Source organism: Crotalus tigris, unplaced genomic scaffold, assembly GCF_016545835.1.
Source record: "Crotalus tigris isolate CLP2741 ecotype Arizona unplaced genomic scaffold, ASM1654583v1 scf7180000017638.2057652, whole genome shotgun sequence".
Taxonomy (NCBI): domain Eukaryota; kingdom Metazoa; phylum Chordata; class Lepidosauria; order Squamata; family Viperidae; genus Crotalus; species Crotalus tigris.
The window spans coordinates 216,759-505,116 of record NW_024096531.1 but is presented as its reverse complement, the minus strand read 5'-3'; the positions used below and the strand labels follow the sequence as shown (position 1 = coordinate 505,116).

The window sequence follows — 288,358 nt, the reverse complement described above, 5'->3', positions numbered from 1 at the left end:
CAGAAGGAGGCAGTCTGTCCGGATGCAACCGGTCAAGCTTGGTAGTCAGTTTGCACCCCCAACGAAGTTCAGCTGGGCTTCTCCCTGTAGAAGTGGACGGTGTGGTGCGATAAGAAAGGAGGAAGTCAGCCAACCTGTGATGCCAGTCTCCGTAGGTGAGTTTCTTCAAGGCGTCCTTGGTGATGCGCACCATGCGTTCAGCCATACCATTGGTGGATGGGTGGAAGGGTACAGAGGTGGCATGACGAATCATGTTAGCCTGCAAGAAAGCTTGGAATTCGGAGGAAGTGAATTGAGGGCCGTTGTCAGACACAATGACGTCTGGGAGCCCGTGTGCAGCAAAAATCCCTCTCAGTACCTGAATAGTCTTTGCAGCAGTGGTGGATGAGACAGGTACAACCTCAAGCCATTTCGAATGGCTGTCAACGAGGACCAAGAAGAATTGACCCTGAAAGGGCCCAGCATAGTCAATGTGCACCCTAGACCATGGAGATTGTGTTTCCTCCCATCTATGCACAGGAGCTTGGGGCATTTCAAGGCATGAGCGTTGACAAAGGTGGCATGCATGCACCTTAGCTTCAATGTCTTTGTCTAGGCCAGGCCACCACAAGTGGTTGCACGCAAGAGCCTTCATTTGTACAATGCCAGGATGACCCTTGTGGAGGGAACCTAAGACCCTAGTCCTCATTGAGGAGGGAATGACAAATCTGCTTCCCCAAAGCAGACAACCCTGAGAGGTGGACAACTCGTTCCTTTTAGACCAGAAACTCTGAAACTTAGGACTAGGACAGTGCTCAGGCCATCCAGACAAAACCCAAGAAAGGACACGTGAAAGTGTGTGATCTGTGCCCGATTCAGCGGCTACATCCCTGGCATTCAGGGGAGACTCGGGCAAGGCTTGGATAGAGAGAATATTGATAGCTGGCGCAGGGTCAGCTTCTATTACCGGCAGGGGTAATCTACTGAGGCCATCAGCATGGTCCATTTCCTTCCCAGGCTTGTGAAGTAGGGAAAAATCATATGCAGACAAAAAGATAGACCACCTGAGCATCCTGGGGGAGATGATTTGGGGGGTTTGTTTACGTGTGGTAAACAGTCCCAGCAAAGGCTTATGGTCAGTGAAGACCGTGAAATGCCTACCATATAAAAAATCATGGAATTTTTTAATTCCAGCAACAACAGCTAAGGCCTCCCTGTCTATTTGAGCATAGTTGCGCTCAGCTGAAGACAATGTCCTGGAGTAATATGCAACAGGAACCTGAGTTCCATCAGCCCTGAGGTGGCTCAGTACAGCTCCTACCCCATAAGGGGAAGCATCACAAGCGATGCACACAGGAAGGGACTCATTGAAGTGTGCAAGTACACTGTTAGAAGTGAGCAAGGCCTTGACCTCATTGAAACTTGCCTCATGTGTTTGTGACCACTGCCACACTGGCTGTTTATCTAATAGCCTGTGAAGAGGCTCAGCTACATTAGCCTTATGTGGGAGAAAGGAATTGTAAAAATTCAGAAGGCCCAGGAAAGCCTGTAGTTCGGCCTTTGACTTTGGCCTAGGGGCTTGCATAATGGCTTTTAGTTTGGATTCAGCAGGGTGAATCCCAGCAGCATCAATTTTGAACCCCAGAAACTCTGTGGAAGGTACCCCAATTTTACATTTGTCCTTCTTAAGTTTGAGTCCCGTTTTCCTGAACCTTAACAGGACAGCCCTTAGCCTTTCAGCTAGAATGTGTGTGGAGTCTCCTGCAATTAAGACATCATCAAAATAGGGGCAAACCCCTAGTATACCCCGTAATGTGTTTTCCATTACGCTTTGGAAAATCCCAGGAGCGACATTTACTCCAAATTGAAGTCTCTTTACCTTGAAAACCCCTCTGTGGGTCACAATTGTGTGAGCTATAGCAGCATCATCATCAACAGGCAGCTGTTGATATGCTTGAGCTAGGTCAAGCTTTGCAAAAATGCGCCCCCCCTTGAGGGAGGCCAGAATATGACTGACCACAGGAACAGGATAGGCATGTTGCTGCAATGCCTTATTCAGAGTGCATTTGTAATCAGCACAGATGCGAATGTCCCCATTTGCCTTGAGAGGCGTGACAATGGGGGTTTCCCAGGGACTGGAGTCAACAGGTTCCAGAATTCCTTGTTGGATCAGTTTATCCAACTCAGTGTCAATTTTAGTCTTTAAAGCAAAAGGGACCCTTCTTGCTTTAATTCTAATGGGAGTGACAGTGGGGTCTAGCTTTAAGGACACAGGAGGTCCTTTGAATGTGCCCAGCTGGGGGCTGAAAACATCTGCAAATTCTTTGCAGACTTCCTGTAGGTCGAGTGTTTGTAGGCTGTTGAGCCCTGTGACGTGTATTCCCAAGGCCTCAAACCAATCGAGTCCTATGAGACTCGTTCGTTCACCCCCTACTACTAATAGGTCTAGTGGGCCTTCAAAATCCTTATACTGTACGTTAAGGGTGGCCTCCCCCTTAACCCACACTCTGGAGTTTTGAAAGTCTGTAAACACAATGTCAGAAGGCCTCAGCTTGGCCTGAGTTCCACTACCGGAACAAATCTTCCTAAATGTTTGCATGGAAATGATTGAAAGGGCAGACCCCGTGTCCAGTTCCATAGTTAATGGAACCCCTTGTAGCTTCACCTTAAGTGACAGCTTTTTCTTAATTGGCTTGTGTGTGCCTGTCCTATAGATGCTTCTTCGCGAAGCGCAAAACCCCACCCTATTCTGGCTGGGGACCCTGGTACCTTTCAGGCGCAATTCTTCCTGAGGTTGTACCTTCAGACAGCCCAGGCACACAGCTGCAATGTGTCCTTGTTTTCCGCACGCCCTGCAGATCGCGGAGCGGAACTTGCAGTCGGTTCTCCTGTGGCGACCTCCACAGCCGATGCACTTGGGGAGAGCTGAAGAGCTTCCTTTTTGTTTCCCTTCCTTTGTGGGGTGAAGACGGTCGACCTTCCCATCCGGATCCTCCTCAGAGTTTCTTTGGACTTCTTCCTGGTGCACGGATGCAGCATCTGGACTGTTCCTGATCGGCCGCATGTTCTTGATGGCGCCGCCCGCTGCTTCCTCTGCGGTGACCTCTCTCAAGGCATCTTGGAAAGACAAGTCCTCCTTAGCAAAAAGTCTCTGTTGTAACTCACGATGCCTTAGCACGCATACGAATCTGTCCCTCAGTCGTTCTTCGAGGTCCGTGAACTCGCAATGTTTGGCGGCTTTCCTTAATCCGGCGATGTACTCCTTGGCCGATTCTCCGGGTCGTTGATCCCTCTGCTCGAAGGTGTGGTGCCACGCGATGACGGACATCTTAGGCTGGAAGTGCTCCTTCAGTAGCTTTTTTAGATCTGCGTAGCTGACAGAGTCTAAAGGAACAGGTGTTGCAAGGTTCTCAGCGATTTCGAATGCGTCTTGACCGCAAACGCACAGCAGGTGGCAGCCTTCAAACTTTCTTCCCTCACTTGGTTCACTTGAGGTAGTTTTCCACCCTGGCTGCGTAGGACTCCCACCTCTCTGGATGTGAGACGTCGAATTCCGAAAGCCTTCCAATCTTTGCCATTTTTGTATCAGGAAGGGTCTATCAGCCAGCCTACCCCCGAATGCATGCTGGATTGGCGGGTAGCTGCCGAGTCAACGCCATTCCTGCCGCTCAGGACTCACTCGGGTAAACTTACACCTTTTTGTTGATGTAAGGCAATCCCACCTTCGTCGCCAGTGTTGAATCCTTCGCGAAATGGCAAGACACGAGAAGCAGTTGTAGTTCTCAGGAAACTTCTTTATTCATGTGTTCAGCTTACAGTTAGAAGACGCCGACAACGCCCAAAACTCCTGGCCTCTTATATAGGCCATCCCCGGGTAAAACGGCAACTTTTGGTGTGCCAGCACTTGCACATGCGCACAAGTACTGGCGACAGCCTGTCTGGTCCCGGGCAGCCTGCACCTGCCGGAACCGTTTGCAATGCCCCGAGCCTGCTTGCACAGGCTCAGGACATAACACCAATGCATGCTACATAAGGCTGCCCTAGAAGCTTCTGGAAGCTTCAAATGGTGCAGAATGCAATGACAGTTATGTGTCTTCTCAGAACAGCACATGTCAACTGTGCTCTATGGCTATCAGTTTGCATCCTGGTCCAATTCATGGTGGTATTTTTTAACTTGAATACCCTTTATAGCATGGGGCTAGGTTATCTGAGGGACCATATCTCCCTAATTACTTCAGCCCTTCCCATTACATTTGGCAAAGAAAGCTTGCTGTGGGTACCATCTGCTAGGGACTTACATTTGATTAGTATCAGGAGGTGGGTCTCCTGTGCTGTGTTGTCTGCCTTATGGTAGATCTTCCTCCCATGCCTGCTAATGTTCTGGAAGTCCCTCAAGACCTGGCTAGGTTATCAGGCCTGGGAATCCCAGGGAACCAATGGCATTCTAAAATGGATCCACTATTGTGGTTAATTGATTCACTGTCTCTGTGTGCTGTATCGTTTGTATCTTTTAATTTTTAATAATAATTGCTTTATATTTTACTAGTGATTGTTTCTATAGATTTGTTGTTTTACTTTATTTTGTACGTGGCCCAGGGTCACTTCTTGTAAGATGGACAGCTGTATAAACTTGATAAATAAATAAATAATCTTAAGAATGTGTCCAATTGAATGCAGTTTCTGGATCTAGCAGATGGAAAAGAATCATAAATTTCATAAGCACATGGGACCAGCAGAGAATACTCAATTAATCCTTTATTCATTTAGGCTACATTCCAACTCACAGCAGTGAATCCTGTTGAACACAGTGAGGTTCACGTCTGAGCAGAAATGCATAGCCTAGTAGTTAGTTAGTTAACCCTGAAAGGCTGCATGAATAGAAAGAGAAGCTATAAATAAGACGCTCTTGTAAAGCATTTATGAAATATTTTGTAGATGGTTTCTCTTTATACCTGCAGCCAAATAACCTAGCTATTCCAGATTTGGAGAGATAGTCAGAGAACTTCCAGGTGAAGAGAGCTGTGGCAGTAGCTTACTATTGGATACAGCTTGAATATAATAACATTATAAAAGCAATTACCATTTTGCAGAAATTCTACAAAAGTCTACTGGAATCAAACAAAAAACAAAGCAAGATTGAGGCCAATTTTAAACATAATATCTGGGAACATGGAAATTCTGTTTACACTATTTTAACTCCTAACTTAAGAAGGAAGGTCCTTATGATGCAACAAAAAGCAGTACCTCTTCTCTATATAGACCCCCAGCACCTTCTCTCCTCATACACATACAAATAATCAGCACAGCTGCTCTAGAATCCCTACTGCTCAGGAAAATAGAAAACACAACATAATATACAGCACTGGCTGAAAATCTGTTTAATATTTAATTGACTCTAGTTTGCTGAACATTTCACGGTTGTTTTTACTGTCCTGGTTTTAACATGGTGCCTGCCTACCTGCCTTCTGCAATTTTAAGTTGTTTTGATGTGGGTTTTAGAGACTCTCATAGTTTTTCATTTTATTTCCTATGCCCCCTTGAGATGGTCAGGATTATAATGAATTTTAATGAAGGGTGGATGATGATAAATGACAATTAATAAAAATGCACTTATGTATTGTGGGAAGTCACTCCCTCCCCAGAGGGGAGTGTTTTTGGGAATATTAAAAGGCAGAATATATTTTCCCCAAAGGAATAATGGAGAAGATCTTTAAAAAGGCAGGAACTTCTCCCTCCCCATACAGACAACTCAGCAGAAACCAGCTTTTAGAAATGCAGCTGTAATAATCCATTCAGAAAGGTTGCAATCTTCCAGCTAGAAACTGAAGAGATCACAAAAACAAAGACCCTTAAAAATCTACATACCCCACCCAAATTTTAAGACAGGACATAATAGGATTGACCCACCAATACCAAAAGGGCACACTCAGACTGAGGTCAAAGTACATGACATAGGAAATATAAAGCCCCAGACAGGAACAGGAAACAACCTTAAGAGCCCCAGAAGGTATAAAAGCCCACCACTCTGCTCCATGTCGTCAACTGTTTTTTCCAGAGCCATCTTTCTGTCTGGCTCTCCTCTTCAATAAACTACAAACTTCTTTCTAAAGCAGTCTCCATGTTTGTTTATTCCCAGCTTGGACTGGACCCTGATGAAGATTTCTCTTTCTACACTATCCTTTCCAACATATGCATTCAGTTCAACTGAGATCACTGGAAAGTTGTTTTTAATTCAATGGCACATTATAGTAAAGAGAGTTAAAAACTTTAGTGACAGAGCCTTCACCTTAAAACTGTGAGCAAGGAAAATTTAAGGTACTAGTTATCACTTATAAAGTCCTTTGTGTTATCAGGCCTGCTTATTGGAAGCCCTGTGCTCTGTGGTTTCTGCCCATCCTATATTAATCAACGTGGCTGCTAACATTGGATGTTCTTGCTTTGACATGTTTGCCTTGTTCCAGGTCCCATCAATTAACAGTGTCATCTGACCCAGGAAATGGACCTTCCCATTATGCCTGCCATAATGGCTTCAAAAGGTTGCTCCCAGTCTGACCTTATTCAAAACTCCCTTTTTACGACCTTGTAATCCCTTAATTCAGGGTAGGGTCAGGATGACTGGGTGGAGCTGAGTATTTACTGGTTGGATGTCCTTCGTGACATCACACGGAGTTCACAGCAGATTTTTTTTTTTGCACCCCAGGAGAGAAACATTTACTGCTACCTAAGATTGAATTCTTATGCTTCCAAGTGGGAGGTGAGTGTCTTCACCACTAGGCCAGCACTCTGCTCAAGGCCTTGTTCGAATGAGCCCTTGAAACCTGGCTGTTTCTCCAGACTGGCCAGAGTAAGTGGTAAACTCCTTGTAGTTTACTGTATTTGCTCAAGTACTCTTTTACTCATTTATTTTTTATATTATATTGTTTTGTATTGTTTCGTGTTGTATGCTGCCCAGAGTTATGATGGTATCAGGCAGTCTCTATATTTAACATCCAGTCAGTCAATCAAATATTGTTTTGTCCTTCACATTGTAGGGCTAATTATTATGTGTATGAATATGTGTTTGAAAATGAGAGAGAAGGCAATGTTGTTTTTAGGTTATTATTATTTTTTGCCTTTGAGAGGAAAATGTGTTTATGCTAAGTTTGGGCAAGTTAACATTTTTCAGCAGTGAAATAAGCAATGAAAAGAAGTCTTAAATGGATTGCTTCAGTGGTTTTCTATTTGAGTTAAAAAAAAATTAAAAAGAAAGAAACAAAACCCTCTGTTCATCACAAAGAATTTGTTATGGTTGTCAATGTGAGCAACATCTTTTGGAGGGGAAAGAAGAGAAAGGAGGAAGGATCTGTAAGCTTCTTTCCATCTTCTTTCCCTTTTATGGACATATCTCCAGCTTGATGATATGGCTAATAAGCTGAGTGGTGGTCTCTGTTTTTCCTGCAAGCAAAAACAGGATGTACTTTTTATTAGAAAACCTTTGCATCTTATCGAATGTGCCTGCAAGTGGTTTATCAGAAACCGCTTTATCATAAACAACAGGCAAAAATGGCCATTTGTGTTGCCATTGCTTCTTAATGGATTGTTATGCCAACTATAAAAAAGTTAGAAAACTTATCTATTCATTTGTCCTTTGCATCCTTAGCTTAGAATACAATCCATTTAGTGCCCTTGGAATCCAATTAACATTATAAGAGGCTGCCACTTCCATTCAAACATGACCTAACCAGTGGTGGGATTCAAATATGTGAACAACCAGTTCTCTGTGTGGATGCCACTTCCGGAAGTCCATTCTGGGCCTGGGCAACAAAAAATTAACTACCGGTTTTGCTGACGTGGTGTGAACTGGCTGAATCCCACCATTGGGCCTAATTCTCAAGGACTGCATTATTAGAGAATTTCTGGATGGCAAGTTGAAACCAGGAAGGAAATTAAGGAAATTAAGATTAACATTGCTAATATTCTGCACTAGCGGTGGAAGGGCATAGAGCCGAAATAATCTATTCAGGAGGGAAGAAATGAGAATACGGGTAGTCCTTGACTTATGATCAGTCTGGTCAGCATCTGTTTGAAGATATGACAGATCTCAGGGTATTTACAACCTGGTGCCAAAGTTTTGACAGGTGCCCTTCCATCACCATGTGGCCACATTTCAGGTACTCAAAGGCCAGAATTTACGGACATTTGCAACATCCTGTGTCTCATGACTGCATTTAATGAAGTTTTTGCTGAAAACTGGTATTTAGTTCTGGGTTTTGGCAACCAGCCCATAGTAAACAGTTGGTTCATTTAATGACAGTGGCATTTGCTTAACGGTTGCAACAGTCGTTTTATGACTGTGGCGTTTGCTTAATGACTGCCATGAAAAAAAATCATAACATTAAGTTGGCCATGCTTTATGAACATCATGACTTACGTCTGTAATGGGCAGGCTTCATTATGGTTATAAGTGGAGGACTACTACCTTTACACTTTTGCCACATACTTGTCTTTTTAGTTTCCATTCCTTCTAAACTAAGCACATTAGTTTCCTCTCCCTATCCATTTCAAGACCAACTGAAGGTGTTGGTGCCAGGGAGTGGTAGAATTTTCTTCCTCAGCTGATTAAAGCAATTTTAATTTCTGTTTTATTCCAGTCACCTTTTGAAGGAATTAAGACTCTCTCATTCTGCTGATGCTTCAGATGAGTTATGTTGAAATGTTATTGTTATAATAGTATGAGTACGTTGTGGTTTTAGAGCTGCTTTAGAAGAGGTAATAGGAATGAGAGAAAGGCAGCAAATGATTAGATAAAAGCTTGTGTACTTTCATGGTTTTAAAGGACTGCATTTAGATTGAAGGAGATGGTTCTGATTTGGATCCTTAAATTAGAAGTAATGTAGTTCTCATAAAAGCAGGATGTACTGTACAGTAACAAATAAATAGATTATACAAATAATCCATTCTGTGGTTGGAAGTAAAAAAAGCTAAATTTTCTTGATCTGTGATTCTGCATGGAGTTTAATCATGATAAAGTCTTTCATAAGTGTGAATTCTTATGAATGATGTTTTTATTCAAATATTTACTCAGAATGATATTGTATTCAGCAAGCTCTGACATGTATATACAACTTATAAAATAACCATTTGACCTGTTATCTTCTAAACAATCTCCAGTTAATGTTACTATTGGCATTTCTGGCTAGGAATTATTTTAGGATCATCGTTCAATACATCTGGATTTCAAGAGATGATTAAATGTTGATAACAACATACAAAATATATGAGTATAATGTGCAGTGTATTACATGAAAGAAACCATTTTTCTGATTTTAGAGAAAGGCTTCACCCTTTTGTGATGAGAAAGATAAAGCCTTTTTTTCTGCTGCAAAAGGAAAACCACCTTGCCACTATTAATATTTTATTGTATATATTATTAAAGAAAGAATCAACATTGCTGTGAATGGCAACCATGGGGCCTTTTAAAATGAAATTACTGATCAGTGGCTATCTCCTAAACAGTTTGTGCCAATGTTCCTGCTTTGTTTTAAATTGCTGTCCTCTGTGGGCTAAATAAAGTGGTCTGCTAACTACGGATGAGCATTCATTTTGAAATATGCAGAAAGCGTTTTTAATTGAATGGTCTAGTAATTATTTGTCTCCTAGAGGAGATCAACCCTGACTGCTCTTTAGAAGGCCAGATCCTGAAGTTGAAACTCAAGTACTTTGGCCACCTAATGAGAAGCAAGGACTCACTGGAGAAGAGCCTGATGCTGGGAAAGATGGAGGGCAATAGAAGAATGAGATGACAGAGAATGAGGTGGCTAGATGGAGTCACTGTAGCAGTAGGTGTGAGCTTAAATGGACTCCAAAAGATGGTAGAGGACAGGAAGGCCTGGAGGAACGTTGTTCATGGGGTCGCGATGGGTTGGACACGACTTCGCAACTAACAACAACAATTTTGGGAAGGATGAGTTTAGCAAAATTGAGTAATCACTTTTCTAAATGGCTAAGGATTGTCTCTGAGGAAAGAATACACAAACACACACACATATACACACAACCCTACTTAGCTTAGTTTCTTTGAATTGGCAGTGTGGCAATTTCCTCCATTCAGATGTGTTTGGAGATCTAATTCTTTTGTAATAATCATCATATCCATTATGTCTTCTGAACATTCAAGCCATCCACACAGCCAGTATTAGTAGGGCAGTCCAACATGGCACACTGTGGGCAAATGATGGCGGAGTAAAACCAAGAAACAGGAGATTGACTAATATTAGTTAATGAGTTATTTCCCAGACCTGCATTTAAGGTGCTGTATAACTGTAATTAAGATATGAGGTGACTACCTTAAAACTGTGATAGAGAACTTGCAGTTATCTAGGCATTATTAGATCTCTCCTTACCTTTGTGAGCTTTTTCACTTTCAGGGCACTAGGAATTATTTTCGCCCCTTTCCCTGTTCTGTCAGAAACTTGATCCAATCTTCCTGATCTTTTCTTTACAGAACGTTATATTTTATACTACATTATTTATATTGGACTAATGCAGAACTACACTTTGCTTAACCAAACAGTGTTATTTGACACATTGTGAAATACCCAATTGTCTGAACCACTTAATTCTGTTTTTTTTAATTTAATGTTTCATTAGAATTTTACAATACAATAAAACATAAGGAATAAATAGAAAAAGAAGAAAAAAAGAGAAATAAGAAAAAGAAGTTAAAAAACATATAATTTTGATTTCCTCCTTTCTTTCTATTGAGTAATTGCTATCTTACTTTTTCCATTCCTCGTTATCTCTTTATAAATCCAAAATCCATGAATCATCAGTTCAGTCTTTCTTCTTTAAGCAAAAAGTCCAAATAAGGCTTCCAGATTTTTTGAAAAATATATTCATCATTTTTTCCCTTATGTTCATAGTACTTCATTCTGGATAAGCTGAAGCTTCAAGGGCAGACCCACATAGGACACAATACAGTAATCAAATCTCAGTGGGAGTTGCCTGAAGCATGAATTACTGTAAATAGGAGCTCCAGTCAAGAAATTAGTACAATTGGGGTTTGAGATAAACTTGTGAAAAGCCCAACTATCTTTGCTTGCTACCTGCTCTTCAAGCATGAGCTGTGAACACAAAAGGACTCCATAATTATGATCTGATGCTGTTTGGGTATGTGTGTGTGCAACCCCATTCAGAGCTGAAGATGGAAAGCTTCCAGATCAAAAGAGGGGGATGTCTCAAAACCCATAGTCACTTAGTCTTGCCAGGGTTGAGCTGAAACCTTACCCAGATCCTACATATGGAGAAACATCTTTGGCACCATTATTTGGTCAAACTGGGACAGAGATGTATACCTGATGCATTATATATGAGAGATGTATACTGATGATACCTAACCCCATAATAATTACCAATCTCATCCAGCAGCTTCATGTAGATGTTAGATAGCCAGTGAGGCAGACCTCTGAGGCAATTCTGTAGGATATGTATAGTTAGAGTTCAGTTCCAAACAACCTGAGGGACTTTATCTGACAGATGCATAGAATAATCTTCATAGTGGCTCTGTAACTGTTTCCGTATTCCCTCCTTATTTGGAAGGGAATGGGACATCTTAGATCACTATTTCTCATCTTTGCCAGCTTGAAAATATGTGGATTTCAATTCTCAGAATTGTCTAGCTAGTTATGAGTTGAAGTCCACACATCCACAAGTTGCCAAAGTTGAGAAACCTCCTAGACAGAGTTGCCATCTGGCTCTTTGTAGATAGGAGAATGGTGGGAAAATAGTTACACTTTGCTGCCCTTATAGCCATGAAATTATCCCTAAGAAAGGCTGTTCCCCATACTCAGTTGGGCTCATTCTTTGTTTTCCACATCTGGCACTCTAGAGACCACAAATTAAAGGAAGAAGTGAGAGAGATCTACGTGTGTAGTGCAAACTAGAGACCAGAAGAACAAGAAAACTGATTCAGCTCTCAGTGATATTAAGATCTCCCCACATAAATTTAATGGGAACTAAATTTAGAGGATGCTAATATTATGCGGGATGAGAAAGCAAAGTGTTTAGAGACTAATGGGCACATCTGCAATCCAGAGGGCCATCAAAATTGTGTTCTTACAAAATGGTTGCAGGTAGGCATAATGAGTTGTAGAACATTAATTTCCTAGAAGGCAAATTAGAGAGATTATCCTTCCAAAGGAATCTCAAGGCATTTAGATTTATTTAACCTAAGAGAATAAACAGACAAATAAATATATCAATACAGTCTGGTATGGCAAGGAATCTAGGTTTATGTTAATGGCGATCAAATGTGTGGAGTTTATAAAAATATCGACACCAGATTGATTATTGAGGGTCTTGCTTATTATTTCATGTCTAGTTTATATAGAGATGTAAATAAATAGTACATCACAGTCACAATGTTTTGTGAAGTAGATTGTTTCTTTACTCTGCCCTTATACATGCTGAGTTTTAATCATATTGTGGCTATTCTCCATTCAGCTTGCATCTGAAAGAAGGATTTCATCTTACATATGCTTAGAAACCCTTTAAATTTGCAACCCTTGTGAAGATTAAAGAATATTTTAATTAAAGTGTCCTTTTTAAAAATCAAAATATACAACTGATTGGTTATTCAAAGGTATAATATTTGAATGAAATCAGGGACTGCTGCAAACAAGCAATAATTTTTACAGGCATTTTTTTTTTCTTCCTGGGCCATTCTATCTTTTGTTCCTATTTGCCTCTAAGCTCTGTTTGCTTTATTGTGGCAATAATTGCCTACCCTGCATTTCAAATTATTTCTGTCAATTAGATTCTGAAGTACATTCTTGATAAACTCAAACTCAACTTGTTTCTTGCTTGCAAAGATGATTGCAGCATTCATTTCTAATAGAGTTTGGAGCTGGATTGTTTCAGACATGTTAATATGCAACTCTTGGAGTGATTGTTGAGCTTTCTCTACCCATGCATGAAGGAACATTTTGTAAACAACCTATGGGGGGAAATTTATATTAGCCACATCAATGAACTTCTTACATCATCATAAGATATAAATGGAAAATGATAGTCCAAGGACATGGATAGCCTGGTAGAGCTCTTGAACTTAATATTAAGCAACATTTCTACACAGAAACTTTACAAAGCACTTTCACATATATACAACTAGTCCCTAACTTATGACCACAACTGAGCCCAATTTGCTTCTGTTGCTAAGCAAGACAGTTGTTAAGTGAGCTTTGCCCCATTTTATGGCCTTCCTTGCCATAGTTGTTAAGTGGATAACTGTAGTTTTAAATTAGTAATATAGTTGTAAAGTGAATCTGGCTTCCCCATTGACGTTGCTTGTCAAAAGGTCACAAAAGGTGATCACATGAACTCCGGGACACTGCACTTGTCATAAATATGAGTCAGTTGTCAGGTTCTGAATTTTGATCATGTGACCATAGAGATATTGCAATGATTGTAAGGGTGAAAAAAACAAATTATAAGTCACTTTTTTCAGCACCATTGTCATTTTGAATGGCCACTAAATGAATGGTTGTAAGTCGAGGTCTATTTGTATGGAATGTTTAATATTTTGGTATCTTTTTTTTTCTTTTGATACTGGCGCCAGACCTGGTTCAAGACAGATTTTGGTATAATGCATATCTCCAAATTGTCTTGTCCCATATTACTGCTATATAATCACACCATCTCATATTAACAATAATCTCTCCTGTCTCATTCCTACTCTAAGTTGACAGAGAAAATAACTCTAACATAACATAACCATACTTCTATTTCAACGAACTGAAAGTCTTAGTTCTTTGTTTTTCTATTGTTAACTTCTACTGCTTCATCCAACTATTTGCAGTCATAATCTTTTGTTAGCCTCCACAGATGGGGAGTTTGTGGCCATTCAGATGTTGCTGAACTGAGCCTCCCAGCAGTCTGTCTTCATAGTGAATGGAGAAAAAAGTTGGAAATTTTAGTCTAGTGGAAAGCTACAGGTGCATCAGTTCCATTAAATGATTTTCTTCAGACTGTGGGCCGTCATGTATACCTCTTTACCTGTAACACTAGTGAGGTAATAGACTTTATAGTCCAATCCATCTAAAACAGCGGTTCCCAACCTTTGCATCTTGATGGCCCAGCAGAAGGGGTAGGGAACAGGACTGTGTGAACGGCAGGCTGGCATGCATGCGTGCATGTGTACAGCTTAACTTGCGCGAATGGTGGGCTGGCACACATGCACATGCTTGACTTGTGCAAGTTGAGCTGCGCTCACGTGTGCACTCATGCCAGCCTGATGCTCATGCAAGTTGAGCTGCACAAGTGTGTGCACTCTGGCCCATCACTCACACGGCTCAGTTGCAAATAGGACATGGCTTGGTACTGAGCTGCGACTCAGGGGTCAGGAACCCCTGATCCAAAAGGCAGTAAGTTTGGGAAAAATGGTCCACATAAGGTTATAGTTCCAAAAGAACTGCTCCCTTGAGGCATCTCCACCTTTTAGCATCTCTTTAGCATCCTTCCCAAGCATTAAAAACCCCAGTAATTAAATAACTGTGTTTGCTACCTTTTGTAAGATGTTCTAGGGTCCTCTCTCACCCCTAACACTGGCAACTAAGTTAAAATAAATTCAGAACAAGAATTCTACTATACATTTGCAGGTGGGTAGGTAAACAAAAAACAAAACCAAACAAAATAAAAAACACATAATCCCAACATGTGGTTCTTCCTTATGGTTCAGCAAACAGATTTAGCTGGATGAACCAGAGCGTTTGATTTGAATGCTCAGGCTTTTGGAGGATTTATGATCCGTAACCACATGTGATGCTGAGTTACGTGCAATCCTTCTTTCTCCCCACCTTTCCTGAGAGCAAAACTTTCATTGCCAATGCTTTCATCTCAGCTGAAATATGCCCCCTACCACATGCTCTTTCCTTATGGGAGAAAAGATAACATAGAAAGATAAATATAAGCATCTGGAGTTGTTTTCATCAGGAAAAAAAATGTACTGTTGATGATGAGGTTATTCCTCATTCATGAGCCTTCAAATTCAGGTCATGTTTTTCATTCTTATATTGTGTGTGTTTATGTGTGCATGAGCATGGTTGTGCACATGCGTTCCCCAGACAATCATAGAAATGGGAGTTTAGGGGTCATTTAGCCCAATCCCCTACTTACGTACTTATTAATCAAGGAGGAAATGGATATACATATATAATTTCCCCACAGTATAAAAGATAAATCAGAAAGAAAAGAAGAAAAACCAAGAAAAAGCAAAAAACAAAAAAGCAATTAAAGTTAAGAAATATATATGTTATATATATGCCTTCACATGGTGATGGCTATGAGGATTGTACTTTCCAAACACTGGAAAGAAAAAGGGATGCTGACTGTTGAAGAATGGATTTTGAAATTGAATTAGCGGAGAAGGAGAAATTAACTGCTTTGAATAGAGATAATGGACTAGACAGCTTTATAAGAAAACTGGAAACTGTGGACTTTCTACACACTAAATACAACAACAGATGGTTAACAGATGGATCTGAAGATAAGCTTAACCTGCTTTTTCATATATATGACGGCAGGACAAGAAACAATGATTGGAAACTGACCAAAGAGACAAGCAACCTGGAATTAAGGAGAAACTTTTTAACACTGAGGACAATTAACCAGTGGAACAGCTTGCCTTCAGAAATCATGGGCGCTCCATTACTGGAGATTTTTAAGAAGATACTAGATAGTCATTTGTCTAAAATGGTATAGGTTCTCCTGCTTGAGCAAAGGGCTGGACTAGAAGACCTCCAAGGTTCCTTCCAGCTCTATTCTATTCTAATCCATGAGCAATTAGGTTCTTATGGGTGCAGAGTATAGGAATCACATGTACATTTCACACTGATTCCAACTGTTTATTGAGCACCAAGACATTTGAGTAGAACAGCAAAATCTAAACTGAATAGATATTAAATAATTACAAAGCCAGCAGTCAAAATACACATTATATATTTGAATCCTTGTACCAAATATGCTCAGAATTTTGACAGTCTGTTTAGTATTAATTGCACAACCATAGTGTGTGGGGTGGTGGTGGTAGGAAAAGATGGCAGATGGTGTCCAATGGGGTAAGGATTGAATGTGTGATGAACTCCCTAGTCATCTCTTCATGTACCTCATTGTCATCTGGAAGGAACCATTTCTTTTTAAGAATATACAGTATGGAAAATCAAGACAAGAGAGAGCAAGACAGACAGAGATAACATCTGATTCATTTGCTTCCTGCAGCTTTTAATCTTAGAATGTTTGCATGTAATGGATCAATTTTATGTTGTCTTTATTACAATTCCAGATTTTATAGGGTTTTATTTATACAGCATTTCTTTGTTTTTTTTTCCCCCTTACAGCATGGGATCCCATTTGTGTTTTGTATATAAGAATGCATTAGTAGAAGTAGTGTATACCTTTTTTTAATGAAAATTATCAGCACTTTTGATCAGTGACGTCATCAAAGTAAACAAACCCACGTGCTGATTACGTCAACAGGGCACAGCCCTAAAAGGAAGTGACGTGCTCAGCCCCCACCCTCCGGATGTGACGTTTTGGCCTAATCCCATCAAGATTGGCAGTCAATCCTCTGGGTACATGATTAGGTTAACCCTAGACTAATTCTAGTGCTCAGCCCCCACCCTCCGGATGTGACGTTTTGGCCTAATCCCATCAAGATTGGCAGTCAATCCTCTGGGTACATGATTAGGTTAACCCTAGACTAATTCTATGGACATTCAAAACCAAAAAGAGCTAAGTAAAGTGAATAATTAGCAGAGGCCTGTGTTTTTGGGGAACAAGCCCTACTTTGGGGAGCTGTTAACCCTAGACTATTTCTATGGACATTCAAAACCCAAAAGAGCTAAGTGAATAATTAGCAGAGGCCTGTGTTTTTGGGAAACAAGCCCTACTTTGGGGAGCTGTGAAATAAAAAATAAAAAAAGGCTTTTTATTTCTAATCATTCTAGCCTAACGATGCTTTTAATTTTTGTGGAGTTTTAAAAATCAGTGCCTCAAAAGCTGGGGAAAAAGAAGCCCCTGAAAGGCAGCCAGAGCCTGCATTTAACCCCTTTTTTCTAAAAGATATTTTTTTCTAAAAGGTATTTATGTCTAGGTGGTTTTAAAAGCATTTCCTCGAATGCAGGGGGAAAAACAAACAAACACAGCCCCTTTTAAAACCCACAGCTGGTTTTTACCTTTGTAAAAAATCTAAACACACATATTTTGCCATTTGTACCCCGAATAAAATTTATTCTGCCCGCCTTCCCACTATAGCAAAAGACAAGGAATATTAACAGGAATTAAAATGCTCACAAGAGGCAAGCAGCCAACCAGGCTCACAAGAGGCAAGCAGCAAGCAGCCATGCCTGTCTGTCTGCTAGTAAAAAAAAAGAAGGGGTAGGCCTTGTTTGGGATGTGCCCGGGCATGTCATGCTCCCCGTGATCTGGGCATGCGCAATGCTCAAGGGCGTGTCATTGCAAGGGGGCAGGGGAGTTTGTGTGGGCAGGGACATGCCTGGGCATGTCATGCTCCCCGTGATCTGGGCATGCGCAATGCTCAAGGGCGTGTCATAGCAAGGGGCAGGGGAGTTTGTGTGAGCAGGGACATGCCTGGGCATGTCATTCTCCCCGTGATCTGGGCATGCGCAATGCTCAAGGGCGTGTCATTGCAAGGGGCAGGGAGTTTGTGTGGGCAGGCCTGAACAGCTAGCGATTTAGTCCCAGCAGTCTTTTGAAGATGGCAGCCTCTGATTCCAAAGGTGTTTTTACACCAACAGCAAAAGATAGCTTTGGACACTCTGATACAAGGCCCCAGCCAACAGAATGCAACAAAATCTGTTGCAGGGGTTATGATAAAGAAAATTTTTTATTCAGACCTGTGTTACATGGCTGTAGCATGGTGTGTTGTAACTTTAACGATGAGATGCAGAGTACTTACCGGACAGCCTGTGAAATGGTGAATGATACTACATTATCTCCCAGCAATGGTAAGTAAATATGTTTTTATTTATGATAATGTAAATGATGCTGGAGCGGATACACTGCTAACAGAATGTGCTTTATATTTTGCAGACTCTGAATTAGTAATACCTAGACAGCAAACACTTCAAGACACCCCGCTTTTAGATTCCTGTGGTAATCGCCGTGGTCAGAAAGCTTCTGCAGATTTTTCTGATCTAGACTATAACAGGGATTATGAGTTATCCCAGAGACCACGCTATCTACCTTGTGAGTTAAAGAGCTGCAATTTGTGTAAAGACTGGTTTGCTTGTGACTACGGACGTGATTTATGGGGCACAGGCGGGCCAGAGTATTATAAAATAGCATGTTATAGGCCTTTATCTTCTGATTCTGATAGTGGTGATGAGGGATATTTTTCTGATGGCGGTGCTGTGCGCCCTCTGAATTCTGTATAACCAATAAAAGACTGCGTTAATGTCAACACTTGAACATTTGTCAGTGGTCTTTCAGTATAACGATGCATGAAAAGGTTTTAAGTCGTATTTATTATACGCCGGGGTGTGTAGGGAGTTATGGAGGTGTGAATGCCCTTTTTCAGGAAGCTAGAAAACATGATAAAAACCTGACCATGAAACAAGTCAAGACGTGGTTGTCAGGGGAAGACGCTTATACGCTTCATAAGCCTGCAAGAATTAATTTTCCTAGAAATAAAACAGTAGTGTCTGGCTTAGATCATCAATGGCAGGCTGACCTCATAGATGTCTCCAAATTTTCTAAGGAGAATCATGGAAAAAAGTACATCTTAGCAGTTATCGATGTGTTATCTAAATATGCCTGGGCCTCCCCTTTATCTGATAAATCAGGGAGGGAAGTTACATCCGCCTTCCAGAATATCTTTCAAACAGGACGTGCACCCCGAAAATTACAGACAGATGCAGGTAAAGAGTTCTTGAATATTCCACTGAAGAAACTTTTAGCACGTTACGGCATTCATCATTTTGTCACTCATAGCGAAACTAAAGCAGCCGTTATAGAGAGGTTTAATAGAACCCTAAAAAACAAACTCTGGAGATATTTCACAGCTAGAAATACCCACCGGTATGTGGACATTTTAGCAGATACTGTTCAGGGGTACAATAGCGCTTACCATCGTAGCATCGGTACTTCTCCTAACACCGTAAATTTGTCTAACGAAAGGGGTGTGTGGATGAGACTTTATGGGGCAACTTTAAAAAGAAAAAGAAAGGAAAAATGTCTTAAGATGGGAGATCATGTCAGGGTATCCAGACTGAAGGGTAAGTTTGAAAAGGGCTATCAGCAAACCTATACGGATGAGATATTCATCATCAAAGAACTGCAGACAAGGGGGGAAAGAGTGGTGTATAGATTAAATGATTACACTGGTGACCCTGTAAAGGGGGTTTTTTACTTTGAGGAGCTCCAAAAGGTTCCTGCTGACCAACAGCGCATATACAGAATAGAGAAAATTATCCAAAAAAGAGGGCGGGGGAGACACAGAGAATTTCTAGTCAAATGGACTGGATGGCCAGAGAAGTTCAACAGTTGGGTTAAGGAGACTGAAGTACAACATCTTTGATATGGCAGAGTTTTACATCACCCTTCCCAGCAATGCGTCAGCAGCAATTTTCCCCCAAAACAGAAATTCTAATTTTACTATACAATTAGCAAGATCGTTGGATCTTCCAGGGTCATGGGAAGTAGGGCTAGCAGAGATACAGTATCCGCATAGTTGGCACACATTAACTTCTCCTGGATATTTTGAAATTGCTAATGAGAGAAAGAGATGGCATTTTTCTTTGAGAAGCGGATACTATAGTAGCATCCGACAACTGTTAGAAAATATGAACAAGCTTATATCAAGTGCCAAGGACGGCCCTAAGACAACCCTACAGTATGATGCAGTGGGTCGAAAAATTAGCCTTAAAGGTGATGAACCGCATACCATTCTAGTTAGCGGAGAACTTGGACATCTGTTAAGTACGTTCCCTGGATTCAACACCTTATATGTTTACACAGACATTGTAGAGCTCCAGATAGTGGGTGACTACTATGTGCCATTACTGCGCTGTGTGCCTGTGCAAGGGCAAGACAACGATTTCATCACAATAACCTATGACCGTCCACATTATGTACCGGTCAGCAAACATCACATCGATACCGTTAATATAGAAATCAAAACCGACCAGGACAAAAACGTGCGTTTTTATAACGGGAAGGTGATTGTCAAGCTTCATTTTAGGCCTCGGAAAAGTGAAGGATGGTTGTAATCAAGGAGCACGGAAACCCTCAAGACTATGTGGCTTACTACAGGGCACAAGCCGGTGGAGGCCTTCCAGGCTTCCGAGGAGCCCCCATTATGTACGGGACAGGGTTAGGGGGTCTGTTCCGTGGGCTTTTTCGAAAAGCAATGCCTTTTTTGAGGCGTGGATTAGAAATCATTAAGCCACATGTGAAATCTGCTGCCAAAAACATTGTCAGAGAAGTTGCGGGGAATCTTGTATCCCAAGTTGTTGAAAGGGGGCAGGATGGATCAGGGTTGTTCATAGGCAGGAAGAATTATGCATCGGGCCCGCCTATTCCGTTTAAAAAGAGAAGACTTGTGAAAAAGGCCCATCATACCAAGAAGAGACGTGCACAGAAGAGAAAGCTCTGTGACAAGGAAGACATATTCTAATACAATATGTCATTTATTCATTCTGCTTCAGAGGAATGTGTTAAATCAGAACTGGATCTTTTTCAACTGGCGCCTACACAGACCAGTATTGAAAACAGTACCTATGTCGAGATCCCTCCTTTATCAGCGCTAACACCCAACGCTCCCCTGGAATTTTTTATCACGGGGCATGGTGAGCATTACACGGATTTAAACAACACCCTGCTGTATGTGAGTTGCAAGATTGTAAAGGCGGATGGGACGGATATTGATGATGGGGCAAGGGTGGGCCTGACCAACTACCCTATAGCATCACTATTTAACCAGCTGGATGTTACTTTGGGAGATCGGCTCATTACACAGAGCCATCATTGCTATTCTTATCGGGCCATGATTGAACTGATTCTGAACTTTGGTAGTGATGCACTGGGTTCCCAATTTACAGCTGGGGGTTTTTACAAAGATGACTCAGAACTCATGGAGAGTACTCTACTGACAGCTGCTGGGAACTCTGGTTTCAAAGCGAGAGCAAGACACACGGCCGGTAGTCGTAAATGGGATTTGCTAGGACCACTGCATAGCGATCTGTTTTTTCAAGATAGACTGCTGATTAATGGCGTTGATGTGAAAGTCAAACTCACAAGAAGCAGAAATGAATTTTGTGTGATGAAGGATGGCAATGAGAATTATAAAGTGCAACTCCTGGCAGCTTCTCTCTTTGTAAAACATGTAAAAATAGCCCCGGGAGTGCGCCTTGGCCATGCAGAAGCTTTGCTCACCTCCAATGCCAAATACCCCATTGATCGAGTGGGGATGAAGGTTTACAGCATTCCTGCAGGGAGCCTTGTGTGTAATCAGGAAAATCTATTTCTGGGGCAGCTACCTAAACAATTAGTTATTGGGTTTGTGGACAATGCATCTTTTAGTGGGGATTATGAAAGAAACCCGTTCAATTTTCAACACTGCAATGTCAATTTTTGCGCCCTGTATTGTGATGGCGAGCAGATCCCCGCAAAGCCTCTTCAGCCTGATTATGAACACGGTCTTTTTGTGAGAGAGTACATGCAGATGGTGCAAGCCACAGGCAAAGGCATGAAAGACAGGCCACTGATAATCAGCCGGGAAGAGTTTAACCGAGGGTATACCTTGTATTGTTTTGACTTGAGTCCTGATCAGGGATGCTCTGAGCACTATTCTTTGATCAAGAATGGTAACCTCAGAGCCGAACACCGTCAACATGATTCTCTATGCAATTTTTGAAAACCTTATTGAAATAAGTCACACAAGGAATGTGCTTTTTGATTATATGTGAGTATGGACACACTGCAGCTCCTCCAATTGTTCTCTGGAAATACTGCCTTTCTAGGGGTCTACCCTTGTGATCTGCTACCCCAGAGACATATCTCCAAAAGACCTTTTGGATTAATTGTAAATACTCACCCTCACACTCTGCCTGGTGAACACTGGCTGGCCCTCTACTTCCCATCTCCTGGATATGGTGAATTTTTTGATTCTTATGGAAGACCGCCGGATAGCCCTGACTTTCCTGGCTCTATAGTGATGTTTCTAGAGCAGCAAGCTGAGAAATACACATTTCACCAACGTCAACTGCAACACCCCAGCGCTGTGACCTGCGGGCAACACTGTGCGTTTTTTCTACTGAACCGGACTAAAGGAGTGGACTATGAAAATATTTTAAAGATGTACTCCAATGCAGATATTAAAAATGATCAAATGGTAAAGCTGTTTGTAAAAACTATAAAGGTGGGGAGGGGGCTTGGAACCTGTAACCGTCACCAATGCATGCAGACTTGCATGCCTTATTGTAAAATAAAGAAAAAGACTTAAACGTTTTTACTTGTTTCACTGTGTTTTTATTCATTTTACAAATTGAGCCAGTCACCAAACTTGAACCTACTTCTAGGATTTAATGTCCAAGGGCTAGAGGGGGTACCGGTAATCAGAGGCTTCTGAGTTCCAAAAGGGGGTGTCATAACAGAGACGGGGTTAGTAGCAGCTTCATCCTTAACAACCAGAGAATCTTTCAACTTTTCTATTTGCTCTTTAACAGTTGTAGACCCCAACGCAGAGGTTGGAACATTCACCTCAGCCATAGCATTCATAAAGTCATCCCAGCCTTTAGGTTTCCGCTTCTCAGTAGGAGCTCGGTGTTGTGAGGCTCCTTTTACCAAGTCTAAAATATTAGTACCAGGAATAGGGACCCCTTTGTATAAAAAGGTACCACGATCATCCCAGGTTGAGACGTCCTGATGCTGCTTCATTTTGTTCAGTAAAAGTTCTGCATTTTTCCTGTAACGGGTGCTCACACCCCTTAGGATCTCATCCATCGCTGTGTCCTGCGGAGATGGCTGTGGCAACTGTTCTGGTAAAGTTGGAAGTGGTCGAGGCTCTTCCGGTGGATAAATGAGATTCAGTCTGTCCTTTTCAGATTCATTTTGCCTGGTCAGTCTTAGATACCTCTGCAGTGTAGAATTGTAGAGCTTAATCTTGTCATCCTCAGACAAATCAGCTCTCTGAAGAATGGTACGCATCTCATCATCCAACCGGTTAGTGGCTATAGCCCCCATAGTAGGGGGCCTACCCTGTAGTTGTTCCATCTGATGACGCGACACCAGGTACATTTTTTCGGCATGATCCATGGTTTATCCAGCTAACAGGCTAGTCAATAGCGGAATAGCTATCCCTAGTAAGGGCCCGATAAAACCGCCCAGACTGAAGTATGATCTTCTTCTTCTTTTTGAGTGAGACCTTTCTATCACTCAACTTTTTAATGACCCCTTTCTTTCTCTTTAGAGACCGGAATTGTGAAGGTTTCAGAGGAAGGTTTCCTTTTAGGGTGTTCAGAGCTATTTCTGCTATTGCCCCCACCAGGTCATTGTTAGCATTGCATAAGATGGCTTTTCTCTGTCTTGGTCCAGCCTTTACTAAGATTTTTAAAAGCCCCCAATTTCTACGTACCCTCTCTGACATCTTAAATGAACTAGCGCTAGGGTAACTGAGCTACTGCTTTTTACACTTCTTTTTCATTGTGTAAACAGTAGGCCAATCAGGCGGGAAGAGGCCTGTTCTCAACCTGTAGGATTCTGGAGTGGTGGCTGCCAAATCTACCAAAAGGTACCCATGTGGTTTGCGAGTGGCATCTTGGAATACTTCTAAAAAATACTTTGTGTTAGTGGGATACATTTGTCTGGCCAGTGTGACAATTTGCATCTGATCACGGGGGCTGCTGAACAAAACCAAATATTTGGAATTCAGAGCTATTGTTCTCATTTTCTTACCTTGAAAGAACAGGTTTTGTAGTATGAGAATAATGCTAAGGTTTCTGTGATGGACGTACTGTGTAAAAGCCTTCTCTATTTGATCGCTGTCACCGGCCGATGCCATGAGATCATCTATCACAGCTAGAGTGATTTGTTTTGGCGGAAACAAATCATCATCTTCAAAAGAAGACGGAAGCCCCTCCATAAACTTAATATAAGGAATTTTATTAAGCAGTTCTTTGTACAGAGGTTGCCAACAACTATAAAACCATACAATATTTTGAGGCATTTGAGACAACACAACATCACCATGTTCTAACATTTGTTTGATAAAAAAAGATTTGCCAGAATTGGACGGGCCGCTTATAATACAGGAGAAAGGATGTACAAATTGTGCAATGTTTTCCGCCATCCTTAATAACCGTAAGGCAGCGTACAGTAATCCTCACTCTTTAATAACCTTTTATTATACACTACTTTTAGAGTTTTTCGGAGGACCCGCGTTTCTAGGGTCCAATTTTTCTTAACCCTAACAATCCCCAACTGCTCTACCCCGATCTCCTTTTTTCTCTCTGCACCAGACACACAATAATCATCTACCAAATCTTTCAAGCTGTCAAAATTAACCTTGTTGCTATTACCACAGTTTAGCGTGATCCCCTTCACTTTTAGCACCGTTTCCCCGTTGGACAAAGCATAAGCATACGTTTTGGGACCAGCTGCAACAAACTCTGTTATCGTAGTGTTTGGCGGAATCTCACTTGTCAGCTGTCCTAAATAATCACCCAAAGGAGGTGTCCACGCCCCCTCTCTACTTACAAAAATGACTGAATCGGTGTCATGGTACAGGCACCTATCGCCCAGCCCATCCAGTAGTCTGTATAATTCCAGCCGGGCATAAGCAGTAGTAAAGCTGGCGATAAATACATTAGTGCATGTCGATTTGGTGGGGTGGTTCTTGGCTGTTTTCCATGTCACAACAGCTGTCTCTGTATCCACAAACTCACATGAAGAAACATCATAATAGGGCACAAAAAGGTATTTGAATAAATCCTCAGGGTTTGTCACCACGGATGTGGTCGGGTGATTGGTGCTCTGACCAAACTTGCCCCACAGCGAATTTAAAAACAGCTTGGCAATCTGTCTTTTAGCAAGATTTACTTCAATGTGGTCACGTCGTAAGCGGACACCTTCCATCTTTTCATAATCCTGAATATATTGCTCTTCATCCTGTTCTGTTTTGCACCAGTCAGGGTAACCACTGGCCTCCTGTTTCTGTCTGAGATGTGTGTTCATATAACCTGAAAATAGCTCATTTGATGTTCTTTCAAAATGCCAGATCTCATAGATTTCAACAATTCTGTAACCTTTTTCTAAAGCTACATTCAATTCAATGGTACACCATGTCCCAGTCAGAGCTCTTTCCTCATCACTGTGTTTACAGGGGGTGGTTTGCAGTTTTTCTGTGCAGGTTGCGCACAAACTAAACATTAATTTGCCCCCTGATTTGTGGGGTAGGATTGGGAAATAGAGATTCCTTGGTGGGTACACTTTGACTTTGGCCAACCCAAAATATTGCTTTATGTCCCCAAAGTTTTGGTAGATGATTTGCGGATGGCCAATTGGGTACTCCTTGGTCTTATTCACAAACGGGTACAAACTGGTGAAATCATAGTATAAGATTTGTTCACCGGGTTTGGGTTTGTAGTACAGGCATGTAGCATTTGTTCTACCACCAAAAAAAGCATCTCGAGGATTCAAAGGAGTTGGGAGCTTATTCTCAACTAGAAACTGCTTCAAAGAGGTGTCATCCTCCACCATGGCCCTCCATTCATGTTCCCAGATGCAGCGCACAGCATACCCCTGGCCCCTGAGGTACTCTTCTTTAATCTTAGTACGATTGTGCAGGCCTCCATATGTTGAATCAAGTAATTTGTTGAAGTCTTTTTCAGAGTAGCAGACAGGGCACCCATGAAAAAAACACCCGCGAAATTCAAAAGCTGTGGGAGTTCCATTTATGACAGCAAAACCATCCAAAAAATATTTGCCTACTTGCTTTTCACCCCCCTTCAGAGCATGCTGGATATTGAGATTCTCAGTGTGCTCTATATGCAACAACCATTGAATCGCTGGAGCTGAATACCTTTTCTGTGTCTTGTGATAATTGTCCAAAGGAGCTAATGCAATGGTATAGCTCTTCAAATACATGAACCGGTACTGGGCCATACAGACAGTTGCCAGTGTGATATGTTGGAAGGGGTCAGTGCCTCGAATCGCTATCTCCTCAACAATATCCCCCCCAACCCCCCTGAAACATTCTCGCTCAGTCATTTCCATCACCTGTTCCCTAAATCGAATACAGGCCTCTCTTAATATATCTACATCTTGTCTGCAATAGTAAGCCAGAGCCTTCTTTAGTTTAAACACAGTACCTGTATTAGCAGAGTGCCATTTCATGAATTCTTCTCTCTCCCCGGGCATCATGGTTTCAGGGCTGTAATACTTGATTTCAGGGAGTGGCCCCACATAGTCTTGATTGGCCATTGTATTGAACAAGTGGGGGAAATATCCTTTGCTGCCTTGAAACCCCATAGCTTTGGGTAATTTGCTTAATTTAAGGGGCAAAAATGAGAGGCTATCAATAAACCGGATCTTATAATCTGGCAGGGTGATACACAAAAGTTTCCCCCCTTGATTTATAAGCTGAACCCTAACCTTTTCACGGATCAATTGCTTCAGTACTAGGTACCCGTCATAACCTTTGGAGTTGTGAGCGATAAAAGTACATCCTTTAAACTTATGATTTATAAAATTCTTTACAAACTGCTCCAGGCATCTAACACCATAACAATCCCACCTCACAACATCTTTATCATCCTCATCCTTCAACATATCCCTGGCGCAGGCATAATTAGGTATATGGATGCCTGTCTCTTGACAGCATTCAAAATCATAAATAATATATCTTTTGCCAATTTGCGGCCGGTCCAACGAATTTAGAAAGCATAAATGCCCTTCCAAACTTTCAACCTTCTCAGAGCACTGTCCACACTTGGTTTCCTTGCACTTTTTGTGGGGGCTAAAGACGTAAACCCCACACGTTTCACAATATTCTTTATTCTTACAGTCTACTTTTCCCTCCATAGCAAGCTGTGTGTGTCTTTCAAGACACACCTTAGACCGGCAAAACTCTTTGCACCTACAGCAGCGCGCCTTCTCCCCCACCACCTGCTGGCATTCTTGGGTGAGGCAGGCTCTGCAGATATATTGACAGCCATGACTAAATTTGTGGTGGTAGGCTGTGTGGCAGAATTTACAGAAATAGCGTTCACCCAGGAAGCCCTTGATATTTTTGATGCCATAATAATGCTTGTCGTGTAACAATATAAACACTATTTTTTCTTGCTGGGGGCTACCTGTGACAAAAAACCGCCAACCGTCCTGCATATAAAACAAGATCTTTATAGTGACCCTTAAAGCTTCTTCAAAGAGGTGTATCTGAGAAAAGTCAATTCTGTTTTCTGTGGAAACACCCAGTCTATTGTGAAGTTCCCTGGCCCTGGTAATAATTTCTTGATTTCTAACATCCCCGCCAATCAGCCAGAGCAAACAGCTAGCAAAACATAGAAATTCACCTCCCACATTGAAATCTACTAGGTGCTGCCTTTTTTTCTCCAGCACTCTGGTGAGCAGCACAGTGCTTAACTTCCTAAGACCTCCCCCCTCCTTGTTCTTCACGACGGTAACCACTAATTGCAAATCACCCCCCCACAATATCTCGGCCTTACTTTGCAGCAGATTTTCAATACCGGTCAGAAAATCCTCAGCATTTAAATCATTGATATTCCTCCTAAGAGAAAAGAGAGGATGATTTAACCCCTCTGCATCCAGCCGTAGTTGAACAAAATCGTTTGGACCTATGTCCCTAGCAACATTATTCAAAAGAGGCTGTATCACATTATGAACAGCCTCTATAGCATCTACAAAAGACTGGATTCGGTCAAGATTAATAAATCTATAGCGTTGATAATATTCCACAGCCCTGAAATTCCTGATAGGCTTCTCCCATTTCTGTACCATATCCAAATAAACATTGTTCATATTCTGAGGGTTTGCAGAGTTAGGGGCTTGTAGCTGTGGTGTAGAATGACATATCTCCCCTTCTGGTTGAGATGCTGGCATGAAATAAAAAAGGGGTTAAATGCAGGCTCTGGCTGCCTTTCAGGGCTTCTTTTTCCCCAGCTTTTGAGGCACTGATTTTTAAAACTCCACAAAAATTAAAAGCATCGTTAGGCTAGAATGATTAGAAATAAAAAGCCTTTTTTTATTTTTTATTTCACAGCTCCCCAAAGTAGGGCTTGTTTCCCAAAAACACAGGCCTCTGCTAATTATTCACTTAGCTCTTTTGGGTTTTGAATGTCCATAGAAATAGTCTAGGGTTAACAGCTCCCCAAAGTAGGGCTTGTTCCCCAAAAACACAGGCCTCTGCTAATTATTCACTTTACTTAGCTCTTTTTGGTTTTGAATGTCCATAGAATTAGTCTAGGGTTAACCTAATCATGCACCCAGAGGATTGACTGCCAATCTTGATGGGATTAGGCCAAAACGTCACATCCGGAGGGTGGGGGCTGAGCACGTCACTTCCTTTTAGGGCTGTGCCCTGTTGACGTAATCAGCACGTGGGCTTGTTTACTTTGATGACGTCACTGATCAAAAGTGCTGATAATTTTCATTAAAAAAAGGTACACACTACTTCTACTTGCATTTGTCTATTATTAGCTCTTCTTCTGTTTTCTTTAAGTTGAATTTGTAGAAATCAGTGCTGCATTAAAAGTAATATGTGCTGTCATTAGGAATTAAAGTCCATTATATTTTTTACTTAGTTTAAGAAAATACTTTGGCTCTTGCCAACATTCAGCAACTTTCTGAGTACTTAAGAGCACTTTAAAAAAGAAAGAAAATTAACTTGTGGAGATAAAACACATCACATCTCCATTTTTCCCATTCCCAACATGCCATTTAGACGTCTCCCAGGCACATGGCAATTTTGTGTGTGCTGGGTGACCCACTCATGCCACGTGTGCTGTCTCACTGTGACAGAACGTGCACTGCAAAGCCTTGGGGCCTTTTCTATTAAATTAATAGCTTTTTTCCACTGGGAAAAAAACAACTATGCCATGTCATTTATATTATTATTATACCCATACTCCAAGGCAATGTTCATGGATCATTTAAACATTTCCTAACAGCGTGCAAGTAGTTTGTGGATAAACAATTCTGAAATGATGGAAAAATTGATTGAACTTGTTCGGCTGTTATGTTCTGTGGCTTGAATAAGGAGGACAAAGGCTTTTCAGCATACCACAGGTGAAAAATATCTATATCTTAATACAAAAAGATTCCTGCACCATCTAGCTCAGTATTCTGGGTCAAACAATAGTTAACTGGATGTGTTCAGGAAGTCACAAGCATGGATATCAGGTAAAGATCTATTGTTGCTCCCTAGTATGTCAAATTCAAGTTTTGCTGTCTGTGATTCATAAGGGCATGAACAACAAGCAAGAATAGAATTACTGAAGAATTACGGGAGTTGGAAGGGCTGTTTAGAATTAGCAAGTCCAACTCCCTGCTCAATGCAAAATTGCAAATCAAAGCATCCCAGAGAGATGGTTGCCTGAACATCTGAAAGGGAGAGACATCTACCATTTCCATGATTCAACAGTTTTTAGTGTTGAACTGTTCTCTGTTAGGAGGTATTTTCTAATATTCAGCTAGCCTTCCTATAACTGAAATCCATTATTTTGTGTCCTGCACTCTGGTACCTTACAGAAGAGATCTTCAGCTTCTTCCAAGATATGCTTTCAAATGTTTTCAAAGATTGGAAAGTAATTCCACATTCCTTACCGCAATACTGACCCCATCATTTCTCCTCAAGACAAAACAGAACAAGTTGCCTCCAGAAGTTATGGGTGCTTCAACACTGGAGCTTTTTAAGAAGAGATTGGACAACCAATTGTCTGAAATGGTATAGGGTTTCCGGCCTGAGCAGGGGGTTGGACTAGAAGATCTCCAAGTACCTTCCAACTCTATTATTCTGTATTCTGTAAAATTGTTTCGAGATTCCTGATCATCTCTGCTATCATTCTCTGAAACTTTCAGAAGTATAGTGCACAGTATTTAAGACTGAATCAGAATAAAGTGAAAGTGTTACTTCCCATTATTTGGAAATTACATTTCTGTTGATACAGCTAGACCACAGGTTGGCAATCTGCGGCTCCGGAGCCACATGCAGCTCTTTGATCCTTCCCCTGTGGCTCCCAGCCTCCTCTGCCATTTGCAGAGAGAGACAGAGACAGAGACAGAGAGAGGCACTTGTGCTTCCCTGCTTCTCTCTCTCTCTCTCTCTCTCTCTCTCTCTCTCTCTCTCTCTCTCTGTGTGTGTGTGTGTGTGTGTGTGTGTGTGTGTGTGTGTAAAAGAGAGTGGACTCACAGTGTTCTTTGACAAGCTGAAAAGCTTTTTGGGCAGGGCTCCTCCCTTTGCTGCGTCTCTGCAGGAAGCAGGAAGGGCAGGAGAGAGCTAGTTAGCCCAGGTATGCTGACTCATGAATTCTGGGAGTTGAAGTCCATGAGTCATAAAAGAGCTGAGGTTGCCTACCCTGAACCTGTTGGAGAACACCTTGAAGCCAGCTTGATAGGTGAGCAGAAGATCGGAGAGAGGGAGAGAGAGGGGGGGAGAAAGAGAGAGAGAGGGAGAGAGAGAGAGAGAGAGAGAGAGAGGAAAGAGAGAGAGAGGGAGAGAGAGAGAGAGAGAGGAAAGAGAGAGAGAGAAAGAATGAGGGAAGATGACTGGCAGACCAAGGGCAGAAAGAGAGAAAGGGAGGGAGAGAGAGAGAAAGAGACCCTTTTGACATCTAAAATGAAGATAACACTGCATATATCCTTTTTATCTTTAGTCTTTGGGCACACAGCCAGCACCTCAGCTACTCAGGATGTTACAAAACAGCTGAACAATCCACAAACAATAACTCCAACACAGCCAGCCAACCCACCTACAGCAACTAAGCCAGCACTCCACACACCCCCACCAATATTTATAGAGAGACGGCAGCTCCGATCACACTTTGCTCGCACAAGCATGAAGCTGAAGACCCCGGCCTGAAGATGACGAGTGGGACCTCGTCGAAATGTTGCCAATATATATATATATATATATATATATATATATATATATATATATATATATATACACACACACAATAAAGGTAAAAAAGGATATATGCAGTGTTATCTTCATTTTAGATATCAAAAGGGTTTTGTGACTCCCAGTGTTTTGTTTTCGGTGGGAAACGGGTCCAAGTGAGCTAGACATTACATTTTCTTTTCAAATAGTCACATCACACTTCTGGCTCAAATTTAGTTTCCAATCAATTACTATTTCAAATCTTTTTCATAAGTTCTATTTCCAACCTCTATTCTTTAGTTGTGCATCTGTTTTTTGTTTCCTAGGGAAAGAATTTTGTATTTTATTCAATTGATTTTACCCCAAAGCAATATCCTATTGAAAAAAATTTGATATTTGTATTTGTCATCTTAGGTATTAGATAATCCATTCAATTTTGTGTCATCTGCAAATTTGATAACCATCCCCTCCATTTCTTCTAAATTATTAATAAAAGCATTAAAGCTAAAAGACCCAGAGTCAAACTTTGTGGTTTGATATTTGATACCTCTTTCCATTTATTGAATAACTATTGATGAACATTCTTTAAATGTGAGTTGAAGTCACTAATGCATCCTCTTAATTCTCATGGCATCTTGCTCATGGTTGCTAATTAAAAAGTTATGATGTACTTCAAATGCTATTTTATTCGCTAAAATAAAACTATATTATGTCCACAGTTCTGTGATGCATTAAATTATTTAAAATTCTAAAATAACATTACATTTCTCAGATAAAATTTGTTGTCCATACTGATTTTTAATTACAGGAACTTCTAGATCAAATTTTCATGGTTGGCTTGAGAATTATCTGAGGCATTCATCTCAAATTAACTGATATGAGGGTTTCCTGAAATTTCCTTGCCCCTCTTTTTAAAGATATAGACAACATTTGCCCTCTTCTACTGTCATCTCCCTCTTCCCCACTTCTCCACTGATTGACAAATTCTTCATGAATTTTTCAATTCTCTTCTCAATATATAATGTACCTATCTTACATTTACCTTTATTTTCCTTCAATCCTTTTAGTCCAGAATCAGCTGGATTACAATTTTCTGTACCTTTTCTGGCCCAATAATCTCATTTTAAGCTGGAGTGACTAAAGCAATGTACTTTATAGCTTTATTGCATTGTAAATTTTATTTTCAGTTCCTTTTCTTGTGATTCCAAGCATAAAATTTGCTGTTTACAGCAGCTACACATGGCACATAGCTGTCATGAGCTGGCTTGTGAATAGACCACAGGCATTTTATTGCAGCTTCAGAATTTCTAATGAGTTATCACTGTCTGTATTTTTGATCCCTTTCACTTTGATGTTCATCATCTTACTCTTTCTGCTCCACCATCTATAGATGTTGGATGCATGAGATGGATTTATTTACAGTAAGTATATGCCCCAATCTCATAGTAAGAGTCAGGTGGTGTACAAGAATTAAAACCAAAATAATGGAAGCAATAATCCAAATAACAAATATGTGAGATTTCAAAAAAAAAAAAAAAAAAAAACTGTTCCAGTTTACAATAAGAACATTGGACAGCAGAACTTACTTAAATTCCCTGCCCAAATGTCAGGTCTTTACAAAAAGCTAACAAAAGGCTATTACTGTTGGAGCCATCTGGATCTCCAGAGGGATGCTGTGTCACAAGGCAGGATGAAGCTGTCTGTAATCCACAGAAGTCTAGACTGTAACAATTGCATTCAACATTAAGACTTTTTATAGATGTGAGTGAGCATTCCTAAATTGTTCTTAGTTGGTTTTCACCTGCTTATTTCATTAATTGCACATCTGCAGGTCTGCATACCCACTTATTTCATATGCTTTTATGTATGTCAAGTCACTCAGAGAAAATTATTTACTAATAGCTTTGTTTATGCATGTGATAATTGCAGTAAGATTATTGTGTGCACAAAGATGAAAAGATTCAGCATTGCTTACAATGGAGGAGTGCTTGGTAAACATGATAGAATTTGCCGCAATGACTAAATTGACAATATCTATATTTACGCTGACTGGACACCCCTTATAGATTTTTGCGTAAAATAGAAAAAAAATGAACTTGTGTGGTTTTGATGATTAGATAGGGTAGATTATAGAAAGAAGAGAATTATGTTGTAAACATAGGGTAAGAGATAACTTTATAATTATACTTACAACAGCCGTAAAGAAGGTTAGAAATAACTTCTTTATATCTTTTTTTCTTTTCCATTTTCCTTTTTTTCTTTCTTGTACTTTTAGCTTTCTCTTTGGTTTCTTTCTCTTTAGTTTTTATTATTTTAAAGCAGTTTGTATTTGTTTTTATGTACTTTTTAATTTTTTGAAAAATAAAATCACATTTAAAAAGGGGAGTGCAATGGCTCAGTTATTAAGGATGGTGATTGTCAGTTGGAAAGTTAACAGCCTGGGTTCGAGATCTGAGTGCCATGCGATGGGAGGAACTCCTGATACTTGCCCCAGCTCCTGTCAACCTAGCAGTTCAAAAGCATGCAAATGCAAGTAGATAAATAGGTAGATAGATAAATAAATAAATACCACTGGGGAGGGGATAACTGTGTTCTGTGCACCTTGGCATATAGTCATGCTGGCCACATGTCCATGAAAACATCTTTGGACAATGCTGGCTCCCTTGACTAAGAAATGAAGATGACTACTGCCCCCAAGAGTTGGACATAACTGGACAGGGGAAAATTTACCTTTTTATTAAAAATAAATAAACCCACTTTCTGTTTGATAAAACATATACAAACTATTGATGGACAAAATAAATGTTAGCCTGACAGGTGAACAGTCTGGATAATATAATCTCTTCTCTGCTAGACTGCTTCCGACTAATAGAATTTAGATGTCCTGCACTTTCTATGCTGACACATTTTAAAAATATTGTAAGAAGAGTTGAAAAGTTCCTCAGTGTTTCACAATTTCCGGATGGCTGAGCCATTTATCATACAGAGGGATTTATTTCCATCAACTGGGTCCAGAGCTCTTGTCATCAAGTATGTTTCCAAGTATGCCACCTCATATTTCATTCAGTATGATTTCAGAGAAGTCCCTCATTTTATTCAAGTCAGCATGTTCTTTTATAAAGTATGCCTCATTTGTCTCTCTTGGATCATCATAAGCAACTAGCACCTTGTCCTAGAATGTTGGAATACATGTTAGAATGTATTTTGTATTGTAACAATTATTGAATTAATGAGTCAGTAGATGGCAGTGTTTAGTTTGCATCTATACTTATAATCTATGGTTCCTTATGTTTTGAGGGGAGTTTCCTGTGACAGTTGAAACCATTAAGCAGCAAGGCTCATGGTGATCATACACTGTACAATTTATTTTGATCTGTATGGCTGTGTAACCATTCTCTGCTACCAATATGTCTGGCTATATAATAATCCTCTGCTACCATTTCTATATAATAAAACAGAATTTGTAATATAAAAATATAGAATCATCAAGCTGGAAGGGACCTTGGGGATCTTTACTTCAACCCTCTGCCCAAGACAGGAGCCCTTATGCCATCCTGGACAAATAATTGTCCAACCTTTTCTTGAAAATTTCTAGTGATGGAGCTCCCACAACTTCTGGAGGCAAGCTGTTCCATTGACTAATTATTCTCACTCTCAGGAAATCCCTCCTTATTTCTAGGTTGACTGTCCTTCTGAGAACTTCTACCCATCACATCTTCTCCTTCCCTCAGATGTTTTGGAGAATAAATTGACGAGAACTAAAAAGTTCAAAATAGCTATTCCATTCTCCCTTAATTCTTTGTTAGCAATCCAAATTTTATAATATAAACGATGTCGCAGTTGTGACTGCTGCCTGTGGATGGCTCTAGTTTGAGCTGATACAAGGCAAAAGATTTCTTTTTCCCATATTTGGTGTTTGCTGACTAATATGATATAGAGAATTCATCTGCTCTTTTCCATCTTTTTGTGTGCCATGGAATTAATGAGATACAGCTCGTCATTGCTTAATCTTCTGTTCTATAGGAATGGTGACAGGAATGATTACTTAGTTTTATTTAAACTTGATCTTTGGTCAATAATATTCCCATTCTTTTCCTTATTGCTACTTGGCCAGGATCTGCTTGAAGTTTATTGACATTATCAGAACAAAGGCAGAAGAAGGGCTCTTTTTGCTAAAGCCTTGACTTAAGGCTGAAGGGAAGGAAGGATTCATGACTTGTAAATCTTAGCTGGATTGGCCAAATCTTCTCTCCTTTGTCAGGGATGAAGGGATTCTGAGCCCTTGGATTAGAAAGATGGAAAATTGGTTATCATGTTGCAGCAGGCAATGAAAACTACATGCTTCATGCTGTTTTCTTCTCTCCTTTGAGGAAAGCAGAAAAAAGAGAAAAACAAAGATATGCCAGCTTTGAAAAGGAGAAAACAAGACCTGACTTCTAGCCCTAAATACTGAAACAAGGAAGTTGTACCTCAAATGTTAATCCTATTAGAATCCTCATATAATTTTTTACAAACTGGATCCAGGAGTTGGCAAGGAAGAGTTTATATTATGCACATTTTTTTTTACTTCCAAACAGCTGACAAGCTGGATTGTATAAAGCAAAAAACATGACACAGTACTTAGAAATATAAATATTTGCATGTTCATAACTACCCTTTCCCCTCCTGTACTTTTCATAGACTCAGGACACTGAAAATTAATTTAGCATTTTTCATAGTTTTCTATGTTCTTTCTCTCTTCCCTTCTTAAAGTTCCTCATCTCTCTCTCTCTCTCTCTCTCTCTCTCTCTCTCTCTCTCTCTCTCTCTCTCTCTCTCTCTCTCTCTCTCTCTCTCTCTCTTTCTTTCTTTCTTTTCTCCCTTCCTCCCTCCCTTCCTTCCTCTCTCTTTCTCTCTTCCCTTTCCCTTTCCCTTTCCTTTCCCTTGATGGTGCCTAGGAAATCTTGAAATTGTATCAATACATTTAAAAGGCACCACATTGGGACTACAGATTCAAAACATCTTTTTTTTTTTACATTAGAAATCTCCTTTTTAGTGTTTATTACAACTTTATTGTAAGATACATGTTAGAGCAATAAAAATCTTCAAAGGGGTCTTCTGATTTAATGAAGCTTTGATTGAACCCCTTTCATCAAAGCAGACCCTCAAACTGAACCAGAAGTAACAAAGAGCTTCATAACTTTGGAACTGCTTCATAGATTTGATCACTTTTCTGCTGCTTCTGGAGTTGCTACAGACAATAGACAATATTCTACCTCCACTTCCATTTAATGGAGAATGCTGGTGGGATGTTGAGAGTTATGATGAACTCTTATCATGGACACGAGCAGCCAGTTAATTTTATTATTACTAAACCTCTCTGCTTTGAGTTCCATTCATCTTCTCCGCTCTTGGCTTCTTTAATGTGGTTAGCCATAGCCTTCAGACCTGGTATCTTCAGGACAGTTGGAAGTTTGACTCAACTCTCTGCATTCTGAATATGAACCCAACCAAGGCTAACCAGTGTAGTATGTGCTGTTGGATCAAATGTCACTTCTAATTTTGAATGACACTGACAGGTTTAATTCTTAACAGCAAATGAATGGATGTTGCCCTAACACAGATGCTGGTACAAACATTTACTGTTTTGAAGAACAGAGGGGTGGAAAAGTTAGAAATGACACTTTCTCTGTGCCAACTTTTTTTGGGTGGCATGGAGGACTCTGGCATTATATCTTGCTGATCTAGTCTACTTCTGCTGCCTCTGCTAATTAACCTAGACATTCCTAGAATACCACAAACTTAACACAGCTAAGTCCTATCCAGAAGGAGCCTTTCTAATGTGGCCTACCCAGCCTGGTATTTCAGCAGAGACAGAGCTGAGAAGGGGACTAGCTTCTCAACCAGCAATGTTCTCTTGCTGGCACCCCAAGGACTTGGAATTCAGTTATCGGTGTCATCAAAATTATTGGAACCCATGTGAGTAAGTCCACTGTTATTCTTCAGCATCATGTAGGGCTGGAATTCCAGAAAACATGTGTTAACAATTGTCTTGGTTGTTAAGGGGTTTTGTTTGTTTTTATTTTTAAATTTGACTAGAATACTTTCAGCCAAGTAGTACACGACTCAGTCTTTGCAAGTTTCTGTGATATCCTTTCCTTACCCCTTCAAACTTAAAAAAATGGGCAAATTTTTCAAAATGAATTGCAGGATAACATCTGTCTGATACCTGAAAGGTTACTTTCTGCCCAACAATTTAATTTCATGTCATGTTCACCCAAAGTGATAAATGTACAGGGACTTTGCTGTTTCTCCATTATAATCTACTGTCTTTTATTCCCAAATAGAAATTCAACACCAGAACAAATGGTTTTTCTCTCAAATCTCACTGTACAAACATGATTTTGAATTATCCCAATTTTGAACCCCAAATCTCCCACTGAAATCAATTTTGAATTTACAGATTTGGGGTACCCATGGCTAGGAGGTGACCGGATTTATCAATTTAAATTACTTGTATTGTATCTACTGATGATTAAAAATTGTAATATACAATATAGCTGGCATATTCATTTGGGAGGAGGAGGAGGAGGAGGAGGAGGAGGAGGAGGATAACTTTTTATACATCGCCAGAATTTGCAACATTAGGAACTTTTATAGAATTGCACCACTTCATTCTGGAACCATTTATCTCAATTAGTTGCAGTCCCAACTCCTATTTTGTAATAACAATAAAGCATTTCAGATGTTATTTGTTTATATTTTGCATCAAGCTTCCCAGTATGAGGATGCTGGAAGGCAGTTATAGGAAGTGACATTCAATTTAGCCCAAAAGTCCTGAATTAGAAGTATCTGTTTTGGGGGTGGGATGTCTTTATATAGAAAGCTATATCCAAAATTTAAACTTATCTTCTTCCTAAAGAAAAATCCCTGGATCCTGTATATGCACCTATGTGCTTGATACTGTGGATTTTGAGCTAGCTTGCAGGCAAATAAATACAAAGCCCAGAACAATGTTTCTTCCTCTTTTTCTGACATACAAATTCCTATCTGTCCTTTCCAAAGATTAAATTGCTTTGGTGTCAGTGAAGTGCATCTAGACTAGAGGCTCAAAATACGGGTTGAGAATTACTGTTCAAATGTTATTGTCCCAAATGCTGCCAATTTAGTCTTATGGCAAGCGTTCTCCCTTTTATTGAGTTCTTTGACATTTGATTTTGCAAAGCCTGCAATTGAAAACTCTACCTTTTTTACTCACTGCCAAAGCCTGAAGCTGCACAGATTAATGCTGAATTATTTTTAGTATATATTTAAGTTTATTCATGCTGAAAGGTGGTACTTATCTTTTGTAATTTTAGAGCAGTACTTTGAATAAAAACCTTAATATTGTTCTACTTCGAACACCATGTGACAGACATGTGGGAGAAGCCTTTAATCTATTCTAGGATGTCCAAATGTACGTACATGTGAGAATATGTTTGTTTGAACCATATTTATCAATTCAGATATCCCACTTAGGCTCCATGCCACATTTTCTTCTGCAGATGGAAAGCTCTGCAAACCACTGAGTTCAGGTTATTAGCCTATGTAGAGTTTGGTAGCTGTGTTAGCTCTTCTACATTAATCCCAGTTGGGTTGCTTTCAGAAGACTCAAAGTCTTTCTAGCAGTGGAGGAAACTATACAACACTGTTGGGATTAGCAAGCTGTAACTGGCTATTGGAGAAAAGAACCTTCCTCTGAGTGTTTGTGTATTTGTGTGTATGTGCATGTGTGTGAGAGAGAGACTGGAGAAATTAGGTAAACTATGAATCTCAGTATGGTTCCAGTCTGTACATGGGCAAGAGAGAAAGATACTGATTATTGATATAAGTAAGTTTTCAAAATAGAGAAACCTCCCCCCCTTACCCTCCCTCCCTCCCACCCCCAACCCCCCTCCCTTCACTTCCCAGAGCAGAATACAGGGTTAAAAAAAAGAAAATTATAATAATTAAGAAAAAAGAAAAAAAAGAGAGAAAAAAATATCATAATTAACCTTTAACTCCATAACCTATAAAACAATTCTCTATAATATTTGATATTCATTCATAAAATAAATGAAACTTTTTAATTCCATACTTTTTCTGAATATAATCTATCCACCTTCCCCATACAGTAAAATATCTTTCTTGTGTATGATCCTTTAAATAAGCAGAAATTTTTGCCATTTTTGCAAAACTAGATACTTTAAGTATCCATTCTTCTAAAGTAGGCAAGGAATCTTTCTTCCAATATAAACCTACTAGTAACCTTGCTGCAGTTAATAAATTCAACATCAAAGTAGTTTCTTTTTCATTTAAGTCAACAAAAATACCAAGTAAAAATAGTTGAGGAGTAAACTTTATCTTTTTTCTAAAAATATTTTGAATGTTCCACCAAATCATAATCCAAAAAGCCTTTACTTTTTTACAGTTCCACCAAATATGAAAGTATGTCGCATCATTATTGCCACATCTCCAACATTTGGGCTGTATGTTGGAATACATACAAGATAATTTTTTAGGATCTAAGTGCCATCTATAAAACATTTTATAAAAATTTTCTCTCAAATTTTGAGCTTGTGTAAATTTAACATTTCTTATCCAAATTGTCTCCCATAAATGAAATAGGCTCCTGTATATTCTGAGCCCATTTAATCATACAGTCTTTAACCAATTCTGTTTCCGAATCTAACTCTAATAAAACATTGTATATTAGAGCCGGACCTTGGTTTTTAATCTGAATAATCAATTGTCTATCTTCTAGTGTTATTCCCTCTTTCTTGTCTACAGTCCATCTATCCATTATTTGTAAATATTGAAACCATGACTGTAGAATATTTTGCTGCCTTAATACATCTAGGGATTTCAAATGCCAATTCGAACCAGAACAAATTAACAATTCTTTGTACGAGATTTTATCAAAATTTGTCCCCTTAGAAGTTCCCTCAATTGCATGTCTGGGAATCCCCCAGATAGGTATTTTATAATTTAATCTATAATAATACTTCTTCCAAACACGAAGTAAGGCATTCCTCAAAATATGTGATTTAAAAGTCCGATCAACTTTCTTATTAAAAATTAAATATGCATGCCAACCATATATTAAATCCCAACCTTCCAAAAAAAGAATATCCATATTTGTTAAATTAAGCCAATCACTTAACCAAGTTAGGGCGGCTGCATCATAATATAATTTCAAATTAGGTGCCTTAAGTCCCCCTCTTTCTCGAGCATCCTGTAATATCTTAAATTTAACCCTTGGTTTCTTCCCGGCCCATATAAAATTATTGATACCCTTTTGCCATTCCTCCAAATTTGCCTCTTTTTTAAGAATAGGTATCATCTGAAACAAAAAAAGAAACTTTGGTAGAACATTCATTTTTACAGCTGAAATTCTCCCCAACAATGACAATTGCAATTTTTTCCAATCTCTTAAATCCTTTTGGACTTTTGCCCATAGAGGGCAATTTTATTGTATTTTTATAAATGATTGTATGTTTTAAAAAATAAAAATTTTCAATAACAAAAAGAAAACCCCATTCAAAAGGCTTATATCCCTTGGTGGCCGCAATACCCGTCCCATAGCATTTACCATCGAGGCCACCGTAGGCCTTTTCCACGGCCTCAATGCCGCTATCGCTAAGGGAGGAAAAACAGTGCCCTCCCATGGCCAAGCCGGGTATAGCAGCCACCAAAAGAAATAAACCTTTGAAAATGGCAAAAGGGCCTCCTGTCGCCCTATTAATATTAATAAGAGGTTACTAATAAAGACGGGGGAAAAATAAATAGCCTTAAAATCCCATTTAAAAGCTTTATTTTTTTCGGTGGCCACAGTACCCATTTTTGACCACAGGAGGGCACAGTTTTCCATCCCGTACCGTGACCACCGACGACGACGACAACGTTCCCAGTACGGCCGAGTTCCTGTCCATTCGCCGAGGCCATCCCCAACTTCCTTCCGTTCGCAGCATGGTTCCCTGCTTTTTCCCGTGATCTTTTCTGCACTACGTTGACGGAGCGCACGTCTACCGGCGAGGCCTCAGAAAGGAAAAAAGGAAGCCTGTTACTGCCTCAGCTCCTTTTTAGAGGTGGGGCTGGCGGGACACGCTCCAGGCTTTTGGCGTCCGGGTCAGGAAGGGGGTTCCAAACCGTCTCGGGGGTCTCCTCGAAGGCTGCCAAGCAAGGCAGCCGTTGAATGGTGTTTTCCCAGCGCCCGAGTCCTGGGTGTAGAAGAACCAGTCGTATCGCGCTTCCCTGTGTTACACCTTAAGAGATTGCTCCTAAAAGTGCACCCCGCTCGCCCCCTTCAAGCAAATCCAGGTGTTTTTATTCAAGAATAGTTTTGTTTGTCCTGCCCTGCTATTTCTTTAAGGAGATCGTAGGTATGTAGGTTTGTATTTAGGTTTGATGTTTCTAAACTATATTTCTTAGAGATCCCTATGTATTAATCTAGGCGCAATATCAAAAAAAAAGATATAAGTAAGTTTTCCTTTATGTGTATTGGATTATTGCATAATGCTAAGTTTCTGTGGAAATTCTCAGTCATCCAAGTCATAGTTGTCTCAAAGGCGCTTTTTCAAAAGGCAACTGGACTGTTTTTTTCCTTAAGGAAGAAGAAGAAGAAGAAGAAGAAGAAGAAGAAGGAGGAGGAGGAGGAGGAGGAGGAGGAGGAGGAGGAGGAGAAGGAGAAGAAGAAGAAGAAATAGTAATAGTAATAGTAGTAGTAGTTTTGTTTCTAATCCAAAAAGCTTCATCGGTTCTGGCCAGATAGTAGGGTTGATGAAAGGATTAGTTCTGATAGGATGGGAGAGGGGTTGGAAGGATCATTTTCTTTGCAGTCAACTGGTCATTAGCATTCTCCTTGAGAGCTCTTGAGGCTACTTGGGGTTTATCTGTGTTCTCAGGGTGCTAACAACCAGAGGCTACAACCCCCCCCCATTCTGTCATACTAATCCTTCCATCGCCCTCAGCATCCTGCCAGAACTGATGAATCTTTTTGGCTGAGAAGCAAAATTTCTTGATTCCTCCTCAAGGAAAAAAAAAAAAAAAACAGTCCAGTTGCCTTTTGAAAAAGCACCTTTGAGATAATGACAAGTTGTTTTCTTGTTCAAGGATTGGGAGCAGAATCTACTTGGGTATGATTTTTTTTATTAGAGTGGTGAGGGTTTCTGATTCCCAGTTAAAAACAAGCAAACAAACAAAAAGAAATTATTTTTCCAACACAACTGTCATTCAGCAATACCACCAAAAGGTACAGTATATGCCATAATAGAGACTGCATGTTGAGTCTTCCGGTAGTCTTCCTCAGAAGTGGGGTACAAAAAGGAGGAGAAAAAAATAATAATGCAGGAAATTCCAGAGACCAAAACAAAGATGAAAATGTTAGCCAGGAAGCTTGCAGACTGAATACATTAGCCGACCAACACAGCTTACCTGATTTTGTTTTTGTTTTGATGTCAGTGTAGTTATCTTTTGACAATAGCAGCAAATATAGAAAATTTAAGAAGCAGAATGTTTATAGAGGAGTAGGAACAAATGCAAGGGTGGTTACATAAACAGCAGCATAGCCATGAACAGGGCTTTTTTTTCTCATAGAACGCCCAGAATGGAGTTCTGGCACCTTTTTTTGGATGGAACCTTGTAGGGTAGGCAAGGTGGGTTGTATGATGTGTGAGTTCCGGCGCTTTTTTTTTTTTTTTTTTACAAAAAAACACTGGCCATGAAAGAAAGGAGAGCGTGAGAAAGAACCTCAGGATTGGCCTGCCTTCACTTCAACCACAACTTCCATGCCAACTTTTTCATTGGTAGCAGCTGTGCTCTTAATAGACCCAAGTATCTACTTTACAAAATGCCTTCCTTCCTTCCTTCCTTCCACATTAACCCCACACATAAAATGATTTTGCAGTAGATAAGACAAGATGTAACTAAGGAAGAAATAATTATTGGCTCAGGAAATATTGTTCATTTGTTCTTTGCTACTATCACCACCTCTGAATACAACATTACTTTGAGGAGCATTCTTAAATTGAAAAGGTGTGATGGGTCTGGGAGAGTAGAAACTTTGTTCATTCAACTGTTTCCTTACCATCAGCATTTAATTTCAGCTTCTTCTCCCTCATAATCCCATGAATGAGATTAAGCAGTATTCAAGAGCACAATATCTTCCTTGGGATTAGATGGTAAGGAGTGGTAGAGATGGATGTCATCAGTATACACTGTATATCTAAACCTCCAAATCTTCCCCAGGAGTTTCATCAAATTTGAAACCACATAGGAGACATCACAAGTCAACAATATAGGAGTTGAACAGTGTCTACCAACACTACATTCTAAGTGTGTTCTCACAGAAAGGACTGAAACCATTATGTAATAGCAGAGCTTTTTTTTCTCATAGAACGCCCAGAATGGAGTTCTGGCACCTTTTTTGGATGGAACCTTGTAGGGTAGGCAAGGTGGGTTGTATGACGTGTGAGTTCCGGCGCTTTTTTTTTTTTTTTTACAAAAAAACACTGGCCATGAAAGAAAGGAGAGCGTGAGAAAGAACCTCAGGATTGGCTTGCCTTGATTCACTTGGAGGCACAGGGAAGGGAAGACACGGTCAGACTTTCAAGGTTCAATTGCTATACTCTGCCGTGATGATAGGATCTTGCAGTAGTTTCAAAAGTTTGAAAAAGTTAATCTATAAAATATAAATACTGTCCTTTATGTCTGGATTTGGCATAAAAATTGACACTTTCCCTGTCTTCAGTCACCAAGAATGACCAATAACAGCATGGATGAGCAGGTTTCTATACCAAATAAACGGTCATTAGGAAACAGATACATTCATAGTGATAAGGTTAGAAAACAGACAATATAAGCCAGATAAAGTTTATGCTGGCTATGTTTCTTTCCTTTATCCCAAATCAATTTATGCTAGCCTGTTATTGTTTTTAATATTTCAGCCGTATTTTCTTAAATGACAGAGTTGCTCTGATTCTTATCATTTACAACTAGCAAAGACTCCATCCAGTGTTTTTCTGCTGATTCAATAGCCTTTCAATTTACTCCACAAAGATAATGAAATGTCTACGTGATAAAAAAAAAAAACCTCAGGGCACAGAACGATGGCAGATGGCATTTCTTATCCTGCAGAGAAGTCCAGGTAAGAAGGAAAGCACCGAACTTGCTTTCTCCTGAATTGCAAATGAAGATACGAAAATACACATTTTATAGTCATTTCAGTTCCTTTGAAAAAAAGTGCTGCGGTTAGTATGAGCAGCATGATACCTCTCTGTCATTTTCTTCAATGTGCCAAATGATTTGTTTTGAATTGAGACAGAAAAATTCTGGGAATATTCTATCAATACATGGTATATGCTTAAATATGTGATAAATACTATAATATATATATATCAGCTATACAACCAGACCACACCAGGAAAGAGAGAACAACCCCCCCCCAACTGATCCTGTAAGAGAATGAAGGATCGTGAGACGGATCGTCACTAATGTATCCACAAGGAGTTTTACTCAGAAACACAGGGGGAGAAGTGATGGACCTGACAGCACACAAATGGAGATAACAACCATAGAAAGGGAAGGGAGAATGGAGAACGTGGTATGGGATAGAACGCCTAAGCTGCAATCGCACATACCGAGGAGACCAGATTACCCCCGATGAATGGAATGAACAACTGTGCGAGGACAATTGAGCCAGGCTATAAAAGAGAGAACAGCCCTGTGCTGACTGATCCGATAAGGGAACAGAGAATCACAAATAGGGTATTCCCGACGACACGATGGAGAGATCTCCCAGTGAAAGATGAGGACGGAAGACCCAGATGCAATGAACAGAAGACCGACCAATCACGAACTAAACAACGACAGACCGGCACATGTACACTTCAAAACGGTTGCTCCCAGGAACATGGGGGGGGGGAATGGCGATGGATGTAAGGAAGTACAAATTGAGACAACAGACGGGAGGGAGAATAGCATAAAATGGGATGGAACATGTGAATTACGATCACAGAAGACGGGGGGGATCGGACCGTAACTCGATTAGGACAATTGGAGGAACTAGGAGGAAACAGGAGACAACATACATACCCCCTAGCAAACAGAACCATGGGCAAGAGGCTGGTGGGAGGGAAATAACCTCCACTCATAAGGGAAGTGAAAGTATTCCAGCCAACCTTAAGATTAGCGAAGGAGATATGCGCGATGGAGCACAGAGAAGGAGTAAGAAAGAATTACACCTTGATGCAAGACACACACTCAGATTACAGCACGCTCAGCTGGGACCCGTGACACGGTCCAGGAGCCAAGTGCAAATGATTAGCGGTTGCATATAAGCTTTCCCAACGACTACCGTTTACACCCTGATGATGCCAAGAGCTCTTGACGAAAGCTAGGTTCAGTAAATAAAAATCTTTTATATTTTTATTCTCTTGGTGATCGACTATTTATATATATATATGTAGGTCTTTGGTTGTTCGGGTTTTCTCCCACGTAAAATTGGAAGTGTCTTGGCGACGTTTCGACGAAGTTCCATTCGTCATCTTCAGGCTGGTGCTTTCAGCTTCGTGCATGCTGCTGCTCAAAGCACGAAGCTGAAAGCACCAGCCTGAAGATGACGAATGGGACTTCATCGAAATGTCGCCAAGACACTTCCAATTTTACGTGGGAGAAAACCCGAACAACCAAAGACCTACACATACACACACACACACACACACACACACACACACACACACACATATATAGAATGCTGTATGTTACACCCTGTTGCCCAAATATGGGAGAGAGAAATCTCCCTTAATTCTTTGCTAGCAATCCAAATTTTACCAAATTTTAGAAATATATATATATATTTTCTGCACTAGTTAATAATGAGGTTTCTTCAAGGAAAGTGGATATTGGATTACTGTTTTAGTTACGGCAGTTCTATTTCTTAAATCACAGCTTTCCCTTTAACTCTGTCTCCTATTCTGCTTCTGTGCTTCAGGGAGGAATATAAATTCTGCTGAAGATAAACCATTTCTCCCACACCATTGAGAACAATAAACAAGAAAAAAAAATTCTATTAAACTAGTTGCCCGCTGTGTTTGCTTCTGTAAGGAACAAAGTTGTAATTCCATTAATTATCTTTAGCCAAGCACGCCAACCTTGGTTGTGCACGAATAATTGGGCTCCCTGTTCAAAAGCTCAGCTTTGCACAAAGCGACTGAAAGATCAGACCCATTGGAAACAGCAGGAGACTGACACTGGGATACTTGGAACCCTGACAATATGGAAAAATCTCTTCTGCACAGTTTCGGCTGCTAAGCTATGTATATAATATACGGAAGTTGAAAACACACTGTGGTAGCTTAAGCGCTTTTGCTGGTGGTCAAGTATCCATGACTCTTGGAGGAGCTGAAAGATGTTGAGCATTCTTGAATGCCAACATGTTGGAGGCTGAAACATGCAAGTGTGAGAATTCCTAATAGTGAGGATTTGGCCAAAGAAATGATAATGAAACAGGTGTTATAATTATACAAGATAGGAGAGTTATTTATGGGAGATCAGTGGTAGAGGCAGGCAACATTCAGTGGCTATACCTAGCTCTGTCCTATCAAGAGAAGAGTCCAAAGAGTATCTGCTTTGTGTATCTGTGTCTGGGAAGAAAAGACAGAAGGAAATGACCTCAGATTAGCAATGTCTTAGACTTGAGTCATCCTAGAACCCTCAAGGGTCTCCCAAGACCTTCTCACATGTGCACAAAATGAAAATTATTTGCCAACATATGTTGAAAAATAATATAATGTTAAAATCCCATCAAACAATCTTGAGAAACGATTGTGGTAATAAAAGTCTCAGTTTTAATTTTTAATATGGTAAATATAATCAATACAAACAAAAGCTCTTTGGAGGCCCTGCATAGTTTTTAAAGTGGGAAGAAGTCTTGAGAGGAAAAAAAAACCATTTAAGAGACATGGTGTTTGACAAAGAGCAGGGAAAGCCATAGCTACAGAATTAAATTCTTAATTCTCGACAGTAGCTACATCCTACTGCCCCCTTCTGGTCAGTAGATCATGAAGTGCAGAAGAGTCATCACTGTTAGATTCGAACTTCCAATACAAAAGACAAAGGGGGCTGATGCTGCAAATATAATATTTTACCTATTTGATTTATACACCACCTGACCAATTGTCTTCCCCAGCAAATAGAAAATTTTGTTTATTTATTCATTTATTTTAAATCAGCTTGTGTAATTTTGTAAACTCAGCATTTGAGAATCAAAACATTTAGAATAATAAAAACAGCAAAACAACAACGAAACTGTGCAGTAATAAAGAAAGAGGTCGTACCACGCCAATTATTTTCCAATTGCTCTCTACAAGGTATCCCAGAAGGCTAATCAAACTTCCAAAAAAAGGCTATTCCATTATAATGGGTCAATCAGACTCCACCTTCCCTCTATTCTATTCTATTCTATTCTATTCTATTCTATTCTATTCTATTCTATTCTATTCTATTCTATTCTATTCTATTCTATTCTATTCTATTCCAGGGCTTTTCAGCCAGTGGTACATTGGCACCTGGCAGGTGGTACGCGACTATCCTAGAAAAGTAGCGGGGGAGGGGAATGAGCTGAACCAATGGCAGCACCACACAAGCCTGAGCGAGAGATGGCTGGAGCTGCAGGGCTGTCAGGGCTCAGAGGAAGCACCAGGATCAGCACCAGGCTCCAGCTGGAGCTCGGCGCTGATCCTGGTGCTTCTGCTGAGCCCTGAAGAAGCACCAATCAGCTGGAAAGCAGCACTGATCCTGGCACTTCTGCTGAGCCCAGAAGAAGCGCCGATCAGCTGGAATGTTGCAGCATCTCCAGGGTCTTGTGATTTACATTCAGATGCTTGGCAACTGATTCATATTTATGATGTTCACAGTGTCCTGGGGTCATGTGAAGTGACCCAAAACTGCTGCAACCACCCAGCAGACAGGGGGAATAAAAACCAAACACCCCCCCCCACCCTGCTGCCAATTCTCAACAGAAATGCTCACAACAATGAAAACCTCGGACAGGAGGAAGAGTGCCGCCGGGCGGGCAGGCAGGTGTCTTGCTCGGCTGTGACTTGGGGGCACTTTTTTCAGTGCCATTGTAACTTCGAACAGTCACTAAGCCGAGGTGGCGCAGCAGTTAGAGTGCAGTACTGCAGGCCACTTTAGCTGACTGTGTTCAGCAGGTCAGCGGTTCAAATCTCACCGGCTCAAGGTTGACTCAGCCTTCCATCCTTCCGGGGTAGGTAAAATGAGGACCCAGATTGTTGGGGGCAATGTAAATATATATATACATTGCTTACTGGTGTACACCGCTTAGAGAGTGCTTGCACTTAAAGCGGTATATAAGTCTCATAAATAAATAAATAAATAAATAAATAAATAAATAAACTAAGCGAACTGTTGTAAGTCGAGGACTACCTGTACTTTATCACTTTTTTCCTTTTTTTTGGGGGGAAGTCATCAAGTTTTTGACACCTTGCTAGGTGACTGGTGGTACTCGGATGTTGCCATATCCTAAAAGTGGTACAATGGGTGAAAAGATTGAAAAGCCCTGTTCTATTCTATTCTATTCTATTCTATTCTATTCTATTCTATTCTATTCTATTCTATTCTATTCTATTCTATTCTATTCTATTCTGGCAGATAGAATAGAATAGAATAGAATAGAATAGAATAGAATAGAATAGAATAGAATAGAATAGAATAGAATAGAATAGAGCTGGAAGGGACCTTGGAGGTCTTCTAGTCCAGCTCCCTGCTCAGGCAGGAAACCCTATATCATTTCAGACAAATAGTTGTCCAGTATCTTCTTAAAAACTTCCTGTGTTGGAGCATCCACAACTTCTGGAGGCAAGTTGTTGCACTGATTAATTGTTCTAACTGCCAAGAAATTTCTTCTTAGTTCTAGGTTGCTTCTCTAGAAAGCTTCCAGCTTCTCTTGAAAATCAGCAAAGGTGAAGACTGACCTATAAAAGAAAACTGACGTTCATTTTCTCTGGTTTATGTAGAGAAGCAGATGGAGATTGTTTATGTTTAAAGGAAACCAATGTAAGTTGGGCAGGATATTTTTTCATTGACAATATTGAACTTTGCAGTACATACTAATGCATTTGCCTTTCTAGGCAAAGAAGAATATTCATTCTAGGGCCTTTTAAAGACTCTGGAGGAAGAATATTCGTTGGAACAATTACTGCACTGACAGATTTGCTTTTGTCATACACTAGAAACCCCACAGATGAATCATATTAAATATTTGCATCAGCCAAGTTAAAATGACAGCTTCTACATTCAAAACAACTTGAATACTCTTTAAAATGTATTCAGCAAAAATATCAGGAATCCGGAGTGAAAGTTTCAGAAGCTTTCAATCATGTCTGATTCTTGGCAATTCTATGGACCCTCTTTCTCCAAACTTTTGACTTTGTACAGCTTTTTTTCCTGTTGTTTTATGTTCTAGTTGGTGTAAGCTTTGATGGTATCTAGCCACCTGATTTTTTGGTAGCCTTGTTTCCTTTTACTGCTGACCATTCCAAGCATAATTGCCTTTTCCAGTGAGCTGGATTGCATGGCTGAAATAAGTAAGGTTGAATTTTGTGTTTTTTACCTTCCAGCAATATGTCTAGTTTTATACACTCCGGTACTTGTTTGTTTGTTACTTTTACTGTCCAAGGAATACCCAGAAGACTTCTCCAACACCACAGCCTGAACAGGTTGATTTTCCTTCTGTCTCGTTTTTTCATGGTCCAGCTTTCACCACCATGGGAAGCTATGGGAAACACAATAGTGCAGAATTAATCTGCATTTTGTTGCCAGACTGATCTCTCTTCTTTTCCATATGCGATTCATGCTCATCAAAATTGTGCGACCCACTACAATTTCATGCTTTATTTTGGGGCTGCATTCATTATTTTGATCAATCTGCAATCTGAATTCTTGCACACATTCAGACTCTTCACCATCAACTTCAGTATTACCATTCCTTGCACTGATCATGAACTTGGTCTTTTGATGTTCAGGAAAGGTCAATTTTCTCATTTTCTTCTTTAATCTTTTTGATCAGGTGTTTCAGGCCTCCTTTGGTTTCTGAGAATAGATTTGTATTGTCGGCATGAGATGCTGTGCTTGAATGAGAACCAAGAATTCAATCTTATGAGGTATTAAACGAAAATTAGTGTTAGCTATTGACAGGAAGCATTCAAATGTTTAATTTTGAAAAGTCAGTGGATCCAAGTATTAAAAAATATGGAAAATTCTTACGTTTTAAAAATGAAACTAATTCAACAGAACATACTACTTTGGGTCTACTACAGAAGTCCCCAACCTTTGGGGCACCAGGGACCAGTTACCTGGAGAGAAGTTTTTCTGCAGACTGGAGGGGGCATGGTTTTGTGTGCTGCTTGCATACTATGGGTGGGCTTTTCTTGTTTGTGTGGACCGGTTGCTGGCATGCCACAGCCTGGTAACAGTCCATGGATCGGGGGTTGGGGACCCCCAGTCTACTAGATCTCCAAAGAATCTTTAATATGGGATTAGCATTAATTTTTTTACATTGGTAGTGTAAGAAATTTGAAGTTTTCTTTAACTCACGTGATTACATTGCTTCTGTTATAGCTTGGTTTTCGTTTCAAATGAGTATGTATGACAATATAATTTTGGGAAGAAATCTTATAGTTAAAGGACCTGAGGTGATATTGAACTGCATTCCTAAAATGCAGAACTTGTCATTTTATGAAGCGATTTCAGTTTATTTAAACACTGTAATATATTTAGCTTTCCCCCTCCATATTACCACTATTCAATATACATTTTTTCATTTGGTATTTCATTATTTCAGCAATAAAAATATGCTTTAAAAAGAAAAATGAAGTCTCAAATTTAGCAGAAATGGCTAAGATTTCTGCTTATTTGAAGGATCATTCACAGTTTGGAGAAGATGGATAGATTATATTCAGAATAAATATGGGACTAAAAAGTTCCATTTACTTTATGAGTAAATTTTAGAAACCGTTTGATTGCTTCGACTTGGAAAGAGACAACTTTCACTACTGTTCACTACTGGACGTATCTTCAGGAATGTAAGTTTCTGTTAAGGATTCCCGGATTAAATATTTGTTTAAATCCATCTGCAGCTACGTGCATTCACCCTGAGCACCACACACTGGGATGGGCCACGTCTGCCAGAACAGAAACAAGACTGGGAGTCAAGGAGTGCACTCCTAAGATGTCTCCAAAGCATAGAAGTGCAGCACACGTATGTCTCCAGTGCACCTGCCACCATGCAAAAGAAAGAATTGTACGCTTCCTCAGATGTGTTAACAAAGGTGAATGCAGCCTTAAGATACATCACAGTCTACAGCGGGGAGAGCCACACTTACATCGTTTTGATTGCAACCATAAGTTACCTCAGTCTACAGCGGGGAGAGCTACAGTCTTGGTGTCTTCTTTGGAAAAGCGAGACTAACAATACAACAAGGCCACACCGTACCAAGGCTAGAACTATGTGGTACCACTTTGGCTGTAAAGCTCACCAACTTGACAGCGAAGATGTTGTGCCTTGAACTATAGTCTACCACCTTCTGCACAGTCAGCAAGGTGATGTCAAGCTACATCTGCAAACAAAGCATACACTTCTACGTCTATGTAGGCAATAGAGTAGAAAAGATTGAAACATCTCTAAGCACTGAACAATGGCAACATGTGCCAACAGATAAGAACCTTGTGAACCAAGTTAAGTGGCTCAACCTTGCCACACAGTTAACAGAATTGATCTGGCTAAAATGTCCTGAGTTCTTGGCTTGTCCAGACAGCCTGATGCCACAGAGACCAAAACGCTCTATGCTTCCAGCTCCAGATCAACATGCCAACGTTCAACCTCAGGCACCCAGTAAATTTCAACCAATCAGCTTCAAACCCTCCTCTAAGCGGAGACACCTGAGATTGGGCATAGTATTGATTGTCCTGATCACTTGTGCCTGCAAGGACTTACAGACTATTGAAGACGTTTGTCATGATCCAGTGATTGACAAATGTCCGAAGGCCAAAAACTACCCTCCCCATGCATCTCACATGGGTGAAGCGTGGGAGCGCATGATTGGTGCACCCCACAAAATCATAGACTCTATGTTGTCAAAGACACCCATGCCCACACATGAAGTCCTCACTACCCTCATGACAACAGTAGCAGCCATCTTCACTGCTCCACCGGTGGTTCCAGAACCTTCGGTTCCTGTGTGTCCTGAGTCTTCTGCTCCTGCTGTTCCTGATTCTCCAGCTTCTGCTGTTCCTGTTTTTCCAGGTCGTGCCATTTCTGAGTTTCTTGTGGCTCCAGTTTCTTTGGTTCATGAGCATCCTGTGCATCCAGGTTCCTTTATTCCTGAGAAATTTTGGGTTCCAGTTTTTCTGTTCCAGATTTGGTTCCAGTTTCTTTTACAGGAAGAAGATCTTGTCTTGCTGAGAGACAAGAATGCATACCAGAACTATTGGCCCATGGGACTTGTGTACCAGGCCCCACTCTGTTTTGATGGACTAGTTTGCCAAGCTGAGATCCAGATCATGAAGCCACGTGAGTCAGATCGTGACTCAAAGACTCTTGTACCAGGCTGATCACCGACTGGGCCCTGTTGCTGAAAAAGATAGAACTAGAAGATTGAACCTCAAACTATATATTGTGTTTATGCATTGTTTGATGTAACACTTGTTTATCTATATTATAATTGTGCATGTTTTATATTTACCTTATAGTTATGCATGTTTTGATACTATGTTTTACCTATTTTAGTCACTAGTTAGTTAAGGATTCCCAGATTAAATATTTGTTTAAATCCATTTTGTTGTGTTATCTATCTAGGTCTGAACCACTCAGTTCAGGATCCAGAATAGAAGGATTTATATTCCTTGCAGTCATTTGGTTGTTAGCACCCTTTCTGAGAGTCGTTGAGGCTATCTATGTCCTCAGGTATACTGTGCAAGTGTGCAAGTGGGTGTGGAACATTTTTGAAACTGCTAAAAGGACTGTGCTGTTAAGGTTGTCTTGTTTTCAAGGAAAAAGAATGAAAGTCCAATTGTCTCTTGAAAAAGTACCTTTGGGACATAGAGGAGGGTCAAGATTTGTTCCAGAATGGAGGGCTCTGTATAATGAATTAAAATTATAGGGAGATACATTGTAAATGGAAGTTATAAAAATAATAGTATTAGGAATTATTAGCATTTTCACTCCCAAACAGCTATGGTATATTAGGCAGAAAATTTAAGTAGACATTAAAGTGATTAACTTGTTGCTTATGTCAATAACAGAGAATCCATTGCACCATCAATCTCTCATCTCAGCATTTTATTCATTTATTCATTCAATTTACATTGTCACCCGCTTTAAATAAGTGTTATTTTGTAATATATTCATAACAATGTAAAATCAGCAAAAAACATCTGATACAAAATGAGATTGAACAAACTAAATATATCAATACAAATGCAATTTGAAATTTTCAATAATACTGATTCACAGGCTCCAACAGACACTCCAACTATCAGGAGGAAAGAAGATGACTTTTATGGAGATAGGAAGGCTCTATTACCAATTACCATTGGAAAAACCGTATCTTAAATCCAAAACAAGCAAAGAGTGTGCAGATGCAACTCAGACAGACACCTCCCTAATTCATCTGAATATAAAAAGGTGGAGGAGGCACAGTACAATCAGACTTGCAAGATTCTGTTGTTATAGCCAATCTCAATAGAGCAATTTTAACCTTGCTGTGGCATTGATTTCCAGGTCTGGTTTACCTAGTACAGCGAACACAGGGCAGGTGCAGGAGTTGTAATGGTCATCTAAGCACTAAGCAGTGCTTTTTTTGTAAAAAAAAAAAAATAAAGGTGCCGAAACTCACACACGTCATACAACCCGCCTTGCCTACCCTACAAGGTTCCATCCAAAAATGGTGCCAGAATTCCGTTCTGGGCGTTCTATGACAAAAAAAAGCCCTGTTCTTGTGGCATCCAGACTGTACTGCTCCACAGATAGCTAGCTGTGACACCCTGTTTGCTAGGTCTCTAGGAATCTGTTGGATTGCTGCTATTGTACTAGCCCTCCTGCTGCATAGCAACCTCCCTGTTTAAGCTCCTTGACTCCATGGCCAGTTTGGTGGAAGAGTTCTTGTTTTCCCTGGAGCAGAATTGGGTCAGGAGTTTATGATGCCATGAGCTTTACCCAAATCATTGAGGATCTGAAACATGATGGTGATAGTACTAGTCTAGTTATCTTGTCAGAGCAGTGGCAATGTGATCTGAAGTTTGGCAAGGCTTCTATTATTCCACTATCATGATGAGATCATTCTTTGTTGGCCCTGGAGTTTTCTGGTGCGTTACACCTATTCAATTATTCTTCTGCAGGTGACTGATAGACCCAGAAAGGTGCAAAGGGAGGCTTGAGCCCTAACCCAATGTGTTTAGCTTCATATTACTTGCAAATAGCTTACACTGCACAGTTATTCATGCCTTAATCATCTCCTGGATGGACAATTGCAATGCAGTCTACATCAGATGCTACACCCCCAAACCTGAATGGACATATCTCTGAGAGGGAAAGACCCCTATCCCTTGCCCAGGCCCAGTAAAGTATTGGTAATACATGCCAGGTCACCACTCATTCATATTGATCATGTCACAGGTAAAGGAAGTCTTATTAGAGACTGGCATTTAGAAGCAGCATCTGAAAGGAAGGGCCTTTACTAAAGATGGACAGACTCTGAAATACCTATAATGGAGGAATGGTTGATGAAGAAATCCAGATTTGCAAAGATGACAAAATTAACTTGTTAGATTAGGGAAAAGATAATAAGTACATTTGTTAGTGACTGGAAGCCCTTTATGTACTTTTGGCTGAAAATGGAAAAAAATGAACTTGTGATTTATGAATTTGATGATTAGAACAGATAGAATATGGAAAGAAGGGATGCAATTTCAGACAGAGATAATAAAATATAAATGCATTTATAACTGCTATAAAGAAGCCACTTCTTTATATTTTCTTTCTTTTTCTGTCTGTATTCTCATTTCTCTTATATTTACTTATCCCTGTACTTTCTTTTTTCTTTAAATGTATATTGTTTTATTTGCAAAAAACCTTTATTTTGATAAAAATTAATAAAGAAAAGAAAGAAAGAAAGCCACAGTCTTTGAAAGTCTGATAACCAGGAAATGGGATTTAGATTAGGGGGCTGGAATGTTACAGTTAAAAAACACATTCCATGAACATTTTTAACCCGTTTGCTCTGTATAACTTAGTGTTTCTCAACCTTGACAATTTTAAGGCATGTGGACTTCAACTCCCAGAATTCCACAGCCAGCAATGCTGGCTGTGGAATTCTGGGAGTTGAAGTCCACATGCCTTAAAATTGGCAAGGTTGAGAAACACTGGTATAACTGTTACCTATCCAGAAATCCCATTAGTCCATATATAGAGCTGAAGTTGGAACACTTTGTGTCAGTGCTTCCCAAACCTTTTCCTTCATGACCCCAAACCACTGATTAGAATATCCCTATTTAAATGTCCCTGTTGTAATTTGGTAATGGGTTGTTGTGTCATGACCCAAAGAAAAACCATTTTTACCCAATTTTGGATAATTATCTAGGTTTGGGAAGCACTGCTTTATATTGTCTTGAATCCAAGAAGTGCTTTGAAATCATCTAATCCATCCACTGCTCTGAAGCAAGTTGCCCTTTCAGTTTATAGCCTGCCTAGAAGGCTTGGCTCACTTGAAGCTTTGCTGAATCAAAGCATCCCTTTATAGTTTTGCACATTTCTGCATTCTAAGTTAAGTGTAATCATTATCTCACTTTTTAAAAAATATAACATTTCAGAAAAAAGACTTCTTGTAATGTATAACAGTGGGTATATAATGGTGAGCTGAGCTTAAGAACAAATTCTAGGATAATATATGACTTAACCACTTCCTCCTCCTCCTCCTCCTCCTCCTCCTCCTCCTCCTCCTCCTCCTCCTCCTCCTCCTCCTCCTCCTCCTCCTCCTCCTCCTCCTTCTTCTTCTTCTTCTTCTTCTTCTTCTTCTTCTTCTTCTTCTTCTTCTTCTTCTGTGGAAAGGGATATTTATTCCCAGACTGGTTCAGACTCTGACAATGAGATCTTTTTGGCCAAATTAATGACTGCAAAACGATTTCAGCTTTCCTATGTTTATGAAATGAATTGCAGAAGAAGATCTAGATTACGGGTAGATTTCCACTCCCATAATCACTATTCAGAGTAGACGCCAAGAATCACATGAAAAGTGTTTCTTTCTTTAAGCAAAACATCGGCAGTGGTAAAGTTCTTTTAATTAGTCTTTGCATTTTCAGTTATAAATGTACCCTTTCCATAAGTCACTTGACAAATGTTGGTCTCTAAAGCTTCTGTGGTTACATATTCTTGGACAGTGCTTAGAATACCAGAAAGGACTTTTTTTATTTTATATGGTTAGAAAAATTCCAAATCAGACAATATTGAGATAAATACACAGGGAGTATTCTGGAGAACCTGCAGATTTCTTTGTAGGTATTATGACATGGATGCAGTATTCTCTTATTTATGCAGTAGAGCAAGGTTTCCAATTTCGGTTTGAAACACTATTTGTGGAAGAAAGTAACTATAGATCAATATTGTGAACTGAAGATGAAATCTCAGAAATAAAAGAGCCATGTTGCACAAATGGGAACTGAAGCCTTGCAAAAGCTAGAATGATATACTGCCAAAATTACAAATGTTGAATATTTTTAGAAGTCTGGTGGGCAGTATTCAATGCTACTGCAGACAGCTTCTCTGGCTGAAAATCATGTAAAAGGCAGAAACCTTGTGGCTAGTTGTAGGATTATAACACATCCAGCTGAATTTATGATAAACTCTCAACATCCTTTGTAGGGATTGTCCAATATTTGTGGAAAATGTTCAGTAGGGCAGAAAACATCAGAATGTGATAAATTGTTCTGAATGTCACATATTGGGGAATATGAGCAGCATGCATCAAATCGATTGAACAAAAATAGATGTAAAATGAAGATGATTAACTGAAATATTAGCAAACAAGTAGCTTTGTGACTTTGCCATCCTGAATTTGCCATTGTGAATTCTGAGTCTAAAAATGATAAAGCAGATGCAAACCCCCAAAAGATGGCTATTTAAGGCTAAGACAAAGAAGGGGTAGATATAAGTACAAGATTTAAATGAAAACAGCAATTAGATTGAATTGGCAAAAACATGTCTTGAAAGTTTGTAGATTTTTGTAATTCCAGTACTTTGTGGTGGATCTGCATGTAATTCTAAGGATGTCTCAGCCCAGAATTGATATATGACAATGTATTTTGTTGGGTTTTCCTTTTATTTGGTAATAGTATTTGATGATACATGAAGACATCCTATTGTTGAAAGAAAAGTCATCAGATCCAGTTCCAAGCTGGGAGTAAATAAAATGGAGGCTAAGATGTTGGAAATAAAAATGGAGGCTAAGACACTGGAAATAAAACTGGAGGCTACTTAGAAAGAAGATTACAGTTTATTGATGAGCAAAACTACCAGCAGCATGTGGTTCTGGGACAGCTGACTAAATAGAGTTGAGAGTGGATGGATTTTTATAGAACTCTGAGACTTTGAAGTGGAAATGTTTCTTCGTTGTGCAATGAGGTGGGCTTTTGGCAATGAGGTGGGCTTTTGTGTCTTTTGCTAGTCTGAAGAAGGTGTTGGGTTAATCCTATTATGTCCTAAAGGACATGTCCTGTTCTTAGATTATGAGTGAGGGGGAATGTAAATTCTTAATCTCATAAACTGTGGAGGCTGAAGGCATTTTGCTTATGAATGGTGTGCCCCAAATCTGCATTTCTAAAAGCTGGCTTCCTGAGTTTCTGCTTGGGGCAAGGGCTGTCATTAAGATTTTTTTCTATTATTCCTTTGGGAAAATATGATTATAATATTTTGCCTTTTTTAACTGTCCCCCCCCCCAATATTTCCTTCTCTAGGAGGGTGGATGGGTGCTGACTTTCTATACTATGCATTTAATTAATTAATTAATTAATTAATTAATCTTTGTAGCAGTGACCTCTTTGGAGTTTTATGGGACTTAGTTTTCAATACATTTTAGAGTTGGAAAACATCTAATAAGTCATTTATTCCAATCTCTGCTCAGTGCAGCATTTGTTAAACTTTTGTAACAGATGACCACTCGGGCTCTATTTGAAGACCTTTAGTGAAGAAGAACTCACAACATCTTGCCATAGCTTATTCCACAGACTTAGAGCTCATTCATTCAGTCAGATAGGTTGTCATGATAGCTAGCTTAAATTTTTTCCTTGTAATTTTAACCCATTGTTTCTAGTTCTGATGTCTAAGTCAACAAGCCTACTCTTCCTTCTGTGCTATTCTCCTCTGTCATCTTTTCTCTAAAGATAAACATAACCAGAATTTTTAATCATAAAAGTCTTTTTCATAAGACTTGCTTCCCCTTAGCTGAAATTGCTCCAATTTATCGGTCTTTTTTTTTTTTTTTTTTGAATTGTGATACCTGGCAAAATGTGTTGAGGACAAACCCAAGCTGGTTCCTTTTAATTGTAGCACGTCTCTCCATTTGCTGACAAACATCAAGGGCTTTGCCCAGTACAGATGCCAGACTGACAGGTCTGTCATTTCTTGGGTCCTCCTTCTTCACCTTTTTGAAAATGGAGATGACATTTACTCTCCTCCAATCTTCTGAAAACTCACCATTTCTACAGAAGATCTCAGAAATCACTGAGAGTGGTACTAAGATCTAGGTACCCAGAACCTACCTGTTGCTGGATGCATTTTGGGACAGCAGTTCTATCCTCAAGTTGTCACTTTTTCATCGAACAAGAAAGCAAGATTGTACTTGGTGTAGTTTGGGTTCTCTTCAGGAGCAAAAACAGAGTTCATCTCCGCCCCCCCCCCGTCTCTGATGTTTATCTCACTGTTCTTATTGTTTGCAGCCATCCCTGTCACCTCATCTTATAAAACATTCATGTAAATCTTTTCTGTTGGCTTGCTTGGGGTGAGAGTGTGGGAAAACTGCCTAATCTAAAAAAATATGAGGGGAAAAAAAGAAGAGGTAGAAATAAAAAAAAGGAAGAAAAAAAAAAGAATATCACCTCCCTTGGTTATCTCCCCTTGATGTCTCCTCTTAATGTCCCCTAAAATATGCTACAAACTCCCAGAGACTTGAGAAAACCACTGGCTAGCAATTATCAGGTTTTCCCAAGCTTTGCATATCAGAAAGGAATTAAAACAAGAGATGGGGGAAGAAACTTGTGAAGTTGATCTCAGTAGGCAAGGGCCTGGCTTATTCCAGACGAACCAGTAGGTGGCAGTTGAAGATTCTTTTAAATAAAAAGACTTCAGGTCTGCTTAAACTATGAGGCAAAAATAACACATCTGTAATCAACAGACCAGGGATTATGTTTTTATGAGCATCACAAAATGCAAAAGTAATGCCTAGCCATGGAAATAGTACATGGTTCGGATCTCCGTGGGTATTAATTTCTATTCAGGAGATTAGAAACTGTGTGTCAGAAAAGGCTGACCATATCAGCTATTGAGAGTGAATTTTAAAAGTTAAATCTAGCATGAAAGGGGAAGCACTTTTCCTAGCAGGTATGTGATATGGGATCATATGAAATATTTGTTTCCAAATCATATCACCAGCTAATTCTTTGCATAAAGATAAGAATCAGCTCAAGGATGCTTCTTGCATAAAGTTTTAAAATGCTCATCATAAAAAGACAAAATGTGAATGCAGACATAAGTCTCTAAGCCAGGGGTCTTCAAACCTGGCCCTTTTATGATTTGTGGACTTCAACTCCCAGAATTCCTCAGCCAGGCATGCTGGCTGAGGAATTCTGGGAGTTAAAAGTCCACAAGTCATAAAAGGGCCAAGTTTGAAGACCCCTTCTCTAAGCCTATGAATCTGATGGTTTGGTTCTTCAAACTGCTTGGGGACTCTTGTGATACATACAATTTCAGCAAGTCTGCAAAGTCCAAAAAGTTGCCTTTTCTGGGGTGCCAAGAGAAGGAGGCAATATTCTGATGGAAGAAATTATTCCAATTATTCATGGAATATTAAAAGACATCCACATGAAGCCTTTCCACATCGTTTTCTCTTATTTTTTTTGTCTTTTTAATAAAAGCTTCTGTTGGCCCAGAATATAACAACTCTACCATTGGAGGGCACATGCTGACACAAGAATGTTACACTGGTGCTCTGGGGTCAACACATAGGCTTCTGAGTGATGTTTTATTTCATTTTATTAAATATTTAAAAGTGCAACCAAGAAAAAAAAGGGGGGGGGAAGAAACTGAAAAGGAATAGAAATGGAGAAGAGATATTGAAGCTATGTAAAATTGAATAAGAACGTTCAATGTAACATTAAATTAGTACTGCCTATAAAGGTGATATCAATAGAACAATTAAAAACCTTTTATTAAAATCAAATCAGTGATCAATAATTAGCAGTGGCAGCCAACAAGATAGGAATCATCAATCAGAATAAGCAGTTAATAGGAGTGTCTATTTAATCTGAGAAAACCTGTCTTTATGATCAATCAGGCAAGGTGTAATGTAAAGAGAAGTCTCAGCTTTGAATATGATACAAGTCCACCTGAATCATCTTTAAAGTGCTACTTGGCTTGGTTCCAGACTACTTTTCAACCTGATTTTGATCCACCTGTCCTGTCTGTGTATCAGCAGAACCTCTTTTTCTGCTACTGTATCTGCATTTTGGAATGGTGTCCTCCAGGAAATTGGGAACAGTTTTGCTATCTCTTCTCTCCTCTCTTCTTTCAACAACATTGTTCTATTACATGCACACCATTTCGTGTTTTATTAATTTAAAAATAAACAAATATTTTTATCTGTCAAAATCAGACATATCTGTTGTTCTATGTTTTTGAAGAACATAGCACAAGGGGGTTAAATCTTCCTATCTAAATGGAATCCTTCTTTCCCCTTACCATCTTTTGACTTTGTGGGAAGCTGGCAGGGAACATCACAAATCATAATCACATGACTGCAGCTGACCACAGTTGTGTTGCAATGATCACAACTTTACAAATTCAACTGGTCTAAAGATCCTTGAAATTTCAATACCACCAGAGTAATCGGTACTATATTTTGTATGCATTCTTTAAGTTGGCAGATTTGAAGTACTTTGATTCAAAAATTGTTGTGCTCTGGTGTATTGTTTGGGCTACTGGAAGATTACAAACAGACAAACAGATAAAAGAATTTTAGCAATATATGGATATTCTTCAGATTCATTTATTGCCCCAAATTTTAAAGTTGATAAGTTGACAGGGTGGGAATATTCATATAATCATATGCAAGAGGCCATTTTCTGTTTCAGTTTTTGCCTATTTGCTCATCATTTTTTTTGTTGTTAATTGCGAAGTCGTGTCTGACCCATCGCGACCCCATGGACAACGTTCCTCCAGGTCTTCCTGTCCTCTACCATCTTCTGGAGTCCATTTAAGTTCACACCTACTGCTTCAGTGACTCCATCCAGCCATCTCATTCTCTGTCGTCCCCTTCTTCTATTGCCCTCAATCTTTCCCAGCATTAGGCTCTTCTCCAGTGAGTTCTTCCTTCTCATTAGGTGGCCAAAGTACTTGAGTTTCAACTTTAGGATCTGGCCTTCTAAAGAGCAGTCGGGGTTGATCTCTTCTAGGACTGACCGGTTTGAACGCCTTGCAGTCCAAGGGACTCGCAGGAGTCTTCTCCAGCACCATAGTTTAAAGGCCTCAATTCTTTTGCGCTCAGCCTTTCTTATGGTCCAACTTTCACAGCCATACATTGCAACTGGGAAAACCATGGCCTGGACTATACGCACTTTTGTTGGCAGGGTGATGTCTCTGCTTTTTAGAATGCTGTCTAGATTTGCCATAGCTTTCCTCCCCAGGAGCAAGCGTCTTTTAATGTCTTGGCTGCAGTCCCCATCTGAGGTGATCTTGGAGCCCAGAAAAATAAAATCTGTCACTACCTCCATTTCTTCCCCATCTATTTGCCAGGAATTGAGAGGGCTGGATGCCATGATTTTGGTTTTCTTAATGTTGAGTTTCAAGCCAATTGCTCATCATACCAGTATCTAATTTAACACTAAATACTGTTCCACTCAAAAAGAAATGAAAAAGAAATTCCATTATTTGGCAATGATTTATTGTCCAAGAAACAAATTACACAGGATCGAGGCCATAGGAATAATTAAAATAAATAATATATACGATGATTTGAACCTAAAGAAAACCTCTACAAAACCAACAGAAGAATCTCAACAATTCTCTTGCAAAAATATTACTATGAAATTATGAATTTGAGAAGTGCACTTTTCACAACTCTAGTATTCAAGAGACACGATTGTTATATGTAAAGAATGGTTTAATAATCTTAGGTCCTCATAAACATTTGGGCAGATTATAATTCATTCTTTTGAGATGGTCATACTTTTAATTATGGAAAAAAGAAGCTGACAAAATTCTTCTGAGTTTATATGAGAGATAAATTTTTGAAATCCCCCCCAAATCTTATTTGGGTTAAAATCTGAGTTGAAGACAAATTCTTATCTTTTGATCAGCTCCATCTTTGCAGGTTTTGCCATTTACAATATCTCTTGTTTGAATTTCTACCCAATTCCATTTGTTATTTTAAATTGGCAATGAAACCATCTGATGAGTATAATGGGAAGATGAGTCTTGTTTGGAGCTAAACTAATCTATGTTGTGTTGTGTGTATGTGTGTGAGGTTCACTCTCTAAAACAGGGCTTTTCAACCTTTTCACCGATTGTACCACTTTTAGATTATGGCAACATTTGAGTACCACGAGTCACCTAGCAAGGTGTCAAAAACTTGATGACCAGGCTTCCGGTTCCAGGTCGTGGCGTTGCGGTCGTGCGAAGAGAGTCATCTCTTCGCCAGCTGAGTTTCCTCTGCTGGTAGACCCCTGAGAGGGTTGAAAAGTCGCTCTGGAGGAGTAACTACCATTGAGGAGGCTCCTCGTATGACTGTAGAAGGGCGTTGTCATCTTCTGCAGTCTGAGTAAGCTCCTTTGGGCCAACGGAGTAAAGATTGGTCAGTAAAATGACTGATCATTTAGCTGCGCCAGCTGTAAGCCATAAGATCACCTAAGCGAATAGACTCATTGTGGAAGATTCGGTGAGACTTTACTTTATCCCTATTTTTCCTACCTATTCCTGTGAAACGTTTTTTGGGGGGGGAATTATTTCCCTACTCTGTTAAAGTGGCATTTTTGATGGGGGAAGAGAAGCTTTGGAACAAAAGAAAATCAAATTTTTATCTTATATTGGCTGATTTTATTTTTGGACATTTGGGGGTCCCAAGAAACTTTGTCATAGAGATTTAATATGCTAATTATTTGGAGAATATTTTTTTTTCTATTTTTATGGGATCTGGAAAGACTGAATAACTCTGGTTAATCCTTGGGGAACATCTTGTGGTGAAATTATTTATTGCAATTGTTAGTTTCTTCTTTTGGAGTTTGATTGTTGCCTTCAAATTATCACAAAGGAAAAAGATAAAGAAGCTTTATAGCTGGGTGGAGGCGGATATTGACTGATTGTTCTTAAATATAGCCTCCTCCAAAAGAATAATGGCTTCAAATATTATAGAAATGGAGGAACCCTGCTTAGACCTTAACTATAAATTCATATTGGATAAAATTCTTGAAAATACTGGACTGATAGTTGCCTACACAAAAGAGATTATTCTTCAATGTCAAATTAAAGCACAAGGTCTAAATAAGCACTTTGTAAGCCAAGAAGCAGTAGAGGGAGTATATACCCAAGAGACTTGTTCTCAACTTCACTTACAACCTACTGAGATGGAAGAATTAAATTTAAATTAGGATTATCAACCTACATTGGAAAAAAAATTTCTGATGCTAATGAACAAATGATTTCTAGCATGGAAATGAAGGATTTTACCCCATTAAGACAAGCTGATTTGCAGACCCCAACTGACTTCTTGACAGATAAAAAATCAGTAGAAGAAGAACAAAACATGACCAAAGAGGACTATACATCATTTTGTAATGTAATAATGTAATAGTAGTAAAGTTGGAAGGGACCTTGGAGGTCATCTAGTCCAACCCCCTGCTCAGGCAGGAAACCCTACACCATTTCGGACAAATGGCTGTCCAGTCTCTTCTTAAAAACTTCCAGTGTTGGAGCATTTACTGCTTCTGGAGGCAGGCTGTTCCACTGATTAAGTGTTCTCACTGTCAGGAAGTTTCTCCTTAGTTCTAGGTTGCTTCTCTCCTTGATTAGTTTCCACCCGTTGCTTCTTGTCCTGCCTTCAGGTACTTTGGAAAATAGCTTGATTCCCTCTTCTTTATGACAGCCCCTGAGATATTGGAATACTGCTATCATTTCCCCCTTCGTCCTTCTCTTCGTTAAACTAGACATACCCAATTCTAGCAACCGTTCCTTATATGTTTTAGCCTCCAGTCCCCTAATCATCTTTGTTGCTCTTCTCTGTACTCTTTCTAGAGTTTCAACATCTTTTTTACATCGTGGTGACCAAAACTGGATGCAGTATTCCAAGTATGGCCTTACCAAGGCATTGAAGAGTGGTATTAATACTTCACGTGATCTTGATTCTATCCCTCTGTTAATGCAGCCTAGCACTGTGTTGGCCTTTTTGGCAACTGCAGCACACTGCTGGCTCATATTTAGGTGATTGTCTACTAGGACTCCGAGGTCCCTCTCACAGTTACTACTATTGAGCATGGTGCCACCTATGCTGTACTTGTGCAGTTGGTTTTTCTTGCCTAAATGTAGAACCTTGCTTTTTTCACCATGGAATTTCATTTTGTTAGTTAGTGCCCAGTGTTCAAGTCTGTCCAGATCCTTCTGTATCTGAAGCCTGTCTTCTGGAGTGTTGGCTATTCCTGCCAGCTTGGTGTCATCTGCAAATTTGATGAGTTCACCATCTATCCCTTCATCCAAATCGTTGATGAAGATGTTGAAGAGTACTGGGCCCAGAACAGAGCCCTGGGGCACCCCACTACACACTTCCCTCCAAATAGATGCAGTTCCATTGAGGACCACTCGCTGAGTACGGCCGGTCAGCCAGCTACGGATCCATCTGGTGGTGGTTCTGTCTACCCAACATTTTTCTATCTTGTCAAGTAGTAGGTTGTGATCTACTTTATCAAATGCCTTACTGAAGTCCAAGTAAATTATGTCCACAGCATTCCTCTGATCCACTAATTTTGTCACTTGGTCAAAGAATGCAATAAGATTTGTCTGGCATGATCTATTTTGACAAACCCATGTTGGCTTTTAGTAATGACTTTGTTTGCCTCTAGGTGTTCGTTGATTCGTTGTTTGATTATCTTTTCCAGAATCTTCCCAGGTATTGAGGTCAGGCTGATAGGTCTGTAATTTCCTGGATCCATTTTTTTTCCTTTTTTGAAGATGAGAACTACATCAGCTCTTTTCCAGTCCTCTGGTAGTTCCCCTGTGTTCAAGGCATTGTAAAATGGTAATAATACTTCACGTGATCTTGATTCTATCCCTCTGTTAATGCAGCCCAGTACTGAGTTGGCTTTTTTGGCAGCTGCAGCACACTGCTGGCTCATATTTAAGTGAACCTTAAATATCCTATCCTATCCTATCCTATCCTATCCTATCCTATCCTATCCTATCCTATCCTATCCTATCCTATCCTATCCTATCCTATCCTATCCTATTCTCATCTCATCTTATCCTTAATCCAGAGCAAGGGAGCAACTTTTTGCATTTAGGTGGCCTTCTTTTTTAAGTAAGACAAAAACTCTGGAATTTTTGATTCTGGAAATGCTTTAAGAAATCTGCATGAAGAATTGCAAATCCAGGACAGTCATATTTTCCCCCTTCCCCTCTTCTTTAATAGTTTGAATTGTCTTTCAGAGATACATGCCTTATATCTCTTGTATAAATACATGCATTTTTAACCAGAATAACTCGAAGACGGTTCCTTTTATTTTCATGCATTCTTCAGCACTTACTGGGTGAAACTCCCTGAGGGAAAGTCAAAGAAAGATTACAGCTGTCAGATGCAGTGGCCTGTTCAGTGTAAAATGTATTACTTTTCAGATGAGCTGTCATTGGTATTCTTTTTGTGGCAATAATTTGTGTGGATTTTTTATTAAGTAGGTAGCCTTAACCGAGGTGATGGCTGTGCCTTGCAGATGTCTGATGTGAAGTGTTACACTGAACCCCAGTTGGTTATTAGGAAAGAAGAAATATTTACAAGTATTTTCCTCATAAATTCTGTCATGTTAAAGTATGTTAGAATGATCTTCTCTTCTTTTTCTTTTTTTTAAAGGAGGAATGGTGGCAGTCTTGCATCAACTGATTTCAAAAGCACTGACTGGATGCTTGACGACACTGATAAGGTGCAATTGCCATTATGTTAATTATTTTTAATTACTCGGTGCTGTGATTGATTAGATATTTGACCACAGTACATTCCAAGCAAGACTTTGTGATGTCTTAAAAGCAATACCCTGATCTTTATTTCTCTTTGTTTTAGTAATATTCATATAGCTATTCCTCCCCTCCATGGGCTAGGAATGATTTTTTTTGAAAAAAAAAATATACAGGATTTTTTTTTCAAATAGCAAACTGATATTCAGTGTTTGAATTTAAAAGAATGTAACAGGAAATGTCTCATTTCTTAAGACATGACAACCATAAGAAACAATGTGCTTTTAAAATTCAAAGCTTATCTTTGACATAGAAAAAGCACAAGCCAGGAAGAGTTGTATCACTTAATGAAAAGTTATTAAAGAAGACAGCTGGCATCTAGCAGTATGCAAGATACTGTGTATTATGTACTGTGGTGGTGGTAAATCTGTAGTTTAAAGATAGATGCATGATTGTCCTAGGGTCAGAATGAAAACAGAAAAAAAAACCACAAAGGTGAAACAAAGCAAAGGTAAATATATAAAACTACTTATAATTATTAATTATAAAACTATAGAAAATCAAACTATCTTACAATTTCAGTCATACTCTCCCCAGGCTTCCTGTCATAAACAGGTCTTAAGGGACTACCGGAAGCTCAGAAGTAAAGATGATGTTAGGTTGAGCAAAAGAAACCATCCCATAATGTCTATGATCCACGGGAGGGCATATACCTCAAATAACTTTTTAAAATAATGATGGCTTATCCTCCCTACTGTATAACCCACACATTTAAATTTATCTAAGTTTAAATACAGGGATAAATGTGACTCAGTACTCATTTACTCTGAAGTTGGCCCTGCTGAGTTTAATGAATCTTATTGTCATGCACATGTCCTGTGGATGACAGCAAAATTGTCATGTAGTTAGATCACAATTCCAGAATCTTCAGCTTTCCTCTGCAGACTTCATCACTGGGAACAGTAATATAAATTGCTCCTAAAATGCTCCAAAGAAAACTGTGACAATGTTTTAGTAACATTCCAATTCAATAAATTGAATTTGATGATCTATTGTCTTCTTTAGATGATAGGAAAGAGATCTTGATGAAACAAATTATTATTTAGCTGAAAGCAACTCAATTATTTTAGTGCTAACTTCATTAATTAAAAAAAGCATTTACCTCTACCTTTTAGGACATCTTCCAAGAAAGAAATGTGTGTGTGTGTGTGTATACAAATCCAAATTTCTTTTTTGTTGACAAGGAGTTAAAGAATTAAGTGGGAGACTAGAATAGCTATTTTGAGCTTATTTTCTCTCATCAGCTAGCCACACCCTTTATGGGATTCAAACCTGGGCAGCTTGCATGTTAGGCAGCTGTATTGACCTTTTGAGCCCCTACAGCCACTACAGCTGCTTATATATGTCTTAAGTTTTTTTTATGATGCACCTGGTCGGCCCAAATATGGGAAGAAGAAATCTTTTGCCTTCCCTTTAACTCTTTGTTAGCAATCTAAATTTAACACACACACACACACACACACACACACACACACACACACACACACACAATTTTTGGGGTTGCTAACAAAGAGTTAAAGGGAGACTGATATAGTTATTTCGAGTTAATTAGCTCTCATCAGCCAACCAGCCAGCCAGCCATATGTATGAAGATCTTTGAAGGAATACTTTAGTCAAGGACTGAGTAAAATTCACATTCAAAGCAAATTCCCAAACTCACTCTGTCTTGCTAGGATTTAATATTAGCTTGTTTTTCCTTATAAGCTGAAAATTGGAAATAAATGCTATAAATATTTGAGTCCAGGACAAAAGGGTGGAGAGGAAGTGAGATATGCTGTGAGAAACCTGAAAATGGGAAGCTGTCGATATAGAGAAAAGAGAGATTGGAGAGATGTTAAAATATGGATGTGATTTTCTTCTAATGTGGCTGTGTGACTTTTTAAGACGTATGTGAAGATTTCACCTTGTCTTGATGATTAGGTAAGAGTCAGCACCTCTATATTCTTCTTAGTCTGTGAAAATCAATGGCTTGGTATCATCGTGCTTGACAAGGAAAAAGGAGTGAATGATTACAAGGCATACAGAAATCACAAAAAACAAATAAACACACCTAGACTCAGTGGATGAATTAGTGTGCCTTGGCAGAATGTTTGCTAAAGATGATAAAGTGGGTGGAGAAAATTTAAGATCTACCAGTACAGGCAGAAAATATCACAGACATCCATGCAAAGTGGATGCCAAAATAGTTGAGAGTCTCAAAATATTTATATATGATACTCTGTTGTACAGTTTCTCTTTAATTTTGTTCTGTTTATATTATCTGTATTGTTAGCCACTCAGAGCCATTCAGTTGAGGTGGGCTAAAAATAAATAAAATGACAGAAGGTGTTCTGTCTTTTTGTATCTGGATTCAGATGGTACGTGCAAATACTGTACATAAGGAGTAGAGCCTGTATTGCAAAACGTTTCATCATTTGAATCCTGGTTCAGAGGCCTGGTGATGCAGTAATTAAAATGCAGTATTGCAGGCAAACTCTGCCCACAGCCTAGAATTATATCTTGATGGGACTAGTTTAACTCAGCCTTCCATACTTCCAAGGTCGGTAAAAAATGAGGACCCAAATTGTTGGGGGCAATATGTAAATATTGCTTCTACATTGTAAACCACCCAGAAAGTGCTGTGAAGCATTATGGGGCAGTATATAAGCCTAAATGCTATTGCTATTTGTTGTTTTTAGAGCATATAAGAGCATGCTTCTGCCCACTTTGTTACATGGAAGTGAGAATTGAGTATATAAAGGAAAAGATAAAGGTCAGTTGTATCCAGCAGTGTTTCTCAACCTTGACAACTTTAAGATATGTGGATTTCAGCTCCCTGAATTCTGGGAGCTGAAGTCCACATATCTTAAAGTTGCTAAATGGGTTGAGAAAACACTGATGTACAGTATGAATAAATTGCTTGTCTGAGCACTGTTTATGAGGCTTCTGTCAAGTTTAGTCAATTGATAAGTTGAGAAGTATGAAGCAGTGTATAATAGGGGAAGCAAGAATAGTTTGTGCAAGGATGGAAAGGTTTAGAGAGGTAATGTGAATGATGTTGGTGTAAACAAGATTTACTGTAGTTACATTTCTTTTCATTTCATATCTTCATTTCTTTGACTTATTATTTTTTATTCTTTTTGACCTTTGCATGTTATATGAATGGATCCATTATTTTACAAGTAATTAATTTTATTTAGTTATGAATTAACTGGTAAAACTACTATTTTGATCTTGGCTTTTGTTTGAAATGTCTTTTTTGGCCCATGTTGATATGTATACAGACACACAGTCATATACAAATGTGTCATGTACGCATTGGTACAGAGAATACAGAATCAAGATCATGTGAAGTATTAATACCACTTTACAATGCCTTGGTAAGGCTACACTTGGTATACTGCATCCAGTTTTGGTCACCACGATGTAAAAAAGATGATGAGACTTTAGAAAGAGTACAGAGAAGAGCAACAAAAATGATCAGGCTAAAACATACAAGGAACGGTTGCTGGAATTTGGTATATCTAGTTTAATGAAGAGAAGGATGAGGGGGGACATGATAGTAGTGTTCCAATATCTCAGGGGCTGCCACATAGAAGAGGGAGTCAAGCTATTCTCCAAAGCACCTGAAGGCAGGACAAGAAGCAATGGATGGAAATTAATCAAGGAGAGAAGCAACCTAGAACTAAGGAGAAACATGGCCATATGCATTCTAGGAAAAGCCATAATGAATGATAAAGAAAAATGAATAACATTCCTAATCTTCAACGAGGTAAAAACTGGTGCTAGATAAATCCTTTGCCTGAGGTTTTGGCTATTTAATCACCCTATCAAAAATAACTTTATTTTGGCAGGGATTGCCAGATTGCTAAACTAATGTAATATTTTGGTGGTAAGATTCAGGGATAGATATCAGAGCTAAGATGTATCTTCCTATGGATTATGAAATTTGCAAAGTTTGTGGCTGGGCAGATTTCACAAATACCTATTGGCTTTTAGGTATGTTTTGAACATGAAGAAGTAAGAAGTAAGTAAGTAAGTAAGTAAGTAAGTTTGGTTGTTATTCACGTCCCTTCATCTGTTGTTTCCTTGTCTATTCTGTTTTCTATAGTTTTTAAATGTTTTTATAATTAATAATTATAAATGGTTTTATATATTTACCTTTGTTTTGTTTCACCTTTGTTGTGAAACAGTGTCACTTGTGGTGAGATGGACAGAAAGAAAGAAAGAAAGAAAGAAAGAAAGAAAGAAAGAAAGAAAGAAAGAAAGAAAGAATCCAAGGCACAAATATAGCAGCTGTCTACAACTCCTATAATCAAAGCCAATATTTTCTCAGTTAAAGTGACTATTGCCATGCAATCTTACTGGATTTATTTACTGTATGTACCTGCCAGTCTTGGTATTCAAGGTGGAAACAATAATTTTATTTTTCAAGAAAGCAGAATAGGATTTTTTTTTTAGCTTGGAGAACCTGTTTAGTATGATAGTACTATTACAACAAATACAATCAGAGAAAAATATGTGTATATATACCTGCGTAGAACTGAAATTCACACAATTACACTGGTGTAAGTGCAAGAACATTACCTCAGACTCATTCAGTGAGAGATGAAAACTCACTCAGAGTAAGTCAAGGCAGACATAAATAACATATAGAATGAAAAGGGACTTGAAATATTTACAAACAGATTGCTGTGTAGAGAGATTGACAAGGGAAGGGAAGAGAATAAGGGGGAGAGAAAGGAGGAAAGAAGGAAGGAACAGAGAGAAATGAGGAGGCAAGAAGAAAGGAAGGAAGGAAGGGAGGGAGGGAGGAAGGGAGGAAGGGAGGAGGGACGGAGGGAGGGAGGAAGGAAAGGAAAGAAAAAAATTATGCATCCCACCCAAAGCCACAATTTTTATCTTACATGTGCCTGAATAAATTTCTCCTCTAAGTGTGCACTTGACATCATGAGAAAACTTTTAATTACCCAAAGCTTTCATTCTTGGTCTATTCAAAGGACATCTTGACTCTTTCAAGAAATAAGCAAGTAATAGCATTACATAGATAGTCCAGTAATGATTTAAGGAGGATGTACTTTCCCATCATTTGACCCCCCCCTTTTTTTTTGCTCCTTACAAGATGTACCTACTTGGCTGACAGTGCCTCTTGTTTTTTTAATCAATGTCCTGTCTCTCTTCTTTACCCTTGTAGTTACATGGAAGGTTGCAATGTCTTCTTGATGATAGTGACTAGCTTCTGACAGTTTAAGGGAGATTTTTGTTTTTGTGAGAGTCACCTGGCCTCTATTGTGAGTATTTTTCCATTACTGCCTTTCTTTGGGATGAAAGACATCTCTGCAGCTTCACTTGGTTCCTCTGTCTCTTCAAAGCACAATTCTGTATCTTGAAAGCATTTCTTTTCATCAAAGAATCCACTATAAAGCATTTTAATTTGATAGGGACCTTGTATCTATGCCCATCACTTACAAGTTACTTGTTAAGATTCTGTCTTATTCTTTTAATCTGGTCACATAACAAAATAAACTACTAAACCCATTTTTTTTAACACAGAAAAGAATTCTGAGGTCTTTTCTATAAACTTAGAAGGCAAAACTGTTTTTGGGAACTTGAGGTTTCACTGATTTAAATTTGTTACATTTTGGTGATGTTATGCATGATTTCAATCATTTCTTCAGTCTTGCTATCCATTCTTCCTTAAGAATATTTTTAGAGGAAAAAATCCACCTCATAATTACTACAAAGAAATCATGAAAGTTGAACAACTCAGTTTTTCGATCCATAGTCATCGAGCAGTGTTTCTCAGCCTGGGCAACTTTAAGAATTGTGGACTTCAACTCCCAGAATTCCCCAGCAAACATGTGGCTAGAAAGCCATAGAATTAATTCACTAAAGTTTTGGAAGTCTGTTTCTCAGGTATCAGCCATCCATATTTTGCAGCAAAACATCATCAAAATATTTTGAGAGAGACTGACTAAATTAATCCCCAATAGTTTTGGTTCAAAAGATCAGGAAGCAGATATGAAAGGTCATTGTTTGAAACCATAGAGAACCATTGGCTAGAAGAGTAAGTAACAGGAGACAGACTTTGCTAAATTGCAGGACAACACTTCATTTTGGAGGATGGCATCAACTTTTGTGATTCCAAATGTACAAATTAGAAAAAAGAAACTGTAAAGAGGGAGCATAACTATTGTACAGTACTATTTTTGGAATATGTTCTTTTCCTTTTCATTTGCATGCCAAAATATTGGATCAGAACAGATTGAGACTTCAACAGTGTTTTCTTTAGCTTGTCTGTAGACCAAGGCAGCCAAATGTTAATTAGCTCATGCTCAAAGTAAGAATATCATATGTGCGTTGTTAAACAGTCTAACAATATCATCTGATTCCCAAAGAAATGCTAAACAGCTCTTCCAGAAGAGGAAATATAAACCTGAGAACAATTTACACACTCATTAACTATTTTAGGGTTGGCGTAGTTTTAGGCAGATACCAGGATGAAATTAGCTTCTTGCTATTTCCACCCTTCATTGTGTAATTCCATCAAATTGGCATTCCGGGTTGACAAAGAAATCCAGGAAAACTATGAAATTCTTCAATGTGATGTATGTTTTTTTCTATTTTACCTCCATATTTACATGATACTCAGACCTCAGGTACCCTTGGAGATGATACCAATACTCTTTGTATTTTTGATATCAATAGTTTAGTATTTTTGGTGAAGATTTTGAGAAGACATGAGTTTACCATCTTACGGACCTCTGTTTTGGGCTATTAGAACCTAGAACTCCTTGAATGTCCAGGCTACTTTTCTTTGTTTTACTTACAGAAATAATAATAGCAATAGGACTTAGACTCAGTAAGACCACACTTGGAATATTGTATCCAACTTTGGTCACCATGATGTAAAAAGATTCTAGAAATAGTGCAGAGAAGAGCAACAAAGATGATTAGGGCACTGGAGGCTAAAACATACAAATAATGGTTGTAGGAATTGGGTATGTCTAGTTTAATGAAGAAAAGGATTAGGAGTGACATGATAGCAGTGTTCCAATATCTAAGGGGCTGCCACAAAGAAGAGGGAGTCAACCTATTTTCCAAAGCACCTGAGGGCAGGATAAGAAGCAATGGATGGAAACTAATCAAGGAGAGAAACATCTAGAGAACCAACCTAGAGAAATTTCCTGACGGTTAGAACAATTAATCAGTGGAACAATCTGCCTCCAGAAGTTGTGGGTGCTCCAACACTGGAAATTTCAAAGAAGAGATTGGACAGCCATTTATCTGAAATGGAATAGGTTTCTTGTTTGAGCAGGGTTTGGACTAGAAGACCTCCACAATCCCTTCCAGCTCTGTTATTCTATTATATTGTATACATACTTTACAGCACTCTAAGCAGATCGAATCCAGTCAGACAGCACTCCAGACTGTGGGCAGAGTTAGTCTGCAATGCTGCATACTAAACATTGCATCACCAGGACGCAGAGGCTAACTGAGGAAACTATGCTATTGCTATAAAAATGGAACATCTTTTTCTACAAGCAACACAAAGTTTCTGCAACTTTTTCTTTCAAAATGTAACATATCAGAATTATAGAGTGTTTGAATCTTTTTCAGAGCAGCTGCTTCAACTTGTATGGCATCACAGTTTCCATATATAATGATGGATTTCCACTTCCTAAATTAAAATACTTCCTTTTTAGCAACCTGATGGAAGCAAAACATCAATTTTGTTTACAAAGTGAGTTCTGATGGTGGATGTTTGAGCAATTAATGTATATGTTTGTATTTATTGTGTTTCTTTCAGATTGTAATTGCTATTTCAGACACATATATAAACTTCTATACAAATGGAAATACATTACATTTTTGAGAATTAATTACCCCAGAATCCATTTGTATTGTTACCTTCATGTAAAGAAGGATAATATTAATGCTGATAGTAATCCATCCAAAAATTAAAGAACAGTTTTAAAGTGAATGCCAAAGGGATTTATTAGTCATTGATTAAACAATTAAAAATCACAGATATCTATATCAATGGGTGTAAATTCTAGAAAAATATTGAACTGTACTGGCATTGATGGACTTGAAATTAAAATTGATTTAAAATTGTATTTTCAGTTCAGTGGTCTTCTCAAAGAATGCATTTAACAGGAAGGACATCAGATTTTCTTTGTTGGAAATGTAAACAATTTTAGAGATCATTAAGAGATAATATATTCTGGTCCTGCTGATATCCTTTTGAAAGAATATTTTAATGCAGATAATGATTGAATAGTCTTGTGATCTTAACAATAAAATAAAATGCAGTACAGAGGCTAATTTTGGATTAAAACAGAGGAGTAAATAATGTAATAAGATACAAATATGTTAATACTAGGAAGTACACTGTATAAGATTCACTTTCTATCATTTTTGTCAATGTACAGTAGTTGAAACTAACCTTTACCCTAACGCAATCTCAGTTCAGATAGTGACTTTTAAAAGTTTCAGCAGTGATGTTTCCACACAGTATTATTTTTGGTAAAGTGTGGTGAAGTAATACATCACAATATAAGGCAATTTCCTTACTTGACCATCCCAAACAAGCCTAGGATTGTTTTCTGAGCCAGCTCCATCCCAATTAAGAACTTTCTGGAACACCAACAAATTCTTTTCAGCTGGAATAGTGACAAGAATTAGATGAGTGTTAAAGCCAATATCAGCCTAAAAACACAGGAAGCTCTATGCATCGGCATAGCCACCTTTTCTAAACCAGAAATCTAGGACAATGTATTACATATCAGACTGTGGTTCCGTATCAAACCAAGTTTATTCCTCCTTTACAAAAATTCCCCACATAGTTTAAGCAAACTACGCCAGCCTCTCTCAATCTCACAATTTTGTAGCAATACTTTCTACAAAATGTAGAAGAATAATCCTTAATCCAAATGTTACAATTTTGCTGGATAAGTGAATTATTCTTAGTCACTGAACTGCACCCTTCTCAACTCTGCAATTTCCTTAGGAAATATAATGGGATGGTAAAAGAGATCTAGGTTATTTAAAAAACATCAGGGAGCAGCAAAACATTATTGTAGCCAAGAAGGCTACTTAGCTCATCTTCCCTAGGTTCCTGTATAAGGCTCAGAGAATTCACCGTGTAGAAGAGTGAAACTAATTTCTGTATCTGCAGCATGGATTCTAGATTTATGTCCTGACAGCTGGAATGGACAATTTAACAGATTGTGTTTTCTTTCTTTTTCTGTGCTATGGAGAAAAATCAATTTGGACAAGTGAGAAAGTCAGCAAATACTTAAACTGCCATTAAAATTGGTTACAGATTTGCTATTCAGAGTATGGATCTCATGAGGAAGTGCAGGATTGCTTTGGGACAACCTCATGTTGTATTTAGGATGACCAGGAAGGACTCTCTGAAACCCCTGAAGAACAGTGTCTTTTGGAAACGGATAATTATGACATAATTTCCATCTGTAATAAAGGCAAACATTGCTCCCAGGTGGCTCTGGATTAATAGTACCCTAAACAATGTCAAGACTTATAGATTCTGGGTATTGTAGGTCAAGCATGGCTTTTTGTCAATGTATAGTATTGGGTCTCAGCATGCAGATTTTCCAGTGAGACAGACCAAGACAGGAAGATCATTTAATTAACCATTTATTCAGAACATTCTGATAAAGAGGATTCCTCTCATTCAAAGAGGGAACCTCGAGACCCATGTTAAATTCCCTTTTATAGTTAAGATATCAAAGAAAATACAAGAGAAAAGGTGATTAGACAGAACAAAAGCCACAAAAAAGAGGCTTCTTAACCTGCTTTTTCATATATACAGTATGACGGCAGGACAGGAAACAATGGTTGGAAACTGACCAAAGAGAGAAGCAACCTGGAATTAAGGAGAAACTTCCTAGCAGTGAGGACAATTAACCAGTGGAACAGCTTACCCCAGAAATCGTAGGTGCTCCATCACTAGAGGTTTTTAAGAAGAGACTGGACAGTCACTTGTCTGAAATGGTATAGGTTCTCCTGCTTGAGCAGGGGGATGGACTAGAAAACCTCCAAGGTCACTTCCAGATTCTATTCTATTCTATTCTATTCTATTCTATTCTATTCTATTCTATTCTATTCTATTCTATTCTATTACTTTGCATAGGAAATAAGTTACATGTAGTCAAACATGTTACATATTTGCATCCTATAATTCCACACATGTTCATTAAAATGAAGTGTGATAACAGAAGGGGTGTAAATTTTAAGATGTTAATCTTTAGAGCTGTGTAAAAGACAGTCTGTTTACCCTGTCCCAGCTGCTGCTACAGCATTTTACTATTTCTACTTATAATTATGAACACAGGTATTAAATGCTATTGCATCTGAATAAGACCACCAAGAAGGAAAAATAAATAGATACATTTAGAAGAACACCAAAAGGAAGAAAGGATGAAAAGTCTCTAGAGGTAAGACATAAAGAATCAGGAATATTCAGAACACTCCAGTTAGAAATTAATATAGAGTCCATGGTCATAGAACATTGATTTTCTCTTGTGGGGAGAGAGAGAGAGAGAGAGAGGGGGGGGGGAGGGAGGGAGGGAGGGAGGGAGAGGGAGAGAGAGAGAGAGAGAGAGAGAGAGAGAGAGAGGAAAAGAGAGAAAGAAAGAAAGCATGAGAGAAAGAAAGGAAAATAAAGAAAGAGGAAGAAAGAAAGAAAGAGAAAGAGAGAAAAGAAGAGAGAAAGAAAGAACACATGAGAGAAAGAAAGGAAAAGAAAGAAACAGGAAGAAAGAAACAGGAAAGATGTTAAGGAGATCAGCAATTGTTGGAACTGTATATACCCACCTTTCAATCTTTTGCTTTTTACATTTTTTATTGGCATTGCGTTTTTAACAACACATCTCTGATCCTGTGATCCGCATATTTTTTTCTTTTTCAGTGTAAAGAAATAATGGCGTACTAACTCCACAATAAATGACCTAATAGACTAAGATACTGCAGCACAATCCATCAGAAAGTTGCCCTTTTCAAGCTCCACTGAACTGAATGTATGATTGTGCTCTTTTGCCTTTATAGTTATTTTACCTGAAAATATTATGGATTTTATTTTTTTGTTCTCTGCTGTATTTTGTCACTGAGGTGGAAAAATACAGCAGAGAGGAACATGTTTTACATGTTTTACATGCAAAAGATTCTAAGCATGGTGCTTGGCATCGCTGGGTAAATTTGGACAAAATTCTGTTTTAAACCTGGAAAGCTACTGCAAATGAGAACAGGGTATAGCAAAGAGATCAAAAAATGATTCCATTATAGATACTACTATTTTTTCTGATCAGTAACACTTATAAAATAGGGCAAGTTCCCTGAAATTATTAGAGTTAGGAGGGGAATAATATTTGATTCTTGATTATGTTACCCATTCAGTCATGTCCAACTCTTAGTGATTCTATGGGCCAGGTTCTTTCACATAATTCAGTCTTGCACTGATTCTTTGAGTTTTTCTGTGTGCTCTGGCTGGTTTCAGCTTTGATGGTGTCCAGCCACTGTATTCTTTGACGACCTGATTTCTTTTTACCACTAACTCCAACACTGGAGTTTTTAAAGAAGTGACCTTTTATTCTTTCAGCTTCTCAGTTCCCTCCTTTTGAGGATCTCAGCAATTCCATAACATTCTCAGCTTCCCTACCTCTCCACTCTAGTAATTCTGTCATACATTTGTTTTCCAATTTAATCTTCATTCTCTCTGTATTTCTAATGCACCAAACATCAGTATGTGCAGGTTACTCATCTTCTCTACACACATTTGTTCTTCTCTATTGAGTATCCAGCACCTTGTATCTTTGTATCTTGTATCTTTGACTAATTCTTAGTCTTTTACCATAATGAATATGCTTTTTCTTCATTCTTTTGCCATTTGTATACATGAGTAGATTTATGTTTAAATCAGCTATTAAAAACAGACATTTTCTTAGCAATACCTAAGATTCACTATTTTCATTCATTCCTGTGATTCCAAGTGGTTCAATTACTTTCCATTAGTGTAATATTTCATTCCCACCGATATATTAATGTCACATAACAAAGTAATATTTTAGTAAGACAAAGAAAGAATAGATTTAGTACATCTATGCCATATGCAACATTTTCCTTTACTTTAATACTAAAGAGATAATACCTTCAGTTTTGACATATTTTGGCCAGAGTACTACACATACAACCCAATCCTAGTTTTACTATGAGTGTGCTTATATTATTCTGCATCACACCAGGCTATTTAACTTAACATACCATAGTCTGCATCCTTTCTGGTACGAGATATCTACAGGGTGCAAAAAGAAAAGTCAACTTTATTTCTATAAACACTAAACAATTTAGAGTGTGCATTAGATTTGCAGAGTGTGCATTAGCTCAGGTCCCTGTTCCAAAGTTCTCTAAACAATGACTATGTAGTCTCTTAAACTGCGTGGAAGGAACTTATTTTACCCAAGTCTCCTTGGGATATTTTGCAGGTCTTTTTAACACTCTTCCACTGCAACCTTGTAAGAATGGTAAACTTTGTATTCATCCAATCTGAGTAGGCCATCAGGACCAAAGGTTTATTCTCCCAACCTTTGAGATTCATGCTGGAGCCCATCATCAGGGAACTTCTCCCTCTCCAGAATATGTACACTGGGCTGTTCTGCGCATTGTATTTATATGATGTCTGATTGTATGTAACTTTTGGCTGTTAATGAGGGTGATTATGGCTGGTTATTAAATTGCTAATTGTCATTTCCTTGTGCCACTGCACTCTTTCTCAGAACAAGCCATGAGTATCTCCAAGTTTAACAATTCAGACAGAGCAAAAAGTTGATGTCTCTTACTTTATTACTGTCAGTATTTTTCTTAAGAAAGCACCATATACTTGATGCAAATTCTTTTTTTTAATCTATGGCTGAAAGCAAGATTTTGAATGCCAGATATTCTAAAGAAGTGTTGCACAGAAAGGACTGTACCATCCCCTGCATTCAGGGAAATTGACTTTTAGCCCAAACAATTTCATGTTAAAATGTCATCTCTCAAGGATGCACCTTGACTGCTCTGAGAACATTGTCCTATGCTCATGGCAATTCTCTGTGATACATTAATAATAGAAAACTCTGCCAACTGGAAGGTGCTAGAAGTGGATTCAGGCAGTGGTATTTTAGCAAATATTTGAGATATTCAGCAGAGCTGCCTACTTCAAGACCTTACTGTAGTGCAGTTTTATTCACAACATTTCCTTCTCTTATCCTTACAAGGTCTTCTGACTTTTGGGAGGACAGGATTAAAATCTAGGTGATAAAAAGCAAACAGTCTTTCTCTTGTCGGTATATATAAGAAAAAAAATCAAGCACAGGATATACATGAACTTTCCATTGGTATTTAATCAACAAGTTGTTTTTTTCCAGAAGTGATCTTACACAAATTCAAATGTGGTAGTATTTTTTGTACCATTTATATTTCTATTTTCTCTGGCAGAAGTACAAACTCTTAAAGTGATTTTTCATATGAACCTGCAACTTTGGGAGCCAAAAATGTATTACTTGTAAGGAGAATTTTGGATATTTTGAAAGAGAATGAAGGTCACAAACAAACAAACAAAAAAGCTTGAAATGGAGGCTCAAAGAAAAAAAAAGGTGAAATGACTTTCAGAAATAGCTAAACATGCTGGAGCAGGAAACCACAACTTTGAAATATATTCATAATGATCTTGGAGACATGCTTATAGGTTTGGCATGACTGAAGTATATAACATTATGGACTTTATGGCAAGAATAGAAAGAGATTTTATTGTGACATTAGGGTTATCAGTCTCTCTCTATGGTGAATGCTACATAGTCCATCCCATAACTGTTCAAGAAATGTGAACAAAGTACAATCTTATGGCTTATTTTATTTATATTATTTGCAAGATTCTCCTTTTTTAATATTAAGGGGACCTTTAAAGAGTACAAATCCTAAAAGCATCTTTGAGGGAGAAAAATCCTTAAATATTATGGTGATTTGGAAGTGACCAAGAGAAATGGGTGATGGCCATAAAAAAATAAAGGAAGAGAGGAAGGAAAAATAGAGGGAGAAGAAAATGACAGAGAGAAACAAGAAGGCAATTATTCAGAGAAAATGTTGCTCTTGTCAGAAAACAAGAATCCATGTGTTAACCTGGGAGACAGAACTATTTTATTAAAACAAAAATTAGTATCCTTTCCAAAACTTATTGATATGTATTTGGGATAATTCATAAAAAAGTGGCTAATTCCCCAGTGGAAATAAAAATAAAACTGTCAGAAATAGGAAAACAATGCATTTAAGTATATAAATACTTGGTTCTGCAGAGATGAATCTGCTTCTAACTCTAACATCAATAGTTGAAATCATAAAAGGACTCTTGACTCTAATAATTGGGATTAAGAAGAATATTTATTATGATTCTAGACTTGCTATTACGGATCTTAAACATCTGTTTTCAATAATTAACAACTATTGATGAAAGCAATGATAGAATTGATGTTGCAAAATAATTCATCCAGAATTGCCTTTAGAGATCAGTCTATAAGAAGTGCATCTGCCATGGATCAGTCAAAATTAAAAGACCCATTGATTAGCATAAAAACTCAAACTATGAAATCAATTATTATAAAGCACTATACAATTAACTAGTCTGAACTAAAATATATATAATTAAAACAGTAATAATTTATAATTTTTACAGGTTCAAAAGCCCCTTGGTATCACCACCAAGGAAGCTGCATCAAATTCCCAGGGACTAAGTTCAATTTGAAGAAACTTTATCTTCATGTTCTGCTTACAAAACTGACTTACTTCACCAGAGTTCAGTTTAATTCCCCAAACAATGGTTTCAAAAGTGTTCTTACCCATCAATTTTCTGAATGAGAAATAGCAAGTAAAAAAATCAATCCCTTTTGATTTCTTTATTGCATGTAATGGAGTATGCCTAAGCCCCAGGAATGCCTGGCCCTTGATTTTTCATAGCTTATTGATTTTTTTAATATAGACTTTTGTTGACAGCCATCTCACATCTAAATAGAAATACATTTCTATAAAGAAAAAGAAACTATATGTATCTAACATTAAGCATGATTATCTACTTCTAAGCAAGCTCATGTAGGATATTCTGTTCATATTAACTGGGTGACAGAAATAATAGGAGATATTTTGCTCCTGGACTAAAAATCAGGATGATTATTCTGTGTATAGAAATCTGGAATTGGATCATGGCTTAAAGCAATTTGCTACTGCAATGTAGTAATTTGAGAATGTGCTAGTGCTGGCCAATCATCAAAAGTGCCAAGCGCTCTTTACATGTCAAGGGGATGTGCATGCTCTGTTGGTCATTAGATGTTTTCCTCCTTGTCCACATCAGCAATGTCCACATCAATGTCCACTCTCCTTGTCCACATCAGCAGTGATAGATCAGCAGCAAAGGGTTTTGCATCAATAAGAGAGAATGCAGGAAAACTGCCTACAGAGATATCACCACATTCTACGAGGAGAATTTCCCCATCATTATGTGTACTGCCAACCACTGCAACATTGATGACAAACACCTGTGCAGAGGACCAAAGCAAAGATGGCAGGATATAAATTAACACAGATATAAAAATCATCTGGTGGTTTGATCATCTGAAATGGCATTTGTTGATCTGAAAAGTGTAACCATGTACCTGTGGGGAAATGCTAAAAATAATAATAAAATATTAATTTGAGGTAATATTATCTTAGGGTTCTGGGGTATCTGGGGTTCTGTAACTCTGAGAATCTGCTGCCTCAGGCAACCAAAGGATGCCTTATGGTTGCATCAATCCTAAACTACATTTGTTTTTTGGTATACTGATTACTATTACATGTTTTTTGAAATATAAACTTTCCTTAGAAATCTGCCAGCTATTTTAAACTCCATTTGCAAATCCCCTATTATGCAGAGCATTGAAAAATGAAGTTCTTTATGAAGAAAAAGAGCAAAGATTAGGAAAGTAATATACTTGCTAGAGAGGAAGTTGCATCAGATGTGCCGGTGTGTTCATCACCACTGTGATAATCTAAGTATATTTATTAATAGCTCTGGATTCCTATAAAAGTATAGAAAAGAGGCGTGTGGTAGATTCAGTAGTATAAATAAAATATAGTTTGAATAATATAAAAGTAGCAACAATAAATACATCTGACTTGAAACAACGATTCAGGTATGGAACCATGTTCCTTGCAAAATCTCAACAACTCTGCACTTTATCCAGTAAGGATATAGATAACTTGAGCACAAAGTACAATTCTTTTTTGTCAATTATAACCAGCTAAAACATATCACAGTGGGAAACATGTACAAGTATGCATCATCCCCTAAACATATAGTGTACTACCCAGCTGCCATTTTCCTTGTTTCACAAAGCTATTAGAACTCAATATGGATGTGTCCCAAAGTATGTCTGATGCAGTACTAAGAAATTTCATTCAAAACAAATATTCTGAGGTAATTTTATTGTTATTGTTTTAGATAAAAATATTACAATATTCAAGATAAAATTATTAAAGGTAAAAATACATTGTTTGATTTCCCTTCTAAACAATTATACATACAGCACACTTTTTTTAATTTTTCATTTTTTTAAACAAATAGAACTATTAATCTATTAGGCTATCTGTGTTCTCATCTGGCACTTAAAAACAGGTCATGGGTCACCTTCTGATTCTGCTGATTATTAAATATTATTAATAACTGATATATAATGCTGCTGTATAGGTGCATCTTGTAAACAAACAGTACAGCTTTGTGGTATCACAACAGCAGGATGTGCTTTGACCCACTAAAACCATATTTCTGCCAATTAAATAAATGCTTTTGTCTTTTCAGTTCAATAACATGGTTTGATCCATCTGGAAGTGAGCAGTGTGAAGGTGCCATACAACTGAGGTCTGTAAACACTTAAGTCAGGACAACAGCAACAAAAAAACCTTAGATGTGGACAAATTGTAATTGTTACAGAATTTCACATTTTGCTGGGATGTCCTAAACAGTTCAAGATTATAATTGTTCCTGATTCACAATTCTTGGATCAGCATGAGTTGATTCTATGGCTTTCTATCTGATAGTGACAATTCAGACTTAAATTGCCTTTTTTTTGTAAATCATAAGTTTCCAGTTACTTATTCCATATTGTTGAGTCAACCCAGACAGGTTCCACTTGAAATAGATCCCACAGACTTTACTATCGCTTATCCTAATATCAGTGTTACTTACAGTCATAGCCATTTTTCCTTTGATTGATGGAGTATTTTAAAACCATACTTGACACTTACATCTTCTTGGATGAAGCACACAATTTCTTCTGACCGTGATTAAAAGTTATATTAATGTGATAGATAAAATGAATTTCAGAAATCTTCCTATGAAAATGGAAGAGAATTCTTGAAAGCTAGTCTTGTTTTCTGAAAATATTATTTCAAAATGATTCATACTGCAACTATTGAGAGAAAACTTCCATAGCTGTTAACAGAACAATCCAGTTGTTCTCACAGAATTCCTACATATATCAATTAGTCCAACACAATAACTGTATGCCCAAGATTACCAATCCATGTAGTGGGGTACATCATCGGAAAGGGCTCTGAACATTTACATTTGATGTACATTGGAGTCAGGTAACTTCCAGTTTCATGGTGACTATTAACCGCATGACAAGGTAGCTTACGCTAAAGATACTGCAGAATGCTTCAAATGAGTCCTTGTATTGCTAGCCATTCTCCTTAAGCCAATCAAGCAGCTATACCTTGATTATCAAGTTTGCATCTGACCCAGGCCCAAGCTGATTTTTTTAAAAAAACCTCTATCTAAACAGGGTGACTTAACCCATTCATTCATTCATTCATTTATATTTTGTATTTCTAGACAGTTCATCTCCCTCAAATTAGCACTAAATACTTGCCGTTACTGCTAGAAAAATAAATTCTGTGCATGAAACAGTGCCTTTTTAATTTTTTTAAATGATGGGAAACTTGTTTTTCAAAAGGCATTTCTAACTACTGTAGAGTGAAATTACTATACTTGGGACTATATAATCATTAGTATTATACTTCCAGATAATGCTATTATATTCTAAAATCTTTAAACAAAATGTAAATTTAATATTATTTTAAAGCAGAAGAGTAATAATTGGGAAATGTAAAAAGCCACAACATTGAAAGCACCCAGTGTTATGGGACAATAATGCTTAACCTATTTTTTTCCCTCATCTGAAAATTCAGTTTCATGCAGCTTTATTCTCATAGACTCAAATTTAATTTGAACTTGCTTTAGACATTTTAAATTAAATCTCACTAACCAGAGAGAATAAGTGATCCAAAATCGAAGCACCAACTAATCTTTCCAGTCCATAATCATTTAATCTGAAGTAACAGGATGCTAAGAGTAGACATTTGCCAGGACAAAATATAATTGAAATGAGGACCTTCCTTCTCACTTTGCAATATCAGTAGTTTGTGCATGTAAACAGAATAAAGAAATTGCATGGTTTGAATTAAAGCTTGTGAAACATGTTTCTGCATATCTTTTCTTTTTCTCTTTACAATCTCAATTCTTTTTCATAAGTCTTATGCTTCTGATCCTCCATAACTATATACTATAGCATTGCTGGTTCAGTATTATCTCCAGTTTTCAAAAGTTGTTTTGAGCATAAGAATGGCCAAGTTAAAAAAACCTTGATTTTAATATGAAAATGTACCTTACTTTTACATCATAAAGGAATTATGTACCTTACCTTTACATCATAAAGGAATTAGTTGATCATTGGCTTCACTCAATATACCAAATTAATGCACAGTCCCCATGAAGGAATTGCTAATTAGCAAAATACAGCTTTCAATGATACTCCTTTCTGAACAATTTTTTCTCTTAAAGAATGCTGGTTAAAAGAATAACATATTTTTCTTCTTCTTTGTCCATTCTCAAATGTCCTTATTTAAATTCTTTCCAAACTTATCACTTAGTTGCTGAATTAATCTTCCCAATTCTCCTGATGCTTGGGATTTCTCTTCAAGAAGCTCATAGCGGAGACTTGAAATGTCTTGCTTAATCTCCTTAAGTTCTCCTATTGGGGAAAATAAAATAAAATAAAATGAGATTTAATTACCTTGAATGTAAATCAGCGCATTTCAGTTGCTCTTCCTATTTTTATTTCACCTAGCCATGCCTTAACGGCTGCTTCAAAAGGGACAAATGATCACTTGGCTACATTGAACTATTCCCCAGTTCTTTTTAAGCATTTTCTAAAATGTTACTTATTGCAATCTATTGCTCTCTCAATGCTTCTGAACTCTGAAACCTAGAAACACTCCTAAATATTATTGACTGAGCTTCCTTCTAACTTGGAGATTATATGTTGGGTTCAAAAAGCATATCTATTAAATTCCCATATTGTTATTTGCTATCCATTGATGCTGCAGCAAAAAATTGATAATAGAATTTACAACTTCCATTGTAAGTTGTAAGTTCCCTTGGGGGGTGGGTGGGTGGGTGGGTAGGGAGAAAGATGCACTTGAGATATTTATATTTAAGATAATTCAATGATATGCAAATTTTAAACATTAGCATCACTAAACTTTACTGCTCTTGTGAATATGTGGCAGCCCTCCCCCACAAAAACTGCCTCATGCCATATTGACCATTTGATTGACAACCAAGTAGAAAAGATTCATTTAAAAATCCATGACTGTAACAAGATTCATTACAGTGCTGTTAAATTTAAAAGTACTCGCCTTCATTGACTTCATCGTTCTCACGATCTACTTGAGCTTTCAGAACATATCGCTTAATTAGCCTCTTCATTATTTTCTGAAAATGGAATTATAATAGGTTTATTGGTATTATGTTGCCCAAGTACATCTACAGCATACAAGGGTCACATTTCAAGACAATTTCTTTGATGTGTTGTGGGTTTCAACGGTCTTACACAAGTTCGCTTGTACTGAAGAACTGTGGCCCAATGATTCAATTGCATATTTATTTGATAAAATGTGTCTATATTATTTTATGTAAACTATGAAAAGCATTACATGCAAGTCCTCCCACCCTCTGAATAAGTGTTAGTTTCTCCCTAGTTGCTACCATACAATTACTCAAGTAATGCCTGTATTGTTGGTCCATGATAAGGCTAATTCAGTGGTGGAGAAGGTACTTTCTAGGCAAAAATTACCATCTTCACTCCCTAAAATCTCTAGGAGCTGTTGTTTTAGAAACTTTAAAATTCATCCAGGTAATGTAATGTAATGAACAACAACAATAATTTAGCCCTAGAAAAGTCAGCTCTATGAAATCTTGGAGCATTGTCTAACACTCTTACTAATCACGGTACTGAACTTCATGTAAGCTTCTTATTTTACTATATTTAGAAGCTTCTGGCTGTGGACTATTTTAGCATTGCCACCACGTAGTTGCTCTGTCATTAACTATTAACCACAGGGTTAGAAACAATAGGGAATAATTGGGAATTTCTCTACAAATGTCAGAAAATGATGTATTTCCACGTAACTTATATTCAGGACTTTGCTATTATGTACGTTTGCTAAACAAATAAACAAATAACCCCATAGCATAATCACTGCACAGATAATCCTCACAACCACAATTGAGCCCCAAATTTCCATTGCTAAGATGTTGAGTGAGTTTTCCCCCATTTTATGACCTTTCTTGCCATAGCTGTTAATTGAATCACTGCAGTTGCTTAGTTAGTAATGGGGTTGTTAAGTGAATCTGGCTTCCCCATTGACTTTGCTTGTCAGGAGGTCGCCAAAGGGGATCACATGACCCCAGGTCACTGCGACCGTCATAAAGATGAGCCAGTTGCCAGTTTTGATCATGTGACCATGGGGATGCTGCAATGATCATAAGTGTGAAAAACAGTCATAAGTCATTTTATTTCAGTGCCGTTGTAACTTTGAATAGTCACTAAATGAATCATTGTAATTTGAGAACTACATGTAAATCCATCTGGATAACTGATAGAAAATTATCATGATCTAGAAAATCTGTGATGTGTTCTTTATGGCTTATGTTCATGACTTTCAATTTTTTTTTTTGTGCTGAACTGACCTCTCTGATTTGAATAAGACTATGGAGTTTTGGTGTGTTCTTTCACTGAGTGGCCTTGAATATGGATTAAATGATATAAAGGAAAGGGTGAGATCTTGTATTGAAAATCACAGAAAAAGTTTATCTTTGGGCTATAGATTTTCAGTATGAGTTTATCAAAGGAGGAAGAATGAGAATGTTGGTTTCTTCCAAATGATGACATCCTCTTGAACAATTTAATTAGTCTGACTTTTTAGATTACTAAAGTATGAAAAACTGTAAAGGGAAAAAGTAGGAAACAATTAAGAGAAAAGCCACACATGGATAAAAATGACTTTGGAAACAAAGAGCAGAGATCTATTCATTTAATCTTTATGTTGTTCCGTACGTCAGTTTATTTATTTAAAGAATAAAAGCTCTGTCCTCTACTTTTGGATATACTGACCCTCTTCATAAATGCTAATCTCTAAAAGGCCAAAGAAAAGGCAATTTGGCACTAGACTCCTGCCTGCTTATGATACATTTAACATTATAAAGAGTGACAAAATTAATAAGATATACAATTCTAAAAACTGAATGCATGATTTAAGAATCTCATAGACTAAAGCTACCACACAATGTGAGGAGAAGAAAAGGCCTATTTTTTGCAGAAAGGAGGAATCTCCAGCCTAAAGGATACAGTTGATTCCCCAACTTGTTTCATCCTAACCTGGAGAATCTTGAGTAAGAACCCAAACATTCAAAAATTTCAAACAATTGCCATTAGATAGAAATAAATGCTATATTATAGGGAAGCAGGTGAAAGTATCAGATTGTCCTTCCTCCCTCAAGACAGCCATTTACCAAAAGTGGCCTTGTTGCAGAAAAGTTTAGGGCAAGGAAAGAGGTAGGATTGTTGCTGCTTCCTCCAAAACTCCAAATTCTAGCACTCTACTCAGTGCTTCAAAGGAAACAAAAGAGTCATGACAATGGAGTTCAGACACCTGTACTCCAGACAAGCTCTGTTTCCCTATGAGAACCTAACATTACTGAGTGGCCCAAACAGTTTCAGGCTTATTTCCTTTCTAACTAATTATTATCAAAGCCTGCTCTTGCATTTCAAGATTCTGAAGATAGGATTTTTCTGTATTCTTTTTCATCAATGAAGGGGCATCCATGAAAAAATAGTTAGTGAATTCAATTTGGCATAGCTTTTTCCTCTCACCCTCCCTTTCTCTCTCTCCCCCCCCCAAAAGATCAGTGGGATAAATTAAGCAAGTTCTTTTCCATTCTTGCTCATGGACCTTTTCTGCAACATTGAATTTGCATTATAATGTATTAGTTTTAATCAGTGTTTCCCCTCAGAGTAAATGAGAATAACAAGGGACTCCTTTCTAAGAAGAAAACAATCTTAATTTAGGCAAAAGTACATAGATATAAGTAATAACTATGATATTGACTAGGAAAAAGACAAGCAAAACTTGGATATATAATGCAATGTACACATTAGTAATTTTACTATGAGTGTGCCTGGGTGTCTGTGTCTGGGTGTGTATGTATGTATGTATGTGAAATATATATGCAACAAGGCATATTTGCATTTACAAGACATATTTGCATTTACTTCCAGAAGCATTCATTAGGTATAGTGCACATACTATATGCTGAAGATGGCTATGGTGGTGGAATAATCCATTGGGAAGTAGTGTTGCCACCTGAGAAAACATAAATGGAGGAACATATTTTAGGAAAGCAGGGAAATAGTTGTGTCCCAAAAGAAGATACTAATTATGAAGTGGAAGAAAAAGAAAAGCAAGGAATGACCATGCCAAAAAATCAAAATGCCACTACCTCATGTGCCACGTCTGTCTGTCTGTCTGTCTGTCTGTATTTGTGCACCATCCAACTCCCAAAAGTCTCTGGGTGGTTTTATTAATGTGTGTGTGTGTGTGTGTGTGTGTGTGTGTGTGTGTGTGTGATAACTAACCCTGACATACACCAATATTCTTTACTATTTACCTCTTCAGCTACTTCTACTCTTACAAGATAACCTTACATCTACCATATCCCCAATCCACATTATACACTGCTTTTTGTAATTTAGGCTTTCATTTCTCTAAGGATCTCATCAATACCCTCCATACACAATTATCTGGATCTCCCCCTTCTGCTCCACACACTTGCATAGTTTTGTTCACATGTTTTGTGATGTGATCTTCACTGATTCTTTCTATATGACTGAATAATTTCAATGTACTTCTTTCAAGGTGGTAATTCTTGTTTATATGCAAACCACATTCATTCAATGTCTGTATCCTGTCCTGTCTTGTTTAATCTCACATGCTTCTTGAAAACCCCATTCCAACTGCTTTAGGATAAAAGAAAAATAATGTATATGTAGAGAAAAATATGGTTTGACAGAATGTAGCCAAAGAGAACAAGGAACAGTTAAGCTTATAAGAGGCAGAGAAATGCAGATTAATTTTCATAGGAACTAAATTTTGGAAATGAATGAAGAGAGCAGAACAAGAAGCTTCCAACAGAGTTAATGGGATGAAAAATAAATGTGATGAGATAAATCTGAAATGGAATGGATGGAATACTGAAAGGAATTTTCTTAGGGATCCATATGGGATTTGTGGTTTGATATAATCCCTGGTTATATCAAAGAGTAGAACTGAACCGAACAGTAGAATTGAAAAGAATGCAATAAATGTTTCTGTCCAAGAAAAAAATGATAAAAAGAAGTCTGAGAATTTTGGAAAATAGTAAGTCTCACATTATAGCTGACACAACTGGAGAAAGGTTAAACATATAATAGATGTTTGTTTATAGAATGGTTGTGACTTGTTTAATGTTTGTGTAAAGACTACATCCAAAGCTTATGATTGTTAGAATGCTTATATTATCCCTCTTATCAAAAGTGAGGTACCAAGAGGGAAGGTGAATACTACAAGGAGAAAAAATATTTGGCAGAATTATGATAAAAAAAGGTGTAAGGGATGACTATGAACAAAATTAGGTAATTGCAGTTTTGTCTGGGGGCAGTGGATGAGAATGCCAGATTTTTTGTTCTTCCGGGAAGGTTATTGAGAAATATATAATAAGAAATTATTATTGTATGCTTGTTTATTTAAAGAAAAACTTGAATTATGAACATTTTGTGAGAATCCAGAGTTGAAGATTAGTTGGAAGTAAATGGAAGCTGATTGGTTCTACAGTTAGCAAGGAGTAAGACAAATACATGTGACATTCCTTCTTGGCTTACTAATGTATGAAAAGTCAAGGTTAGCTGCATTTTACAGGGATGAATGATTGCAGGTTAAGTACAGTTACAATGGAGTACTTAAGTGAATGAATTAGGAAGAAGGGAAGATTGAGAGAATTATGGTTCTTGGAGAGGAGATGCTGAAAAAAGAGCTTAGAAATTGACAAAGGCAACGTGTGAAATAGTACATGGAGAAAGTGGGTGTTAGGGTGGCTTATAAGGATAGAAGGATATAGAGAGTTATAACTAATGCTGTTGGTATAAACTAAATATTTTCCTCCCCTTATCTTATGTATTTAATTCTTTTTTTCTTACTATGTATTATTCCTTTCTGAATTTTGTAAAATGTTGCCTAATTGAAAGGGAATAGTAAGTTAATAAGTATCAGTGTGAAAGGAATGATTCAATTATCCATTTGTGGGTATCGTATATGGGCTGAAAAAAAAATCCTATGGCCCTTAATTGGGGGGGGGGGAAAGGCAGAAAACTCTCTGCAGTTAATTATTGATTCTGTGGACTCTTGAACACAAGTATGGTACCCCTCACTTATTTTTTTTTTTTTGGGTTGTTGAGCCAGGATGCTGCCCATAAATAATAAGTAATATTGATCCTTTGATGTGTCTCCCACTGTTTTCTGTCAGTGCCTGGTGGATCAGTGCTTCTGTTATTAACCCTAATTATCCAGAACATGGCACAGTTTATAATTTATCCCTGGGTATAATGAAGTTCACACTATTCTTTGATAGGCTGATGATTCCTGGCAAAAATATTCAATATCCCTTGTGCTAAACAGGAGACACTTACTGGCAAATCTGGGCAAGAAAAATAGAGAACTTAATATGTGGAGAAAAAAGATGCACTGTAAGCACTTATGCCTCAAGTCTGGTTATGTTTTTCATATTTCAACTAAAACCCACTATACATTCATGGGAAAAAGGAAAGTTACTTTAATATTCACATGAAGCTGCTTGAAATGTTAAAATAAGAACTACTGAAGTCCTTTTTTGTTTTTTTATGGCCATATATGATCCCTTGTGGATTGTTATTACCTGGAGGTAATTATAGTACAGCAAGATTGTGCTATCTTCTTTTTATTGTTCTCACCTGGATTTCAGAGTGCTTTATTTTTTCAGAATTTTCATTTTCATTAACCCTCACATGGCAGAGATGCATCTCTTTGAAATGCTAACTAGATACAGACCTGAACAAAGTCCTATTAATAATTGATTTATGCTTTCTCTTTCTGGCTGAAAATAATTATTGGGCCATTGACCAAAATGACTGTTTTATGCTGCTTGCTCTCTCTTTTGTCTAATTATGCCTTTTGTTATTACCACTTTATTATTATTTTTTTCCCGATGGGAAAAATTTAACATTTTTAATAATGTACAGTTTTAGAACAGAGCTTGGTAAGAACAATAAGAAACAGAGAAAAAGGTCTACTTCAAATTTATTTATTTATTTATTTATTTATGAGACTTATATACTGCTTTTAAGTGCAAGCACTCTCTAAGCGGTATACACTAGTAAGCAATATATATATATATATATTTACATTGCCCCCAACAATCTGGGTCCTCATTTTACCTACCTCGTAAGGATGGAAGGCTGAGTCAACCTTGAGCCGGTGAGATTTGAACCGCTGACCTGCTGAACACAGTCAGCTAAAGTGGCCTGCAGTACTGTACTCTAACTGCTGCGCCACTTTATGATTCTTTGCAAAGTTATTGATTTTTTTATTGCAGTTTCTAGCTCTACCATTGCTTAGGTGGTTCTAATATATTAAGTACTATATTCTTATTCTTATTCATAAAGATTAACTTCTGCGTTTTCATGCAGTTTAATATGAATTTATACTTAGGGTAATATGGCCATTGGTAGTGGTGGGTTTCAGATAGATGTTATTTTAAACTTGGGGGAGTATTTGAAATCCCTCTATGATGGCATTAATATAAGTATATTTTCAAAATAAGCCATTGAATTCCATGCATGTTTACACACAGTGTAAAGTGTTCACAATATATAATGGTTCACATATAGGCTTGCCAAACTGATAGTAGATTTAACAAACAAACAAACAAACAAACAAACAAATAAATAAATATCTGTGGGAAGCACAAGATTCCCTTCTACTACATCATGGTGCACATATGGTATGCATCATGTTTGGAAGAATTGAGGTCTCCTAAGTGGCTGCTGATTGTTTTTGGATATATATACAGATATGTATATATGTGTACATATACATATACATATACATATCTGGCAGTGAACCTGATATATAAAGAAATGTATCTCAGAAATATTTCAATAATTTGAATAAAATCCCACAAGTCAGGTTCACTGCCAGAGAACCTGAAAATAGCCAATGAATCATTTTTGACAAGGACCCAGACAAAACTGTGAAAGTATAAGGTAATGAATTTGACTGTGTTTTCATTAAACTGAAATGGAAATATTAATGAAAGAAGAGGAAAAAACTAAGTATACATGACAAGCTTTGATGAGGAAAATAATGAAGGATTCTGTTAAGATAAATCTCATCAACACTTCTTCAGAATCTCAATAGGCACTTGGAAGGAAGTGGCTTTGTTGATGTTCCAGCATCCATAGTTCCTCATCAAAGCTTAAATAAACTTAGTAATAATGAAATAATATAATTCAGATGGATTTAAATAAGTGTAAATTGATGCACATGGGGGGGAGTATTTACATATAATTGAATGGATCTGAGACCTTTATAACTTAACCAGAAAAAAGAAGATGGAGTCAAATGCCAACTCAAAACAAAACTGCCACTATTGTAATGTCCGCATGTATATTCACAAGATAAGATAATCTTTATTGTCACTTTTTTGTGTACACAATGGCACACATTAAATTGAATTTCCGATTCTCTCTCTCTCTTCCTCTCTCTCTCTCTCTCTCTCTACATATACATATACATATACATACATACATACATATACTGTATGTATATACATACACACATATACAGTATATACAGATATGCATATATTAATCAGAATTAAAATACATTGTGTATTTCTCACTACCAGATTTTTTTAAAAATATACAACTGGAAAAAAAAGCATAGAAGACAGCAAGCAAAATGAGTGAAAATTTACAACAACTTTTGTATAAAGAGAGGATGTTCGGAACTATTTAACGTAGAAAAAAAAGATCACTTGAGGAAAAATATGATCAAACTTCATAAAGTCAAATATGGCATGGAGAAACAAGACCAAGAGAATTTGTTCTCCTGTTTTTCAAAACACTAGGGTTGTGCTGAAATTGTTTGAAAGGAGATATTAGAACAAACAAAACAAAATATTTAAACACAGAATGCAAAACACTGTGGAGTTAATGGACTCTATCTTGGATTTCACCAATGAGTAATGGTATCAGTTCACAGAGAATGGATCTATCAAGGGCTAATAATATCAGGGCATTAGCATAATCTCCATGGGTAGCATGCCTGCAAATCCCAGTTGCAACAGAAAAATGATGGGAGAAGTAGGTGTTATTGTCTTCTGCTTGTGAGCATACCAGAGACATCCAATGGCCACCGTGCTGGACCTGGATGTACCTTGGCCTGATCTAGTAGAACTTTATTATATTCTTGTAAACAATTACATCTGTACTTTTAAAAATAATTAGAAAGCAATTCCTCCTACAGTATGATTTTAAACTACATAGACATAATGATCAAACTGTAAATAAAAAATGTGAAGGTGGCTTCTAATTGCTTTCCTTATGATAATTTTGCTCTCTTGAGTTTCCATTACCTGGTATCTTGTGGGGTTGTTGTAGGCATTCTTCAGGATAAAGTCTGACTTTGGAGTACTTGGCTCAAAATGAATTTTCTGAAATATACAAATATAGGGCATTTCATCATAATGAAGAACAAAGTATTAGTGATCTAATTCAAAGAAAATATCCACAAATATCAGTTGCCCATGCTGAACTGCATGGTGCAGGAAAAAAAAATCCTTATATAATTTGATTAAAAAAAACTGTAATTCTGTCCTATATTTAAATGGCTATTTTTTTTTCCTACTGTACCTGTCTGGTCATTCACCCTGTGTGAAAGAGATATTGTATAGTCTTCTGCAGTCTGGAAAAACTGATTGTTCTTCCAGAGTTGGGACATAGGTCCCTTTAGTTATTTTGAACATCCCACACACATAGTGGAAGGATACCTTCATTTTAGGATTTAAGATTTATACAACCATTTGGTACCACTGATATTTAGAATTATATTCATACTCTACTATTTCACCTGTGAACTCCAGTCAAGGATATTGTGTAGATAAAGGCATCTTATTAGCCTTCTCTCAAAGACATAGCCTATTTAGTCCACCATTAATATCTCCATTTTGGTCATCTGCAAAACGTATGGAAGTAAGCTTTCCATACAAGACATAAGGGTGATAGAAAAGGTTCAATGCACATGACTCTCAGCAAATGTAAACAAATATCACATGTAACCCATAGATATCAGGAAAGGAGCTGAAGAACCATGAGATCAATAGCTGTAAATTTCTATGAATGCTTCCTGGATATGCCAAGATCTGCTATGTAGAATCTATATGGCAGATATCGATAACTAAAGAACTCCCCCCAAGTGACAAAAATATGTTTTCCCCTAATGGTAACTGACTACTAGTATCATATGTCCTTCAATAACAATAATAGAGTTGGAAGGGAACTTTGAGGTTTTCTAGTCCAAGCCGCTGCTCAGGCAGGAAACCCTATATCATTTCAGACAAATGATTGCCCAGTCTATTCTTACAAATTTCCAGTGTTGGAACATTAACAAGTTCTGGAGGCAGGTTGTTCCACTGATTAATTGTTCTAAGTGTCAAGAAATTTCTCCTTAGTTCTAGACTGATTCTCTCTTTGATCAGTTTCCATCCATTGCTTCTTGGCCTGCCTTCAGGTGCTTTAGAGAATAGCTTGAATCTCTTCTTTGTGGCGGCCCCTGAGATATTGGAACACTGCTATCATACCCCTCGTCCTTCTCTTCGTTAAACTAAACGTACCCAATTCCAGCAACCGTTCTTTATATCTTTTAGCTTCCAGTTCCCTAATGATCTTTGTTGTTCTTCTCTGTTTCCTTTTTCTAGAGTCTCAACATCTTTTCTACATCGTGGTGACCAAAACTGGATGCAGTATTTCCAAGTGTGGCCTTACCAAGGCATTATAAAGTAGTATTAACACTTCATGTGAACTTGATTCTGTCCCTCTGTTAATGCAGCCTAGTACTGTGCTTGGCAGCTGAAGCACACTGCTGGCTCATATTTAGGTGATTGTCCACTAGGACTCCGAGGTCCCTCTCACAGTGACTACTATTGAGCAAGATACCCCCTATACTATACCTGTACATTTGGTTTTTCTTGCCTAAATGTAGAACCTTACTTTTTTCACTATTGAATTTCATTTTGTTAGATAGCGCCCAGTGTTCATGTCTGTAAAGATCCTTCTGTATCTTAAGCCTATCTTCTGGAGTGTTGGCTATTCCTGCCAGCTTGGTGTCATCTGCAAATTTGATGAGTCCCCATCTATCCCCTCATCCAAATCATTGATGAAGATGTTGAAGAGTACTGAGCCCAGAACAGAGCCCTGGAGCACCCCATTACGTACTTCCCTCCATGTAAATGCAGTTCCATTGAGGAACACACACTGAGTATGGCCGGTCAGCCAGCTACAAATCAAGCTGGTGGTGATGCTGTCTGACCCACATTTTTTTATCTTGTCAAGTAGTAGATTGTGGTCAAATGCCTTCCTGAAGTCCAAGTAAATTATATCCCTGGCATTCCTCTGGTCCACTTATTTTGTCACCTGTTCAAAGAATGCAATAAGATTTGTATGGCATGATCTGTTTTTGACAAATCCATGTTGGCTTTTGGTTATGATTTTGTTTGCCTCTAGGTGTTCGCTGATTCATTGCTTGATTATCTTTTCCAGAATCTTCCCAGGTATTGAGGTCTGGCTGATAGATCTATAATTATCTGGATCCATTTTTTCCCTTTTTTGAAGATGGGATCTACATCAGCTCTTTTTCAGTCCTTTGGTAGTTCCCCAATGCTCCAGGATCTTTGCAAGACATAGTTCAGTGGTTCTGAGATCACATCTGCCAGTTCCTTCAGAACCTTGGGCTGTAATCCATCTGGTCCTGGTGATTTGAACTCATCTAGGATGGACAGGTGCTCACCATTTCATTGCCTATTTTAACTTGTGTTTCTAATCTGTTTTTATGGTACTGTTTTTGATAGGTTGGACTGTTTTTTCCCTTTGTGTAAAGACTGATGCAAAAAACAAGTAGTTCTGCTTTCTCCCTGTTGCTTGTCATCTTCTTGCCACTTTCTCCCACTAATGGACCAATCATTTCCTTAACTTTTTTTTTGTTTTTACATGTTAAAAGGAGCTTTTTTTGGTTATTTTTGACTTTTGTTGCAAGCCTTAGTTTATTTTGAGCCTTAGCTTTCCTCACATCATCTTTGCAGGCTCGGGCTATTTGCTGATATTGTGCCTTAGTTATGTGCCCTTCTTTCCACATTTTATATCTGTCCTTTTTGTTTTTCAATTTATCAGAGAGTTCTTTATGCAGCCACACTGGTTTCTTTTGAGAGCTGATGTTTCATTTCTTAAAACATACTGTAAATAGAGTTGGTAACTGACCATTAAAAAAGTGAAACCCAGCCAAATGAAACCTGTTCTTGTGCCTTTAATAAAATCTTTATCTTTCAAAATCAGTGGGCAAAACTTTCCTTCTTTGGAGATACACATTATTTGTGGTAAGATCTCCTAGCTGAGCCACTACTGAACAAAGATAAGACCCTATTGAGAAACTAAGAATTCAAACATGACAGACTGGGGTGCTGATAAGGGAAATGACTGTGTCACTGTGTGTGATCTAATGCAACTCTATATTGTGTCTATTATTTTGCTTTAAAGAATTTGGCCATTAAATGGGAAATTGGAAACTGATGGACACAATGAGGCTGATAGATTAGTTTTTCTTTTGAAGAAAAAAAAAGACATATTATGGATGTATTTTTTGAGATAGTTACTGCATTTAGGCTTTATTTCTTTGCTCTTGAAAAACTACCAAGCTTTGTTTTTAAGACCACTGAAGGCAGTTCACAATGCTAAATAAAATAAAAGTTAATCTTAGAATATTATATGCTTTTTTTTTGAACAGCAGTATTTTCAGACTTAGAAACAAGTTTATCTCTGTTTTCATTTTGAAATAAAGAACATGCCTAGACAATTTTCTCTGGAAATAACAATACAACTGTTATTGTAAATATAAATCATAATGTTTTAATGGATTTTTCTTCTATTAAAAATAAATGATTGTCCGTGATATAAAGACTGGAAGAGCTGACCTCTTACACAATATCTTTCAAATCTAATTACTTTTTTTCACAAATAATAGGATGAGATGGAAATAGAAAAGAGAAAAACAATGTCATTGTGACTTTATGTTTTTATATCTTACATGTAAATATGTATGCATGTTGAATAATGGATTATAATTTTACTGGAGGATCTATGTTTTAAAATAAGCTTTTTTGTTTTTTAACCACTTTGGAAATATTCACATTCCTGTTTATATCACAATTTCTGCTGAATGATGCAAATTCTTTTTAGAACTGAACAATGGAGGTTTGATTTTGTCCTCTTATCAATGTGTCTCAGAATGATCCAGTGATGCTTCTGGCCACAAGAAATACACATTGATAGCAAATTATTTATTACAACCCAATCATGCTCCCTCAGAAACCTATTGGGTACCTCTTTAGATATAGCTTTTTCCCCACAAAGCTGTATCAATTAATTCCATGAAGTCTAGGCTTTTATAATTATTCCAGGGATGAATTGTAGCATACTTGTTCTCACATAAATACAAAGATAGTGAAAAATTAGTAAATGTCATTGGAGGAAAATACTGAATACACACAGAAATAAATATAAAAATAAAGAGAAAAAGAAAGAGTAATCTCTGGTTTTAGTCTTAATCAAGCATTCTCAGCCATTGCACCTTCTGGACAGGGTAAAATCAGAAACAACTTTTCTGTATCCTCCTCAGTTCAACTTCCCATAAATAGACAGACCCAATAAACATTGTATGGCATTTTTTTGTTGAATTAATAACAAAGAGCAGCAGAAAGCCATGAGTTGACATACACTTCCATTTTCAGTACAAAATACAGAAAAAAAAAGTTGGAAGGGACCTTAGTCCAACTCCCAGCAACCAGAAGCTCATGTACCATTCCAGACAAATGGCTGTCCAATCTCTTCTTAAAAACGTTCAATATTGGAATACTCACAAATTCTGAAGGCAAGCCGTTCCACTGATTAATTGTTCTTACTATCCATAATTGTGTCCACTGTTGCAGTTATCAGTTGAGCTGTTCCATTTAACTGTCTGCTTTTGAGCACAGACTTCCTGTCCCTCAAACTTCTTAACCATTTATTTTAGCTACTTTTTTTTGTATTTAAAAAAATCACCAGATTGAATTTAAGGACAAACACAGATTGTATTTCCTCTATAAAACAAGTAAGGTGGCAGAGAATTGACAGTCATTTACATGCGTTTACTTAAAAATAAAGCCAACATATATACAGTACAGTACTGTCTTGGGCTTTCAGAAAAATGTATATATCTACCATTAGCACTTTCTAGATTGTGATGCCACTAAAAAGCATTGCATCTCCTAGGAAGTTTAGGAAGCATCAGGAGCGAGTCCTTTAAAAGGCTGCTAATTTGACAAGTTTTTTAAAGGTTGAAAAAAGATAAACGGGATTGCTTGGATATGCTCCATATTTAGTAAGTACACAAAGCCAACCTCTGTCCCATTAATCCAGAGAAGGATAAAAAGTAGCCACATTTCACCCCAACATAAAATCTGTCAAGGAATCACCTACATTTACTTTCAACAAGATCCATAGATCATTTTTAAAAAATCTTTACTGTAGTTCTACTGTAAGTCCATTTAGAATACACCTTTCCATCCCTTCCATTATTAAACTGGGACTGGAAGCTATAGCAGCTTCCTGTAGCCGCCTTTGATTTATTTACGTATCTTTTTTGCAGTTGTGGAGTTCGTTATTGCGTGAAGCAGATTAAATGCAGGCAAATATTTATAACATTTTAAACACAGCTGTCTCCTCACAGGTTATAATTTGCTGGTTTCAGTAAAACAGTTTCCATAACAAGCTCCAGGTAATTTTTTGAAATCCAAAAATGCAAAAATGAAATGCTGTGTGGGACAATCTCCCTATACGTTGATAGCCAGATAAATAGAATATATCTACCAGGGCTATGCAATTCTTCAAGGCAACCCTTTTCTTCGATAAACTCTCAAGTGATGAAGCACTTTGAAGCTGATTTGCAAAACAACCCAGTCCCCTCACTCCTATGAATGGAATATAATGAACCATGCACTGGTATATCTAAACCTATAGATATATTGTCACAAGCATATAATGCCAATTGGAGCTTCATGGGTAACTTTATGCCATGTAATTGTGTAATGGATTTATCTGTTGTGTAAATGGATTTGTAACTGAAAATTCTGGATGGTAGACATGGATTTATGCACCTATGGTCTTGAAGAGGAAAGGGCATTTTTCCCTGTGGAAATGTAACAGACACCAAGATGGGTCTAGTCAAACTTTGCTGGACTAATCAAGCCTTGTTGGAAGGTATAAAGATGCATCACAGATGCAACAAAGTAGCATACAAAGTGGGCTGTATCATTGCTTCAAGAACTCAAAACTCAAACTGGCTAGCTAGACTTTGAGTCAAATAGGTGTGCACATGGGTTTGTGATTTTGTGAATGAGCAGAGCTGCATGTCAGAAACTGAATAATAAATGCTGTAACATTTTTATTTATTGCTATGCATCTGACTCTCTGATTGAAAATAGCACGTAAGGAGTTTCAGGTATATAAAAACTGGTTCATTTAGGGGTGCTACAGATGCACTCTAAAACCTTCACTGTAAAAGAGATTGGATCAACTGACCTCCAGGATTCCTTCTGTTTCTGATTCAGTTTCCCTGATAAAGCATTCCTAGGTAATAAATATATTTAAATAATGTGCAAATTATCATATATGTGCTTCCCCTAAATTTTAGAAGACCAAAGATGAAATATTATGTGATATTGTACATAGATTCTATAATATCTGTGAGGTAATAGTATGTTTATGCTATTTATTCTCTTAGATTATTTGCATACTTGCCATAATGTTAACTCTAATCATAGCTCTTTAGGGTTAGTTTTTGTCAAACTAATTGGGAGAAAATGAGGTTTTCAACATCTTTTAAGAGTCTCAAGGCCATTTATGGAGTAGAAGGAGTCAAACATTTTGGTATTTTTGGAGGAGCTAGATGATAGTTTAAGGATGAAATGAAGATTTTAAGACTTGCCTCCATTTCAGCTCTTAAACTTTCATTGTGGATGCACAAAATTTAACTGATTTTTCTACTTGGGGGGGGGTCAAGATGTAAAGGAGGAAAAGGCAGTCCTTCAACATAGTAAATCTTCTCTCAACAAAGGCCGAAAATATTAATTTTGCCAACTCCACTGCAGTCATGTTATCAGTTCTGTTCCTGCAGCTTCTGAGACCAAAATGGTGGAGATCTTAATTGTAAGAAAATTTCTCATCCTTGGGTAGAGGTCAGATCAATGAGGCAGAATTAGATCCAATCAAGTAAACACTTCCCCGTGGCCAGCAAGTTCATTCGCGAGTCACCAATTAGCAGTCTGAATTACCACATAGTTGAAACTGTGTGCCTCTAACATACCTTTTCAAGAAATAAATGCCTATTTTGAGAAATAAATAAAAATGACTGACTTACTCGTAGCTTGGAATTCAGCATTCCCATCTCAAGATCATTTTCACAGTTTTTGGCCTTAGATTTGCAGAGTTTTATGAGGCACATTTTTATTCTCATTATGAGATAATAAAATGATTTAGGGCTTGGCACTAGATTAAAAGGAGCAGGTAAAGTCCTTCCCTCATCAAAATAGGAAAGCCAGAGTTTAGCACGTGCAAATTTCCACTCCACATCTGCATCTTCCTGCAAAAGGAATAGAAGAACTGATTTAACTTAAAAGTCAAGATTAGTTTTTGACAAAGTGCAAACCATGTTGTCATTGTTACAGAGTTCAAGAGGTTTTTCAAGCTATTAAAATGCTTTGCCCTAAAGTAATCCTTTGTAGGATCATTGATACTAATTTCCCTTTGAAATAAACCACACAGAAAACTCAATACTTTCATTTATCAACCCTGATCCCCTACAGAAGGGTTACTTGTAATAACCTACTTAACTGGAGACACTGGACAAAGATCTAAATACTCAAAATGTCCCTTTTGATTACAATTTAAATCTAACTTTAATAGCATTGGATCTAACAGTGTGCAAGCAAATTATTTTTTTGGATAAAATATTATTGAAGAGGCCAAGGAACATGCAATGTACTGAATAAGAATATGCAAAAATGACTTCTATATTAATTTAAATAGCATTTTTCTTCTGTTTCCCTATTTTCAAATTACCTTTTCCACTTAGTATCCCTGAAATGAAGCCAAGCTAATTAAGTTCCTTGGCTTTTGATATAAAAAAATCATGAACCATCCAGAAAAGCTCCATTGTCTGATGGACTTGGAAAGCAATCAGAACCAAAAATTAAGTCTCTGCAAGAGATTCCTAGCTGGTGTTCTCTTTTTTTGAATTAAGTTTCAGGATGTTAATCATTATTTACATAATAAGTAACCAAGTCTTAAACAACTTCATCTTCAAATTCAAAGGTTAATTGGCAATTACTATCAAGCTTTTCAGAACTGGAGGAAGGATTCAAGGTGATCCAATCCCTTAATTGATGCTCTTTGTTTTTACATAATACATTGATATATTAAAATGAGAGGTCACTCTTACCTCAATTTCCTGATAAGAATTGTTGATCATGGCTATTAACATGTTGAGGAGGACAACCACCATGGTGACGTTATAAACTCCATACAGCACATATCCAATATTCTCAATAAATTTGTGATCGTATTTCAGCACCACTGATATTACCTCAGACAAGCCAAATATAGACCAGAATAAAGTTTTAAAACTTTCTTCTACCCTAAAGACAAAATGAAATCTTAATTAGCTATTTGGGTCTGAGCTGGGAATACATCACCATCCAATCACTGTTTTGAGCTGGAGAGGCTTTATAAATTGATATTAAAAATGTCTGATCTTAAAAAATTAAACAAAAGACACCTCTGAACTTGCCAGCAGATTTTGTTAAAGCTATTTTGTGGGGTTTGTGAACCTGGATAAAATGATTTATAATCTACAGTTTGTGCTTTAGTCTTATGTAGAAATCCAGTAATCATGTCTTATTTCAGCAACTAGAAACCAGCAACTAGAAACTTAGTATAATATATGAACTCAGGAAAACAACCACTTTTTATTGACTGTACTGCTGAAATGAATTAAAAAAAGATGTAGACCATTCAGAAATGCACTGTAAGGCAGTGCTTTTTTTGTCATAGAACAGAGTTCTGGCACCTTTTTTCAATGGATTTCCCAAGTTTTAAAAGTAACTTTTGAAAATTTGATGTTTTGTCCACCTGGACCTGAATCGTCTTGTTGAGCCTAGCAGGTTGGCGGCAAAATCATTAAAATGGTGCATGCAGACTGCTTCTGTGTTGATTCCAATGCATGCATATTTTGTCTGCGCTGGTTGTGATGGCACTGCTCAGCTTGTGATTGGTCATGTGATCATGCACTGAGGTTGCGCTCTGCGGGCAGCAACTGTTATGTTTCGTTACACAACTGACATGTGTGGCTGTGTGTACAGTGATTGACTATGTGCAAATGGTACACAATTTCCTTATTTTAAAAAATCATTGGTGAATTGAAAATCTTTTTCAAATTTTTAGTGTAAAAGTATGACCCCAAATTTAAAAATGAAAAAAAAATTACTAATTGCTTCTCAACCACCAGTCCTGCTAAGAACTGAATATATAATTTTTTTAAATAAAAGATTAACAAGATGTGAGTTCCGGCACCTTTTTTCTTACAAAAAAAGTATTGCTGTGAGGTAATACCATATCGATAGTGAGCTTGCCTTTGTCCTATCTTATGAAGAGTCAAATTATTCTCCAATCTAAACTGCTGATTATCATACTATCTCACAGTACTCAGATATATTAGACAACTTCTTCCCAGAACTGAATCTGTCTGCTCAGTCTGGTCATCTAGACAAGAATGCTGCTCCCCCGTGTAAAATACTCAGGGGGGATAGACTAAGTGCCAGACAGTTTGTGTGGTAATCCTCACTTTTTGGAACATTATTTGTCCAGAAGCAGGTGCAGCTTCATCTCTCTTAGCTTTGTATAAACTCTAAAAACTGCTTCCAAAGAGTCTTCGCCTCAGCCAAATGAGATATAGGGATGGTTATTAGTTTTATAAACAAGTATTTAAGCCAACAAATACATAAGGCTTACATTATGCATTTCTGAGATTACAAATAACAACATAAAGGTAAGGTATAAGCAATCCGTAACATAACAAGGTCTTGGAGGTTCATCAATCAGGCAACACAAACTTCAGATGTCTCTCTTGAAAATTTTGTGTGGGGTGGGGGGGTGAGGAAGGGTATACACAATCTAGGGAAAGGCTGCTCCGGGTATGGAGGGGCATATCAGAAGGAGTCTCTGTAGAAAGCATTGCCCCACACTTGGGGCTATCAGCAAAAGCCCTCTCTACTACATAGCACCAAACAGGCAGATTTAACTTGGGAAAGACAGAGAAATCCAGGGTGTAAATCTGCATAAAAGGTGAATTGTCCATTCTTAAGTATGCACCTATCTTACTGTGTGACTTATATTTGAAAACATGCATAAATAAACCCAGTTTGAATATGGGCCTTAAATCCTTCTTAAGAGAAATCTTCTTTATCAACATGGTAATTATATATTTTATTTTATTCTAATCTCACCTTTATTATTTTTTTATAAATAAATTCAGGGTGGCAAACATACCTAAAACCCCTTCATCTGCCTCCTATTTTCCCCACAATCACCACCCTGTGAGATGTGTTGGGCTAAGGGACAGCGATTGGCACAAAATCACCCAGGGAGCTATTTAGTCTACTGATAAGATAACAAGACTCGATTGTTTAATACAAACCAGCTGTTCTTTTTCTTTTTACGGCTCTGTAGTTCCTTAATTCGGAGGTCTGCAAATTCACATTATCTGTGCTAATTTTGGAGAGACATATATTTTGAAGTAGCACTTCCAGCATTTTACATTACCTAGGTGCTTTTTTTTTTTTTAGAGGGATGTCTTCCTCGATTTATTTTTTTTCAATTTATTTTTTCTTTCAAAAGCACCTGAAATGTAATAGTGAACTAGCTAGCAGTGACTGCAAACAAGGTGGTCTCAGATTAACCACTGCATTCCATCACTTTCTGGTGGCCAAAGGGAAGTAATTCTGCAGTGGCGGAAGCAAACGATGGGCCAGCAATGTATAAATGCAGAATTGCTTCCTGGCTAACTGCCCCCTATATGGGCATGGAACCAACAATTCCCACAGCTGGCATGGGTAAGACTCAACAATAACCCCTCTCTCCCTTTGGTAATAACCACATTCCATATTTCCCTCACTAGATTTCAAGAGATGAAATTTAATCTGAAGTATGGGTTGTTTCTGATGCACTGGACTCCAATATATTTTTCTTACTTGCCTGATACCTGGCATTCAATCACTTGGTGCACAGTTTAATTTCACTTTTAAGATATAAAATATAAAACTCTTTTTCATATAAGAAGATGTTAAATGCCACATAGCACAGACTGATAGTGAATTTTTCATTATACCATCAAGACACGTACATGTCTTCATAAAAACAAGCGTTTAAATAAAAGAACAAGCTCACTTTTTTCTATTAAATACTGCATTTAACTTTGATCCCAATAGCATTATATTATCTTTTAATTTGGAAGGGTTCTATTTTATTATTATTTTCTTTCTTGCAGTTTTAACAGTTGCATCAATTTGACTACTTTTCCTGAATTAGCAGAGCAGATCTACATTGATGTTGCCTAGCAACCAGGTTGAGCTAAAAGTATTTGAACCTCTTGCTGGCAGCAATCAGCCTTATTTAGTTAGAGCTGCCAGAACATGGCTGCTAAAATCCAGATGGCCTCTGAATGGGACCAAAGATACAGAAAAATCTTTGCTGCCATCTAGAGGCTCCCTTGATTTTCCTAGGCTAAATTTGGTAGCAATAAGTTTAGTACAGTATTTGGATTGAGAACCATATAAGAATTCTTGGGATATAGACTAGGCTACACTTGGTATATATCATAGCTTTTTTATATTACTGGAATGGTTCAGCTACACTGCTCTACTGCTGTGGAACAGAGAAGGGCCCTTTGCTTCACAATATTCTTGAACAGGATGTTTCATTCAAAGGTGCATCAATATTGTTGCATATCCCTAGTCCATGTATCAAATATGGCTTTCCTAATGTATAAGCAAGCATTTTGTTTTTGTGCAAAGGTTTTGTGCACCTAAACACCTCCAGCAACTAGATCTCTCCATTGCATAGAACCTCTAATCAAATTTAAACGAACACCTTGTAGTGTTTGTTTTCACTGTGTACAGTGTAGATCAATGTGCAGAATGTAGAGAGGCCACATAGAAACAAGCTAAAAACATGAAATATGTGCAGCATGAGTTTGCATGAGTATGATAAGACACTCATCAAAATATCTGTCATCTCCCTGACCATGCCCAAATTAACCACTTCCCTGAGAAGTGACCCTGGAGTGGCTGTTCCTTGATAGTTACTTTTACTTGTTCATCATTCATCTTCAGTTATGCCCATAGGCAAGGATTTTGTTTTTTTCTAACTCTGTTCAAGCATGATACTAGAAGAAATTAAAATGACTGTTTGCAGGATTCCAAGGAGTGCTGAATCTACCATTTCATCTCTACTTTTCCACAGGAAGGATGTCTCAGCTGATTTTTCAGTTCAAAGGATTCTATTAGCTTTCTTTTCAGAAAGCAGCATGTTGAAAAAAAATGTGGAAAGCAATTGGAAGGAAGGAAGGAAGGAAGGAAGGAAGGAAGGAAGGAAGGAAGGAAGGAAGGAAGGAAGGCTTCAAAATATAATAGGCAAAGAAGCTGCTTGTTGATGTATGTCAGTAAGCATTAGAGAATGAAAGACCTATATAACAAGCTTTTGACTTGAAAGGCACGATTGTAAAAAGGGTTCAGGGCATCGTATCCTAATCTGAGGTCTCTTAATATGTTTGATTGCAATCAATGTTTTGTTGGTTGGGAATGTTGGAAATGCCTCCTTAAAACCTCCCAAAAATGCTATACTAGGAAAGGTTAACTTAGAAATTTAGTCTAGATCAGACATGTCAAGCTCGCGACATCACGTGATGTTACACGACGTATCGGTTTCCTCGTGATGTGTCCGGCCTGTGGGCCGGCAGTTTGATACCCCTGGTCTAGATGATAGCTGTTGGTCTTCAAGCTGTGGAAATGAGGAATTTGATTCTGCAAATCTATCCTCCTTCAATATAGTCTTATTTAGGGGTATCACTGAGACACATTTTTGGGATTATAAATGTGAATCTGGACGGCTTTCATTTGTACCCTGAAGACAAGATCTATTTACAACTTTTAAAATCTGCTGAAACACAAAAAGGGAATGGAAACAGATTTGGAAAAGGGTGTTTTCTAGCTTGGGATGGGAAACAATCTCCATGGCTTGGAGTGGAAAATAGCTCAGCTCATGCTTTTTATCTCATTCCAACCACAGAGATAAACCACAGCCTTATAGCAAATCTTTAAGGATTTTTTTTCTCATTCAGTACAAAACGCCAACTGCCCACAAGGTTCCATTATATCCAGAAAGTGGAAATTGTGCAAAGGACTAGTAACTCAGCTACTATTTTCAAAGCCTTTCAGACTTCAATAGCAGTTATTGCATCAATAGCTGTAGCTTCACCTGGTAGTTCACCCCCAGATGTCACCATGGTTGTCACAGTGGTTGAGTAGTCAATGGCAGTAGCATGTCCAGAGGGGTAGCTACTTCAGCTAATTCAACAGTTTATTTATTATGAACTGAAGTAAACTGAGGTTCACAAAAGCATCTGAATTTAGCATGTTGTACTAATATTCAAGTCATTCTCTGTTTTACATCTTTAATAACTGGTCTCTGTCTTTCATCTTCAGACTATTGCAAACTATAACCCATCCCATCCACAAGGAGACACCTGTAATGGCGTCTTCTTTGAAATAGGCAAACTTTTTCTGACCAATGGCTCAATCTATTTAGTATTGCTTTATTTATTTTTCTTTTCAAGTGCATATCTTTTCAAGTTCAAATGATAAACAAGATACATTTGATCTTAGCCAAAATGAGAAGGTTAAATATGTCTTAAGTAAGGAGAGGAAGGAAGAATAAGATGAACAAGACAGAGGAATAGATGAAGGGGGAAAAAAAGTTTAATTTGCTTATTTAAAACTCTTCCAGAGGTAGGGCAAAATGAAATCCATCACAGAGCAGAGGCCCTAAAACAGTGGTGGCGAACCTATGGCACGGGTGCCAGAGGTGGCACTCGGAGCCCTATCTGTGGGCACACGTGCCATTGCCCCAGCCTTGCCTCCCCCTGTGACCCCCTCCTCACCAGCAGGCCCCTGGAGGAGAATCGCCCCCGAGTGTGGCCCATGTGGAGCAGCGCAGCCAAGGACATGGCAGCCAGGCAGGGTAGACAAGACTCTGCCCTCATGCCCCATCACCCACACGTGATCTGTGCAGTGCAGGCAGAGGGCGTGGCCGCCATGGCACTGGGCTGCCTGGGCAATCTGTGGTGGGCCCTGGAGGCGGTGAGTGGCCCTGCGGGCAGGTGGGGTGGGGGTGGGGCAGGGGGTGGAGCGGGGGCGGGGGCAGTTTTGGGGCACTTGGTCTCCAAAAGTTTTGCCATCACTGCCCTAAAATGTACATTAATAATAGCCATCTCTGGAACAGAAACACTTAAAAGAGATCACATCAATTAACAATAAGCATTCCAAAGTTATGTCAATTAACAATATAATAAAATATTGCGAGAACAAATCTCAGGTTGCCTGCTAATAAAAAAAGAAGACGATATAATAGCTTCATATTAGAGAAATTAAAATGAGCCATTCTGCCATGGCTCAGAGAATAGAGAAGATGAGAATAACTTAGATTTTTACAGAGGAGGAACATTAGATGGGGCTTATTGATTTATCAACGCAGTGAAATGACATTTTTAAAAGTCTTCAAATTAATGGATCTAACTTGTCTGACTATTCAAAGTGTTGAGGGGGAGGGTATACAAAGAACAGAGATGCAGAACGAGACAATAGAAGACCCTCAGGAAATTTTCTCAGGTAACATAGTTTGACATTCATCAAATGCAGGGCATGGTAACAGAAAGCTGTAGTAACAAAGAGGAATCTGAGGTCCCAACAGAAATACTAAACAGAGGACAGAACCAGAGGACAAGCCTGATGGGAGAGATATGGCAAGATTCCAAATAAACAAGAGAGATCTTTCTCTTTAGACTGTAACAAGGAGCCTTACCAGTTGTCCAGCACATGAGACAATGGTTTCTTTTGGATGGAGCAAATCCCTATAAATCCACCAATCTCCAAAGAGGTAGAAGAAACCCACTGAACCTCAGTGGCTCAATCCCTTCTTTGAAATGATTTCCTGGAATATAGCAGGAAGCAGTTTATAGCACAAGAACCCACCTTTAATTATAATATAACAGATTTTAGTGTTGTATTCCTGCAGGAGATCTGGTGCAGGAAGAAATACATAGAGATGGAATATTATGCAGTCTCCATGCAAGCATCTGTGAATATAGGTAAGGGAGCAGTTGGGACTTACTTCTACCAAGCTTTGTGCACATGTGTTAAGCTGTAATATCACCAGCCAGAAAGTATGCACTTACAGCATTAATTAAATTTAATTGATGCAGTTTATTGATAGCTAATGTATATATCTGCTCTCTAATACTAAGCTTTTAATTAGCTGCCTATGGGACACATATCATTCTAGTAATGATTCCGCCAGCTCCCAATTAAGACCAAGTATTTTCCTTGCTAGAGGGTAGTTTTAAAGACTTCAGAAATAATTATAAGGGTCTGAATGTTGCCAAGACATTCAATAGCTTAGACCTACTGAATGTGGATGTAAGAGAATACTAACCAGGGGAATATACAGTACATATTGGGCAGATAGGATTATGAGTACTTTAGATTATGTGGCCAGCTTTCTCAACCTCATAGATTTAAGATGGATAGTTATTTAGAAAATGACAATGTATCATTGCTTTTGAGTTAACCCCAACGGGGCAAGATTCAAGGAATGTTACTCATCCTGAAAGGAAGGTGAGTGCCCATCTCATGACTGAGATGATAAAAGAAAATTGATGTCCTTATGAAGTCTGAATTCAGAAAAAATCATCTTGATTAGGTCATTTAAAATACAGTAGATAAATAGCTAAGTTGGGATTGCGCTGCTCCAAACAGACCCAGTGTGCAATCAGCGGAAACTTCTGGACTCCTGAATCCTGTTTAAAAAGGGTTAGGGTTCCTGGATCAGGAGCACAACTCTAAGTCAAAGGTCCCCAACCTTTTGGGCACCAGGAATCAGTTCCGTGGAGAAAGGTTTTTCCACGGACCGAAGGGTGCGTGGTTTTGTCTGCTGCCTGCATCCCGTGGATGAGCCTTTGCTTGTGGACCAGTTGCTGGCATGCTGCGGCCTGGTTAGGGACCCCTGTTTTAAGTTATTCATGCACTAGTCACTTCCTGAATGGACTACAGTAATGTGCTCTACATGGGGCTGCCCTTGAAAAGTGTCTAGAAGCTCATTACCCCTGAATTGTATCGGAAGAGGGATGAGAGGCAAGAAAGGAGAGGAGAGAGAAAAGAGTAAAGGAGGGGACAAGGAAGTAGGAAAGTTGGAGGAGAAGAGGAGGAGTGGGGAGAAAGGGGAGGAGAGTGGTGAAGGAGAGGAGAGGAAGAAGAGGGAAGTAGGGAAGAGAAGAAAGGGAGAAAGAAGGTAGAGAAGGAGTGTGGATACGGTAAAAGTGGGGAAATCCACTTTCTGTGGATTAGGGCCCATTTGCAGGCACTCAGAGCTTCATGCTCAATTTCTCATATTCCCTCAGCAAAGTGGGAAGAAATTTTGTATGTAGGCAGATTGATAAAACATCTCCCAGGAGGAGCATTCTGGATCTTTCCTATGCTGGCTGCAGATCTATGGATAAATACACAGCACACCCAAAATCTATTCTTTATGCTGCACTTAAACTGACCTTGAACAGTATCTTCAGAAATAAATAAGCTCAAAATTTTATCAGTTGACCAACAATTGCTTACCCTCATTTATAAAATGCAGGAAAATACTAGACTGAAGATAAGAAGTCATATAGGAGATCAAATATCTGAGTCTGCCTTACCAAGAGAAGGATCAAGCAAGGCTGCATTTTTGCCCCCTTATTACTCAACATTTATATGGATGCTTTTAATGATTGTCTGATAAGTAGAAATCCATCCACTAAATATCGCATGCAGATTGCAGTTCTACTCTACAAATATGATGATGAACATATCACTGACCCCAGTAAGATTAAACAGAATCTTTTGTTCTGTCTTCCTCTTACATTTGGATTATCATTTGTAACTGAACTGCAACATAACAAAGATTATGGAGTTCTCAAAAGACCCCAAAACCTGAACTGAACTGTAAGCCACCCAGTCACTAAGGTGGGCAGCCATAGAAATTAAATACATAAATTAATTCCAGTGGGCATACCTTTAACCCACTGACTTGTTTTAAGTATCTCAGGAGTATCTTTGTTTTTTTTAAGTCAAGTGGAAATTGGAAGCCTACTTCTTACATGCATCCCAATATTCTGCACAATACATTTCAACCGTCATTAAATTCTTTGCAGTCAAATCTTTTCCTTGCAGAGCAGAATTAGGGCGAGAAAGGCATCTCTGCTCAGATCTATCTAATCCATGTTTTAAAGACGATGTATAACATGTAGCTAAAGTTAAATGTCCTACCAGAAAAGCTGACCCTGCTAAGATTGGCAGATTCTTTTCATTGCCCTGGAAAATTAGTATAGAGCAGAAAATGATGCCTTGTGAGCTTTCTTCTCAGATGCTTCTGGGAATGAGATATGACCACACGAGAGTTCCTGAAACACAAACTAAATCGTAAGGGCAGGCAGGAAGATCAACTGAGAATTTCTGCAAGCATGGTAGTGAATCCCCTAGGCTAGGCCTAGGGTAACCCATAAATAGCTCAATATCTTAAATTTACTCTCCCCAAATATTGCAGAGGTTGTTTGCTTTGATATCCCCCATCAGCAATCCTGAGGGTTCATCCCATGTAAGGAGAGACTCTCCACATATGGAGACATGTTTTTAGAAATTGTGATTGCCTGTTTTCTTCTATACTGTTAGCTGCACATACTCATGGAACTTTGCTACGATAGCCTCTATGGTGCCAATCTGTCAACCTCCAGTCTGAGTATCCAAATAAAGTCCAGGACGTCTTTCATATCTGAAGATCTTACTGAATGAAGTATCTTAGTGATTCTGAATGCTCCAAATGATCTACATATATAATGTCTACTTGAAGATAAGGATCCAGAAATGACATGGCAAGGAGCAAAATTCTTTTGAAACAGCATGCTGAATGTGGAGATCAAGGGGGTGCTTAAGGAGCTTGCACCATTTTTACTCTGTAATATTGCTAGATTTATGGGGCTGACCTGTAACCTTAATTTATTAAAGAATTTAATAAAATGACTTATCAATCAATGGGCATTAATTTTAAATATGTGTTTTAAAAGTGTATATTAAAAATCATACTTTAATGCTTAGGGATTCTATTAATTAAGGTGTTTTATAGGCATATCGAGAGCCAGTTAAGGCATCGGGCTAGAAACTGGGAAACAGTGAATTCTAGTCTTGTTTTGGGCACAAAGTCCACTGGATGATCTTGGGCCAATCACTTTTTCTCAGTCTTAGGAAAGAGGCAATGGCAAACCACTTCTGAAAAACCTTGCCAAGAAAACTGCTGGCCTGCGAAAATTGGACATAATTGAACAGAAGGAAAAAAATGGTACTTTATCATATTTGATGACAATCAGTTTTTTAGCTTCTATTTTTTTACTGTCTTCTTATATGTTGTAATAGTATATATACTATTATATAGTATATATAATAGTATATACTATTACCATGTAACTTTATTTATTGTCACTATATAGGAACTATATTTTTATTTGAAATCTATTATGTAAGTTGTAAAACTATATACAGGTCAATAACCTCAATAAAGACTATTCAAGCAAGAATGATATTACTCATATTCAATTATTATTTGGGATAAGCCTCCGCTGGCTAATCTGTATGGTCATTTGGGGATCGTAAGATAGACCTCTAGATGCTGAGACATATTACAAAGAAATTACTTTTTTCAGAAATATCTCTGAGCTGTGCTATCTTATCCTAAATGCGTGCTGATCATGTTTATTCTTGCTATTCTGTCTTAGCTTAGCATATACAATTCTACTGTCCATTTCATACCAAATAAGGTACACATAAGCCATTGATTTCCATGGATTTCAGACAGCTTAATCCTATGTCAGAGATATTTAACATTATTTTTTGCCTAACAAGTAATTCCCAAATTCTAATATATAATCCCTGGTTCTGTTTTTATTTAGGATTAAATTCTTGTAGACTGTATTAAAACCATTGCTCCATAATGATGCTACTGTTGTTCATTTGTTCCAAATTATCTGATGTCATAATAATAATAATTTTTATTTTACAGTCACAGACCAAAATGCAAGTGCAACAAAAGAAAACACAAGAAAAATACAATCACAAACACTTAACACCAGAAGCCTTGGCTAAAGGGAATTACAACATTCTCCTCTAATAGTTACAGCTCTTAAAAGAAATTTAGAAACCTGAGGAGCCATGCCCTAGACAATATAAGACCAAATTACTAACATTAGAACCAGAGGGATCAATTCCAGGAAGAGACAATAATTTAATTCTGGCTGTGTTATACATAGGGCAGTATGATAAGACATGCTCCACAGTTTCAACTTCAGCCCTATCACAGGGGCATAGTCGCTCACTAAACAGGAGCCCCTTGAATTGCCCGTTGAGTAGTGTTGAGGGCAAAACATTGAAACGGGCTAGGGAAAAGACTCTTCTATACTTGGGGATGGTTAGAGTATAGAAATAAGAGGCCATCCTCAATCCATAATTATTAGAATGGCTGAAGATCAAAAGGGAGCAGGTTTTGTTGGCTCTGGATCTTAAATATTGCAAATCTATGTCCATAAGCCATTGGACTACCCTAAACTGGGTGTGTATCTGATGTCATGAATATCAAATCAAATATCAGAAATAGATGGAAATATATTTAAAATTTTAAATATAAATATTTAAATATAAATATTTAAATATGCATGCATGCTGGTGTTTTCTAATGGGATGTGGAGAAGATATCAGGGTGACAAACAAGCCAAGTGATGAAAATGAAGTTTTTGCAAGGTCTAGTAAATTGAGCAAAACCTAATCTAATGCCTATCTATCTTTCTCTTTAGAAATTATGTAGCATATATATAGAACTTTATGTTTCAGGAGACATGTCTCTATGCTATTTCTCATCCAGAATATAAAGTTCTGTATGCAAATTCCAGGAACAAAGTTGTTGATATGATACTTCTTGACCATAAAAAAAGCAAAGAAGTCCTCACAGACTCTATTTGTTGTTTTATACTTAATTACTTAATGACCAGAAATCAGCTTGCCATACATACAAACTGGAATTCCTCAAACCATTTTCAGAATGATGAACTGCAGCAATAAGACCCCCCACACACACAAAATGACAGTTGAAACTGCAAATCTGCTCCCTTATGCATCTTCTTTAGGGAGCAGTCTTTAATTACAGGATTAGATGCTATTTTCCACTTGCAACAGCTGTCAGAAAGAATACGTGCTTACTGGAGAATAAATTAAGGGCATATTGGCTGCTGAAAGTCTGATGCTGCCTTTTTTCAAGGCATGGCACTCTCATGGAAACCCTCGCCTTATATGTAGGCATATACTGGCAGTTGCATTAATATAGTACAAAACAGGGGGTGACCTAGTCAAGATATAAATAGATGGGAGGCCAGTTCCAAATAGCTCTCTTCCCTCCCTCCTCCTTCCTTCCCTCCTTCCCTTAAAATGAAATTTTAAGGTATTTCATGTGATTATGATCTAGTGAATTCATTACAGCAAAGTCCTATGGACCTGTGTTGGCGTAGAGGTCATCACCTTCTTCACAGCCAGCTACAAGTTTGTCACTTTTCAACTTTTATAAAAGATTTAACTCCAAAATAGTCTATAATCAGTGCTGAACAATCTAAAGCATATCATAATGCATGCTCACACTGTGCTTTTGCAAGAACACAAGAGATTTTGTAAGGTTTCCTGGCTTTGTGAGCATTTTCTTTTTTAAACTTTTTAATGATGAGGTTGGATCTATAAGTTACAAAAAACACCAACCTGTGAGAAAACTGACCTGTCATATAGATGGGCACTGCAAATTATTCTAGAATAGATGGAATAATGGTTTGGGGAAAGATAGAAATAGATATATCAGCAATGGCATGCAGCTTTTGTTAAGCACCTTCATTGAAAAATAACTTTTGCTGTGCTAATACATTACGTTACGTTATGTATTTGTTTTTTTATATATTATTATGTTATATTATGTTATATTATTGTATTGCTTTGTATTGCTTTATATTGCATTGTATTGCATTGCATTGCATTGCATTACATTACATTACATTAAATTACATTATGTTGTTATGTTATTACATTGCATTGCATTATATTATATATTATATCTCAAGCCCTGTGGTAAATAATTCCCTCATTCTCAAAATGTTATAGCTTTCCTTGAAGCACTATAGAATACCCGATTAACAGTAAAATGGTATAACATTTGATATCTGAAAAGGATATGCATATTAGGACATATCATCTCCGTCCACCAAATTGTTTCTTTAATGGTGCAGGATATATCTTCTGGTACCCTATTTTCCATCTCTATTCTGTTGCTGCTATCTTCCTTTAGGATTGGCATTGATAATTTCCTACAACAGTGTTTCTTTGCTTTTGAGATATAGATAGATAGATAGATAGATAGATAGATAGATAGATAGATAGATAGACAGACAGATAGACAGACAGACAGAGAGAGAGAGAGAGAAAGAAGATATAATGGTTGGTACTATTTATGTCTCCTTGTTTTTGTGTTCCTTTGATCTCATTTTATCAATTAAACTGTTTTGATGTTTGCTGATGTCTAATATATAAACATCAAACTATATATGCTAGCTGAACTGAGTGACATGTATTGGTCTGATCTAGATAGAGGGGTTGGCTTGGAATGTGTTGAGTGCAAAATAAACTGGATATTACCCACAATAATGTTCCAAACAATGCAGGAATACATATAGTCTGTAATTCTATAGAATACACATAACAGCAGTCTGGGGAGTCAAAACCCATGCTATAGATACTCACGTTGTAAATGCTGGGTTATATTTTGCACCTAGGTAGTATGAGTAAAGGTTGAACATTCCAATCATGAAGGCGAGAAACACCATGATAAAGATGACCATGAACTTGAAGATGTCTTTCACAGTTCTTCCCAAAGAAATCTGGAGAGGACCAAAACTTTCATTGGCTGGGAGAATGTAAGCAATCCTTGAGAAACTGAGTACCACCGCTATTGCATATAATCCTTCTGATATGATCTGAGGATCTGAAGGAAGCCATTTGCTCCTGGCTAAAAGAAAACACAATAGGCAATATATATAATTAATAATGAAGATCCAAATCAAAAGTGGGAGGAGGGAGATGGTGAAAGGAAGACTGAGGAAGAAAGGCACTATGTCTTCTTACTGATGGTGTTCTTACTGTAGATGTTATTGATGAGTCTCGATTTCATCCTTGTCCTCTGATTCTGGATATTTTGGATTAACTCTTCCTCTTCTTTCTTCCCCTCTTACAAAGTTAGAACTGTAAAATTCCCAAGGAATATAAAGGGCTCCATCCAGTGTAGATTAAAGAGAAGAAATCTCTGATCTACCTGCTGTGAAATATCTTGCTGAATTCTTTCTTTCTTTCTTTAGTAATTGTCACTAAGACTATATTGATCTAGCCTCATGTTAAAGTTGCTTGAGTTGTACTGCTTGAATTAAAGTTGCCTGAATCTTTTTATATTTTAAACAAACAAACAAAAAAACCATGTTAATGCATCTCCATGAATCCAGAATTTTGGCTTATAGGCCACCAATACATTTGATGAATAATATCCAAACTGGTTTCCAAAATTTTGGATCTTAGTCCTTCCTATATTATATTTTTCAAAATGACTGAATAGTTTAAATTAACTCATTGTTTCTTTTACTTGTTTTACTCTGTTATTTTAATGCATGGATTGCAACCTACCCCAAAAACCTCTGGAAAGCATGTGAAGCTACAATTATTATTTTAAGTAAATGAATAAATTATATGGTTTCATCATCCTTCTGATTGTTTCATTAAAGCAGTATCTGTCATTGTCTTCTTAGTTTTAGAAACAACCACCAGCTTCCTTTGAGTTCCTAAATATTCAAAGGTTAGTTGGGCTTGTTGTGCTAAATCACCTTTGTCTTGACATTAATCTCATCAGACTCTTCCTCCTATTGGTTCTTAAGGACACTGTGTGAAGCTCAACAAAGAAAAACGTTCTGCTCCGGCTACCCATTAAATAGGGCATTTAGAAAATGCTAAATTCTTGCTCATACAGAACATCTACATATTCAGCTGTGTAGACAAAGATTCTTTTTTGCAAAGTAGATTTCTCTAAATGGAGGCCCATGAAGAAAGACCACTGAACCATATCTTTCAAAGATCCTGGAGCACCAGGCAACTACCAGATAAGTAGAAAAGAGCTGATGTAGTTTTCATCTTCAAAAAAGGAAAAAAGATGGAACCATGAAACTACAGACCTATCAGCCTGATATCAATATCTCGGAAGATTTTGGAAAAGTTAATCAAGTAATGTATCTGTGAACACCTACAGGCAAATAAAATAATAACCAGAAGCCAACATGGGTTTGTCAAAAACAGATCATGCGAGATAAATCTTATTGCATTTTTTGATAATGTAACAAATTAGTGGACTAGCAAAATGCTGTGGATATAATTTACTTTGATTTCAGTAAGAGATTTGATAAAGAAGACCACAACTACTTCTTAATAAGATAAAAAAAATGTAGGTTAAATAGCATCACTGCCAGATGGATTCATAACTGATTGACCAACCACACTCAATAGAACTGTATCTTCATGGAGAGAAGTATGCAATGGGGTACCACAAGGCTCTGTCTTACCCAGCATTCTTCAATGTATTTATAAATGATTTAGATGAGGGGATAGAAGGGTAACTCATCAAATTTGCAGATGACACCAAGCTGGTAGGAATAGTCAACACTTCAAAAGATAGTTCAAGACACAGAAGGATCTTGACAGACTTGAACACTGGACCCTTACGCTTAGGCTAGAAAATCCAAATGTGCAGGTATAGAATAGGTGGAATCTGACTCAGTATGGTAGTAGTAATTGTGAGAAGGATCTTGGAGTCCTAGTGGACAATCACTTAAATATGAACCAGCAGTCTTGACATGCTGCAGCTGCCCAAAAATGGCAAAAAAGTCCTAGGCTACATTAACATGGAATCAAAATCACATGAAAAGTTAGTACCACTTGATAATGCCTTAGTAAGACCACACTTGGAATATTGCATCCAGTTTTGGTCATCACAATATAAAAAAGATGTCAAGACTCTAGAAAAAGAACAGAGAAGAACAACAAAACTAATTAGGGAACTGAAGAATGGTTGCAGGAATTGGGTATGTCTAGTTTAATGAAGAGAAGGATGAGGGGGGACATGATAGCAGTGTTCCAGTATCTCAGGGGTTGTCACAAGGAAGAGCACCTGAAGGCAGAACAAGAAGCAACGGATGGAAACTAATCAAGGAGAGACGCAACCTAGAGCTAAGGAAAAATTTCCTGACAGTGAGAACAATTAATCAGTGGAAAAATCTTCATCCAGTGCTCCAACACTATTTTTAAGAAGAGATTGGGCAAACATTTGTGTAAAATGGTATAGGGTAGTAGTTCTCAATTGGTGGTCTGCAGACCCCTGGGGGAGGCATGATGTGGTCACAGGGGGTCAGTGAAGGCTTGAATAAATGTTATGATTTAAATTTTAGGTCATTTAAAAGAGGTCTGTGGGGTTGAGAACCATTGGTATAGGGTTTCTTGCTTGAGCAGAGGGTTGGACTAGAAGACCTCCAAGGTCCCTTCCAACTTGGTTATTCTATTAAGGCAAGAAGATATAGTGACAATCTGTGCCCAGAATCCTGCATAAGCTCTACTGCTATACTCAAAAGTCTTTGAGGACATCTTGTAAAGGACAATTTAATCAACATTAATATATGTTGCTAAATCACGGACTATATGCATGTTCTTTTCTCATGAAATCATCACTCTTTATCAATAAATATATCAGTGCAACTACATGCCAGTCCCCTGAAAAATGTGATAGCTGTATAATATTCTTGCATGTTTATGTTCAGAAGAAAATTCAATTTCCTCAGCTCTGACCTCTGTCCTTTTAATTTATGTATGTATAGAATCAGAAGTTAGTATAATTGGCTAGGAGGCGCAATGTGCACTTGCATGAATATTGGTTAGAAAATCCAACATTTTTGAGACTCAGGTCAGAAAGTGGTTGGGTGGTATCCATGGCAGTTCTATCCAGTGCAAACAGATGAAAGAAAGTGACAGTGTTAAGGAATTTAAATTGCTAAAAGCCTGATCTGTTTTCTAAACTGTATTCGAAGGGCAATTTCCCTACTGAGTTTTCTACTTTATTTTTTTACATAAATGCTACAGAAATGGTGTAACTGTTTATATTTGCAACATTTCATGATTGTTTGTAAGTCATAGCATAAACTGCCTGATAACTTTTTTTTATCAATGCAAATGACCTATTTCATTTTTTTTTTAATCCTGAAGATTTCTTAGCTGCAATACAAATTCTCTGGGCACAAGATTTTTAAAATGCAGCTAGTGCATTTTAAACAGTTTGTAACACCTTCCTTTTTTTTCTTTTCTATGTTTGAAAAAGACATATTTTGAATCAAGGATTTTGAGGCTAATTTTCATGCTGCTATGAAAGCCCATATTCATTTCCAGAAGAATTAGTTTCCTGGCATAGCGATGGTATTAGTTTCATGCCATAGAGACCAGCCACCATTGTGAAGCTTTTAAAATCCTGCCTGATCTAACTGTTTTCCAAATTAGAATTTGGCAGCAGCTATATCCATGCCTAAAATGCTTGGGATCAGAAAGCTGGAAAAAAAAAGTCTCTGCAATACTACTCACTAACATCAGCTGGGGTTCTGCTTGTAGACTCACTAATAGGTTTAGCTCACCTTTGGATGGCTAGGAGTAGGGCCTTTTTGATGGCATCTGTCTTCCGTCTATTTCAGTGGTTCTCAACCTGTGGGTCGGGACCCCATTTGGGGTCGAACGACCATTTCACGGGGGTCGCCAAACAACGCAGTCCGCCATTTTTTTCCCCTTTTCCTTAGCTGTGCTACTCCCTTTTATTCTATTGGCTTTTGAAAGCCAATAGAATAGACTCTCTTGAATAGAGTCTAATTCTATTGGCTTTCAAAAGCCAATAGGAATTGTCCAGGCTGTCTCTGCCCTGCTGAGCCTGCCAAAAGTCCCATTCTGCAAACGGTGCTGCACCAGTTGAGTAGTCCTCGACTTACGACCGGTTGGGGGTCGCGGCATTAAAAAGGTTGAGAACTACTGGTCTATTTCATTACAGACAACTCAAGACCTGCCTATAGGTTAGAATGCAATATTGCAGCAGTTTGATCCTCACCAGCTCAAGGTTGATTTCAGCCTTCCATCCTTCCGAGGTCAGTAAAATGAGGGTCCAGATTGTTGGGGGCAATATGCTGACTCTGTAAACCTCTTACACAGAGCTCTAAAGCACTAGGAAGTGGTATATAAGTCTAAGTGCTATTGCTATTTACCCAAGCATTTGTAAGATAAAGAACTATTCCAGGACCAAACTGTTACATTATTTAAAAAATAAAAATAAAGTGAGGGATCCTTGGTGGTCTCTGAGCTTGGTTGTTTACTTGAAGATATTTCATTACCCAAACTAGGTAGCATCAGCAGTGCTAGTAAAAATGAAGTTTGTCTCAATTATTGCAATGTTATTGTCTGATTCCAGGATTGGTAATTTTATTGTTGATTGATCTATTTACTGTTTCTTCAGGTATGATGGAAATGGCATTTATTTTTTATTTTAATGCTACTCTCAGTGCCAAAGGAGACCAGAGACTGTGTACAAAACAACCCTCTTTGAGTTAAAATTATATTTAATTCTAAATATAAGTTTAACTCAAAGAGGGTTGTTTTGTACACAGTCTCTGGCCTCCTTTGGCACTGAGAGTAGCATTAAAATAAAAGATAAATACCATTTCCATCATGCCTGAAGCAATAGGAACATCAAGGCACAAGGGCCACAGGTTTAAAAATTGATTTGAGGGTACATTATTTATAAGGAAAAGATAGCGATAGAGCATCTGCTTTATGAGTAGAGCCTCATGGGTAATCACACCTGACTGATCTTGTCTAGGCTGTGAGCAGAGTCAGCCTGGTTAGTGCTTGGATAAGAGATGCCATAGAATCCAAGGGATGTAGGCTAGCTAGAGAAGTTGAAGAAAACATCACAAAGAAACTGATGGCAAATCACCTAATTAAAGCTGTCTGGATGGGTCCATCTTATCCACAGGGCTCAAACTTGACTGAAAAGCACTGTATCTTTTTCTTGGGGCAGAGCTGAAATTATAGGTTCTCCACTACCTAACAACTTAGAAAACAAAGTGGAATAAGAAAGCAGCCTGTGCTATGTTCCCATGAACATTGGTTTGAGAGGGGAGCATTGTTTGCTGGAAACTAACACAGATGAGTCCTTGTTACTAAAATAGGTGCCAGTGAAAGCAAAATGGACTTCATGTTCAGGTAAAGATAGTAATAACAATAGCACTTATACTATTTATATACCATTCCATAGTGCTTTACAGCACTCTCTGGTCAGTTTACAAATGTTAGCATATTGCTCGCAACAATCTGGGTCTTCATTTTACCTCAGAAAGGATGGAAGGCTGAGTCAACCTTGAGCAGGTCAGGATCGAACTCCCGGCAGTGGGCAGAGTCAGCCTGCAATGCTGCATTCTAGCCACTGTGCTGCCATAGCTCTTAAAGATGTCACTGACAGTAATTCCTTCCCAAATTTTATCCCTTCAAAATTTGCAGCATTTTTTTCTCTAATAAGTGAATTCTTTGTTCTTCATGCAACAAGGGGAAAGGATCATTGAAGCAAGTCTTGGGGAGCAGTAAATAATGCTGCTGAACTAAGACAGATCACAGTGCCCAGGACATCTTAAGGATGCCATCCAAATATATCTGATGGCCATTATGCTGATAGCAGAGCATGCTCACATCCATGGAAGTCAATTGAAACTATGTGCCAGGCTACAGAAAAAATATGCTGATACAGCAGTAAGAAGGTAACAAGTCAGGAGTAATATAGATACCATAGAGTTTTAGGAAAGAGAAATCTAGTTCCTGGCTATATAAAAAAGGCAGTGTCTGAGGAATATGATAACCAAAAATGTAATACATAAAACCAGAAATCATAGACTGGATGGAACATCGCAAAACAAAATGGCAGAAGAGACAAGGCTGTATACTCTCCTTTTATTTGCTCAATTTATATGCTAACTATAGGTTAAAGGAGGCTGGTTTGAAAGAAAATGAGTGTTGGAGAAAAAAGCATCAAAAACATGCACCATATGGATGATGCTACCTTGATAGCTGAAAATGCAAATGATCTGCAAACTCTAGTGACAATAGAATAAATATAAAGAAAATTAAATAAATGATCAAAGTTAGGTAATCCAACTTAGATAAGACAATTAAAAAAACTGAAATGGTGGATATTAAAGATTTTGGTCTCTAGTATTGACATTTGCTGCAGGTTAGCACTGGGTGAAGTAACAATAATGGAAAAATATCCAAATGCTTTATAGGTATTTAGAATTATGTAAGCAATATATTTTGAAGAAGCAAAACAAAAAGAATATAAATGCTTCTGAATGCTGATGTCGAAGAAGCCTCTTGAGAATTCCATGGATAAATAGAATCATGAAATAAATCATTCTAGAATTCTCCCTTGAGACTCTTGAAATAAATAGGCTCAAAGTATGCTATTCTGGACACATGAAGCTTTCTTGAGAAGTCTATAAGATTAGCAAAGTTAAAAGGAAAGAGAAGAGCAAGGTGGATCAACACAATTACAGTGATGGGTATACCACTGAAAGAACTAATGAGTCAGGGTGCAGCCAGAAAACCCTTGAGAAATTCTGTCTGTGTGGTTGCTGTGAATCAAGACTGACTTGATGGCACAAAAGCAATCAAATCAACACCAAATGTAAAGAGAAATGTCCAAGTAAAAATTTTGTCCCTAAGCATAAATATCTCCAAACAAGACATTATCACCTGATTTTTACATAGGTTGGTTATTCTTTAGGCAAACCATAAACCACACAGTCTTGGCCAGTTGAGGTATTGTTTGATACTAACTGATGCTAAACAGCAATATAAGTGAATAAAATTGCTGGTCATATTACATCACAAACAGCAGATTTTGTTCTTAAAAGTACAGTAGATTAAAGTTTCAGAAAAATAAACGCCTACCTCTTATTCATTTAATCTGTGTACTATTTTACACAAAAAATATGTTGGGTGGCTGTTCTGAAGAAAAATGATGGTTATTGAGATGGATACCATGCTGCTGGCTTTCAGCTTGCTTCCACTTATTAAACCGTATTCTAGCCTTACGTTTTGTCATCGTTTAAAAAACCCCTTTCCCTGTTCATTTCAACACCTTGTCCTACGTTCTTGGTTCCCATGCATGTTGTGCTACCCCTTTCTTCCTCTGAAGTGTCTCTCAGCATTCATCTTTTGTGGAACTTCTTTGGCTTAGTCTTCCTTCTCAAGAAAGAAAGAAAAAAATTGTTGAGGAACTCATATTTGCGATTGTAAGTGTGAATACAGAATATTGACTATTATGTGCATGAAGCTGTTTGCATCTGTCACCTTTATGTTTGTAGTTTCCTTTTCTCGCTTTCCTTGATTGCCCTAACACAGAGAGACAATTTTACTGCTACTAATTCTGACAGGTGAACAGCCAGAACGATCTTCATAAACAAGCAGCATTTGAAAACACATGAAGTATTTACGATTGACAAGCAGTTCAGATTCAGATTCTCCTGAAAAAACTTCAAAAACTTAGAAGCTCCTTAACTGAATTGATGACATGGCAAAGTTCAATAGAAGCAAAAAAAAAAAAAAAAAAAAAGGATGCACAAATTTCAGAGACAGGATCACATTGGATTAGAAACGGAAAGGAGATGTTAAAATAAAAATCATGGAGAAAATAAAAAAGCATTGAATCTGTCATATTCTGTCATATTGGCAGAATATTAACTAAATGTATACTTTCATGATAAAATATTGTTTAATTTTTTAAATCTTGGAACAAAGTATAAACTCAGTCTTATATTTCCAGTACACAAGAGCTGTAATTATACAATTGTGTCACAAGAGGGAGATGAGTACCACAGTACAATATGTATAAAAAAATTAGTTTCAAACAGCTTTTAAAAAAAAGGAGGCAGGGGAAATAAAGGGGGTGTAATGAATTAGCATGTCCTATTTGTTTAATAACTCTTTTGCTAATTGCATCCCTGAAGTTTTGCTGAAAAGTCTTATTTAAAAACGCCTATTTCTGGGTAGTGTCTGAGTGACATAAATCAATACTGCTCCAATTGCATTGGATTGCAACAATTATGCTCTCTCCCTGATTGTATTTTTGCAGGTCACTATAACAATATTGTCCTACTCAAGCATTATGCAAAACAGGAAGAATTTTATATTAGCAATCTTTTTTATTATCTTCTCTCAGAGAGAAAGCGAGAGAGAGAGACAGAGAGAGGTACCAGAACATTTCAGGCCAGCTGAGCATTTAAGAATAAAACAGACTGGTGGTTTAAATTGTGTGTGTGTGTGTGTGTGTGTATAATCAACATCCTATTAGCGCAGCTTTATTTCAAGCCTTCTATGTATTTGTAATCACTAGACCATTCATACAGGTAATTCTTGACTTACGATCATTCATTTAAAGAACATTCAAAGTTGTGACAGTCCTGGAAAACAGTGGCTTATGACAGTGTCCATGCAGTCACATGATCAAAACATGGGTGCTTGGCAACCATCATGTATTTACAATATTTGCAGCTTACCACAGTCACATGATCGCCATTTACAACTTTCTCAGGGAGTTTCTGACAAGCAAAGTCTCTGGAGAAAGCCTATTTGCTTAACAACCATTTGATCTGCCTAACAACAACTGCAAAAAAAGTCATACAATTGGGCCTGACTCATTTAACAATCTCATTATTTAATGACAGAAGTTCTAGTCCCAGTTGCGATTGTAAGTTGAGAGCTACCTGTATTAGAAAAGAGAAAGTAAAGAAATAAAATATTCAGAGCTGCCAAGAACTTAGAGCATACTGAAACTGAGTAAACTCACATTAGACAAGAAGGACTTCATGTAGCATTGCCTGGAAATAAGATTTATGACTAGGAGATAGAAATTGATCTTCTAATTTGATGTGGTCCAATTTCATTGAACCAGAACCCTACTTGGCAAAGGACCCACAAGAGGGATTCATCTTCTTCTTCCACAAATGCTTCTCAAATCTGTTACATTCTTTCTGCATGCCAAACAATGGTGTATAGGAATTAAGATTTAGTATAAGCTAGATACAGCCATGCTTGAATTTCAGTCCATAGTGAAGGAAACATGACTGCCTTCCAACATCCAATTTGCAAAGCCTAACATGAGGAAAATATTGTAAACCTCCCTCAATTTATTTTTTTCCTTCTATCTTTCTTCCCAGTTCCTATTCTTGGCAGTGGTAATTCTGCATACAAATGTTATGTATTAAGTGGGATAAACTGCTGGGAACACAAACTAACACTTATATGTCACATATCTAAATATCTAGCATCCCAAAGTGCTGTGTTTCCATTGTATATTAAACCTGTATCATGGTTATGTTAATTAATTAGGTAGTTGGATAGTTTTTCTTAGCTGCTATATATGCTATTTATAATTTTACTGTTTTTTAAATCTTGGTTTAGGTATTGTTAGCTGCCCAAAGTTGGGTATTTGATATAGGTGTCTGCATAAATTACTTAAACAAATAAAATGAGTTAGGTTTGGCTTTAATGTGAGGAAATTATTTATTCTTCTTTCATAGCCTTCTATAGTATAAATCACAAGCTTGGGCAGTTCAATAAACTATAAAAGGAGTAGGAGTTTGTGAGATCTCAGTGGGAAGAATGTTCCATATGGCAGGGGCACCTGTGTCATGTTTTCTAGGTTCTGCTAGATGGCACCATTTAAGGGAAGGAATATGGAGCCCATTCATCCTTTCTGATATAGTGGAACAAGCAGATATCTTCAGGAAGCAGCAGTCCTGAAAATTACCTGACCCTGTGCCATTTTGAGCTTTAAAGGTGATAACTAGCATCTTGAATTGCACTCAGATAAAAAGTGGAAGCCAGAGAAGCTTGTAGCTCATTAGGGACAAACCACATTGTGCCAAGAACTCTATCACTACGTTCTGGATCAGTTGTAAACTTTATATTGTCTTCATAGATACATGCCCTATGTATTGCAAATAAGTGCCTAATATGAATTTGGGGTTTCATTTGGGATTTTAACATTCACAATCTTATGTTCTTTCCAAGGAGATGGATTGGAAATGGCATCCAGCAGCAATCCAAGGCAAATACAAAGAATACCTAATCAAGAAATATCATCTAGATATTTTTTGGTTTAATTACATCCCTACTCACTGTTGAGTTTGCTGCTCATGCTACAATCGGCTGAATGTTTTACTTCCTGCCATTAATAGCGTAGGAGGCACTGCTCCAAAAGTGATACATGTGCTGTGACCTGTGAAATGTACATAACACCTAGCTATGAATATCTCCAGGTCTTTTTTTATTTTGAGAAAACAAGTTAGATGCCTTCATGTTTAAGTTACTTCCAAATCTCAACATTACCCAAGTTTAAGAGATTTGTCCTCAACTCTTTATTGAGGATGTTTTACTTGTATGCAACTGAATGGAGTCTGCATTTGGATTCTGAATATTCCAGAGATGAATAAAACCTCTCCAAAAATGGAACTATATATTTTAATTTGCAAAGATAATTTGAAAATTTTCTCTATTTGAACAGCCAATTTAAAGATAATGAATCTGAAGGGAAAACTTTGAAGGAACCTTAAAGTTATTCATGCTTTTCCACAATGGTGAATAGTAGGATTTTTCCAGTTAAATCATAGTTATGACTTCTAGATGTGTATGCACAGGTAATACTTTTTTGGTATGCTTATGTGTGCCTTCAAGTCATTCCTGATTTCTGTCAATTGCCTGGACAAATTCCTGAAGTTTAGCTTGTGTACTCTGTGAAGTTTGTGTACTCTGAGCAGGATGAAAGCTATACCAGAGGTTCAAACATACTGATCAGGTGTCATCAGAGAAGCCAAATAAAAAGTATAAACAACATGGTGAGACATAATACAGAGAAAACTATACTATATCGATTGTCTCCCATGTCAATAAGGATCATGCTAAGTATTCTAGTTCTTGGACATCTGATAAGTGATCTACAGAACTCAGGACTGTTGGCTGAGCAACCAGGGCCAGTAGCTGCAAGACTATTGGAAGAAAAAGTGTTTATCTATCACAAATATACAAAGATTGTAAACAAAGAAATGAGCTGCTGTTTCAAATCAAGTCCAATGAAAAAAAGGATATCTGAAAAGAATGCCACAGTTTGGGAAAGAACAACACCCACATCAGAAATAAAAGAACAGAGGCTAGTGAATAATCACAGATGTATAATATGAAATAAAGTATTCACAGAAATAGAATTGGAATAACTACAAAAGTCTTCCCAGAGCAAAGAAATTGAAGCCTTGCCACAAGTAACTAGGATTGTAGAGGCAAACCAAGGGAAGTCAGCATTAGAGGAAGCTAGAACACCTATGGAAACATTTTCATTCCCAAACCAAGTCCCCGTTCCTCTGCCTTTTCCTCAGAAAACATAAAGCCCTCTAACTGAAAAACAAGAGGAACTGAAATAAAATCCCTGAAGATTGTAACACCACAAAAATAACAGAATAAGATCACCTACATTGTTCCAAAGGAACAACTAGCACAAGTACTAAAAGATGCCAATACTTCAATATCAAATATAAGCACCAGATCACTGCAAGAAAAAAACGCTATTAATGTACAGCATGATCAGTAAGCTAAGATCAGATGCAAACAAGCTAGAACAGATGAAAGAAAAGAAGCTGATCAACAAGAAAATCAAAGAATACCTAATTAAGAAATATCATCTAGAAACAAGGAAGATCAAGAAAGCACTGGAAATAATAAAGCAGCAAATAACTGCCATAGCCAAGAACATTAGCAGATATAAAGATTGGATTGTACAGTATTGGCAAAATTTCCAATTTCAGTAAAATCAAACATTTCTACCAATCTGTCAATGAAGAGACTGCAATGAGCTTGTTAACAAGAGAAACAGTGCAGATCTGGGTGCAGCTATGAGAGAACTAAAAGAAATACAATAAGAATGCAGAGTGAATAAAGCAGGTGGATAAGAATTAAAAAAAAAGAAACTGAAATGAAAGAACTTGTAATAACAGCAGAAATGATGGAGAAAAGAGCAAGGAAGATCAAGAATTGGTCAGCACCAGGTGAAGATGAACTGGTTGGATTTTGGTTGAAGCATCTAACTCAGACATGTCAAACTCACGACGTCACATGACATCGTGCTACATATTGGAGCTTTTTTGCCATTGCCGGCAATGGGGTGGGCGTGGTTTCCCAATGATGCATTCGGCCCATGGGCCGGCAGTTTGACACCCCTGATCTAACTAGTCTTCACCCCTCATTGCCAAACAGTTTAACAACATACTGGAATTGAAGTGAAATTGAAGATTGGCTAATATCTAGTAAAACCTACCTGATAATGAAATATCCAGCAAAAGAGGCAGCATCAGACAACTACATGCTAATTATCTGCTTACCAAAAACTTTCAAATTGCTAACTGGCATGGTAGATAATGATGCAGTCCAACAGAAAACAACCTCTTTCTATCTGATCAAAAAAAGAAACTGCCCAAATAGCAGAGCAACAAAAAAATCAGCTTCTAATTGACAAGATGATTTTGGAAACCTGTAAGAGAAGGAAGACCAATTTTAATGTAATTTGAATTGAATACAATAAGGGAATCCACTCCCTGCCATATGATTTGATAATCAAGTCCCTACAAATAACAGGAGTCAGTAGAAACATCAGAAGCTTGTGCAAAGATAAATGGCACAATGGGAAAAGACACAGCTATTGCCCAATGGTAATAGATTGGGAGAGATTAATATCCAGAGAGGAATCTTTCAATGAGACTTATTATTACCCTGTTAGCACTGCACTGATTTCTCTGTCAATAATACCAAATAAATCAGACCATGGCTCTCACACATCAAAAACATCTTCCAGGCTATCTAACCTCCTTTACATGGACACTCTGGAGCTGTATGGAAAAACACAATCTGAAATAGAATCATTACTCAACACAGCCCAGATATAGAGCTAAGATGTTGCAATGAAATTTGGGCTGGATAAATGTGCCACTCTTACAATCATTAGGGAAAAAATAGTGAAAACTGAAGGAATCCAGATGCCCTATGGAAACAACATCAAGAATCAGGATGAAGACAATCACTAAAAATACCTGAACATCTTTCAAGCTGACAGTATCAAGCACATTGAAGTCAAGAAGAAGGTTGAAAGTGAATGCATCATGAGAGTGAAGAAGATCTTAAAATCCAAACTCAGTGGAGGAAATACCATCAAGGCAGATAATATCTGAGCAATTGCAGTCATTAGATACATAGTTGGAACAGTGGGTTGGATTCAAGCAGATTAGAAGCCCTAGATAGGAAGACCAGAAAAATCATGACAATGAATCATGCCCTTCCTCCACATAACAGTGCTGACAGTCTCTACTTATTAAGGAGCTTTGTTGGGTATGGAATGTTGAAAGTATTTCAAATGGCTAAAAAATAAAAAAAGGGCATTGGAAGAATATCTGAATGACAATGAAGAAGGTACACTGAAGCTGGTACACCCGGAAGGCTTACTGAATACTGATGAGGCCAATTGGCCTACAAGAAAGACTGAATGAGGAATAGAAAAAAGACATGGCAAAGCAAAGTATTAAACACTTAGTACACTGATGTGCATATGTGCGCACACACATACACACAAACACACAAGGCCTAGCTGGCAAAGCAGATAACAAGAGCAGGAAAGTTGAAGAAACAGTTAGAAGGGCTAATTCTGGCTGCACAAGAACAAATTGCATAAGAACAAATTTGTCTTAAGAACATATGCATACAAAGACAGAGTTGAGAAGACAGCAAAAGACTGCCAATGCTTCCCATGCAAAGAAGTTGAAGAAACAGTGGACCACCTTGTTAGCTGCTTGCAAATAGATTGCACAGACAACAGGATGAGAAAGTAGCAACAATGGTGCATTTGCACATCTGCAAAAAATACTATTTGCTTGGAAGCAAGAATTGCTGGAACTACAAAACAGACAAAGTAATATGAATTGAAGAAGCTAAAGTGCTCTGAGACTTTAGAATCCAAAAAGACAAGCACCTTCCAGGTAACATTCCAGATTTAACGATTCTTGATAAGAAAGACAAAAATGTTTGGATATTGAATATGGCACTACCTGGAAACAGCAGAATGGAAGAGAAAGAACTGGAGAAAATCACATAATACAAAGACCTGCAAATAGAAATAACGTGACTATGCTCAAAGAAAGCAAAGATAGTATCAATATTAGTAAATGTCTTGGATACAATCACAATGCATCTGGGGCATCATTTGAACACCATCAGCATTGACAAAATTATCTTCAATCAATTGCAAAAGGCAGCTATACTTGAAACAGCTTGCATCCTATAACAATAACACCATCAAACAACATCTGCCTATCCCAGATTCCTTGAGATGAAGGGTGGATAAAAATACCAAATCCAGTTTAAAGATCTGGCTGATTGTATGCAAATCATATTAATATTTCTTCAATGTTAACCACAGTTCGAAAAAAATTAAGAAAGAACACTTTCTTACCATATGTGAAGTAGGCAACCTGAGGAGGAAGGGTGACGTTATTGAGGTCATTGTCTTGGACAAAGAGATCCACATATTGTTGTGCTTCTGAGGCTTTGAGAAAAGCCATGAATCTGGCAGTAAAGGAAGCTACAAAAATAGACAGCATCCCAAAATCCAGCAAGTTCCAAAGATGCATGACATATTCACGGGGGCCTTCTTCCCAGATTTCTTTGCATTCAGACCATATCATTCCTATAATGGTACACACACACAATCAGTACCCAATCAGTAATAGCTCACATAATGTCATCCTTCAGCTTTTCCACCACATACTGTATGTATCAATATTAACTGTGGCATTAAATATGCACACACATTTTATTCCATTTGTATTTTCAGTCACTTTTTCCAACAGTAGATATGGTTCTTTTTATTTTGACCTAACAAACCTACGCAGTTTAAATAACCCAATACGCTTCAGGCTTGAGTTGGGATTTGAATACCTCTTTGTTCTTCTAATCACGCTATTGCAGTACATAATCTTTCTCCTTGCTTTTCTTCCCAGATCAACCCAATAATAAAAATAATATTCCTTGGACCCCCACTTCAACACCGATCTTCTTAGAGTGCAAAATATAGCTACAAGAGCAATCTATATTATGTCACAGAAGCTGCTACAAAACGCTGAAAACCAAAGGCATATTCAGTATAATGAATGCAGTAATATATATTGGGGTTGCATTCAAGATTGACAATTGTCATAAGGACCAGAAATATGTATAAGTCAATAATAGGCATGGCCAAGGTATAAATAGGGCAGATAATACTATTCTCCACATTATAATTACCATTGCCATCTATATCATTATTATCACTAACCTCATTATCCTGCTTATTATTTTGTCACCAGTTCTATTTTATGTAGTTATATTATCATACGGTACATAATCAGTCATTTCATGGTTAAATAATAGCCAATGTTACTGTTGCTGTATATATCTCCAGCTGCTATTGCTGAACCCATGTTATTTATTTTCAAACTCTAGTCTATTATCTTTTATTACAATGGAGACAAGAAGTATCTCCAGTATCTGGAGTTGAATACTCTATGCTCTACACAGTATCTCCAGTTGAATACTCTATGCTCTACTGAGTTTCACAGTTGAAATAAACTGTGATTTAGAAAGAGAAGTATCATTTCAACTTTGGAGGGCTTTATTTAAATTTTGAAAGTTTTCTCCAGAAATGTATTTATCCTCTCCTTTAAATGAAGGTCATTGCAGGCAGGCCTTAATTTTTTTAGGAAGGGCCATCACATCCAAGAAGTCAGCATTATCAATAAAGAAGAATATTAGTAGCTCAGGGTTGAAATGAAGGGTCCTTTAGTGCTCCCTGTCAATGCTAGTGATGTTCAACTAGCACTGATGATGTTACCTAATTTGGGAAATGAAACGTCTTCAAAAAAACAACCAAGCTCAGAGAGCACCAAAGACCTCTCAAGTCATCATTACCTCCCATATTATAGTACGTCCTGGGGACTGAGGTTGATGGTGGCTTACTCATATTTACTTCCATGCAGTCATGGCAGGGATGAGATGCCACCCAGGGTCTTTCTGATTTGTAGCTCAGTCTCTCTCCACTATGCTACCTTCAAATCAATCCTTGATTCTTCCTAGCAGTGGAATTAATTGGAACATACAACAGGTCCTTTCAAGTTTAGCTCATGAGCCGCAATAGCATAATTCAGAACATACATTTGTTCAAGTCTGAATCTTCTCTCATCTGGTACTGAGCCATGAAAAACCACTGTTGTCCCAGACTTCTGGCAACCATGCCCAAAGAAAAAATAAGAGTGATCATTTTGAAAAAACCACCACTTCACAATTTGAAGGATTTTGGTAGAGCACGGGTGTCAAACTCGCCACGTCACATGATGTATCGCGACATATCACAACTCTTTTTGCATTGCCAACAATGGGGTGGGCGTAGCTTTGGTATGATGAAACCGGCCTATGGGCCAGCAGTTTGACACTCCTGTGGTAGAGCAACTCTCTGGAGAGTTGTCTGAGAAAGATCTTTAATTTTACTTCAACTCATTGTTGACCTGTGTTTTATTCTGAGCAATTGTTTAGTATTTTGGAAGGAATATTATTTAGCCATCTTAAACTTTATTAGTTTATTTTATGGAATAGACCCAATGAGTTAATATTTTATATTTCTACCTTGAGTAGCTTCCTCACAGATGGGAATAGGCATCCACATACCTCTTCCCTATGTACACACATTGCTCACTATAATGCCTAAAATTTGGTATTTGTAAGAATAATTACAAATCAATCATAGCAAAATCAATCACACCCAAATCAAAGGATGGCTGCTTATAATTCCCGATATACTTTAAGTTTCATAGCAATTTAGCTTCCTTACAAAAATTCTACCCAAAATTAGAGCCAATTATGTTTTTTCCCATTGCAGCTTATGGGAAAATAAAGTTCTGTTTTCTAAATCTTGCTTTGATTTGGTGGTATAATGGGATTGCGTTATCTCTGGAATTACCTAGATCAGTCTGAGTCATTTCTAAAGCCTTGGATTAAGCCTCTGATTCAGGCACAGCTTCTTGTAGTTATTTACTGTTCGTTCCCTGCAAATTTTACAGTGCTGAAATGTTTTATGACCAAAGAATAGCTTACACACCAAAAATGTATTTCTCATTCAAGTTTATTTCATTATGTTCAGTTCTAAAAAAATTGCTTTAGAGTATCGCTTTTCATTCACTTCAGTATAACAAAAAAATACAGCAAGAAAAAAAATACATCTCTTCTATCGTCTGTACAGAGGAGGAAGATGATTTGACTTAGAGACAAAAAAGAATATATTCTGTATATTGTGGTTGTAGACAGCAAAAGAGTTATTTTCTCTAAATAATAAATTCCCTGAAGACACTTTAATTTGATTTTTTAAAAAATAAATAACCCACCCTGCTATTCATATTTTTAAGGCTTGTCAATTATTCATTCTGTTAAAATATAACACCTCACTACTGTTTAACTTGTAACTGCATGAATGTATTATTTTATTTACTTTTCAGTTAGTATATCTCATAGTGGGAGCTAAGGTTGGTGTCAATCCTTGAAAAATAATCCTCAGTTTACAGCAGCAGAGGGCAGCATGTGAACTTCCAGATATTGAATTACATCTCTTATCAATTGGTTACGCTGGGTGGGGCTGCTGGGAATTGTAATTCCCCACATCTGGAAGCTACTTGTTCCTCCTCCCTGCTAAATGTATGAGATAATTTCTTAATACTACTTCATGTGAATGGATTAGGAGACCACCACAGTGACATACCCAGTTGGAGCTTATTCCACCCAGTATAAGTGGCAGTATTTGAAAGGAAACATCTGGTCTGAATGTTCTCATGATTGCTTCATCACAGATGGCCACAGTAGGCAACTCCACGCAGAGCATGGGTGTCAAACTAGTTGCGTCACGTGACGTGTCGCAATGTATCATGACTTTTTTTGCATTGCCGGAGCTGGGGTAAGTGCGGCCTCCATATGATGCAACCAGTCCATGGGCTGGCAGTTTGACACCCCGATGTAGAGGATTATTTTTCTTGTGACTCTCTTAGTTCGGTATAATAAGATATTGGCAATCAGTAGATGATTTCTGAGTCAGTCGGTTCCGATTCATTGACCCTTCAGCTCAGGTTTGCTATCTGATATTACAATACAGATTTTCAAGATTTTACCATAAAATTTGGTACAGAATGAAGCACTACGGAAATATGAAACATATGATAGCCAAAGCAATATAGCCATTTTCCCCCTAATCTAGGTAGGTGGGTATTTTTGCCTCGTCCAAAAAGTGCTTGTATGAGAGAGGAAGGGAGAAGATTTCGGCAAATATTTCTAGGAAAGCTGGATCCACACGTTATTATAGAACAGTAATAATTTTCAGTTCTCCACTAAATCTATGAATAGATAGTATACCAAAGTAAAAGAAAACTTACCTAAAACCCATTTCATGATTAACATTTCTGTCCATGAAAATTGTGTTGTTTTCACTCTAAATATTTGTTTGGGGTGATCCATGGCAGTTTCATTGGGAAGCAGCTTTACACCTTCAAATCTGTCAGAAGCATTCACTACTAGCAGTCCAAGAAAAATTGTAAAAGAAACAGCATGTGCCACAAACTTCATAAAGGGGCTTCGGAGTGTACGTCCCAGCTGAAACCAAAAATAACCATAAGTTTTTTTCCTGTCCTTTCCCCTTTTTCAAAGTTTCTAGCTTTTATTTCTTTAAAATTCAAAAGTTTTTTTTTACTTGGCTTAGGTATTTCACTTATGTCATTTTATCTTTAGTACTCAAGCCACATATCAGAAAGTTTTAATCAATATGGTTAAGAATTTTAAAGCATTTCTAACATTGGAAAAAATATAAATAGGCTAAAATGATAATTTTAAGGTTCCCAAGAACAAAAAGCATTTCTACTCCTTTCATCCAATTAAATTCCAAATGAGCAATTGAGAAATGAAATAAAGGCATCTTTCATAGATCTCTTATGATACGTTTTGATAAAACTACGTACAACTCAAAAGCTCTTCAAGGGTCAGAAAATTATGCCCAACTCTCTATCTATTTTAACCAAGATAGCCAAATTGATTTGGAAAAAAAGAAGAAAGTGATTTAGAATAAGAATCCTGCAGATTTTCAGTTCAGTTCAGTTTTATGGTCCCAGAATTGTTTTTACATTCCAAACAAACATGGCGGTACATCTGCTTTATTTAGGCCTAGGAGAAAAAAATCAAAAGGACCTAGGGTGGAACAGTGACATTTGAAGCTACTAGCAGCTGCTTCTTCCATTGGAAAATTTGGGGGGCAGTGTAGGGATAAGAGACAGGCGAAAGTTGCGAGCAGAAAACTGCCCTACCAATGCTTGTGCCTTTGTTCTGCATCTATCTTCTCCCCCCCCCCCACATCACCATGGTGACGTGACAGTACGCAGATTTGTGTAACCTTGCCAGTTTGATAAGGCTGCTGGGTGAACAACAAGTTTCCCTGTTTATGGCCTCTAGCTTTTTACTCTTGAGGATTGGTAAAGGATTTTAGCCAATGAAATGCTGTTGCCATGCTGTATCTTTTGCTATTTGTGAACCTCTATATAAACAATTAAAGGCTGCGTAGAGGTGGCCATTTCTTTGCACCCTTCAATGACTAAGGAGTGATTACTACAGGGCAGAAATTTTTTTTTCTCTGCAGTCCCCAGGTTGAGCCACCAAAATTTTTGATCTCATCTTTTGCTAATTTCTCTCCCCTCCCCCATAATAAATTTGATCCCAGTTCTTTTTTCAGAAGGTTTTCCTGATGATGGAAAAGAAGTTGTATCATTGTTAAATATTAGACCAGGACTGGTAAGATTGAGATAGATTCAAGCCTACATCAAGCTAACTTTTTAAGTTATTTTGAGCTCCTGAAGGAAAGGCAGAGTGGAAAGCTAACACTTTATTGTATAACAAATTTCTGAAACCCAGGGAACTTAAAACAAAGGTTTTTTTGTTATAAAAACTTTTTTCCTCTCTCCAACATTTCCTGGAATATCTAGGAAATAAGCATCATTGCTTTTTTCAGATATTGTCATTATGCTTGATAAGGGGAAAACATGTTTCTATATCAAGAGCCCAATACTGTTTCAAGAATACCAGACTTTCTAAAAACCCAACAAAACTGGAAAAATATCTTTGCTTCCTTATATTTCTGAAAGACAATCACTAACGCTTCTAGATTTTTTTTAAGGCTCGGTGTTGATTTGGACTTTGCTTGTGGTTAGATTTGTGAAATATGGATTTGGCTGAAATGAAAACATCTCATTCACTCCAAAATCCATTCCTGAAATGGATTTATTGTTAAATTACATTGCAAGTGGAAAGCAAAAAACTGAGTAGAAAATTAAGAGGTTTTTTTTTTCCTGCTCATGCTTTTCTCTCTCAAATCCTTTTTCCAAGGCATTTTCCTTTTAGCCCAACTTAAATACTATGTCAGAATTGTGACTGCTTGAAGAAAAAAAAATAGGAAATATGAATATGAGCCAGCAGTGTGCAGCAACTGCCAAAAAACTAATACAATCCTGGGCCGTATAAACAGAGGCATAGAATCAAGATCATGTGAAGTATTAGTAGCGTTTTACAAATCCTTAATAAGACCATACCTGGAATACTGCATCCAGTTTTGGTCACCACATTACAAAAAAGATGTTGAGACTTTGGAAAAAGTGCCAAGAAGAGCAACTAAGATGATTAAAGGCCTGGAGCCTAAAACATATGAAGAAGGGTTGCAGGAATTGGGTATGGCCAGTCTAGAGGAAAAAAAAAAGGACTAGAGGGACATATTAGCAGTCCCTTCCAAGGTTCCTTCCAGCTCAATTCTGATTGATTGAAAGTCTGACATTCAATTTGTATAATGCTTGCTTAGCAAGTTCACAGTATCAGTATGGCACTTTGCATCTTCATATAACAAGAAAATATATGCTTGGATATTCTCAGATTATTTACAGAAAGAGATGTTAAGAAAAGTTTAGAAAACATGAACACTATACGCAGACTGTTTGAATTTGATAAGGGAACAATTGCCCACTCAAAGAAATACACAACATATTTTTCAAGTATTCTTCATCACTCTACAATAAGTAAAATCTCACACCTGGTCTCCACTTATCCTGCTAGATGTGTTGGCTTAGCAAAGCTTTGTAAAATAAAATAAAAAACCCTGCTATAATAATTAAGAGAAGAAACTGGGATTATTTTTATAATGATGGTAATCTCATGATAGAAGATATACACAATAATTTTTCATAACATACAGAAAATGTGGTTTAATTTAAAAAATAAGAATTGAAATGAATATTTTTCAATTTTTGTGTATTCAGAATCTAACTGAAACCTAATAGATATATATACGTTTTGCAGGATTTTTTTCTTTCAAGTGGGTAAAACTATTGTGGAGTATAAGACTAACATCCAGATCTTTCATAGCTTGTCCAGCAAGAACATGAGTTAAATGATTCCCGTTTATTCTATCCATCAGCATTCAGTTGATTAAAGCGTACTGGGGGTAAAGCATCTTCCTATACTTTTTTGATCTCTTAATCCAGCCATAAATGAGACTTAATTTGGGTAAATTATTCTCCAATCCATAGATAGGTTACCTCAATATATTTGATAAGTTATTATCCAATTAATCATCCAATAATTATCCAACTGGGTGCTTGTGCTACCTGCCAACTCTTACCAAAAGCTAGATAAGCCAAAACAGGAACATTCATATCTAATCCAGCAAGGAGTGATATATATTTTTTTTTTAAAAAGAAAAGAATCAAGGGGCTAATACTTGGATGTCTCGAAAAGTCCTATACAGCCCCAATTGGCTAACAGTTACTTAGGAGGTAAGTTGTGCTGATCCTGAGAAGAAGCAGACAGGGATCCTGTAAGAGCAATTGTCTCCATCTTTCCACTTGACATTTGGGGCTACGGTATATAAGAATGTAAAAATGCTTCCTCAAAAGTAACATTCTTTTCTTCAAACAGTGTAGGAATGGAATACAATGTGTATTATTTTCTAATATTGATAAAAGTTCCCTATGTGCCTATCTCAGAAATAAAACATCTATGGATTCGGCTACTAAATTAATAGAAACACAACCTGCCTTCAGCAGTGAGATTAGAAGCACATTCAATGTTATTGAAAAAAAAAAAATTCTTGACTGAACATAGAAGCAAATGAATTATTTTTAATAACATTTCTTTTCTCTGCCGATGTCAAAATTTCAGATTCAATCAACGCTGCATCAATATTTTATTTCCAAGCATTCTCCAGAATGATAGCTTTCAAAGCTTCATTTCAAAATGTCATTGATAGCTATAAATAATGCAAATTTATAGAATTTTTGAGTCACATTGAGAGAAGAAGAGACAGTGAAAGAGGGATTAACTTGAAGATGTCGATGTTTCAGCTGAAATGTTTTCAACATCCTCTCCAAAAATTGGAAGATTGTTATTTCCAAGTTCCTGGTTTTTAAACTGGGAGTGGGGTTGGAGAAACACCTTATCTGTGTATTTGATTAGCACTGTTGTCAGACAGGGAAATTGATGGCAGAGGTAAAATTCTAGAAAAGCCACATATCTGGAGTAGACCAAGTTGGGAAAATATACTCCAGAATTTTATAAACCCACCTAACTGCTCTCTTAAATATCATGCATGAAGCAACTATAAAAAGCAATAAAGGGAAAGGGAAAGGTTTCCCCTGTCCAGTTATGTCCAACTTTAGGGGCGGTGCTCATCTATTTTTCCTAGCCAAGGGAGCCAGCATTATCTGAAGACACTTCGGTGGCCATGGGGCCAGCATGACTCCACACCAAGGCACAAAGAACGCTGTTACTGTTGAGTCCTTGGCGAAAAGCAGACGTGAGAAGCAGTTGTAGTTCTCAGGTTTCCTTTTATTCTGTGTTCAGCTTACAAGTGAAGGCTTCAGCAACGCCCAAAAGCTCCTAGCCTCTTATATAGGCAGTTCCCGGGTAAATGTGTTACTTTTCCCGCGCCAGCACCCGCGCATGCGCACAGGCGCTGGCGACAGCCTGTCTGGTCCCAGGCAGCTTGCACCTGCCCGGGATTGCCTGCAAACGCCCCGAGCCCGTTTGCAAGGCTCGGGACATAACACCCCTTTCCCCCGAGCTAAGACTACTACCAACATACAATTATTTCTTGATGCAGTGTTCTACTCCCCAGTGCTCCTACTGTTTACTGGCTTTTGTTTGGCCAGCAATGTTATGTAATCCTCTAAGTATTTAGGAGATTTCCTTGCTCTCTGTGACCTTCTCAGCTCTGGGTTTCTGACAGGTGTTCCCTGACTGAGGGGAGACGTGAGCCTGTTCTCCTTATCATGCCTTGGTGCCTTCCAAGGACTGTGCCCCAATGCCTGGCCTGCTTGCTCGCCCACCGGGCTCGTCAGGCCAGGGCTTCTGTCACTTTGTGACCTGGTTGACCTGCCTAGCTGTAGGCCCTCGGGCCCCTTGAAGTGATAGCCACTGCTGGGCGTCTCTATAGAACCTCCTAGGTCCGTCCAAGACCTGTCAGGAGGCTGTCCAATCCCTAAGCCCCGTTCTGTGTCCGGGCTCGTGTGGGTCTCTGTACCTTCCCAAAACTCAGTTACTCCCTGATTTGGGCTAGAGGTGTTGCGGTCGGGACTTGGTTCCTCGACCACCTCCCTGTAAGTTTGACCCCCTGTAGGACTTGGGGTAAGGTCAGGCCAACTCTGGGGATTATGTGCCAGCTCTCTTGCGGGGTATGATTTATTGGGATGCTCCCGGGTATCCTCCCTGACTGGAGTACTGTGCTGTGCAGGTGAATAGTGATTGTACCCCCGGGGTGACTCCCTGGCTGGAGTAGGCGTGAATGCCTGGTAGTTGGATAGGCTCTTAGAATTCCTGTTTGGGGCACTCGCGGAATCTTGGAATGGGCCGTTTGTGGCTCCATGATTGGAGGTGGGCAGCAGCTCGTGCCCCTCCCTTTGCTCTAAAGGGTCCCCCTCCCCCCTGGAAAAGACCCAGGAGTCTCATCTGAAAGGTCCCGCCTAGGGCGGAGTTGGTCGATGTGCCGACGCAGGACACGACCGTTGTCCAGGGCTACCTCGTAGGAGAGAGGACCTGTGACCCTGGAAATAGAAGCGGGGACCCATGTATGACCAGGCCCGTAATTGCGAGTCCAAACCGGGGCACCCACAAGTAGTTGTCTAGGTGCCCTAGGATGTGAGGTAGATGAAGGCAGTCTGTCCGGATGCAACCGGTCAAGCTTCGTAGTAAGTTTGCGCCCCCAGCGAAGTTCAGCTGGGCTTCTCCCTGTAGAAGTGGACAGTGTGGTGCGGTAAGAAAGAAGAAAGTCAGCCAACCTGTGATGCCAGTCCCCATAGGTGAGTCTTTTCAAGGCGTCCTTTGTGATGCGGACCATGCGTTCAGCCATACCGTTGGTGGACGGGTGGAAGGGTGCAGACGTGGCATGATGAATCATGTTAGCCTGTAAGAAAGCTTGGAATTCAGAGGAAGTAAATTGAGGGCCATTGTCAGAGACGATGACATCTGGGAGCCCATGTGCAGCAAAAATCCCCCTCAGTACCTGAATAGTCTTTGCAGTGGTGGTGGATGAGACAGATACAACCTCAAGCCATTTTGAATGACTGTCAACGAGGACCAAGAAGAACTGGCCCTGAAAGGGCCCAGCATAGTCAATGTGCACCCTAGACCATGGGGACTGTGTATCCTCCCATCTATGCACAGGAGCTTGGGGCATCTCTGGGCGAGAGCGCTGGCACAGGTGGCATGCATGCACCTTAGCCTCAATGTCCTTATCTAAACCAGGCCACCACAAGTGGCTGCGCGCAAGGGCCTTCATGCGAACAATGCCAGGATGACCCTCATGGAGGGACTCTAAGATCCTAGTCCTCATTGAGGTGGGAATGACAACTCTGTTTCCCCAAAGCAGACAACCCTGAGAAGTGGACAACTCGTTCCTTTTGGACCAGAAACTCTGAAACTCAGGACTAGGGCAGTGCTCAGGCCATCCAGACAAAACCCAAGAAAGGACACGTGAAAGTGTGTGATCTGTGCCTGTTTCAGCGGCGACATCCCTGGCATTCAGAGGGGACTCAGGCAAGGCTTGGATGGATAGAATGTTGACAGCTGGCGCAGGGTCAGCTTCTACTACTGGCAGGGGCAATCTACTGAGGCCATCAGCATGGCCCATTTCTTTCCCAGGCTTGTGGAGTAAGGAAAAATCATATGCAGACAGAAAAATAGACCACCTAAGCATTCTAGGGGAAATGATTTGGGGAGTTTGTTTACGTGTGGTAAACAGTCCCAGCAGAGGCTTATGGTCAGTGAAGACCGTGAAATGCCTGCCATACAAGAAATCATGGAATTTTTTAATTCCAGCAACAACAGCCAGAGCCTCCCTGTCTATCTGAGCGTAGTTGCGCTCAGCAGAAGACAGTGTTCTGGAGTAATATGCAACAGGAACCTGAGTTCCATCAGACCTGAGGTGGCTCAGGACAGCTCCTATCCCGTAAGGGGAAGCATCACAAGCGATGCACACAGGAAGGGACTCATTGAAGTGTGCAAGTACACTGTTAGAAGTGAGTAAGGCCTTGACCTCATTGAAACTAGCCTCATGTGTTTGTGACCATTGCCACACTGCTTGTTTGTCTAATAGCCTGTGAAGAGGCTCAGCTACACTAGCTTTATGTGGAAGAAAGGAATTGTAGAAATTCAGGAGGCCCAGAAAGGCCTGAAGTTCGGCCTTAGACTTTGGCCTAGGTGCTTCTAAAATGGCAGTTAGTTTGGATTCAGCAGGGTGAATCCCAGCAGCATCAATTTTGAATCCCAGAAATTCAGTAGAAGGCACCCCAATTTTGCATTTGTCTTTTTTGAGCTTGAGGCCTGTTTTCCTGAATCTTAACAGAACAGCCCTTAGCCTTTCAGCTAGAATGTGTGTGGAGTCTCCTGCAATTAAGACATCATCAAAGTAGGGGCAAACCCCCGGTATGCCCCGTAGTGTGTTTTCCATTACGCTTTGGAAAATCCCAGGAGCGACATTCACTCCAAACTGTAGCCTTTTTACCTTAAAGGCTCCCCTGTGGGTCACAATAGTCTGAGCTATAGCAGCATCATCATCAACAGGCAGCTGTTGATACGCTTGAGCTAGGTCAAGCTTTGCAAAAACGCGCCCCCCCTTGAGGGAGGCCAGAATATGACTGACCACAGGAACAGGATAGGCATGTTGCTGCAATGCCTTATTAGAGTGCATTTGTAGTCAGCACAAATGCGAATGTCCCCATTTGCCTTTAGAGGCGTGACAATGGGGGTCTCCCAAGGGCTGGAATCAACAGGTTCTAGGATTCCCTGTTGGATCAGTTTGTCTAACTCAGTGTCAATTTTACTCTTTAAAGCAAAAGGGACCCTTCTTGCTTTAATTCTAATGGGTGTGACAGTGGGGTCTAGTTTTAAGGACACAGGAGGTCCCTTGAATGTGCCCAGCTGGGGGCTGAAGACATCTGCAAATTCTTTGCAGACTTCCTGTAGGTCGAGTGTTTGTAAGCTGTTGAGCCCCGTGACGTGTATCCCCAAGGCTTCAAACCAATCGAGTCCTATGAGACTCGTTCGTTCACCCCCTACTACTAATATGTCTAGTGGACCTTCAAAATTCTTATACTGTACGTTAAGGGTGGCCTCCCCCTTAACACACACTCTCGAATTTTGAAAGTCTGTTAACACAATGTCTGAAGGCCTTAATTTAGCCTGAGTTCCACTGCCGGAACAAATCTTCCTAAATGTATGTAAGGATATGATTGAAAGGGCAGACCCCGTGTCTAGTTCCATAGTTAATGGAACCCCTTGTAGCTTCACCTTGAGTGACAGCTTTTTCTTGATGGGCTTGTGTGTGCCTGTCCTGAAGATGCTTCTTCGCGAAGCGCAAAAACCTACCCTATTCTGGCTGGGGACCCTGGTACCTTTCAGGCGCAGTTCTTCCTGAGGTTGTACCTTTCGTCGGCCCAGACACACAGCTGCAATATGTCCTTGTTTCCCGCACGCCCGGCAGATAGCGGAGCGGAACTTGCAGTCGGTTCTCCTGTGGCGACCTCCACAGCCGATGCACTTGAGGGGAACTGCAGAGCTTCCTTTCTGATTCCCTTCCTTCGTGGGGTGGAGACGGTCGACTTCCTCATCCGGATCCTCCTCGGAGTTCCCTTGGACGTCCTCTTGGTGCACGGATGCAACATCTGGACTGTTCCTGATCGGCCGCATGTTTTTGACGGCGCCGCCTGCTGCTTCTTCTGCGGTGACCTCTCTTAAGGCATCTTGGAAGGACAATTCTTCTTTGGCGAAAAGCCTCTGTTGTAGATCTCGATGCCTTAAGCCGCACACGAATCGGTCCCTCAGTCGTTCTTCGAGGTCCTTGAACTCGCAGTGCTTGGCGGCCTTCCTCAATGCGGCGATGTATTCTTTGGCCGACTCTCCGGATCGTTGATCCCTCTGCTCGATGGTGTGGCGCCATGCGATGACGGACATCTTGGGCTGGAAGTGCTCCTTCAATAGCTTCTTTAGATCTGCGTAGCTGTCAGACTCTAATGGGACAGGTGCTGCAAGGTTCTCTGCGATTTCGAAGGCGTCTTGACCGCAGACACAAAGCAGGGTGGCAGCCTTCAAGCTATCTTCCCTCACTTGGTTCACCTTGAGGTAATTTTCCACCCTGGCTACGTAGGACTCCCACCGCTCTGGATGTGAGACGTCGAACTCCGAAAGCCTTCCAACCTTTGCCATTTCAGGAGACGGGTCTATCAGCCAGCCTACCCCCGAATGCGCACTGGATTGGCGGGTAGCTGCCGAGTCAATGCCGTTCCGTCGTTCCGCCGCTCAGGACTCACTTGGGTAAGCTTACACCTCTTCCTTTCCAGGCGATGTAAGGCATCCCACCTTCGTCGCCAGTGTTGAGTCCTTGGCAAAAAGCAGACGCGAGAAGCAGTTGTAGTTCTCAGGTTTCCTTTTATTCTGTGTTCAGCTTACAAGTGAAGGCTTCAGCAACGCCCAAAAGCTCCTAGCCTCTTATATAGGCAGTTCCCGGGTAAATGTGTTACTTTTCCCGCGCCAGCACCCGCGCATGCGCACAGGCGCTGGCGACAGCCTGTCTGGTCCCGGGCAGCTTGCACCTGCCCGGGACTGCCTGCAAACGCCCCGAGCCCGTTTGCAAGGCTCGGGACATAACAGTTACCTTCCCACCAAATTGGTACCTATTCATCCAGTGGCATTTGCATGCTAGATGGGCAGGAGCTGGGGCAAGTAATAAGAGCTCACCCTGTCTTGCAGCCCTTGGATCTCAAACCTGGGCAGTCAGCTTGCCATCTGAGTTTGCTGAGCCATCTTCTGAGCCATCACGACCCTTAAAAAGCAATAGTAAAGAAGTAATCCAGATCTCATCTGATAGTGTGGAAAGAATGGTAGTGAACTGAGTGTGCCAGAAAGTAAAGGAAAGTCTTCTTCCAGTGGAAGGTGCTACAGCATCAAGAAAGGTCCAGATAACTGTGCAGAGCTTGAATATATAAGAATAGGGGCATTATTACCTTTTAAAAACCGGATTACTAGTATCCAAAGTCAGAGCTAAGCCATTCAAGAAGAGCATTTGGAAATATCTCTACCACCTATTAAAGGTTAGAATTAAAATGTTACATCATATTGTATGTAGTTTATTCACTGATAGACCCAGTATTCGGCCCTTACAGTTAGGTTTTAAAAGTTAGGCTGTGGGAAGAAAAGTCTTAATGAATGCTAAATAGAAAAAATGTGTTTTTCTGGTGGTAGAATTTTCCACTATCCAAAAGAAAGAAAATCAACTTTACTTACTTTCAGAAATACCAGCTGCTTAGGAGCAACTTTCAAAATAATTAAATGTCACTCAGTGTCAGTTCAAAAGCCTGATGGTGTCTGTGAGGATGGCTTTTTAATGTGTTCAAAGGTTATTACAGCTTCCCTTAACTAGCCCAAGCTTTGAAGAAGTGCTACAATTTGATGAAGCTTTGGTCAAATCATCCTTTTGAAGCAGATTCACGCTTCAAAGTAAGGAAAGCAATTCAGCTACTTTCAAAGAATTCTGCAGCCGTTTTTTGCAAATTCTTGGGTGAAATCTGATATTTAAAATCTGCATGATTTAGTACTCCAGGATGAATCTCTAGTAAATCCAGAAGATGATGCCAGACTAACAAGCACAGAACTAAACATTTGGTATTTTTAACAAGGAGCAGCGAGGCTATGCATATTCCATTTTCCTCTCAGCTTCTTTCTTTGTGGCATGCCTATGTCTCTGCATTTCTGCCAGCCTGCCTCTGCTAACTAACCAATACTATCAGCAAGCTGATGATGTTTATCCTAAGCATGTTTAAACTCAGCTACTGATGAATTACCTCAGCTGGAAATGGGTTCCAAGCTTCCACTACTCTTTCTGTGAAGTAATACTTTCTGAGTTTCTTTTGAATTTCCTCTTATCTCTTCTTGTTACCTTTTTTAACCTCTTACTACAGTTTATTTTTTCATTTTAAACCATTAAACATTAATATAAACCAATTAAGATAATTGTGGATTCATTTCAGACAATCTAGGCTCTTTGGCAGACAATATAGAGGCTGCTATACCACCCAGATCACATTCCTGCTACCTCTGCCTTAAAAGAGATGCACCAGGAATATATATATATATATATATATATATATATATATATATATATATATATATATATATATATATATATATATTATTAATATATATATATTACAGTTAAACCACTGAAAGTAGCCTATTGAAGCCTATTGCTAAGTCTCTCTAAAGAGTTTACCATCCCTCCAAAATAGCCTATGGAAGAATATTTTTTTTAATTGAATCTTGAAGCATCTCAAATTGAATCTAGGTTGTCTCAGATCTTGGCATGCAAGCCTAAACTATACCTTGTTCCTTTTGACTCTGGAATCTTCAAGATCATTAGAATCGAGGCTGATATTTTTCCAGGCCTAGCAATTATTGCCCTATTATTCTGTATGGAAGCCAAGAAGGTGCTGGCCTATGGCAATGTAGTGCTCCCAGGGAGATTTTTATAGCCTAGAAAAGGGTTAAAAGAGGAAAAGAGTGTGCGCACCAATTTGGTATAGTGATTATGACACCAGGCTAGAAAATGGGAGACTCTGAGTTCTAGTTCTGCCATAGGCATAAAGTCAGCTAGGTGACCTTGGGCCAGCAACTTTCTCTAAGTCCTAGGAATCAGGCAATTGCAAACCACTTCTGAAGTTTTGTCAAGAAAATGGAAGGAAAATTGCTAATCCAGGTAGTCACGAAGAGCCAACAACAACTTAAAGGGGAGCCTTGATAACATTAAGTTGTCTCTCACACTACATTTAAAACAGGGCTGAGAATGAATCAGAAATCCAGAATTGAATATTTTTTAACCTTTTTTAACACACGTCTCCCCAGTTCAAAGGCCTCCACAAAGCTTTGCCTCGGATTTGCAATGTGTAGACTGACCATGCAAGATCAGAAAAATTCACTATTTATGTAAAAGGAGATTTAAAAATACCTACTTTCTAAAGAAATTAAATAAGAAATTCTTAATCTTCAGATCCTGTTTAAAACTTTGAACTGAATTGAACTGAATTAAACATTTCCCAATTAATATCTCTCAATCCTGTAAGGACATTTGCTTACACACACGAAGACTAATAAATAATAAAACCAGCAATAGCACCACCCTCTTTTTTCAATCTACCTATCTTTTAAAAACTATTTTGCAGTTGCTTAATTTGTGTCTAATCTGCGCTCACCCCACTGAAAAGCCTGTTGCACCTTCTAATAAGACAATTTTCATTTGCGATTGAACTGAAGATCTTGTCATTCTCATCAAGCCGGGGATATATCATATAGGTAAATAATGATAAACAAACATGCACCTTAACCAATCTGTACCTTACTGCAGGGAGCTATCCAGTATGCTATGGCGAGGAACGGAAGGCCTATGGAAACTCCGAAGACAGCCAAGAATTTCACAGCAATTGACTGCTGGCGTAAGCCTGAGAGGTTCTCATACCACATGGTGAGCAATTGTTGCTGACAGTTGGGATGGGCAACAAACTGCAAGAGGAAAATAAAGGTAAGGATTGCTTGAAAAGGAGAAGAATTGTGAAAGTAAGCAGTGCCCTCCCTCCCATAGCCTCTGGAGTAGAGATAAGACAAATGGTTAATAGCCAAAATGATGGAATGAAAAAACAGACTTTATGAAAAAACATTAAGTTTCTCCAAAATGGGTGCAAACAAAATGCATAAGCATTAGCTATCTTAAGGAAGGAAGGAAGGAAGGAAGGAAGGAAGGAAGGAAGGAAGGAAGGAAGGAAGGAAGGAAGGAAGGAAGGATTTTAAGCATTCAGTCCTCCTGTCAATGGAGACTTACTTCTTCAGCTCTACATGTCAATAACTTGAGCATTTTAAATTGCCATCTCATACCACGTTCCCATCTAAGATATTAAGTAGAGTAGGTAATTTAAGTAATTTTCTGTAGATTCCATTTCCAAATGCAGCTTGGCTGTCTATTCTTAACTCAAATTGTCTTAATTATCTTCATCTAAAAGGTCCAGTGTGTAACTTAGCATTCTGAAACCAAATTGCAGTTGTTTTCTTGGATACAATCACAAATCTATGTATATGCCTGATTCTGTGACCTGCCTATATACATGTTAACAGCAACAACAACAACAACAAAGTCAAAATAATACAATAGAGAAAAATGGCAATGTAAATATAAAATTAGCACTATCAATGGTAATAGCAGTAATAAGATAATGTATATTCAAAACTAGCACAATAGTGCAACATGGTAAAAGCACTGAAATGCTTTTTTAAAAAAATGCTTGAAAGAATAAAAAATGGTATTGATCTAGTGCTAACATGCCTTGGTAACATGGAGGCTGCCCATGAAGACTCTTTGACATTTTTAGCTGATCCAGAATGTGGTTATGTGAGCTGTTGTGGGTATGCTATTGTGTGTCCATGTACCACCTCTGCTACACAATCTGCACTGTGCACCATTAGACTTCCAAGTACAATCCTAGGTGCTGCTTGTCCCCTGTAAAGATTTTAATGGTGAATAGAATAGAATAGAATAGAATAGAATAGAATAGAATAGAATAGAATAGAATAGAATAGAATAGAATAGAATAGAATAGAATAGAATAACGGAGTTGGAAGGGACGTTGGAGGTCATCTAGTCCAATCCCTTGCTCAAGCAGGAAACCCTATACCATTTTAGACAAATGGTTGTCCAATCTCTTCTTAAAATCTCCCAGGCTGGAATATTCATAACTTCTGGAGGCAAGTCATTCCACTGATTAATTGTTCCAACTTTCAGGAAATTTCTTCTTAGTTCTAGGTTGCTTCTCTCCTTGATTAGTTTCCATCCATTGCTTCTTGTCCTGTCTTCAGGTGCTTTGGAGAATAGTTTGACTCCCTCTTCTTTGTGGCAGCCCTGAGATATTGGAAAACTGTTATCATGTCAGTCCCAGTCCTTCTTTTCATTCAACTAGACATACCCAATTCCAGTAACCATTCTTTATATGTTTTAGCCTCCAGTCCCATGATCATCTTTGTTGCTCTTCTCTGCACTCTTTCTAGAGTCTCAACATCTGGCATAAGGGTCTGTTATCTGTAGGACCATCTTGCTCTTATAATCTCTGGCCCTCCTGCAATAGGTAGAGTCAGCATTGGTTCAGTTCATATCTGTCTAGCAATGCCATGTGATCCATTGGATCATCTGCTGCTGGAATAGCATCTTCCCAAAGATCTGAGCAGATCTGAGTCCTAGCCCTGCTGTATTTTAGATGAACCCTAAAATCTATCTTTTAGATGGACCCTAAAATCTGTCTCTTTCTCTAGTAGTTGGGTTAAGATGAGGTATAGATTCAATGTGCATATGGTTTTGATTTTGATTGTCTTTTTATGTTTGAAATCTGTATGGAGTCATTCCAAGTGGATGGCCTTCAAATGTGACACATACATAAATAAATAAAAAATAACTATTGACAAAGAATAGGTGGGAGCTAATTGTTGGTTGAATTATCCTTAGGAGATAGCAGTGTTTTGGATTTCCCACCTGATGTGTTAAGTGTAAATAGTCCATAGGGGTACAGTAAAATCTGATGGCCCACAAAAAAATGATCATCAGATCATGACAGTAAAGCACATAGAAGAGATATTTAGCATTTTTTAAAAGAAAAACATATGCAGATAGACTTCAACTTACAACCATTCATTTAGGAACCATTCACAGTTACAACAGCACTGGAAAAAAAAGTGATTTACTACTGGTTTTTGCACTTATAGCCATTGATCACAGTCATGTGATCAGGATTTGGGCACTTAGCAACTGGCATATATCTATGGTATTTGCAACATCCTGGAGTCATGTGACTGCCATCTGTGACATTCCCAGCTGACTTCTGACAAAGCCAATGATTTCTGTTCAGAACAGTTATATACTGTTTGTAATATCTGTCTGCCAATAGTAATTTTGGAAAATGGGATTGAGAAGGAGTCCCTGTGGATTTTACTCCATTAGTCATTATTGACTATGGAGGGTGGTGTCATCTCTATTTCCCCAGTTATGTGGCCAGCATGATGTCACAAAGTGCTGTTTCTTCCCCATTGAAGTGGTACATATTTATCTAGTCTCATCTGCATGCTTTCAAACTGCTAGGTGGGCAGGAGCTAAGCAAAGACAGGTTCTCACCCCATTGCACAATGATCGGTATTATCTGTCTGCCAATAGTAACTTTGGAGAAAGGGATTCAGAAGTGCTATTTAATTTATGTTCTGCATTTGAGCTTCCAATGACATGAGACAATTTTACTCTCTAAGATAAAAGCATCTCTCTTTGCATGATTCCCCATAAAGTGACTGCTTCCCAACACAGCATATAATGTTCTCCTGATTGTTAATCATCTTTCAACACAATTAAAGATAAAGATAATGAAAAGCAGAGATAAAGGAAGTATTATTATCATAGTTTATTGTATGCGTTGGTAATGAAAGGAGATTAAGGCTCTTTTAGAGGCAACAAAATAAAAAGAAAAGCTGAAAGAAAAGTGTGGAAAGGCAAAAACCCCTGGGATGATATAACACATCATCACATAAATGATTTGGAGTGAAGAAAGGGATTTGGAATATTTGGGAAAGAAGCAGTTTGATGCTGTGAATTGATTGCAGAGGTGTTGACTATAGTAAATCCATTGCTAATAAATAAAACAATAATATTTATGCATTTTTGAACTGCATGGCCGTCAAGGGAGTTTTGGATATTGATTTCAAAGTCACAATGATAAGTTATCATAGAAGTAGGCATTTTTGTAATTACACAATGAAAGGGCAGATGGTGGCTTTTTCCCACAGCTGACTTTTCCTATAACACTAGGCTTAAAATGTGAGGAGATGTTCCTGGCTGAGAAATACTGTCATGGTCCTGGCTAAGAACTTATTCTCAGGTAAGGAAGATCATCAAAATATGGCACTACAGGAATCACAAAGAGCCCCCATCGAAGAAACAATGGAGAGGTAATCAAAGTCCACCAATCTTGACCTTAGTCATTGTGACTCAGACTTTAAATTGAAGAATGTTCACCTGTTCTACGAGAAGATCACCAAACTCAGATACCTGGTCAATGACTCAACCTACTTAATCAATTCCCCAGAACAATTTCTCCAATGCATCAAACACACCAAGATCAACAAGGAAGAAATTATGGTCTCCTTTGATGTCACCACCCTCTTCACATTGATTGACATTGACCTGGCTAAACAAACCATACACCACCTACTCACCAAACACCCTACCCACAAAGATGATGCCTTTACAGAACACTTCATGTCCATAGAAATCATCATGAAACTCCTTGATCTGTGCCTCAATACATATTTCAAGTTCAACAGCAAATGTACAAGCAAGTACAGGGTACCTCGATAGGATCACCCATATCAGGCCTTATAGCAGGAGCAGTCATGCAATGACTCAAATCCATAGCTCTACCCACCATCCAACCAAAATTCGTGACAACTTTGTCATCATCAAATGCTCCCAAATTGAAGAAACACACCATCTACTCAATAACATATTTCCTGGGATCAAATTTTCAAGTGAAGAGGAAACAGACAACAGACTCCCATTCCTCAACCTCGACATAATGATACTGGACAATGGAGAACTGGAAACCCACGTCTACCGCAAATCTAGGCACACAGACCAGATCCTCAGCTTCACAAGCAACCTCCCCACCGCACACAAAAGAAGCTATGTCCACACCCTCTTCAGAAGGGCCAGGACATACTTCAGAAGGGCCAGCACCACAACACTAAGAAAAGCAGAAGAGAAATGGTTGCTTGACTTCTTTCTCCATAATGGCTATCCAAAAAAACTTCATATTCCAATGCACAACACCCAAACCACACCACATAGCTGACTGCCATGCAGAAACTAACCCTATCATACTCAAAAGGGGTGTCGGAAATGACAGCCAGAATTCTCCAACCCCTAGGAATAACAATAGTCCACAAACCCACAGCCACATTGCACCAGAACCCAAGACAAGACCAGAAGGATGAAAGAAACAATGAAATCTGCAAAATCAACTGTAACAATTGCAACCAATTCTACGTGGGACAAACATCACATCAATTAAAAACCAGGATCCACAAACACCGGATGGCAGTCAAACACCCTGATTCCGAATCCTTCATCTCTATCCACACCAACATAAATAGCCCCAGTTCGATTGGAGCAACACTAAAACCATCAGCCATGTTACCACCCATCATGTCTGTGAGTTCATCGAAGCCTGGCACTCCACAAGCAATTCCATCAACAAACACATTGACCTACAGCCAGCCTACGAACCCCTTAGAATCCAAATCAACCACACAGCCAACCAGAGATAGCACTGACCCTCAATCAACCCATGCAAGCCCTCTCTCCCCCCCAGTTCTCCTTCCAATGACCCTGACCTGATGTAACCTCCTCATCACAAGACCCACCATAAGTCTTTCTCTGATGACTCACACATGACCTATCACAAGACCCTCACTTGACACACCTACACCGAAGCCCTTATAAACAGAAGAGTACTGACACAGACATCCCCTAAACACTGTTGAAGACTAGCCTGGTAATGAAACATTCGGAAACCAACCTACAAGCTCAGAGAATGAACCTTCACCCTCATCCTACACTCAAGCTACAGATATTCACCACAATTGCAATATCACTATTATCCAGGTAGAGAGCCAGACAGTGTGGGATAGGAGTGGAAGCAGAAATGTTTTTGTTATATGGATCAGATCAAATATTATTACAGTCCTAAGGCCAAAAACAAAATATTGAAGAAAAGTGGTATTATAGACACACACACACACACACACACACACACACACACACACACACACTCATTAGTGAGAAATGCCTGGCATAACCAGCTCTATTTAAAGAACAACATTGTGCTGGAAAGTTTGATTGATTCATGACAATTGTATTTGGCTGAGATTGACAACTTCCAATATTTGTGGTCCCAAAAAGTGCAGCTTTGGGTAGGCTCAGACTTCCAATATTGCAAGCCTTTCACTTTGGCCTAAAATATAAGCACTTCATATTAAGTCTTTGCTGTGAAGCTTTCTACAAAACCTGAACCCTTGCTAAACTGTGATGTCAAACATTGTCCTGCTCTATCGATTACCAGTAAGAACTTTATTCCATCTGAACTCAGACTTTATTTACAACAGTGTTTTTGCCTGACAGATTTATGACACTGACTTTAGAGTCCAAGAAATAAGTAGCTGAGAGCATTTACCTTCGATCCCTAGTATTTCACCATTTTGATAATCTCAGCCTCCCCTCAATCTACTACTTAAGATGGACCATAAAGTTTGGCATGTTTCTTCCCCACGAAGTTTAGCATCAGATATGCTAAAGGTATGGATTACTGGAAGAGACAGTGCCATGAGGATGCTATATATGAGGAAGCGTCTTTCCTCTTTTGACACACACACACACGCACGCACGCACACACACACACACACACACACACACACACACACACATATTATCCTATGCTTTGAGGATATCCATAATGGGTAATTCTGTTGCATTTGATACTGATAATTCTTGTGTTAGCTACAGAGATGCCAGCCTTCTTTGCTATATAAGGATTGTGACTTGAATAATTGAACTATAACACTGTGCTACTGTGCTACATAATCCTTTGCCAACACTATTATCCATATTAAATATTTGTCAAAATAGCATACTTCTGTTTGAATATCAGAGTGACTTTGTACTCTCTTGTACGCATTAGCCTGAAAGAAGGTTAAATTAGAAGCCTGCTTGACACATCTATATTTACAATGTGACAATGGCAAAAAAATATGTCTTTAAAATATATAATTTGTACTTAAAAACATTGGAAAGAAAAGAATGAACTGGATCTAAAATGAGCTCGGGCCAACCATTTGTCCATGCCATGCAGGTGAAGATCAACTTTTAGACAGTGTTTTTTTTTTAATGTTCTAAACTGTAAGGTCAGTGAAACCAATTCTTCAAGGACTGGTATCTTTTTTACTGGGCACCTTTTAGTAGATGTCTTTCCACTGAACAGGAGGCTGTACTAGAAGGACTGTAAAATCTTTTTTTGTTCAATTGTTCTATTTTTATTTATTATTATTAACTTCATTTGCCATCCATCTCATGATTCAAAGCAACTCTATGTTCTACAAGGAAAATCAGTGCTGAGATAAAGAGATATAGCTTCATGGGTTTTTGTGTTCTTGTTTTTTACAACATTTCTTTTTGTTCTGCTGTAAAAAAGCAAACATGAAGGAACATGACTTTGTGGCATGGAACTCTGCACCCCAGATTTCTTGCCCTTGAACAAAACAGGTGATGTGATCTCTTTTTTCCATGTGCATCTTCTATTCCATTGTCATTAATATTTATGTATGTATATTTTCAGTATATAATGAAGACAATATTCTTGAGTTGTATTTGCACAATACATTGACTTTTTTAAAGCAATAATTACTACCTGCTCAGTGTTATGGTGCTTTTGAATCATAACAGTGCAGAATGGTGATCTCCATTTATTTTAGTAAGTGTATTATTTCTTTCACCTTTGAACTATTTGCTCCTGTCACTCTTTCATAAAAATGAGGATAAGCAAACCTATTCTAATAAATGAGGGAATTTTCAGGGGATTGGAAGACAAGAGAAAAGGGTGAAAACTTTCTGCTAGTTCTTACAATTATTAACCCTCCATGACCAATGTAGTGAAAATTGTAAATTAATGGGGCTGATAGCAATCTGTTTGGACCCACCTGCCAAGCTTTAATAATGGAATCATGAGAATATGGGAGGGGGAGAGGGAGGGAGGTGTTCCTGGACAAACCGTGTATTAAAATACATAGAACATTTATTAACTTGGTCTTCTCCCAAACCCAATTCACACCTTTACTATTAATTAAACTGAGATCTGTGACAGAGGGAAGTGCTTAGTCTTTTATGATGAATTAAGAACTATGCTGCCAGCTGGAGAAAGCTGGAATCAGACTCCTGAGAGCACCAATTAGTTAGCACAGGAAAGAAAATGCACTTGGCATCTACAGTGAAGGTGAAATGGATGCTGCCATTGGGGAATCTACTGGCTTCAGACTAAAATAGAGAAAGAAAAATCCATTTCATTTCTAACTCAGTTGCAACTTACATGTAATACATTTCTCAAAATAAAATCAAGGACACCATCTAAATATAGTTGAGCATGTTTATGTCTTATCTGTTGCTGTTCAAGCAGGTTTGATTCAGTCAAACAAGGTGACTGCAGTGATACATACCTTTCTGTCAATTAGCTACTTTCCTCCTGGCCCCAAATTCCCATACCTCCAACTCAAGATAAAGTATGAATGGAAAGACAGTTCAACTACTTTTCCACTTTTATTCACTTGCTGGTGGGCTCCCTTTGGGCCATGGGATGGGGTGGGTAGGTGAGCAATTAGCAGTACCAAGAAGAGCACTGGTGGCATCAAGTTGTGATGTGCATAATTGCCAGCATAATTGATCATGCTCATCCCAGATTTGAATGAGGGAGTTTAAAAGAGAGTTGGCAAACTGTGCTTTAGGACACAACAATGCCCTGCAACCCTCAACTCATTTCATTCTATGGCTGTCTTAAGGTCTGACACACTTTTTGTGGGGGTTGAATTTCTCAGATTGTCCAGAAGTGCCTGCTTCCTCCAGCATCTTTCTAGCTGTTACATTTACAGTATGTCCAATATAGCACCACACCTGCAATTTTATCCCCACCACAAGCCTCTGAAGTAGATTAAGCTGAGAGAGTGGTCCAAAGTTACCAGTGACCTATCTCTGAGGATGTCCTTGAACTTAGGTTTTCAGAGTAAAACATCTTTCTCATTATTTCCATACTAGTCACCAAAATTGGAAAATTAACATAGCTAAACAATATCCTCAGTTTCTGAAAGGACTTCTTTAAACTGCTGGATGTTCCATCTACATTCAGATCCTTGACAGAAACTTCAAAAAGTACTATCTGTGAAAGTAATTTCTCATGTGGTCCTGATACTAGATCAGGTGTTATCAAAATAAATGAAATTTGCATTTTTTGGGATAAAAGAACATGAGAAGATTGCTAATAATTCTTTACATAGAGTGGCCCGAAGAAATATGTATAATGATTGTTGTAAAACAGTTTGTAATTAATGCACATCAGTCTCTGGAATTCTTTCATAATAGCTTAAGTTTTTCCACCATAAAATATATTTATTAAAAAGTCACCAATTCTTGCTGCTTGTTTCCTTGTCTAAAACTGACAAGCAGGAGCCTCACAGTATTTATAGGAAGAAAGGTTGATGCAACAAATGAAAATGTGTTCACCTACTATTCCTCTTTCTTGGCTTGTTGCAGTATGACTAAATCTTGGTGGATAAACTATTACCTTAAGAAATGTTACAGTTATGACTGTGTGAAAATGTAAGATGTATATGTACTATGTACTGTATATGTGTACATGAATGTGTACATGTATGTATACGTGTACATGTACATGTATATGTATATGACTCAGCATTTTATTCTTTGGAGGTTGGTAAAATGTGAACCCAGATTATTGGGGACAATATGCTGACATTTGCAAACCGTTCAGAGAGTGCTGTAAAATAACCCTAAGTGCTATTGCTAATATATATGCATATTTACTGATGCTCCATAGTAAAAAATATTTCTCAGTAAATTTGTTACTATTTTCATACCTTGGTTACCATTTTTAAACTTATTCAACAGATGTTAGGATATTTCAGATCTGATTTATAGCCACTATAAATAGTGAGAGCAATCAACCAATGGAATAGCTTGCCTTCAGAAGTTGTGGGTGCTCAATTACTGAAGGCTTTCAAAACGACTGGACACAATTTGTCTGAAATGGTATAGAGCAATGGTTCTCAACCTTCCTAATGCTGCGACCCTTTAATACAGTTCCTCATGTTGTGATGACCCCCAACCATAAAATTATTTTCGTTGCTACTTCATAACTGTAATTTTGCTACTGTTATGAATAGTAATGTAAATATCTGATATGCAGGGTGTATTTTCATTGTTACAAATTGAACATAATTAAAGCATAGTGATTAATCACAAAAACAATATAGCAATGCTCGCTGGAGAAGCTTACTCAAAAATGTTGGGAGGGAGGGAAGGGGAAGGAAGGAAGGAAGATTGAAGAGGAAAGGAAGGAGATGGAGAAGGAAGGAGATTGAAGGGGAAAGGAAGGAAGGAGAAAGAGATTGAAGGGGAAGGGATGGAGATGGAAGGAAGGAAGGAAGATAGAAGAGGAAAGGAAGGAGATGGAGGAGATTGAAGGGAAAAGGAAGGAAGGAAGATTGAAGGGGAAAGGAAGGAGATGGAGAAGGAAGGAGGTTGAAGGGGAAAGGAAGGAGAAAGAGATTGAAGGGGAAGGGATGGAGATGGAAGGAAGGAAGGAAGATTGAAGGGAAAGGAAAGAGATGGAGAAGGAAGGAGATTGAAGGGGAAAGGAAGGAAGGAAGGAAGATTGAAGGGGAAAGGAAGGAGATGGATATGGAAGGAAGGAATGAAGATTGAAGGGGAAAGGAAGGAGATGGAGAAGGAAGGAGATTGAAGGAGGAAGGAAGGAAGGAAGGAGAGAGAGATTGAAGGGGAAGGGATGGAGATAGAGATGGAAGGAAGGAAAGAGAGAGAGATTGAAGGGGAAAGGAAGGAGATGGAGAAGGAAGGAGATTGAAGGGGGTAGGCGCTGCCAAGGACGCACAAGCAGCTCTGCACAATTGCCTGGGGAGGGGGGAAGGCTCTGGTGGAGAGCCTGGTGGAGAGTCAAGCGGTGGCACATCCGGGGCCTTGGAAGCTGCACGGAGGATCCATGCGCCTTGGAGCCACCAGCCGCTCTCTCACACCTGCCAGCCTGGAGCTCCCTATCCTCATCCCGACACCTCTTGCCCTCTCCCAGCTGCCCCCCTGGGACCTGCCTGCCCCTCCAGCCTCCTGAGTGCCATCGCAGCAGCGGAGTCGCGGGAGCCCCTTTCCACGCCACGCAGCCCATCGGTCGTGAGAGGGGTGCAGCCGGACCGCCAGCTCCTGCTTGGAAGGCGCCGCGTCTCCCCTCCTGGTGAGCTGGGCAGGAGCTGCTCCTGCCCGGCAGCCCCACAGCCGCACCAGGTGCCAGAGGGCCAAGGCGGCTTCCGACGGCAAGGGAGGCAGGTAGCACGGGGGAGGCTCCCGCATGGTGCGGAGGGTGGCCTGGGGTGGAGCACGGCAGGGCAAACAGAAGGCATGGAGACCAGCTCGGCGCTGCAGCTCAGCTTAGCTGGCAGTGGCGGCAGTGGCAGAGCAGCCCAGCGGCAGCACCAGCAGCGGTCCAGACCCGCCTCGGCTCGGCCCAACCGCCCACGCAGCTGAGCCACCCAGGGCAGTGTTGGAGGCGCACACGATGGTGCTGTGGTGGCAGGTGCAGGTGCTGTTGGAGGAAAAGGACACCCTGGAGGCAAAGGAGCAGGTGGAGGAGGAGGAGAGTGGCGGCGGCGGCTGAGTAGAGGAGCGGTTTCTTGGTTCCTAAGACCATCGGAAATATGTGTTTTCCGATAGTCTTAGGCAACCCCTGTGAAAGTGTCGTTCGACCCCCAAAAGGGTCACGACCCACAGGTTGAGAACCGCTGGTATAGAGTCTCCTACTAAAGCAGGGGTTTGGACCAGAGATCTTCAAGATGCCTTCCAACTCTATTATTCTAGGTTCTATATTACTAAAGAAAATATTTTTCCCTTTTGTCAATTGAAGTACAAAGATACTTCTTTGAAAGTTTGAATCTATGCAAAGTACAGTTCTAAGAGTAAATACTAATTAGATCCCTAGACTGATCTATGATTATAAAAAAATTGGTTTGATTTGATTTGAATTAGATCCTAGACTTATTAGTATAATATTGGTATGTGAAAAATATTTATATTTGTTCCGTAAAATATAGTGGTTATTAGTGTGAGATTGAATCTTTAGTCGGTCACCAACTCTCTATTGGAATACTTGCTTTGGGCATTGAAATGATTGATGGGAAATGGCCCCCTTCTCAATTAACAGGAATGCTGATTTACTACCAGTTTATAAAATACTTAGGAGTGGAGGGCTTGGCAGCACAAGGAAATGATACCCAATCAACACACCAATCAGCCAATAGCAAGGCACCACATAAACATGAGTCACAGAACAGCCTAAAGCATGTATGTATCTTCAGAGAAATTCCCTGAAGATGGACTTCAGCATGAGTCTGAAAGCTTGGAAGAATAAATCTCTGGTCCTGATGTCCGATGCAAATTCAATCTCGCATCATTATCCTTGGACACATACATTTGCTTGAGTCGTGATTTTTAGTGCCTGAGATTCTTCTGAAAATATACTCTGCCAAAAATATTAAACTAAATGATAAACAAAAATGACTTAATATGTATAATATTAAAGTTGGAAGGGACCTTGGAGGTCATCTAGTCCAACCCTCTGCTCAGGCAGGAAAGTATCATTAGGAAGTATTGTTGATGACTTCTCTCATCTATTTTTTTTTCCTTCCATTCATTTGTGTCTGATTTTTGGAGCTGCCTGAACAAATCTCCATAGTTTTCCTGGCAAGAGTTTTCAGAAATGGTTTGCCATTTCCTCCTCTTTAGGACTAAGAGAGAATGACTGGCCCAAGGTCATCCAGTTGGCTGTGTGGCCGGGGGGTGGGTGGGACTAGAACTCTCAGTTTCTAGCCTGATACCTTATCCACTACACCAAACTGGCTCTTGTATTTCTCTTTTAAGACTATACAAAGATTCAGTTTGAAGGCAATCTGATCAAATCTTCAAAACAGCTTCTTGAAATGCATGAATTGTTCTGATCAAATCATTAGATCATATAAATTTTAATCAGTGACATGACATTTTGCAAAAGTGCTTCTTATTTAATCTAATTTCTTTAATTCAATCAAGCTAATTCAGCCATTCAAATCAGTCTGGAACTAAATATGTTTACATATATTCTCTATGTCATATTTTTTAAAACTTAGCATTTCCCAATAATGGAATATCAAAGTAAAAAAATAAAAGGGGAAAAGTTTTTTTTTAAATCTTCTATGACAGAAAAGTCTTTTTTTACTGTTATTTTCAATTCTTTGGAACTCTAAATAGGACCCCACTATTGGAAAATCACTCAAGGCTGCCTGAATCCAGATCATAATAGGTGCTCTGCCTCCCAAATTAAGCAAGTGATTTTGAGCTTTGACACACAGCATAGGTTATATACTGGATCTGCTGCTACCCTTGCTGTCCTCCAAGTTCCCATAAACATTTTTAAATTAAAACATATCTCTTATATATAATTTTAGCTTCATGACAAGCTCAATTGACTTTTACTGGTTTCATGGCTACCTTTCCTACACTTATATTTTATCTGAAATAGGCACTTGGATGAGTGACTTCAAGTAGATGGGAAGATATACCTCTGCATCTGTCATAATTTAATATATAGGTGCATTAAAAACTGCAGTTTCCCTTCCCAACTCCTGCCTTAATTCACTCTAAAGCATCATGCTGAGTAGGTTTTTGATCATGCACTGCCATTTTCTCTGCCCAGCGTGCAGCTTTTGAATGCAAGTGGTTACAGGGAAACCTTTGAAAATGAAACCTAGGTGCTCCAAATTGCACTGCGTCCCAAAGAGAAGAAAATTTAAGAGCCTCTTATAATTCTCTTATTAATTCAATAATTAGAATCTAACATTCCCATGTGCTTTCTTGGCAGGGTTTCCTGTTAAAACCAACCCTTGGTAAAACACACCCTCACAGCTAGATTCTTTCTCAAACTTAAGCAAAGTGGAATGTCTTTGAACTGGTGAATCTTCTGTGACCAAAAATGGTTGGGTAGTGATTGTGTCAATTCCTCCATTCCCCACACTGCTTGAGACAGTTCTCTAATCTTTTGAAATAAAATTGCAGGGAGCCAAGGGAGGTTGCAGAAAGAAATTCCACTCAGTGAAGCTTCTCTTGAATTGAAAGGGACACCATTATTCAACATGTACCTTTTTTTGTCAGTCCCCTTAAGTGCAATAGTTACATTCTGACCATAGAGATAATAGATTAGGAGGGAAAAACCGAAGTGTGAAAAGTACACAACTATTCAGACACCCTTTCCAGGTTAAAATGGGCACTGAAAGTTTGAACAAGAACTATCTGATTTATTAGGTAGGTTTAGGGCCTTAGGTCAAGAAAACCTAGCAACAAGTTTGGAGGTGATTGTCTTAGTAAATAATTTGAAGTCGGTCTACAAATAAATCACACATTTTTGGAGGAAAGGTCATCTCTTGGGCAGTGAATTTATATGCACAGGTCCTCAGAGAGAGTAATAAAACAAACTCATTATGCACATGAGAAGCATTATAGCAAAAAGAAATTTAGTATGAGCCATTCCAATTAAAATTCCAAATGTCAGCAGTTACTATAGGCACAGGTTATACATTCTGATTGGGAAAGTGAGCTGTCCTGAAATCTGGGAATGAAATGGTAAGCTGCTTACTCAGTCTCTATTTTTCTTTTCCCTTAATGGTTTATGGTAAAAAATGAAATTTAATGTCCATTGGATGAGTACTATGCTATACCTACTGCATATATGTGTTCATTGACTAATCTTCTTCTGTGTAAATATACTTACTATTAACACATCATGCTCCTTTTCTCTTACCAGAATCATTAATACAAGGGAAAAGCATTAATACATGCCTTTTTTAAAATGAAAAAATATGGTCAATTACCCATAGGTAAGCTATAACAACAAGAATAAAATACCATGAAATATAAGTATAATGCAAAAAAGATAAAAAAGAAGAGCATAAATAAAAAGGAACTTAAATCTAGGGGGAAAATAAAGAACTGGTACAAGATATCAACAGCATCAAGGTAAAACCGGTGTTTTCATTCCAGTTGACACAGCAGCCAACAAGGACCTAGGCACACAATTTGTAACAAATTGCTTGTGATTTTGCATGAGAAGGCATAGCTTTACCTTACAATGGTATTGAATTCTGTTACAGTAATGAGAAACTTTAAAAGATAGAACATATGGTGTTTTGGAAGAGACAAGAAGGAACATATGGACAAGGGGTTCAGGCTTTCTGAATCATAAGGACAGACTCTCTTTACAAAAGTGATTTTCTGGTATCTATTCTACAATATCACTATAGGATGTCAAAATGGACCAAGCAAAAAAACTTTGCACAGCATATCATAGCAGAGCTGAAATTGAAATTAGCAGGAACAAGTGGCTTGTCTAAAACCACACCCTGGAACTCACTAACAACCTCCAGATCCATCTGCCATACAATATCAAATATGCTGGTGGAATTCTGCTCTGGTTTCTCTAAACCTAAAGATAACAGAAACTGGGAGGAGTGGCTTCAGAAATGTCAATTGGCTAAATTTTTGTCTTCCATCATAAAGAGTTGTCAGAAAGAGTTAAGAGGACTGGTGAAGATAGGTCTTAACCAGTGGTGGGATTCAAATCCCTGAACAACTGGTTCTCTGCGTGGATGCAGGCCTGGGCCTCTGAGGCCTAGAACGGACTTCCAGAAGTGGCATCCCCGCATTTCCAGTGGGCTGTTCTAGGCCTGGGAGGCCTCCTCCAGGCTTCCCAGGCCTAGAACAGACTTCCGGAAGCGGTGTGCATTCAGTTGGTTCTCCGAACTCAACAAAATTTAGCTATCGGTTCTGCCAAACCGGTGTTAACCGGCTGAATCCCATCACTGGTCTTAACCAGTAAGAGAAGCAACAAATGTTGTCTCTTTCCTTGAGGACAACCATGTCTTATTCCACACAAAGAGGCCCAACATGGGATCTAAAAGAGAGTCATAAAAACATGGCGTGAATCATCTCTAAGAATTTAAAAGTGTTACAGAAGCATACCTGCGAATTGTAAAGCATCTATAAAACAGATTTTAAGGATCTTTATAGAGAAGATTTATTTTAAAATAATAATGACAAGAAGAACTAAAATGATATTTGCTCTCTTATCACTAGCTCATCATGCCCTAAAGCAGCGGTTCTCAACCTTGGGTCGCGACCCTTTTGGGGGTCGAATGATGCTTTCACAGGGGACACCTAAGACCATCGGAAGACCAAGACACTGCTCCTCTACCCAGCTGCAACCGCCACCCTCCTCCTCCTCCTCTGCCTGCTCCTCTGTCTACAGGGCGCCCTTCTCCTCTGACAGCGCCTGCTCCTGCTGCCGCAGCGCCATCACGCACCCCCCTATCGCTGCCCTGGGCTGGCTCAGCTGTGTGAGTGGCCGGGCCAAACCAAGCCAGGTCTGGGCCGCTGCTGGCACTGCCGCTGGGCTGCTCCGCTGCTGCCGCCACTGCTGGCTAAACTGAGCTGAAGCGCCGAGCTGGTCTCCATGCCTCCTGATTGCCCTGCTATGCTCTACCTCTGGCCACCCTCCATACCGTGCGGGAGCCTCCGCCCAGCCCACCTCCCTCACCATTGGAGGCCGCCTCAGCCCTCTGGCACCTGCCGTGGCCATGGGGCTCCTGGGCAGGAGCAGCTCCTTCCCAACTTGCCAGGCTCTGGGACTCGGAAGCAGCCAGGGGGCGGGGAAGAGGGTGAGGCAGCGGCAATGGGGAGGGGAGAAGCAGCGCCTTCTGAGCGGGAGCTGGCGCTCTGGGTGTGCCTTTTTCACATGAGATGGGCTGCACGGCGTGGAAAGGGGCTCCCGTGACTCCGCCGCTGTGATGGCACTCAGGAGGCTAGAGGGGCAGGCAGGTCCCAGGGGGGCGGCTGGGAGAGGGCAAGAGGTGTTGGGATGAGGATGGGGGGCTCCAAGTTGGTGGGTGTGAGAGGGCGGCTGGCGGCTCTGAGATGCGCGGATCCTCCACGTAGTTAGGAGGCCCCGGATGTGCCACCACTTGACTCTCCACCAGGCTCTCCGCCAAAGCCTCCCCCCCTCCCCGGGCAATTGTGCATCCTTGGCAGCACCTCCCCCCTTCAATCTCTTTCCTTCTCCATCTCTTTCCTTTCCCCTTCAATCTTCCTTCCTTCCTTCCATATCCAACTCCATCCCTTCCCCTTCAATCTCCCTCTCCTTCCTTCCTTCCTTCCTTCCTTCCTTCCTTCCTTCCTTCCTTCCTTCCTTCCTTCCTTCCTTTCCCCTTCAATCTTCCTCCCTTCCTTCCATCTCCATCTCCTTCCTTTCCCCTTCAATCAATGTTCCTCAACATTTTTGAGCAAGGAAGAGTAAGCTTCTCCAGCGAGCATTGCTATATTGTTTTTGTGATTAATCACTATGTTTAATTATGTTCAGTTCATAACAATGAAAATACACCCTGCATATCAGATATTTACATTACTATTCATAACAGTAGCAAAATTACAGTTATGAAGTAGCAACGAAAATAATTTTATGGTTGGGGGTCATCACAACATGAGGAACTGTATTAAAGGGTCGCGGCATTAGGAAGGTTGAGAACCACTGCCCTAGAGATAGGTGATAAAGAATTTAGAAACAGACTTGGTGTTCAAATCCCAGATTTATTAATCATTTTCTCAGGCTTATATGTTGCTTCAGTCATAAAAGTGACTCCTGAGAAAAATCCAATTTTCAATCACTCCCACTCTAAAGCTTTCTGAAAAAGTTAGGTTTTCATGGACTTTCTTAACACTTGGTGCTGACTACGTCTGTGTGAAAGGGAGGCATATTTTCTATGAATACCTTTATGGGCTCAGATGATAACCATCACTTCCAGATATTTTTGGATGGAGAAGGTTCAGTGCTGGACATCAACAGCTAGATATGGGAATGTGAGACAGGCCAGCTTACTCTTCCACAATACTGAAAATCAACATTGATGGTGCAGTCCATCGTGTACATGATTTTTCACCCAGCATGAAAATACATGATGCAGTTCCAATTCAGAGTCACATCATGTTAAAGGATTGGCTTCAGTGGCTGAGAGTAAATCCATCAACATAGGCAGAAGGGTAGGTTAAAATTATAGTTTTAGTATTTTTTAAATTTTTTAATTAATATTGTTGATAAACTGAAAAGCCTCTGAGGTCCATAAGAACAATTATCAAAGAAAACCATGAAAAGAATGGGACAATACAGGATATGAATCAATATAGACTTGGCTAGAATATTAAGCAGATCTGTTTCCATGGAAATTCAGAATGACAGGTTTCTAACAGCTAGAAAAATGGTTAGGTAGCTTTTAGCTACAATCTGTGAACTTAGTTGCATTTTCAAAAGAAATGAAGTTTTCACCTGACCAAAAAGTGATTTGTTATTTTAATATGGAATTTGTTATTTGTTATTTTAATACAGTGAATCGTCCTTTCATTGAATGGATTCCTACATTCTTTTATACAATCATAACATTATAGTTGCACAATTTGCAAAATACAAATTTACAACCACCCCCCAAAGAAGAGGGGGGAACCTCAAAGTCAAAACAATAACTCTGAGAGTGTGAATTGCACAATAGTAAAGTTTAAACAACTAGATCAAGCATTGTTTTTTTTTTTTAATTTTCAACAATAAACTGAACAGCAAGCTACATCCAATTTAAAACCCCAACTGGGCCTGGAATTTCAATTGTAAGTTGGAGGCAGTCATTAAATGGGTCACCACGTGACCCAAGTCTACTTTATGACAGTTTTATGATTGTTGTAAAGTGAATGACCACCGCTCTGATGCAAACCATGTGGTTATTAAGCAAATCCAACGTATCTAATGGGTAATTTTTGCTGTTTTCTGCTGGAAAATGGCAAAAAATGCAGTAAATCACAGTCATGTGACTGTGGAATACTGTAACTAGTTGTAAATGTATGCCAGTTGCCAAGTGTCCCAAGTACAGTCATTTGATCACAAGGAGGAATGGCATGACATTTTAGGATGCTCAGAAATGCCTTATATAAAGCTTCCTTTCCAGTCTGCTGAAACGTTAAGCAGTCCTTAATCAGTTAGGAAGACTACCTGTAAAGCTCATCCAGAAACTCTTATTGGCAGGTTTGTCAGGTACACTGCAGATCCTGCAATAATAAACTACCGCATACCAGAAATACCACTTATTTTAATAAGATTGCAGGTTTAATAGCTTGAAAAAAAATCTTGCCCCAGAGTAATCTAGAGAAAGAAATACATGGGTGGGAGAGAGAGAGAGAGAGAGAGAGAGAGAGAGAGAGAGAGAGAGAGAGAGAGAGAGAGAGAGAGAGAGAGAGAGAGAGAGAGAGAGATATTTGTTGGGCATCTGATTAGAGATCCATATAAAAAGAATAGCAGTATAGATAGAGATCCACATATTTTTGCTATTGCATTTACACAATTAGCACGTTTGAATTAAACATTCTTAAATTATGTACCATTAAGTCATTGTTGACTCTTCATACCCAGACCACATAGATGGATCTTCTCCATGATGGTCTGTCCCTAACCTGGTCTTTCAGGTTAGGGACATTAACTAGGGGGTTATTATCCTGTAGTCACACAGATCCATTCCAATGCAATGATGGTAGATGAGAAGACTCCGTGTGAGCACTTTCCACTTCCATGCAGATGAAATAACATCATTCATAAAAACCAAAGAACTTGGTCATATCTTGGTGAAACCATTAGATCATGTAAAACCTAGCCAGAAATGCACGGTATTACAATTTAAAGCCGTGACGTACAGCTGTCAGAAGATGACCGTTATCCTTATTAGCATGTCAAGCAAAACATAACTTTCTAAGTTGCATTTAGTATTAACAGCTCCTGAAAAGCAGAACAAGTACAGATGGCAAATTTTCTGAAGGATTGCTTTCACTAGCAATCCATCTTAATGACAATCCTGATAAACTACCGTTGAGACAAATGAATCAAGAAGACAATAAAGTCTGATTCACCTTTTTTCTATATATTTAGAGATATCCATAAATTGCTCAGTATTCAAGAAAACACTTTACCAGTTTTAAGCAGGGTATGAAAAAAGCAGGTTAATTAATTCAGTAAAAGTCGCATCTACTGTTGCAAACAGCTCATCTGCAGCCATTGTTTCTTAGCCCATTAAAACCTTCTAGACATTATTTTTTTGTTGCTATAATGGTTATTTCAGCATAGATAAGAGACTTTTTCTACATAATTCCAAAACTGCATGATTAGGACACATGGATGGATTATGGAAAGTTAGTTTGTTGACACATATCAGTGGCAGGTCTGATAGATACAAGGGACAAATGTAGGTATAAAAGGAACAAAGCATTGCTGTGCTGCCAAGACACCATCTTGTTGATTTTTAAAAAAATCCCCCTCAGCCCTGCTCTTGTCATTCCTGCTTTCCCCTGGCTTCTTTATCTTCAGATCTTCTGCTTACAAACCCTGGGATGAATACTGCAGGATACATGTGACAGTAAGCTTTTGGACTTCAACCAGTCTGCTCTTCTGGGTTGTATTTAAGCCACAAAAATAAGTTACAGAGAAGAGATTCTTCTTTGCTGATCTTACTCTCCCTAATTTACAGTCCCTCTGTTCTAGAACATAGAACACAGAACATAGAATAACAGAGTTTGAAGAGTTCTTGGAGGTCTTCTAGTCCAACTCTCTGCTTGAGACTCTATACCATTTCAGACAAATGGTTGTCCAGTCTCTTTTTGAAAGCCTCCAGTGACGGAGCACCCACAACTTCTGAAGACAAGCCATCCCATTCTAATATTATGAGCTGATTTACAGCCAAATAAAACTTTTGGAAAGGCCCTCATTGCCACTCAGCCTAGTGTGGGACATGTGGGAAATCAGCAATTGCTGTTTGTAGACCTTAAACATTGGTATAGTGCAAAGTGTGAAGCCAAACAATGTTTTATGGGATGGCAGGTAATTTAACTATGTTAGTGTTTTTTAAAAAAATGATAGCATGGGGTAATGGCAGAGTTGCAGCCTAAGTGTTGCTGTGGGTCTTACTGTTTTTATTTCTATTGTAGCCTGAGGAATGTTTGAGATATATGATCACATTATGTCCACAGATTTTCTCTTCCATTATATTTACCACAAGTAATTTCTTATCACCTACTCTCCAAGTCCTATGCATTAAAAGGAATAAATAAATTAGAATGTGAACAGGTAGAAAATGGATAGGATAATGTAGTTGAGATATATAAATTTTATCTTGGCCTTCCAAATTATACAGAAACAATCTTTGACCCAGCCCCTACCTGAAACAAATTGATAAGAACCATACAGATTGCCAGAAGCTGGGAAGCAATATTCTGCTTCATTTTTCATCTCTTTAAAAAGCTTACTAAGTAATCCATATTCATGAATATGAATTCAGTAGAAAATGCACACTTCCCCATGGTGCCCTTATTTGTTGGGTTTACCACCACCACAATGAGTAATATCAATCTCAGAATCTTGGTCTATTGAGCCACCATCATTTCCTCTTGCATGTGGAAAAGTATTAGGAGATAGTTATAACTTTCTTATAATGCTGAGGATACCATGGATAATGTGGACAGAAAATTACAGTTAGGCTTCTAATTTGTTTTTTGTTTTTTCCTATGATGAGCTTTTAAAGAGGCTAGTTTTGATGTCTAATGAGGAGTGGCAATCCCTGGTGTTTTTAAATGGCAATGCTAACTCAGGCAAAAATGTCAGGGAGGGGATTTTTAAAAAACTCATCCTTCAGCAGATATGCAAATAAGACTGTATCAGCTATTCAACTCAGTACATTGCATAGTTGTGTTCCAGCTATAACAAGCGGCACACATAGCTCATGTTTTCTATTTGTAGCCATTTTATTCTCTGCACTGGCTGTCTTAACATTCCTTCATTATTCTGAATGCATTAGCTTAAGCCCAGAGAACAAAACAGTGGTGCACTAACCCTGTTCCAAACTGTACGAAAACTACATATGCTAACTGAATGATCATCAGAAAAAAGACTGCTGAATAACTGTACTGCAAAGACTAACCACAGGTCAGTTAGCAACCATTCAAAGTTATGACAACCCACCCCAAAGCTACTTATGACCCATTTTCAAAGTTATGACTGCTGCACATATGCACCCTTGCAGTCACAGGATTACATTTTGGGGGCTTGGCCTGTGGCTCACCTTTATGGTTATTTGCAGTATCCCACGGTTGCATAACTCCAACTGGCAACATTTTTTGCTGGTTTCCGGCACTCACTTTATTTCAAACAAAAAAAACACCCATTGGGGAAAATTAATTCACTTAATGGCTGCAGTGTTCACTTAATGACTGCCAATACTAATGTTGAATAATTGGGTCTGGTCATGTGATGCCTTGATTTAAAAACCACAATGATTTATAACCATAATTCCGGGCTAAATTACATCCATAAGTCAAAGGCAACCAGTAATTTTGGTAGAGATTGGAATAGCATAGGAGGACTGGATCTGAAAGGGACCGGGTGGACGCAACAGATGTAAGGATTTATGAGCTGCCAGAAGCTCTGAAACTGCAAGCTACCAAACTTCCTTTAAAAAGAAGCTGACTCAGGAGAACCACAAATATTTCATTCAGTTCCCTGGTCCTTTATTTGGAAATGCTAAAGGAAACTTTGGTATTTAAAGCAGAGGCTTGATTACCAAGCTACAATTCTTGTTGCAAAAAAATTACACCGGGATGTTAGTGAAATAAATACAGTTAGAAATCAGGAATATAATTCTCCTGCCTGGCCTATTTTGAAACATTGCTGTTGGATCTATCCAGGATCTCTAAAGGATAATTAAAATGAAGGAGCTTGCAGAGCAAGAGTTGGAATGAATTGCTTTGATAATTGGAAGAGAAAGTCTGGGCACAGCTGCTAAGGCAGCAATAAGCAGGTGGAGAGAGTTAGAAGGCAAGGAGGGAACAGCTGTTAACTATAAAATTTGGAGCACTTTCTGAGCTCGCTTCCAGTAAACCAATATCCATAATCATAGTATATTGTACAAATAATTAATCAGAAGAAGAAAAAAACAGAAAAAGCAGTGATCAATTTGCAAATCATGTATCCATGGTTAAACTGTTTAAAATGCTCTGACAAGCTTTTCCTACTTTTAAGCAATCAATGTATTATTTTCTTCTGCTTAGTTATTTCAATTTGCAGCATCCCTTTCCGTGAGCGCTGTGGGAGCCCACAGGTCTGTCAGCTGTTGCAGACTCTTGTAGGGTAAAGCATAATTTGCCACCATCCCCTCAACACCACAGTTCATTGAAGATGATGGGCATGGTGAAAACTGCAGGATTCTATTTATACAAAGATTTCCCATATTGAACAACAGGTAATCACTAACTGGCCAACCACTAAACTTTAAGAAATATGCCCAGGCCCCTGGACTTTGTTGCGGGCTACTAGATCTTGGCTGCATAAATCCAGATAACCTTTAGTAGCAGCATAAAAATGTCATTTTCTGTTGACTTTGTTTTGCCAGAAAAAGCAGTTCCATATGATCAGGTTTGAGACCAGGATGTAGGAGGAGAAGGGTTTAAGTTTTTACTCTCCAAGCTGGTTTCTTATTCATGTCACTTCCAAATGCTATTTCTTGCCAAAGGACTAAATACTATTCTCCCTTGAACTATATCCCTAATTCTGACTATGGAGAGTTGCTTTTGCTTTAAAAGTGACCATGGCCTGATTTTTTTTAAATTGCTTACCGTTTTAAAGATCATGCTAAGCCACAATACTTTTAATCATAACCTGTTAAAAATATCTACAGTACGCTAGATAGCACTCTAAGCCCAAACCATAGTTTATAAGCCACAGTAGATTTCACATTAGATAACCCAAAGCACCATTACAATTGTCTATGATATGGAAAACCACATCGAGTTTGACCTATTTGTTCAATAAAATATTACCATTCTCATCTTTTTTTTCTATCATTATTTCCAGTATAGGAAATTGACTTAAATTAGAAAAGAACCTGTGTTTCCAACAGTTTACGGGCTAAACCAAAGGTTTACAGACTAAAAGCCAAGAATTTTGTTCTTGGCTTCTAGCCCATAATTTTGTTATATTAAGAAACCATATTAAAGCTAATGATTAGAATCTCTAATAGCTGAGGATACCTAAATCCCATCAGCTACACCACTCCATTCACAATCTTCAGCAGTAAGTTATTTTTTTCCAATTAAAGACCAAAGTTGCTTTTTCATCCCGAGGCAAGTCCCTGGATTTCTCTTCTATTTACTGACAAAACCACTTAGGCTTATTTCTGCATTCATTTGTTTTCCTTTTAAAGATTTCACTATGAAAATCTTCAGTTAATTATACATTTTAAAATTCTTTTTTTCCTCTTAAAATACACACTTCAAAAACCATTTAATAGGGTTTTTTTGAGCAGAGAAGGGCATCAGAATATTCTAGAAATGAAAAGGCAAATGCTGGTATCGTTAAATTTTCACATTAATCCAGGCGATTTGGACTTGGTCAAAATTTATCAGCAATAAGAAAGACAGTGATTGCTAGCTTCCTTGTCCATAGTTGATGATGTGGGAGAGGTCTCTAAGGCTTTCCTGGGCAACAATTATAATGAATCTTTTCAATGATGATGCTACAGTTTTCTGTTTAAGTCTCTGAAGCGCTATTCTGAGCCTGTCTATTTTCATCAAGACCACTGTGCTACACTGGACCCCAGAGATTTATTTATGAGATGAGATAGACAGAGATTGCATCCTTCCTTTATATAGAGGTACATTTGTTGATGTGTAATGGCATAAAATAAAAGAAAGACATACTGTAATATAAAATATAAAAAAACCCCTCTCTCATCCAGATCCTAAATAGTAGAAAGTAAAACATGAACGTCTATAATAAACAAAGTTGATTTAAAAAAAAAAAAACAACCTCTAGGAATGTCAACTACCCTGGCAACTTCCAAATAGGTTTGGTTACAACTCCTATTATCCTCAACGATTATTAGTCAATCATATTTGGAGATTTCAGGTTGTGGGCAGCTGATTAGTGTTATTTCCAATTTAAGTAGTTTTTAAATATATGTTATTCTCATTTAGGATATACAGAATAGAATGATATTTAATATGCAGAAAAAATAATATTTTTCACAGCAAGAATAAAGTTATACTATATTGAAATACTATCAGCATATTTTCCACACAACAAAGAACTCTATCTTGCAGTTCAGCAGTTTTCTTTTCATTCTAAGTTGAATGGGTTACTGTATCTTAATAGAAACTCACAAGATTCACCAGGAGTTAGATAAAAATGCTTCACTGATTTATCTATAGATCCTTTTCTGCCTTATCTAACTACTCAAGTAAGGCTTATTTCGAGAAAAGTTGAAGGAGAGTTTGCAAAATGCATCTATTCCTAAAATGTCATGCTGATTTAGTTTTTTTTTTTTTGGACTTGAGTCATTGAACTACTTTCAAAGAAGGTTCCACCGTTAAGCATCACCATCTTTCACTACAACCCACAATCTCCTCTCTTGCTATTGCTACCATCTTTCACTGTTACTATCTGCCATTATTTTAAGGTCTACGTGTTTTGTTTACATGCAGTTTTTTTGAACATGTAATCCATAAAGAAATCCATTTTTATCTGACTTTCAATATGCAACAAGAGAACATGCAGCAAGAGAATATTTACCTTTTTGACTTCATATTTAATAGCCAGCTTGATTCTGCTTAAACTTGGACGGGGATGTTCAGGCCATGTTTGTACACTCACATCACCATTCAGAATAGCTTCTACTTCTTCTGTGTCTCTGCAGAGATCCAGGACACCCACCACAAAGTCCTTGCATTGCATAGATAACTTCCTATAATCATTCTAATAAAACAGAGACAAACAATGTTTTAACACTTACAACATGGAACTGGCTTCTTTAAACTGGCTACAAACTTGAAGGCTGTGATATACTTGCACTTGAGCATATGTTGTACCGAGTACAATGGGCAAATCCCTCCACTGCAGTCCCTAAGCTTCTACTGCAGACTAGAAGACATTTGGAGGGATTCCAGAATTACAGAAAACTGCAGACAAATGCAGTGGGCAATGATAAACCTTTCCTATATAAAAAGAGCATTGGATACAACCTTTGGATTTTTGCAAGTTTTGAAAATGCATGACATCTATGTTTTTCTATGATTTCTCTACATGTTTTTTCCCCCTAGTAAATCCCAAAACCTCAATGACAAACAGAACTGTGTTGTATACAACTTTTCCAACTCTTGAATCTTCAAGCTGAAACATATTTCATCTTTTGAATTGTTCCTGATCATGTACCTTTCAAAGGTGCTGTTGCCCTGCCATGAAAAAAATATATGAAAGCATTCAAAGTTCATTAACAATTAAATAAAAACCAATCTGCACCATTTTTTTAATACTCTTGTACAGTAACATCTTAGATTGTAAATAATGGAATTATGTATTTGAATGTTTCTTCATGGAGAAAAGTCTTCTATGAATATTAGGGAAAATACCTATTTCGGGACATAGCAAATTTAACATTTTCAGTGGAGTTTATTCTCTACAGCAGTGAATATGTTAAGGATTGCTATGTTGTAATCCAATGATATGGAAGATCTAAAGCCTGCTAATTTATGTAAACAATGCCTGAAGTTTAAAGTCACTATTCAAAGTGATTGTCAGATCGCCTTCATGAACCATTGCATGATTTTATCTTTTTTTTAATCTCACCAATAGTTGTATTGGGATTATTAAAGTAAAAGAAAGTTGTATCCAGTAGACAAGGCATGTCAAACATGTGGTCCATGGGCCAGATGTGGCCCACCACAGGCCACACCCACCCTGGCTCCATAAAAACAAAAAACATCCCGATAAATCACAATACTGTCCACAATGCAATCGGGCTTGACACCCTGCAGTAGACAAACAGTTTGATGCTTTTAAATCACTGCTTTGTTATAAGAGAAGGTGATGATTGCAAAATAAAACAGGTCTCCCAGTTATGATGGCTATATTCAGTTATTCAGATGAAGAACACAATTCTTACTGGGAATCATTCTACAAAGAACAGTAGAGACTATAATGGAAATCAAAGAATGGATACATAGGGATATCAGTGTTTGAGCAATGCAGTGAGTACTTTGAAGAGACGAAAAGCTCTATCAAAAGAAAAGATGAAACAAAACAAAAAACAGAAAAGCGTATTTGCGGAATTTTCATTATCACAGTAGCATGGGAGTGTGCAATGAATTTCAAAATCCTTCCAAATCCTAGGACCAAATCAAACACAACACCTAAATGGACTTTTAAATCTAATGGCATGAGGTTTCACGTAGAGAGCAGTGAGTTTAACCCTTTCTCATATCTGCTATTTGTACTGTAAAAACTCCCTTTATATCAATCATTATTTTTTTTGCTCCTGTGAACGCAACCAGATTTATATAGCTAGATTTAGATCATGACTGTAGTAGAGACTGTAGTGGAGACTGTATTAGACTATATCTAAAAGATCTGAGACTCTGCCTAGCCATTTGCCTGCCTGTCACCAGGATAATTTTCTGAAAAAAGATCAGAACACAACCAAATTTAATCTGTCAGGAGAAGCTGGCAAACAGGATGTAATCTAGCCAGGTGCTGCATAGAAAGAAATTTGCAAAGTTGCAAGATTTTGTTACTCTAACTTCAGGATAAGGTAGTTTTATTATTCTCAACTTTGATGTATGAGTCTGGTCTACACCAAAGGACTGACAATAATAGACAAACATAGGGATTCAACCCTTTTCCTACTTTGCCTATGACCTCAGAAAGCCGAAGTGGGCAGTGTAGAGATGAGAGACAGGCAAAAGTCGTGTGCGGAAAACTGCGCCCCCCAACGCTTGTGCCTTTGTTCTGCATCTATCTTCTCCCCCCCCCTCACATCACCATGGTGACGTGAAAGTACGCAGGTCTGTGTGACCTTGCCAGTTTGATAAGGCTGGCTGGTGGAACAACAAGTTTCCCTGTTTATGGCCTCTAGCTTTTTACTCTTGAGGATTGGTAAAGGATTTTAGCCAATGAAATGCTGTTGCCATGCTGTATCTTTTGCTATTTGCAAACCTCTATATAAACAATAAAAGGCTGCGTAAAGGTGGCCATTTCTTTGCACCCTTCAATGACTAAGGAGTGATTACTACAGCTGGCGCCCTCAGCAGGGACATTTTGTTTTGGGACCCCTACGGAAAGAAGCAGCTGCCAACATACTTACCATCATCTGGAACAGACCTCTAAGTGCACTTTCGTCTTACGAGACCCCTCAGTGAGTAAGTATGGGCTGCAAGTTATCTCAGCCCCCACAAAAGCAAGGACAGGCATGGAGGAACTCAGATTCCTCCTCTAATCTGGGGCAGACACAAGGAAGCTGGTGGGCTGCGATAGGAAAACAGTGTTCTTTGAATCCTGAGCATCGGACGCTTAGGCTAAAAGATAGAGCATAAATTACATCTTGAACCTTGGGCTTCAGTATAAACATCTATTATGTATTCAGTCCTGTCCGGCAAGGAAGAAAAAAAAATGGACCCATCAACTAAGTAAAATTTATTCCTCCTAAAAACATCTTTAATTGGATTTTCAGCTTCTTCTGAAGAGGCTAATTCTTTGTTGATTAGTTAGACATAACTCAAAATGTACGCCCTCAGAGTGCTTTGAAAGTTTGCAATATATTAAGTTAGCCATCAGACAAATGTCTGGTTGTGTTTTGTGTTATGTGTGTGTGTGTGTGGCCACTCAGAACATTATGCTTGGGCTTGGAATGGTGAGAAAAATGGGAGATGATTAGGGCCCTCAAACCACTTTTTGGTTGAAATCACCTTGTCATTTTTCTCGCTTCTTGCAGGACAAGTTATATGTCTAAATAAATGTTGTTGTAACAGTATTTGTGTATATACGTTTGTCTGTGTTGTTTTGTGTTATTCCAAGACTTGGAAGAGGCTCAAAGCCCTCTCTGATAACAACAATACAAAAAGGCCTTGCTAAGAATATATGGTTTGCCTGGAGAAAATATGAAATGAAATAATTGTATGTGGAATGGTTTTATGCAAACAGTCAGTATGGAACTGAATGAGTTAATTTGTTGAAGTGTGTGTTAGCTTTTAAAACCCACCCATTTTTTCCCTAACTGTGAAAATAATAGTAAATATATGTATGAGAGAATTTATTGCAAAATGCATAGGAAGGAGGTGAAGTTATTTTTTGGTGGTGAGATTCCCCCCCCCCCTCTCTTTCGGCTGGCTGCGTTGCTTAAAAAGCCAGAGACAGGAAGGAGGGGGGGGGAACTGTTCGTTTAAAATTTTTTTTTTCCTCTGCTTCGAATTGTAATCTGAGAAGAGTGGAGTGAATCTGAAACTTGACATTTACCTATGCAGTTTCGGCAAATAAATTTTTTACTTAAAAGAGAAACAGTAATGTTGGACAATATTTTTTATATCCAACAACCAAAAGAACTAACTGAATTACATTGTTATAGATTTATACATATTTAACCTATTTATATAAAAATTATTTCCATCTGAATGGACTTTGCTTAAATTGAAGCACCAAAAATACAATTTAATTGGCTTTCAAAAAATATAAAATGATTTAGGATTGCAATAAGTCCCAGAAAAAAAAATAGTTGCACAAATTGATGACATCATGAATACTCAATTTGTGGACAGAATTTCACACTTTTGATTTTTTCCTACCAGTAAATTACCTAATGGAGTGTTAACTGTAATAAAAGTGCAGAAAGTATATTGAATTGAATAATATTTACCTACCCTATCCCATCCCAAAATGTTTTATTTTTTATCCAGGTGGTTGATAAAATGATAACCTTAGGATGCACAAGAGCTTGCCGTGGAAAAGAAACTGATTAATTAATATTGTTTTCAAAAATAACTTATCTCTTTAATGTGCTTTAACTGACTATATAGGCTGACTTTCATATCATTTGCCTAATGATCTTTGACTTGCTTGTTTAATGACTTTTTCCTTTCCAGTCCAGCCACTATTTTCTTCCTCTTTCTCCCTTGCCACAAGTTATTGCTTTTTCTGATGGAGGGTGAACGAGAGGAGCAATTGTTTACAAGGATGACACCTGGAAAGTGTCCTACACTGCAATGCAACCCTTATCACAATGCTCAGAATTATTTTAGCTTTTCAAACCTTTTCTCAACAGTCTTTTAACTTAATCTCTGACTCTCATTATGTGTGCCAACTTATTTTTACTTCTTCAGGTCCTTACATCATGCCCAGGATTGGCCCCAATCTTATGACTTTGTTTTTAACTTTGCAGCAGCTGCTCCAGAACTGAAAGCATTTATAATTTTGTTTCTCATATACACAATCACTCCTCCCTTCCTGGGCCTAATTTTTTTTATGTCTTTTGTATGTCTTTTTTATGTCTTTTATGTGGTTTTGTCTCTAATCAACTATGACAAATGGACATTATCCATGTTTTCTTTTTTTGGCTTTTTAAAAATGTATATTCATAAATAGGTATTTAGAAACAATTTCCCCCACCTCTATGAGGGGAAACAGGTTCACATGTTATTTTTCATCTTTCTTTGGACAATTTTATACAACCTGAAATATTGTTTTTACTCATGGTCTTCTCTATAATTCCACGGGTCAAGCTATCGTGGAACGTGCTAATTGGTCTTTAAAGGACTGCCTTCACAAACAAATAAAAAAGGACGGATTATCTAGGATACCCAATTTGTCGTGGGTAATACAACAGGTTCAAAAAGTATTATTTATATTACACCAATTGAATATTTCCATTCCAAATTTGACTGCTTATCAGAGACACTCTCAACAGAAAACAAGCTTGCCTTCACCTCTGGCATATCGGGCATTACCAGACAAAGCATGGTTGGGACCAGTCCCTCTGATCACTTGGGGGCGGGGCTATGCTGCTGTGCTTGCTCCAACAGGACCTTTGCAGATTCCAGCGCGTTGTGATCACCCAGCCAGGGATGTCATGGCACCAGTCCCTGGACCCAGTCCCAGAAATGGCAAGGGTGACTCTACAGATGGCACAGCAAGTAATCCAATCCTGACATGCCAGGCAGCCAGTGACGTGGGGAGATGTAAAGAACTTGATCCCCGAGAATCTGTGTGCTGCCATTTTTGCGGTTTTAACTGCAAATTTCTTATCCATCATTTGTTTATGTCTGATCATTAACATCTGCCCTTTGACAACTGCAACTGTCATCCCACTCAAACAATCATTCGAACAACGAATGAAGCAGAATCTAACATCACACAAAATGACTTCTTTTGTTTATCTGAAATGTATTACATGTAATTTGCTTTCTACATGTTTAGTCTTTGTTTGCACCCCTTCTGCAGTAATTCAAATCTTCACTGACTGTGGGAGATTATTGCTTAAAAAACCTCACTGACATCGCATTGGCTCACCTGCTTTAAATTGCACAGCTTCAATAGAGACTTCCTTTCTTTTTGGACATGCTTGGCTACTGCAAGGAGGGTTTTTTTATGTGTGGTCAAGAAACTTTAAATTATATTCCTGCTAATATTAGTGAAGTGCAATGTTGCCTCAGCCAGCTGATTCCTGTTTTGCTTTCCAAACAACAAGTTCACATGAACCATTCTCCACGTGATGTCATGCTAGACAACACTTGTGACTCTGAGACAACCTTATTTTGTAGCATTGGCTATATCTCTAGTGGGTGTGCCAGGACTTGCTGTTCGTGCCCACCTCAACATTAATGCTATTACATGAAATTTGGCAAAGACAATTAATACTACTTCTTCAACTATTTCAGCGATCAACTATGAACTGCAAAATTTGAAAAGCTATTTTGCAAAATCACGCTGCAATTGATTATTTGCTTCTACACCAGCATTTGGGTTGTAAACGTTTTGAGGAAATGTATTGTTTCAATATTTCTGATAATTCATGAACCATCCAGCATCAGATTTAAATTTTACACAGTTTGGCCTTTGATTTGAAAATTGGTACCTTAGGATCTTTATGGGTGCTGTTTATGTAATGTATTTCTTTCATTTTGCAATATATGTATTAGAGCTTTAAATCCCAGTAGATCCTCTCTCACATTGCCTCAGGGTCAAGTTTTGGCCCTATATTAACAACTGCAAGGATGCTCCTCTCCTGATTATAATCCTTTTATTAACCCCGCTTATGGCGATATTTCATCTAACAAAACAAAAAGGAGTGAGATGTAGAGATGAGAGACAGGCGAAAGTCGTGTGCGGAAAACTGCGCCCCAAACGCTTGTGCCTTTATTCTGCATCTATCTTCTCCCCCCCCCTCACATCACCATGGTGATGTGAAAGTACGCAGGTCTGTGTGACCTTGCCAGTTTGATAAAGCTGGCTGGTGGAACAACAAGTTTCCCTGTTTATGGCCTCTAGCTTTTTACTCTTGAGGATTGGTAAAGGATTTTAGCCAATGAAATGCTGTTGTCATGCTGTATCTTTTGCTATTTGCAAACCTCTATATAAACAATAAAAGGCTGCGTAAAGGTGGCCATTTCTTTGCACCCTTCAATGACTAAGGAGTGATTACTACAGGGCAGTCTACCAAATCATATACAGTTTATATGTTTAAAGTGCTTGAAATATCCCAAGATTATGCTACTAAAATTTTATGCTGCCAAATCATCACATCACTGTCACATTGCAACTTCATCATTTCATTCGTATCACTAACTTTGGCTGTCAAAATTACTATTAGGAGTAACAATCTCTCCACACAACACCTCAGACTTAACTATTGTTAATAAACAAGACAAAAAAAGTTTGGCAGTGGACATTGGAATACCTAGAGAAAGCAGAATAGAAAAGAAAAACTGGCAAAAAATCACAAAAATATAGACCTGCAAATGGAATGAATTTGGCAAAAGTAAACAAAGATAATACCAATAGTACAATCCCAAAATATCTGGAGCACCATTTGAACACCATCTGCAGTGAAAAAATCACCATCAGTCAGTCGCAAAAGGTAGTTTTACTTGGAACAGCTTACATCCTGTGATGGTACCTTGTACACCATCAAACAACAATATCTGTCTATCCCAGATCCTTGGGAAAGATTTGATAGGTAAACAAAAATTTCAAATCCAGTCTAAACGTCTGGCTGATTGTGTGACAAAGCATAGCAATAATAATTAATCTCTGCCAATAGTTTTGGCCTTCGCACATAATTATTTAATACCTGTACAGAGGACTAGAGAAAGTCAGTTTGATGTAGCAGTTAAGGCACCAGGCTAGAAACCAGGATACAGTGAGGGCTAGTCTCACCTTAGCACAAATTAGCAGGATGACTTTGGACCAGTCACTCTCTCTCAGCTCTAGGAAATAGGCAGTGATAAACTACTTCTGAAATCTTGCCAAGAAAACAGCAGGGATTGGTCCAGGAGCTCACCAGGCATCAACAATGACTCGAAGGTACAAATAATAATAATAATAATAATAATAATAATAATAATAATAATAATAATAATAATAATAATAATAATAATAGCCCCAATAGCAGAGGAACAAAAGATCAACTCCTAATAGACAAAATGATCATGGAAAACTGCAAGAGAAGGAAGACCAACCTGAATGTTGCATGGATTGACTACAAAAAGGCATTTGACTCTCTGCCACATGATTGGATAATAAAGTGCCTAGAAATAACAGGAGTCAGTAGAAACATCAGAAAATTTGTGCAAAGATCGATGGCACAATGGAAGACACAGTTGCAGATCAATGGTGAGAGGCTGGGAGAGGTTAATATCAAGAGAGGAATATTTCAAGGAGAATCATTATCACCATTACTATTTGTTATTGCACTGTTTCCTCTGTCAACAATACTGAATAACTCAGGACATGGCTATCAAACATCAAAAACATCTGCCAGACTATCCCACCTCCTTTACATGGATGATCTGAAGCTGTATGGAAAAACATCATCTGAAATAGAATCGCTGCTCAACACTGTCCGTATATATAGCCAAGATATTGTAATGGAGTTTGGCTTGGACAAATGTGCCACACTTACTATCAAACAAGGAAAAATAGTGATGAAACTGAAGGAATCAAGATGCCCCACAAAAATAACATTAAGAGTCTGGATGAGGAAGAGTACTACAAATACTTGGGTATCCTTCAAGCTGACAACATCAAGCACACTGAAGTCAAGAAAAAGATTAGAGGTGAATACATCAAGAGAGTGAAGAAGATCTTAAATCCAAACTCAATGGAGGAAATACCATAAAGGCAATCAACACCTGGGCAATCCCAGTCATTAGGTACACAGCTGGAATAGTGGACTGGACTCAAGCAGAACTAAAAGCAATGGATAGGCAGACCAGAAAAATAATGACAATGAATCATGCCCTTCATCCACGCAGTGACATTGATAGACTTTATCTACCAAGGCAAATAGGTGGGCGTGGAATGCTACAAGTACATCAGATGGTTGAAGAAGAAAAAATGGCTTTGGAAGAATATCTGAAGAACAATGATGAAGATGCACTGAAATTAGTATATCAGGAAGGCTTACTAACTACTGGAGAGACCAAACTGGCCTACAAGAAAGACCAAATGAAGAACAGAATAGAGGCATGGGAAGACAAAGCACTACATGGCCAATACATTAAAAAAATAGCTGGGAAAGCAGATAATAATAAAACCTGGCAATGGCTAAGAGCAGGAAAATTGAAGAAAGAGACCGAGGGACTAATTCTGGCTGCACAAGACCAAGCCTTAAGGACAAATGCATACAAAGTCAAAATTGAGAAGACAGCAACAGACAGTAAGTGCCGCCTATGCAAAGAAGCTGAAGAAACAGTGGACCACTTGGTAAGCTGTTGCAAGAAGATTGCACAGACTGATTACAAGCAGCGGCATGACAAAGTAGCAACAATGGTGCATTGGAAGATCTGCAAAAAATATCATTTGCCTGTAAGCAAAAACTGGTGGGATCATAAAATAGAGAAAGTCATAGAAAATGATAAAATTAAACTGCTCTGGGACTTCAGAATTCAAACAGACAAGCACCTGCAACATAACACCCCAGACTTAACAATTGTCGATAAGAAAGACAAAAAAGTCTGGATAGTGGACGTGGCAGTGCCTGGAGATAGCAGAATAGAAGAGAAAGAACTGGAGAAGATAACAAAATACAAAGACCTACAAATAGAAATAGAAAGACTGTGGCAAAAGCAAGCAAGGGTAGTACCAATAGTCATAGGCTCCTTGGGTGCAATCCCAAAACAACTGGAGCACCACTTGAACACCATTGGCATTGACAAATTCGCTATTAGTCAATTGCAAAAGGCGGCCTTATTAGGAACTGCTTCCATCCTGCGACGATACCTGTAACACCATCAAACATCCACATCTGCCTATCCCAGGTCCTGGGTAAGGACTCGATAGGTAGACAAAATGCCAAATCCAGTCTGAACATCTGGCTGACTGTGCGATGATCCATAATAATAATAATGATAATAGTACTACAAATACTTGGGTATCCTTCAAGCTGACAACATCAAGCACACTGAAGTCAAGAAAAAGATTAGAGGTGAATACATCAAGAGAGTGAAGAAGATCTTAAAGTCCAAACTCAATGGAGGAAATACCATAAAGGCAATCAACACCTGGGCAATCCCAGTCATTAGGTACACAGCTGGAATAGTGGACTGGACTCAAGCAGAACTAAAAGCAATGGATAGGCAGACCAGAAAAATAATGACAATGAATCATGCCCTTCATCCACGCAGTGACATTGATAGACTTTATCTACCAAGGCAAATAGGTGGGCGTGGAATGCTACAAGTACATCAGATGGTTGAAGAAGAAAAAATGGCTTTGGAAGAATATCTGAAGAACAATGATGAAGATGCACTGAAATTAGTATATCAGGAAGGCTTACTAACTACTGGAGAGACCAAACTGGCCTACAAGAAAGACCAAATGAAGAACAGAATAGAGGCATGGGAAGACAAAGCACTACATGGCCAATACATGAAAAAAATAGCTGGGAAAGCAGATAATAATAAAACCTGGCAATGGCTAAGAGCAGGAAAATTGAAGAAAGAGACCGAGGGACTAATTCTGGCTGCACAAGACCAGGCCTTAAGGACAAATGCATACAAAGTCAAAATTGAGAAGACAGCAACAGACAGTAAGTGCCGCCTATGCAAAGAAGCTGAAGAAACAGTGGACCACTTGGTAAGTGGTTGCAAGAAGATTGCATGACAAGGTAGCAACAATGTGCATTGGAAGATCTGCAAAAAATATCATTTGCCTGTAAGCAAAAACTGGTGGGATCATAAAATAGAGAAAGTCATAGAAAATGATAAAATTAAACTGCTCTGGGACTTCAGAATTCAAACAGACAAGCACCTGCAACATAACACCCCAGACTTAACAATTGTCGATAAGAAAGACAAAAAAGTCTGGATAGTGGACGTGGCAGTGCCTGGAGACAGCAGAATAGACGAGAAAGAACTGGAGAAGATAACAAAATACAAAGACCTACAAATAGAAATAGAAAGACTGTGGCAAAAGCAAGCAAGGGTAGTACCAATAGTAATAGGCTCCTTGGGTGCAATCCCAAAACAACTGGAGCACCACTTGAACACCATTGGCATTGACAAATTCGCTATTAGTCAATTGCAAAAGGCGGCCTTTTAGGAACTGCTTCCATCCTGCGATGATACCTGTAATACCATCAAACATCCACATCTGCCTATCCCAGGTCCTGGATAAGGACTCGATAGGTAGACAAAATGCCAAATCCAGTCTGAACATCTGGCTGACTGTGCGATGATCATAATAATAATAATAATAATAATAATAATCCCCCAGTGAGACACTACCTTGATGTGGTTGTGGGGCTTGTGTACTCTGAGGAAGATAAGAGCTATGCCAGAGGTTCAATCATACTGGACAGGTCTCATCAGAGGAGTCAGACAAAGAGTGTCTCTCCCATAAAAAATATGATGAGACGTAAATTGCAGAATGCCATACCGGCTCGGACGTCGCCCGGGTTAACAAGGTCCGCGCTAGATATTGGAGTTCCTGAATATCTGGTGAAAAATGGGTTACAGGACTCAGGACTGTTGGCTGAGCAACCAGGGCCAGCAGCTGCAGAACTACTGGAAGAAAAGATGTTTACCCATCGCAGATACACAGTGATTGAAAACAAAGAAATAATGATCTGTTACTACAGATCAAGTCCAACAAGAAGAGGATATCTAAAATGAATGCACCAGTTCTGGAAAGAACAACATCCAGAATCAGAAATAACAGAACAGAGACTAGCAGATCAACGCCAATTTATAACATGAAATAAAGTATTCACAGAAACAGAATTGGGTGAACTGCAAAGGTTTACCCAGGGCAAAGAAATCAAAGCCTTACCAGAAGTAATTCAGAAGGTAGAGGCAAACCAGGGGAGTTGGCAGTGAAGGAATCCAGTAGAGATATACAACTGTTCTCATTTGGAAACGAGGCACCTCTACCTCAGGAAGAACAAAACCCTCTAACTAAAGAAATAAAAGAATTGAAACAAAGAATAACTGAGCATCTAGAACAGCACAAAAACAACAGAATAAGGCTACTGCATTGAAGCTTGTTCCAAAGAAACAGCTAGCACAAGGATTAAAAGATGCAAATACTGCAATATCAAGTATAAGCACCAGTTCACTGCAAGAAGCAAACCAACTAATGTACAGCACAGCTGCAGTTATAACAGAATATCTGGGTTGTAAAATCAACAAAAAAGAAAAACAAACAAACAGTGCACCCCAAAAATGGAAGGTTAGACTAGAAAATAAGATCAGCAAGTTAAGATCACATGCAAGCAAGCTAGAACAGATGAAAGAAAAGAAGCTGAAGAACAAGAAGACCAAAGAATACCTAATCAAGAAATACCACTTAGAAACAAGGAAGATCAAGGAAGCACTGGAAATAATAAAGCAACAAATAACAGCTATAGCCAGGAAAATCAGTAGATATGAAGCTCGAATTGCAAACTATAGGCAGAACCTCCAATTTCAATCCAATCAGAAACATTTCTACCAATCCATCAATGGAGAAACTGCAAGGAATCAGTCAGTACCTGACAAGGAAGAAACAGCAGTTCTGGAAGCAGATATGGGATAACCCAAAGAAATACAACAAGGATGCGGCTTGGTTAAAAGAGGTGGATGCAAATAAAACAGAAGCTGAAATGAAAGAACTAGTAATAACAACAAAAATGTAGAAAAAAGAGCAAGGAAAATCAAAAATTGGTCAGCACCAGGTGAAGATGAACTGCATGGGTTTTGGTTGAAACATCTAACTGTTATACACCCACTCATTGCCAAGCAATTCAACAATATACTACAAGGAGGAGAAATTGAAAAGTGGCTAACAACTGGGAAAACCTACCTAATAATGAAAAATCCAGCAAAAGGGGCAACACCAGGTAACTACAGGCCAATTACCTGCTTACCAACAACTTTCAAATTACTAACTGGTGTGGTAGCTGATGCAGTACAACAGCATCTAGTTGAAAACAATCTCTTTCCACCTGAGCAGAAAGGAAACCGCCCCAATAGCAGAGGAACAAAAGATCAACTCCTAATAGACAAAATGATCTTGGAAAACTGCAAGAGAAGGAAGACCAACCTGAATGTGGCATGGATTGACTACAAAAAGGCATTTGACTCTCTGCCACATGATTGGATAATAAAGTGCCTAGAAATAACAGGAGTCAGTAGAAACATCAGAAAATTTGTGCAAAGATCGATGGCACAATGGAAGACACAGTTGCAGATCAATGGTGAGAAGCTGGGAGAGGTTAATATCAAGAGAGGAATATTTCAAGGAGATTCATTATCACCATTACTATTTGTTATTGCACTGTTTCCTCTGTCAACAATACTGAATAACTCAGGACATGGCTATCAAACATCAAAAACATCTGCCAGACTATCCCACCTCCTTTACATGGATGATCTGAAGCTGTATGGAAAAACATCATCTGAAATAGAATCGCTGCTCAACACTGTCCGTATATATAGCCAAGATATTGTAATGGAGTTTGGCTTGGACAAATGTGCCACACTTACTATCAAACAAGGAAAAATAATGAAAACTGAAGGAATCAAGATGCCCCACGAAAATAACATTAAGAGTCTGGATGAGGAAGAGTACTACAAATACTTGGGTATCCTTCAAGCTGACAACATCAAGCACACTGAAGTCAAGAAAAAGATTAGAGGTGAATACATCAAGAGAGTGAAGAAGATCTTAAAATCCAAACTCAATGGAGGAAATACCATAAAGGCAATCAACACCTGGGCAATCCCAGTCATTAGGTACACAGCTGGAATAGTGGACTGGACTCAAGCAGAACTAAAAGCAATGGATAGGCAGACCAGAAAAATAATGACAATGAATCATGCCCTTCATCCACGCAGTGACATTGATAGACTTTATCTACCAAGGCAAATAGGTGGGCGTGGAATGCTACAAGTACATCAGATGGTTGAAGAAGAAAAAATGGCTTTGGAAGAATATCTGAAGAACAATGATGAAGATGCACTGAAATTAGTATATCAGGAAGGCTTACTAACTACTGGAGAGACCAAACTGGCCTACAAGAAAGACCAAATGAAGAACAGAATAGAGGCATGGGAAGACAAAGCACTACATGGCCAATACATAAAAAAATAGCTGGGAAAGCAGATAATAATAAAACCTGGCAATGGCTAAGAGCAGGAAAATTGAAGAAAGAGACCGAGGGACTAATTCTGGCTGCACAAGACCAAGCCTTAAGGACAAACGCATACAAAGTCAAAATTGAGAAGACAGCAACAGACAGTAAGTGCCGCCTATGCAAAGAAGCTGAAGAAACAGTGGACCACTTGGTAAGCTGTTGCAAGAAGATTGCACAGACTGATTACAAGCAGCGCATGACAAAGTAGCAACAATGGTGCATTGGAAGATCTGCAAAAAATATCATTTGCCTGTAAGCAAAAACTGGTGGGATCATAAAATAGAGAAAGTCATAGAAAATGATAAAATTAAACTGCTCTGGGACTTCAGAATTCAAACAGACAAGCACCTGCAACATAACACCCCAGACTTAACAATTGACTTAACAATTGTCGATAAGAAAGACAAAAAAAGTCTGGATAGTGGACGTGGCAGTGCCTGGAGATAGCAGAATAGAAGAGAAAGAACTGGAGAAGATAACAAAATACAAAGACCTACAAATAGAAATAGAAAGACTGTGGCAAAAGCAAGCAAGGGTAGTACCAATAGTAATAGGCTCCTTGGGTGCAATCCCAAAACAACTGGAGCACCACTTGAACACCATTGGCATTGACAAATTCGCCATTAGTCAATTGCAAAAGGCAGCCTTATTAGGAACTGCTTCCCTCCTGCGACGATATCTGTAATACCATCAAACATCTGCCTATCCCAGGTCCTGGATAAGGACTCGATAGGTAGACAAAATGCCAAATCCAGTCTGAACATCTGGCTGACTGTGCGATGATCAATAATAATAATAAATAGACAAATACAGGGTCTAGAAGTAGAGATAAGACATTTGTACTGAAAACAGCACTAAAATTTAAAAATATGTATGTAATGTTGAATCTTACTGAAGATTCCTAATTTGCTGATCTCTGAGGACCTTTCAGTTTATCAGAATTATAATGAAGCATAATAAAGAAGGTGATGAAGGAAAGAAACTATAACCCCCCAGATGCAAAAACATACATTGAAGAAATATGTTGACCTTCAGCATTTGAACTGGCTCTTTACAGAAGAAACATAAAGGCTGATCAACATGACCTGTTATAATCAATTTTGCATTGATTGTTCAAAAAAGTAAATCCTCTCTGGTGTAATTATATTTCATGTACATGCACCATGTTTTATTTTAGTTTTAGTTTCAATTTCTTTTTTGAATACTTGTTTCTTCTTTGGGCAAATAAATTATTTTACAAAATAAAATATCAAAAGCAATCAGAAGTTTAAATGGTCCTCATGTAAATTTGTGACGTGCCTACTCAAATATACCAGTATGGGTACATCCCTGGATATTACCTGCTCTCCTAGGTTTGCTTACTCAGGCAGAAATTAGCCATTAGTATCTCCTACTTCCACAGATGCCAGCTGCTAAAGATACAGAAAAGAAGCCTAGATAGACTCCTCTCTATGGACCCCCATAAGATCTGCTACCACACATGTAACATGAAGTTAATACTGTGTTGTTGTTGTTAATTGCGAAGTCGTGTCCGACCCATCGCGACCCCATGGACAACGTTCCTCCAGGTCTTCCTGTCCTCTACCATCTTCTGGAGTCCATTTAAGTTCACATCTACTGCTTCAGTGACTCATCCAGCCATCTCATTCTCTGTTGTCCCTTTCTTCTATTGCCCTCAATCTTTCCCAGCATTAGGCCCTTCTCCAGTGAGTCCTTTCTTCTCATTAGGTATTTGAGTTTCAACTTCAGGATCTGGCCTTTTAAAGCGCAGTTGGGGTTGATCTCTTCTAGGACTGACCGGTTTGAACGCCTTGCAGTCCAAGGGTGCAGGAGTCTTCTCCAGCACCATAGTTCAAAGGCCTCAATTCTTTGGCGCTCAGCCTTTCTGGGTTTGGGTCCATCTACAGTTAATACTGTAGATGGACCCAAACCCAGTAAATACAAATGGTAGTTATTGTACAAGCTCTCCTAGATTCAAGATATCTCTGTAAGTTAAACTTTGATGAGTTAATTAAGTTTGGAAAGATATATAATCAAGCAATCAACCACAACATAAGAAATCTGCAGACTATCTATTGACGATGTGAAATGTCATTTTATTTTTCAGCTTTATGGATTCTGTGTAGGCCTTCTATGGATCAACCCTTTTAAAACTTTCTACTCTGCTTTATTTTGAATTTTCCCTGTGTTGAATTGAACCCTAATGTCTATTAAAAAAACAGTATATCAATGTTATACTGTAAATAAGGTAAATAAATTGCTTTCTAATGCTTGTTGCACTTAATTAGTATGATAAATGTTAAATGAGAAATGGCAGTTAAAATTGTCCCTAAAGTGTATTAATTAGAGAATCATACTAGTAGGGACTTAGATTGAAATCCTTATCCAGTAGGCATAAAACTGACTCCTTAACGTCTTTTACCTCATAGTAGGATATCATTCTAAAATAATCAATTAACACTGATAAAGGAAGATTCTATTAACTATCTCCTATTAATTATATCATTAATAGGAGATAGTTAATAGGAATTTCCTTTATCAATATTTGATTTGAGGACCAATAATTATTAACATGAGTGGACATGCAAGTGTTCTAGTATAAAAACTGAACATAATTTTAACACTGCAGTTGGTACATAGATGGTTAATCTATGTACTGAAAGAAGACAGTATATAATTATACAGACTGAGCCCTCAACCTAACAACCTTAGTATTACTCTTGAAATTCTGAACCTATTGACCATACCAGTAAAAACTACCAAGTTCCTAGTGTAAAGATATGCTTTCTTCAATCATGCTACATCATCTCTTCTCATCCTAAGCTAACACTGGCTATCATTACTAAAGCCTTGATGGAACATGACATCCTATATGATCCTACACAACAGGAAAATGTGTGTGGGAACCCCAGCTAGTTGGAAGTTTGCAAGCAAGCAAATCTTCCTCAATACTCTTGGATAAAGGGTCAACAATTTAGAAATATGACATACTGAATTAAAACATTAGTTTATTTAGCCCAACATTGTCAATAATAATTGGCAGTAACTCTTTGGGATTTTTTGGCAGGGGTTTTTCTAGCCTTGCTGAGAATTCACACGGATTGGGTACGGAATCTTCTGCAAGTACAATGGTGCTTATTTTCACACCTCACAGCATGGGATTGTGCTACTGTATGGGTGATTGTGATAAAATAGGCCCAAGTGACTCCATATTAAGGCTTGCAGCCAGTGGTGGGATTCAAATATGTGAACAACCAATTCTCTGTGTGGATGCTGCTTCTGGAAGTCCATTCTGGGCCTGGGCAACAAAAAATTTGCTATTGGTTCTGCTGAACTGGTGCGAACTGGCTGAATCCCACCACTGCTTACAGCACAGTTCATTTGTATAACCAATGAAGAGAGTTGATGTGATGAGTTTTGTGGAGTTGGACAAGATATTATTATAAAAAAGTTCTGATTAATGTAGAACTTGAGGATAAAAAGGTTGTGACTTGATATATGCTGGATTTTATATCATATCCAAGGAATGTAGAAAGAGACATGGGACTGTGTAACCCAAGGCATACCAACTCATAAAACTTATTGAAACCCCAGGCTTCTTGTAATGCCCTTTCTTCCTGGACACTTCCATTTGGCAGCAGAAAATTCTCCTCAAACAGTGTGAATTATGTATGAAATTTGTGATGTCAAAAATGATTTATTCTATGTGTGGTATCAATTTTTGTGTATCTGCATTTTTGTCATTGAAAAAGATGGGTTTACTCTGTGTGAGCCAGCTGTCCTAGCTGTTAGCTAGACAGAAGCTATTACCCCTGTAATTGGGAGCCACAAGCTAAATTCTAGTGTAACAGAGACAATGAGGACAGCTTTTGGTGGGAAAAGATGAATTTTAATAAAACTATGGCTTTCTTGCAGCCTGTCAGGTTTCCGGTTGCTATCGTGGAATCCCTTGTTGATACATAGCACTCCATTACTGATTGGAAACCTCTTAAAGACATAAGGAAATGGAAAAAATGCACTTATAATGTGGTTTTGATGATTAGGGAAAAAAAGGCTAATAAAAAGTTAACTTATTTTTGTAATCATAGAATTAGAGATAAATTTATAATCATAAATAATAATAACAATAACAACAATAATAATAAAGTTGGAAGCTACTTTGGAGGTCATCTAGTCCAACCCCCCACTCAGGCAGGAAACCCTATACCATTTCAAACGACTTGTATTTGTATTTCCTGCAGAGGAAAATGGAAGATTTTTATTCTATTTATTTTTATCCTTTTTTCCTGCACTTTTATTTTCTTCTTCTTTCTCTTTTTTGTTTTCTTTATTCAATATAAGATTGAGTTAATTTTTATTTATCTATTTAAAACTAGATAAATGCATGGATGGATGGATGGATGGATGGATGGATGAATGGATGGATGGACAGACAGATGGACAGACAGACAGATAACATTCCATCAGCACATTACCCTGAATTGATTGGTGCATTAGTACAAGGGTATGGTTTCTTGCAGCATAGGAATTGTTGTTCCCAATTCTATGCATTTATTTACCAGCATATAACACTGGGCCAGTCCTTAATTAGTAATTGTGAAAACAGCGTGTGAATACATTGATATATATTAAGGTATTTTTCTGCTTCTAAACTCACAAGTGCCTTGCCAAAATATCATGTTGAATCACACGCTTGTATCAACTGACTAGCAGCAATATGCTGCAGCCCCAAAGCCCTTTATTTTACTACATTTCTTAGGAAATTGTGCTTAGAAAATATTGGCAAATAGAGTTTATTACATCTGAGAGTTTGCTGCAGAGAATTGTGATAAAGATCATGAAACGACAAGATATGGCGCCTTGGAGATAAAAAAAAAACTTCCAAGGAATAAAGTGTTATTTTGTGACCCAAGATCAGCCAAAAGAACAGGCAGTAGGTGTTATTCAGGCCTTTAGTTTTTTTGAGCAATGTTGAAAATAAAACTTAGGGAACATCAGATGAAAGTTTATGAATGCCATCTGGGATTAATATAATTTAAATATAACAATCACTGCTACAAATAAAAAAACTAAGGAATGTGCTTGCCTAATTTTTTGGGAAAGGGCAACATAAAAAGAGAAATAATTACTACTACTATTGAAACTATAAATTACAGCAAAATGTTGAGTTTATCAGGAATTCAGAGGAAAAAAATGGCAGTGGCTAAAACCATTGTCTTTTCAGATGCTTTTTCAGTTCTGAAGTATAAGTATATGGATGTATAGGTTTGGTAATCCAAAAAACTCCTACAATATGCACTAAGTTAACACATTCTATATGCAGAAGATTCAGAAGGGGTACACAAATGTATAAGCAAAAAATTGTTTCACTGTACAGGGCCATGCACATTTTTTTGTCCTTTAAGAGTTTCATGCAAAACTTCCTTCAAGACCATTTCTGGAATTTGAAAAGCTTCATAGTGGTCAGGCTTCAGACTCTAATTTGTTTTTGTCTGAAAACATAATAAATATAAAACCTACACACATCCCAGCTTTCAGCAATAGCCAAAGGCAAAACAAATGTAGCACATGGTAATATAATAACTGATAAGCCCTTGAAATAGTCTAGGAATGTAAAAACGTAAATGAAATAAAAATGCATACAGGAGAATCTTGGGTAGCTCTGTGTAGCTATTCCTGTGACCTACATACAGTATGTAAGAAGGGAAAGTAGGTCTTCAACCCAACATTTTGAGCCCTTCAGTCTACCACATTCTCATATTGAACTCAAAGGTCTGTAAAGGGCTTTTAATTGTATAACTACAGCATCTGGAATCTACATTAGAGGACTAAATAACAGACTGAGCATCTTGATGGGACTGGTTTGAGATGATGCAAGACACTTGGAGGTGCATGTTTGGACTAGTTAAAAAAATATTCATTTTAATTATTATATTCTACTGATGATATCCATCTGAAGAAATAATCAGAACATTATTTCCTTCTAAAATTTACAATGACAGTTTTTCAAACTCATTCATAACACAAGGTTTTCAAATTAGACTTTTCCTGCTCCTTGTGGTCCCTGTGGAGATAAAAATGTGTAATTTTTGCTTTTTTGAAAGAGCTACTGGTACTTGCCATTCATTGCAATTTAAGTGGGCCCTCTGTAATTATCTGCTGATTATTTCTAAATGAATCCTCTAATACTGTTACAGCTGTTCAAATCTATACACATTCTCAATTCAGAAGGAACTAAAATAAGTATGCTTCTGAATATTTGTTAGAAGAGAACAATCAAGGTACTGCTGCTAATTAATAAAAGAATAACAGCTTAAAAATTTCTGAGATGCAGCAAAGATATTTCCACGAGAATCAAAAACTGGTTGACTTGTAGGGTATAAAATAAAACTAAAGTACTTATACTGTTTCAACTATGCATCCTCTACTTTGAGTTTACTTACCTCAGGAGCAGTCTCCGAGGAAGATGTATGAAATATCAATCAATCAATAAATAAATCTGTGGTATATTAACATTAGGAATTATTTTCCTGCCAACCTAGCAGTTTGAAAGCATGCAAATGCAAATAGATAGATAGGTACCACTTTGGTGGGAAAAATAACAGGAACATGAAAGTTTCCCTCATATAATGAAATGTTTGCAGGGCAATATCCAAGATTAGAAAAACACTAATAGCCCAATAGCTTTAAAATACTTTAAAAGTCCTCCTGGAGCTATGGTTTAGTAGGCATTCCAACTCTCTCATTCTAGCCCTTCCACTTATTAGTTTAGGAGCAAAGTATAGGGAAAGAGTTCCATCTGAGATTTTTCTTTGGCCCCATCCTGAAAATCTATTTGATAGATACTCATTGGCTTTGAAGACTGGGATTGTCCTTTAAAGTAGCTAAATATATCATAGCCTCAGAAGAAAGAAAACTCTCACTTTATTTCCTGTCCTTTATTTAATAGACATAATGGCTTGCTTCTTTATCTAGTCTTTTGTTCCGAAAGCCCACTGAGGCATTAGCATCAGGAGAGAAAAGAGACAGATCCAGACCATTACCAAATAAAAATACTATACCACAGCAAGCTTTGCAGTATTTACAGTGCTTTTACTTGGTTTTTTTTCATTCATTCTAAATAATGGCATGAATTGCGTGTATGCCAAATGTGAAACAGAGGGGGAGAGGGGTTAATTGCACCGTTGCAGATACCATTTTGAGTATTTCTAACCACTTTCCCCACTATGGATGATACCTCTGATTCAAATGGTTAGGTTTGAGATCAGTTTTTTTTATCCAAGTTTTCATTCATTAAAAATTTATGGGGTTTCAAAATATGTGAAACTGTGGTGTCAGCCTTCTGATTCAAATCCAATAAAGAGAGAGCGAGACACAAGCAAGCAAAGCCTTTGACACAAGCAGGAAAAAACAGGCCTTAATTCCAATGCCACTTTTCAAAGAACTGCACACTTCAAATACCTCGAGTGCTTATAAATATTTACCAAACAATCCTAAGAAAAATGTGCATAATATGCATTTTGCCAAATTGCATTTCCTTCTACTTATTTATTGTTTCTGCAGGCTGCCATATGTTTGGAAAGCAGTCAAATACCGAGGGTGCCTGGTGGAAAATGCATAAGAGAAGAAACACATCAGCCAAGAAAGTTAAATTAGAATAACACTGATCCTTTTTGTAATATTAACGTACACTCTGTCTTACATGCAATACAATATTTCTTATATAAGGATCTCTAATTATGGTTTAATTTTGCAATACTGATTCATTTGTTTTCTATTTAAACATTATTAGATGGCTTTTCTGAATTATCCAAAGCTGTTTTCATTTTTTTAAAAATATCATCTATTGAAACAGCAAACAAACAACTTCCATGGCATTAGGGAGCAATGCATTTAAGCAGCTTTTAAAACTCATAGAGGCAATTGCCTAAGACTGGTTAAATGTTTAAAATGTGTTGTGAAAAGTAAATAAAGATCAGCCCCGTGATAGGTAGAACATTAATAAGCTTAAGATATAGAACAAGAGAAAATCTGCTCTTTGTTACCATTTAAACTTACGTTATTTTCTGTTTGTTTTCATTTCACAACTTTCTATTCTGCTTTTCAATTCTATCAGCTTCCAAAGAGCAACTAGTAGTAAAACATACTATTAAACGCTTACATAAAGGAACCTTTTTCCTTTTCTTTGCCCTCTCTGGGATTTGCCTGTCTTCCATCAAAAAGTCAAGGCAGTGGTATACACCTTCCCAAGGGTAGCAAGGTAATCTCAGTGTCAGTTTGGGAGCTATTGTAAGAACAAAACTTCTCTTCCCCTTGAAAGAATCAAAGAAGGCTATGGGAGAGAGCACATTCTTGCCAAGGATTGAATTTGCAGCTAAAAATTAGTAGTTATATGCATTTTCCACTTCCACCAAGAACAGTATATAAAATCTTCCTTGGGACTTTACTCCCGATAGCTGATGGGAAGAAAGATGGGAATCCATAAAGATCTATGTGAAGGTTAGTCTCCAAGGTGCCACAAAGGTCTTGAGTTTGTGTTGAAGGGATTCCACAAATTAACATGGCTACTTCCCTTGGGTGACCCAAAGGTGCTTTTCCCAAAGGCATCTGGACTTTCTTTGGGTTTCCTTGAAGATATTTTGCTTTTCATCCAAGAAGCTTTTTCGGTTCTGCCTTTGGAAAAAGCACTTTTGGGACAACCTTAACCTGGATGACCGAGAATCTCCATATTCATTTAGCTATGCACCTTGGGATGAATTCCCTCGGGTGAGATAGTAATTATGATTTTATCTGAGGCAGAAAATGAAAGACAATTTTCTGTCACCCATAACTTTTTATTTATATATGGAAAATGGTCCATAAGTAATGCAAAGTTAGATTTATTGTTTCTTCAGGCTGTGGACAGATTTAGCTTGGAGATACAATTAGAAGCTGGTTTGATACATCTCCAAATGAAATTTCTGAATAAATTAGAAAGTTGTACTGAATCCTCCAATCAAGTATGATGTAGCAGAATCAATTGCTGAAGATCTGGAGGACTTTTGTGCATGTGCAACACCATAGCTTCTAAATTAACAGAAAATTGAATCAGCTTACTTTTCTAAATTGTTTTGAATCATGAAATTAGATTATATTAATGTCCTGAACTGAAAAACTGAATCGGATTAGTGCTGATTGCATAACCTTAATATTTCTAATAAGAATAATAAGAACATTTCTTGCAGTCAGGATTCATTCTGAATGTTTTTTCCATTTCTCAATTTTTCAATTGGCCAGAAATTTTCTTTTTCACACAGAAATGACTAAGCTTCCTTTTAAATATTCCAGAATTCAGTAGCTTGAATCTTACAGAACTCTCCCACAATGCTTTGTATTTCATCCTTCTAACTATATTGCAAGGAATAGAAAGGAGAAAAAATGTCCCCAGATCTGCCTTCAATCTGATAAACAAAGAGTGATGCCTAAATAAAGCTTGGATCCCCTTCCAAAGTACACAGCTGGGGCAGGCATTGATTACATTATTAATTCTGTGATTTAGACATAGAGCAAAACCATTCCTTCATCATTGCATGGACAGGAACATAATTCACAGAAACTGCTATCATCTGTCTTAAAACATTTGTCAATGCAGAAAAAACCCACAAAATTTATTTGACTAAAATATATATTTCCTGTTTATAGCATCCAGATGATGGGATCCTCAGGTCAGATGGCACTCAACATGCCACTGAGGAAGATCTCAATAACCTGCATGATACAGAAGACCCTACTTTGATAGCTGAAAATCCAAATAATATACAAGTTCTATTAATGAAAGCCAAACAGCACAGTGAAAAAGAAGAAGTTCAATTCATATAAAGAAGAAGACCAAGTAATTAGCATTTAGGATGCCATTTGCCCTTTAGGATCAAGTATCAAATAATCTAATTGGCAGTCAAGAAATATGACACCGGTTAGCACTTGTTAGAGTATGAAAACCTTTGGGAAAGATATTCAGATGTTGTGATGTATCTGTACCCAGAAAGACCAGAATTGTGCAGGTAATTATTTTCCTCATGATGCTCTGTAGAAGTGAGAGTTGCACTTTGAAACAGTAAGATAGAAAGAGTATTGATGTTTTTGACCTTTGGTTTTGGAGAAGACCCCCGAGAGTGCCATGCATAGCCAAGAAACTAACTAATGGATGGTAGTCTACTTCAATCCAAAATTCTAATCTGAGGCACAAATGACCAGGCTCAGATTATCATATTTTGGACACATTATGAAAACAAATAATTTCTTTCTTGAGAACACTATGTTACCAGATAAGGTAGAAAAGAAGAAGAAGAAGATCAGGACCTGCAGAAGATAGATGGATTAATAATGAGTGCACTCTTGGAAGTTTGGTTTCCAGATAGTTCTGAGAAAGGTCTATGTGGTCACTATGAGTTGACACTAATTTGATGATACATACTTAGTCAATCAGTTGAACATGAGAGTCAGTAAACATAAATATTAAGTTATGGATTGAATGTGAGAAGGAGGTTTGAGTCCACTTTCAGCCACATTAGGCTGGATGACTGTTTCCCAGCATTTCATTGAATTGTTGTTATAAGGATAAAATTAGAAGAATATTATATAAACTATTTTAGAATGATGAGAAATCAATAAAACAAATAATATACATAAAAATAATCAAGCTTAAACATGTTTGTGTGTCCATTTGTATCAAGCAGTCACTTGGATTGAGTAATATTCCTTCTTTGGCTTTTTCTAAAGTAGCAAAGGTGGGATAAAAATGTCACAAAGAAATGAAAAAAAAATCTTTACTTTTATTCATCAGAAAATGCTGAAATATATAAGTTCTTCTAAGTTAAAGACCAATCTCTGAAAAACAAATTTAGCATTTTTCTTTTTCCATCCTTCATTTGCATTTTAATAATATTCCTCAATATTGCCGGCAATACTTAAGAACATTAGAAATTCAAAATGCATCTCCCCCCCTCCCTCCCTCCCTCCCTCCCTCCCTCCCTCTCTCTCTCTCTCTCTCACACTCTCTCTTTCCAAGGATGAACAAAACAGAAATATAAAACTGTATAAAAGGTGAATGTCTCTGTTTCTTCCTTCTTTAGCAAATCACATAACTGAGGTGTATGAATGTGGCTATAGTATTTCTGGCAAAGGAGATTTATCTGAACAGAACTATATAAACCAGAAGTGAGTAGTCTCTGAGGCTTGACTCGCAAGTAGCTCCTACTCAAATTTTGTATGATCCTCATCCTAACTTCAAAAGTCCTTTGAAAGAATAGAATCTGATCACTGAAAAAAAAATCACTCTGTTTTCATGATGGTTAGATGAGTTAATAGAAAAGGACAGAATACCAGAAAGAGATGTCTGAATGAAAGAGAAAAAAGCAGCATGCTAGAAAAAGAGAAGTGTGGAATTTTAAAAAAGAGGTAGAATGCTGTTTTAACAGTTCTGGGCTCAGGTTTCATCCTTCTCTTAAAAGGTTATTCCTGCCGGATGCGGATATTAGCAGAAGGTGAAGTTGCTTTAGATATCTGTCCATTGGAATTTATTGAGAAAATGAAAGGATGCTTCTATACTTAACAGCTCCAAGATTCTGAATTATCAGAATCTTGGAGATGTTAAGTATAAAAATATCTTTGCATATATACACGTTCTCACTCCCCGGAGAACTTTTCTTGTGCACATTTCAGGTAAACAACGTATTAGATAAAAGAAAATGAAGCAGTTTATTTTGTTTAGGGTTTTTTTTTTCAGTTTACACTGTGAGTATAAAGCAAAAGTAAACTCTAAAGCATATTAATTCTGTGAGAAACTTCCATGTATTAAACTTCTCCTGTTTTTAAAATATATTAAATGGCCTCCACCTCAATTTAAAGTTTTATGAAGCAATTTTACTGAGAAAATTCACTTTTTGATGGCTCCGGTATTTCACACCATTCTAATCTCAATTGGCTTTCAACTTCACATCACAACTAATCCACATTTCTTTGATTCTCAGGTTAATTAAAATGTTTTTCTTCCTGACTGATATCTCTAAGCATTTATGTAGGTTTACAATAAAGCATCTGTTCCTAGTAGATAAATGACAGGGTTTCTCAATAGAGGAATGAAGTAGAAGAGCTAAATGCAAATCTGATTATTCATGGAAAATTACCTCATGCATTATCCATTCATATATTTATCTATCCATACAAATGAATGTGTGAACCACTTTAGTGGAAGGCAGGAGCAGCACTGGACTAGAAACTATGAGTTCTACTCTTCTCCCTGAGGTGCTGATTTGTACCTTTGTAGCACTCATTCTGTATATTTTTAATAATAATAATAATAATAATAATAATAACAACAACAACAACAACAACAACAATAATAATAAAAGACCAAATGAAGAACAGAATAGAGGCATGGAAAGACAAAGTACTATATGGCCAGTACATTAAAAAAATAGCTGGGAAAGCAGATAATAACAAGATCTGCCAATGGCTAAGAGCAGGAAAGTTGAAGAAAGAAACCGAGGGACTAATTCTGGCTGCACAAGACCAAGCCTTAAGGACAAATGCATACAAAGTCAAAATTGAGAAGACAGCAACAGACAGTAAGTGCCACCTATGCAAAGAAGCTGAAGAAACAGTGGACCACCTGATAAGCTGCTGCAAGAAGATCGCACAGACTGACTACAAACAGCAGCATGACAAAGTAGTAACAATGGTGCATTGGAAGATCTGCAAGAAATATCATTTGCCTGTAAGCAAGAACTGGTGGGACCATAACATAGAGAAAGTCATAGAAAATGATAAAGTTAAACTGCTCTGGGACTTCAGAATTCAAACAGACAAGCACCTGCAACATAACACCCCGGACTTAACAATTGTCGATAAGAAAGACAAAAAAGTCTGGATAGTGGATGTGGCAGTGCCTGGAAACAGCAGAATAGACGAGTAAGAACTGGAGAAGATAACAAAATACAGAGACCTACGAATAGGAATAGAAAGACTGTGGCAAAGGCAAGCAAAGGTAGTACCAATAGTAATAGGCCCCTTGGGTGCAATCCCAAAACAACTGGAACTCCACTTGAACACCATTGGCATTGACAAATTCACCATTAGTCAATTGCAAAAGGCGGCCTTACTAGGAACTGCTTCCATCCTGTGACAATATCTATAATACCATCAAACATCCAAATTTGCCTATCCCAGGTCCTTGGTAAGGACTCGATAGGTAGACAAAAATGCCAAATCCAGTCTGAACATCTGGCTGACTGTGCAATGATCAACAACAACAACAACAACAACAACAACAATAATAATAATAATAATAATAATAATAATAATAATAATAATAAAGTTGGAAGAGACCTTGACAGTCATCTAGTCCAACCCCTTGCTCAGGCAGGAAACTCTATACCATTTCAGACAAATGGCTGTCCAGTCTCTTCTTAAAAACTTTCAGTGTTGGAGCATTCTCAGCTTCTGGAGGCAGGTTGTTCCACTGATTAATTGTTCTAACAGTCAGGAAATTTCTCCTTAGTTCGAGGTTGCATCTCTCTTTGGTTAGTTTCCATCCATTGCTTCTTGTCCTGCCTTCAGGTGCTTTGGAGAATAGCTTGAGTCCCCCTTCTACATGGCAGCCCTGAGATATTGGAACACTGCTATCATGTCACCCCTCGTCCTTCTCTTCATTAAACTAGACATACCCAATTCTAGCAACCGTTCCTTGTATGCTTTAGCCTCCAGTTCCCTAATCATCTTTGTTGCTCTTCTCTGTACTCTTTCTAGAGTCTCAACATCTTTTTTATATTGTGGTGACCAAAACTGGATGCAGTATTCCAAGTGTGGCCTTACCAAGGCATTGTAAAGTGGAATTAACACTTCATGTGATCTTGATTCTATCCCTCTGTTAATGCAGCCTAGCCCTGTAATAGCTTTTTTTGGCAGCTGCAGCACACTGCTGGCTCATATTTAAGTGATTGTCCACTAGGACTCCAAGATCCCTCTCACAGTTGCTACTATTGAGCAAGGTACCACCTATTCTCATAACTTTCTGAGTTATTTGGAGGGAAAGGAATATGTGTGTGTGTCTATGTGTATACATACATACATACATACATATATACATACATAAACAGTAGCACCTAGGTGTGAGAATGGAATTATTTAAATAGGCACATGATAGCACTAAGGCATTGATCCATATCAGTACAAAAACAGGCACTAAGCTGCAGATCCATAGAAGTGTTTGTCACACTGGACAGGATCCAAAGTAGAGACAATCATAGAGGCTTCAGAGACTGTCCAACATATTGTGGCAGTGTAACATACAGGCAGGAAAACCATACACTGAATGGTACAACCTAATAGCTGGCATTGTGCACAGGAACATCTGCACAGCGTATGGGATAGAACTCCCAAGTCCTGATGGAAGATTCTGCAGAGGGTTGTGGAGATTAATAGAGCTAAAATTCTGTAGGACTTCCAGATAGAAATTGTCAGGTAGGTATCGGCCAATCAACCATGTATCAAAGACTAGAAGACAGCAGTGATGATAAATGTAGTGGTGCCAAGTGACAGCAACATCAGGAAGAAAGAGTGTGAGAATCTGAAGAAGTACCAGGGCCGGAAGGAGGAACTACAGAGGACGTAGAAAGTAAAGGCCAACATGGTCCAGTGGTGATAAGGACACTCAGGGCTGTGATTCTTAAGCTGGGAGAATGCTCAAACAGATCCCAGGAACAAGCTTAGAGCATTCTGTCCAGAAATATGCAGTGCTAGTAACAGTTAAGTTATTGCACAGAACCCACAACTCCCAAGCCTCTGGTAGAGGACCCAAGATTAAGGAAGACACACACAGCACTCCTAGGGGTGAGAAGGGTACTATTTATACATGCACACAGGCACTAGAAAAAAGTATAGAATTAAATATTAAAAGAAAGAAAACATTCCCTCAAATTCAGATTTTCTTTTTATAACTACCTGAATAATTTGATGAAGTCTTCTTGACACCCAAAATAAGTGGACTACCATTCAGTTTTTTTTCTGACTTTCCAGTATAGCCTGTATATCTCAAACCTCTTGAGGTCCTCTGATCCAAAATACTAACAAGATTGCTTATTTTTTTTTTCAAAATCAGCAACTTCATCTCTTTCTTCCATATATACCTGTAGCTTGGTAAAACGCTAAGCATTCTTCCTAATCCAGGCTTAATGTGATTTATGGTTGAACTTGCTACAACTTTATTGGAGTCAGTTATTACAGGATTTGTCACTTCAGTATTTGGATGATGCTGAGCTATAGTGCTTTGGAAAGTATTATATTTATCAAGATGTACAGGATATAAATTGCCTGTAGTATCTGAGTTGTGATATACATCTGTACACGTGAACCTTTATTTGGGGGATCTACAACTTATAGCTTTTATAAATGAGGAACATTCGGGCCCAGAGCATTATGCCACCCACCGCCAATGGCATCCGATGGCATCAGTGTTCAGTCTGGCTGTATGAGGGGAAAATCTTCATCAATGGAACACCTATAAGATTTTACTTCTGTGGCCATTTATGTTTAAACAAATAAATCCTAAAGAAAATCTAATGCCATTTGAGTGACACTGATGGCGGGAGTGGGAAGGGTTTAGTGGGACTGCTCTGAGCAAAATATATTGTGCAATGTGAAAATAGACTGTTAGTGAATATATACCCCTGAGATAAATGAGCAGCCCATAATTGTAATAGGAGATGGCAGTCAAGTCACCTTAGATCTCAGAGTACAACAAATAAATGATTCTCCCTCATCCATTCAACAATGTGATAAGAGCTTCAGTTTCAGTCTGCCTGCCCATTAGAGGAAAAAGGATGTAGCCTAGTTCTTTTGCAATAAATTTCAGCATATCATACTAGCAACTTCAAAAACTGAGATATTATTCTCCACATCTGAATTGGCTCAAAACAATCTAGTTTCGCACAAATACCATAAATTTATTTGGTAGAGTTTTGTGGTTCTTGTGTATTACTTCAACTACCTATTTGCCTTCTTATATATAGATTTGCTTAATGCCCAATAGGTGAAAATTAATTTATATTTTTAGGTCTAAAGGGAGGCTATATATTATATCAAGATGGGTGGAGATTTGGTTGGAAATTAAAGAAAGACAAGACGCCTATAAATTCAGATATTCCACATAAAAGTAGAAAAAACTGAAGTGAACAATTTTTAAAAATTCCCTAGCCGAAGTATTCTAAATTAAATAATATTAAGAATGAATTTGAGTTTTTAAAGGGGATTTTAAACAGGCACATGTCAGCATGACTGATTAATTATTATTATTTGTTTGAAAAGGCATTGAAAGAGTTATAGCAATCTCTGAATTTTGGGACATACATAACTCCCATTTGAGTGCATGAATTTCTCTGCAGTGGAAGATGTCCTTAAAGCTCTGGTTCTAAATATTTCATGGACACATGAGAATTAAAATATCTAAAACAATATTTAAGATATTGGATAAACTCAACCACATTCATGTTTTTCCATTACAAAAAATCTTTGTCATTAATACTAGCTGTTTGTAAAATTATCCCTGACAACTGATATGGGACCTTCAGTTGTGGAAGAAAGAGGATTAAGAGCATATTATATTTAGATTTAGAGATATTTAGATTTCTAGATTCTGACCTTTATATCTCCCAGAAAGTCAGTATTCTGAAATGAACCATGGCTATAATTATATTTTTTGTAACCTGGAATAAACCCATCTGAATGATCTTGCAGTTAGAATACATAAAATTGGCATCCCTGGTATTTGGAAGCATTTGTAATGTTTTCCAGATCATACATGTTCCTTTTTTTTCCTGCAATGAATGTTCAAACTGCCAATTTTCATTGAAGCACCTGGATTTTATAGTTTCATTAAAAACAGGTCATTGGGTTATCTGTATACATAGAGCTGTGCCAGAATATTTATGTTTGTCATTCTATTGTAGAACCTGTAATATCTCTACAAAAATTCCTGACTTAATAATAATAATGCAGTTGATAGGAATTCTTCATTAAGTCAACAGTATGGAAATTTCACCAACAGAAATCTGAGGAAAAAAAATTAATCAGTGGGAATCCTAGTACTCTCTATTGCCCTGTACTATATTTCAACCAAGCAAAGTATTTTTTTTCTAGTCATATACAATGCCAGTCCAAGCCATGAACTCAACCAACATTTCTCTCTTTGAATCAACATGTTAAAATATTTTGCTGAGTCATACATTGATTTCCCCTCTGTCACTGAGTGAGGGGATCATCTGAAGGCGATCATTTTATGCATCTGAGGATATCATTATGGTGTACATTTGAAAGTAGAGTTAGGAAAGCTGAATAACAGCTGAACATACCTATTTTGCTTCAGTGCCTCATGGAGAGGCTGAATTTCTCTCACCTGCATTGAATGTTTCATGGCTGTCAATCACTGAAGTTCAGTATACAAATTTCTGTCATATAATATCAATATAAGAACTGGTTTTGGGGATAGGGTTTTCTTTATAAGGGATCATATATATTTCTTATATAAATTTGGAGGAGGAAATATTGCAAGTGAGATTTTGGATGGAGACATCTTTGACAAAAAAAATGAAACAGCAATAGTGGGCAACGGCATATCTGAAAAGAACAAGAATGGATATCTGAGTTTTCTCATAGGCCAGTGATGGCAAACCTTTTAGAGACTGAGTGCCCAAACTGCAACCCCAAACCCACTTATGTATCATCGGGTGCCAGGTGGGTTGGCCCATTGGGTGGGTGTGACCCATTGGGTGGGCATGGCTGTGGTGGTAACGGTAGACTGGGTGGGACTAAAAGGTTTAATCAATCAATCAATTCCAACTTTGCGTGATCTTTTTTTTTCCTGCGAGAAGTTGAAATTGATTGATTGATTGAACCTTTTTTTTTTCATACAGCGGCGGGGGCCTAAAGTGAAAAGGTTTTATAAAACCCAGCTGAAGGCCTGGGACTGGGGTGATGGTGCACATGCCCACAGAAAGGGCTCTGAGTGCTGCCTCTGGCACCCGTGCCATAGGTTCGCCACCACGGTCATAGGCCTTTATTTCAGCTGCTTGTTGCTGTGAAGCCAATCCAGCTGTATTCCATAAGAGCTGACAAAAAAAAAAAGGAAGCTTTACAGTCCTCCAAAGCTGAACGTTGGAGAGCTGTTCTAAAAATGCAATACCAATCAATAGTTCTGTATTTAAACCTATTGACATTGTTTAGTGAATAGACTGAACAATTTTCCAAGGGGGAAAAAGCAAGACAGCTTGCAAGAAAAGAGATATCCTTCATTTTTGAAAGAATAATTGTTTACTGTTGTTTGTGCTGAACATCCTTTTCTGAAAGATACTGTCTCTGAGCCAAAATTCAGTGATGCCATGTATTTAGTCATTCTGTCTAGAAAGTAGTTTAAGCAGTAACTATAATGTACTTCATTCATCATTTGGATCTATAGGCTACTGCAATAATAATAAAAGCAGGATAATGAATGAATGAATGAATGAGTAAGTGAATAACTATGCATGCTGGAATGTCTCAGATATTTTTGTTATCTGAGAAAGATAATATAGGAAGGGATAGAGGGATGGAGGGAATTCAGTACAGTGTCAGATCAAGTTCTAGAGTTTTCTTTCTTTAAGATTTAAATCAATGACTTATTATTTTACAAAGAGTTTTTGATTTGCCTGTATTACACAATTCATTTCAAAGAAGTCATAAACTACAGTATGTCAAGTCTAGGAATTAAAATAAACAAGTACTGATTTCCAAAAGGGAGAAGCCAATATACATACTATTTCAACCTTCTATTGGCCATATACAGTGGATATTTAGAAGGAATTGCTACTTTATTAATTTAAAGCCAAAACTATTTAATTAGAAATGCAATAAATGTTCTCATAGTAGTAACATTTCTTATTCAGACTAGTTTTCTTTTTGAGGCCTACCTAACAAAGAAGCAGCATACATCTTAGCAAAATACTTTCATCCATTTAGAACTAAAGTACTATTTCTCATTGCTGTTGTTAGTTGCAAAGTCATGTCCGATCCATTACGACCCCATGGACAACGTTCATCCAGGCCTTCCTGTCCTCTACCATCTTCTGGAGTCCCTTTCTCATATTTTACTTTTTTCTTTTTTTGTTCTGATTGTGGTGATATTTGGCAAGAATTGAATAGTAATCCATATGCTGTTCATGTGCAAATGATCAGGAATCCTTGAACTGAACTTCAGTAGCACCCTTGTGGCTTTTCTTCCATATACTGTATCATGCATGGATAAATTAGGATAGGGAAACTATCAAGGGAATTGCTTTAATCTGAAAAGAAAACAATTTATTGAATGGCCGCAACTCACTCTTTTTAGCAGTGCTGGAATAAAAAAGATATTTCACTCTTGATTGACAATACTTGCTAGCAGCTTTCCAAACAAGAAAGTTGTTTCCCCCATTAAAGCTATTTTTCTAAATTGTTTTTCATTAAACTTTGCACACAGTATAATGGCTTTTCCCATGGAATGAAGCTAAAAATTAATCAATTAATTTGCAGTACTTATGATACCACCCTTAATAAGATGCTTCACTTTTACTGCTTACTAAGAATGCTTCCATGCCCAACATTATTTTTATATTCTAAACCTTAGACATTGGGGATTTGCACTACCAACATTGAAGGAAAAGGCTGTGAACATGATGGAATTTGCAGAGATAGCTAAATTAACTTCATTGATCAGAGAGGAAAAAAACCCTACATTTATGGCTAACTGGAAACCCCTTATAGACTTTTTATATGATACAGAAAAAAGTGCCCTTATGATATGTAATTTTGATGATTAGAAAAAACCCTGGATAATAGATGGTGTTCTAGCTGTGTATTACTCTAAATTGGAGTTGGACAACTTGTAACTCAAGAGGCTTAAGTGGCTTTTCACCTAATTGTACATTTTCCACAGCCAAATTTTGCAAGCCCTGTTAAATACACTGGCTGACACCATTTTTAACCCCTCCAGAAAATTTAGTATAAAAAATACTAAATGAACAGCAAATCCCAGGCTGCATTCAGGTATTCATAATGTGGTAAGAGTGGTATAGAGACACCATGGAGTTCATAGGAAGGATATTTCACTGATATGCTGGTACCTCACATGTTTAATTGACAACTTGTTTTGTACATATGATTAATGAACACTCAGCATGATAGTTATAAAGCTTATAAACCAGCCCTTGATACAGATGTGTCATGGCAGAACACAGGATACATGCCTGTTATATGTATGCTCTTATACATATAACTTCTATGGATCTGCTGCTTAGTGCCTGTTTTTATACTGCTATGGATCAATGCCTTAGTGCTATCATGTGCATATATAAATAATTCCCTTCTCACACCTAAGTGCTACTGTTCATGTATGTATATATTTCAGTCTTATCTTAAATCATCTATCACCATACAATCACTGACCAATTTTTTAAAAAATAGATGAGTCAGGGCTGAAACAGCATGATCTGAATCAGATGAGGAAGAGGAAGAGCATTGCATGCTGAAACTTCATGATAAAGAAAAAGGTTAGGTAGATCAAAAAAGACCTTTCTGTTTATGCTAACAAGAGTTTTCTGAGCAGAGTTTTGCACAGAGACTTCTTCCACTAGAATAAAAACTGAACAAACAAACAAAACATTCACCATCAAAAGATAGTCCTTGAGCATTTCAGAGAAAGATTTAAGGACAAATAATTAATGTAATCTAAGAGATATGAGCAAATAAAATAAATCAGCTTAGGTATCACTTAAGGTATAGCCATCTCCACCTCCCAAGCTGCAGCCCATTGTTAAGCTTTGATGGAATCCAAAAGTGTTCAAGCTTGTCTATGACATCCAAAGATTTTTCCAAATGTCAGTTATTACGTGTAAATAATTTGATGTAAATAAACCTGAACTAGCCCTGTCTTTTCTATACTTTATCCTAAATCTCATGAGCCTTCTGGCAAATATGTTTCTTCTCTTGCCTGAATCAGCTTCTGAGAGTTAGTAGGATCAAAGTCAAATAAAACTTTCCCCCATTCATTCATTATTGGTCTGTATCTACTAGATAAAGCAGCATCCCAAACTAGTTTAGACTTTCATGGCTCTGAAGATCAAAGACTAATTCCAAACTTTCAGTAAAGCTTTATATTGCAAACAATTACTTGATGATAAGAGCTCAACTCAGAGCTGCCAGGATCTGGAATGAAATGAAATTGGCTCCCATTAAGATGCAGCATTAAGTTTCATTCAAGGAGAAGTATGAAAGAGGTGTTCAAACTTGGTGGGAATTCTGAGCAAATTGAGAGCAAATGGAAACCCATCAGCTGCCCAGGAACTCAAAAAGGTAAATGGAAAGCTGCCAGCAATCACTTGCTGGGCCCAGCTAAATCATTTGCGCCAATATTCAGCTGTCTAGCATTCTTTTAAGAGTGCACTATTTCTAACATAAAACCTTTCATTAAAGCCAAACAATCTTCAATGATAGCATTTTATTTGAGAGTGAGTCTTTGGCATTATAAGGAGAAAGGCACATTTTATTTTCTTTTTCATGGGGGAGAATCTTTAAAAGCCTTTCTGATTATTAAGATTTTGAATCAATTTGGAGTATGTTCCAGAAACATTTTGAACTTTATGAAATATTGCCAGTTGAATTAGTTATTTAGAAAGCTGTTAGTTTTTTTTGGTTTTGTTTTAAAGAATGTCATAACTTTCATAACACTCATTATAACTTGTTATTCTATATTCTGCAGTATTATTGAAGGAATTCTTATTCACCTTATATTTAGCTCCTTATATTTAGCTCTTTCTAATAAACATGGTCTTTAGGAAGGAAACACAGTGAAGGGTCTTATAATGAAAAAAAAAACCTGGGAACTGTTTTTAATTTAGTTTGATTTAATTCCTCTCCCCTTTTTAATATCCCACTCTTTATCTTGTATTCTTTAAGAACTAAATTACACCTAGGAAGAAATCTGCTGGATAAGACTAAGCACCTCTACACATTCCCTTGTGGCCAATCAGAAATCAGGAGAAATTCACAGGCAGGAAAGCAAAGGAGGTAAATTGTATTAATTTATTCCTAGAGAAAAACAACACTAAAGATCCAATATAGAACTCATTTCAGGATGAAACCTAATCTAATAACCGCAGCTAAAACTAGACAAAGAAGAGAGAAGATACTATATATAAAGATAAACCAAAGCAACATTTGAAAATAAAAGTTTCAAAATCCTTGTCCACAGTGCAGTGCCCTGGGCACTGAAGGGCTGTCCCATTTTATTATGTTTAATTTCTTTTAATAGAAAATAATTGAAACAAATATGTTGTGAAACAAAGTATCAGGCTCAAGCATGTCGATTATTTTCAAGAATGAATTTGGAATTTTGAAATGGGAGTGATCAGTTGAACCAGAGTAAGATAGTCACTATGTGACCTCCTTGGCATCAGGAGCGATTTCTTTTATAAAATAATTTTATTTATTTATCTCTCTCTTTATTTATTTATTTAAACACACACACACACACACACACACACACACACACACACTTGTAAACATAGTGGACCAGTGAAGTGAACAAGATAGCAGGAAGATAATCATAATTCTGATTTTAACCACAATTCCATTGTTTGGCCTACATTAAAGACCACAAGACATAATTGGAAGATGTTGTGATAGAACTATAATATTAGCCCCTATTCACATAATAATTTTACATTTTGGTATCATTCCAATTAAAGATAATGGTAAAATTTATTTTTTTAAAATGTGGTGAACTAGATCTTAATACTTTGAAATAGCTTATCAGCAATCAAGTTTCTGAACCATTTGAGATATTGCAGAAGGAATTTGATTGTGTAAAATTGTGAATTGGCAGCACAGTGAAAACATCTATTCATTTGTAAGTGAGGTCCCCACATATTAACAGCTCCTAAAACTCCCACATTGCAATCAATATTGGAATGCATTTTAGATTGTTCTAAGTTTGCAGTACTTTTTTTTAATACTGAAATTATTATTAAGTTCTCTGAAGGACCTTTGGAATACAGAGTTGCAGTATCTCATAGCAACATGTATTTAAGATCTTAAAGAATATTAAATAATATTTTTATAAGAGACTAATTCAATCAGAGACTCTTTTAAAGTTTACTGGGAACATTTAAAAAGGATTGATTAACAACCTCATCATATCAGAAGTGTAAAATGAGTGAGGTGACATTCATATAATATAGGTTGACACTTTTCTGGCACAGTATTTGAATGTTTATAAGAAGATTTATGGGGAAATCTTTAAATGTTAAAGCTGTTAATCTATTGCTGTTTTTGAATTATATACTAGAGGTCTGGAATCTAACTGTTTGTGATGAATTGTGGTTTAATTGAACATGTGGGCTGGCTAAAATAATAAATATTCAGCAGTAATTATTCCATATATTAGGGATTGCCTTTTGGAAGTTGTGATTTATCTGCTCTTTTGCACATATTATTAGATCCATTCACAGCATCACAGGAATTATGATCTGGGTCTCTCCTTCTTGCCTTTGTACAAGAGAAACATTGGCTACTTTAACAACTTTGAAGCAAACTCCAGGAATGTCACTAACAGCATGACCCTTCCGACCAAAGCCAGCAACCAGGATTTCATTGTTCTCCTCAATAAAATTCAAACAGCCATCATTGGGAACAAAAGCTGTAATCTTCTTGCCATTCTTGATAAGCTGAACTCGAACACACTTCCTAATGGCAGAATTCTGCTGTTTAGCCTCTACACCAACTTTTTCCAGGACAATTCTCTTAGCATGAGAAGCTCCCCAAAAGGGTTGGCTTTCAGAGCAGTACCCAGAGTGGCCTTCTTATATTGTTTGTCATGCCACTTCTGTTCACGATGGTGGCTGCGCAGCTTCCTGGCTGTACGAAGTCCACGACACTTGCCCATCGCGCTGCCACATCCCGAGTCGAAAATGACAAAAAAGCTCTTTTTGCACATATAAGGGTGAAGAAATATGCTCTTCTTTAGCATATTTACAATAATATTTTAACTGATTACAAACAGTTTTTTTTGTAAACCAGTGACTACTTGTAAATGCAAAATGTAAGATTGATTTCGTGTTTGATTCTCATTTTTCTCTTACTTCTATTTTTTCTTTTTCTTTTTCTATAGGTTGTTTAATCTTTTTCATTCATGTGTACCTATATATTGAACTCTTTTAAAATAAAGAGTACATTTAAAAACAATGTTTAAAAATTATGATTTAGGTTGTCCCAATTTTGGCTTATTTTATTTTATTTATTTATTAAATTTGTTTGCCCCCTATCTCATCATGAGGTGACTCTGAGCTTTTTTAATATCCACAAGATCAATGCAGTTTAAATATGTGGATGTATATCTGAATTATATACTCTCCACCTGAAATTTAATTCTATTCGAAGAATTATGGAAAGCAGCCATGATATTCTGAATATAAAAATGTATATGAATCTAATATAAATAAGTAAATAAATATTAGAAAAAATCAGTACAACCCCCAATTCACCAAACTGTATTCTCTTTCTGCTTAACAGCATCATCTCCATTAATATCATTAAAAAACTATTGCATTTAAAAATTAACCTGTTTGATTTTTCTGTGAATACTATATATTTATATCATTTTCCCTTTGCAGCTGTTTTTGAGGATATTTCTCATTTTCTTTCTTCTTGTACTTGCTATTTTTCTCTGGGGGACGAAGGCTATATTAAAGGAATGATAAAGTGCTTTCTATAGTTGTTATGAGATTTCTGGAACTATCTATATATTTCAGAGTTCCTAACCTCTCAGCAGGCTGATGATAAAACTATACACTGTGATGCTAATACACTATATTCCCAAACTCTTCTGAAATCGCTATTCTCTTTCTGCAAGTTCTTTCTGCGACTCAGGAGTATTATAGTTGTACCTACCTTTCCAAATTAAAAGATAAATTAAGCACAAGGTTGCAACCATATATCAGTATTTAATTATTTTTAAAATGTGCTGTTTATTTTCCAGCATAATATGAAAAGTTTTGGAAAATGTTTCATATGCTCATGGACATAACAAACTGCACACTCCCATGCATATGAGTTCAGAAGGAAATGACAACTTTTCTCATAACAATGAGTAATATCTTCAGAATGAATAAAAGGCTGAGCCAAGAATTCACTTCAGTTTTGAACTATCATGAATCCATTCTTTTGCTGTTCAGGAGGCAGTGCCAAAAATCATTTCCAAGCATTATATTTCATTTGTTCTTATGAAATACTGTCTTATTACTAAGCTCAGGAAAGAACACTATCTAAAGCAATAGATGGAAACTAACCAAAGAAAGAAGCAACCTAGAACTAAGGAGAAACTTCCTTACAGTTAGAACAATTAACCAGTGGAACAACCTGCCTCCAGAAGCTGTCCAGTCTCTTCTTAAAAAGTTCCAGTGTTGGAGCATTCACCGCTGCCTGCAGAAGCGGTGAATGCTCCAACACTGGAACTTTTAAGAAGAGACTGGACAGCCATTTGTCTGAAATAGTATAGGGTTTTTGCCTGAGCAGGGGGTTGGACTAGATGACCTCCAAGGTCACTTCCAACTTTATTATTATTATGGATCATCGCACAGTCAGCCAGATGTTCAGACTGGATTTGGCATTTTGTCTACCTATCGAGTCCTTACCTAGGACCTGGGATAGGCAGATGTGGATGTTTGATGGTATTACAGATATCATCGCAGGATAGAAGCAGTTCCTAGTAAGGCCGCCTTTTGCAATTGACTAATAGCGAATTTGTCAGTGCCATTGGTGTTCAAGTGGTGCTCCAGTTGTTTTGGGATTGCACCCAATGAGCCTATTACTATTGGTACTACCCTTGCTTGCTTTTGCCATAGTTGTTGTTGTTGTTGTTGTTGTTATTGTTGTTATTATTAGTAGTAGTAGTAGTATTAGTAGTAGTAGTAGTAGTAGTATAATTTCACAGTCTCAGATGTTGGACCATGTTTTCCATCATCACCAGTCAACCAAACCAATAGTCATCAAAGTGGATGGAGAGTCAGATACAAGGATACAAGGAAGCCATTATACTAGTAACTATACTAGGATGAGAATTCTTCTTTTTGAACTAGAAATTCAGCAGAAAGTGTTTTCCAAGAGGAAAGAGAAAATTGGTCTCTACTAACACATATCGATAAGACAACATGCAATATCAGAGTTTGAATTCACTCTCTAAATAAGGTTTATTTATTTTCAATTTCAGCTTAATATCTCATCAGCTGATGATGGTGTCAATGGATCCTCTTATCATAATCTCATAGCTAAGCACATGCTCAGATGTGTCCCAAATATCTTCAGTTAAAAGGTCTTCAGGCAACAGGATTGGGAAAAAAAGAGCTCCTAACACTGGAAAGCAATATCCAGTCAGCATAGACAGCATAAGACTATTCTAATATCCCACCCTAAATTCTTAAACTACTCCTGCTATTTGACTCTAAACTTCTTTAATAAAATCCTCTTGGGTTGAATATCTGACAACAACTTGTATGATATTCAGTCTAAGAGAGCTGACAAGCATCCTATCCTACTGGAGAAATTCCCTGCTGTTGTTCCTTTCCATTTTTTATCTTAGGAAAGCAATTGTTAATTACTCTCCTTCTTGTCCAAAAGGTACTTTTACAAAAGGCAACTAGCCTTTCTTAGTGTTTTCCTTGAAAACGTTTCGCTTCTCTCCAAGAAGCTTCTTCAGTTGAAAAGAACTGAAGAACTGAAATCCTCGACCAGGATAATTGAGAATCTCCATAGGCATACTCTTCTTTTCTATGACCAGTCTGTCTGGACGTAGATATTTTTATACATGTGAATGTATTTATATATGTAAAGTTAAAGCATTAAACACATAAACATAAAGGCACAACAACCAATTTTAAATTAAAAATTCCTTCACTACTGCTTTTAGCCTTAAACATTTTTGCAGGCAGCTTTGCTGTACAATGCTACAATAGCTTAGTGGTTTTAACACTTAGCTTGCAAGTAGAAAATTAATTAACGTTTTTAATTATTATGTTTTCTTTCCCTGAGCCACCTACTTAAAAGAAAGTTCATAGTTGCACCATTTCATCGTCTTTCTACAATAAGAGATCGTGTAGGAGGAGAGTTTAATAGTGTCTGTAGCACTTTTTCAGCCTAACAACATGTAGTAAGGTTATTAGCTATAATAATGATGATGATGATAAAGTTGGAAGGGATCTTGGAAGTCATCTAGTTCTACCCCCTGCTCGGGCAGGAAACCCTATACCATTTCAGACAAATGGCTGTCCAGTCTCTTCTTAAAAACTTCTAGTGTTGCAACATTCACAGCTTCTGGAGGCAGGTTGTTCCACTGATTAATTGTTCTAACTGTCAGGAAGTTTCTTCTTAGTTCTAGGTTGCTTCTCTCTTTGGTTAGTTTCCATCCATTGCTTCTTGTCCTGCCTTCAGGCGCTTTGGAGAATAGCTTGGCTCCCTCTTCTTTGTGGCAACCCCTGAGATATTGGAACATTGCTATCATGTCCTCCCTCGTCCCTTTCTTCATTAAACTAGACATACCCAATTCCAGCAACCGTTCCTTATATATTTTAGCCTCCAGTACCCTTAATCGTCTTTGTTGCACTTTTCTGTACTCTTTCTAGAGACTCAACATCTTTTTTACATCATGGTGACCAAAACTGGGTGCAGTATTCCAAGTGTGGCCTTACTTATTAAGGCTTACCACATCATCTAATGAAGTACAAGGTAATTCACAAAATCTGTGTCTTATAAAATTTATTAGACCTTAAAAGAACTATCAGGCATCTTATGACTTTAATGATCATGTATCATTGATTCAGTTGAGGGGGCTGCTCCTTCTTCGGCAAAGTTGTCAATGAATTTCTAAGGGTTAACCCATAATGAAATTAGCTTATTAGCCAAAGGAAACAGAAGTGCAAGTTGACATGAGGAGGGAGCATTTTTAAACTTCAGCTTTATCTTTTTTCTAGGTTCACTCAATGGTAATAGTAGGTATGTAATATACACTATAAGTTTGCAACTATTTAATATCCCACTCAAAAACTCACTCAAAAATGTTTTGAATAAGGCCAAGACATAACCTTTACCTGCACTTCTCGTATGTTATTTTTGTCCTCATCATGACCAGAAACCAAGAATTTAAAAAGAAAAGTTAAAGAGAAACTCATGCAGATTCATTGTCTGCACACTGGGAACTAAAGTCTTAAATAATTTAAAGATTAGAGGATATTTCAAGATCAGGTCTTCCATCTGCCCAAATGGCTTTTTAAATAGGGAGCAGACAAACTCTGCTGCTAACAATCGCCTAGACATGCTGGCTGAGGAATTCTGGGAGTTGAAGTCCACAAGTCATAAAAGAGCCAAGTTTGAAGACCCCTGACCTAGACACTGATCTTTCAATGTTCAAAAGGATACAAGACAAATGCTGGCCTCAATTGATCTCTCTATCTCTATCTCTTTTTAAATCTTTTTTTTTAATAGTGTCTCATTCTCAGAGACTGTCTGCTATGCAGTTTTCTTGGTAAAGTTTTTAAGATGTGCTTTGCCATTGCTTCTTCCTAGAGTTGAGAGAGAATGACTGGCTCAAGGTCCTGCAGTTGGATTCATGCCCAAGGCATGATAAGAACTCACAGTCTCAAGTTGTCTAGCCTGATGCCTTAACCACTACACTCCTCTGTCTATCTTTATCTCTCTCTCTCTCTCTCCCCCTATATTAATATAATATAGACTAATATAGATTAGTCTATATTATATTAATAAAGCACTGCTTTGCCCCAATTCTGTTTCTTTCTCATGCTATCAGGTAGGGAGTTGGAAAGGGAGATATGCATCAATAGAGCTTGTATTCAAGCCAATGCAAATATACCTCACTTGAGACTTGTGATTTATTTATCACATTTATATTGATTAGATCAGTGGTTCTCAACCTTTTTAATGTCGCGACCCCCAACCGGTCGTAAGTTGAGGACTACTCAACCGATTGTAAGTCGAGGACTACTCAACTGGTGCAGCACCATTTGCAGAATGTGACTTTTGGTGGGCTCAGCAGGGCAGAGACAGCCTGGACAATTTCTATTGGCTTTTGAAAGCCAATAGAATTAGACTCTATTCAAGAGAGTCTATTCTATTGGCTTTTCAAAAGCCAATAGAATAAAAGGGAGTAGCACAGCTAAGGAAAAGGGGAAAAAAATGGCGGACTGCGTTGTTTGGCGACCCCCGTGAAATGGTCGTTCGACCCCAAATGGGGTCCCGACCCACAGGCTGAGAACCACTGGATTAGATGCTTGGAGACTAGGGGCAGGCAATATCAGGAATGAATGTACTCTTTTTGTCCTAATGTTGAATATTTCACGTGTTTGAGTGAATGCTATTTCTGAGCACGGTTCATAAAAGAGCCTTTCAGAGAAGCTTTCAGAATCATACTGAGTGCAATTCATCATTCTTATTTGGTAGCCATCTAGCAAAAATGTCAGTTAATCCAATAGGTGAACAGCCCTTTTCATTATTCCAGTTAAGAGTCTGGAATGCTAGGAGAATTGAGTAATGGTATGACATCATCCAGTCTCATAAGAGAATTAGAACTGAGATATCATAGGATGACTTTGAAGTATCCTGGTTTTTAATTCGATGTATTTTTTTGGTTGATATAAGGAATAAATCTGGAAAAAAAGTATTTGGAGAGAAGGGGGAGCATAAAGCTAAATCTTAATAGTGTCAGTAAACTATAATAATGTAGGGCTTGAAGCCAAGAAGCATTTTCTAGCTAGAAATTTTCCTGCTTCCCAGACTCTGCTATCAAAATTGGTCCAAGAAGACCCATGACCTGAAGTACGTGGGGATCTTCCTGCTTATTCTTCTTATACAGTATGCTTCTGACACCAGCACAATCACCACTAGCCCTCTAACCACATAGACTGACCTTTAATTATTACTTTGAGATGGTCCTGATTTTGTCATATTGTCAAGTAGCCACAGGCTCCAGAATGCTGCCTGGGTTAGGGAATGTCACAGGCTCTTCATACCTTCATACTTGAAGTAGCCAGCTGGTACAGAACATTGCTCCATAATGCCATATTCTTTGTGTTCTGTGAATTGTTTGTTCTGGACCAATGGTTCTCAACCTTTCTAATGCCGCGACCCCATAATACAGTTCCCCTTGTTGTAGTGACCCCCAACATCACCGGGTGCCAGGGGCGTGGCCAAAGAAAAGGGGGAAAAATGGCGGACAGCCTTGTTTGGCGACCCCTGTGAAATGGTTGTTCGACCCCAAATGGGGTCTGTTCCAGTTTGTCACTTGAAATAGCTTCCTTTAGCCTAATAGTAGTCCCAGTTTGATCTGTTAATGACCTCCAGCCATAATGTAAATTTAAATTTATATGTCCAGAAGCAATTATCATTGTCCAACCTTGAAGAAGAACATATACACAAAAGTTTTACTATTACTTATATTCAAGGGAGCTGAAAGTCTGGCTGACATTATTTGAGTTTATGATGTCCTCCTATTCATTGCTTTAAATGGTAAGATTCTCTGCATATTTTAATGGTAACTCAGTGATAAGACTAATCAGACTCAATTCTTTAAAATCCACAGAAACTTCCCAGACACTTAACACAACAATCTAGATAAGAATTGTTATGGCATATTAAGATCAAGCCATCTTAATCAGTTGATTATCAAAAGGAGACTGCAATCTCTACCTACTGCAGTTTAAATCGTGGACTTCTTTTACCGACATTTGTTTATTATTTAATTAATTAATTAATTAATTTTTCTTGCATTTTTTCAGACCTGGAATTAAATTACTATTGGATGTAACTGACATCTTTGTACTGAGAAACAGTTCTGAACATAAATAGAACAAATGAATAGAAAACTTTTTAAAAATGGAACAAAAATAAAAACAAATGAGGACACAAACTAAAATTGACAAATAGTAATGCTCTTCTAACTTTTTAGCTCAGCCCCCCAAATCTATTTTTAAAATATGTTTGCTAAGTATCACAGAGAGAAAGTGGATTGGCAATAATAGGAAAAATCAAAAGCCATTCAAAACAGGAACTAGGATGAATATATATGGGAAATTATCTGGGTAGACCATCTGACTGAACTGTTTAGAGTAGTTATTTTCTGTCCATCTCTTTGTAAAGCCTTTTTAATAATATTTTTAGGAATCTGGTTGCAAAATTTATTTCCCAAAGCAAAAATAAATAAATAAATAAATAAATAAATTTTACCTTTTTGCTTGTTCACTTTTAACCAGTGAGAAACAATAGATTTAGACAGATGTATTTTGCATATATCCCTATTTTACATCCACTAAATCCCACTGACTTCAGGAAACTTACTTGCAGGTAAGAATATACTGTTTACGGATTTGTTTGAAAACAACTTCCATTGACCTGTACGTCATTGTACAGTTAATCATATTGCTTGCCTTAGTCCTTGAAAATAGAATTGACTGAAAATATAAGAAAATGATTACATCACTCATCCATTAGTGTAATTTGCTCGACTGATTTGTCCTTTTAAATTTGTAAGCTCATCCTTTCACTGAGTTGCTCCTCTGATGAAAAGCATGGTGAAATTCTTGTAGGCAAGGATAATGTATGTGCCACAAAGAAGTTTGAAATTTGAACACTGGATGTTTAGATAGAAATAATATGTCTAGTCAAATCTTTACAAGTTGTTTTTTGTTGCTTTGTTAGTTGTATTGTAAGTTCAGTCTGCTTATGGAAAAGAATTGCTTATAAAGTCATATTAGTATAACTTAAACATATGTTTTTAAGGATATACAAAATGTGCTAAGGATTTATGTCAGAACAAATTTGTGAGATCTGCTGACATGGATTTGACCACAGGACAGTCATAAGCACTGAACAGGCTTGCTGAGATCCATCTTTTTCCAATTAAAAAACCCACACAAATACACACATCAGTTTGTGGGAAATACAGCTGACAAAGAAATATATGTTTCTGAAAGTTGTATGCTGAAATTGGGAATAAAGACATTTATGTATACATTTAGGTAATGAACCACAAAATTAGGAACATTTGCCTTTCTCTTTCTTTCTTTCTTTCTTTCTTTCTTTCTTTCTTTCTTTCTTTCTTTCTTTCTTTCTTTCTTTCTCCTTTTCTTTTTTATAAAATTAATTGGCTGCCCAGGGTAACTCTATTTGCACAGGAGTATAGAGCAGTTTCACATCTTAAGAAAGGTTGTAAAAGAAAATAGTTTTGTTTTCATAGAAATTTAAACCAAAGTGTACACTAAAACAGACTTGTTTTGTATTGATTCCCTCAGCCCTAGAAATATACAATTGTACATAGGTGACTGTGAACTAATTTAAAAGAAAAGTGGAACCTTAGTACTTTTTAAGCATCAAGAAAATTTGGATTTTAACCACAATTGCAAGTGTAGGCAATGAGTGTGATTTGAAGGCTTACAGAATTTTCTGACTGATGAAAACAAACCTTGTCCTTCTATACCATGCTATAATTTAATTTGCTTAGATTACCTCATGGAATGATATGAGTATTGCTCTCTGTCTCAAGGACTAAAAATGATATTGACATGTGGGAAGTGAATTCCATTTAAAGAATGAGAAAGGTCTTTTGATGTGTACAAGAATAGATTTAACTAGGCAATAAACAGAATATTCTACCTGTGAAATGAAGGCAATGAAGGTTTAACTTTGGCCAACCTTTCCAATGGTTTATTTCAAGGATTTTATTTAAGTACAACTTTTAGAGAAGGCTGTGAAGAAGAACACTATCAAATTCTCTACTAAAGCGGATCTTCTGAAGAAATGAACCATTAACACCTAACCATTTTTATACTGACTGCTGTTCTTTATTTCACTTCCTAATTTAAGAAAAGGGACACCTGCTTCCTTGTAGGTGGTACTTGCAAACTGCATATTCTTTCAAATGCAGGTGAGCTTTTTAAAACCTCCAGCATGGAGTTAAATAGTACCTTTTAATCCTCATAGGTGTACTTCCAAGCTATTAGAGAAAAGTAATTGACTTATTCATGCGAGAAACATCTTTGGTGGCACTGCCTGATAAATATGAAGACAAGGAGGGTTTCATTTGAGAGATACATTTGTGAGTGGCCTATTTAGGTGACCCTTTTCTGCTTTTAATTAAACAGAGCAGGGCACCTTGTGACTCGAGTTGGGAGAACAAATTTCGGTTTTCTTTACAAGTTCCAATATAATTCAGATTTATTTTTAACAGCAGCTGCTCTGAAATAATCTACCAAATGATTTTGTGACACCACAGGTCAAAGTAATTAACTATTTCCAAGTGTCATGACAGGGGTGTTCAGCTCATTCAGAATCAGAACTTAATTAATTTCAATGCAAGAACAACCTGTCACGGGTCACGTGATCTCCATGACTTTGGGAATATGTTTGAATCTGTAAAGCTGCAATTGGAACCTCGTGGTATCATAATAAAATAATTTTATTTTATCTTAAAGCAGCTTGCCACTGATTTTGAAAGAAAACACAAATGGGGTTTTATTTACATAAAAAGTCCTCCTAGTATCAAATAAGTTCATTATTTTACAGCCTAAAAGCGCATTTAGATCAGATGAAAACTTTCTCACATTGTAATGGATCAGGTGTTGTTACTGCATGCTAAATTAAATTAAATTAAATTAGAAATGGGCAAGGTTTTGGATGCCATGGCCCTTCTCCAGAATATTTTGAGTAATATTATAAATCTGTGCAATTCATACACACTATTCATAACAGTGCTTATCATGGTCAAACAACATGACATCTACAGTATATTTTGTAACAATGTTAAATTATGTGAAACAATGCTTTAAAGTGTTATTTTTTCCATTAGGAAATGTGTTATGTCATAATGTGCAAACCATGAATTGTAACTTCCTAGCAGAGAAAAGAATGTAACCAACTGAAATACTGCATTTACTAATCAAATTCTATGGCTCCAAGATGTTGCACAGTACAATGTAGCTTCTCCTTTTTGTAGAAACAGAGCATCAGTTAATTGGATTATCCTAAACTATTGTGATTGTGAATAACTGGACATGTTTTAGGAATGGCAGTGCAGTTCACCAGGAACATTGCTTTTCTAACTTGGGGCATTGTTATGAAAAATAGATGCTAACTTTTTGGGGGGAAGCCTATATAACCATCCTCATAGAATTAGACAGTCACTTTCCCTTAAATAAAATATAAGTTGGAGATTCTCATTCTATATATTTGTTTGTCAAATTGATTTTTTGTTTTTTTCTGCATGAAGTAGAACATTTCCAAATTCTTTAAATTTAGCCCTTCTGTCAAAAACTCTACAGCAAATCACTGACTTTGTGTACTAATTAAGCTCATTCCAGCTATAGGTTCTATGAAGAAAAGTCATAATTAAGAATATATAAGAAATTTCCTCTGCATTTATATGGAAGAAACTGATAAAATTCATCAATGGTTTGGCTAGGCAGCATCAATGAATCAGCCTGTATATTTGTATGACCACCTGATTCTGTATTGGTTATCTGTACAGTGCAGCTCAAGACTTATGAAGTACATGGCATAGAGTGAATATTTGCAAGACCATCTGTCTCCAATTATCTCTGCCTATCTGGTTGGCATGCTTTGGGTCCCATTTGTTAAATAATGTCATTTTATAAGAGCAAGAGGCATTCTTTCTTTGTTGCTGCATTTTTAATACATTTCTCCCGAAGTCCACCTAGCTTCAATCTTGCCTGCTTGTCTTCAAGAAAGCTTTGACGAGCTGGCTGCTTCCAAGGCATTAGACAGGATACTAGGCGATCCCTTGGTTCAATTTGAATTATTTATGGTTAACTAGTTTTCCCGTACCTCCCGCATGGTCATTTCTATTTCTATTTAACTTGTTTATATTACTGCTTTTTTAACTCTTATAAGCCCATAAGTTTGTATGGGTAGGCAGCTATAGAAATTGAAACAATCTTTCTCTGATCAAAAATCTACATAAGACTCCCCTCCCCAACACAGAGACTTGTTATGGGAGGTGCAATCATGTATGTTTCTAGAATAATGTACAAAAGGAGATAGTTTCATTTATAAAGATAGCTTACATTAGTTGAATTAAAAGAACCTGTATCTGGGAAATTTATATCTTTAACATCAGTAGAGGAAAAATCTTTGAAAAACATTTTTAAAAAGTAAATAAATGGAAACTGATAGAGGAATAAATACAGCAAGATAGGCTGGCTGTATATTAGTCTACCTATCCTTAGATGATACCATTTTTATTTTCTCCCATTCTATTGTTTGTTGATTTATCTTTGGTACTTCATTGAATGATCCTATCTCACTGGTACATGTTTTTTTTTTAACTTGCCATGATTATTATTTCAATTTTCTGATGGAAAGTTACCATCTTTCTAACAGAACATATTGACATGCTTTCATTTAGGATCAGATACTTTTTCCTCAGTTAAATACTGACTAGGATTAACATCTATCTTCAGAAGGATAAATATGGCTGTTAAATCAATACCACTAAATTTGAGGTAGATAGCTATTACATGTTATTTTTCAGAATTATATCCAGCCACCAAGTTCATCCTGTAAAAATTGGCTCCCAACATTCTTTACAATCTTTTTATATTAGTTTCTTGGGGGGGGGGATTCTTTTTTAAAACTAGAACTAAGTAAAAAGAAATATAGATGGAATTCCATATTAAAAATAATGATGTTATCCCTACATTTTCTGATTCTATTTCATAGGTAATTATCTCTCATTGAAATTATAAAGACTTTTGTCTCAGATGTATTTGGCTGTATAGCAACTACATCTTATTCTCCTCAGGTATTAAAACCTGAGGTGACAGTTAGCCAATGTTCAATCTGTCAATGACCAAATTCTTTAGAGACTCAAAATCATTCCCTATGATTCCTTAATATGTTTGATGGCCACAAAACTATTCTAACTTTCAATGAGAAAAAAATTCAGTAGCTGCATTGGAATGAGTGGAAAGATGAATCTTCAAGAATCAGGTAAACTAGACCCAGTCCAGCAGTCGACCTTGAGCCAATCATCATCCTTTTATTTATTTTTGTGTTGCTGTGAAGGTAAGATAGGGGCTGTACTATATATACATTCTGAGCTCTTGGAGGAAAAGTAGAACCTAAATGCAACAAATAAATATAGGAATAAATATGAATTATTTAAAAAAGCAATATATATTTTCCTACAAGTGACTACCATGAAAAGAAATCTAAACTGATTTCCAAAAAGAATAAAAGTGGTATTTGGCCACCACTGAGTCACACCAAATATAGATGAATGGACAAGTAGATATGACATATTTGAAAACCTGTTGGATTCTATCCCATCTTTTGACTTCGTATTTTCTCAATATTTATGCAGCAATTCTCTACAGAGAACAGTGTTTCCTTTGCTTGCTCCTGCCTGATCTTCTTTTTCACTTGATCTCAATGAGCATGGCAACTCTACTGATGAAAAAATAATTTACCATATGCACAATAAAGAGCCTATTAACAGTCCCTAAGGTGTTTTTTTTTTTCACAATTTATCAGTTGTCCCATAACCCTCCTTTTACATTCTAGGAATTTGATTCCTACATGCTTTCTTTTTCCATGTAATTATTTGATGAAATGGCCTCCTTGGACCTAGCAAAGAGAGAGAAAATAATACAGTGTGCCAAGCTGTAATGCATCACCAACCTGTATTTCTTTTTCAAAAATAGCAACCCACCTGGGGAGAGGAGTAAGAACAATAAAAAGCAGTCTGAACAGACTTCCCATTCTTGTTATTTTCTTACTAAAAGAAGTATTTATCTGCTGCTGTGCTCTTTTTAAATATGTCTATGTCTTTTATCTCTGTACATCCTGGATGTATTTCAATACACTATATAAACCTTCTAGATAGGCAATAATTATGCTGGCTTGCAGGATGCCTCTAGAGTGCAAAGCCTTCTTTATCTTAAATAATGGGAACTTGCTTGAGATAAAACTGGGGTTTGGACTGACTTCTGACATATTGGCCATAATATCCCCAAACTATGGGTTATTATCCTCACTACTATAGATCTTGCTGCATGTGGCATGGATACAAAAACAGTTGAATACCTAATTTAAATGGTCTAAAATTGTTACTAAAAGATGATTAGTGAAAGCCTGGATTGACCAAACTCATAATGGATACCAGTAATCAATATATATGGGGCCATCTGGTGATGATCACAGTATATGGAAAATTGTGACATAGAAGTTATGGGGAGTAAATGGTAAAGAGAATGAATTAACAAATGAAAACAAAAAAAATGTATGTTTGTGCAACAGAAAAAGAAAAGATGTCATAGAACTGAATGAGGTGGTTAGATTTTGAGGGTTATATTCTGATAATTAAATACAAGAATGGGAACATGTAAATCTAATTTCGAATAAAGAGCTAAAATTTGAAAGTATAAATTTCATAAAGTATACATTGATATTATATGTTATCAATGCATATAAAAGTAGGAATCCATAGGTTGATGCTTGCTACATGTTATACTCCAGTATAGCAAAGGGGACAAACAACCAAGTAGTGGAGTATATAAAACCAGACATATTGCTGCAAGGCAAAATCACAACATTTCACCTTACTTATTTCAACCATGTCATGAAATCAAACTCACTGGAAAAGGCAATTTTGTTTGGAGTGGTCCAAATAGTACAGTAAAAGGAAATGAGGCCACCAGATACACAATGGCTAGACACCATGCAAACTGACAACAGCCAAATCATAAAGCAACTGAAAGAAGCTGTACAAGATTGGAAAAATGTGGAGAGCTGGTTCATAGAATCAATCAGACATGATTTGAACAGATAGAATCTTCATCAAGCTTCAGTGAATGATGATAATGTAAAAAAACAGAGATGGGTTTTGAGAAAAATTGTGTAATATTTTGAATGCAATCCAGAATCAGTCTATTCATATGCATATATGGAAAAGGAATTAATATCCATCTAAATGCACCATTGATTAGTGACTTACGATAAAAGGTTGACAGAATTAGTGAAGAATACCATTTTTTTCTGGTGATGAGAGAGGATCATGGGAAAAGATAGGCATTGAAGAAGAGGAGCAAAGGGGAAGAAATGAGAAGAAAAATAGAATATCTGCAGGAAAAGAAAGTATGCTTCTTGAATTAAAAAATATTAAAAGGTAAATTATCTCCCACAGAATGAATAGAAACTTGACATAAGGAAACAGGATGTAGAAGCTGCTTGGAACAGAGTGAAAATAATTATGTTACAGAGTGCCAGAGAAATGTCTGGAGTTATGCTAATGGGGAATACAAAAAAGGATGCTCAACAGAATGATGGAGTGAATGAGGTTGTGGGATGAAGTCAAAATAATATCAGAATGACTACTGCCAAAAATGAGTGAAAAAATATATAAAATGGGTATAGGGCAGTGATGGCGAATCTTTTAGACACTGAGTGCCCAAAAACTGCCCCGCCCGCCCCCACCCTGGCCTCCATCCCATCCGCCTGCAGGGCCATCTACTGCCTCCACGGCCCACCACAGCAGACCACCCAGGCAGCCCTGCAGCACAATGGCGGCCACGCCGTCTGCCCGCACCCCACAGCATCATTTGCATGTGACAGGGCATGAGGGCAGAGTCTTGTCCCTGTTGCCTGGCTGCCATATCCTTGGCTGTGCTGCTCCACGCGGGCTGCACTGGGGGCGACTCTCCTCTGGGGGGCTGCTGGTAAGGAGGGGCCTCCGGGGGGAGGCAGGGCTAGAGTGATGGCACACGTGCCCACAGAGAGGGCTCTGCGAGCCATCTCTGGCACACATGCCATAGGTTTGTCACCACAGGTATAGGGAGAAAAATGTACTTGCAAAAAATGAAATCCAAGAGATCACAGAACAATTCAAATTAAATCAGAGGAACTGCAGAAGTATTTTGATATTATATTTAAAAAAAATCTTTTCAGAATGGGTAAATAACCATCAGGAGAGTGAATAAAATTCAAAAGAAAAAGGATGAAATTATTTGGGAGGGAACTGACATAAGAGAATACTGAAAGAAGTTTTGTTTAGAGATTTATCTCAGTGATATGTTGAAGAGTGGCATGGAAATGGTTGCTATCAACGCTTGTGCCCAAGAAAACAAAATAATGAAAAAACAGCGTAAGTATGGTCTGTTGCTGGGAATGAATGCTCACTGGAAGCCAGACTTATTCTATGAGAGCTTTCTTCTGCCCTCTTTGTTATAAGGAAATGAGAGTTGAATAAGTCAAGAGAAATATAAAAGCATGTTAAATATAGTGTCAAGGGGTTACTTAAGAGTAAAACAAGAAGATATAAGTTTGAGAAGTACTGAATGAACGTAAATTAAATGCGAATGTAAGTGCTTTGATCATATTAAGATAATGAATAATGACTGAATGAAAAATAAATTTATAATAGAAGAAAGAAGGCCAAGAGAAAAAAGGAAAGATCAATAAAATCATGGTTGGATGGAATTAATGGTAGTCTGAAAAAGAGAGAGGGGAAAATTAAAAAATGGTTGAAAAGCCCTGGCCTAGAAGACCTCCAAGGTCCTTTCCAACTATTGTTGTTGTTGTTGTTGTCATCGTCGTCGTCATCATCATCATTATTATCATACACTGATTCTAAACTTCAGCAGTTTTCTTGGGTTTGGATGGAAACAAGAAATAGAACTGGGTACCCTTAGCATCCTTAGCCACCATACCCAAAAACTGTCACAGCATCTTTCCCAGTAGTGATTTATACAGGTAGTCCTACTTACAATCACAATTTGAACCAGAATTTTTGTTGCTAAGCAAGACGGTTGTTAAGTAGTCACACCTGATTTTACAACTTGTTTTGCCATGATTGTTAAACAAATCACTGCAGCTGTTCAGTGAATTCTGCTTCCCCCATTGACTTTGCTTGTCAGAAGCTGGCTGGGGAGCTGGCCAGTGGAGATCATATGGTCCCCTGGATGCTGCAACCAATTCATGCTGGTTGCCAAGCATCCAAATTTCGATCACGTGACTGTGGGGATGCTGCAAAGGTTGTAAGTGCGAGGACCAGGTTGTAAAGTCTCTTTTTTCAGTGCCATTGTAAATTTGAATGGTCGTTAAACAAACAGTTGTAAGTCAAAGACTACTTGCAATATCACATAGAGTTTGGGTCATCAGACAATTGCAGGGGAACATTTATGGCATCGACAAGAATGCAGAAGCACCTTCTGAAACTGACCTTTCAAAAATAATCTGCAATAATTCATTGCAAATCAGATCCTTCCTATCTTATCCTGATGCAATTCAGGAAGATTATTGTTGTTCTTGTTGCTGTTGTTGTTTTAAAAAATATGCCTCTAAACCAGATTTGTTTATACATTAAAAAAAGTCCAATATCTTTATAGGAACCAATTTGGTGTAGTTAAGTACCAGGCTGAAAACCAGGAGATCAGGAGAACCAGGAGTCCTGCCTTGGATACAAAGCCAGTTGGGTGACCTTTGGCCAGTCCCAGTTTCTTTAAGCCCTAGGAAGGAGGCAGTGGCAAACCACTTCCAAAAAATCTTGACAAGAAAACTTCATGGACCAGTCACAGGAGTCAAGACTTGAAAGCTTGCTTACACATGTAACGCATGCACACACACACATAAACACACACACACACACACACACACACACACACACACACACACACACCTTTATAGTTAAAAATAACATCTAGTTATGCCAAAGCCCAGATGTAAAATTTTTGAGAGGACGTACAAGCCTTTGCTTATGTTACCCTGAAAAATGTGAGTGTTGATGGTGTCATTTAAAGCAGCATCATTACATTTATTTGTATCATTTACCTTATCTCTTCTTCTTAAAGTCAGTCCTATTCTTAATTCTGAGTATTTACAAAAGATACTATGCAGGTAGTTCTTGACGTATGACTACAAATGAGCTCAAAATTTCCGTTACTAAGCAAGACAGCGGCTAAGTGAGTTTTGCCCCATTTTATGACCTTTCTTGGCATAGCTGTTAAACAAATTACTGCAGTTGTTAAGTTAGTAACATGGTTGTTAAGTGAATGGCTTTGCTTGTCAGAGAGTTACAAAAGGTGACCACATGACCCTGGGACATTGCAACCACCATTCATATGAACCAGTTGCTGAGCATCTGAATTTTGATCACGGAGATGCTGCAACAGTCATAAGTGTGAAAAATGACCAGATCATTTTTCTCAGTGCTGTTGTAACTTCAAACATTCACTAAACAAATGATTGTAAGACAAGGATCACCTGTACTTAATATAATTTGATTTGGTTTGCAAATGCCACTAAATAATAATAATGATAATAATAATGATGATGACAATGATGATGATGATGATGATGATGGAAGGGACCTTGGAGGTCATCTAGTCCAACCCCCTGCTCTAGCAGGAAACCCTATACCATTTCGGACAAATGGCTGTCCAATATCTTCTTAAAAACCTCCAGTGTTGGAGCATTCACAGCTTCTGGAGGCAGGTTGTTCTATTGATTAATTGTTCTCACTGACAGGAAGTTTCTCCTTAGTTCAAAACAAATTTTGCCACTGGAACATTCCATGCTAATTTTCATCAATGAGAGGATATAAAATATAGAGAGCAAGTTTGGTCTGACGGTTAAGGCACCAGACTAGTAAGTGGGAGACCCTGATTTCAAGTCCTGCCTTAGCCTTGAAAGCCAAGGTGACTTTGGCCTAGTCACCATCTCTCACCTAACTCACCTCACAGAATTGTTATTGTGGGGAAAGTCGGAGGAAGAAGGTGAATTGGATAAATTCACCACCTTGAGTTATTTGTAAAAATAATAAAGGCAGGTTACAAATTAATTAAATAAATAAATGTAAATTAGAAGTAGTTCCTCATTTGTTGACGACAGTTGGGACCAGCAACTTGGTTGTAAAACAAAGCAGTAGCTTAATGAAACTCTTATTATGTTTATAATCTTAACCCCGGCTTTTCTTTGCTTTACAGACCTCTGAAGAGCATCAATGTGAGGTTTGGTCACAAAGTTACTTTTTCATCATGATGGTAATGAACAGTCGCTATATGGGGCGGTTGGTAAAAAAGGATTCCCTGTGCTCCTTGGTTTCATGCTTTAATTCCAATATTTGCATGCAATCTTGCAAGTAAAATTGGTAATATACCGTCATCATTTGTCTTTCTCATAAAAGTCCTGCTTTAAGTCATTTTTATTGGACAAAACTTACTTTACTTTCTTTTTAAGCTAACAGAATTCAGACCTCTAGGTTACTTTGTGGCCACAGCCATGACTTTCTAATGTCAGTAATTTCTCTATCAAAGGTAAAAGAGGCAACATGTTACAGTATTTGTGTCCTATCACTCAATTCTGACTCTTCCATTTCATTTTAAATATGATTTATATTTCTTTTCATTTCTATTTTAGGGTTTAGGCCTGAGGTAATTAAACCTTAGGAAAGCATGAATTTAAGCCCCTCTGAACATATTTAAAGCATGTGGTTACTGATGTGACTAAATCCCAGGGCACCAACAACAACATCTCATTGTCTTGGTAAGGTATCCTCTCCATCCAAGCACCAAGTTAAAGACATGTAAGTTGTATTTAGACATTAAGTAAGTGTGACATTTCTAGTTTCTAGGTTGTATGAAACACATTTCACTAGCATCAGGATGGTACCTGGCTCCAAATAGCACAAAGAAAAATGTACACAATAAACAGAAGCAATGGGCAAGATGCAATTCTCACAGTCCGAAAGCAAACTGAATTGGGGACCTAAAAACCAATAATATCAAAGAATACCCAAAACTAAGGTAACAATCATGTAAATTCATGCTTTAATTCCAATACTTGCAATCTGTCAAGTAAAACTGTTATCATTGTTACTGTTGTATTTGTTATTTGTTACTGTTTGTAAATTGTTACTGTTATCGTTGTCTTTCTCTTAATAGTCCTGCCTTAAGTCATTTTAAGGCTGGATGATAAATTGATAGTGACTAAACATCAAACTAAGGCTTTAAAAAAGTTTTAAAGAATGAACCTTTCAGTCTCTCTTTCACTGTTTACTTTTTAATAAAATACAGGCAGCCTCAGTGAATTTTTACAGCAATAGTCTGTAAAGTATGCATCTTTTTACAATTGGAAAATCTAAAATATTATGTTTTGTCAACCTGTCAAGTGGAAATTCTCTCCTCAGCATAAAGATGTAGAAGAAGACAAGGTTGAAATCAGATTTCCTGTTACTGAGTTATTTTATACAGACTGTTTTCCTTTAAAGGAAGAACATATTGAATGTATATTTCAGATGGCTGGTTCAAGTCAAGGTTACAACTAAAGAATGCAGGTAAGAAAATCTAATCTATTTTTTTGTTCATGCTACAGGCCACTAGCCTTCCCTTCCAAAACTTCTGCTGGTTTCAGGAAGTGTGAATGTCCATTGTCATCTACTGGAGTGTCCTCCTCTGAAGCTGAATGGAAACTTGGTACATCAATTTCAGAAGAGTTGCTGCATGACAAAAAGATAGGTATATTTTCCTCCTATTCACCTTGGTTTCAGTCCTGATATTCTTTTCCCCATGGCTGCCATTTGAAAAAAAGAAACCTAGACATAACATTTGCATGCATAGACTTAACATATAGTCTAGTCTAAATGCAATTAGACAAAGTAAAGTTGTAAGTATAGAAGTTTTCTACATTACCTTGAATTCTGTCTCAATGTTGGCTAGTCTTGCCAGCTCATTGCTTAACTCCAAAGCAGTAAGAACAGGGTCTTCACTAGATAGAGACAAATAAGCCGCACTTGCTAATCCTTTGTAGGCATTCATTCTTGATCGAGAATGACTGAATGAATCTTTTCTTTGCTTCTCATTGCATTCGTCGCATTTACAGAAGTAGTCATGAGGTCTTTCTATCCGTGCCCCTTTCAGGAGCAATATATGAACGATTTCATACTCTTGGCAATGAGCAGCAAGTATAATAGGGGTAACATCATGGGAAAAGCGTGTTCCATCTTCATCGTAAGCATAAAAATCATCGTCTCGTAATTCTTGCTCGAGTGGGCTTAGAGTGAGACGCTGCCCTTGTGCAAAGGCTGGATGGTTCAATATTGCTTCCACAATCCGTACATATCCTTTACTGATGGCTAACAAGAGGGCATCTCCAACCCTTGCTAAATTGTCTTTCTTTAGAAGAAGTTCGGTGACCTCCAGATGTTCATTGCCAACTGCCAATTGCAGGGCATTTTGTCCCATGTAATCAACACAATTGAAATTCAATGTTTTGGATTCCTCTAGCATTTTCCGTACCACCGGGATGTTGCCATATTCTGCTGAGTCCAAGAAATGCTCTTCCTCAGATGTCAAATTGGTGCCTTTCTCATTGAACATATAGGCTGGGCCTCGGATGGCCTGCCTCCTCCCTTTCTCCCGGAGGGTGGTGTGTCGCCGATGCATGTTTGTAGGATGAGGTGTTCAAGCCTGGATGGAAATAATGGAACATAGTAAGACAGAGTTTCTTTATAATGATTTGATCTGCTGAATATTAAATCCATAGATTTTCCACATTTTTCTGAAGAGTGTTTGAAGGAATTAACTGTTCAAATGAAATGGATAGGTGCTTAACTAGATTAGCCCTCTACACAGAAACATTCAAACAAAGCATGCTTTAGAGAAATCTGCATGATTCCAGTATACCTATTATAATTTTCAGCTAGAATCAAATGCTAGCTAAAGTTGGGAATAAACAAAGTATCGTTAATTAATATAAACATAAACAAAACCACTAAAAATAAAACTGGTAAGTCATAAAGCCCAGCCACCTGTATTTTTTTATGAGATCCCCTTTTGTACGTTTTGTTCCAAATCAAGTAGTTTCAAAGTAAGTAATTGTTCTTTGAATACATAATGGTCTCTCTTTTCTAAGTTAATAGTTCAATAAGTAACCTTCTTTAAAGGAATAATCCAAGGAAATGAGACACCTCCAAGACCTCACTTGATCTTCCTCAGGAGGACATGGCTTAGCATATTTCCAAATTGCAAAATAGCAGGATGACAAGACACAATAAGCCAAAATCATACATTAATGGATGGAATGGGATATATAAAGTCAAATGTGCCTATATTGTACTAGACTGTATGTCTAAGCTTAGGATGAAGAGGCCAATGGAACAATGGTGATAACAGTCAGGCCAAAGGCTACAAGTGAATGATTCTAAATGATATGATAATTTTAATGATATCTGGCTTTGAGTTCTTCCACTAGACTTTGTTTTTGTTTTATAACATCTTCAAAAAAAATTACACTTCATTGTTTATGTTTAATATTGTATAACTCCTGATTACATAGTCAGAGCTATAAAGATGAGAGATCGTGAAAGCAAAACCGGGTATGAATTTTGAGTGAAGTCTTGAAATTTACACACAATGTTGCAGCCCTTACAAGAAATTGAGTGGTTTTAGTAAGTTTAAAAATATTGCTGGAAACCTGAAAACATAAAATAATTTATAAGTCACACTGTCTCTTTGAAGTTATTAGTCTGAGTTATGGATTCCTAAATTTGAACATATTTTCTCTGCAGAATTGTCATGTTTTATTTTAAAAACAAAGATGACAACATGGCATACACATAACCGTACATAAATATTTGATGAAGAATTCAGAGGAACTCCAAAGTTTCATATCACTTTACCAATGAACATTCTTTTGCTGTTGCTGCTGTTGAATTATCAAATTATTGTCTAATCAAGTTGTGAGGTTATGATATTTACTCTCAGCATCAAATTTAACAGTGCTTCTAATCAATAGAAATGCTTGTTCAGCAACTAAACACACACACATTCCTACACATGCATGACAGTATGTTTCCAATTTTCAATCTGACAGAATTAAAATTGCTTTCCATTTCTTGACCAAAGAAAGAAAAAGTTGGCCAAAGGGTAGATCAAAGTACAACATCCAGAGTAAATAATTTCTCCAATGATCTCTGTTATTTCATGCCTTATTTAAACTCTAAGGGATGATCTGAATTAATTCCATGAAGAGAAGGTTTTAACTTTGAAAAACATGGACCACCAAAGCAAAGCACAGTGACAAAGATGTATAAATGAAAAAAATAAACAAATCAGCATTAATTAGAGCACCCAGCAGTATTTTGCAAATATAAAATACTCATTAGGAGTTTGGCAGTATATTAATTTGAGATGATAGATAGTTAGATAGATAGATAGATGATAGATAGATAGATAGATGGATAGATAGATAGATGGATAGATAAACAGATAATAGATTGATGATGATGATGATGATGATGATGATAGACAGACAGACAGACAGACCCCAATGGGCATTTGGCTTTTAGTTATGTGAATGGTTCTTTTTCTATGATTTCTATATTTTTAATACATCCTTTGGACTTTACTGTATTCTACCCAGAGTTTATGAAGACCACAGAGGGCTATTAATGTTGTAAAATGAAACCAATGAAATCATAAATAATGTAATTTAAAACAAATCTCCCGACAGACAAACAAGCAAGCAAAAGTTAAATCACCTGAGAACAAGACAGAAATGCAAGAACTCTTTTTGGCAGATGAAGAAAACTTTTGAAAAATGAGAGGTCAGGTTTTACCACTTTAATGATATTAATACAGATGTTTGCATGCTTCTTCATGAATGTGAGCAATTAAAGTCTTTTCAAATATATACTGTATATTTTCCCCCTTTTGTCTAATGTCATTTTTAAAACACAAATTTCAAGACCTGCATACCATTAATGAAAAGCATGGAAATATTGTAGAATATTATAGAATGCCATGGATATTGGCCCAATTCAGAGCTTCTCAAAAGCTGATAGAGTCATCTCTTGACAGTATCCGAATAACAAGCATAATAATTGAGACTGAGAGCTGGTTCATAAATGATTGTTTTCTTTTGCCAATTCTACTTGGCCTTCACTTCTGAGAAACAAATTTATTGTTTCCTTTGATACTCTGGGATCAAAAAAAGGAAAAAACAAAAGCATTGCCTAGTTGTCCAATTGTCCAGAATTATCACCAGTTTTACAATCTCTTATCATGTATGATTAAGAAGAGGCTAGACAATCACTTGTCTGAGATGGTATAGGTTCTCCTGCTTGAGCAGGGGGCTAGTCTAGAAGACCTCCAAGATCCCTTCCAGCTCTATTCTGTTCTATTTGGGAGGATATTTCATAGAATTCAGAACTGATTCCATTGACATCCTTTAATTGTACTTAATTTCATCCCCTTATCTTTTGACCATATTTTAAAACATTAACAAAGCATTTACTAAACACACACATGAAAAATCCAAATATTTATTCATGTTAAATGCATCCCATAATAAAGATATATTACAAGTCAACAGATGTAGGGAAACATATTAGTGGTCTATTTACTTTTGGATGGACTGAAATGAAACAGATACAATGGTGCTTTTCAGTTGAGTGAAAAAAATGAATACAATAAGAGCTTTGATTAAATAATCACAGTCGAAGTATGCAAACTCCTGTAAAAAAAAATCATCATATGCTTGGAAGAGTCATCAAGGAAAATTAGTCAATTCAGTGCACACTCTACAAAACAGGATGCATCTAATAGCCAGGGTAGCATAGTAACTAAGATGTACCAGTTAACGTTTTCAATATTAATGTCTTGGATATTGGTTCAAAATTCCTCTCAATCACTAAAACTAACCGTCTAACTTTGAATCCATTATTCTTTCAGAGGGATATCCTCAACACAGAGGGACATCCTCAACATAGAAAATTAAGATTAGCTGCTTTTAATGAATATGCAGTGTTTAAAAAGGGCAGGACACTGTTTTGAAATCAGTGACTGTTGCTGTAAACACCCCTTTTCACTCAGTCCAATCTGAGAGGTGGTTGTGTAAATGTTGTGTGAATGAAATTATGAATGAATGAATGCTGCCTTGAGCTTTCAGATAAATAATAATAATAATAATAATAATAATAATAATAAAGTTGGAAGGGACCTTGGAGGTCATCTAGTCCAACCCCCTGCTAGAAACCCTACACCATTTCGGACAAAACCCCCTGCTCAGGCAGGAAACCCTACACCATTTCGGACAAATGGCTGTCCAGTCTCTTCTTAAAAATGTCCAGTGTTGGAGCATTTACTGCTTCTGGAGGCAGGCTGTTCCACTGATTAATTGTTCTCACTGTCAGGAAGTTTCTCCTTAGTTCTAGGTTGCTTCTCTCCTTGATTAGTTTCCACCCGTTGCTTCTTGTCCTGCCTTCAGGTGCTTTGGAAAATAGCTTGATTCCCTCTTCTTTAGGGCAGCCCCTGAGATATTGGAATACTGCTATCATGTCCCCCCTTGTCCTTCTCTTCGTTAAACTAGACATACCCAATTCTAGCAACCGTTCCTTATATGTTTTAGCCTCCAGTCCCCTAATCATCTTTGTTGCTCTTCTCTGTACTCTTTCTAGAGTCTCAACATCTTTTTTACATTGTGGTGATCAAAACTGGATGCAGTATTCCAAGTGTGGCTTTACCAAGGCATTGCAGAGTGGTATTAATACTTCACGTGATCTTGATTCTATCCCTCTGTTAATGCAGCCTAGCACTGTGTTGGCCTTTTTGGCAGCTGCAGCACACTGCTGGCTCATATTTAGGTGATTGTCTACTAGGACTCCGAGGTCCCTCTCACAGGTACTACTATTGAGCATGGTGCCACCTATGCTGTACTTGTGCATTTGGTTTTTCTTGCCTAAATGTAGACCTTGCTTTTTTCACCATTGAATTTCATTTTGTTAGTTAGTGCCCAGTGTTCAAGTCTGTCCAGATCCTTCTGTATCTTAAGATCTAAATGCACTTAATTAATTAAATCACAAATGCATTTGAATGAGATAGAATTTCAGAAAAAAAAATCTTTTGCACTATGGCATAGAATATAATTCCATAATTATAACTGTTATGCAGATGTTCCTTTATATTTTTTCATGTGATAATTACCAGTCTATGCCACCTTGAAATTTAAGTGACTGTTCATTGTAATATACTTTTCTTATGGCAATTTGTAATGGTATAGTGGAAAAAAGGTCCAATTCCGATGATAGAATAGCTTAATACTTATAGATACCCACTTGATGCAGAAGTCTACATAGCAGCTTTATTATGTATCACTTTTTACAGGTTAAGTTCTCTACTGTGCATCTTTACATTTCTGACATTTAAGCATATAATTCAAAATTTGGGGATGCCAAAGACCAGCCTTTTCTGATCATCCATAGCCTTGGGAGATTGAAATTATTAAAAGAGCAAATATTAAGGAAAAATAATTCTTAGGGATTGGTATAAGCAAAATGCTTTTACTTCTGTAGTAAAAGGAAACAAAAGAATAAAATATCATAGAAAACGAAATCAAATATTTAATTATTACATTCAATATTTTGATATTGAATTTGATATTTGAATATTAAATTACACCAAACAGAAAATTAAGTGCAATGGTCATAGAAATTAAATATTTACATATTAATTTCAGCTAAATGGCCTTACCCTAACTTGACCAAGAATTTTGTTCTTATTCCTACCCCACAGCAATAAATCTTCAATAGAAAATGTTTTTCTCAACTTTAAATAATTCCAAGAATAATATTTAGCTATCTCTGCAGGGATGGTAAAACTTATTACCAGTCAAAAACAGCAGATCTTTATGTTGCAATTCTTCTCTGCTTTGGGAATTAATCCCATGTACAGACAGTGAAACTAATGCATTCTTTTAAAAGTCTAATTATGAGCCTTGATTACACCCATCTTAACATTTTTGTTTAATGATGCTTTGCATTTAAATTACTCTGTATTTGCATATTCTATGAATACTGCTAGTGATCAATCTCGTTAGGCAAGCATTTAAGAAACGGTGCTTTTCTGGGAATAATGTGTTGACATTTGGTGACATCGGAGAACAATATTTTGATTAAGAGTTAGCTTGTCAATCCTGCTTTTTGTTGTGTTTTGTTGTTAAAGGAACCAGATGATATAGATACCTTTGGCAGGATTCCTCTTGAAAATCAAAATATGTATTCATATAATACATATGAATCATGATTGTCCCTTATGTGCAGATAAAACCATCAATCAAATCTTGACTTTGGTGTGAACTTTCTCCAAACCAAACCCAAAGGACGTCAGTATCTACCAAAAGAATAAAAAGCTGAGAACATTTCCCATTTTGATCCAAGACATCACTACAACAAAAGGAAATAATATTAAAAAAAATGCATTTTATGTGATGTAAGAATGTTAAAAAACAATTCCAGTAGAAAAAAATTTGCAGACCTCTAATATCCTTTTAGTACAAATCTAGTAAAAACCATGCATTTCGTTGGCCTTGATATTCTGTAATTATACGAAGTTTTTTTTTCATTGAATGCATATCACATTACCCAATTTCATTTCTCTGGTATGCATAAACATGCATGCATGCTCATATTTCTAGAAATTATATACAAGCATACCATATGTTTACAGTTTATATGTTTGTGAGAGACAGAGTATGTGAAGATGGAGATATGAGATTTTGTATATGTTCCATATTGATTGGTTAGACACCATCTTGGTTATTTATACTGTACTACATTCTTAATAGTATGTTTGTTTCTCTGTCTGTCTCTCTTCTCTCTCTTTCTCTCTGTCTGACCTCTGTCTGTCTGCCTGTCTATCATCTATTATCTATCATTTATCTATCTGTCTATCCAGAATGGTTGATGTTGTTATTATAATTTGTAGCACTATTGGTAAAGTAGTATTTATTCAATTATTTTCATATAATAAATATTTGAAGTCAATGAGCAATCAGAAACTTCATGAAGAGGTAAATGAGTAGAAGAGTTTGAGGGCCCATGTTATAGTAGAATGAAAAAAATCTGTTTATCTATTTCTTGTTTAGCACTTTTAACCTTGACTAGAGAATAAAATAATAAATATATATCCAAAATGAGATCATATATTCCCATTAACAAAAATGGGAAGTGGGGGGGAGGGGAGATTGAGATTAAAGAGGCAAAATGCAAAGGTTGTACCCAGAATCACATTTTTACTTTTTTACCTCAGTGATGTGATTAAGAGTATAAATCAAAAACATGGGTATCAGATTATCTTGTTATGTTCCATCCCTTTCCAGATTTAATATACCATACTTTAAAAATATGATTAAATGAATACATTCTTTTTTCTAGATTTAAAGCTGGAGCTTGGCTGTATACCACTCAGTATCTGTCTCTGTTTAAAAATGTGAAAAATAAATAAAAATAAATAATACAAGCATTGATTTATGATTTATCCACATGCATTTCTGAGAAATTAAAAGCCTTATTTTTTTTAAAAAAGAATTATGTTAGAAGGAATCAAATTATGTTTCAATCACAACCACTATTAGGCAGCATACTAATTAAAGGATTGCACTTGGCCAAACATTTTTTTTAATTTTCTTTCCCCCAAAATTTACAGTACTATGAAGGGTGCAATTAAGTTCAATGCATACATATGAGGATTAAAAGGAAAGAGAAGAAAAGTAACTCATAAAACCACATATTACTAATTCTTTAATATTTCTCCCACACATTAAAATATTCATCAGCATAAAACAGTTTTTTTTAACTTGCCAATGACCCGACTCTCTCTTACACAGCACTAAAATATTTCACTTACTATATATCAATACTGAATTTAACATTTTTTTTCACTGAGTCCAGCAAGCTTACCAATAATGCTTACACTAGCTCACCAAGATTTCAAAAAGAAAACTTTCCCAGTGCTACTTGTAGACATTAAGCATGTTTTGCTTGAAAAATGCATGCATGTCATATTATCATTACTGCTGTTGTTGTATCCATCTTAATTTTTACTGTTTGGATACCAATCTCCTTATTATTATAGTAGTTCGTAAGTCCAACTATGTTATAGAATTATACAATGCAGTGAGTTATGCAATGTGGACTTGTCAACATCTGAAAATTCCTGCTTAATTAGATAAATTCTTAATGCTGAATTATATTCCATTCTTACTGAAAGTTTTGTTAAACATTTCTAATTCAGAATACTTTTGCCTTCTTAAACTATATTATTTTAAGTGAACTTTTCCTCTCTTCCTACTATAATAGAAGTATGCAAACTTGACTTACTCTGTTCAAATAAAATAAAACTTGATTTTGAAAATAAAACTTAATTTTCATAAGGGATGGAAGAATTAGTGAAAGATTCATTTCATATTAAAACTACTTTTGATGGGAACAGTGCAACATGTTGAATCTTGTATTAATAGTAAGAATTTATGAAACACATGTGCCATCTGATTCCCGGTGATTCTGGGCAGCTTACTATGATGAAAACATTTATAAACAAAGAACAATAGAAAAAAAATCCATAAAAAGAGTTCAAGACTAAAGAACAGCAGTGGTTAAGAAAATAAACCCAGAAGGGAACAGAAGGGAAGAAAGGGTCATCAATCATTCTCCCCAAAGGAGAAAGAGCCAGGTCTTTAAGGGCCTTCAGAATACAGTAGTCCATTCAAATTTCATGAGGAAATCTTGTTCAAGAGGGCAAAAGCTGCTACAGAGAAGGCATGCTTCCAGGGAATCAATAGGTTTGTTTAATCAATGGAACCTGGAACACATCAATTTGCCAGTTCAAATTAAGCAGATACTACGGACTGGGTGGGCAAATACTATGGGAGACAGGCAATCTGTCAAGTAATCAGGCCCCTGTGCCTGCTGATTTCAAACATTATTTTGAAAGTATTAGTAACTCAAAACATTTAGAGAGATATTTGGCTTAAAAAATATACACCAAAAGTCCTCTATCATTCCTTCCAATGTACAATTTGCACATTATGCTAACTGTATTCATTGTTTAGATTTCACATGAAACCAAGATTTTCCAAGGAATCACACTAAACATCAAAGTCCCTTTACATCCAAGTATATGAAGAAAAAAAGAAAGAAAGAAAGAAAGAAAGAAAGTTCTTGAATGAGCAGCAATATAGACATTTAGGATGAGTGGACTTATAGCTTTATGAAGCCTTTGCTTCTCCCTTTAATCCTCTTTTTTCTTTTCCAACTCTAATATTTCCTGATGTCTGCCTTCCAAAAAGACATAATGTTCACAAATTATATGAGGATTCATGTGAACTTTAAAACTACTGATGAGTCCGTCAACTATTATTTAGTCATTACTTTTAAGTTCCACTTCTGATTTATGTCAATATAATTTATAACTTAATCCTTCTAATATTTAAAACTTATTCAAATAGAGGTCCCATTGAACTCAGAGTAACTGGCTCCAGACAAATGACGATACAGGATAGAGGATAGAATCTGATTATACTAAGTACTTACAGTAATATACCAGTAATAAGTGATTATAGTCATGGTATTACCAGGAATCAATTGTCTTTTCTTAAACTTTCATAATTTCCATTTTTACTGTTTATCAATTTTCAGGAATATTCTTCATATCCTTCTGAAATCAATAGAAGTATCAGTAAGTCTTTATTCCATATTAACACACCCATTCAAAAGCAGTAAGTAAATGACACTTGAATAATTACTTTAAAATTAACTCTATCTATATTGTCATAAACCTTTCAACCTGTCATTTGTTTTATTTAAAGTCAACTGCAATCTGTCTCCAATTTTTGTTTTAATAAACATTTAAATTGCATTTGAAAATAAGACTTTATAAAGGATTTTCAGGAAGAATTTATTTTGATTACATTTTCATTCTGAATTCCACTCACCCCACATTTTCTCACTGTTATGTAATGAAAAACCCAGAATAAAAAAAAATCCAAATACATAGTTTTCCAAGCATAGCATAAAAGTACTTGTTATATGACTACTTGTTGAAAATGTAAAGGGTTGTGAAGTTATTGGTGTTTCAGGAGGGATTTAACATGAAAGTTAATGCAAAAACAAAACCTCCTTTCCTTTTCAAACTAAGCAAGTTTTAAACCATAATATTCATACAAGTAAAGCTGAAATTCTTCATATTGAGATCTACAAAAATATTGTCCTTGAAAATCATTGTCTTAGTTTAATACATGTTATTTAGATGGTATATTATATATATCTCACATGCACATGCCACACACAAAGGCACACACACACATTCACACACACACAACACACATATGCACAACACACACATGCACAACACATACACACATACACAGAAATGCTAAGCAAATCACTTCTCCAGTAGGTGGCAGCACAATTTTGACATTGCAGCAGACTCTACATATTCCAAACATTCAAAATAAAGATTAGAAGGTTCTGTAAATCATTTTCTGTTTTTTACCAGGTAAGCAAATGTAGCTAGTTAACAATCTTTCCTATATTTGAGGGAAAAAAATCAGTATAAGAATATTGGTGGCAAAATATGGCTATGGATATAACTGTACTTCCTCTCTTTAGCCAATGCAGCGCACATCATTTTATTTTAAAAGTAAAAAGCCACATAGAAGAAACATGGAAACTTCCAGACATCACAAAAAAGTGTCAAATTACTTTGGGCTTTATTTCCGGCATATAGATAACACACAATTCTGTTTCATCCCATCCACACAAAGTTAGCATGGCTTCATTCATTTCAGACAAAGAGAGCACCAGTCTCCTAGGGAAATAAAATGCATTCTTTTAGAAGGCTTCTGTATGAAGGAAAACATGCTCTTTCCCCTTGGCACAATTATGAACGAGATTTAAAACAAAAGCAGAAGTCCCAACTTGAATACAACAATACATTTAGAGGCAACAAAACACAGGACACCCCCAGCTCTTTATGAAACATGCCCAGCTATCAAAGAATCGCTTACTTTTGTCATAAAAGGGTAGAATCCCTCCCTTTCTAGATGCCTGGAATCCAAGGTTTAACTGCAGGACCGGCGAGCTCCATTCTTGTCGCTCAGCTTGCTGAATTGCTGTCCGTGGTGCTGAAAACGTGATTGCATCTGGACAGTTTTCATTTTCAGCGGCAGAAAGGACAAGGTTGAGCGCTTCTATCTCTCATGCTGCAATAGTGTATTGAGCTATGGATAAACAGAAACATTGTTCTCACCTTCACTGACTAAAGAAAAATTCTCTGGGAATCTAAAGGATTAAATCATGCATGACTCTTGTGTGATTTCCTTCACGCCTTGCTCTTTTGCTTGCTGCTTTGGTAATGAGGTATCTAATCCTCCCTCCCATCCTGGCCTCCTGACTTATATTTCCTGTGTGTGTGCTTAGGTGTTATACCCCTCTACTTTTTTCTGTTTTCAATTATAATATATTAGAAGGAGGAGGAAAGGGAGGAGGAGGAGATTCCTTCATCTCCTTTATCTAATTCAGTAAGATCCCATGATAATTTTTCTTGGCAGGGCTGAAATATACACATGATTTCCAGGAACATATCTATTAAGAGTACAAAACAAATGATAACTTTACTGTTTATCTCTCACATAGGTTGCATAGCACAAATATCCCTCAATAAATATATACATATATATATATATATATATATATATATATATATATATATATATATATATATATATATATATATATATAATTTATATAATTATATAAAATATATATAATTTGTTCCTTCCAATTGATCAAGATAATACTAGTCAGTATATGTTTACGTTTTATAATCTTAAGTTTTTTTGGTGCTTGTTTGAAGCTTATACTTTTCTTTTTTAAAAAATTGAAGAACCAATTTATAGTCAGCAATTTATTTTTATTTTTTTTCTTTAAAAAGCAAGGCCGAACAAAGCTATTTCTGCTTACTACATGGAAGAAAACATGTGGATTTTCTAGAAACAACAGTAAAGCAGTTTGCCATACTTTCCAGATGTTTTAGGCATTCAGGATGACACACAGGATTGCTTCATGTCCAATATTAACCAAACTTGGGTCTATATAGCTTCTAATTTTGGAGGTTGGCCAGGCACTTTGGCTTGCTAGGTATAGCAATAGATAAGATACCTCAAATCCAGCCAAATATTTTTCCTAATAAAGTCATTTTATTATAATGAAATTGATTCCAAAATGCCCTCGATTTTCAAACACTGCTGATCTATATAAGTATTACATGTATGTGGTACCTCTTACCAAAAAATGCATTATTTATAAGTAATTTATTAACTGACTACTTAATAAAAAAGGCAAGTGGATGAAAATTAACCAGGATATGATTTTTATGCAATGATGTTCATTCTGAGGAAGGAATTCAGTCAGCAAGACTTTCTCCATTCTTTATACAGTACATTTCCAAGACATTTCTGTAAAATTCCTCCAAGGATATCTGGAGAGAAGGGGAGAAATTGGTTCACATAATATTTAATCTTGTGTCTCCCAGTAGTATTTTTACGGTCTGGAAACTTTGTAGCAACATAAAATGTAAAATTAGTTTGAAATCTTACTGGAATTATATGTCAAAATATTAAAAGAAAAACCAATAATTCTAACTGCTGGTTTATGATTAATAATTTTTTGGTCTTGCTACAATTCTCCAGAACCATCAGAGTAAATGTAACAGTACTACATATGAAAAAAGTCTTTCATGTCTAATGGTCATTGCAACAGGTTTTTTTTTAAATTCAGTACAGCAGGATTGGATAGAAAGACATTGGGTAGAAAATAGCACTTTTCAAATGCAAGGAACCAGATTTCTTTTCCACAATGTGTAATATTTAAAATTTGCAACAAAGTAAATGTGACAGGAGAAAATTTGGAGTATACTGTAAGATAAAAGTTTTTTTTTTTATTTATTTATTTATTTATTTATGGTAGTCATTGTTTTAGTTCTAAGAAAGCAATCTCCTAATTAAAACATGAACAATGCAAATCAAAACCAACACTTTCTTAAATAGCATCTAAAGGACAAAGGAAATGACTTGAACATTCAACAGACAAACAAAAGTTTGTTAGCAACATTTATATGACATCCATTCAGAAATTCTCAGGACAACTTACAATAAAAGTTAATTGGTATTTAATGAACAAAATCATAAAACCTTGAAATCTAATTGCAGCATATAAGTAGCTGTGAGAATATAAAACAAATATAATACAACAATACAGAGGGGGAGGGAGAAAGTGAGAGAGAAAGTTAAATTTTCTTAGAAAACAGAAGCATCAGAGAGGCTATGAGATAATCTCAAATAAAACCTTTCTGTGACTAAGGAATCAACAGTGAAAGATTGATTCAGAAAATTGGATTCAGATATTAAAATATCTCTAAAGTTGAAACTTTAAAAATGAAACCTACACCTACAGAAACAGACTGAAAGTTAACAAAGAAAGACATTAGTCATTTATTTATTCAGCTTGGTATGTCACTGAATTCAAAAGTTATAATATGATCATTCTGTCCTGTCCCAGTCACCAATAATCAGACCTTTCCTTGGTGACGTTTCGACGAAGTCCATTCGTCATCTTCAGGCTGGTGTTTTCAGCTTCGTGCTTCAAAGACCTACATATATATATATAAAATTAACTGACCCAAATAACCCATTTATCTAGGAACTGGTATATATGAAGTGTACTGTATGAACATTGTGAGCCTGTTTGATTATAAGTAGCAAGTCTCTGTTCTGAAATAATATATATCCAGCTATAAGCAATACTAACCACAGACTAGATTGCAGACTATTCTAAACTCTATATCACCAAAGAGAAATCATATGAATGCAGCATTACTCACTCAGCAATTGCATCTGTGTGTCACTTCACAGTACTACCAAATGATTGTGCATTTATGTGATCCAGTTTTAGAATCAGGAACAAGATATCCTTTTATCATGGGTTTCCCCTCCCCTTGTATTGTTATTGTGAACACTGATAATTTGAAATGAGCTCATAGTTTGAACTCATAAAAATGACAAATCTCTTGCAAATATTTGACCAAGATCAGATTACAGTCTGTTTACTTTTATTTGCTCTCATAGCTATTTGTTAGCTTTTCATTTCTATGTAAATATTCATTCCCTCTTTTTCTTCATGAACCAAGAATATTTGTCTTGTTCTATTCAGCTCCTACCTAAAAGAAAAGAACAGATATATCACATATATCACCACCTGGCTTCTTGTTCTTATACTTATATTAATTTAACACTGGACATTTTTTCATTACCTTTCTGTGTCCAATGCATTTTGGTCATCAGATTTTACGTAATACAGACAGTCCTCGATTTACAACCATTTATTTTGTGACCGTTCAAAGTTACAACAGCACTGAAAAAGGTGACTTAGGACCAATCTTCACACTTACGACCGTAGCAGCCTCCCCATGGACACATGATCAAAATTCAGATGCTTGGCAACTGGTTCATATTTATGACCAGTTTTTGGGATCATGTGATCACTTTTGGCAACTTCCTGACAGATAAAGTCAACGGGGAAGCCAGATTCACTTAGCAATCATGTTACTACCTTAACAACTGTAGTGATTCACTTAATAACTATGGCAAGAAAGGTCATAAAATGGGGCAAAGTTCACTTAACAATTATCTCATTAGCAATAGAAACTTTGGGCTCAGTTGTGGTTGTAAGTGGAGGGCTACCTGTATTTCCAATTTCTAACTATTTCCAAATATTTTAACCCCCCCCCCCGCCCACAACTTTCTTTCCTTTTAAAACAATCCATTGCATGGTAAGTACACATTTAGATCATCTGACTTCACTGCAATTGTGGAATTCTAGATTTGCTGTAATAGAATAATGAGTTTTGAGGCTATGGTTTGTGTTGTCGCGTTCAGCTCTGCTGGGTTAATAAAATCAACTGACAACATTTATTAAAATATTCATTATATTTTTCCCTTTGCTTCAGTCATAGGATTACTGTTTAATGCAAAATTATTAACTTGGTTGAAACAGTTTGGTTTAGCATCTCTTTGCCATTTTAGGCACTTAGAAAACAGGGAACAATAAATGCAAGATGTTCTTCTTCAAGTAAAGTTCATCTCAAATGTTAAGGTAATAATCCAGTAAGGCAGTCACACCAGAACAAGCAGGTGTTTCTCGCTTTTATACATGAAAAATTCATCCTCTGAGTTGTTTTCTGCCTGGTTTGCTAACAGCAAGGCCCTCACCCACCTGTGAACAGCCAAAAGATGTTTGCTGAACTAAATCTGAGTAATCAATAGAGATCGGGAAGTGGAAAATGATCCCAGCAGAAGACAATAATAATGCTGCCAAGAAAACCTTGGGGCTACCAAGGGTTAAACTTAGCTTGAAGGCATCTTGACCTTTAATAAATAGAATTCCCGGTTACCCCCTTTACAGAAGTGCTGTTCTTCTCTGCTTTACTCCTTGTACTGATCTCTCTCATCTGATTTATCTTTCATACATCGGTTTCGCCCTTTGTTCAGGTGGCCTGAAGCACATTTACTACAGTTTAAAGGAAGGGAGTCTGTTCCAGTCACCATTCATTCAGGCCTCCCCAAAACAACCCCTCCCTACACAGACTTCTTTGCTACTAAGTAGAAGATATAATTACTTAAAAGAAAGATGTTCTCTGACATAGAATACAGGTGAATGATTGCTCTTACACCAGAAGTTCAGAACTATTGAAAACTGTTCTTTCCATTTTTAATTGAATCTTACTTTTAAATGTATTCACTGCAGAACATTTGGGGGGTTAGGGTTAGTTTAAGTGTTTAATTAATGCTAATAACAGTAGTAGCAGTGAAATGTCTAGGAAGCAAGGAAACTGGGGCTCAAATTTTAATTATTTCAAGCACCCATAGATATACAGAATAGTCAAAATGTTTGATTTAGATATGCACATGCTTAGAATACACAGACTACAATTTAGGGGACAAGTTAACTATGACTGCAGAGCAACTGTAAGCATGAACAATGCAAGATTCGGTCCACTATTGCTACCAAGTATATCAAATGCTGGAATGGATCTGATATTTTTGGCTGTTGAATTTAGCTGTAAAATTCAGATGAAATTTTGGTTTTGTTTTGTTCAATTGTTCAGTCACTTGGGCTCTCTTTGTGAACCATGGACACCATTTGCTAGGAGTGTCTGCCAGCAACTACTTACTGAGTAATTGTGCTTGAGTCAGCAGTGACAGTATCTAGTCATTGTTTGCAGCTCTTCCAGGAATCCATTTTTTCCAAGCAGTAGAACAACACTGACCCTTTCTTTTGCATTACATGTCCAGAGTATTTCAACTTTAACTGCTTTGTTAGTGTTTCCTTTGATAAATCTTTTTAATTCTTCCTGAAACCCAAACCCAAACTTATTACTAAACCCACACTTCAGAAGAATCAGTTTTTCTTCATATACACACACACACACACATAACACACACACATACACAAACAAACCCTTTTATTCTCAATGTGAATGTCTCTGCACTATAATAATAATAATAATAATAATAATAATAATAATAATAATAATAATAATAATAATAATAATAATAGAGTTGGAAGGGTCCTTGGAGGTCATCTAGTCCAACCTACACCATTTCAGACAAATGGCTGTCCAGTCTCTTCTTAAAAACTTCCAATGTTGGAGCATTCAGCGCTTCTGGAAGCAGGTTGTTCCACTAGTTAATTGTTAATTTTGTCTAGATCTGTTTCTTTTATGGCTACAATCATCATGTGAACTTTCCAGTACATTTTAACTTTGTCTCCATTTACAGGTAGTCCTCAACATTTGACCACAGTTGGGACCAGAACTTCCGTTGATAAGCAAGATGGTTGTTAAGTGAGTCACACCTGATGTTACAACCTTTTTGCCATTATTGTTAAGCAAATCACTGCAGTCATTAAATGACTTTTAACATGAGTTCCCTTGTTGGCTTTGCTTGTTGGAAACTGGCTGGGAAGGTCCCAAACGGAGGTCATGTAGCCCTGGGATGTTGCAATCACTGTAAATATGTGCTGTTTGCCAAGTGCCCTAATTGTGGTCATGTGACGATGGGGATACTGCAAAGGGTGTAAGTGTAAGAGTTTTTTTTTTTTAATAGTGCTGTTGTAATTTCAAACAGTTGCAAAACTGTTGTTAGATTTACCTATAGTTGTATTCAGTTGGAATTACTTGTTGACATACATTTAGGATTATTTTTAATGTGGATCAGATGATCAAGTTTGCAATTTGTTCTTTCATCATCAGTAAGAGATTCATTAAGTCTCCTTTACCTCCATCCATCAAAGTGATATTACCAGCATATCTGAGGCTGTCATTGTTTCTCTTAGCAAATTTAATTCCAGTTTCAGTCTTTTACATTACAGCATTTCTCATTCTACTATAGGTTACATAAATAAGTGTACTTCTCCAACTTTGAATCATATAGCTGCTTCATATTCTGTACCATTGTTTTCAGATAATTATACTTCAGTTGCAGGTGATGGAGCCCAGTACATTCATCTTTTAAGGTTTTTTTTAACTGGCAATTTTAAAAAGATAAAAATCATTATATAATCAAATAAAGAAAAAACAAACATCTCTCTTGGAATTCCCATGTCTTCTCCATTATTGATCCATTGTGAACTTTATGATCTTGATGCCTTTATCTTTTCCAAATCCAGGTAGTACATTTGACAGTTCTCATTCCATGTACTTTTAATTCATAGTTTGTAAAAACCTGATCACTGCTTTATTAATACCTACATTAGGATAAGTGTAGTTGGCCACCTCTGCTCTCATTTATGGGAGCTGCTACCTTACGGTACACTGGGTGCTAACAGTGGGAATGGCAGATGGGATAGCTACCTGAGATTAGAGGTGCATAAGACAAAGTTCTGCCATCCTAGGTTAGCTGATTATCTTTTTCTGCAGTTACGGTACCGTATTATCTTCTGCTTTGGCTCCTCAGCTTTGATTTTATTTTTATTTGGCCTTCAACTCAGTTTTTGAATTCTGGCAACTGCCTGGACAGAGGTCCCTGAAGTTTTCTTGGCAAGATTTTGGTAATAGTTTGCCATTGCCTGCTTCCTAGGGCTTAGGCAGAGGGACTGGCTCAAAATCACCCAGTGGCTTTGTGTCTAAGGCAAGACCAGAATTCACAGTTTTTAGCCTGTTGATTGAACTCTTACACCAAACTGGCTTTCTTCTTTTTCTTATCTACTCAGTGTTTTTGGGTTGTCCTAGGGAGTCCTGATTTGTTGAAATAAATGCATGAGGTTCCATTGTCAGATTTTTCAGGATCCTGACTTTGCACCGTGACTGAGATATTTCCCATTGAAGTCAAATACAAGTCCGTCAGCTTCCAAATATTTCCTGTGAAGAGTGTCTCCATTCTAGCTTTCTTTGCATAATTCTTCTAGCTTAAAAATTATTCTTAGATCTCCTTGCAAGCATTGAATTATTGAGATCTCCCCACAGATAATGTTCAACTCAAGATACAGAGAAGGCCATTCCAGACTCTTTATCTTTCTTTCCTATAAGTGCTTTTTTGATCTGGAGGTATGTTTCATAACGTTCTCTTGCTCAAATAACAGTCTCTTTCCAGTTTCTGTCAGATGTTATCTTCTAGATATATTATTATTTAATTGAATGCAGTTTTCTTTCCATATACCCAATATTCCTTGGACCACTAGCTGTCACATAATCCCAAACTATAATAGAATCTCTTCTCTGATTAACAGTTATCAAGATATTCTTTTTATGAAATAATTCACTTTTTTTTCTTCGTTTCTTGTATGGTTGAGATCAGTTTGTGTTTCATCAGTCCATTTTGTTAGTTCAAGGTTACTAAAGTTTTCTTTTCACCTACTTTAAATATTGATATCTCTCTCTTTCTCCCCTTCCCCCTAGAAATCTATCCATCCCTCCTTCTATCCATCCATCATTTAATAATGGATGTGATCAAACAAATGGTTCCCATTTCTTTGGAGATGATTACTTTATAAGCAATGTTAGATCTACATGCAGCCAAACATTTTAGCAGATTGTTAGCAGATCTGTGGGATCTGTTTTGCACATCTGACAAGTTTTTAGGGAGTTCTAGCAGAGATTTATCAGGGACCTCCCAGATTTCTTCCAGCGGTTCTACATCACTACAATTTCTTAATAACATTTCTCACAGCTGAAACCCTGAAATTGCTACTTGAAAGTGATTAGAGTTCTCTTTACAGCCTTCCCCTGCTTTGTTGGAGTGGATTAGCTTCATTTTCAAATGCTTAGACAACTGCTTAGAGGAGCCCAGAGTGGTTGAAAGTAGACTGAATAACAATAAAGATCTGAGAGTTGGAATGATCAAAGTAGAATCTTCATCTCCTGGCTAGTTTTAGACCTGATGGGTCCATATGGGTCTTGTTAACAACTTTTACAGTATTGAAAAAGTAGGCCTGAGTCAAGCGGAAATGTTCCAAACCTCTGTACTGGCTACATTCACTATTTTCTGATCTTCAATTTGTAAATAAGTACATACAAAGAATGAATGACTGAAATGAATGACTGAAATGAATGAATGAATAAAAGAATCCATAAGAAACTATGGTAAGTAAGATATAAAGACTGCATCACAATGTCAATGATATCATTGGCTGCCTTGAATGATGATACCACTGGCTCTCCATCAGTATCGGTCTTATTCAGTTGGATCATAATTTGTCATGTGCAATTGGTAAATCATCATGAAAAGAAAGAAAATAAATTTGACTTTACTAAGACTTGAGCTCCATAAGTGAATGAGAATTCTGAAATTTCCCATTGATTAGCATATCAAATCCTAATCCTGTTTTATTTTTTTTAGCAGAATGGCCGGCTTACAGGACTATGGAAATGATCTCTGGTCAGAGACAAGTCATGCAGCTTCTGAAAAGACAAATGCTATATTGGGAGTGTGTTAACAGAAACATAAGTCCACAATATTGGAATTAATTTTAGATAGTCTCTCTTCTGGTCAATTCCTATCTTGGAACTCACTGTCCAGTTCAGAGCATCACAACTCAAAATAACAGTTTTTACAATTGGAGCAAGTTCAGAGGAAAAGGTGACACATCTAGTTACAAGCCCTATGAGGAAAGATTAAAGAATATGGGTAAGATTGGCTTACAGAAAAGATAATTAAAAATTTCCTTAGCCAGCTTGTTCTAGTGGTTATGATGCCAGGCAAGAAAGCAGGAGCTTGATTTCTCATCCTGCCTGGGGCATGAAAGACAGCTGAGTGACTTTAGGCCAGTCACTTTCTCTCAGCCCAATTCACCTCACAGGTTTGTTGTGGGGAAAATAGGAGCATGGCAGTGTGTTGGATATGTTTTGCCATCTTGTGTTATTTATAAAAATAATAAAGACAGCATAAAAATAAATAAATATATTTTATAGTCTTCTTCAGATATCTGAAGGGTTGTCACACAAAGATGGCATGGATTTACTTTCTATTTCCACACAGGGAAGGGCCACTTCCAATGAAGTTGGCTAGATGCCAGGAGGAACTTCTGTATAGTTCTAGGATTCTGTGACCCTTTATATTTCATTTTTTAATTTCTTTATTTTTGGAAAGAAAAGACATCATTATAGATGTCTACATTCTACTTCAGTTTGTAGTCTGGAGATTAGACACGATCCAGATTTACAGAACCATAATTCCTGTTCAGTTTGCCAATCACTCTCTAGGGCTGATGCTTATATGTACTCTTCAGCTAGGGCTATCGTATCAGAGATTGCAGAACTCAGGTTCACTGCTAGATGGCAGCAAAAAATTAGATATGTCTATTTTGCTTTACTGCCATTTAGTGATCATATAGAATTGCGCTGCCCAGATTATGGTAGTTCTAATCTGAAAGGACAGAGCTGCTATTTAGTCTGAAGGAAACTGGTAGGCAGAGTGGCTAGATTCATGTAACATGATAATTGCAATTCAAATAAACATGTCCTAGCTTTGTGCAGTAACTGAACGTCTCCTTTGTTGAGTGGCATTTCTCACCAGTCCATAGCCTGTCAGTTATTACGACTAGTTAATACTGCTAGTTTTTTGCATGCTATCTGAAACATCTGCAAAAAAAGGTTAGGACATAACAGTCTGATCAGAAGAGTAAACAACTTCTCACTGTCTCAAGGTTGACTCAGCCTTCCATCCTTCCGAGGTCAGTAAAATGGGGACCCAGATTGTTGGGGGCAATATGCTGACTCTGTAAACTGCTTAGAGAGGGCTGTAAAACGCAGTGAAGCAGTGTATAAGACTGAGTGATATTGCTCTTAAAGAAGATGGTGCAAAAATTGGGAGTCAAGAAAAAAACCCTGTAAGGATGAAAGAGACAGAACAAAGGAAAGGAATGGCAGAGAAAGAGAATTCCATAACATTACTGTACTATCTGGTATGCAGCTGGTTATATTAGATATTAAAAATAATACAGGTTGTATAAATACTGAATTAGGTTATAATTAATTAGTTCCAGTGGAATTAATGACACTGATGTCAGAGTAATATATTCCATATTTCATTAATGAAGAATTTAATTAAACTAACTTAGAATACATTCACACACACCTGTGAGTATCCATTGGCACCTTAGTTTGAGTAGACATAGCTAATAGTAACCTGTTTGGATCCAAATCCACATTACGTTACATCTGTATTATGTTTGTTATGTGAATTAAAAATATAATCATAATTTTAAATATTTTTTTCATTTTGGTGAAATATCCTCTTTCTCCTACTTTATGAATTAGTGACTCACACATTTTAAAAACTTACCACATTCACTGAGATTTAAGGAGGGATCAAAAGACATCAATCTTCCTTTTCAAAGACAATTTCTTTAAACCTGTTCCTGCTATGATGGAGAGAACTGCAGCTTTAGTTCAATTCTGCTTTTACAAGGATACACACAGCTTCTAAGATTGGTAGTTCACTTCTGTCACATGTGAAAGCTGCAGGACAGGCAGAAAATTTTACTGTGAAGGGCAATTGTTGTTATCATCATCATCATCATCATCATCATCATCATCATCATCATCATCATCATCACCATCATCATCATCATTATTATTTGTGATGGGCTCTAAAGATTTGTTGTGGCCACAGCAGAATTTACTGTAAAAAGCTTCAACAAGAATCAATTTATTAGAATTAGTTTCATGTATGCATTCCCAGGGCGGTGCTGGTATTATCAATTGAGTGAGATGGCATGAAAGGTGAACTTCTTTTATATAACAAATAAACCTGCAATGTTAAAAATCAGATACATCTACTTTAGATGCTGCAGAGGTAAAATAGCAAACAACCCCAGTGGTTATATTTATATGTCACCAAGTCAACTACAATTACACCTCTATTGCTCTGACACTAATTTGCGTTTACAGGGAACAAGGTCTGGCTGGAAAGAAGCATCTTTCTTCTATTAGTGTAATATGACATAAAGCTGCTTAGAAACATAGAACTGGATGCAGCTATCGACTTGAATCTCCTGATCAATGAAGGAGCATCCATTATTCTCTACCCTCCACTTGAAGATTAAGGGAAACCTCTAACTCTCCATGTAACTGTCCAACTGACAAACTGTGTTCTGGGTGTGGTTCAAGATAGTAGTTATCATCTATAAAGCCATACATGCCAGAAAGTTTGTTTACTTGAGAGGTCTTCTGCATCCCAAAGTATCAGGCTGGCTGGTTCAACCTTGCAGAGTTGGAACACACTCTGGATTCTTTTGATTGAACATCTCAAGACCCCAGAAGTGTACCTTTTCTGTAGCAGCATCTGGTGTCTGGAATAAGATTCCCAATAAAAACCAGATGGCCTCCACTGTCAAGTGCAGGAAATCAGGAGTCCAGACAGTTCAAATGAATCTATGTTAATGCTCTTTACAAGAATCTGAACTATTAATGGTGAAAGCAAATTGGCAGTAGATAAGAGTCAACAGAATTCAAGGTGGACGGACTTAGATCCTTGTGGGTGTGAAGGCTCAAGATTGATGATGCATTTGATCCCTCCCTCAGACTTAGCTTAGTCATCTCCTATACTCTTTCTGCTGTTACTTGGAAGGGCCATGAACACCAGGCTGTTCACCCAGACCTTTGAAGGAGAATGAGACCCCTTGCTTCATTTTTATCCAATCTGTCATTCTTACCATCTTTTATCTTCCTTCTTTTAAAACTGGTTTTATTGCATTTTTTATTTTGTTGTGGTGAGCTGACTGTTAGAATGACCTTGGGAGACTGGGCAAAGAGAAGCAGCCAAGGGAAAGGTCAGATGAAAGGAATGTTGACAAGGCAAGAGGCTCAGAAGAGACTCTCGTTAGTTTCTTGGACTGTAAAGGGAACGGGGGTGGGGGGGCGGGAATATACTTTCATATTTGCAAGATTCTTGTTAGTGTAACCTTACAATGAAGTAAAATTTAGCTCATTTGGCTGGATATTCTGACTCGTCTATCTTGAAAAGCTGACAGCTGCCCAGAGTTACTAGGAATCTAGCAGCATAAGAGGTTGATACATAAACAAACGTTATTACCCTTTGGAAAATATTTTTAAATACCAAAATATCCCTTCCTGTAACTTAAGAACCATTATTCTGTGTTCTGAATTATCTCTCTCTTTTTCTCTCTGTCTCTGTCTCTGTCTGCCTGTCTGTCTGTCTCTCTCTGTGTCTCTCTCTCTCCACACACACAAACACACACACACACAGACACGTACACAGACACAGACACACACACACACACACACACACACATTGAGAGAGACACAGAAAGAGATTTTATTGTATTTAGAGGCAATACAACTCCCAGAACTAATTTACATTTCCAAGGTAGGAAGAATAAAAAAAAAGAAAAAAAAGAATTATGTATGTCCTGAAAAAGACAAACTCAACATACCATTAAAAAAAAAAAAAACCACCAGAGGCTCAACTATCTCTTTAGTGCTGAGACTAGAAGTAAAATCAAGTTTTCATAGATGTTTGAAACTACTGTAGAGTAAGAATTAATAATGAACACATGAGCAGTCTGGAAAAAGAAGACAAAATCTAAGTCAGATACATAAACCAATATTCTTCATATGTTAAAGATTCTAGGTGGTTTGGACTGCAACTGTAACAATGTCAATGGTCATGATGGCTGGAGCTGGTGGAAAACGTCATGCAAAGTATCTGAAGCCTTTTCAGTCCTTGTCTAGGAGACACTGAATTTAGGAAGTTGAGACCATGCAGTGCTGTTCTGTGAAACAGAAGATACTGGTTGTGGCTTGGCTCACACAACATACTTAAATATGTTTTACTGAATAAGTCACAAGTGGTTGATTTCACATATTTCACTGAGCATGATTTGGTTTGTTTGAATTTGGCTTGTAGTAAGCAGGAAAATTCCAAGCCTCCAAGAGAAGGGAGGGGGCAGAACAGCAGTGATCATTCACCGTAACAACTCAGAGCCATTTAGGTAAAATAAATTCCAAAATTTAATGTGCCAATGTAGTCTGAGGAAATTTCTTCTTTAAGGAAAGAACATAAACCATGGATTGTAAAATAATGAGTAAAATGTTGTAACTGGAATTTTCCTCTGGGAAGGGGAGATGGATTTTCTGAACTCCTTTCTTAAAACCTTTTTGCTTTCGAATAACACAAGAAGTGCTTCTGGAGTGCCTGCCACATATTGTGAAAGCTTTTAAAAACATGTTTTCTCTTCCATTGATCAAATAAATAATATTTATAAATGTCATAGTATTTAAACAGTTCTCAGTGGTTGAAAATTATGACTGTTGTAAACCATAACAGTTTGGGTAAGCTTCCGGTAAGCATCAGTATTATGAAATCAATTGTATCTCATTTTGTGTCTCTTATATTTTGTCGTTCAAATATCTCACTGTTACATACTTTGAACCTGCCATTTCTGAGCAGCCAAAGCTCACTCACAGAGAAAAAAAATTCCTCCAATTGTTGAAGGAAAACCACTCTTTTAGATGGCCACTAATCTTTCTGTGGACATGTTTCCCAAGAGGAGATTTCTCAGCAAATATTACAGTAGCCAAAGGCTATGAACCTCAAAAGCTAGCATAACTTTTGGAAACTCTTTGATTTACACATTCAGAAGTGGTTAGTATGAAATATAATACCAGTATTTGCTGCTGGTGAAAATCTTCCTTCCTTCCTTCCTTCCTTCCTTCCTTCCTTCCTTCCTTCCTTCCTTCCTTCCCTCCTTCCTTTCCAATCTAATCTAATCTAATCTATAAAATCACTTATCTCGCTCCCTGGCTACTTAGTTTTCAGTCCCATATTCTTCTCAAATCCTTACTTTACTTTGCTCTTCTTTCCTTCCCCTTTTCATTCTTTATAAAAACAAATAAATAAAAATTGAAATATGATGACAGTACAGTAATTTCTACCTCAGTTCTATTAACACCAGTTGCATCATGCCTGAAATTGTCTTAGTGACTTGCACTGAGATAAAGCATTGTAAGAAAAAAAAATCTGAAAGTTAATAGCCTCAGTAAGGTTTAACATTTACTATCAATCTAGCAATGACGCTGAAAGGAATAAGTGAATGTATACAGTACTCATTTTCTACATTGACAATAGATTTGAACAAGATTGTAATGGTGAAAATCAAGTTAATATTCAAAGAAATATTGAGATTATAATATGAGCCTGGTTTCTTCTGGGATTGAAGTTTGCCTAAGATAGAGTTCCTCAAGTTGTACTAAACTGCTAGTGACTTTATGGACATTGTGACTTTGTTTTCTTCTGGGGTGTTTTCTGCCATCCCAATCCAGTCAACAGTTTATATTCCATGGAGATCTTCCACTTAAGTATTAGTTAATGCTTAGCTTTTGGAGATCAGCCAATGCACCTTCTATGAAATGAACTATTGTATTAGTCAACCACCTTCGTCCTCTCCATTTCCTTTTCATGCTGTACAGAGGCTGCCTATATACAAAAAAGTAAAGTAAAATGTGTGTTACAATTAGCTCTTTTTATGTTAAGATTTGGGGTGAATAATTCTTGATGCCTGGCAGTTTTCCAGTTTTCTTGGCAAGATTTTCAATAGTGGTTTGCCATTGGTGCTTCTTCCTAGGGCTGAGAGAGAGTGATGGTCGAAAGTCACCCAGCTGGGTTGTGCTTAAGGCAAGACTAAAACAGATGGTCCCCTGGCTTTTAGCCTGGGTTCTTAAACACTATACAAAACTGACTGCCATATTAAGAATACATTTCTACACTTTACACACACAGACACACACAGACACACACACACACACACACACACACACACAGAAACTGGTTTAAGAACCGCAGAAGAGATATTTTATTTTGTTGATATTATGTGTAGTGGCCAAAGACTACTATATGCTACCAGCTTTCGTTTCACATTTTCAGACTAAAGTTTAGATAGCTTCCTCTTGAAAAACCTATTTACAATAATGCCAAAAATATTCATTAAGCATATATTGTATGATGCACTGGCAGAAAAATTATACACAGTTACTTCTCAAATTTCCCAAAAAGTTATTTATGATCAGTACTACATTTAAAGTTAAGCTATGACAATATTTACCAGTTTCTAAATATCAGAAAAAAGGTGTAAATTAAATAAATGTGAAAATTAAGAATTAAATAAAGGTTGAGAATAAAATTTAAAAAATTATTCAAATCCTCTCTTTTTACTAAGCATATTCATCCTGCTTCAGTTTCATCCATTGTTATTTCCTCCTCTTATATGAATTTATATTATTTTTATTAATTTGTTTCTTAGTGATCAGGAATGGATAATTATTTTTTCCCCCTTTTTACAGTAGAACAAGTAATTGTTGCCCAGGTAGCAAACACAAAATGAATAGAAATATATATATATAGCCAGTCATATATGGTTGCAAAGAGATATCACAGAAGTTTAAAAGTTTATTTAGCAAGATAGACAGGAACCAAATAACACGATAGTTTAATTGACAATAAATGCAGTTACTAAGAACAAGGAAATAAGGAAAGGAAAGGAAAATATTGTCAAAACAATCTATATTCTCCTGTCCTTAATGATAATAATAATAGGAAACAAGTGAGAGACAGATGAAGGATATCCAGTTTATGTAAAATGTACACAGGGCATTAAGGGGAGAAAAGGATCCCCCCCCTTTTGTGCTTTTGGCACACCAGGACTAGTATTTTTAACCCAATTCTTTGTTAGTTCTTTTATCCACGTTTGATAGATAACAAAACTGAGCAGAAGTCAATATCTACAGAATCCAGGAGAAAACAATGTGTTGATGGAAAATAACAATAACCTTTCTCTTCTAGGTTGGCTTGCAAAGGTTTGGCATATAACACTTTTCAATAAAATGAACATGACAAAATGAAGCCTTATTCAAAATGATAAAAATGGGCCTTTTCACCCTTGATTTTAATTTTTTTTAACTTGTGTAAAAAAAAATAATTTATCTGTTGATATCCTCCATTCACCACAATCTTCCTTGAAAAGATAAATACATTTATGGCCATCATTGAGTGCTATGAATACAGTTGGAGCTTGAAAAGATAATTATTTATATTATTTATTGATGGATACGATTTATTCATAAAATCATCCCAACTCAAAACTATCTCTGGGGATTTTATTTGGTGTTTATTTTTCTATTAGAATATGATTCCTTTTTCAGGTGACAGCATCTGGTCAATTTTGATTATACTAGGTTAGGCTTCATTAGTACTTGGCTTGGACCACAAGGTAATATTAGAAGAAAGCATATCAAAAGAATAGTTGTTCAGGATTAGCATGTGTGAATAAATAAAATAAAACTAAACTATCCAGAGGGAGATTAGTGAATAGAATATTGTGAAATTTGTGGTGTAAAACTGAGTTGTCACTCTTCCACTAGCCACAACGTGCAAAAGTTATTGGCCTTATTATTAGTAGGAATGCTGTATGTAGCATAGATGCAACTAAGGTTAATAACTTAGAATATAGTTTATCTATCAGCTGAGATAAATACTATTATGGGTATTAGAAGCCAATATCTATGGGTCTTTTTAAGATTATGAGATTGAAAACAAGAAGAGTAAATGCTAAATATTTATGAATAAGTGAAATAAAAGACATAAAAATAGTCACTGTGTGTCTGTGAAGCCCAGAGAAATAGGAGGAATGTAAGAAACCTGATCTGATCTTCTGGAGTATAATATATGCAGTGAAGGCAAGGTGCAGATTTAATAATAAATGAAAGGGCTAAAATATATGTCAGAAAATATGAATTGTTTTCATCTAGATTGGCATAGGAACATATCAAAATAGGAATTCATAGGTTGATGATGCTTGCTCTAACAAATGATGATAAAGGAAAAAAACAGAGATGAGTCTTGATAAAAAAAAATGCAACATTCTGAATGAATTCATTCCAAAAGAAAACCATTATTCTACTGTGTGACATGAATGAATGGATGGGAAAAAGATGAAAAGAAAGGCAGGAAAAGCAACCGAGCCATTTGGAGACTCAAGAAAGAGTAAGAAGCATGAAGATAGATCGGTATGTGCTTAGAGAAAAGTTAATTGATTTCAAACAAATTGTTTCAATTTATCAAAAAATATTCACTACTTACAAGAATCATAATCCTAGAAGAAAAAGTTAGATCATTGCTCTAGTCAGATGACTACATGAATTGATGAACTATCTACAGAAACATGGCAAGTTGCCTCCAAAGATTGTGAGTGCTCCAACACTGGAGGATTTTAAGAAGAGATTGAAAAAACGTTTGAAATGGTATAGGTTTCTTGCTTGAACAGGGGGTTGGACTAGAAGACCTCCAAGATCCCTTCTAACTCTGTTATTTTGTTATTATTCTCTTATTAAGAAGAGGAATCGCTAAAGTTTTTAGCTAATCTATGGTAGCAAAAATTGGAAAAAGTCAGAATAGATACTAATATTAAAGGAAGGAAACTTAAGAAGGTGTGCAAACTATAACACAACAACCTTCATTTCACATGCTAGTAAAATAATGCTACAATACACCAATACTACATGGAACAGGAAATGTGACATAGACTAGCACTTGATAAAGTAGTAATGAAAGCCTTAGAAAACATATTCTAATGCCTTGACATGTCTGTACCTGCAAAGATTAGAATAATGCATGGGATAGTTTTCTCTATGATACTCTGTGGAATGAAAAATTTGATGGAAAGAACACTGATACTTTTGAACTTTGGTGTTAAAGAAAGCTGCTGAAAATACCACGGACAGCCAAGAAAACAAACATTTGTTGCGCAGAACAAAATCAAACCAAAATTCTCATTAAAAGCAGAAATAATCACCTTAAGTTATCATTTTTTTCAATACATTATGCAAAGGCCTAGAGATCTCTAGGGACTATAATACTGGGGAAAGTGAAAGGAAAGTGAAAAAAAGGATGGCCATGTACTCAATTACAGTTGTGGTGAGTGTACTGCTGGAAGACCCAAAGGACCAGTTATAGACAGATCATCCTGGAGAACATCTATCTATGTGGTTGCTAAGCAACAACACTGACTTGATGGCACATTATCATCATAATCATCATCTATTCATGCATACACATGGCAGTGGAATGAATACAAATCTAAAAGCATAATTGATTTGACACTTAAGATTAAACTCTGAGAGTATTGGTGATAGAAACAAAAGTTAGGAGGCTTGGAATGTATGTATCTATTTATTTAAACAATTTATATAATCATGTATTTTCCTATTGCAACACCATGTAGCTAACAAGAAATTAAAACAAAAACTCAATTAAAAAGCAATTGAATGTGACAGAGACTATTATTTTATTGTGTCAAAAGTGGATCTTTGGAAGTAGTGGATAGGAAAGAAAATCCAGTGGTATAAGGAAGGACTTTGAAGGACAAGGGGATGTGATACTGCCAAGGGAATTATCAGACAAGAAAGGGAGAATCCCCAATTTATTTATTTAAGAAAATTTATATAGCTGCCCAAACACACTCTCAGTGACCCTTGGCAGCTTACAAAGATAAAACCCCAATATAACAAACAATAAAAAGCAATAAACCTTCTTACCTCCCTGGTGACAACAATCAGGTTATCAAATAAGCCACATTATGGGCTCCATCCCTTTCTGTGTTTCCCAGCCTCTTTGGCAAAATGTCATGTCCTTGCAAAAGAGTGTCAAAGTGTGTGTGGGGAGAGCAATCTTATCTGTGCATGGATGATGTTCCATAGGGAGGAAGCCATCATGGAGAAGGCCATTCTTCTTGGTCCTGCTAGATGTATCTCTTTGGGAGAGGGGACCCATAGCATTGCCTGCCTACCTGTTCTGGTAGATCAGAGTGGCTTATAGTGGTTAGAGTCAAGAAATTTAAGAAGGACCCATCCTAACTGATAAGCTTGTTAAAAGGGACCATGGGAATTTGTACCTTTAGACGTACAAGATTCTGTTAATATAGCCTTACAATAAAGTAGAATTAGCTCATCTGGTCATGTTTCCTGTCTAGCTTAACTGGGAGGGGTGACCAAAAAGCAAAACTATGATAAGAACTACAGTCCAAGTAGAATGATTTTAGGAAGTAAAAATGCATGGCCTGTATGAAAAAAGAACTAGAATAAATAGAAAGCAGATATAAACAAAGAGAATGCAGAAGCTGCTTGGGACAGAGAACTATGGAAGAAATAGAGAGTGTGGTAGAATGATGAAGTGAATAAGGCTGTGGATGAAGAAAAATGTACGTATGAAAATGACTGCTACAAGAAATTAGGATAAGAAAAATTTTGTGCAGTGTGTGTGTGTGTGTGTGTGTGTGTGTGTGTTTAAACAATCTGATCAGACAGGAAGAAACCATTAAAGTAGCAGTAAATGCAGAACAATTTTGATGGGATTTTTTTAAAGGCTTCCAGAATGGCTGAAAGGGAAAGTAAGACCTTCTAGCAGAACTAATTTAATTAAAACTAGAAATTAATAAATGATTTGACTGAATGCTGGAAAGTTTATTTAGAATTTTGTATAGTGTGGGATTGAAATGAATGATTTAAAGGTTAGCGTCTCCAACATGCAATAAGATAGAATTCATAAATGTGAATGTTAAATATTCAAAATGATAAGATTGCAGCTGCAGATGGTACAATTGCAGAAATGTTAAAATGTGGATGTAGCTTGATTATGCAGAGACTGGGTGTCTTATTAGATTTGTGGGTGAAAACTGCACCTGTGCATGACAAATAGAAGAATAACAGAATAATAGAATGCCATTATTCTCTAATACAAAAAGAATAGCAAGAATGAATGCAAAACCTACAGAGGGATTAACATAATCCCAATGGAAAGGGTTCAATGCTATACAAGAGATACTGTTAAATGAGGTATCAAAAAAGAACATTAAAAAAGAAAATATATGGTATGTTTGACAATTTAGAAGAAGCTTACGATGAAGTGAGTATTCTTGAATTATGGAATGTTTTGCACAAATATGAAGTTGAAAATTGGCTACTAGATATGATAAGGGTTATGTAGGATGAAAGCAAAATGAATGAATGGAATGATCCAATATTGAGTAGGGAGCAACACAAGGATCTATTATGTCTCATTGGTTGCTCAATATATTTATGGATAAATGTATAAAAAATGCTTATGAAGATAATTGAAAATAGGAAAGTTTCTGTAATTTTGTATGCAGGTGGTGGTTAAAGTTGGCTAAGGATCTAAATGATTTGCAGCAAAGCTTTTATGATGCACCAAGAAATATGGATCACATTATGAAAATATCAAAAAACAACGTAATTATTTTGAAAAAGAAAATATAGTGAATAAGTTATATATGAGTGGTAAAAACTAGACCAAATAATAATTTATGAATCTTATAAAAATATTAGAGAGTCATTTTGGTTTAGAAGTTAAAAGACTAGAAGTTAAAAGACAAGAAACCATTGTCCTCCCTTAGGCATTAAATCAGCTGAATGATAACAGAATAATATGATTGGATGGGACTTTGTAGGTCATCTAGTCCAACCCCCTGCTCAAGAAGGAGATCCTATACCATTTCTGATAAGTGGCTGTCCAGTCTCTTCTTGAAAGCCTCCAGTGATGAAGCACCCACAATTTTTGAAAGCAAGCTCTTCCATTGGTTGATTGTTCTCACTGTCAGAAAATCTCTCCTTATTTCTAGATTGAATCCCTCCTTGATCAGTTTCCTTTCATTGTTCCTTGTCTGGCCTTTGGGTGGTTTGGAAAATAGGTTGTCCCCTTGCTCTCTGTAACAGCCCTTCAAATATTGGAATACTGCTATCATGTCGTCCTTGGTCTTTCTCTTCACTAGACTAGCCATGCCCAATTCCTAAAACCATTGTTTATCTTTTTTAGCCTCCAGGTCCCTAATCATCTTTGTTGCTCTTCTCTGCACTCTTTCTAGAGCCTCAACATCATTTTTATAAGTGTGGTGACCAAAACTGGATGAAGTATTCTAGATGTGGGCTTACTAAGGCTTTATAGAGCAATACTATTATCTCACATGATCTTGATTCTATCCCTCTGTTAATGCAACCTAGATTGCATTGGCTTTTTTGACTGCTGCCACACACTGCTGACTGATATTTAATTGATTGTTCACTAGGACTTCCCTGACTCTCTCTCTCAGCTCTAGGAAACAGAGAATGGCTAATCGCTTTGGAAATCTTGCCAAGAAAACTCTGAGGACTTGTTCAGGGGATTACCAGGAATCAACTCTGTCTTAAAGGTTCCTGAAGGCAGGACAAGAAGCAACGGGTGGAAACTAATCAAGGAGAGAAGCAACCTAGAACTAAGGAGAAACTTCCTGACAGTTAGAACAATTAACCAGTGGAACAACCTGCCTCTAGAAGAGGTGAATGCTCCAACACTGGAGGTTTTTAAAAAGAAACTGGACAGCCATTTGTCCGAGATGGTATAGGGTTTCCTGCCTGAGCAGGGGGTTGGACTAGATGACCTCCAAGGTCCCTTCCAACTTTTATTATTATTATTATTATTATTATTATTATTATTATTAAAGGCACAAACAAAAACAGAACAAAACAGCTGAATAAAATGAAATGTCAAATGCCAATCGAACAGTAACAGGACACAAGTTGTCCAATTTGTTATATGGAAGTGATAGCTGGGTACATCAGGGGAAGTATAAAAGTTGAACTGAGCACAGTGGGAATGTGGTTCTTGAGAAGTGTATGTAGTAAAACAACAACAAGACTCATGAATGGACACATGCAGAGTCACTGTGGACCGAATATAAAATGAGTGACCAGTGCCAATAAATGCATTGCAATGATTTGTCATGTAGGAAAAATGAATGTGGATTAACTTGAAAGAGAAATATATAAAGGAAAGAAGAATAAATTGAAAGAAGGGATGATACTGGGAAAGTTGCTGTTGGATGGACCTGATGAATTCTTTAAAGCAGGGGTCTTCAATGTTGGCCCTTTTATCTCTTGTGGACTTCAACTCCCAGAATTCCTCAGCCAGCATGCCTGGCTGAGGAATTCTGGGAGCTGAAGTCCACAAGTCAAAAAAGGGCCACGTTTGAAGACCCTTGCTTTAAAAAGAAAGAAAAGGGAAAGTTTTTTTTTTAATGGCCATGTATAAAATGGTTTATAAATGTGATAGAAAGCTAGATGCAGGTGGGGATTTTGAGGGAAGGCCTCTGAATCAACTAACTCAAAGAGTCTTCTCCAAAGAGCTATCCAAAGATGAAGCAAATATTCATTTATGTAATGCACGCACAGGCAAAGTATGCCAAGTTGTAATTAAAATATGCACCTCATTATTTCTTTCTTTTTTTTTTTTTATTAAAGAGTTTTATAAATTTTACAAAAAATAAAAAACAATACAAAAACAAAAAACAACATATACAAATAAAAAACAAACATTACCCAACAAAACCCCCCTTCCCCCACCCCTACCCAAACCCCCCCTTCCCCCCCCAGGACCTCCCAGAGCAGAATATAGGCTTAATTAAAGAAAAAGTTAAAAAAATTTATAAAAAAAGAATATAAAATAGAAAATATATATATATATATAAAGTTAAAAATTATGAAAAAACTATATAATATTTTTATATCAAATTTAAATTGTATGAATTTTATCCATTTATCCCAAACAGCAAGAAATTTCTCTTGCGTTTGTCCCTTTAAGAAAGCCGAAATCTTTGCCATTTCCGCCAAATGAGACACTTTAAGAAACCATTCCTGCAATGTAGGCAAAGATTCCTTCTTCCAATATTGTCCTACTAACAGCCTCGCAGCTGTTATCAAGTTTAACATCAATATAACCTCCTTTGTGTCACAATCAGTAACTATACCTAACAAAAATAATTGTGGAGTAAATTTTACCCTCCTTTTAAAAATTCTCTGGATATTCCACCATATCTTAATCCAGAATGCTTTTATCTCTCTGCACGACCACCAAATATGATAATAAGTAGCATCCATACAACCACATCTCCAACATTTAGGTTGTAAGTCAGGGTACATAAAAGACATTTTTTGTGGATCAAGGTGCCATCTATAAAACATTTTATAAAAATTCTCCCTTAAGTTCTGTGCTTGTGTAAATTTGACATTTCTCACCCAAATAATTTCCCAGGTGTCCAATGGAACTGGCTCACCAAAATTCTGCGCCCATCTAATCATACAATCTTTAATTAGTTCCGTTTCTGAATCCAATTCAACTAAAACCCCATAGATCCTCTTAATGTGGGTTTGTCTTTGATCCTTCACTTGCTTAATAAGATTTTCATCTTCTCTGTAAAAACCCACCTTACAGTCCATCTTCCATCTATCTAATAATTGCCTATATTGGAACCAAGAATAAATAATATTTTCTTGTGCTAACTCTTCCCGTAATTTTAACTGCCAGTTTTGTCCATCCCATTTAAGTAACTGTCTATAGGACACCATATCCATTTTAACCCCTCTTTTTATTCCTTCTATTGCATGCCAAGGTACGGCCCATAATGGTACTTTAAAATCACTTTTGTAATATTTTCTCCAAACCCTAAGTAAAGAAATTCTTAAGATATGAGATTTAAAAGCCCAATCCATTTTTTTATTAAATATTAAATAGGCATGCCAGCCAAAAAGTAAATTCCATCCCTCTAAGTGAAGTATATCAGAATTTGTCAAATTTACCCAGTCACTAACTAATGTTAAAACCACCGCATCATAATATAATTTCAAATTCGGCACCTTGAGTCCTCCCCTCTCACGGAAATCTTGCATAATTTTAAATTTAACCCTTGGCTTTTTCCCTGCCCAAATAAATTTATTAAGGCCTTTCTGCCACTCAGTTAAATTGATCTCATTCTTCAAAATCGGTATCATTTGGAACAAAAAGAGAAACTTGGGTAGAATATTCATTTTTATCACTGCAATTCTTCCCATGAGGGATAATTGCAACTTTTCCCAATTCTTCAAGTCTCTCTGTACCCTAACCCACAACCTTTCATAATTATTTTTAAATAATTTTGCATTAGAAACAGATAGCATCACCCCCAAATATTTTACCTTATTAACAATTTCAAAACCCGTCAAGTTAACCAAAGTCTGCTTCTCCCGACTAGTCATATTTTTAGGTAAAATTTTTGTCTTATTAACATTAATCTTAAAACCCGAAACCAAACCATAATTATGAATCAGCTGTAATAATTTTACTACAGAATAAGTAGGTTGCGACAAAGTGATAACCAAGTCATCCGCAAAAGCTCTTAACTTATACTCTTTTTTATTAACTTCTATTCCTTTAATTTCCTGCGACTCTCGAATTTTGATCAACAGTATTTCCAGTGTTAAGACAAACAGCAACGGTGATAATGGGCAGCCCTGTCTAGTACCTTTCTCTATTGTAAAAACCTCTGACAAACCTCCATTAACGATAAGTTGTGCCGTTTGTTTTTGATATATTACCATAAGAGCTTGCAATATCTTTTCACCAAAATTCATCTCTTCCATTACTCTTAACATAAAATGCCAATTCAATTGATCAAAAGCTTTTTCAGCATCTAAAAATATCAGCCCTGCAGGAACTTGGTTGTTTTTGTCTAAATATTCTAATAAATTAATAATTTGTCTGACATTATTTTTCATGTACCTTCCAGTTATGAACCCAGATTGATCTTTATGCACAAGGTGGTGCACAACCCTCATAAGCCTATTTACTAAGATTTTTACAAATATCTTGTAATCCACATTTAAAAGAGATATAGGCCTATAATTCTTAGGTAAAGTAAGATCTTGATCTTCCTTTGGAATCAATGATATAAAAGCAGTACGCCATGAGGGAGGAATCTCTTGACCCTGTAAAATGCCATTAAAAAGATCACCTAATGGTTGAGTCATCTCCAATAAGGCTTTATAATAAACAGCTGTTAACCCATCCGTACCCGGTGCTTTCCCTGGTTTCAATTGTTGAATTGCTAGCGAAATTTCCTCCTTAGTAATTAAACCATTAACTTCATGTTTCTGATCCTCTGTCAATTTAGGGAAACTAACCTCACTTAAGTATTTATTTATCTCTAAAATTTGCACATTAGTAGATTTATATAATTTTTGATAATAATCCAAAAAAGATTTCTTAATCAATTCCTTCTGAGAAACTAATTTACCCTTGTAATTTATTTTATCTATTGTTCTCTGTCTCTGTTTCTTTCTCAACTGATAAGCCAACCATCTCCCTGGCTTGTTAGCATTACAAAATGTGTTTTGTTTCATAAACAATAAATTGGTTGCAGCTTGATCTGCTAACAACATATTAAATTGTGTTCTTAACAACTTTAAAGATTCTTTAATACTTTCATCAGAAGGATTTAAAATCAAAGACTTTTCTTTTAATTTAATTTCATCTTCCAATTCTTTACGTTTCTGAATCTGTTTTTGCTTATGACAGTTATTCATTTTTATCAAAATCCCACGCATAAATGCTTTCCCTGCATCCCATACCATTGACATTGAAGTCCCCTTATACATATTCAAAACAAAGTAATCCTTTAAACACTCCTTTAGTTTCTGAACATTTTTTTCTTGTCTAAATAAATTCTCATTCACCCTCCAGGATCTTCTCTCCTCTTTTTCTTGAGTCAACTCCATCCAAACTGGACTATGATCCGTCAAAGACCTAGGGAAAATCTTGACATTCTTTACTCTATTATATAAGTCCGTTGTAATCAAGAAGAAGTCAATTCTTGAGAAGGATTGGTGTCTATCTGAAAAGAAGGTAAAGTCTTTCTCCTCTTGATTACATTCCCGCCAATAGTCCCGTAATTCCCAGTCCTCTTTCATATCAAAAAAGGCTTTAGGTAATTTTGCCTGCTTAAAAAGAGGAGAAGAGCCTTTTTTGTCCCTTTGTACATCTAAAACACCATTCCAATCCCCCATTAATACCACGGATCTGTAGTCCAGCAGATTTATTTTTTCATGTAAGAGTCTATAAAATTGTTCCTGTTGCTGATTTGGTGCATATAGTCCCACTATAAGTACTTTCTTACCATATAAGCCCAATTCAACCATCACATATCTCCCTTGGGGGTCAGACTCCACCAGACAAACTGGTAGATTTTGCTTGACATAAATAACAACTCCCCCCTTCTTCCCGGGAGCAGAAGATACGAAGTGAGATCCCAGACGGGCATTAACTAAATATTTCTGATCCTTAAGTAAAATATGAGTTTCCTGTAAGCAAATAACATCATTATTACGTTGCTTCAAATAATAAAAGATTTTTTTCCTTTTCTGAGGAGAATTCAATCCATTAACATTCCAGGTCAAAAACTTTGCCATCTCCCTTGGCCCGCAGCCTGGAGAAGACACCTTGGAGATCTGAAATTGCAACATGTGTTGCATGACTCTTGGGTCTTGCTCCTCCCACCGGCGGTGATACATTTCCAGGAGAAATCTCTTTGGCCTCTTTCTTACGTTGCTCCTTCTCTTTACGTTTATAAGCTGCACGAGTCATTCTCTGCTCTTTAACCTCCGTCTGGCGTTGCCATTCAGCTTGCAGCATCCCAGCAGAAACCGAACTTAATGCCTCAGACTGCTGCTCCGCCTCTTTGCCACTCAGGGATTTCTGAACAGGTAAAGTTGAGCCTGCACCTAGGACTGAAGTATAGAATTCTCTAGCTTTATCAACCGTATTCAATCTATAACGTGTCCCCGCATGGCTCAGAACAATACCCATCGGGATTTCCCATCTAAATGGCATCGATCTAGCTTTAAGCTCATTAGCTAAGAAAGCAAAATCTTTCCTGCTTCTTAAAATTTTTGATGGGATTTCCTTTAGTATAATGACATCTTGGGCAGCTATCTGAAATCTTTTATTATAAAAGGCTTGTATGATCTCATTACGCAGAGACTTCTTCGTAAAATAAATCACCACATCTCTAGGCAAATTCTTCTGCTTAGCAATCCAAGAGTTAAGCCTGTACACTTTTTCAACTTCTCTGCGTAATTCTTCTTTGTCCATGTCCAAAACCACAGCCAAATCAGTAAGAACCACCTCCATCAGATCTTGATTCATATCTTCCTTGAGGCCTCTAATCCTCAAAGCATATTCCATCTGCCTATACTGAAACATCAGAATATCTTCTTGTGAAGTCTCCACCTTCCTTTCCACATCTTGAATTTTATCATCAAAGGAATCAACTTTATCTTCAACTTCCTCGAGTCTTGCATTCAGCTTAACCACCACTGTAGCCAAACCTGAGACTGCTGCAAGTATATCTTGTCGCAAAATATTATTGTTCTTTTCCAATTGATCCTTCATCCCACTTATCTCTTCTTTGAAGTCAGATTTAATTTCTGATTTAAGCTGTGTAGAAAGTTGCTTCATTTCCTCTCTCATTTGAGCTACAGCCTCTCCCATTATACCTCTAGCCTCTTGTGCTGAAAGTCCAGGCAAAGGAGGGGAGGGTGGTGGCTGTGCCGGTGGTGCATGTTTAAGTTGTTGTTGTGGTTGTGCAGTAGAAGCTATAGGAGAGGAAATCACCTTGGATGTTGTAGAAGGCGGCTGTCTCTTTGAAGCCATTTTAAATAACACAGTTCTCACTTCCCTTTCCCCCCCCAAAAAAAATGAGGGGGAAAGAGAGAAAAATTTTACTTTTAAAAGAGGCAGCAAAAACACTATAATCCTTGAAAATCCAGAGAAAAAAAACCAAAAAGAAAAAGAAAATCAAAAAAGAGGATTCAATACCAAAAGCAAAAGTAAAGTCCAATCCTTAACAGGAGAAAGTGAAACAGGAGAAAGTGAAACAAAAGACAAGGAAAAAAAACTCTGTCACTTTCAAAACGCCATCTTAATTCCTTCTCCACAATAATTAAAAAAAAAAAAGGAGAACTAGTCAGAACTAAATAAAAAAAAATAAACACCTAAATTATATAAGAAAAAATCCTTTAAACTGCTCTGTCCGTTTTTTAGGAATTACTCACCAACTCTCTATAAGCACGGAGATAGAAGCGGCAGTTTCTTTTGCTTCCTAGGAAGCAAAAACAGCTGGGAGGCGGAGACAGCAAGAGCTCCGAGGGAACACTCCTTTCACCCCCTCTAGGATTAAATCCAGAGAGGGTTCAGGGGTTCTACCTCTACTCTTGCACTCTCTGTCCCTTCCCTTTGCCCGGGAAGGGAGTTCCGAGCCGCGGACCAGCTGATGCACGCTGTGCTCCGCGGCTCTGACACTTTCCCAGCTGGACGGCTAAAAGATAGCCGCCATCGCTGTCGCTCCGTACCGGAAGTCCTCATTATTTCAACCTTAGCAAATATTTTTCCCAAGTGAATGTAAAGTTGGACTGATTACATTGAGGTAAATGTGAAAGGTGAATTTGGTAATGTTGTTATACAAGAATAGGCAATGGGGGGGGGCTGTACTCCATACTGAATAAAGGCTGTCTCCCTTGAGGTCTACCAGTCTTTTTCTGACTTGTTTTTTTTTTTTTTTGAAGGAACCTTCTAAAATAATAATACATATAAAAGGGAAGTTCAACGCTGTAGAGCAATGCCAGCTCCAAGCAGTATTTTTATTTACAACAGTATCTCTAGGCCCCAATGTTGGATGGCTGCAGTTCAGTGCTTTTAGTAGAAGTGTTCCCAGCTACTGAGGGGAAAAAATATATCAAAAGTAAATTGGAATAGTAGAGAAATACTCAGGGAGTCTTGAGCAGATTCATCAGTCAGCCTTTTGAGACAATGGTCCTTTATGATTGTGACAGAGTGAAGAAGCTCCCCCATGGCAGCCTTTTGTGAAAATATCCCCAGTCTGGTTTCAAAAGTCCAAATGTTTCCAACAGTCCCCAAACACTAGGGGAAATCCTTAAAATAACATTTTTTTATTCTATACACTAGGCAATTTTCATTTTTTTAAAAAAATAAAAACTATACTGAAGAATTATTACAACATATATACATATATAGATATATGTCTGTTGGAATTATGTCTTACTAAATGCAATGGTTCTTATTGCTCATATTGCCATAGTATTAGCAAAGCCACCAAATTGATGTCCATGTGCTATTAATCACTCCTCATTGCAATTGTTACTTTTTTCATTTTTTCTTATCTCAAATCATTTTTTGGGATGCCCTATGAAGAGAATCATTCTGGAGAAGCTGGAGTCCACAGGTAGTATCAGATTATCATAAACTACTTAAACATGATTACTTTATAGTATAGTGTTGAAGGTATATGGAGGAGATGAGCCATTGTCACTCATGGGAAATGGATTTATTCAACTAAAGCAAGTTGTAACACTAATGCAGTTTATCAACTGAAAAAAGCAACTGGGTCATGTTCAAGATTTTTAGAATAGCATTATAGGTATTTAGGGCTGCAAAACTGTCCTTTTCAAATTGTGTCCCAGAGTTTGTGTTAATCCTTTGTATGTCTCTTGATATTATGTTGCAGGGCAATGTCTGCAGAGATCTCAGCTAAGTAGTACGTTGATCTTAATTGTATCACTTCAGCTGCAAGTGCACAGAGAATTTCCTGCCCATAGAAAACTAGCTTGGTCTGGAGAAAAAAAAATTAAGTATAGTTACATTGGCTCAGACCAAGATAGATCTACAACCCAGCTTTTTCTTTCCCATAGTGTATCCAACGGGAGGTATCTAACAGGATACCTCTGAATTTGCACAGTGGGAGATGGATAATTGGCCCTCTCCTAAAGAGATTCACCTGTAATTTGGAGACTTATGTCTGAATCTCAAGATGAAAAGTTCTTGATACTCTTGTTTTCCAGGAATGTCTTAACCCCTTTTAAAACCCCATTTAAGTATCTACTATCAAATTATTTTATTATAATGAATTCCACACTAAAAGATGGGCTATGCCTACACTTTTCCTAGAAGTTAACTTTCTGAATGGAAGGGCATTCAATCATGCAGGCATATTAGTCCAAAGTTATGCAAAAAGTGAAATGTGGAATTTGCAGGTTGTGATGATAATAGATAACATACCATGGAAATGTGTGCAAACAGAAAGCAACAAATAACACTGATCATTTTATGTTATACAAGGGCCAGGTTTTCTAACAAAGACTTCAAATTCAAAAAGAACTGGGATAACCTATAATTACTATATTATGGAAAGATTTGGGGATAAATATTATTCCAAAGTCTATTTGGTACTCTACTCATCAACTATTGTACACATAATGTTCAGGTTATTTGTAAATGTATCTTTTAGTACAAGCCATTACTTAGGGTTTTTTTTTAAAGACACCCACAAATACAATCCCACGTAATCTTATTTACAGCATAGCTTATAAACATATGTAACACAAATACAGTAGTGCTGAAATTTAAGCTCTTGTTTCACAAGTCCACCTGAGTATAATTACATTGTGTATTGCTATAAAAACTCAAATACAGTTATTCGGGTAAATCTGAGTACTTGTGTCTCATTATTCATTTATTTATTATAGCATTTATACTTCAGTCAGAAAAAAAATCCCAAAGTGGCTTACAAAATAATAAAAAGTAAGTTTTTCCTTACCTTTTGATGTGTCAACTTGAGCAAAAGAGAAAAGGAGAGAAAAAGGAAAGGAAGAAACTCAGAATCCCTTCCTTAATGCTACACAGTTTTTATAGCACCCCTCTGTAATGTAACTTCATCTTGACTGGACATTACCGCTTTCTTCTCACAATTACTTGAAATGGGAACTCAAAAGGAAGACAAGTGAAAAACTCCCATTTTTCCAGCTGAGCTCATGATTCTGCTATGGCTTGATGGGATGAGTGTTGGGATATACTTGGAAGAATAGCAAAGCCTCTTTACTGTTCAGCAATAAAGTTGGTCAAAAACCATGTCTCCCCTGGAAGACATACACATATTGCTTGATGAGGTCCAGAGACTCACTGGAAAATGAAAAGTTTTGGGTAGCTCATGCTGCTATATTCCAGCACACCATGTGATCCGGAAAGATGAGGCAGCTGGCATTATTACAGCAATGAAAGCTTTATGGGTTGTTTGCCACAAGATGAAATAGCTAGGAGGAAATTAGGTGCCCAAAGGCCATATCAGACTTTTATCACAAGTCCAGATGATATTGTGTTTACAAAGGGAAATATGACTTCTGAGATTCGCTTCATCTCGAGTATAATATACATTTACACAGTGGAAAATGCCTTGTTTACTGACTCCAGTTTGATCTATGCTAGATAGAGGAGACCTTGCGTGCTATAAACATAGTTGCTCAGATGTATTTAATTACAGTTTCTTATGATTATTACACTGTTTATCCAAGTTGCCCTGAATTCTTGCAGCATTCTCAGGCTTGGGTTGAGTCAGCTGTGCTCATATTTCAGTGCTACCTTAGGTATATTTCACTGAGTATTCTGAATGAATAAAGTCCCTTGGTAATTTGATTCCTGCTATCAGGCAGTGAAATTGCTTTATCCAAACCATAACAAGGATGATGGGAGTCCTTGGTTCAGTTGCCAACATTTCCAGACAGGAAATAGAAACTCCTAAAGCACCACTGTAATGGTATTAATGACACTAGATGGATCAAGGGACTAATTCAATATAGGTTGGTTAACTATGTTCCCATGCACATCTGCTAAGACAGTGGCCCCTAGCCTTTTGGGCACCGGTTCCGTGGAGACAGGTTTTTCCCCAGACTGGAGGGGGCGTGGTTTTGTATGCTGCTTGCATCCCATGGATGGGGCTTCACTTGTTTACATGGCTTGGTTTCTGGGGATTGGGGACCCCTATGCTAAGAGATTACCTTTCTTTCAAATCAAAGGTACTTAGAACAAATATTTATCTCATTTGAAATGGGTGGTATTAAAACAATGTTTACAGTTCAGCTTCTGTGATAACATTACACAATAGTTTAAAAGATACAGCTATCATCCTCAAATGTTTAATTGTCTTATATAAAGTAGATCATCATATGCTGTTTGGTGAATTGGAAGAACTTGTTCTGTGATTTTAAAGTCCATTGTGTCCTTTTGCCACTGATTTTCTAGGTGCAATTGGCCAGGTGTCTTAGAGGTTAAACACTGGAAATAATTGCACTGTCTTATAAACTTAAATAAAAACCAGTTAGGAAGTCTAGTTGATTTGAATAAAACATAACAGATCAAAAATAGTCGTGTGAGAGTCAATAGAGAATTTTGAAAAAAGCAAAATTACATGTAGAATACAAAATCTATGAGTGTGAACTTTGAGCTTTGAAAGTTAACATATAAGCTATTGGAATAACTCCCTCACACACAGACATACACCAAGAATTAAGCACATTACTTTAAGGAACAAGGATTTTATTGTTACAATTCTCCAATTCCTAATTTGCATCTTAACCCTTAAAACAAAAAGCACTAACAGTATTATAGAAATAGGCTTATAAGAGAAACTAATTCATTTGGGTTGTCAATATCCTGCCTTAGGATTCACACACACTGGAGGAGTGTTGCATGTTCTACTCAGAAGCAAGCCTAATAGATTTCACATGCACACATAATCACAAAGTTCCAAATCTAAATAACTTGCACACAATTGGTCCAAATCCAAAGGAGAAGGCAAAAGTATTCTCATATCATAGTCCAATAGTCCAAACATAGTTTATCAGACAGCTCCAAGCAGCAAAGTTTACTCAGTTTTATAAAGAAAGGTTTATAAAGAAAATTGGCTGAGTTCTGACATGTCGGGTGATTTTTTCCTAAGGTAAAACCACTGGGCAGCTACAGCTTTTAAACTGAGCTTTTTCTGAATGCAGACAATCAAGTGTTGGAACACCTTTGCTTTGGGAGAAGCCACTTCCTCTATACTCTAAGGCTGAGAGAAGGTCCTGGATCGTGTCCTATATCTTCTGCTCCCTCCAGCTGTCCTAAATATTCATTGGCCATCTCAAGTGACTGAAGTTAGTATTTTTTCAGAGGCACCTTGAACATCTTCCTCCATTTCAAAATCTCCGAGTCTGAGCTGGCCATCATAGCGAAGGGTAAACAGAAATATGAACTAAATAATCTAATCTCTAGGGTCTGCCCTAAATATTAATGGAAACATACCAACATTACCAAGCTGGGTTGTTTTTGTGAGATCCATCTTTGGAAGCTGATTAGCAAACATTAGGGAACCATGAAACCAGGAGGGAAAAATGGAAGGCTATAAGATGAAAGACTGATGGATTGAGGGAAGTCATTCTTAGAGAAGTCTCTTAGTGTAGGAATATTTTACTAAAATGTTTTCTTTTATAAAATTCGTCATCCATAAAATATAGAAATTTTTTTATGTTGAACAACTTGATTGTAAAAATTCTGGGTACTGAGTGGCTAAAGGAATGACATATTGGCTAGTGAAACCAATTATTTCATTGTTCCTTGTTTTATTTGTTGCTGGACAGTCAATTGTGGAATTGTGCCTTTTCATATCTGTTGTTGTTAGTTGAGAAGTCATGTCCGACCCATCGCGACCCCATGGATAACGTTCCTCCAGGCCTTCCTGTCCTCTACCATCTTCTGAAGTCCATTTAAGCTCACGCCTACTGCTTCAGTGACTCTATCCAACCACCTCATTCTCTTTCGTCCCCTTCTTCTATTGCCCTCAATCTTTCCCAGCATTAGGCTCTTCTCCAGTGAGTCCTTCCTTCTCATTAGGTGGCCAAAGTACTTGAGCTTCAACTTCAGGATCTAAAGAACAGTCAGGGTTGATCTCCTCTAGGACTGACCGGTTTGATCACCTTGCAGTCCATATCTATATTGACCAAAAGTCAACAAGTACTATGCCTATTACTGAGAACCTTCAATGCTTTTAACAAAGCATAGCTCCAGCTTTTTCCAAAATGGAGCAGCTTTGAAGTGCAGGATACACACAGTAGTTCTGATGTGATCTCAGTGTAACAGTGGTAACAAAACTCTCATTGATTTTCATATAGCTGAGTTGAATTCACTATTCAACTGTATCACTGTACTTCCAACAGGGTTGTCATGGGAGAAGGAAAGAAATTAATTCTTCACTTTTCTTTTTTGCTGAAATATGTCTGCCTGTGCTGACATAAATCACAGTTGCTGTGACTCAACTCTGTGTTCCACGAGGGGAAAAAAAATAGTGTGAGTTCAACGTGTGGAGTGAGAAATCTGCATGACTGTAATAAAGTCAAAGACCTAAAATAGAGGGGTAAGTTTTCCCCAAGGCAATGCCTTGTTATGACACTTACTTTGAAATCTCAAATTTACAATTAAGCATGGAGTATAACTGCAGTGCACAAAGAAAGCTCAAGTTACTTCTATTAAAATCTACCCATAGCAAAAATTTATTTCAACCAAAGTTAAGCAACTGAATCTTCTTCAAAACCATCGGATAAAATGGTTTTTATTTCTAAAACTTAGAAATGAGATCTTCCCTGGCTTGGACTGATGAAGTTGTCGTTATACGTCTGCAAATACCTGATTCCTGTCATAGAAGCTATTTAATGGAGAAGGAACTTCTTTTCTCTGTTGTGTTTCCCTGTCATCAAGAAAAATCTTTGAGACTTTCCAGTCCTAGGCAGTCTAATTTTTATTTTAAATGCAGTGAATGTCTGAATGGATGGAAACTAATCAAGGAGAGAAGCAACCTAGGACTAAGGAGACATTTCCTGACAGTGGGCAAAATGAACTAGTGGAACAGTTTGCCTTCAGAACTTGTGGGTGCTCCATCACTGGAGGTTTTTAAGAAGAAACTGGAGAGCCATTTGTCCAGAACGATATAGAGTCTCTTCCTTCTGCAGGGGGTTGGACTAGAAGATCATGAGATCTGCTGCTACTTAATTACTGAGCACTATGACAACATTCTGCATATGATCAGAAGTAGATCTTCTATGAATGGCTCCCACTGATTTTGCTAAAACCAACACCACTGCATGGTGTTGCTTTAATTAACTGGGGGGACTTTATGTTGCTTGAATTTGCTTGTTCCAGATGATTAACATCCTTTTTTTTTCTTTTGAAAAGCTTTTTAGGATATTTGAGAAAGAGACATTTACTGAATCTTGACTTCTAACAACCATTCTGGCTTCTATTGTTGGTGGAATTAATATGCCTGGATATTATGGTGTGTGTGTGTATGTTTGTGTTTGTGTGTGTGTGTGTGTTAATCCCACCAGCTATGTCTCCTGCTTATGTGCAAAGAACTCTGGATGTAGTTCTTAGCCAAATATAGAAGACTGCGTTTCCCTAAAAACTAACATCAAATCTCCCTGGAGAGGGGCCTGAGCCAATATCCTTCTTTTCAGAATATTGTTAAGACCGCACCTGATTAGCTGTAACAAATATTGCAAGACCTCAATAACAAGCCCAGAGAACAAAAAGAAATAATAATTCCCCTCATGTACAATTGACAGCTTGAATCGAAAGACCTTTCCACTAGCCACTTTTATTGTTTTCTAGGGTAGTCAAATCATCACTGTGCTAAAATAAGAGTAATGAGGACAGGTTTTAGGCTGGGAGATGCTATTATGTTGTTGTAAATCACTCATGGGGAGATGGTTTAGAGCAGAGGTGTCAACCTCAATTTCATTGAGGACCGCATCAGCATTGCGGTTGCCCTTGGGTGGGTGGGTGTGGCCAGGGTGGGTGCAGCCTACTGGGTGGGCGTGGATGGAGTGGGTGTGGCCTACTGGGTGGGCATGGCCAGCTGTACATCGTTCATGTCAAGGGTGCCTGTGGGGGCCTGGTTAGGAGTAGGACAGATCTGAGGGTCTCTGGCAGAAGGGGGTGGGACGGGGCAAGCACCAAGGCATGGTCCATTTCTTCATTCCTCACAAATGGTGACACCTCCCCAGCATGCACCCAAGAGGCAGGGGCTGGTTCCTCACTGTTTCTAGACGGCCTTGTGGCCCTAAGACTGAATGTGTTTCAGCATAGATGGCCACCATACAATTGTACATTGGCTCCTGGCTGGCCTGGGCCAGAACCAAGGCAGTGGGAGCCGTTCCCTCACTGTTTCCAGGATGGCTTCATGGGCCAAGGCAGTGGGAGCTGTTCCCTCACTGTTTCCAGGATGGCTTCAGGGGCCACATGAAACCACTTCATGGGCCGCATCCTGCCCCGGGCCTTGTGTTTGACATGTCTGGTTTAGAGTCATTTTTTTTGCACCATAATAAAGGGGTTGCAGCCTAGACGAAGAGGGCCTATTGATCTCCAGATGAAGAAAAAGGTGATGATTCAGGAACTATGAATCATTTACATTTTCATGCCAGTCTTCAAAAATTGTTTATATATATATATATATTGTTACTGCATATATCAGTGATGGCGAACATATGGCATGGGTGCCAGAGGTGGCACTCAGAGCCCTCTCTGTGGGCATGCGTGCCATCACCCCAGTCCTAGGCCTTTAGCTGGGTTTTATAAAATCTTTTTGCTTTAGGCCTCCGCCACCATGTGCAAAAAAAAAAAAAGGTTCAAACAGTCAATTTCAACTTCTCGTGGGAAAAAAAAAAGATCTTGCAAAGTTGAAATTGATTGATTGAACTTTTTAGTCCCACCCAGTCTGCTGTTACCACTGCAGCCATGCCCGCCCAATTGGCCACACCCACCCAATTGGTCACACCCACCTGGCACTTAAAGATGCATAAGTGGTTTTGGGTTGCAGTATCGGCACTCAGCCTCTAAAAGATTTGCCATCACTGGCATATATCATGAACAGCCAGAGTCAACAGAGAGTTGTTAAAGCATAAAAAACCAGACACATCACTGGAAGCTAAAATCACAAGAGTACATCTAATTTACTTTGGCCATGTTATGCAAATTCATTGGATAAGCCAATGATGCTGGGAATGGTTAGTGAATCAAGAAGAAGCAGCAAGCAACAAACCTGCTGGTTTGATAACATCGAACATCAAAAGTGAACATACAACAATTAAAAGAAGCTGTCCTTGGCAGGGTAGCATGGAGAGCTCTTGCCTTTAAAGTCAACAAGAGTTGGACATGACTAAATGATTAAAAACAAGGAAACAAACATACTGTCAGCTGGTGCAAGTTAGTACAGTATTTCAGTGCTTGGGGTAAGTTTGGAAAGTTCTCATATTTGATAATTTTCCATAACTTTATCAACTATACTTAAAAATACTTTCAGAGAATTTCATTTTAATGGGGACTACTGTGTAAATCAGTATAAAGTTACACCTCATTTACTTGATACATAAAAGTAGGAATTGTGCAGAATTTATTTATGCCACAGAATAAATAGAAGATTAAATGCTGTTTCAATAGTCTTAGCTACATTGGCATTATAAACCAACCATAAAAATCTTATTGGAGAAAGTAAATAAATGTGAGAATGAAGGTTGGGATCTAGAGACAGACTTGGCATAAGGGAAATTTTATTACCAGAACATTTTTTTTTAAAAAAAAACTATTAACCAACTCCTTCTTCTGCTACCAAAAAGGGATAATACTATGCGCAATAACAGCTTTGGGAATAATAACATTTCAGTTTTTAATGGTGCAAGACTCAGTGGATGAGTCTTCCACTATTAAAAAAGATGTACAAGAATGACCGGGAGACTGAAAAGAAACTGAACAAATTCTTTAAATCTGTCTTTACTGCAGAAAGTAAAAGACAGATACCTGAGCCTGGTTTTCTTAGGTAGGGAATGAGAAAAACAGAAGCAAATCTGGACAACTAGAGAAAATAATACAGGATTCTTGAGAGACTATGTTGTAGCAAATCACCTTGTTCTCCTCTGCAGGACTAATGTTGCTGTTCAGGGAGGGGGGGGTAGCATGTCAGGTCCACCTTCGTGTCCTGCCATTCTGTTGGAGGGAGGGGATGTTGGCATATTTGGGATGCTTTTGCTTTGCTGTAACACATGGGAATTAGGGAGGGCGATTGTCTTGGCAGACAAAGCAGATATCCTCCCAGCCAAGAGGACGCAAAGGTGGATCTGACAGGTAGGGAATCATAAAAACAGAAGCAAATTTGGACAACTAGACAAAATAATATAGGATGCTTGAGAGACTACATTATAACAAATCACCTGGTCCTGATGGGATCTATCCAAACGCCTTCAGAGGTCATCCAGAAGTGTGACCAATACTATCTCAATAATATAGCCAAGCCTGAATCCTGACTGAAAAGATCCAAATAATCTGCCTCATCCAGGGCATTCTGAAGCCTGGAGCCCACCACCCTCTTGGCTATTTTCCCTAAAGAGGAAAGAGTAGATACTGGAAAGATCTTATCCAAAACCATGCAGCCCCAGAATGGTATCTTGAGAAGGAACTGAACCACTGCCTCTTTCAAGCCAGGCAGGACCACCCAGTTCCACAAAGAAATATTAACAACTGCTTGGACCCAATCACATGCCAGCCCTTTGTCATCACCATTGCTTTGCCTTGTCTTTTTCTTTTAATCATCTGTCCATTGGACTCTTTGATAATGACTTCTGCAACAGCCTTTTCCACTATGCCTATTATATAATCTTTCATCCTTATTTTTGCAGCAAGCATTCATTATTTTTCATCCATAGCATATTCACTTTATCATTCACAAAGCCTTCCCACACTAAAACAAATAAACTGGTGTTTCAGTGTGACACAGAACTGAGTATGATAAAGTATCATATATAGACAGATCCTCAATCAATCATAACTGCCATATTATTACAAACTTAATATATGTATTATATTATATTAAGTTATAACAACTTAAGTAGTAGCTACAGAAAAGCATCTGATAAAGAAAGTACTTTTAGCTTCCTGTCTGTTCAAAGGGAATACATTCATCAAGTGTTCTCTAATCACAGAGTTTTGGAAAAGTTCTAAAAAGTACATTTTGAAAAGATTACTTTTGGTGTTATTGATATACTGTAATTAAATGGGATTGGCTGACCTAGAAAGCTAATCAGGGTTAGCCCTTGTCAGTAGTTGAATAAAGGACATTCAAGTTTGTAGCCCAGACTGGAAAGCTGAAAAAAAATGCTGGGATTAATCAAGTCATATAGCCATATATTTCACAACTGCAACTATGGGCAGTGTGTGTAGCATTAAAATCATACCAAGCAGACATAATAATAAAAAAATAATGAAGGTTGAAGACCATCTCAACTCCAATAATAAAAGAGACAAAGCCACAGTGGCAGGTTTACATAAACTCCAAGTCCCATGCCTGAGGGAACATCCAAATCTTCAAGCAGTTACTTTAAAATGCTAGTAGGATCAGGATTCTATGAATCTCAGGAAGCGTGATGTAAGTCATCAATAGTTCCACTCAAAGATTATTTGACATTCATGTAATTACTATGCAAATGATCCACACTCATTTCTTGTTTTTCTTCTTACCAATGTTTTTAACCAGTATTTTCTACTTATTTTGCCTTCTCAGTAATTCATTCCCACCTTGATCCTCCCTTTAGACAAGCAAGTTTCTCAACCTTGGCAATTTTAACATCATTTTTTCTGTGGACTTCAGCTGGCAGAATTGTGGGAGTTGAAGTCCACACATCTTAAAGTTGCCAAGGTTGAGAAATACTGCTTTAGACTGAGTATTTATCCTTACTGTTGTTATTGTATCTTGATAAAAACCTGTATATTATATCCTTTTCTTTTTTCCAAATACTGTTTAATGCTATCTCAAAAAAGAGAATCTTTCTCTTTTAAAAGTACCAGGTGCCTTACTCCAAAACTTTATGATTTTTTATTACATTGCAGCTCTATTAATATGCACTTCTATAATCATATGCTGAGGATTTAGGAATGTTGAACAGTTAATGAAACAATGGGCTAACCAATATTCCTTCCTCCCTTAAATCTGCTGAACCGATACCTTGAATCTCCCAGCCTTCTCCTACAATAGGAAATGGGAATTTCATATAGGGAAATAGGAGAAAATGCAATTTTATATAATTTTATCCAAAACAGAAAAAAATATAGCTATTTACTGTATCTATCTCTCTAGTACTCTTAATAAAGTGCTTACACATTTCATTCAATTTCTTCAAAAAGAATGATTAAAATGGTATCTATTTTCCATTTTTTCCTGCTGGTCAGTGGAACACATAAAGCTGCAGGTTTCTGAATCTGTCTTCGGAACTGCATGCAACTTGAACCAGAGAGTTACCAGTTTGCTATAAATTAAACCTGTATGTTTTGTGAACATCTGAACCAAGATCCAAACCAAATCTTGTAGTTGGTGTACAGTTTATTTCATTCATTCAAGAGCTTATGGAATGAAATCTTCACTTGATACAGGGGCTTGTCAATGAAGACATCCTAGGATAACTGTCAGTTTTTACAGTGTCTTAATTTGGCTATTTTGTGACCTATATTGTGATCTTAGAATATTTTAATATCTTTAATTAGATCAGTATTTAGCTTTCAGATGAAATGCTGTGATCAACACTTTTCTCTGTTCACAACAAGCTGAGACTATGCAGTGCACAATGGTGTAATTATCCTTTTTGTAACTTGTTACAAATGTAGGATTCTGTCTTGCAGGTCTGGTCATGTCTAGCAGATATAAAAAAAAGTCATCATAATAAATACAACATCAAAAGGAGCCAATTGAATTAGTAAATCAGATAGGAAAAGAAAAGAATCTGAAGCTTTATTTTTCTTTGAGATATTAACACCAATCTGCAATCTAGATTATTTACAAAATAGTGAAAATTAAATCAGCAAGTTTGTTCGTATCCTCATCTTTAATATAGCAAAGTTTGTCCATATTGCATTTGAAAGTAGTTGACATACATTGCTCCTGTTTTATTCTCAATAATTCAATGCTGGCATGAGGTTTGCATATTCCCAGTTAAATTCTGCAAACGCAAAAGGATTATTGAGCTTCAACTTTGTTTTTTATTCCAACTTTCAAGGCAGCTTGCAGCAAGGAAATCAGTAACACATAATATAACCCATAAAAATAATAAGTGCTGCCCAATAAGTAACCAGGAAAGTGGCAGCTGCCAAATTTACCAATACCTCAAGAATTCAATCAGAAAGTAAGGCTTCCAAGGAAAAATAGATGGTACCTAAAACCTGGATGCATTTCCATCCCCTTCCTGTAGCTTTCCACTAGGTAGCTGATGGGGAGGATCTCAATAGAGGATCTCAGCTGTCATTTAGAATGACAGATTTATATAAATATACCTATTGATTTATTGTAAGCCAGACTCAAGAAACAAAATTGTTAGGCTTGTATATATAGCAATGATTTATTCAAGAGACACAGGCAATTTATTTACTGCTATCTATCAACTGGTTATTCTTAGTTTGGGCTGGCATTCCAATAGAACATCTCCCTGCTATTTTTATGTATGGACTAGTTTTTATATCAGTTTTGTTTGTTTGTGTGTGTGTGTGTGTGTGATACTGGTTCAAAAACCAAACTGCTTATCTTCAGTAAGCAAATATTTCTAGCAACTTTCAAGGCTGGACATGAAGATATATGCTTAATATATTTGGACCCTAAAATTTGTCATGCCTTCGCAGGCAATGCACAGTTGTTTTCCAAAGAGAAGAATATTCAAAAAATTCTTGTTCCAGAAAATGTGTGTATTAAAATGATAATTCAATGGTATAGTAGAAAATCAAGTTATATTTAAAAATCTTAGTCTGGGCCAGAATATTTAGTGAGTTGAATTGTAGCTTGCCATCTTTCTTTCTTTCTTTCTTTCTTTCTTTCTTTCTTTCTTTCTTTCTTTCTTTCTTTCTTTCTTTCTTTCTTTCTTTCTTTCTTTCTTTCTCTTTCTTTCTTTCTTTCTTTCTTTCTTCTCCTCCTCCTCCCCTTCCTTCCTTCCTTCCTTTCTTCCTCTTCTTATTCAACTTATATGATTATCCATCTCATTTACATAATTTTAGAAGGTTCACAACATTAAAAACAAATAAATATATATATTGTACAAAAAGAAGAAATAAAATATGCAGCTTTGGCAGAAGCATAAAAAGCCTACAACATAGATAATAAATGGGCTCCCTTTTACACTCAGGGGCCCAGGCTCAGACACAGAACTAGGATTTCAAAGCTTCTCAAAATTTTAGAGGTTCAACCTAATATCAGGAGGGATATGGTACCATGGCAGAAAAAGCTGTTTTTCAGAGCTGTGCCAACTGGCATTCTTTGGCTGACACGATCTGCACTATGCCTCTCCTATCAAATCAGAGAGAATGGATAGGGACAATTGGAAACAGAGGGTCCTATAAGTAACCCATCTTCAAGCCATGTAGGACTTAGAAGGTGACAATCAGTATTTATTTATTTATTTATTTATTTATTTATTTATTTATTTATTTATGAGACTTATATACCGCTTTAAGTGCAAGCACTCTCTAAGCGGTGTACACCAGTAAGCAATGTATGTATATATTTACATTGCCCCCAACAATCTGGGTCCTCATTTTACCTACCCCGGAAGGATGGAAGGCTGAGTCAACCTTGAGCCGGTGAGATTTGAACCGCTGACCTGTTGAACACAGTCAGCTAAAGTGGCCTGCAGTACTGCACTCTAACTGCTGCGCCACCTCGGCTCATACTACCTCGGCTCAGTACCATGAATTGGACCCAGAAGCAAACTGGTAGCCAGTGCAACTCATGGAAAAGTGGTTTCACATGTGCCAAATAATCAGCACTATTAACTGTCTACAATTCTGCACCAGCTGAAGTGAATTTTCTTCAAGGGCAGCCTCATGTGCACCATGTTGAAGTACTCCAAATAGGAGGTCACAATGTGTTGAATGCCCATAAGTAAGTTGCATACTGGGTGGAAATCATACAGGGTGGTTTGGTCCAATGATGGCCTCTTGAAGAGAAGCTACAGCACCATTTCCTTAAGAGGTAGTTCTTTCTCACAGGAATTGACTTCTTTCTGGACCTCTTCAGGTGGCCTAAATCAGAGATCCCCAACCTTTTGGGCACCAGGGACTGGTTATGTGGAGAGAGGTTTTTCTGCAGACTGGAGGGGGCATGGTTTTGTGTGCTGCCTGCATCTCATGGATGGGGCTTTGCTTGTTTGTGTAGACCGGTTGCTAGCATGCCACGGCCTGGTACCAGTCCACAGACTGGGGGTTGGGGACCCTTGGCCTAAATCAGCCAAAAGGACATAGATCTAATGTGGAGATAAGAATAGCCACAAGACATTAATTTGTCTATTTGTAGAAAGTATTTAATGGAAATTTATGTTGTATTCCATCTTAAAATTTACAGTAACCCTGATATAATGCAATATTCATTTTAATTACATGAATCTTATCCAAAGCTTTAATAAATGTTATTTTTATTGAATTATATCTCTTGAAATTATATGTATGCAGACATATTTAATTCAAAATATATTGATATTTTTCAAGAAGGCAATATGAAATCTGAAGACACTGTAAATCTAATTTCTTATTAAAATGTATAGGTATTGTACAACCCAAATTAGATTTTTTCCAATCAATATTACAGAGTATACACTCTATTGCTATACAACTTTAATAAGCTTTGGTAATGAAACGATGTACTGTAATTATCGAAAATGTCATATCCATATCATTGGCATATAAAAACAATCTAGTTTAAATATTAAGTGCCAACAAACAAATTCCAAATGAATGACTAAAGAACACAAGGAGTATCCTTGATGGCTATCACAGCATAACTTCATGTGTTCAGGATAAAGTCCATTTGTAATTATTTTAGCCACAAGATGAAAATAATTGTAATTGTAATACAAAGAACAAAAGATGATGAAAACCATACCTTCTTAATTCATAATTCAATATGAACCATATGAAAGGTGCTTCACTGTTCAACAACAATAAAACAATTGCTTCTAACAGATCTGTCACAATGTCCAAAGTATCAATCACCAAGCATTTATTCTTGGTAATTTTTATGAATACAGTCTATAATGGATGAATTATCAATGATATGTAGGACATGACCAGGCTGAACCCAAGGGAGGGGTCAAATGCATCATCAGTCATCAGTCATGAGTTCCTGCATGCCCACAAGAGATCTAAGTCCAGCTCACCTTGAATTCCTCTTTTATCTCCCAGTAATTTCCCTTGATGTTAGTAGCTCAGATTCTTGTAGAAGGCTATGCTTACAATACATCATTATACTCATTTGAATTGCCTGATTCTCCTGATTTCCCCAGTGCTTGACTAGTACTACTTTCTATAGATTCCTAGCTAGTATTGGTGTTAATATTTTAGTATCCATGTTAAACAAAAGATATTGGGCCCTGAAGGAGATGGGCAGTTTATAAAATATAAATAAATAAAGTGGTCTATACTTTGATATCTGATAGAATTTTTCTCAGGCTTTTGTAGTATAGTAATGTAGGGTTCATCCAATGGAGAGACTATAGAAATATAGTTGTCACTTTTACAATATTGGTGCCAATACACCTATAAAAGTTCTATCCCATTCAAGTGGAAATCCAACAGATACAGGGGCACTCCCCAGTTTCAAAGGATAATTGTCTCTACAGTTTCTGGTAATGTCAATGGTTATGCCAGTTTCTCTTTAATCTTTCTGAAATATTTCTTCCATTTCAATATGAAGTTAATAGTTTTCTGTTCAGTTGCTGATGTCTTCAATTTGAAACTTCAAAACTGGTACTGGTAGATTATTCTTCAGTACATAACTGACATCACAGACCCAAATTACAGATATAATATTTTATGGGGTTTTTAGCCTAAGACAAAAGTGAGTCTTTAACCATCTTTTCCAAGTTGGTATAAAGTAAATATTTCTAAGTATCTTTTTCTGCTGAGACAAAACAGTAATAATGGATCCATGTATAAAATGTCTTAAACATATCTCAAAGGATTAACATATTCATAGAGTCTTGATGTATTTCACAAAATAAGGTTTGCCTGTAAGAAAAATACTAGGAAAAATGCTAATTTATCATTTTTAAATTTCAAAACAAGAGTCATAGGAGTGTAGCCCAAAATTGCAATGGAACCTATTGGGAATGCTATAACTTGATCCCCCAAAACAAGAGAAAATAAAAACAAAAACAAACTTAAAAGAATGTTTATGTCCAGAGAAAAACTGTATGTTTTAATGGTGTTTTTAATTTTAAAAAGCCATATATTAGCTTCAATTGTAATAGGCATGCTTGTAATACCTTTCAAATTTGAAAATAAATAAGAGGAGTTTTAACAGAGTTTTTCTACCCACCCTAGAATGTTGAATTAAATTAAAATCAGCAGCACAGGTTATATTGATTGTTTGTGGAACATCTTTGGGGAAAATATATACGAAATATTTCAGAAGTGTACTTTGTCAGGCCATAAAACAAGTGTTCTGTTATTAGCTGATTTATATAAAACAAGTATATTATCTTAGTAGACTTCTCTGTCACAATATTCATATTTCACATCAATTTTGGAATTGCTATTAAAATAATACCTACTTGATGTGCTTTACTGAGCATCCACTAATGTAGGTATTTCCTTTGTGTAATCCAGCTCTTAGATCTCAAGAAAAGCTGTTTGTTGGATTATAATATATATTTCTTGCAACATAATATTATCTG

The 288,358-nt window shown here is 37.5% G+C and overlaps 1 protein-coding gene and 1 pseudogene across 2 annotated transcripts; both read right to left on the bottom strand.

Moving 5' to 3' along the window:
- Nucleotides 1–83,345: 83,345 nt before the first annotated feature.
- Nucleotides 83,346–232,005, bottom strand: TRPC7 (transient receptor potential cation channel subfamily C member 7). Of its 2 annotated transcripts, XM_039334849.1 has the most exons (12): nucleotides 231,218–232,005; nucleotides 173,336–173,518; nucleotides 148,086–148,250; nucleotides 135,554–135,770; nucleotides 131,560–131,793; nucleotides 116,649–116,913; nucleotides 102,914–103,109; nucleotides 101,834–102,055; nucleotides 94,746–94,823; nucleotides 89,348–89,404; nucleotides 86,399–86,474; nucleotides 83,346–85,731 (listed from the first exon to the last, which is right to left on the bottom strand). In XM_039334849.1, the coding sequence occupies exons 1-12, from the start codon at nucleotides 231,968–231,970 to the stop codon at nucleotides 85,589–85,591; spliced, it is 2,589 nt and encodes an 862-aa protein (XP_039190783.1). In that variant the 5' UTR covers nucleotides 231,971–232,005; the 3' UTR covers nucleotides 83,346–85,588. The 2 variants fall into 2 exon arrangements, with proteins under 2 accessions (XP_039190783.1, XP_039190784.1); XM_039334850.1 differs by lacking the exons at nucleotides 89,348–89,404; nucleotides 94,746–94,823.
- Nucleotides 210,982–211,412, bottom strand: LOC120304369 (annotated as a pseudogene).
- Nucleotides 232,006–288,358: the final 56,353 nt, after the last annotated feature.

Excerpts from the sequence above, each read along its gene's own strand:
- TRPC7 (XM_039334849.1), bottom strand. The coding sequence starts at position 231,970 with ATGCATCGGCGACACACCACCCTCCGGGAGAAAGGGAGGAGGCAGGCC. Across the intron at positions 94,824-101,833 it reads TGCTGAATTCCAAGCTACGA|AAAATTCATTTTGAGCCAAG; the intron begins GTAAGTCAGTCA and ends TGTATATTTCAG. Across the intron at positions 86,475-89,347 it reads ATAGCCATCTTCAGCATATA|AAAATAATGAAGAGGCTAAT; the intron begins GTATGTGCACTA and ends TTCCATTTTCAG.